Here is a 288,358-nt window from a genome sequence, read left to right as displayed (position 1 = left end):
CTGCTCCAACAAATGACAGTGATGAAGAAGCATAGGACAAATTCTACCTTACATTACAAGCAGAGTTAGAGAGAGTACCATGCCATGACATAACTATCATCATGGGAAACCTGAATGCTGAGGTCAGTAAGGACAACACAAAGAATAGCACTCCTATGTTATGCAGGTCCTGGTTAACCATGGAGGCAGATTCATGGACACTAATGGTAGAATGCAGGATGTATGATGCAAAGGTTTTCCTGAGATCAGCACTTTACCTTTGTGGACAAACTGTGACATTATTCCTCTGAATGACATTGTTAGAAATGGACTCTCTGCCCCCACTGTTATTCTAGGGGAATCCCCCTTACTCCTATTGCCATGGCTTATGAAACACTACCCTGATTTCAGAGGACCTGGCAAAAGAAGATTCAACTACACATTCAGTAGTTTTAGATGGTGGTGGAATGTGCATTTGGCAGATTGAATGCACTGAATGCAGATTGAATCCCACTGGTGCAGCCTTTAAAACTGTTTGGATGCTAGTCTCATTGATGCTGTCCCCATTGTTGTGGCCTGCTGTGCTCTTCCCAATGTCTGCAAGAACAAAGATGAGCCATTTCACCACAAGTGGACTTAGATACTATTGGTTTGCTGGACCATTACAGAGAAACAGAAAGAGCATCTGTGATTACTGGGGCAGGATCCACATGCACAACAGAAATCAGGGATCCAGCATGTGCTCTCACAGTGTGTTTACATGGCCCCATGGATGAGGGGGAATAGTATATGTATGCAGTAATGTGAATAGGGAATGAAATATTATTTATGGGGGGATGGCATATTAAATATATATTTTTTATATTTCTTGGCATACTTCAACCCACCGCTTATGGATTGCTGCAATGTAGTTCAACTTTAATAAATGTTATAAACATTGGTCTTGACACCTGTGTGCAAACAAAACACTTGATTTGTAAACATGCATTTAATAAAAGCTGACAGTGTTAAAAAACTGATAACTAGGCCAACTGCTATCAAAACTCGCAACACAATAAACAAATGCAGTGCAAAAAACAAACAGTAAGTAATATTCATAGAATCAGTGCAAAGACAGTGAACAGCACATACAAAACACTCCAGCTCTGTTTCACTTAATCCTGGGTGTCCCTCTGCTCTCTTTGGCCCTTCTAATGCAATTCGCATACATGGGCCACGGTTTCACTGGGATGGAGGAGCAAACAGGGTATATTTGGCCATTCTGTCTCCTATTCATTCCCTCTTGCATGTGGACCAACCAATTACAGAATTGTCCAGATGGTGCCTGAGTGGCAGAGAGACCAAGCCCAAAGGAATACTTTCCATGTATGTCAAAGAGCTTTTTAGACTTTTGGTCAATGCCCAGCACAACTACAAATGGAAGGAACTCATGAGCTACAGAGGGAGCCCTGCCCTGAAATGTTACCATCCATCTGGAGTTCCACTCCATGAGAAGTTCACAAGCATCAGAAGCTGGGACTGGGTGAAAATTCATGAGGTAAATCAGCAGGATGCTGCCATAGCGTGAAGACATATTACACCCTCCTTGAAAGCACTCTGCATTCGTGCAGTGCTTCCAGCAGCCAATACAGCACAGGTTTACAATACGGGCTCCATGGACTACACACAACCCGCCTGGCTACTTTGGACTCATAATAAACCATCCATGTACCACATACCCCCCACTCCGGGACATTTGGGGATCATACCTCTAGATAAAAGGACTACAAGGTACCTGCCATTCCTGATACATTTTTAGTAAAAGTTCCATAATAATTGTTTGTTTAACTTTTGTTTTCACTTCCTGGTATCCATTTTGAATTCCATGTGCGTGAGTGTGTGGGGGGGGTGATGCCATGGCACTGGCGTGTGCTCCATTATTAATGGCTACGACCCCCCACTAGTAATAATAATTTCATTGGGTGATAAGCCAGAAATCCCACTCATTTGCATATTAATAACCTAACATATGGAGGCAGCAGAATACCTGGCTGCAGCTCCAGCTCTAGATTCCACTGCTATTTCTGTTTCTCCCGCCAGTTCCAGCGCAGCTACTCCCTCCCAGACAGCTCCTCCAACTATGGACTAGGACGTGCTTTAGTAGCTCTGGGACATTGCCTCCTCAGTGATCAGTATGAGAACCAGGGTCACTTCCTCACTTTCATCCATGCAGGGTCTGCTCTGGCGGTGCCTGTGTCTCAGGGTTATAAAGGTGCCATCCCTGCTCAGCAGATTTTCATGCACCACTGTGGGCTCAGTGCTCACTGAAGCCCCCAACACTTGGTCAAATTGTTCATAGAAGTGGCAGGTAGACAGGGAGTTCTGAGAGGTGTCATTACTCTCCCTGACCTTCGGGTAGTTGGTCTTCAGGCACTTGACTCAATCTTTGCACTGATAGGTGATCTGGTGGCACCCGAACACTGCAAGCTTCTTCTCCATTTCTTTGTAGGCATGATCATTCCTTGCACTCTTACCAAAGCCGAGTTACTTGCTTGCCTCACAGCAGAGATTAACCAGAATCTAGCAGTGTTCCTCTGGCCAGCTAGGCAGCACTCTGTGGGTAGGGCTTCTTTCCACTGGTGGCCATAGCTGTCACTGGAGACTGTCAAATGTGTTTTCAGGTGAGCAGTCAGCATGGAAAGGAAGAGTTAAATGCTGAGCAGCTGTACTCAGACAAGTGGGGTTGTTTCTAGTTCCTGGGAATTGAGTGGAAGCTCTGGGGATTCTAGGGTCAAGAAACACAGGCCCAGAGGATTTTTGGATAGCATTGGCAAACTCTCCAGACATGAGGACCCAGGCTTGAACTATATTCAGACTGCAGAATGAGGGGATTTGGACCTGGGCTCAAATACATACACCCCTGGAGTGTTCCTACGACCCAGGTCCTGAGATCTTGCTGACCTGAGCCAGAAAGATTTGTGTGTGGACAGCTTGATCTCAAACCTGGGTCTAATCCCAGGTTTACAATACAGTTTACCCTCCAAGGCCTTACTCCTGTAATTGATAGATACAACTGGGCTGTTGTGCAGGTCTGAGTGTCCACCTATAGATATCAGTTGCAAGAGTGGGCCCCAAACACCAAATTAAGACAGACACGGTTACACAAAACACCTAGATATGGCTTCCAAGTAAGGTTATTCAATGTTATACAATAGGGAATGAGAGCTTTGACTCATTACTAAGGGAAATTCGGTAACACTGTACACATTCTTGGGTACCGAACAGGGATTCTGGTCATGATTCTAATCCACTTAAAGGAGTAACACCATTGAAGGTAATTGAATTAAAATTGGTGTAAGACTATCATAAGCACAATTAGAATCAGGCACTGCTACCTGTCTCAGAGCATGGCTGATATGCTCAGAGCCTCAAACAGCATTAGCATCACCTTTCTAACCACACCTGTCTCTAATGATAGTGACAACATATTTTTAACTTTTCAGTTTCTATAAGGAAAAACATTTTTCTCTTCTTTGGGGACAGATATGTAATAACCCTCCTAAATATAGACTGATGTTTAATTAAACTGCACCCTGCTTGATAATGCCATTTTCCTTCAGAGACACCTCAATATGTCCTCCTTCCACTTCTAGTTTTAACAACAACGTACTTATGTCTGAGGTCTAGCTAATTACTGAGGTCACTGCCATATGATGTCTTTGTTTCACCCTCAGGAAATCATTATCTGTAATGATCTACTATCTTGATGGACTTGTTTATATTACTGTTTGAGCCTCAGAAAGTCTATATCCTCTTTCCCTAATGGCATCGAAATATTGAGTAAGACTGGTCAGACAAGATTTTTCATAGCAATTAGCACACAAGTAGGCCAGTGACTCTGACACGTGTGTCTGTCTCAGGATTTGCCAGACTTCACAGATGAATTGAGACCCCAAACCACAAAAGTATTTAGGTATTTAGTTTAGGCACCTAAGTCCCTGTTTTAGGCTCCACTGCAATCCACAGAGCTCCCACTATACCCTTACGCACCTAAACTCAGTGCCTACATTTTCAGGGTAAAAAAATTCCTAGTCATCTATGTTTCTGCCTCATGTTTCCCAAACCTTAGCCATCCTTTTTAGGTGACAAAGCTGAGGAACTGTCCCAGTCTGAGGTGTCATTAGAGGAGGTTTTGGAACCAATTGATAAACTAAACAATAATAAGTCACCAGGACCAGATGGTATTCAGCCAAGAGTTCTGAAGGAACTTATGTGAAATTGCAGAACTACTAACTGTAGCCTATCATTTAAATCAGCTTCTGTACCAAGTGACTGCAGGATAGCTAATGTGATGATAATTTTTAAAAAGGGCTTCAGAGTTGAGCCCGGCAATTACAGACCAATATGCCTGACTTCAGTACTGGGCAAATTGGTTGAAACTATAGTAAAGAACAACACTGTCAGACACATAGATGAACGTAATTTTTGGAAGAGCCAACACGGTTTTTGTAAAGGGAAATCATGCCTCACCAATCTACTAGAATTCTTTGAGGGGGTCAACAAGCAATTGGATATGGGAGATCCAGTGGATACAGTGTACTTAGATTTTCAGAAAGCCTTTGACAAGGTCCCTCACCAAAGGCTCTTAAGCAAAGTAAGTTGTCATGGGATAAGAGGGAAGATCCTCTTGTGGACTGATAACTGGTTAAAAGATAGGAAACAAAGGGTGGGAATAAATGGTCAGTTTTCAAAATGGAGAGAGGTAAATAGTGGTGTCCCCCCTGCAGAGGTCTGCACTGAGACCAGTGCTGTTCAACATATTCATAAATGATTGGGAAAAGGGGTAAACAGTGAGGTGGCAAAATTTGCAGATGATACAAAAATACTCAAGATAGTTCAGTCCCAAGCAGACTGCAAAGAGCTACAAAAGGATCTCACTAAACTGGGTGACTGGGCAACAAAATGGCAGATGAAATTCAATGTTGATAAATGGAAAGTAATGCACACTGGAAAACATAATCCCAAATATACATCTAAAATGATGGGGTCTAAATTAGCTGTTACCACTCAAGAAAGAGATCTTGGAGTCGCTGTAGATAGTTCTCTGAAAACATCCACTCAATGTACAGCGGCAGTCAAAAAAGCAAACAGAATGTAGGGAATCATTAAGAAAGGGATAGATAATAAGACAGAAAATATCATATTGCCTCTATATAAGCCCACATCTTGAATACTGCGTGCAGATGTGGTCGCCCTATTTCAAAAAAGAGATATTGGAATTGGAAAAGATTTAGAAAAGGGCAACAAAAATGATTAGGGATATGGAACGGTTTCCATATGAGGAGAGATTAAGAAGACTGGGACTTTTCAGCTTGGAAATTATAGGACTAAGTGGGGATATGATTGAGGTCTATAAAATCATGACCGGTGTGGAGAAAGTAAATAAGGAACTGTTATTTACTCCTCCTCATAACACAAGAACTAGGGGTCATCAAATAAAATCAATAGGCAGCAGGTTTAAAACAAACAAAAGGAAGTATTTTTTCACACAACGCACAGTCAACCTGTGGAACTCCTTGCCAGAGGATGTTGTGAAGACCAAGACTATTCAACAAGGAACTAGATAAGTTCACAGAGGATAGGTCCACCAATGGCTATTAGCCAGGATGGGTAATGATGCTGTCCATAGCCTCTGTTTTTTAGAAGCTGGGAATGGGTGACTGTGGATGGATCACCTGATGATTATGTGTTCTGTTCATTCCCTCTGGGGCACCAGGCATTGGCCACTGTCGAAAGACAGGATACTAGGCTAGATGGACCTTTGGTCTGACCCAGTATGGCTGTTCTTATGGGCATGTGCATTGCTGCCTCACTTATTCCCTGCCTAGGCCGCAGAGTGACCCACAAGCCAGGGGAAAATAGGTGTTTGCCTGCCTATCTTGCATGCTTAGAGACAGCTAAGCAGAAGATGGGTCACATTCAAAATCAGGGGTGGTGGTGTCCACCTTCTAACTTTTATCCCAGTGGTTAGAGCACTCACTTGGAAGACCCACATTCCATTACTTCCTCTCTGCCAGAGTTGGAGAAAGGATTTGAGGGGGGATCTCCCACCTCTCAGGAGGCTGCTCTATCCACTTAGCTATGGGATATTCTGATGTGGGGTTCCCTCAGTCTCCCCTGTTGAAGTTAATCTATTCAGGATCAATGAAGAGTCATTGGAAAAGTGGGACTGGATCTTGTTTCTCCCATATGGGTGCCCTAAACACTGGACTGTTCACTCTCTCTCTCTCTCTCTCTAGACCAGTGACTCATTAATTATTATACATAAAGCTACGATTTAGTCATGGGTATTTTCAGTAAAAGTCGTGGACAGGTCACAGGTAATAAACAAAAACTCACGACCTTGACCTGTCCGTGACTTTCACTATAAATACCACTGACTAAATCTTAGGTGCTCCAGGGACCACTGCTGCTGCTGGGGGGGGGGGGGGGGGCTCCAGAAGTGGGCAGTCCGGTGGGAGAGGGAGACCTGGAGCCCCACTGCTGCTCTGGAGGGGGAGGGTGGCCTGTGGTCCCGCTGCTGCTCCTGGGAGACCCTGGGGTCAACCGCATTGGCCGCTGCAGAAGTCCAGGAGTTCCCGGAAAATCACGGAATTCATAACGTCTGTGACCTCCGTGACAGACTTGCAGCCTTATTTATAAACAGTGGAACAGTTTCCACATGAGAGCAATTCCATTGCCTTTTACAGTATCCAGACCGTCGTTACCTACTGGAAGAACAGGTGAAATAATAAATAAAAACTGATTAGCAGATATTTTTGCAAGTAAAAATATTGAGTTCAGGTCACTGCAAATCATGGAATCATATTATTAGTTGTTCCTAATTATTCAGACAGGTGTTGAATATTTATGAAATGCGCAAAAGTACCAAAAATTTCATGTGTTTTAGGACAAATACATGTGTGACAATTCATGCTGGAAACTGCATTATTCACTATTCATCATCTCCCCTTCAAATTTTTCCACTCAGGAACAGAAACAATAGCATGTGACTTAAATAACCAACCAATATTAATAGTGAATAGTTTATTTTATTCATTTATTTAGATTTTAATTACTTTAAAATAAAAGGAGAATATGCTAATAAACAAACAGACCTGTCAATTACCTCAGCTCAAATCAAATAAACCAGCAACAATAAAATCTCCCTACACAATCCTCACAAGTGCTCCAGAGTTAAAGTGAACAGTTGGAGAACTGCCTACAGGCTGAAAATTAATTATCCAAACTATTCAGTGAATATTTACAAGTGACAAACACCTCTGAAGAAAATCAGGATCCGTTTACGAATGATTCTTTAACCAAGAAAGAGATTGAATTCAGAACTAGTGTTATTCACCCCCAATGGCTCTGCCAACTCCTCTAGGAATTTCTGTGGCATTTCTCTTATGGTTCTATCATGGAACTATATGATCCTGTACATTCCAGATCAGAGAGCAGAGTAACTCACTTTCATTCTGAAAATATGTAAATTGCTCATTATGTAGCTGCTCAATGTCCCCTTATCTTCACAACAGAACAAACCAAAATCCTAGATCTGAATTATCAAACCTTTGAGGTGTTTGAAATCTAGATCCAAATTTAGTGGCATGAGCTCATTTCTAAAGACTGCAGAGTTTTTTTCGAAAAAATATTACCTTCCTGTGATGCACTAATTCCCATGTGTGCACTTTGCCTTCAGTGTGATATAATATTAGATAAAGGCATCTTTATGTCTGGTTTAGTAACCTTTTAGCATTGCTGATCTGAGTAAAAAGAACATTAATTGGAAAAGCAATGTAACAATACATATTAGTAAGATTCCAAAGCCTGGCAGGCTGATTAGTTGTAAAGATGAATCTTTACCTAGGTTTTTAAGGTGGCCCAAAAGACCTTTTAAAGTACATAAATAACTATTTCCAACCCCAAATGAGGGTTATAGTGTATGTAAACTTAGCCAGCGCATATGTAAGGCCAATTTATTCCTCCCTGCAGAAATGCCTGCCAACTAGGTCCCATATGGATTCCTATTTTTCACTCCATTCCACCAGTTTTCTGCTGCTAGACCTCCATTGGCTTCAGGGGACTTACATGGGGTAATAGAAGCATACCCGGAGTGGAGAATCAGGCCCACACTGTAAAAAACAACATCCTTCCCACTGATGCATTAGGAAACAGACAATCATGCAGGCTGTGCTTAGGCCCTGAATTCCAATACTCTTTCTGCAATGGGCTTTATGGAAGGAACAGCCTCCATTCATGGTTTAGGGCAGCCAAAATGGTGGCAGGAAGCATCTGCTCTGCTTTGCCCTGCCTTTTGTACCTGCAGGGTATTTTTCTGGTGGCTCCCATGTACAGCATCTGCCAGAATTTGGCACCTCTTGAAAATTATTTCCTCGCTTACTTGACAAGATCTAGGCAGGGCTGTGTATTTCACCATGGTAGAGAATTAGATGATTAGCTACCCTATAAGGATTTTACTCCAGTACTGGCTACAATCAGGGAAGGGATTCTGATGAAGTGGCCCATAGGTCTTTTCTAGTCTGGCAGGCTTTATGTTTGCCAATCCCAAATGTTCAAATATCATGAGTCAGGCTCACTAAAAATCGTGAGATTGGCTTTGAAATCATGAGATGATGTAAAAATAATAGAATTGGTGTTATTTTCTTTGCCTTCTGCTTTTTGAGCCTTTATGATGCTCCGGGGTCACATTTTGAAGCTTTCTTCACAGCCATGAGGGCTAGAAACTTACTTTTTTTTTTAAGATTGAAGACTGAAATCATCACATATCCACTTGACTCCAGGAGCTGGGGCTTTAAGGAAAACAATAATTATCATGAGACTCATGATAAAATCATGAGAGTTGGCAGCACTGGAGTAGACACAGACTACAGTGATGGAAGAGGTTTTCTGCCACGGTAGGAACTCCACTGCCTCAAGCCATGGTAGCTGGGTCAATGGAAGCATTCTTCCATTGACCTAGCTGCAGCTACACAGAGCTTTAGGTCAGCAAAGCTACAACACTCAGGGCATGTGGATTTTTCACATCCCTGAGCACCGTAACTAGACCAGGCCTAAGTGATCTCATTTACTCTGAACATCTTCCCTTCTGAATGCAATTGTTAATTAAGGTTTCAAGTTGACTTTCATTGTAACTAGGGTTGCCAACTTTCCGAATGCAGAAAATGGAACACCCTTGCCCTGACCGGAGCCGGCAGGATTCCTTTTCGACCAGGCATTCCGGTCGAAAACTGGATGCCTCGCAACACAAATCACAGGCCCCAAACCAGAAACTAGTGTTTGTGCCCATTGAAATCAATTGCAAAACTCACATTGATTTCTATGGGATCTGTATCATAGAAAAAATAAAACTAGCAAGTTGCAACACTATGTGTTTGTACTTTTCTAAAGGGATACATGAGAAAGAAAAGATACAGTTTAACCAACTCTTGAACTCTGTATTTATTAGCAAATATCAAGACAGAGAGCATTAACAACACTCAAAGAACAGCAGCACCATCTTGAGGCCATCAGAGAATTAAAGAAATGGGTAAAATTTTGGTTTGGCCTACAAACCAATGACGTTTTATCTTTGACTGCAAAGAGAGATTTGTTTTATCCCTGTATTTCAAGAGAAAACTGATTGTCCATTTGTGTTCTTATTTTGCCCTTGGTTAAAACACACATTTATAAATAGCTATCACTTTTCAGTACAGTTCTTGGTGGGTTCTTCTGATTTCTAATTTCATTTTTTTATTATTTGTAATGTCCTGATTTCTTCCTTTGATTAATTAGTGTTCAGAGTCTGCATTGGTGATATCTGGAGACATCTGGCAAAATTCTCCCCATTCATTCACATCTGGTGAGTCTTTTCAGAACTGTGGATTATTGCATATTCTATACTTAAGGTTACGTTTATGTCACAGAGCTCATGGAAGTCACGAAATCCATGAGTTCCAGTGACCTTCATGACTTCAGTCTGCAGTGGTCCGGAGCTGCAGGGTCCCTCGCCACCCATGGGGGCAGGGAGCTGTGGGGTACCCCTGCTGTTTCTGGCAGCCCCCGGAACTCCAAGCTGCCACAGGTAGCAGGGTACCCTGCCACTCCCCATTGCCGTGGGCGGTGGGGGCCCCCAGAGCTGCTGGTGGTGGGGGAGTCCCCAAGCTCCCAGCTGCTGCTGGCCCCCAGAGCTGTGGGTGGCAGGGGTACCCTGCAGTTCCTGGCCCCCATGGGTGGTAGGGGCACCGCACACAGCTCCCAGGCACTGGGGCCATGGGGGAACACCCAAGCTTGCCGCAGCTGCAGTCCCCTGCAGGTGCTGGTGACAGGAGTACCTCGCAGCTCCCGGTTGACACAGGAGATGGGGGCACCCCACAGCTCCCAGCCCCCATGGACACCAGGGGTATCCCGCAGCCCCCAGCTACCACAGGAAGCTCCTACCCGCTGCGGGGATGCCCCATTTCAGGCCATGTGGGGACTTGCAGATTCCCATTTTGTCATGGATATTTTTAGTAAAAGTCACAGACAGGTCACTGCTTCCATGAATTTTTCTTTTTTGCCCATGACCTGTCCGTGACTTTTACTAAAAATATTCGTGACAAAATCTTATCCTTATCTCTGCTTGTGTTGTATTTTTGCTATATGCAGTGAAGATCCGGGTGAAGGTGCACTGCAGATCAGAGAGGAGAATTTTTGCCCTAGTTAGGAGCAGAGGGTGTGTAACTGAAAAATGTGAACATAAAAATATAGGGAGCAAAGGGAAGATTTCATGTTCAGGGTAAATATGGAAACCTTAATTAATCATTTTAAAAGGTCCTAGATTTACAGCTCTGGAGCCCTATATATTGTATTTATTCTCAGCACAGATACTGGCATTGCAAACTCCCCCTTTCTACCCTGCATCCAGGCCTGCTGACAGCAATTCTGGGCCACAGGTCCAGGGCCGTCCCTGGGGAGGGGCAGGGGGGAAGCCCAAGGCGGAAGTGATGAATCCGTCACTTCCGGAGCTGACCACGCTGACCAATTGTGCCAGCCCACAGGGCCCCCAAAGCGTGGGGCCCAGAGCAGTTGTGCACACCTAGGAGCCCTGTGGCCTGCCCAGATGATTTTAAAGGGCTGCAGGGCTCCTAGGCATGCACAACTAGGCCCCTGGGAAATTGCCGCCTTTGCCCGCCCATCAGCAGGCCTGTCTGCATCCCCTGCCAATGTTTCAACCCTGACCTTGACTAGGATGACCAGATGTCCCAACATTATGAGGACCATCCTGATATTCGGGGTTTTGTCTTATATATGCATCTATACCCCTCTTCCCATCCTGCCCCCCCCCAAAAAAAAGTCCTGATTTTTCACACTTTCTATCTGATCACTCTAATCTTGACACAACTCTTGTTCATTCTCTATTGTTCATTCAAGCCAGGGTCCAACTCAGTGATTCTCGACACACATATATACCCCTGTGGGCCGCATATGCAGTTCTCTATGTGTTATGTGGACCGCATCCATACAATATATACACTACCTGCATGGCCCTGAGGATGTCACATGGGCTGCAGCGGTGTGCTGATTGGACTGCAAGCAGCCGTGGGCTGAGAACCACTGGTCTCGCTTCTGGATGAAAATAAGTCCCCATTTCAGTGTCAATATTTGTGACAGGAGTTGTTGACCACTGGGAACTGAGTTAACACCAAATTGTGTTTCAACTGATACTCTCCCTTCAAGACTTAGCATTCTAGCAGATAATATTAAACAAAAGGCAATTGGGAAGGAATTATTTTGAAGACCAGCTGCTTTTCGTTGGTATGTGAAGTGATCACCGGTGATGGTATTTTGAATTCTAGCCGTTAGCTAGGGAACCTTTATGGGTAACATCACAGCATCACTTAGAAATACCAGTTCCAAAGGTCTTTTTAACTAACTTAGGTGACTGAGTTAATTTAGGAGCTTGACACCACACCAAGCATTCCATCTCTGGGCTGGTCTTCACTATGGGGAGATTGACTCTGCTACAATTGATGCAACAGAAATCAATTTAGTGGGTCTAGTGAAGACCCGCTAAATCGATGGCAGAGAGCTCTCCAATTGACCCCAGTAGTCCAGCTCTCCGAGAAGAGTAAGTGAAGTCGACCACGAAAGGAACTGGAGAGTATAACCCTGCTCCACTGTGCTGAGGAAGTATTAGGCATCCATACAGGGAGGAAAGGGGAAAGGCAGTGGGAGAACACTGGGAAAGATGGATCCGGGAAATAGTCTAGTCGGTCACCATCTGGCACACCCTCTAAGGGACTGTTTGGCCCCTTGTTTGGTACAGGTCGAGCCCTACAGGGCAGAGGATGGAGGCAGGTAGCTCGGGCAGTGCTTGTAGCCCTTGGCTTGTTTGTGGGGCTGGTCATGCCAAGGCTGGCTCCCCAGGCCCTGAGGCTGCTGTGGCCCAGCCATCGAAGCACAAGTCCTGCATTGACTGCTGGGCCTCAGTGGACAAGCCAGAGAGGAGCAGCCAGGAGGCTCGCTGCATGGAGATAGCGGAAGCCATGGTGCAGGCAGCTGCATCAGCAGCATCTGATGCGCTGGAGGGCTACCCTGGCTGCATTCATGCCCTCATTGAGGATTGCTCTGAATTCCTTCTTGGAAGCCTCGGGAAGTGACCCTTCGAACTTGGCCATGGCTTGCCACATATTGAAGCCATACTGGCCAAGAAGGGCTTGGTGGTTGGCCACTCTCAGCTGAAGGCTGGAAGACAAATAAATCTTACATCCAAAGATATCCAGCCTCCTCAAGTCTTTATTTTTGGGGGTGGCCCTGGGTTGTCCCTGCCTCTCCTTGTGGTTAACCACCTTGACTACAAGGGAATTGGGGGCTGGATGGGAATATAAGTACTCATGCCCCTTGGTTGGCATGAAGTACTTGCATTCAGCCCTCTTAGAGATAGGGGCCAGGGAAGAGGGGGTCTGCCACAGGGCATTAGTGATTTTGGAAACCCCTTCATGAACGAGTAGAGCCACCCTGGCAGGAGCCGAGCAGCAGAGGATGTCAAACAGAGAGTCCGAGAGCTCTTCCAATTCCTCTGTCTGAAGCCCCAGGTTGGAAGCGACCCTCTTCAAAAGTTCCTGGTGTGCTTTGGCGTCATCCTGAGGAACTGGGTGAGGGGGCCCCGTGATAGCCTCATCTGGCGACAACAAGAATAATACTGGTGCCGTGGGAACCTCCACATCCATTCATGGCCCACAGCTTGCTTCCCTTGGTCCTCGAGCACCGGAGCAGGATGGGACACTGAGACCACTGGCCTCTCTGAGGCTCCCGATACCGACTGAGCAGCTTGGGAAGGTTGCCAAGGCACTAGCCACTGCACTTGGGGCCATGGGACAGGCATCGGTGTTGATGATGTAGGTGGCACCGTAGGTACCAGGGCTTGTCCTGCAGTCAGGGAACCTTGTTCCATGCAGGAGCTATAAGCGGAGCGGTCGGTACCAGGCGACCAGACTCGGGTGGAGCGACGGCTCTTGTCTGACCGGTGCTAGTCACTGTGTCCCGAAGCCAACTTGTCCAATAGAGGCTGGCGTCTTAGTCAGGGTCTTGGGGACTGATGGCGTTCAGCGGATCTGCGTCAGACACCTGGCGAGCCACGCCTCAAGCTACTTGACCACTACTGGGATGTCGAACGGGACTGGAAGCTACTATGGGCTAGTTGCCAGAAAGACCTTCCTGAGTAGGGCAACCTACTTCTTGGAGATGGGCGATGATGGCTTGGTGATCGGTGGTCTCCGATTCCCGATCAGTCCCGTGAATAGTACCGGGCCTTTAGAGATGGTCAGGGCCAGTCCCAGTGTTCTTGCAGGTGGCACATGCCACAGAGGGTCTGCACCAATCCACCGGCGAGGTATACCTCAAGTCCCTTGATTGGTGCCTCCACTGCAGGGACTGAAGTGGGCTCCACTGAGCATGCCTGTCCAGTCCTGAGGCTTGACAGCTTTGGACTGGCGAGCAATGACAGGACGTCCCCCTCAATGGGGAATGGTGCCACTGAGGCGGGGACATATGCATAGGTCCCAATGCAGGTTTTCCCCAAGACCAGGGTACTGCTGGAGCCGGTGTGGGTGCCACTGGGAGTATCAGGATCTCCTGATCTGCTTGAAAGGCTTCCCGCATTGACGGCACCTGAAGCTGATTGGGGCCAGCACCGCTATCTGGAGTTGCAGGCAAAGTATGGGATGGGCTGCATTGCTCGACCTGAGCGGGGGCCCTACTTCCCAAAGAGGGTGTTGAGCATTCCGGCACAGGTCTTGGCTCTCTCCCAGCCCTCTTCTTCTGGAAGGTAGATCTTCCCCTCACTGTCTTTTTTGGCTTCTTGACTGGAGCTGTGGAGGGGGACCGGTGCCAGCTCATGGATGGTGCCGCCAGAGAACTGCACATGGAGGTCATAGTGCTCAGTGCGGAGTTGGACCACTGCTCCGGTGCTGGAGTGCTGATTCCATTAGGAGCACTTTTAGACGGATATTGCACTCCTTCTTCGTCCTAGGTTTGAAGGACTTGAAGATACGACACTTGTTGCTTATTTTCCCCTCATCTAAGCACCTTAGGCAACTGGTATGTAGATCGCTGACAGGCATAGGCCATTTGCAGCGGTCGCAGGGTTTAAAGCATGGGGATCAGAGCATGGGACTATAGTCATGGGGCATCAGGGCATGGGGATAGTCTCGAATGGGACTCAGCCGGGGGATGGGGTATACCCATCCCCCGGCTGAGTCCCATTCGAGACTATGAGAACTTCAAAGCTACTACTGAGGGTAACTAACTTGTAACAACAACTATCTACAACTATCTACAACTATACTACAAGTTCTACAGAGTTCATACGAACAGAGAACAAGACAATGCTAGCCGAAGCAGCACACGTTCCAGCACCATCACTGGTGGCAAGAAGGAACTGAGGGTGGGGGGAGCTGGCAGTGCCCTTTATACCACACCATGTGGGCACCACTCCAGAGGATACTGCTGAGGGAAAAACTTCCGGCACCGGTGCATGTGGTGAGCACACTCACCTAATATGGAATGGACATAAGCAAGCACTCAAAGAAGAACCAGTGCTTGTAGCTTTATTGCTCTTGAAAAAAAATGGTTACTTACTTTCTCGTAACTGTTGTTCTTTGAGATGTGTTGTTCACATCCATTCCACATTAGGTGTGTGCGCGCTGCGTGCACAAGCGTCGGAAACTTTTTCCCTTAGCGGCTCCCAGCGGGCTGGCAGGTCCCCCGAGTGGCGCCACTGCACCCCGCATATATACCCCCACCGGCCCGACCCCCTCCAGTTCCTTCTTGCCGGCGACTCCAACAGAGGGGTAGGAAGGTGGGTGGTGTAATGAACATGAATAACACATCTCCAAGAACAACAGAATGTAAGTAACTGTTTTTTCTTCTTCGAGTGCTTATTCACATCTATTCCACATTAGGTGAATTACAAGCTTACCGCTGGAGGAGGGTAGGAGTCACAGAACAACTGCTCAGAGGACCGCTCTGCCAACTGCCACATCCTCTCTGGCCTGCTGGTTGACCGCATAGTGGGTTGTGAAGGTGTGTGCCGAGGACCAGGTGGCTGCTCTGCAGATCTCCTGGATCGGGACCTGTGCCAGGAACGCTGTGGAAGTCACCTGCGCCCTGGTCTAGTGGGCCGTGACTGCCGGGGCTGGAACACCTGCGAGCTCATAGCATACCCGGATGCAGCTTGTAATCTAAGACGAAATCTGCTGCGCCAACACTGGGAGGCCTTTTAACCTCTCGGCCACAGCCACAAACAGCTGCGCAGATTTGCGAAAGGGCTTGGTGCGCTCCAAATAGAATGCCAGCGCTCGACGCACATCCAGGGTGTGCAAGCTGCGGTGACTCGGGTCCGTATGGGGTTTCGGGAAGAACATTGGCAGACAAATGTCCTGGCCCAGATGGAATTGGGAAACCACCTTAGGGAGGAACTTGGGGTGTGGCTGGAGCTGCACCTTGTCCTTGTGAAATACTGTGTACGGTGGCTCAGAGGTGAGGGATCTCAGTTCGGACACCCTTCTGGCCGGGGTAATGGCAACCAGAAACGCCACCTTCCAGAAAAGGTGGAGGAGAGAACGGGTAGCGAGGGGCTCGAAAGGGGGTCCCATGAGTTTAGAAAGGACCAGGTTAAGGTTCCATGGAGGGACTGGGGGGCAGGAGTACGGGAACACCCTCTCCAACCCTTTAAGGACCCGCCCCACCATTGGGTGGGAAAACACCGAGCCCCCCGAAAACCCTAGATGGAAGGCAGAGATGGCCACCAGGTGCACTCTGAACGAGGACGGGGCTAGCCCTCGCTGCTTGACGTGCAGGAGGTACTCCAGAATGGCCTACACCAGAGCCTGGCCTGGTCGCACCTGTCGGGGTTCACACCAACACAAGAACCTTTTCTACTTGGCCATATAGGCCACCCTGGTAGAGGGCTTTCTACTGCCAAGCAGAATCTGCTGCACAAGAAGAGAGCACTGGCTCTCCAGGGCATTTAGCCACGGAGCCTCCATGCCGTCAGGTGCAGTGACTGCAGGTTGGGGTGGAGAAGCCGCCTGCCATCCTGTGTAATGAGGTCCCTGTATAGGGGCAGGACTACTGGGGCCTCCATCGACAGCTCTAGGAGTGATGTGTACCAGTGTTGGCGGGCCCAGGCCGAGGATCACTGCCACCCTGTCCCTGTGCACCTTGAGCAGGACCTTATGCACCAAGGGGAGCAGGAGGAAGGCATACATCAAGCCCCCTCTCCACGGGATCGCAAACACGTCCACAAGTGAGTCCAGGCGGTGGCCCTGGAACAAGCAGAACCACGGACACTGGGCATTGGTCCTGGTAGCAAACAGATCTACCCAGGGAAACCCCCACCTACGGAAGAGCGAAAGTATTATGTCCGCCCTGAGCATCCACTCGTGCATGTGGTATAACCTGCTGAGGGAGTCTGCCAGCTCGTTCCGCACCCCAGGGAGATAGGACACCTCAAGGTGAATTGCATGGGCTATGCAAAGATCCCAGAGGAGGAGAGCCTCACGACAGAGTGGCGAGGAATGAGCCCCGCCCTGCTTGTTTATATAAAACATGGCAGTAGTGTTGTCTCTTAGAACTGTCATGCTGTGACCACTCAGAATGGCGTGAAAGGTCTGGCAGTCACGACAAACCGCCCTGAACTCCTTCACGTTGATATGGAGTGACCGCTCTGCTCCGGTCCACAACCCCTGCGTCATGAGGTCCCCCAGGTGAGCTTCCCATCCGTGGTCTGACATGTCCGTCACCAGCATCAGGTCTGGAAGTGGGCAGCAAAAGGGATGCCTTCGCAAACCACAGGCTAGGACTGCCACCACAGCAGGGAGTCCAGCACATCCCTTGGGGCTGTCACTACCAAGTCCAGGGGGTCCCTGCCTGGGCGGTACACCTGAGTGAGCAATGCCTGCAGAGTCTGGAGTCTCAGTCCGGTATGCCTGACCACGTATGTGCATGCTGCCATGTGGCCCAGCAGTTGCAGGCAGCACCTGGCCATTGTTGATGGAAACTGGCGCAGGGAGGCCACTGCTTGTTGGATAGCCTGGAATCGGGATACCGGAAGGCTTTCCCTGGCCTGCACCGCGTCCAGGACCGGCCCTATAAATTCCACTCTCTGCATGGGTATGAGTGTGGACTTGGGAACGTTGACTAGGAGCCCCAGCTCGCAGAACAATCTAAGGGCCACCTCCACATGGCCCCGCACCTCCGCCTTGGAGCGGCCCGCCAGGAGCCAGTCATCGAGGTACGGGTACACCTGGATTCTCTGCCTCCGTAAGAAGGCCGCCAGCACCACCATGCACTTCATGAACACCTTTGGGGCCGTGTCTAGACCGAATGGGAGAACCGCAAACTGATAATGTTCTCAGCCCACGGTGAAGCGTAGGAACCGCCGATGTGCTGGGAAAATGGAGGTATGAAAGTATGTGTCCTTCATGTTGAGGGCGGCGTATCAGTCTCCCGGATCCAGGGAGGGGATGATGGTGCCCAGAGAGACCATGCGGAACTGGGCCTTGACCAGGAATTTGTTGAGCCTGTGCAGGTCTAGGATTGGGCGAAGGCCCCCTTTGGCCTTGGGGATGAGGAAGTACCGGGAGTAGAACCCTTTTCCCCTTAGGCCGTGAGGTACCACCTCTACCGCCCCCACCCATAGCAGCGAACAGACTTCCTCCTCTAGGAGATGCTCGTGAGAGGGGTCCCTGAAGAGGGACAGGGAAGGGGGGCTAGAGAGGGGGAGGGAGGCGAACTGCAGCGAGTACCCATTCTGAACCGTGCATAAGACCCAACGGTCTGACGTAATGGTGGACCACGCATGGGAGAAACGGAACAGGCGGTTCAGGAAACAAAGGGACGGATCCGGTGGCTAGTCTGGTACTCTGTCCTCAAGTGCACCTTCAAAAGCTTGGCTTAGTGCCTGGCTGGGATTTGTGCTGCCCTTGGTTCTGGCCCGGTGCATTATTGCTATTATTGTTGCTGTGCCATCACCTGTTATCCCTGCCTCGCCTACGGTAAGGCTCATGCCTATGGCGAGGCTGGTACTGACGTTGAAGGGGAGGCTGCTGCTTAAAGAGCTTCTTCTGGGTCGCCGGGGAGTGCATACACAGCAACTTGAGCATAGCCCATGAGTCCTTGAGGCTATGCAGCCTCGCGTCTGTCTGGTCCAAGAAGAGCCCGGACCCTTTGAAGGGGAGGTCCTGGAGCGTATTCTGGACCTCGGGGGGCAGGCCTGACTCCTAGAGCCAGGCCGAGAGCCTCCTGACCACCCCGACGCGATTGTTCTAGCTGCCGCATCTGCCGAATCCAGGGAGGCCTGGAGAGAGGTCTTGGCTACTGCTTTGCCCTTGTCCACTAGGGCCGTGAACTCCTGTTGGGAACCTTGCGGGAGGTTGTCCTTAAACTTCCCCACTGCTGCCCAGGAGTTGAAATTGTGCCTGTTGAGGCTGGCCTACTGGTTTGCAATCCTCAGCTGAAGACCCCCAGATGAGTACACCTTTCTACCAAAAAGGTCCAGGCATTTTGCCTCCTTGGCCTTAGGGGCCAGGGCCTGCAGTCCATGGTGCTCCCTTTCGTTCACTGCCAAAACCACTAGGGAGCATGGACTCGGGTGGAAGAATAGGAACTCATAGCTCTTAGATGGGGCAAAGTATTTATGCTCCAATCCTTTAGCCATTGGAGTGCTGGAGGCCGGGATCTGCCATATAGTCTTATAGTTAGACTGAATGGTCTTAATGAGCGGGAGCGCTATTCTGGATGGATCTTTGGGGCTCAAAATGTCCACCATGGGATCCTCCTGCACAACTGTCTCTTCGGCCTGCAACCCCAAATTTTGGGCAACTCTATGCAGCAGTTCCTGTTGGGCTCTATGGTCTATTGGCGGAGAGCCGGATACCTCTGTACCCGCCACCGCCTCATCGGGTTGGTCCTCCTGCTCCCCATCTCCCCTGGTAGGGGCCCCCGGCTCAGGCCGGGGCGGGAGTCCATGGGACGGCACCAGGCTCAGTGCCGTACTCTCTGGTCTATACTGGGGGGATGCTGGACGCCTGGATACTGTTGCCTCCGGCACCGTCTGGTGTCGGTGCAGGGACCAGGACCACTGCACTGAGAAACTTGCCCTGGACGGGGCCCCTTGGCGCTCCTGATAGGCCCAAGGAGTCCAGAAGGGCCAATGGCCTGGCGGCCCCCATTGAGCTTGCCAGCTCCCATGAGGGTCCCTGCTGTCTGGGCTCCAGTGCAGCTAGCTATAGCAGCCGGAGCCAGCATCAGACTGCGGCGATGCCGATCGCTAAGGCCATGGCGATGCCAATGATCTGCGTTGGCTGAGAACAAGCAGCTCCTGGCTGAGCGGGACCGGAAGCAGTACTAGTACCCCTAGGAGCGGGACCGGGATCTGTACCGGGACTGGTACTGGCGTTCCCTGGACCGGGACCGTCTGTGGGAGACCTCTGGCGAGGGCCATCTCAACTCCTCCCGGTGCGGTCTCTGGGCGGTGCTGGAGAGCAGTATGCCTTTCTGGCACTTCTTCGCATCGACCCACTGCCGGTGCCGCAACTTCCTTCTGGGCTGCTGGCAAGTGCGAGTCTGCGGAGTCGGAGCTCGACCAAGACCAACTCCGGGAGCGGTGCCAGGACAGTGTCTTTGAGTGGCACACCATTGCCGGCTTACCCCTCGACGGCGCCCACATATGGGAGGGGGCTCACCGCTGGTTACTATAGCTCCTCCAGGAACTAAAAACAAATGAGGTAAGGGGCAGATCGAATCAAATCACTCAGGCTGTAAACACCTTCAGAGATGATTGCATATGCAATCGTTCAAACTGGGTTTCATGAGACCAACAAAGAAAAGACTTTTGATATAACCAGCTGAGTTTACACACTCTTGTGGTCTTCCTTTTGATTTAACAAGCTTACAGGATCTTCTGTCCAAGGGGGACCCTGAACCCTTGTGGAAAGACTTCGGTTTACTAGGGCACCATAAGACTGATGGATGACATCTAGTAAGGTTTTTGCAGGGAGGGAAAGAGGTATAAATGTTAACTGAAGAGAGGTGATGGCTAGGAGCTGTAAACCTTAAATGAATGCTCTCAAGGGACCACTCAGAGAATACTGGAACAGCTAGCCCTGAAACTCTGACTCTTATAGTATGTCATTATTACGCTCTTGCATCCACTCTCCTTTCAATTCCAAGTTCATTTTAATGGTTGGAATTTAATATACCACTAAGGAGTGATAAATGTACTATTCAATCCAGATTTCCAGGTCTAATGGCTCTCAAGATTACAGACTGCTAAAATCCTCTCAAGCGAGACAGGGAAAATGTGAATCCTAGCTTAAATCTCATCTGATTGACATGAATAGTAGTATTAACTACAGAAAAATCATACATATAAACAGATGTGAGCTTAAAGACACTAGATCCAAGCCTGATTTCATTTACATCAACAGTAGTTCCATTCAAGTCAATGAAGTTGCATCTGTGTGAGATCAAACTTGGGCCCATATAGAGACAGAACCAACTGAGCACATGTAGAATTTGTATTCTTTATGCTAGGCTTGTCATTTCAAAATTGAGAGGAGAGGAAGCACATTTCCAACTCTACACAAAAGGTTCTTGAAACTTCTCTCTTATTCCCACATGGGAAGAAAGCAGCAGAGCTCAACACTATTAAAATCACCATCTCTGGCCAATTAGCAAATTACCATCACATATAGGTGTTTTAAATCTAAGAGGTAGGGTGGATTTGATTTAAATCAAATTGATTTAAATCACTAGTCAGGAAGACTATTTAATCATAGATTTCTACATAAAAATGCATTCTTGTTGGTTGTTATAACCTTAATACATATTCTTCCCAACTCAGAGATAGATGTAGGTTTCATTTTTAGAAGGTACACACTATACCTTTTTAAAGTGATTTATTTTGAAAACTTTTCAGATTAGTTTTGCAGCTATATCAGAAAATGAATGATGGATTTGATTATTTCATTTACCAAAGGTAATTGAAACAGATATGTATGAAGTCATTGGGAGGTGAACTATCTCCAATTCAACAGGTTAATCATTAATATTTGAAGGGTTTTCTTGCCATGCTGTATTAGGAGGTGAACATCACCAAACAGACATTTAAATTGTTTTATTTAACTAAAAGAACGTTATGTATTCTGAATTTTTTTCTTCAACAGCAAACATAATATTTTAACAAAACAAGCATATGAATTTTTGATTTTAGTTAAACATTCAAGTTTTTTTAAAATCAGTTTGTTAAAATTGTGTTTAACTAAAATAGTTAAATGAAATTTAAAAAACAAAACAAAAATTAAATAGACTATGTCAGCCAGGTCAACATGAGAAACTTAAAATATTGGCTTCTGCAGCTAACTCAGTCATCTTCACCTTCAGTTTCCATTTGTTCATAATCTGGAAAAGAAAAACAAGCTTTTCTGCTTTTTCAGGTCCCAAACAATTTCTCAATTTGGAATGAATTAGTCCAATGGAAGAAAATATTCTTTCTACACCAGCAGAAGCTACTGCTGTTAAAAGTGAGATTATCACTTCAACAGTCTCTGAATCCAAGTGCTTAAGTGACTTCCATCAGTGAACTGGTGGGACTTTCTTTAAATCATCAATCAGTAAACATATATTTCTTGAATGGTTGACCCTTAGCTCTGAAGTTTACTATAGTTGGCATTACGGAGGGACGATTGCTGGATGTCCATGTCATAGCCAACTCCTCTTCTTCAGCAGTTAAGGTTTGACCCTGGTACCGAGTATTGAGAATATTTGCAAGAAAATGAGCTGGAGATAGTGCTTGTCCCATTTGCTTTTTTAATGCTTGTAATTTAACTCTGTCATTTCACGTTTCTCTTTTTAAGATCTCACTCAGTTCCTTCCAAATTTCAACAGCGTCAGCAATAAAACAGCTATTTCCCTGCATTTTGTTCAAGGCTACAGAAATAGGCTTCAGGATACTCAGCATGTGTTCAACATTTCTCTTAAACCCAATGTTGAGAACTTTGGTTGTGACAGTGCCATCTATTTTTTCACAATTTTGTTCACAAACTGTCATCAGATTAGGCCGGTTCTTGATATAGTGCTCAAAACAGTCCACTACTGAGTTCCATCACACGTCTTGTGGGAGAGTTAGCTTGGTTCCTCCCACTTTTTTCAGAGCAGCTGCTGCAAAGTGGTTGTTACGGAAGTATTTTGCAATTTCAACAACATTAGCCTTTATGTCTGGAACACTGAAGTCTTTGGCTAGGAGGTGCATCAAATGAGCACTGCAACCATATGTTATTAGCTTGGGACGCTCTTCACTCCCTTCTAAATTTCTTCTCATCAGGGATACATTTGCAGCATTGTCTGTGACCAAGCTGTGCACAAGACATTTGAATTTTTTCCCCCCCAGTTTGTTATAGCTTTTACTGCTAGTTCTTGTAAGTATTCTGCTGTGTGTGCATTTCCTGATGTATCAATTGTTTCTGTAAAGAAGACATTCCCTTCTTCTGTTGTCACACAAGCACATACAACAGGATCATTTTGGACATTGCTCCACCCATCAAGACTCAGGTTAACAATTACTCCCTCTAGACCTTTTGCACACTGCTCAATTTCTCTTTCATACACTTTATCCAGCAATTTGCCTGCAACATCTGCTCTGTTGGGTGGACTGTATCCTGGTCTTAATGCCTGAACCATGTTAATAAAGTGTGGGTTCTCAGTCATTCGGAAAGGAGAGTTTGTTGCATAAACAAACCAGGCAATTTTTTCATCAATTACCTCTTTTTGTAATCTGCTGGTTCTTATCACAAATTTATCTCTGGTTGTTTCTGGATGATGGAGATTTTTTTTTTCTTTTTGCTACAGGTGATGTACTGTGGCTATGTGACACACATGATGTGACTGAAACACTATAATTGGCAGGTAACTCTGAAATTATAGAAACTGATGGTGATCTTGAAGGTGGATAGTCTTCAGAATCCTGTCTGTTGAGGATGGATTCTCCTAAATAAAATAAGTCAATGCAGTTATTTAATTATTATTACCATATTGCTCATTTAATATTACTGCATTATTAATATCACTTAATATCAGTTATTAATATCACTGCATTCACTGACACTCAGTACTACTTTTAAAGATGAAATTGTAAAATCTGCCTATTTTAGCTATTTATTTTTTATCACAACTGCATCTAAAATGATAGTTCCATAGAATAACAACTATATTTTTTTCTGCAAACATGAGAATTCAAGAATAGTCCAGAAGGAAGACAGGCAGTCCTTAAGAAAGAAATATGAAATTAAAAAGTTTACCAACCTGAAGATCCTGCATATTCAGACATATTCCTTTCATCATCTTCAATGCAGCTTCCTCCTGAGAAGGAACACTTCTCATGATGTTGTTTCATTTGGGCAACCAGGCCTTGCATTTCTTTGTTGCACTGTTTGCATTTTGCACACATGCCTTCTTACCCACAGGTAGAGGAACTTCATTAAAATATTCCCAAACTGGGTCTCTTTTACAGCCTGCTGCCATTATAGGTTTTTCCTTCTAGTGAGAGAATGGTATGGTAGATCTCAAATAAATGAAGGCTACACTCAGAAAGGCCTCAAGACTTCTGGAATATGCTGCTCAAACAGTTTCACTTTTGTTTCTACTGCCTGTCCCTCCCTTCTCACATTTATCTCCAGACTTCTTCTCCTTGTCCAGGTCTATGCTGCCCCCAACAATCTTCTATTCATTGAACTTTTTGAAACTTTGCACTTTCAGAGAGAGAGGTAAGGGATTGACTCTGTATACACAGATTTGCAGAGGGACAATAGGGTTGAAGTCTGTTATTTCTCACCTCTATTTATCTAAAAACATTTTTGCTGTTAACAAAATTCAGTTTGAGAATGTCAAAACTAGGCATCTCTGATGGTATCTTCTAGACTGAGCCCCATTGGGTAGATAGAAAGATTAATCTAAATCTATACAGAAGCCCCTGGAACTCCATAAAATTGGGTCCCTAATCCATGAACTATTGGAACTCATTAACAAAACTTTTCTTAAACATTACATGAATATATTGTCTCATACTATAGAATTAATAATCCCTATTCCATGATGAGATATCTTTAAGCTATAATGTATCTTTATCAAAATAATCCAAATTAAATTAATGAACTCCAATTTCATTGATTTTTATCCACCCTGATAAGAGGTACTTCCTTAGTTATAAACAATGTTAAGGGAGGTCAGATTGTGGGCCTAACCTACTTCAGGCTAAGAATCTATACCCCTGCCCCCCCCCCCCAAAAAAAACAACAAAAAACCTATAGCATTAAATAAAAAAAACACTTAGGTGGAATTTAATTATGATATTTAATTCAAACTATTAGGCTTTTCCTTACACATCACCACTGTCAAGCTATAAATAGCCGTTACACCTGCACAGCTTCACATCTAGCTTAGAATTGTGGGTCTTTGGTAAATATATGGATATCTACCTACTCCCCCTTCTTGCCCCCCAGATTTGGGATGAATCAGCCACACAAGAGAACACACAGCTCTATTATTAGGAACCTGCAAATGGATGCTGGAAAATAGACTTTTATTTTAGTACAGTTTGTCCACCTTCAGTTATGGATAGGTCAGTTAATTGGTGAAAGGGGGTGGAATAGCAACCTTTTCACATCTTTGCGCTTGCTGTCATACGAAACAAAAATAGCTAAAGCAATTGTATGTTTACAATATTACAAAAAACACTACTCTTAAACTAAAAAAAGTATAAGGTGGCAACAAAAGGATAAAAGATTTCTTTGATCTAAGGGAAATGGTCTAAAATAATTGTACAACAGGTAAATTTACACACTAGTTTTTTTGTTTTTTTTTTAAAAAGGTTTTCATAAAACTTTTCAACTGAAAGAAAAATACATCTCTCACATTGACACTTTTTTAAATTAAAAAAAAAGCTACCTACATCACTTATGTAGTTTCAGAATTAACTAATTCTTAATTTATAGACATCCTTCATTCTCTCAACTTGGCACATGAGTTTGAGGAAAAAAGATAGCCACTTTCTCTCTCTCTCTCTCTCTCCATCAAACAAGTATTTTCAAGTTTGACTATTTATCAAAGCTATTCTGTTCCACTGAAGTGTCCTTTCAAGCATGGACAGTCTATGATGGAAAATTCATAGAAAAGGGAAACACATACATAACTTCTTTTATGTAAAACATTAAGTTAAAATGGTAGCATCTCTGCTAAAAACAAAACAGGATTGAGATGATGGTAAAAAAATAAAATCAAGACAGAAGGAGCACAATAGTTGTACCTATACATTAAGTGACATTAAAATATTAAATACTGTACACAGTTTCAGCGCATGCCCAAAATTTGCCTGCTTTTTAGTTGATAATTTTTTTCTAGTTCACACAATGCTTGAGCCCGCAGGTTAGCAGCATAAAGGCGTTTCTTCAGCTCAGAGCATTTTTCTTTGGGGAGAGGATAATTCTCTGAATCATCATTGGATATAGCGTTCTCTTTACTTGCACCAAAGTGAACCTTCTTCTTTCTTGTTGAAGAGGGAAGTAGCACTTCATCTTAAAGACAGAAACAGTGAAGAAAAGGGCTTTTGATTTTCATTGAATGAGTGTTCCTCAATATTAGTTTATTCATTCACGTCAGTGCCAGTCACTCCTTTGCAGAGGGGAACCTAATCTGGATCTAAGCTAACACATGTATTAAGTAGAGTAACTGCCAACAGCTTTATTTGAATCAATAGAGTAATAAATGCTGTTCATATGTAATTCATGCTTTTGAGAGTTTCCAACTAATGCCCTCCTTTGCCTCCCCACCCACCCAGCTTATTTAGGGGACAGTTATATAGGATACCAAAGCCCTGTTTAACATGACAGGGCTATAGGTTACTGGAGGTTGTAATTTTACTTAAGACTTAAGGTAGAAAGGGCTGTAGAGACTTGCTTTTGTTTGGTTTAGTCATCTCTTTACAAAGAGCACACAAGAAGAGGAGAGTACCTTTATTTTGCAGAAGAGCAAGGACACAGATAGCAGTGATACAATGAGTCAAAATAAAGGTGCAGGGTGCTGGATAGCGAAAGATGTTTAGTTTCCAAGTTCAGCACTCAATTATAGAAACTTTTGATGGCTTGAGTGTTGCAGTGAAGTATAGGATAAAACAGCTGCATAATGCAGAGGCATGCTCTATGTATTGATACTAGTTGAATCAAGACTAGTCAATATTAATGTACTGAGAACACTTTACCTACCCATCTATGCCATGACAAATGACATGCCATTTTAGGAAAAAAAGTCACTGAGTAAACTCTGCTGTATCTTCTGAAAATGTAAGGGATGATTTTTCCCTGGTCTAGGTGTAGGTAAGCCATGTGTACCTGTACACATTTGCCTTTAAATGATAGCATGGCTTGCAGACTTCTTGAGAATGAGGGCACAGAGTTCACAGTTGACCATTTTACACTAGCAGCAGTTTAGTTTTAATGCAGTGATTCAAGAACTCGATTTTGCTTAGCCATGCTTCCATAATAAAGTTTTATAAGTCCCAGTTCTCTGCATGGTTTTGCAGAAAACTTGATTCTCAAGCCACAGGGAGCGAGGTGGTCTCGGTAAGCAACCTGCTTAAACATGATGGATTCTGCAGGGAGCCTCTAGCAGTACAGAAACCTATTAGGAGTAGCAACAATTGAACTTAGTCCTGAAAGAAAATACTAGGGGGCTTAACAGGGGAGAGAAAAAAAAAAACTCAGTGTTTTTCTTAAGTTAAAACCCATGTAAGTTAGTAGAGCTATCAGGTATAAGAAAACAGCAATTGATTTATCTGGTAGTGCGAGGTAACTGGAACAGAGTTTCAATGTTACTCTGATTTTTCTGTGATTGATGTAAAACTAGGCCCTTTGTAAGAGTAATAAAAAACTGAGCTTAATAAGATGGGGAAGGTAGAGACCTGGGTGCTGCCTTCTAGCTAGGTCTGTTCTACAGCAAGCAAACTCTTTATGTAAGAGGAAGTTAAAAAACGATGAAAGATGTAGGATATTAAATTATGAATTGTCACATTATAGCATAAGTAAACCTGAATGATTACGAAGAGGAGGATAGGAGCGGGGGGGAGAAGAGAGAAGCAGGCCACCTCTTGCAGACCTTTTCCACAGAGATGTCAGGAAAGGGAGAATGTCAGAAAGCAGTAATATTGCAAGAGGCAAGGGATTAATATGCAGACACTTAGACTTTAAAACAATGCTATTTTGGAGTGATTAAGCATAAGTAGCATTGACAGCTAGAACCAGGCTTGTAGAAGACTACTTCATATGGAATGGTAGCGGTATGGGCATTGGATCAGTGTCTCCTACATCCCAAGTGATTACTCTAACAACTTGGGTAGGAGTTTGAGGGAGGTAATCCTCCTGCCCCTTCCGTCACCCCCAGCTATTTTCTGTAAGCTTGCTTAGGGTGACCCAATCTGGAGATCAAACAGACCATACTTAGAGGATCAGGCCCTGGATAAGTGACTTAAGTGGAAGAATACCTATCTTTTCCTGGTTTGTGCACCACACTAGGGCTTAGGCATCTAAGTACCTGGCATGCTGCTGCAAAGCACATGCCCAGAGACACAACATAGGCACCTAGGTAATTTTGGCAAAAATTTAGGTGCCTACAGAATGAAGGGGGAGCTTAGGGGGCTCTGAACCACAATAATGCCTGATTCAGAAAACTGATTTAGGTGCCTAAATTCCACAATCTAGCTTTAAATTGTTATGCAAGGTATTTTACTGTGTGTTTTTTAGATTGGATTTGGAAAATTACTGCTCTTTATTCTAAAGCCGCTGAGGTTTCTACCATGTAGAATTTGACTCATTCAGTTGAAAGTTCAGTGTATGTTAGACTATTGAGTATGAATAATCCTTAAAGGTCAGTAGAAAAAAAAAAAAGGTAGTGTAAAAGTCTGCCTTTCCTTTGAAAGCCATCCATGAAATGAAGGCTGAGTGGTCATAAGACATGTCTTTTATTGAAGACTAAAATTTTAAAACTAGATCATAATTTCACGATCTGCTCCAAAACTCAATTACTAATATTCTGAAACTTAGAACTAGCTAGAGAAACTAAATTTGTAACTTTCCAGCAATTCATACTGACACCCTTCCCTTCCCATCATTTCTGATGTTCAGGCTCAATAAATATTGACAGCAGCAGATGTGATCTCGTTGTAGATCAGTTTTTCTTCATTCCATGTGACACTTGAACAGAAAGTTGACCCATTTTTTAAAAAAACCATTACAGATGTTTATGTAGTTTGTTTGGTAAGATAGGACTTTTCATGGCATGCAGAATGTCAAGGGCATCCTCATGGCTGTGCCAATCTGTGTTTACTAGTTCAAGTGACTTCCCGTTTATTCTCATACCTGGGCTTTTTGCACCTGCCAGTATCCTCTGTTCCTTGAATAGGTTGTAGTTTTTCATCAAGTTCTCAGCCCTGTTTTGAAATGAGATAAGTTAAACCATTTCTACAGCAAACAAATCTTAAAGTTTAACCTAGGTTACACTGTAATACCTAGCAAGTTTATCTTCTGCCAGTCTCTCACGAACACATAGTTCCCGCTCCCTCTCTGAAAGTAAGCATATGAAAAAAAGTTATTAACATAGATTTCTGGTGTTTTCCAAACAGGAGAGGCCTGGTCCCAAGACAGATTTTCATGCAGAAAAGCTGGTGATCACTGAAGTGTCAAGCCCCTAAATTTCTGCTTTGTTGCTCTAGGTAGCAAGTAGTACATTTGCTGTGTAGAGAGACAGGTTCTCTCAGCCCATGCCCTTCATGGGATATGGCAGTGACTGGACACAAGGAAGTTTAAGTGATGCATAACATTCTTTCATCATGGAATCCTCATACTGCTTTAAAATACCAATCATGCCCTGAGAGAGTCTTGTTTTCTAGTCTATCACGCATGGCTGGCTGAAGCTATACTAGTGTTCAGTCCTGCCATTTTGCACAGATACATTTTAGCTGTGCCATATGCAGGGCTTGATTTTCAAAATAGATGTTCCGATTGTGGCACAATACAAGTTAACTGCATGCAGCTAAAGATGGCAAGAACAACCCAAGTGTTATCCATTACATAAATGTAGTTAAAGAACTGACCATATAGCTTCACAGCTAACAAGCTCTATTAACAATTGCCTTTTTGTAACATTTTTGGAGACTGTCCATTGGAGGAATATCCAAGACACCCCCTTTTTTAATTGGGCCACATCACAACCTCCAATAATTCATAGATGTAGCCAACACACTAATTGTGCATTTATACAGAGTAAGGATCCAAATCTGTTGGGCAACTGCATATCCGCAGTATAGAGCCAGTGCAGAGTAAAATGCTACCATTTTGATTTGGTAGCATTCCATGCACTTTACCCTGTATGGCTACACATTGTTCAGGACAGCAGATTCAGGCCCCACGTTCTGTAGGTTTGGTAACCTTTGCTTGCTATGAACAGCCTTCTCCATCCCCCACAATCCCAACCTAGGTTTCTACTCCTGGATTAGACCACCAGGTAAGGTTTAATTAAATACAAAAGAGAAAGTGGTAGTTTTTTAAAAAAAAATTTGACAGGCCGCATCTGCAATCTGGACTACCCCCTCAGGCTCTTTCAGACCAGTCTGATTAACCTCCCCACTCCCAGAATGGAATTTCATACGTTCCAGTTGTTGCTCTCTCTCTTTTATGGCTCGTTCTCTCTCCTGCAACTGTTGTTCCTTCAGTTTCAGCTCATTTACTGCAGTGCCTGAATGCTGCAGCCTTTCTGGCTCTGTTGATCTTCGTCCTCTCCTCTCAGCGTTGTTTCTCTGCTCTTCTACCACCAAGTCAGCTATCAAGGGATTCTGTACAATTTCTTCAACAGAGGGTCGACAGTAGTCCTTAAAAAGGAAGGAGCCAAGGAAAGAATGTGACAAGTGTCAGTTTAAGTTCAGGACATCAATTCCCTTCTTAATGGAGGAAAAATCTGTACAAGTTCCATCCCACAGTAAAATTAAAGCTCTGAAATGCTTTTAAGTATCAGATTGAAGTATTAGTGAAAACAGCAGTCAATTCCTACCTTTAAATTCAGCATCTTTTTAAGAAGTTCATTCAACTGATCTGAATAACGATATGGTATTCGTCTGAACTTCCCTTCCTTTATCTTCTCTGCCAACTCCTTTTGGTTATAAGCTGTAAATGGAGGCCTGAAGAAGAGTATTCATTTTCTTAAAGGCTCTTTTCACTGTTTAACTGGAAAGGTGTTAAGGGTTTTCATTGTGTTTGAGGAAAATCTCCATTTACCACTTCAATCAAGGTTCTTCTAGTGTCTAGGAGAGCTGGTTTTTGATTTTTAAAATTTTGAAAACAGTTTGTTGGATTAAGATTTTAGACAAACTTTGGTCTTCACTTGTTTATAGCTTAGTCACATCATACTATAAATGAAGCACAAGTCTCACAGCATTTATCTTTATACTTACGAGAGTGCACATAGCTCGTACAGCAAGCATCCTAGAGACCAGATGTCTGATTTTTCATTATACGACATGCGGTTCACTTGTTCCTAAGAAAGAGAAGCCTTTATTTAAAATGTGTGATCAGGAAGGTGTACAGCAATCCATTTACAATAATGCAGAACCAAGTTCTCTATGAAGGATCAGCTAATAGTTGTGCAACCTACTAAATTATCACTGGTGAGTTTGCAGTTTGATTCACAATAGCTACTTCAAGCTAGTACAATTCAGAATATAGAAGATATTACAGCAATAACTGAGCTGGAGTAAAGCTTTATTCAAACTGCATCAGTTTTTTGATCAGTACAAATGCAAGACATTAATGGAAGTTTGTTTTCCCTGTATAGAGTTTGCACATAGAGCACAGAAGCAAAGGAGAAGTACTTTCCTTATGTCTGCCTTACTCCAGAAGTAAGGAGCTTTGACATGACCTTGCAGGATTTTCACTCCCAAGTCTGTGCCACAGAGGACAAGAACCCTTGTAGATCAATCATTTGAAGAAGGTAGAGTGCCCCACTCCATCACTGCAGCAGCACTAATGTACTACTATGCAGATGTGAGAAGACAAGAATCAAGTGAAAGTCAGTGCCAAGATACCAAGGCAGATACTTCAGAAATGTGACTTGCAGGGGGTAGACCTAACAAGATGACAAGGATGGTACCAACAAACGATACCTCATAAGAGGTCTGTTCTTCCAGGGAGAAGAGCTGGAGCAATAGCCATGATGGAGGTTCTTGAGAGCTTCACATCAACTGTAGTCAAGAACTAAGAATGCTGTCTTTGAAAGGATCTACTTAGGATGTTGAGCGATGACCAGTGCACAGTTCTAATTTGTGCTGGACTCAGTAACAGCAGCCTTCAAAAGTAATATATCAGGAGGCAAGGGAGCTATTCCAGCCTCATTCAGAGAAAGAAATAGGAATGAGAATTCTACAGATGTTCTCTTTGAAGACATGGATTTGAGATAAAGGTTGTGGATTTAAGTATGCACAATAGTCTGATGGCAGTGGTCCTCAACTTGTTCTATACCACAAACAAAAAACCGAACAGGAGTACTTGTGGCACCTTAGAGACTAACAAATTTATTAGAATTTATTTTTTATTTATTTTATTTATTTATTATTATAAATTTATTAGTGGCCTACAGCCCACTTCATCAGATGCTTAGACTGGAACATATAGTAAGAAGATTATACACACACAGTGGAAGTTGCCACACAAACTGTAAGAGGCTAGTTATACCGTGACTCCATGTAACAGAAAAAGTTTTGGAACTCCCCATCACTACACTCCCCACACATCAAGAGAACAAACCCCTGAGCACATTTTGAACCCAGTTCAGATGGCAGGGGAGTCCACAACCCCCAGGTCGAGAACCCATGCTATAGCTAATTAACACCAGAAATAGTACACCACTTAGTTTATGAAAATTTACAGTCTAAAAAACTTGAGGCTTAAGTCACATCAAACCTGAAAGTCAGTCATATACAAGACCATTCTGATATATGATGCAGAATTGTTGCAGGCAAGTTCCCCCCTTCCCCCCCAAAAACACAAGTTTTAAAAGGTCTGTCCCTTGTTAAAAGTAGTTGACTACATGAACTAAGATTTAGTTATAGGTTTCATTAACTAAGAACTTTTAAAGATGTTGAGGAACTCTTAAAAAGCCAGGTGTTGAAGAAATCAGGATCTTGGAACACTTACTGGAGACATGTAATATGGAGTGCCAACAAATGTTTTAGCAAAACTGGTATCATGGTGCAATATTCTAGCCAATCCAAAGTCTCCAAGTTTCACATTGTGCTTGCTATCTAGAAAAATATTTGCTGGTTTTAGGTCACGGTGCAACACAGTGTGGCCACCATCACTCCGTCTATGACATTCCTTCAAGGCTAGGGTCAACTGAGTCAACATGCGGAGAACAAAGTCTTCCTCTAAGTAGTGTCTAGGAAAGGAGGAGAAGTTAATTTAACAGAGTAATATAGATCTTGTAAGGTTTCAGAGTAGCAGCTGTGTTAGTCTGTATCCACAAAAAGAAAATGAGTACCAGTGGCACCTTAGAGTAAAATTTGAGCATAAGCTTTTGTGAGCTACAGTTCACTTCATCCGATGCATGCAGTGGAAATCACCCTTGTTACAGTGTGTATGGTAACACCCATTGTTTCATGTTCTCTATATCTAAAATCTCCCCACTGTATTTTCCACTGCATGCATCCGATGAAGTGAGCTGTAGCTCATGAAAGCTTATGCTCAAATAAATTTGTTAGTCTTTAAGGTACCACAAGTACTCCTTTTCTTTTTATAGATCTTGTAAATACAGTAAATAGAGAAAGTATACAAGTCATCCTCTAATTAACTATTTGTTCCCATCTTAGGGTTTTGAACTACCACCCATGGCTATAGTATCCTAGCATCTACCATGCAAAGCAAATAGCAGTAACACAGAGGGCTAGATCCACAAAGTAATGCAAGTGGTGCAACAGTGCTAACTTTTATGTACATTCCCATCCAGTGGAATCCACAACCTCAAGGTAGGCATCTAGGCTCCCACCGCATGGAGAGAGTTAGATACCTAAGAATAGGATTTACAAAAAAGCCAGCACACTGGGCAGAGATAGCTTAAGCAGTTCCAACAGGTAATGCCGAGGAGAGGGGTGGGTCTTAATCCACACCCCTCAAAGGGATTTAGGTGTCTAACTCTATCCTAGAGGGAAATGTTCATATCTGCTTGGGATTCTCAGCAGTGAGCTCTCCCCTGGAGTTTTTAAAAACCCCTCCCCCCAAGAAATGCCAGAGAAAGGGGAGTGGACTTCCCTTATAGTATTTAGCCCACTGGTTAGATCATTCACCTGGGATGTGGGAGACCTTGCATTATGTGAAGAGGAAATTTGAACTCTCACCTCTCAGGTGAGTGTTCAAGCCACTGGGCTATGCTGGTGTGTGTCTCACTCTCATATTGAAGCAGCCCACAGTGTGTAAACAATTAAATATTCAATGGGCCAGAGAGAATGATTAGTCCAGTGGTTAGGGCACTCCCCTGAGAGGTGGGAAACCCAAGTTCAAATCCCTTCTCCATGTCAGGCAGAGGGGGAATTGAACCCAAATGTCATCCCTGGGCTAATGAAGCCACCTCAATTATTGCGTGGGAGTTTAAGCAACCTCAGAGCACACCTATGAATTAGGTGCTGCAGACAAGATATGCAGGGCAATGCTTCAGGGCTTGGCACTTAAATACAACTGTGAGCATGCTCACTGGCAGCAAAACTTAGATGTCTTGGGGTTTTAGGCAGCAGCTGAAAAGGGGTTTCAAAGACCTCAGTAGCACCAAAATATTGGCCTTGGGGATTAAGATCAGAGCAACTAGTAGACTTCATGAAATTTTGGCACCTTTTGGGAATTAAATGCCACACAGTGTAAGGGGTTTTTGTTTTAAGGCATTCATTTCTTTTTGTAGTGGTATATACTGGATACAAGAGAATCAGTGTTGATAGCCATTCTTATGATGGCAAGGCCTTTTCAAAGATGACAGTTGGGCAGCATTTCCCATAGAGGGTCAGACTCTGGGGTCACCTAATCCCATATGGAAGTGGGCCCCACAGCCATTTTTTGGATCAGAAAATCCATTCCTTTCTCCCCTTTTTGCATGTATCACAGAGCAAAACCTAGGAGATAATTGGCCCAGAGCATTGTTATGTAGCCAATTCAAGTGATTTATCTTGAAGTCAGCTTGTGATTTTAGTTTTGCACCCTGGGACATTTAACAGACAGCATGGAGGTGCTGTCAAGGTCACCCACTCTAGAGTGCTCTGAGGCTTATATGGTTAGAGCCAAGTCAGACAAAATTATATTAGAATTCTGTTTGAGCTGAAGCAGTAAGGTCTGTTAGGATAGTTTCACCACTTCTCTTATAGATAGTTCTCACATCTAGGGAGAAGTGGACTCAAGAGGAAAAATTTTAAAGCACAATTCTAAAACCCACAAGACAAGAAAGGGTCTTTGAGGCAGGTTTAATGTATTTGAACTTGCTTTTAAGTGAGACAGTTTACCAAATTTTCTTCTTAGTTTTACTTTAAATCCCTGGAATAGCAACTGTTCCTGTGTGTGTGTCCTCAGTTTTTCTGCATCTTATCAAGAGAAGTCAGTTTAACACAGTTTCCACTAAATTATACTTTTTAAAAAAACCTTCTTATACTTTGAGAGACTTGAGAGTATTTAGAAGTCTGAGGTGATTAAATGTATCAAACCCAAGTTTCTAAAGGATTACAACGAGATGCATTTTGATTTAGCTTAATTCTGGTAAATCCTCCTGTTTAGATGGGAGAGCAGGAGCTCCCCATGAACAGATTTCACATGCCTTTCCTTTGTACATCTTGCAATTAGACTAGCCAGGTCACCTCCTTCACAATACTCCATCACGATGTACAGGGTTGTGTTGGTTCTGTCAATGATGCGATCATAATACCGGACAATGTTCGGGTGTTTCAGCTCCCGGAGTAAATTCACTTCCGAAACAAGCATTTGTTTCTCGGCTTCGGTCATAGAGCCATAGTCAAGCTCTTTCCAAACCAAGACCTGGAAGACAGTTGACACGGTGACTAGCGGACAAGACACGAATGCTCCCATTAGGGCCGCTGGTCAAGCCGAGACAAGCTAACGGACCAGCTAGCAGCGCTTGACGAGCCGGCGGAGGTGAACGCGGAGCGGCCCCTGTCGCAGCCCGGCGGAGCGACGGGCAGCTTCACCTTGCAGAGCAGCCGCCCCCGCTCACCTCCCACGAGCCGGCCCGTGGGGGGCTGCGCGTCCCCGCTCCAGCGGATTCGCCTCACCCCTAACCCACGACGGGCCGGCAGCGAGCCCCCGAACCCGCAGGGGCCCAGCCAGCCCTCCAGCGAGCGCCGCCACAGGCGGGAGGGGGCTGGCCCGCCCTCACACAGCGGCCAGCCGGAGCCGCCGCCGAGGCGCGGTAACTGCCCCAAGCAGCGGAGAAGTGCGGGGCTACCGGAGCCCGCAGCGCCGGGGCACACCCGGAGACATCCGCACCCAGCAGCGGCCCGGGCCGCGCGCGAGGCCCCCCGCCCACCGCTCACCTTGCCGTCCGCCCGGCGCCGCACCTTCTGGCACTTGCCGTAGGAGCCGGCGCCGATGGTGAGCAGCACCTCGTAGTCCTCGGGCCGACTGGGCATGGCGCCGCGACACGATGAAGCGCGGCCAACCGAACAGCGACTACGCAGCTCCCTGTCGCCGTCGTTTAAACGCGCCGCCCCCGCCGCCCATTGGCCCGGCGCCGCAGCCCCACCCGCCACCATCCGCCCTCCCATTGGCTACTCTTCTGCAAAGAACGCACGCCGCGTAACGGCCGTTACCACTGCTAGGCAACCAGGGCGGGGCGAGGTAATGAAGTCATTACGCAGCCCTGCCGTTTCCACATTGTCTGTTATTGTTCCCCCCCGCGCGCGCCTCATTGCCGAACAGGCCAACCCTGGCCTTGGTCTTCCTCTTGCTTCTAATGTATTTGCAGAATGTTTTCTTGTCACCCTTTATGTCTCTAGCGAGTTTGAGCTCCTTTTCTGCCTTGGCCTTTCTAATTTTGTCCCTACATACCTGTGCTATTTGTTGATGTTCATCCTTTGGAACTTGACCTAGTTTCCACTTTCTGTAGGACTCTTCTTTGATTTTTCAGCTCACCGAAGATCTCATGGTTAAGCCAGGGTGGGCTCTTGCTATACTTCCTATCTTTCATATGCCCTGGGATAGTTTGCTCTTGCACCCTTAATAATGTCTCTTTGAAAAACTGCCAACTGTCTTCAATTGTTTTCCAGCTTAGACTTGCTTCCCATGGGATCTTACCTACCAACTCCCTAAGCTTGCTGAAGTCTGCCTTCTTGAAATCCATTATCTTTATTTTGCTGTTCTCCCTCCTACTGTTCCTTAGAATCACAAACTCTTATCACTTTATGATCACTTCCACCAAAGCTGCTTTACACTTTCAAATTCTCAACCAGTTCCTCCCTATTTGTCAAAATTAAATCTAGACCAGCCTCTCCCTTAGTAGCTTTCTCTACCTTCTGAAATAAAAAATGGTCTCCAATACATTCCAAGAACTTGTTGGATAATCTGTGCCCTGCTGTGTTATTTTCCCAACAGATGGCTAAGTAGCTGAAGTCCCCCATCACCACCAAGAACATGCAGTTGTTCTTATTTGCTGACTTGTCCTAATTTGCTAAAAACTACTATCTGATGTAGCTGGGGAACATTTGTACCTTTTCTCGGCCCTGGAGCTGCTCTTGGATGTTCTGTGGCCACATCCACACATTCCTCCTCCTTATCTTCCGAGTCCCTGGGGGTCCCTGTACCAGGGAGAGAAGGGGACAGGGTCACACCTGCTGCCACTCGGGGAAAGGACAGGGCATGGTGGGGCTATGTGTCCCCACCTCCAGGACCCAGGGCAGATCGGGCCCCACACGCCCCCCTCTCTCTCAGTGATGCCTTCAGCCCCCAATTCCTTCAGGAGCCCATAGGAAAGCGACCCCCCCCCCCACTGTCCTGGACTCCCTGGGAGGTGCCTCCCCCCCCACACACAACTGGAGCACCAAGGACCAAAGTGGCAGCATCTAGTGTCAGTGGGGTTCACGTGGCTCAGGCCAGACACCTGGGCTGGAGACCCACCCCCATAGCACTGGTCGAGGGCCTGGGCCCAGGGTGTTCACAGCCCCCTCCTTACCCCTCCCTGAGCCCAGCCTGGCTCCTCACCTGGAACAAAGAGTGGCGCCCATCGGCCTCGCTGCTGCCCGAGTCATAGGCGCTGCTGCTGTCCCACGGGGAGCAGGCCGAGCTGCTGGTGATGGGACAGGGATCCTCCACCTCCTGCCCTGGGGAGGCTGGAAGGTCCTCAGTGAGCGGGCAGGGCGAAGCCTCCTGCTGGGAATCAGGGCTGGGCTCCTGGGGCCGGTGCTTCCCACACAACAAGCCCCAGAGCCACCCTGCCTGGCTCCCCTCCTGGGCTGGGTCCTGCCTGCCCAGCCACACCCTGGGCCAGCTCCATTTCGGCCTGGCCGGTGGCTCTCCCACCTTGGCGCCTGCACCGGGAGCAGGTTTCCTCTGCCAGAAAGCTGGGCACTTCCACCTCCTCGCCCAGCCGGGAGCTCCTTCCCCGCCAGCGGGGAGGGGGGGCTGCTCTACTCCTGGGGAAGATGGCAGCTGCTTCCCTCAGGCTCTGGGGCCACCTTCTTCCTGAACATCCTCAGGAGCTTGGCCATCCTGGAACCGAGCAGGGAGCAGGCGTGAGTCTGGGGTCAAGGCAGCCTCTCACTAACCAGCCTTTTTGGTCCCTCCCCATCCCTGCCCCAGCCAGAGCAGCTCCTCCTCCCCCTACAGGGGTGCATGGAGTGCAATCTCCACACGCTGGCAGGAGCTCATTGCATGAGCTGCTCCCAACGTTCCCCCTCGTCATCCCTGGTGCTGCAACACCCGAGGAGTCTCCTCCTTTTTGAGCACTGGGGTCAGTCACAAAGACCATCGGTCACTTTGGACAAGCAGCTCACTCCTGCCATCCCAGGCCACACTCCCCCTCAGGCTAGAGAAGGAACAGAACCCAGGAGTGCAGACTTCTCCTGGGAAACCATTCCCCACGTCAAAGTCCTTAGGCATAGCAAGCCCAGGGCCCCCTCATTTCCCATTGATTTCCATGCTCAGCAGCTCACAGGGTCTGGCCCAGCCTGACTCTCAGCCTGGGGAACAGTCTCCCATAAGGGAAGGGCTGGGACCCCCATTGCTGGGACCTTTCCAAACACACCGGAGACAGCTCTGGAGAAGCCCCTCCTCAGTCTGAGAGTGAGGGGCTCCTGGGGGTGGTTTGCAAATCCAATCTCCTTTGGGAGAGATTCTCTCCCCCTCTTTCTGCCTCTCCCCAGAGGGACAGGGGACACCACAGTGGAACCCTAATGCCACTCACTTGTTCTAGGTGATGGAGCGATGGATGGCGGATGTTCAGGGTCGCCTGCTGTCGCTCGCCCTCCTCCTCGCTCTCCAAGCCCAAGGCAGGCTGGAGAGGGTGGTGACCTGAGGAGTTTCCCTACCCAGCAGGCAGGGTGATGACACTGGGCGATCGACTGGCTGTGAAAAGAAGAGTCTGTCTTATTGCCAAGGGACAGAGAAACTCAGCCAGCAGCAGGGGGTGCAGAACACTGCCCTAGTGTGGGGGTGACAGTGCCTCCCAGCTCCTGACATCCCGGCACTTTACACACCTTCCTGGAGCCTCCCAACTCCCTTGGGCTGTAGAGACTGCGACCCCAACCCTACTGATGAGAAACAGGCCTGGGGAGGGGAAGCTACTGGCTCAGGGTCACACCAAGTGTCAGAGCCATGGATGGGACCCAGCAGTCCTTATTTCCAGGTCCCTTCACTAACCACTGCTGCACACTCCCTTCCACAGCTGGCAATTACAACCAGGCCCTCATGTCCGGTCCCCCTGCCTTTGAGGGGGAATGTGGTCTGCTGTAGTGACTGGACCAGGGGATTGGGAGTCAGGACTCCTGGGTTCCATTGTTGGTTTTCCTATTGACCTGTGGGACTTTGGGCAAGTTGCTCCCCACTCTATGGCTCTGTCCCCAGCAGTCAAATGGGGATTTCCTACTTTCCCACTATTGGAAAGTGCTGGGAGAAAAAAGCTGTTCTGACAGTGCTAAGCAGCATCTGACCATTAAAGGTCAGCGTGCACCGCCCAGGAGGAGGAGTGTTTGGCTCTGGGGTTTCACTTCAGCCCAGGCCCTAGCGAAGGGCCCAGCCATGGAGTTTGGCTCAAGTAAACCAATTCTCCAATTTGTTAAGGGCGTTTGGAATTCCAACCCTGTGCTCCAAAGTGCTTGGTGTCATCTGCAAATTTTAGAAGCATACTCTCCCCTCCATTTTCCAAATCATTAATGAAAATATTGAATACTACCCGACCCCGGACTGATCCCTGCTGGACCCACTAGGTACACCCTCTCAGCTGGACAGCCAAACATGGAGAAGGACTCTTGGAGTACGGGCTTTCAACCAGCTGTGCACCCACATTATACTAATTGCATCGAGACCACATTTCCCTAGTTTGCTTGTGAGAATGTCCGATGGGACTGTGTCAAAAACCTTCTTAACACCAAGATAGATCACATCTCCTGTTTACCCACCTCCACTAGGCCCGTAACCCTGTCAAAGAAGGAAATAGGGTTGGTTTGGAATGATTTGTTCTTGACAAATCCATGCTCACTAGTCCTAAGAACCAAATTATCCTGTAGGTGCTGACAAACTGATTATTTAATAATGGGTTCCAGTATCTTTCCAGGGATGGAAGTGAGGTTGGCTAGTCTGTAAGTCCCAGGGTTCTCTTTGTTCCCCTTTTAAAGATAGGTACTGTCTTGTTAATGGATGGGAAGATGTTATTTTTTGGGACTCTCAGAAGAGAACTGGGACACATCACCTGGTTTGTTAAGACCACAAAAATGAAGGCAGGAACCTCTTCTCTCCTCCTGGCAAAGAACCCCAGTTACCTAAAAGAGTGGGACTCACATCCCTGAATGAACTTTAAGAAAGACAATGATTAACATTTGGCCCCAACCATCTCTTGTTTCCACAGACAAGGCATTTTAGCAAAGTTTAAAATTCCTTGGTGCTCAACACCATGAAACTCCCCTTTCTCCTTCACAAAGGGCTTTAATGCCCTTTATCTCACCCAGGCTGACAGCTGCCCAGAGTTCGAGAATTTTCCCTCTTCCATTGGACAGATGGGGAGCCTGAGGTTCAGAAAAGGGAAGTGACTTACCCAAGGGCCTATACAGCAAGATGGTGGCAGAGCCAGAAAAAGAAGCCACCGGTCCTGACTCCTGTTCTAATAGACAACAAACTTCCCAGACGCAGGCATAGAGCCCAGGAATCGAGATGGCCGGGAAATTACATTGAAACCATTTCTGTCAGAAAATCCCATTCAGACTAAACCAGTTTGTTTCTTGAAATCATAACAAGTGGGATGAAAATGCTTTGCAAAAATATTTTGTTGCAAAACAAAAGCATCTCCTGCTTGTCACACTGTGTTAAATTGTCTCATCACACACAAAGAGAAGACACTTCGATCTCGAAAATTAGAGAAGATGCTTCAGTCTGAGCTAAATAGTTGCTGCTCTTAACAATTTCAAAATAATAACATACAAATAAAATAGAATATTTCAGCTATTCTATGATGTCATAATCTGATCTGAGGAAACGTGATAGGATACCTCATATTCTGCACTCCTCCTAGTGACACTCTCCAATGGATCCCCATCCTCCACCCACCGTGAGGTAGGTAGGAGCGGATTGTTATCCCTACTTGAAAGAGGGAGAAGCTAAGGCTGAGAAAGGAGAATTGACTTGTTTTAGGTCACACAGCCAGTCAGTGGCAGAGTTGGGAAATGGACCCAAGAGCCCTAACTTTCAAACTAACCATTGGATCTTGAATTTCATACGTTGAATGATGTGAATAAAGTGCTCTCAAATGAGCTCCAGACCAACAACAGTTCATAGTAATTATTCAGCAAGTGTTTTAGGAGAACTGGAATGTTAGAGACAATCATGAACTGCTCAGAGACAATTAATGCAGAGAAGCAGCAAAATTTGTCAAACATATGACCGGTTCTGACTTATTTACTTGGTCTTAAAAGAGAACAACAAGGACTTTAGTCTCCTCCCTGTCAATAACCCCCTGCTCAGCCAATCAGGGTAGAAACTGAGGGGCGGGAGGGTGCGGGTTCCCACCAGAGAGCCCAAAAGATGGCCCAGGTCACTGGTGGAGATCACTGTGCAAGCACTATTTCAGCCCCACATTTTTGGGTGGACCTCCCACAATGGGAGCTGCAGAGAACTCCCCATGACATACACACACACACCCCCCTCCTGGTGGTGGGAGGGGAACAGGGGAAAGGACAAAAGAAGTAAGAGTTGAAGCGAAAGGAGGAAGGGATGGAGGAAAAGGTAAAACAAAAAGGACAAACCCTAATGTCCCCAGTGATTCTTAGGGACAAAATCAAAGGTGGGGAACAAAATTCTGCCACCTTAAGCCAGTGTTTTCCATGCCTAGAATTCAGCTGGCACCAGATGGATCAGACTGAACAGGTTCCAAACCTCTCAGAGGCTCTTACTTTGTAAACAGGGACATCGGTTTTCTAGTAAAATCAGGAAAAGGAAAGGAGAAAACTTGAAAGAGGTTCCTCCTCGCGCTCACGTACGTGAATCCTAATACTCTCTCAGTCCTCAAAGAGAAACCTCGAGAAGGAGACTTGCTGAAGCAAAGCCAGAGGGGTCTCTGAGGTTCCCCTGGCCCTATGCCCCTGTCTTGTCTGGCTGATGTCGCATCTCTCTGTGAGGTTACCACCTTCCCACCACCTTTGACCAATAGGCTGAGGTCCTGCAAAAGGCCTTTGTGATGCCACTGCCACACCACCCCTCCCCTGCACTGCTAATGTCCTTCCACTGGCCAGACCCATTGGAGGTTTGAGTTACCCCTGTGGATCACTCCACTCAATGAGTGTTCATTCTAGGAAGCAAGCCGGCTAGACAGTAAAACATCAGAGGCTTCTCCCAATGCTACACTCAGTTTTTCAGAAATTAGTAGACTTTATGGCCAGAAGAGACCATTAGAGCATCTAAGCTGACCCCCTGCATATCACAGGCCTCCTGTATACCACAATAGCTACTTTTTGGGCAAACACATTCCAGAAAGGCATCTAGTCTTCATTAAATGACATCAAGAGATGGAGAATCCACGATTTTCCTTGGTAGCTTGTTCCTGTGGTGAATCATCCTCGCTGTTGAATATTTGTGCCTTATTTCTAATATGAATTTGTCTCTTTTCACCTTCCAGCCATTGGGTCTTGTTATGACTTTCTCTGCTAGATTAAAGAGTCGTTAATACCAAGATTTTCTCTCCATTAAGACACTTCAACACTTCAGTGAAGTCACCTTTCAATCTTCTTTTGATAAGCTAAACAGGTTGAGCTCTTTCAATAGCTCACCAGAAGGCATTTTTCTCCAGCCCTCAGAACATCTGGTCTTTGCTGCCCCAGCTCCAATTTCTCACATCTTTTCAAACGAGGACACCAAAACTGGAGGCTGTATTCCAATATCAGTCTCGCTGATGCTGTGTCATCTCCCTATCCTACTCATGGCTCTGCTCCTACATCTAAGGATGGTTTTAGCCCTGTTCACCACAGCATCACACTGGGAGCTCATGTTGAGTGGCTTCTCCACTATGGCCCCGAAATCCTTTTCATAGTCACTGTTTTCCTGGATACACTTCCCCATTCTGGAGGTGTGGCTGGCATGCCTTGTTGCTAGGTATAGGACCTTGCATTTGGCTCTGGTCAAACTTGTTTTCTTTGAATGGGTCCAGCTTGCCAAATGAGCCAGATCGCTCTGTATCACTGCCCTCTCCTCATCAGTAATTACCACCCTGCCACTATTTTGTCACCCACCAATCTTATCAGCAGTGATTGTATGTTTTCTCCCAATTAATTGATAAAAAATTATTTTAAAAAATTAGTCCTTGCGAGCTTCTTCAGACCTTTAGTACCCAGGATCTGCCCCCCACAGCACAGTGAGAAAAGGCCATCCAGTCCTGCTGCTACATAGGGGTAAGCACAGAACAAACACACCTTTAGGAGCTGTGTTGTCCATATTTTCTGAACAACATGTTGGGGTCAGCAGCTTACAAATGCACTACAGACCTGTAGTGTAGACAGGTCCCAACTGTGTCTCAGTTTCCCACCTTGTCAAATGGGGAGACCAAACAAACCCTTGATTAACTCTATTTGACAGTTGGGGAAACCGAGGCACGCAGGAGTGAAGAGACTCGCTCATGGTCCCAAAGCCAGGAATAGAAAATGGCAGGTCTCTTGATAGCTCATGGCAGCGGTGGCTCTCCACAGGGGCAGAGCCCAACTCCCTGCTCCAGGCATTGCGACCTGTCACATGGGGTGAAAACACTGCTCAGGTTTGGCCTGGTCAGACCAAATTTGACTGAACGGTGTTGCAACCTGGTACAACGCCTGGAGGTGGGAGTTGGGCCCAGCTGCACAGGATAGGAACCAATACAGCCAGGTGAGTGTGGGGCAGGCCTATCTCTCCAACACACCATGACCCCCACCACTGTTCCCTCTAAATTGTGCACGTGAACACAGATCTTAAAGCCCGTGCACACAGCGAAACCCCGTGCGCACTCCGGCTTCAGCGGCGGCTTTTCTTTCCGTGTCGGCAGTGGCACTCTGGCTGTTTTGTTTGTTTGTTTGCTTCGGCGGTGGCACAGAAAAGTTTTTTTGCACAAATGGCCTGGTAAAAATTAGAGGGAACATTGACCCCCACCTCATGGTCTCCCATCTAGGCTGAATGAGGTGTATGTTTACTTGTTTGTGCACCCCTGGTTTTATGATTTTTGTGGGTGCAGATGAACCCAGGCATCCATGCTAAAGCTGCCCCAGGACCAGACCAACCACTAACACACACACACATACATACATACACAGCTTTGTCCCCAGGGTCACACCCATCTCTGTCCCAATGGTCACAGCCCACCACTGACCTTTCCCCCCACCACCTTTCTTACACCAGTATAACTCCAGTGACTGCAGTGGAGTACTTCCTGACTTACACCCATGTCAATGAGAGGAGATTTAGATCCAATATACAGTAAACAGAACTACCCAAGAGCTTGACCAATCACCCCTTGCCCCCTTGTTTTGCCAACTCTGCTGTCACACTGTCTCCAGGAATTGATGGCGCTCTCATGCACACCTATGGCACTATAAAAATAACAACAGAAAGTTCATTTGTTGGCTAACTACAATTCGTTTGCCTTATTCTTGATGAGTTTGGAGCAGTTACGTGATACATGTTAATATGTATGTGCTATTTTCATTACAAAGGCCAGATGGCTACAGAAAAGTAGTAAGGAACAGGCTAAACAAATCCCTGTTACCATGGTAACCAAATGGCAGTTGCTCCAGGTTAATCAAGACACCTGGGACCAATTAAGATCCTTCCAGAAAGCAGTAGAGATAGCTAGGTTGGTTGGAACAACTGAAGTCAATCAAGGGTCAGCTGGAACTAGTTAAAAGCCTCCCAGGTAGTCAGTGAGATGCATGTGTAAGGAGTTGCAGAAGGAAGTTCTGTTGCTGGAGAAACTGGGCAGTACCAACCTTATGAGGCACAAGGAAGGAGGCCCTGAGGTAAGGGTGAAGTAGGTATTAAGTAAGTGGGGGCTGCTGGGGAGAAGTGGCCCAGGGAATTGTACTTGTCCTGTTTCAAAAAGTCAGCTACTAATAGCTGCTACTATTAGGGTCCCTGGGCTGGAGCCTGGAGTAGAGGGTGGGCCTGGGCTTCCTCCACTCTCCTTGATTAATCAGACTGTGAGACAACAGAGACTGTGTGAAAGAGGGTTGCTTCTTTCCCCCTCCCTTGCTGGTTTATGATGAAAATGGCTCAGTAGGCTGTGACCCTTCTCTTCTTGAGAGAAGGGCTATGTGGACAGTCATAGTGAGCCTCTGAGGCTAGGGTAATCTGCCTGAAAGTGTGGGACCCACTGAGACAAGGTTAGAGCTTTGTCACAAAAGACATTCAGCCCTGCAAGCCTATTACACAAAGGGTCTGATACTGCAAACTTCTGACCACCTGCAACTCCTACCGACTCAAAGAGGAATTTCAGGTACTTAGTACACCTAACAATTAGGCCCTAAGCTGGAACAAAAGACCTAGACTTAGTGCAGAATGATAAGCCACAACAAGCACTTTTATTTTATACCCAGATAGGTCTTTGAAAGTCAGGATATTCTTTAAATATTTCTAAATTGTGTCAGCTGCTCAGTGTCTAAGCTTCTATCTTACTTTGATTCCCACTATAAATAATATTCTTTAAATTTAGAATATAAAGTTTCATAAAATCTAATTACTGAAACAATATCTGTAACATAGATCCCATATATACATCTATATCTACCATATAGATATATAGCACATGACAGCACTGCTCAGTGCTCAAAATGCTCCATGGAGCAGAGCTCCCACACTTTGCCTCCACAGGAGCTGTCTCAGATCTTCTGAATTTACATTCAAGAAGAAAAGTTTCTTTTTTCACTTGAAGCAGAAATTAAACAAAGGAAAAAGCAAAACCACATTTGAAAGAAAGGAGGAATAGAACAATTATTTGATGGCTTCAGTGGATCTGTTCTGCCCTGGTTGATCATCTCCTAATGTGCTCTGCGCTGCCCCATCATTGCAGTTCCACCATCCTTTTTTCTACATTGGGCACCAAAAATAAAGAATGCCCAAAGTTATAGGTGATTGCAAGTGGCTTTAAAGGGACCCTGCTAGATCAACTATTACTGAGAGCAGAACTTGGCCAAATATTTTTCATAGAAGTATATGTATGTTAAAAATAATGCCTTTGATTATTAAAAGTGAAAGATTTTTCAGTCTGATTTGTTTAACATGGGGATAATGATCTTGACCGCCTTTGTATAGCTCTCTGAGATCTATTGATGAAAAGCACTATGAGGCTAGGTATTATAATTGTTAAAAACTGGCTTCATTGTATTTTTTAAAAATTATTGGAAACATTCATATTGCTCTTAGGCTTTATAAATAGGAGGACAAATTTGGCCTGACAGTGTCTCTTTAAATTGTACAAATGCAACTGGGGGCAGAATTTGGAGACTTATCCAATGTCAGCTGAAGGCAATGGAATGACTCCAATTAACTTTGGTTGGTATTGTACTAGGCCATTGGTTATTAAAGTTAAATACCAAGATTTTCAAAAATAAGTGCCTAAAATCAGGTGCCTAAACCATGTTTAGGCACCTTAAGTAGCCTTTTCTTAAAGAAAAGGAGTACTTGTGGCACCTTAGAGACTAACAAATTTATTTGAGCACAAGCTTTCGTGAGCTACAGCTCACTAAGGCATCCGATGAAGTGAGCTGTAGCTCACGAAAGCTTATGCTCAAATAAATTTGTTAGTCTCTAAGGTGCCACAAGTACTCCTTTTTTCTTTTTTGTGAATACAGACTAACACGGCTGCTACTCTGAAACCTATTTTTAAAAGCGTTGAGCACCCAGCAGTTGCCATGACTTCAAGGGTGCTCCATTCTTTTGAAAATCAGACCATTTATTTGGATGCCTAAATGTGGATTTAAGAGCCTAACTTAAGACATTTATTTCAGAACATCTTAGCCACAAGTGCTAAACACAATGGCTTGAAGCAGATTCTCAAAGCTTACCCAGACAGTATGACATTGTGTTGCAGCTATACCAAATTTCCACTGGATGGCACTTTACTATCACTCCTCAAGGTGAGTCAGATAGAAGGATGAATACTTTCTTTCATTCAAAATGTTGACAGACAAACCCTGCGACATACCATTGTATTCAAATAGCAGGACATCTACCGTAGTTCTGCTCTGAGTATTGTCAAGCAGAAGGTCTAGATGCTAGTCTTGGATATCACATTAGTGTTTTTCTCCAGTCCTACCAACACTGTCTATCTGCATAAGCCTAATAGTGGATTTTTCAAGACATGTGATACCTGTGAGTTTCAGATTAAAATTAAACCATGTACATGTTAGAATTGATGTAAGGCAGAAATTTTAATATTGATTGAAAACCTGTTTCTCTCTAGATGAGAGCTATAAGAGATCCATATCCTCTGTGGATTGGACACAAAAGGCGACTGTATCACAGACTGACTGGATTGCATCAGCACTATGGGTATTTTTATGAGCCAATCAGATATGTGACTGCAGCACATGTAGACATACCAGAGCTAATTTATTTGAGCTTGCTAGATCAAATGATAGCAGTGAAGCTGTGGCTATGTCAGGTTATAGCTACCTGTGTCGCAGTCACATGTGTGATTGCAGTGTAGATTGTCTCTAGAGAACAGAGTAGTTTCTCATATGTCATAATTTCTCCACTCAGCAATGTCCCATTAAGCATTTTGTCAGGGATCTTCAAACGGGATTGAGGGAGCTGGGTGCCCAAACATTACTGACTTTCAATGGCAGTTGGGTGCTTAACGCCCTTAATCTCCTTTGAAAAACTCGGCCTTTAACTTCATTTTCACATTGAGGAGAAAGCAAGGCACAAACCACCTGTTGTCTCTGCACCCATAAGAAAAAAATGAGCAAATGAATAATACCATGTAAAGAGGCAAGCTGGGTGAGGTAATCTTTTATTGGACCAACCTCTGTTGGTGAGGGAGACAAGCTTACACAGAACTCTTCAGGTCCTAATATCACAAGACAAACCTGGCTACAACACCACTAATACCATGTAAAAACACTGGTTTTGCTGTTAATGAATAACCGAGATAAATCATTAGTGATTCTGGTTTTAATGACTTTAATACAATTAAGATCCTCTTGCTGTACAATAAATTAGCATCATAAATAGGTAACGACATGGGGCAATAAAAATACCAAAGCTACAATATGAACTAGGAGGGCTCTAAACTTTTAGCTTCAAAAATCTGTTCCACACTTCTCATCTCAAACTAGCTGTAGGTCACAATCCTTTCTATTTATACTTCAATAGCAGTTAGATCAGCCTTTTAGTATTGTGTAGGATCTGGGGACTGATTTTGCAGCTTTCTTAAGTGGTGCAGGTTGAGCCAAAGTATATATAAAATGTCATCCTCCAAAAGCTAGCTTTAGCTCTGATAACATTTAGAGATTTTTAGTAGCTCTGCAATTTGAGGGGAAAAAATTCTAACAATGATCATTAAAGAATTGAATATCTACTCCTTTTTTCTCTATCTGACCCTTATCAATATAGTATCTGAGCACCCAAATCTTCCACTGATCGGAAGTTTGAAATGCTAGCTCTAGGTATAGATTTTATTTTTCTTTCTGATCACTAATCCACAGCCAATCTTTAGAAAAAGTTTCGTATTTGTGAAAATACTTGTACTGACTTGCCTTAGTATTTCAAGTCCTGGAAACTACTAAGCAGTATTAAAGAGCCTGTTTTTATTAACATTTTTCTGATATTATTGTTAGTCAGTGTTCATCAAATTTTCCAATAGTTTTGCAAAGCTTAAAGAGAAATTAATATTTGCACTTCCCCTGCTCTGTGCATTTCTTGCCCACCAAATCTGTAAGGTGATTTGACGCTCATGTGCCACTGATGTCGTAAGGTATTCCTGTTTCTATAGTCAAGGGCCTAGTGACAAAATTTCAGACTCAGGAAAAAAAATAAAGATATAGAGGAGTCCACTATATTCACCAATTAATCAGATTATTTTGAACATGGAAACAGATAACATGACAGACTCAATAACACATAGCTCAAACAACCAATTGGATTAGACTTTGCTGAGAGAGTCCAGCCCAGCACACTTACTTAGTTAATATGTAGGTTTCAGAGTAGCAGCTGTGTTGGTCTGTATTCACAAAAAGGAGTACTTGTGGCACCTTAGAGACTAACAAATTTATTAGAGCATAAGCTTTCGTGAGCTACAGCTCACTTCATCGGATGCATTTGGTGGAAAAAACAGGGGAGATTGATATACACAAACAGAGAACATGAAACAATGGGTTTATCATACACACTGTAAGGAGAGTGATCACTTAAGATAAGCCATCACCAGCAGCAGGGGTGGGAAAGGAGGAAAACCTTTCATGGTGACAAGCAAGGTAGGCTAATTCCAGCAGTTAACAAGAATATCAGAGGTTTCAGAGTAGCAGCCGTGTTAGTCTGTATTCGCAAAAAGAAAAGGAGTACTTGTGGCACCTTAGAGACTAACAAATTTATTAGAGCATAAGCTTGCATCCGATGAAGTGAGCTGTAGCTCACGAAAACTTATGCTCTAATACTTTTGTTAGTCTCTAAGGTGCCACAAGTACTCCTTTTCTTTTTAAGAATATCTGAGGAACAGTGGGGGGTTGGGTGGATTCTGGGTGGACTCCTCCTGAAGGTCGAAACAGCAGCCTGGACTTCTACATAGAGTGCTTCCGCCGATGTGCACGAGCTGAAATTGTGGAAAAGCAGCATCGCTTGCCCCATAACCTCAGCCATGAAGAACACAATGCCATGCACAGCCTCAGAAACAACTCTGACATCATAATCAAAAAGGCTGACAAAGGAGGTGCTGTCGTCATCATGAATAGGTTGGAGTATGAACAAGAGGCTACTAGGCAGCTCTCCAACACTACTTTCTACAAGCCATTACCCTCTGATCCCACTGAGAGTTACCAAAAGAAACTACAGCATTTGCTCAAGAAACTCCCTGAAAAAGCACAAGAACAAATCTGCACAGACACACCCCTAAAACCCCAACCTGGGATATTCTATCTGCTACCCAAGATCCATAAACCTGGAAATCCTGGACGCCCCATCATCTCAGGCATTGGCACCCTGACAGCAGGATTGTCTGGCTATGTAGACTCCCTCCTCAGGCCCTACGTTACCAGCACCCCCCGCTATCTTCGAGACACTACTGACTTCCTGAGGAAACTATAGTCCATTGGTGATCTTCCTAAAAACACCATCCTAGCCACTATGGATGTAGAAGCTCTCTACACCAACATTCCACACAAAGATGGGCTACAAGCCGTCAGGAACAGTATCCCCGATAATGTCACTGCTAACCTGGTGGCTGAACTTTGACTTTGTCCTCACCCATAACTATTTCACATTTGGGGACAATGTATACTTTCAAATCAGTGGCACTGCGATGGGTACCCGCATGGCCCCACAGTATGCCAACATTTTTATGGATGACTTAGAACAACGCTTCCTCGGCTCTCGTCTCCTAATGCCCCTACTCTACTTGCGCTACATTGATGACATCTTCATCATCTGGACCCATGGAAAAGAAGCCCTTGAGGAATTCCACCATGATTTCAACAATTTCCATCCCACCATCAACCTCAGCCTGGACCAGTCCACACAAGAGATCCACTTCCTGGACATTACGGTGCTAATAAGCGATGGTCACATAAACACCACCCTATATCGGAAACCTACTGACCGCTATTCCTACCTACATGCCTCTAGCTTTCATCCCGATCATACCACACGATCCATTGTCTACAGCCAAGCGCTACGATATAACCGCATTTGCTCCAACCCCTCAGACAGAGACACACCTACAAGATCTCTATCATGCATTCCTACAACTACAATACCCACCTGCTGAAGTGAAGAAACAGATTGACAGAGCCAGAAGAGTACCCAGAAGTCACCTGTACAGGACAGACCCAACAAAGAAAATAACAGAACGCCACTAGCCATCACCTTCAGCCCACAACTAAAACCTCTCCAACGCATCATCAAGGATCTACAACCTATCCTGAAGGACAACCCATCACTCTCACAGATCTTGGGAGACAGGTCAGTCCTTGCTTACAGACAGCCCCCCAATCTGAAGCAAATACTCACCAGCAACCACATCCCACACAACAGAACCACTAACCCAGGAACCTATCCTTGCAACAGAGCCCGTTGCCAACTCTGTCCACATATCTATTCAGGGGACACCATCATAGGGCCTAATCACATCAGCCACACTATCAGAGGCTCATTCACATGCGCATCTACCAATGTGATATATGCCATCATGTGCCAGCAATGCCCCTCTGCCATGTACATTGGCCAAACTGGACAGTCTCTACGTAAAAGAATGAATGGACACAAATCAGACGTCAAGAATTATAACATTCAAAAACCAGTTGGAGAACACTTCAATCTCTCTGGTCACATCGATTACAGACCTAAGAGTGGCTATCCTTCAACAAAAAAGCTTCAAAAACAGACTCCAACGAGAGACTGCTGAATTGGAATTAATTTGCAAACTGGATACAATTAACTTAGGCTTGAATAGAGACTGGGAATGGATGAGTCATTACACAAAGTAAAACTATTTCCCCATGGTATTTCTCCCCCACCCCACCCCACCCCCCACTGTTCCTCAGATATTCATAGATACTAAGGTCAGAAGGGACCATTCTGATCATCTAGTCCGACCTCCTGCACAGTTCAGGCCATAGAATCTCACCCACCCACTCCTATGAAAAACCTCACCCATGTCTGAGCTATTGAAGTCCTTAAATCATGGTTTAAAGACTTCAAGGAGCAGAGAAGCCTCCCTCAAGTCAACCATGCCCCATGCTACAGAGGAAGGCGAAAAACCTCCAGGACCTCTCCAATCTGCCCTGGAGAAAATTCCTTCCCGACCCCAAATATGGCAATCAGCTAAACCCTGAGCATATGGGCAAGATTCACCAGCCACATACTGCAGAAAATTCTTTCCTGGGTAACTCAGATCCATCCATCTATTCTTGTTAACTGCTGGAAATAGCCTACCTTGCTTGTCACCATGAAAGGTTTTCCTCCTCCCCCCCCCCCCCCCCCCGCTGCTGGTGATGGCTCATCTTAAGTGATCACTCTCCTTACAGTGTGTATGATAAACCCATTGTTTCATGTTCTCTGTGTGTGTATATCAATCTCCCCTCTGTTTTTTCCACCAAATGCATCTGATGAGTGAGCTGTAGCTCACGAAAGCTTATGCTCTAATAAATTTGTTAGTCTCTAAGGTGCCACAAGTACTCCTTTTCTTTTTGAGCAGAGAAACTGTCTCCAAAGATCTTGCACACCCTATACCTGGCTTCCAGGAATATCCAATTCAATTCTATTGCTGTAGTTTGGAATAATCCAAAGAGGGAAGCCTAAATTTTGCCTGATCAAGAGCCTTGCTGACAATTTGACAGGAGATAGGGGACTGCACTGAGTTTGTGTAAACCACACACCACCTGGGTGTGGTGGTCTGTCCCATCTAGTGGCAGAGAGAGGCAGATAGCTAAGGCTATAGAGTAGACTCATTATATAGCTAACAGCCAGTTGGCTTTTAGTTCATGCAGTAGAAGCTCATGCACTGAACTCCCAGGTTTGATCCTAACCAGCATCTGTCAGCATTGCATTTGCATATAGTGGAGCATATTGCTGCCAACCTTGTTTTATTTTACATATGGAGATGTAGAGACAATAGTCCTAGTACACAATAAGAATGGACATACTGGGTCAGACCAAAGATCCATCTAGCTCAGTCTCCTGTTCCACAGTGGCCAAAGCCAAGTGCACCAGAGGAAATGAGTAGAACAGGTAATCAAGTGATCCATCTCCTATCTCCCATTCCCAGCTTTTGGAAAACAGAGGCTACGGACACCATCCCTGCCCATCCTGGCTAATAGCCATAAATGGACCTATCCTCCATTAATTTATCTAGTTCTTTTTGAACCCTGATATAGTCTTGGCCTTCACAACATCCTCTGGCAAAGAGTTCCTCAGGGGGCTGTGCATTGTGTGAAGAAATACTTCCTTTTGTTTGTTTTTTAAACCTGCTGCCTATTTTCATTTGGTGTCCCCTAGCTCTTGTGTTACGAGAGAGTAAATGACACTTCCTTGTTTACTTTCTCCACACCACTCAAGATTTTATAGACCATATCCCCCCTTATTCGTCTCTTTTTCAAGCTGAAAAGTCCGATCTTATAATATAGAAGCTGTTCCATTGCCCTTTTCTGAACCTTTTCCAATTCCAATATCCCTTTTTTTGAGATAGGGTGACCACAGCTGCATGCAGTATTTGAGGTGTGGGCATATCCTGGGTTTTATATAGGAGGCATATGATATTTCTGCCTTATCTATCCCATTCTTAATGATTCCCAACATTCTGGTCATTTGACAGCTGATGCACATTGAGGGGATGTTTTCAGAGAACTATCCACAATGACTCAAAATCTGAGTGGTAACAAGCTAATTTAGACCCCCTTCATTTTATATGTAGAGTTGGGATTGTTTTCCAATGTGCATTACTTTCCATTTGTCAACATTGAATTTCATCTGCCATTTTGTTGCCTAGTCACCCTGGTTTGTGAGATCCCTTTCTAGCTTTCACAGTCTGCTTTGGACGTACAAAACTACTCAGATAGCTATCCACTGCAAATTTTGTCACCTCACTGTTTACCCCTTTTTCCAGATCATTTATGAATATGTTGAATAGGACTGGTCCCCAGTACATACCCCTGGAGGACACCATTATTTACCTCTCTCCCTTCTGAAAACTGACTATTTATTCCTATGAGTTTGTTTCCTATCGTTAACAAGTTACCAATCCATGAGAGGGACCTTCCCGCTTATTCCCATGACAGCGTACTTTGGTTAAGAGCCTTTGGTGAGGGAACTTGTGAAAAGCTTTCTGAAATCAAAGTACACTATATCCACTGGAAAAAGAAAAGGGTACTTGTGGCACCTTAGACTAACAAATTTATTAGAGCATAAGCTTTTCTGAGCTACAGTTCATTCCACTGGATCCCCCTTTCCACATGCTTGTTGACCTGCTCAAAGAATTCTAGTAGATTGGTGAGGCATGATTTCCCTTTACAAAAACCATGTTGACTCTTCCCCAAATTATGTTAATCTGCATCTGACAATGTTGTACTTTACTATAGTTTCAAACCAGTTGCCTGATACTGAAGTAAAGCATACTGGCCTGTAAATTGCAGGGATCACCTCTGGAGCCCTTTTAAAAATTGGCATCACATTAGCTATCCTCCAGTCATTTGGTACAGAAGCTGATTTAAATGATAGTTTACAAACCAGTTAGTAGTTCAATTTCCACATTTGAGTTCCTTCAGAACTCTTGGGTGAATACCATCTGGTCCTGTGATTTATCAATTTGGTTCCAAAACTTGTGAGGAATTAATTTTAGTTTCTCTGCAATGGCCTTATTGTATTTGAGGGCTCTTTAGCATCTCAATGGTCTGGTTGTTTAGCAGGCTTCCTGCTTCTGGTGAACTTAGCACAATTTTTATTACTTTTGAGTCTTTGCTAGCTGTTCTTCAAATTCTTTTTTGGTCCTTCTTAATTATATTTTTACTCTTCACTTGCCAGAGTTTTATGCTCCTTTCGATTTTCCTCACTAGGATTTACTTCTACTTTTTAAAGGATGCCTTTTGCCTCTCACTGCTTCTTTTACTTTGGTTCACCACAGTGGTACTTTTTTGGCTCTTACTATGTTTTTTAACTTGGGGTGTACATTTAAGTTGAGTCTATTATAGTGTCTTTAAAAAATTTCCATGCAGCTTTCAGGGATTTCCCTTTTGGCATGTACCTTTAATAACTGTTTAACTTCCTCATTTTTTCTGTAGTCCCCCTTTCTCAAATTAAACAGGGGCTGCTGTTCCCACCTTTATGTGTAAATCTCCCAGTTTAACTCCAGATGGAGCATTGCTTGCTGAGACTCTTGTAGGCCAAGGATTTCTAAAATGATTTGGAGTGCCTGTTTTTTGGGTGCCCAACTTGAGATATTTTAATAGGCCCTGATTTTCAGGAAGTACTGACTATTGGCTCTCCAAAAATCAGACACTTGAAGGTATTTCAATTTGGGCCCACAAAAATCAAGATAACCAAAATCAGGTAGGTTGCTTTAGTTGCCTACAGGGCTGCATTTTCTTTTTAAAGATTGGACAACAGTTTAGAATTCTGTGGGCCACATTTGGCATGCATGATACACTGACATGCTGTTAAATATGACTGAATGCTCAAGTACCAGAGATTCAAACTTCCTATGTTTTTTTTTTTTCCTGAAACCTATTATTGAAAAAAATCAAGATCAGTTTCATTGAAGGGATTTTCGCACAAGGCAGGACAGAGAATGAACTAAATTTAGAAGTATGTATTATGGGGATTAAAACACCTAGCCCTGGTCTACACTAGGCGTTGAGTCAAATTTAGCAGCGTTAATCTATGTAACCCTGCACCCATCCACATGACCAATCCCTTTTTTCGACTTAAAGGGCTCTTAAAATCGATTTCCTTATGCCACCCCCGACAAGGGGATTAGTGCTGAAAATCAGTTTTGCTGGGTCAAATTTGGGGTACTGTGGACACAATTAGATGGTATTGGCCTCCAGGAGCTATCCCAGAGTGGCTCCATTGTGACTGCTCCTGGCCAGCACTCTCAACTTGGATGCACTGACCAGGTAGAAAGGAAAAGGACCGCGAACTTTTGAATTTCAATTTCCTGTTTGGCCAGTGTGGCAAGCTGCAGGTGACCATGCAGAGCTCATCAGCAGAGGTGACCATGATGGAGTCCCAGAATCGCAAAAGAGCTCCAGCATGGACCGAACGGGAGGTACGGGATCTGATCGCTGTATGGGGAGAGGAATCCGTGCTATCAGAACTACGTTCCAGTTTTCGAAATGCCAAAACATTTGTGAAAATCTCCCCAGGCATGAAGGACAGAGGCCATAACAGGGACCCGAAGCAGTGCCATGTGAAACTTAAGGAGCTAATGCAAGCCTACCAGAAAACCAGAGAGGCAAACGGCTGCTCCGGGTCAGAGCCACAAACATGCCGCTTCTATGATGAGCTGCATGCCATTTTAGGGGTTCAGCCACCACTACCCCAGCCGTGTTGTTTGACTCCTTCAATGGAGATGGAGGCAACACGGAAGCAGGTTTTGGGGATGAGGAAGACTATGAGGAGGCTGTAGATAGCTCACAGCAAACAAGCAGAGAAAACGGTTTTCCCCCAACAGCCAGGAACTGTTTCTCACCCGGTTTATTATTCAACCTCCTACCCCGCCATAGAATGTCTCCCCTTTACTCTCACAGATATTGTGGAGCGCACAGCAAGCAGTAATAACAGTGGGAATATTGGTTTCGCTGAGGCCTAACCAAGTCAGTAAACTGCACCAGCGCGCTTTTAAACGTCCAATGCACATTCTAACCATCATTCTGTTCTTGCTCAGCCTGTAGTTGAACAGCAGCTGACTACTCTCCAGGCTGCCTATGTATGGCTTCGTGAAGCCATGGCATTAAGGGGTAGGCTGGGTCCCCAAGGATAACTATAGGCATTTCAACATCCCCAATGGTTATTTTCTGGCCTGGGAAAAAAAGTCCCTTCCTGCAGCTTTTGAAACAGACCAGAGTTCCTGAAGATGTGAGCATCATGTACCTTTCCCAGCCATCCCATGTTGATGTTGGTGAAACGTCCCTTGTGATCCACCAGTGCTTGCAGCACTATTGAAAAGTACCCCTTGCGGTTTTGTACTCGCTGGCTTGGTGCTCCGGTGCCAAGATAGGGATATGGGTCCGTCTATGGCCTCACCACAGTTAGGGAATCCCATTGCAGCAAAGCCATCCACTATGACCTGCACGTTTCCCAGGGTCACTACCCTTGATATCAGCAGACCTTTGATTGCATTGGCTACTTGCATCACAGCAGCCCCCACAATAGATTTGCCCACGTCCAAATTGATTCCCGACTCACCGGTAGCTGTCTGGCATTGCAAACTTCACAGAGGCTATTGCCACTTGCGTCTCAACTGTGAGGGCTGCTCTCATCTTGGTATTCTTGTGCCTCAGTGCAGGGGAAAGCAAGTCACAAAGTTCCATGAAAGTGCCCTTACGCATGCAAAAGTTTCACAGCCACTGAGAATCATCCAGACCCGCAATGACGATGTGGTCCCACCTAGTGTCTGTGCTTGTTTCCCGAGCCCAGAATCGTGTTCCACCGCATGAACCTGCCCCATTACACCATGATGCCCACATTGGCAGGGCCCGTGCTTTGAGAGAAGTCTGTGTCCATGTACTCATCACTCATCACCACCGCGCTGATGTCACCTACTTGCCCGTTTTCGCGTTGCCAGTTCTGGTGCTGCATATACTGCTGGATAATGCAGTGGTGTTTGTTGTGCTTCTAATTGCCAAAGTGATCTGAGGGGACTCCATGCGTGCCGTGTATGGCGTCTGCACAGAAAAAAGGGCACGGAACGATTGTCTGCTGTTGCCCCACGGAGGGAGGGGCGACTGACGACATGGCTTACAGGATTGGCTTACAGGGAATGAAATCAAAAAAGGGGGTGTCTTTGTGAGAAACTGAATAGCCGCCTCAAGGATAGAACTCAAAACCTCAACAATAGAACCAAAACTGGTTTAGCAGGGCTGTTGATTTCACGAGGGAGGGAGGAAGGAGAAACATGAATACAAAACAAATCTGGTCTATTTCTTGTTTTGAGCCACTTCATCTATCGTTATACATCATGCTGGCAGCAGCCTGTGCAGTACGACCCTAGCCATTGTCACCTCCTGGGTGCTCAGCAGAAGACGGTGGCAGTAATGACTACTGGCCATCAATCTTCTTGCTAGCTGCAGATTAAAAGACAGTGCACTGCCGGTAGGACTCAATCGCCATGAGACGAAATAAGGGAAATTACCTGGCTGAGTCACTCCTACGTTTTGCCCAGGCGCCCAGTTAAAAGAGCACCCAGACTACATTGACGACAGCTACCAGTCATACTGCACTGTCTGCTGTCAAAAGGCAATAAACTGCTGCTGTGCAATGCAGTACCATGTCCACCAGCACCCAGGAGACATATGGTGACGGTTAGCTGAGTGGGCTCCATGCTTGTCGTGGTATGGCGTCTGCACAGGTAACTCAAGAAAAAATGTGCAAAACGATTGTTTGCCGTTGCTTTTACGGAGGGAGAGAGGGAACGGGGGCCTGATGATATGTACCCAGAACCACCCACAACAATGTTTTAGCCCCGTCAGGCACTGGGATTTCTACCCAGAATTCAAATGGGTGGTGGAGATTGCAGGAACTGTGGGATAGCTACCCACAGTGCAAAGCTCCGGAAGTCTACTGTTGCCTCGGTACTGTCGACACAGTCCGCCGACTACATGCACTTAGAGCATTTGTGTGGGGACACACACACTCGACTGTATAAAAATGCTTTCTACAAAACTGACTTCTATAAATTCGACCTAATTTCGTAGTGTAGACATACCCCTACATTTCATTTTCTTTGACACCTTCAGTTATCTGTAATATGCCCAGCCAATTTGGAAACCGACAAACATGTGCAGCAAACAAGAGCCTTGAGAGGGGAACTAGTTGTGGCAGCCACACCTTCAGATTCACAATACCAACCATTAGGAGTGAGGAAATACAGGATCACATGTATGAAAGCAAATCCAGCAGCAGGCTAAGTTTTCATATAAAATTCTGAAAGAAGGAAACAAACTAAGGATGCAGGAACTACTGAGAAAGATGTGAAAAATACAAGACCAATTTCTCTCTACAGATATGGCAGCATGCAACTCTGAAACCAAATTTGATCTTTCTATACTTTATATTATATTTAGCTAGATAAATAATGTGCTTTAAATGTCCAGCTATCCACTCTGGAGTGTCCATGATTATTTGCCCAGTGAATCCTAGTGACCTTGTCTCTACATGTCCGTGGTACACATGCTAATTTTGAAAATGAATATTTACCATACAGACTGAGGGCACCTTGAATTAACCATTGATGGTACTTTTTAAAATATGGGGTTTTGGTCCCAACTGTAGTGGCGGAGAGCCTGAAGTGCTGAGAGCTCAGATGCCAAATACCCTCAACTCCCAAAGTCAATAGGAGCTGAGGGAATTAACACCTTGTAGGATCAGGGCTTTAAACAAGAGACACTACATAAGGACTCATGGGTTCTTTCTTTGCTCTGCCTCTGACTCACTTCAGTAGGCAAGTCACTCTCTTTGCCTCAGTTTCACCACTGGTAAAATGGGCATAATAATTAACTTGCATCAGAGGTGTCATGAGACACAACTAATTTGTCTGAAAGCATCTCAAGATCCTTGGCAGAAAGGTGCTTTAATTCAGTACATTTTATTGTTTATATGACTGACCTATATGTACCACTTTTTAACAAAAATTCTTTTCATAATGTGAAAGTTTGATTTTATTTTCATTCATTAATCTGTACTTGCAGTCACTTCAAACAAGTTAATAGAAATGTTGACAAAGTACAATGTCACAGGATCAAAATGCACAACTGTTGCAGACACTTTCTTCATCAGGCCATCATTCATTTGCTAACATGTGGATGTTCACTCACTTCCTGAAAACAAGTGAAGAGTTTCCCTCTCTTGCTTTCTGAATGCAAGAAAACCATATTGGAAAATGACTAATGTAGTAATCACAAATAATAGCTATAATGTTTATACAAAGTCTTTTCCCAGTCACTCCACTATCTATGCACCTACAAACTGTCTGGCAGCTCAATCTTACAATGAGTCCATTCGTATCTGTGTACAAAGGGAGGAAGCAGAGATCTGCCAACTGTCTCCTGATTTACAAGCAATCCTGTCTGAAAAGGCAGAACAGGATTTCAAATGGCAGGCCTGCTTTGTACATTTTGGGGTAGTCTCTGCTGCTTGCAGATCAGCAATAACACACCAGCCTCATGTGCCTCTGATAGCTACATGAGCATTCATAGGTTGGAGGACAACCATGCCCTCTCTACCCTGCCCACAGACCATACCTTAGGTGGCTGACCATATTCAAATCCTAACATTCTCTTTGGAAATTGCATGCAGTGCTGCTTTTGCAGGATTTGAGCCTGCCAACACCCTTCTGGCTCTACAAATGTAGAGGCAAGATTTAGCTCCCTGTGCTTTGCTTCTTCAATGACAAACAGAGAAGGATAAAAAGAACAGGAGTACTTGTGGCACCTTAAAGACTAACATTTATTAGAGCATAAGCTCACTTCATCGGATGCATAGAATGGAACATATAGTAAGAATATATATACATACATAGAGAGAAGGTGGGAGTTGCCATACAAACTGTAAGAGGCTAATTAAGATGAGCTATTATCAGCAGGAGAAAAAAACGTTTGTAGTGATAATCAAGATGGCCCATTTAGACAGTTGAAAAGAAGGTGTGAGGATACTTAACATAGGGAAATAGATTCAATATGTGTAATGACGCAGCCACTCCCAGTCTCTAATCAAACCCAAGTTAATGGTATCTAGTTTGCATATTAAATCAAGTTCAGCAGTTTCTTGCTGGAGCCTGTTTTTGAAGCTTTTCTGTTGCAAAATTGCCACCCTTAAATCTGTTACTGAGTAGCCAGAGAGGTTGAAGTGTTCTCCTACTGGTTTTTGAATGTTATGATTCCTGATATCAGATTTGTGTCCATTTATTCTTTTGTGTAGAGACTGTCCAGTTTGGACAATGTACATGGCAGAGGGGGATTGCTGGCACATGATGGCATATATCATATTGGTAGATGTGCAGGTGAATTAGCCCTGATGGTGTGGCTAATGTGATTAGGTCCTATGACGGTGTCACTTGAATAAATACGTGGACAGATTTCAGAGTAGCAGCCGTGTTAGTCTGTATTCGCAAAAAGAAAAGATGCATCCGATGGAGTGAGCTGTAGCTCACGAAAGCTTATGCTCAAATAAATTTGTTAGTCTATAAGGTGCCACAAGTACTCCTTTTCTTTTTACATGGACAGAGTTTGCATCAGGCTTTGTTGCAAGGATAGGTTCCTGGGTTAGTGTTTTTAGTTGTGTGGTGTGTGTGTGTGGTTGCTGGAGAGTATTTGCTTCAGATTGTGAGGCTGTCTGTCTCCCAAGATCTGTGAGTGAGAGATCCTTTTTCAGGATAGGTTGTAAATCTTTGATGCACTGGAGAGATTTTAGTTGGGGGGCTGAAGGTGACAGCTAGTGGCATTCTGTTATTTTCTTTGTTGGGCCTGTCCTGTAGTAGGTGACTTCTGGGTACTCTTCTGGCTCTGTCAGTCTGTTTTTTTCATTTCAGCAGGTGACTAATGTAGTTTTAAGAATGCTTGATAGATCTTGATCTTGTAGGTGTTTTGTCTCTGTCTGAGGGGTTGGAGCAAATGTAGTTGTATCTTAGAGCTTGGCTGTAGACAATGGATCATGTAGTGTGTCCTGGATGGAAGCTGGAGGCATGTAGGTAAGTATAGCAGTCAGTAGATTTCCGGTATAGGGTGATGTTTGTGACCATTGCTTATTAGCACAGTAGTGTCCAGGAAATGGACCACTTGTGTGGATTGGTCTAGGCTGAGGTTGGTGGGATGGAAATTGTTGAAATCATGGTGGAATTCCTTAAGGGCTTCTTTTCCATGGGTCCAGATGATGATGTCATCAATGTAGCATAAGTAGAGTAGGGGCATTAGGGGACAAGAGCTAAGGAAGTATTGTTCTAAGTCAGACATAAAAATGTTGGCATACTGTGGGGCCATGTGGGTACCCATAGCAGTGCCACTGACTTGAAGGTATATATTGTCCCCAAATGTGAAATAGTTGTGGGTGAGGACAGTCACAAAGGTCAGCCATCAGGTTTGCCATGACATTATTGGGGATACTGTTTCTGATGGCTTGTAGTCCATCTTCGTGTGGAATGTTGGTGTAGAGGGCTTCTACATCCATAGTGGCCAGGATGGTGTTTTCTGGAAGATCACCAATGGATTGTAATTTCCTCAGGAAGTCAGTGGTGTCTCGAAGATACCTGGGAGTGCTGGTAGCTAGGGCCTGAGGAGAGAGTCCACATAGCCAGACAATCCTGCTGTTAGGGTGCCAATGTGTGAGATGATGGGGCATCCAGAATTTCCAGGTTTATGGATCGTGGGTAGCAAATAGAATACCCCTAGTCAGGGTTCTAGGCATGTGTCTGCACAGATCTGTTCCTGTGCTTTTTCAGGGAGTTTCTTGAGCAGATGGTGTAGCTTCTTTTGGTAACCCTTAGTGGGATCAGAGGATAATGGCCTGTAGAATGTGGAGTTAGAGAGCTGTCTAGCAGTCTCTTGTTCATATTCCAGCTTAGTCATGATGACAACAACACCTCCTTTGTCAGCCTTTTTGATTATGATGTCAGAGTTGTTCGTGAGGCTGATGGCGTTGTGTTCAGCACAGCTGGGGTTATGGGACAAATGATGCTGCTTTTCCACAATTTCAGCCCATGCATGTCGACAGAAGCAATCTATGTAGAAGTCCTGTCTGTTTCGATAAAAGTCTTCCTGCATTTTAGCTATTTCCCTATACGTAGAGTACCTATTCCCAAGACTTTTGCATAGAATGTTAGTTTGTGTAACCCCCACCTTGTGGGTGCAGTGTTCTGTCCCACTAGTGACACAGAGACCACTTAGAGTTACTAAGGCTGTAAAGCAGACTCATTTAAGAGTCAGTTGGCTTCTGGCTCATGCAGTAGAGGCTCATGCAATAAGTTCCAGAGGCCCCAGGGCAATGCCCTGATAGGCCCTCAGATACTATGATAACCCTAATTTAGGAAATCTATTGATTCTCTTTAAATTAGAGAGGATTTCCTGATAAACTGGGTCCTGTATGGATAGTCACAGTAATTGTCTTTCCAACTGGTGGCACCAGTCACTGCTCTGAATCTCAGGGCTTGTCTACATGGCACAGCAATGCATACTAGAGGGGTGTGATTTCTAAAGTGCACCAATATGCTTCACATTAATTGGCCCAAGTATACCCTTCTGGTACACACTAAAGTTCCATACTGTGCGTCAACATAGCACTATTTCAACAACACTATGTTAATGCTCACTGAACTTTTAGTGTATGCTGGGAGAGTCTACACAGACCAGCTAGTGCACAGCACATTGGTGTGCTTGAGAAATAATGTCTCTAGTGCATATTGGTATACCAAGTAGACAAACCCTCAGTTTCCAATCAGCTCTTATAGCAGTACATCCTATTTTCCAGCAGAGGCCTTACATGCCCTTGGAGTCTTAAAGGTGAATTCAAGGGCAGATTAAGACAGGGTTGTTGGGCTCCAAGCCTTACAATCTGAGGAGGCCTGGTCCAAGCAGTGACCCACAGGCCAGCCTACAGAGAGCAGTACAGCCCGGAGAGGAAAGATGCTGACTAGCTGCTGGAGTGTACATCCTCGCTCATCAGAAAGATCAATGATTTAGGAGTAAGAGGACGAGAACAGTCCTGGGGGCTGGACAGGTGTGAGGGGTAGTCTTTGCATGAGTAGGGTGGTTAGGAGGAAAACAAGAGTTAGTCATGGGAGAAACATCATCTGGGGAGAATCTAGGCTTTGTTTTGCCTTAATCCAAACTAAGTGAAGCCTGGTTTCTGCACTTCACACTCCCTTGGTCAGGCTGTGAAGAGCCTTTACAACAAAAATAAAGTCTAGCTAACCCTTTCTGGCATTTGCTTTTCTCTCTGTGAAATTCCCCTGCTCTGCTGTATATGCTAGAACTGCCTCAAAATGCATTATTCTGGGATATCATAGTCTATAGCTGATGTTTTCATAATAATGATCCTAAGATCCGGAGAAATCTTAGCTAACTATTTCCTGCCTTTTTCTACCATAACAAGTGACATCACAGCTACAATACCATAAGCAGAGGGAATGAAAACATGGGTTGAGCAGGGAATGGGCAGGTTTTTTCATTTATTTATGGCAGTTAGGATTTCACTCATGCTGGCAGAGAAACAAGGGAGGCTGTAGCTCAAGTGTCCCATGATCTTGGAGATGGAGATTATTTCAATACACAACACTAATCATGTTTTGGAATCCCATAGACAGGGACTAGTGGTTAGAGCACATGAATGGGATCCAGGTTTTATTCTCAGCTCTACCAGACTTGCTGGGTGACATTGGTCAAATCACTTACCTTTCTAGGTCTCATTTTACACACCTGAAAATTACAAAAAGCTCCTCACAAGGATGTGTGATCAATGGACATCTGTAAAACACTCACAAGCTCCTTAGATAAAAGCTGCTAGTGTGCCCAAAGTCCAGAGGTAGATTAATGACTTCTGGAAGAGTGTGGGGGTCAAACATTTTGGGTTCTAGTCTTGACTCTACAACTCTTGGCTATACAGCCAAGAAAAAGTTACTTCGTTCTGTGCGTCAGTTACCTACCTGTATAATGAGGCTAATGTCACATACCAGTATCTAGCTTTGGAAAGTGCTTTGAGGTCTGTGAATGAATGCACAACAAGTGCAAAATTCTTATTACAAGAGTTCCTGGGGGATTTAACATTAAAACTTTGCAGTTTATTTCAAACGTTCACAGATTCAGTCATTGAACTCATTTTGAGCAAACATAGCTGCAGTTAGATCTTCGATCCTTCTGCAATAAAATCTAGGACTCCAAATACTGACATTTTGTACTATGTGTGTTCACTTTCAGCTGCTTGCATTTTTCCCCTGTGTGTGTGGTTTGGTTTTGTGTTTAAGCTCCAGCAATACCAGCTTCCCAGCCCAGGGCTGTTTGCAAATGAAATGTGCCTTTCCTCACCAAAACACTAAGCCTATCAGCAAATCAAAGGAGTGTCCCCACGTATTGACATGACACCTTTAGAGTGAAGACTGTCTGCTGTTGGGAGCATTATTGTTGGCTTGCATTGACATTAATAGCAAAACACCCAATTGGAGCAGCATTGGGCCTACTCTTTAGAGTGAAGTTTCTTGCATCTGAAATGTGATCAAAATAGACTTATCTGTTGCCCTTTTTAAAGGAGTACAGCCTTACGGGCAAATTACTGCAGTAATGATGGAATACATTCTTTGGCCCAAATCTCTCTTGTACATGTTCATCCAAAAAGCCATGACTGAGTGAAATTGGATGGCAAAACTGGAAAGGGCTGGTCAAAGTTCAGGGTGGGTACTCTGTAGGTTGAGCTGTTTAAGAGCATGTGTGGCATTCCTGGCAGAGGCTACAGTATGTGATCTGTGCATTTTAACACATCCCCAATGTGCTTGTAGTCCCTGTAGTCACTCCCCCTGACCTATATTACTCCTAACAGGAGCTGCAGTAATCTGCACACAGGTGATTTGTGATCCCTTCTGGACTGGGCAGAATATACAGGTAAAGCAGCCTTTAAATCTAAAGGGTGCCAGGATTTGGCCTGCACTTCACATTCATCACTGAGGCAGAGCAGATGGTGGTGTGTCAGTTGCAAATGAACCATGCCACTAATTACATTTTTGCACAAATGGTACATTTGCAATAACTGGGTCCTTTCCCCTCTCTTTGAATTAAGTGGAGAAAACCATGGCCACTTCAAGAAACTTGAAACGAGTAAAGAGGCTGAGAATAATAGTTGTCTGATGTAGCTGACTGATCAGGAAGGAAGGATGGTCATATGGATAAGGCACAGGCTCAGAACATCCGGCATCTAGACCTGATTCTGCCCCACACTTCCTGTGTAATCTTGACCAGAATTCCTGTGTCTTTTAGGCTGAAATATAACAAAGTGATCCCTGATGGTGGATGCCCAAAAACAGGGCCTTATTTTCAGAAGTGCTGAGCACCTGCAGCTCCCACTGATTCAGCTGGAGTTGCACATGCCAATTACCACGTCATACGTCAGGTATTTCAAGTGTGGCACCCAAAAGCTAAGCCACCCCACACCCCCCCCCAAATGCAAAACCACTCCTGACAATTTCACCCCTAGCCACTCTGTGGCTCAGTTTCACCATCTGTAAATGAGGATCATTCTACTTTCCTGCCTCACAGGTATTTTGGAAGGCTAAATCCATTGATACCTGTGAGGAAGACATTATTATCATGCTCACAAAACAATTACAATCTCTGGGGGGGGGCGGGTCTTATCTGTGAGGTGCATAGTACTCTCAGCTCCCATTGAGGTGAATGGTAGTTAACCCTTTACAGGATCTGGCCTGAAAGAATGTAGACCCAAATAGAAGATTGGGTGGAAAGTAAGACTGATTTAATTGTATTGAAAGCAGGTGACATCTGAAAGACAAAGCTGACATACACATAGCCTTTGCTGTAAATTGGATTTGAGTGGATAACAATCAGGTGAGACAGATAGGTTGCTGGACTAGGACACCTGGGTTCTGTTCCCAGCTCTGCTACTGACCTGCTGGGTGACCTTGGGCCAGTCCCTTCAGCTCTCTATCTAGTCAGCCATATCTATTTAGACTGTATGTCTTCACTATCTACCGGATCGGCTGGCAGCAATCAATCCAGCGGGGATTGATTTATTGCGTCTAGTCTAGACGCGATAAATCGACCCCCGAGCGCTCTCCCATCGACTCCTGTACTGCACCGGCGCAAGAGGTGCAGGCAGAGTCAACGGGGGAGCGGCAGCAGTTGACTCTCCGTGGTGGAGACAGCAAGGTAAGTCAATCTAAGTACGTCGATTTCGGCTACATTATTCATGTAGCTGAAGTTGCGTAACTTAGATTGATTCCCCGCACCCGTATAGACCAAGGCTTAGGGGCAAGGACTGTATATCTGCAGTGGGGCCCCTCTCGTAGTTAAGGCACTGTCCTAATACTTCTAATATCACAATGTATCTGATTCCAACCAGGGCAGATGATACCCAGTCTCACCCAAGCAGCATCCACAACAATACTAGATGTGGTGGGTAAAGCGTTTTCATGGTTATTCTAAGGCTACATGTGCAAAACTTTCCTTTGGGGCTGCTTCCTTTCTTGCTCTTAGCTACGAGGAGAGGAGAAAGGGAGGAGGCTGGAGTAGGAAGGCTTTTCACAGAAAGGCTGGCTGATGCCATGAACTATTTTTGAAAGGTTTATAAACCGTCAAGGAAGTGCCTTTCACTTTCTCACAGGGGCTGGATTTTTATTTCCAGGAGGTTTTTTTTTCTTTTTAAAGGTTTCATATGATTTTAAAATAAACCCAAAGGCCCAATCCTGCTCCTATTGAGGTTAATTGATTACAGTGTATAAGTACCTTCATGAGGAGAAAATACCAGGTACTAAAGGGCTTTTCAGTCCAGTGGAGAAAGGCATAAACAGAAACAATGGCTGGAAGTTGAAGCCAGACAAATTTGAATTAGAAATAAAGCACACATTTTTTAGCAGTGAGGGTGTTTAGCCATTGGAACCAACTACTCAGTGGTGGATTCTCCATCTCCTGATGTCTTCAGATCAAGACTGGCTGCCTTTCTGGCAGAGATGCTTTAATCAAACACATGTTACTGGGCTCAGTACAGGGGTAACTTGGTGAAATTGAATGGCCTGTGATATACAGGAGGTCAGACCAGATGACCTACTGGTCCCTTCAGGCCTCAAACTCTATGAATTGAATAATTGGGGTTTTGCCCCTGATTGCAGTAGGAGCAGGATGGGCCCCAGAAGGTCTCTAGTTATTGCTGACATGTAGCCTGGTTAAAGATTAAACCCAATCAAACAAATCACTAGGTGATGACACTGAGTTGCAATGCTGTACATCAAACATGTGGCTATATGTTGATTGATTCTAAGTCTGGTTCCCTTCCACTCAAGCCTGCATTATTGACACAGCATCCCCAAATGTCAATGTTTCCTTTTTTAAAAGGACTTTACAAAGAGTTGTGTAACAATCAGCTCCTGCGTTGTAACTCTCATGCACTCCCATTCCTTCCCTCCATATCTTATTGCCCATCCTTCATTCTGCTATATTTAATTCAGGTGCTTAGCACCTCATAGGATTGGGCCATAATGCCCTGAACCTTTAAGGGTTACAGCCAGGCAGACAATCACACCTACACAGGTGGTCTTATTGGCTTCAGTGGGACTCTGCAGGGCAGAGAGAGAGTGAATGCTCAGATGTCATCTTTTTGTAGAATCAAGGCCTTAGCTTGCCCCATCCTTGGGGCAGGAACTTGTCTTTGTTAGCTACTTGTAAAGCAGCATGCATACTACAGGCATGGTAGAAAGAATCAAACTCTTCTCCTAATATAATTTTTTACAATTGACTTTTCGCTTTGAAATCACCAACTGAGTTAGTACATAGACACAAACCCAAAAGTGCCAGCTGGCCACCCTACTTTCCTCTCTCTCCTTAAGTCTCATTAATGTAGGAGGCTTCCAGGAAGAGACATAATTAGATTAACATGACCTCCAGTCTAAGGAGCATGGAGTTTAATCATAACATTTCAGCAGCAATCATTAAGGGAAATGTCAGGCACAATGCAGTCAGGTTAATTAGAAGAATATGCCAATTACTGCTGCTGGCAGCCATTGTAAGATTGAAACAGCCAATACAGGTGTGGAGTTCCGCCTCAGCCTTCAGATTTTGTTCAAAACATGAACATTTTGGGGGCATAACTTTTGAGCCTGATCCTGCATTCCTTGTACAACTAGAACATGGACTGCAGTCAATGGGAGGGTGAGAGGTAGGTCTGACCCCTAGCTCTTAAATTCAGCATTGTGTATCCTCTATTACTGAGGTATTAACACAACCTAGAGATGGAAAAAGCCCCATCAGGTAATCTTGTCTGTACCCTGCTGATGCAGAATCATTCCAATAATAACAATAATTAACACTTCCAGGGTCCTATATATTTTAAAACATTGTCCAAATATCATCCAAGTGTAGTATAGTGAGCAGTTTATTCAGTGACTTCCTATTGCAGACCCAGGCTTAAGGAGAATTTGATGATAGCACAGGCTGTGTTTGTCAATGTGGGAGCTGGATAGCCAGGAAGAAATATACAGTAGGGTCTGTCTGTTTCCAGCAGCCTCAGTAACAACTCCCCTTTTATTCATTATTAAGTCCAGTCTCTTTGGTGCAAGACACTACACACTAACACATTATGATCTAGATAACTCACACAGCAATTTACAGCAGGCAACCTGTGCAGGAATGTTAACATTTCCTGTTAGAAGATCTTATGGCCATATTTTCTTAAATACACCATGCACTCTAGTTTGAAATTGCCCAAACAATGCAGTATCCATTGCTTCCAATGGGAGATTATCCCAGTTTAATAGAGCTCAGTGTTAGAAATAGTTTCAGATATTCAGCCAAAGATTTTTTTCCTTTCTCAATATTATTCCATTCCACCCATAAGATTCCCTTGAGCCATGGTAAATTATTCCTCTCTGCCCTTGGTACCTGCACCCTCCACATACTTGGATTATCATGGCCGCCCATTAACCATCACTAGTCAATCCTTCCAGCACTTTGAGCAGGTGTATTGCTTTTCTCCCAGATTCCTTCCAATAATGACATCTTTCTAGTTCTGAGACTAGAACACAATATTGTAGCAATATTACATGGCAGGACTTTTGATATATAATACTACTAGTTTTAGAATAGAGAGGGCCTATTAGTATATAGCAGTGGTTGTGGCGAGCCCGGAGACCTTACACCTGTCAAGTTGATGGCAATAACTACTGCTACATGGTTTAAAGAAAATAGAGTCCCTCTGTGACAGGATCGCCACGGTACTGCTGTGCCCCCTTAACTCTCCAGCCTGGGCTGTCTCTCACAACGCTTTGCTAGTGACAAGCAGCAAACCCCTCCAGGCGCTGTCACCTAGTACAACATGTGGAGCCCCACACCCATCTAAATTGTATGAATGCTCCATGAATCACTCACAAATCACACAGAGCACCAGCAACTCCCCCAAGCCCCCCCTTGCACCTGCGGAATATACCATCTTGGCCTAGTCGGAAGCCTGACCAGTGTAAGTTTATTACCCAGTCTGCCCCTCTTTGATGTGGAGAGGACACACACTAGCCTTTGTAAAATGCACCGAGATTTCCCAAGCACTTCAACCAACACACACTGTTTTAGTAAATATAAAACGTATTTAACTACAGAAAGATCATTATATGTGATAGGCACAAAAGGTCAGAGATGATTACCAAAGAATAAAAGGTAAGTGCACAGTCTAAATCTTAAACCTTATTAGACTGGGCAGTAATTGGATCAAGCAGTTTTTCTCACTCCACTGGACATTGCAAGTTGGTTACAGTTTTTAATATGCCCTCTTTAAGCCTGGGACCAGTCTCCTCAATTCAAGTCTTTGTCTTCTCAGCATTCTTGTTGCTTCCAGCATAGGTGGGGGTGGAGGAAAGGTAAGCCATGATGCTGCTGTCCCCTATTATATAATCCTCAGTCCATGTGCCTGGAAAACACTAGTCCAGACATGTCCTGGTGGGCTTTGCTGAATCACAGAGTTGAGCAATCCCCCATTGTGTGATGCTTGCGCAGCTATCTTACAGCATTATAAATCCCTTGTTTACAATTCCCCTGCTGATTAATGGTTTAACACCCTCCTGGGAGTGGATCACCTCCCTTGTTGTCACTGGGGAACTTGCAGTGGAGAGTCTGAAACTTACAACATATTTCAGTAACAACCATACAGCCAAATTTCATAACTTTATACACACTAATGTTATACATATTTTGACAGAACAATGGGTTTCAGCATATCATGACCTTTCATATATTTTACGTGGCATGTTTTGTATGACATGTATCAGAATTATGTGGCAGGGTGAATATGGTGGTTGCAGGGTGCTGCTTTGAAGTACAGAATGCCACAACCTCTTTGTATGACATTATGGAGATCACTACAATATTATGTTCAGTTTTAGAGATGGATAAACCATCTATACCAGTAATAATGTCAGCTATATTGAGATTTCATAGCTGCATGTGTATGTGGAAAAAAGCTATAGATCCCAAGGTTTTTTTCGTTTGTAAATTTTTAATGGAATCTGGGCCTCAGCAGGAACTGTAAACTCCTGAACTTTGGGAGGTGATCAAAAACCAGATCTGAATTTGAATCTCAGGCCCAGCTCTAATTATAAATTATTCTTGTCTCTTCTTCCTGAAACCATGGAGAAGCCTCTCCTTGGGATCCTCTTATAACTATTGGGAGATAGAAACGGGGCAAAGTCTGCCATCAAAATCTCTTTAATGTTTACAGTCTGTTTTTCAGAGCCCCTGCCATACTATTTGTCCACATTTCAGTTAAAAGTCTATCCCCATCTGGTTAATTAAACACAAGAGGGAAGCAGCGTGGCTCTGAAGTTCAAAGGTCAGTGTTTTGGCAGCCCATGGTTTATCAAGGGTTAAAAGGAAAGAAACCTTGCTGGAAAGAGGTTATGTTATACTAATAAAATGAAACCAGCAGGATTTTATTAAAGGGGAAAAGGCAAAATGCCACATTTATTGTGAATACAGAAAGAATCATAGTAAGCAGTTAGTTATAGCTATAACTTTCCATTCAATTTCATATTTATTCACACATTCTCACACACACACACACACACACACAGAGGTTCTGCAAGGTTATCATCATAGTTACCAGCCTTAGAGTTGCTCATGCCAAGCCACTGGCTGGGTGGCCTGGACATGAGGAGGGAGCAAGGCCTTGTCAGATGCTCATCTGATGCTCCTGGAAGTTGGTTTGCAGAATCAGACCCCAAAGCTCTCACTTTCTAGAGTCCGTTTTTATAGGAATTTCTTCCTATGCCAGTCTATGGGAATTGCTTCATCATGCTGTTACTGAATCAATCAGCAGATAGCGCATTCCTGACAGCTCCATGCTGCCAGATGTTATCTTGTTCTTTGGTTCTCCCATCCTTGAGGTTGTTGCGTGGATTCCAGTCTGCCCTCCGGGCAGAGGTGAAAGTAAGTCCAGTGATTTACCGGTACTCTGGGGCCAGCTCTGGCCCCTGGAAGGGGCGGGGCCTAGGGCGGAAGGGGCGGGGTTGAGGGGTCAGGATCAGAGCCAGCCCCAGCCCACCCTGTAAGGAAGTGCTCCCCCCACCAGGGTAGCAGCAGCAGCCTGGGGCTCCGGGGGCTATTTAAAGGGCCTGGGGCTCCCCTCTTCTACTGCCCTGGCCCTTTAAATAACTGCCGGAGCCCTGGGGAAGCGGCGGGTCTCCAGTGGCTATTTAAAGGACCGGGGTGGCAGAGGCAGCTGGAGCCCTGACCCTTTAAATAGCCTCTGGAGCCCTGCCACTACCCCAGGGCTCCGGGGGCTATTTAAAGGGTCCGCAGCTCCCCTGCTTCTACTGCACCAGTCCTTTAAATAGCCGCTGGAGCCCTGGAGTAGAGGCGGCTGGACTCTAGTGGCTATTTAAAGGCCCGGGTGGTAGAAGCAGGGGAGCCCCAGGCCCTTTAAATAGCCCCCAGAGCCCTGCAGCCACTACCCCAGGGCTCCAACAGCAGGGCTCTGGAGGCAATTTAAAGGGCCTGGGGCTCCAGCCACTGCATCCGATGAAGTGAGCTGTAGCTCACGAAAGGTTATGCTCTAATAAATTTGTTAGTCTCTAAGGTGCCACAAGTACTCCTTTTCTTTTTGCGAATACGGACTAACACGGCTGCTACTCTGAAACCTGTCATTATGCAAGGCACTGAATTTAGTTCTTAAGTTTCCTTTGGAGGGGTTTCCCCTCTAGTGCCATCCTGGCGCTAGGGCGTGCTGCGGTCTCCTGGCTTCAAAGCTGCGAGGTCTGCGGCAAGTGTATGCCCAGAAGTGACCCTCACACTTTGTGTTTGGGGAAGAGCCATCAAAAGGATTGCTGTAGGATTTGCAGGGGGGTTCGCCCCATGGACTCTGAAAGATAGAGATCAGTACTTGAAGATGCAAGCGGCACTCCGGCCCAAGTCCAACGCCTGTTGGTGGACCCGGCACCAAGTAGCTCCTTCTTGATACGCAGTGCCCCAGCACCACCGGCACGGGGATTGGTGCCAAGTAAAGACAAGGACTCTTGGCACCATCATGGCTCCACTCACGGTTTGCATGGCACAAGCAGACACCAGTCTCAATCACTAGTGCTGCAGAAGAAGAAAGGCCATAGAGGGACGTTCCCCTGGAGCTAAACCCAAGGAGTCGGCAGTTGTGAGACCCGAGTTGGGCCATGCTACTTTGGCCCCACTGCCAGAGATGGTTGCGTCGACTCCTGTCCCCGTGGAAGGGTCGAGTCTGGACCCTTCTTGCTTGCTGATGCCGAGCCAACAACTACACCTCCCGCTGACCCTGGAGGCATTTGAGGCAGCCCGGGACCTGCCCCAGCTTATGGCACAGTTCTTCCTGCCTAGACAGGATAAGTCACTGGCACCAGTTGCCTCCCCAGCACCGTCGAGGGGAAAGCCCACAATGATGTCCTGGCATTCTCCATCCCCAGTGCACCTCTCCCCGGTGCCAGAACAGGGTCAGTAGCCTTGTCAGTCCCTGAGCCCCTGGCGTGGATCCTCAGTGCCTTGAAGTATCACTCCTCCATGGTCCTCCTTTTCTGAGACCTTGGAGTCTGACTTCTATCGATCTTATAGGAGCAGAAATAGATGATTCAGGTCATCATGAGACAGGCACCCTTACCTGGCACCGTGGCCCTTTTGGACTCCCTGGGCCTTTCACCAAGGACAGAGCGAAGGGTCCCATTCCAGCGTGGCAGCAGTGGCCTCAGCCACTTTCGTACTGCCTCTGGCACTGTTGGCATTGGCAGGATTGGGGGTAGCTCTATTGCTCCCTGATGCCAGCATCCCAACCCCTGTGGCACTGGCACCATCTATGCCAGTCCCAGCGGTATCAGCGCCAATGTCCTTGGTACTGACAGCCCCAACACCATCAGTTCCAGCTTTGACAACTTCAGCACCAGCAGCCTTGGCATCAATGTATACAGCTCTGGTACCGAGGGCCACAGCACCATTCACGTCAGCTCCAGCCCAGGATCCCCAAGCGCTGTGGAACCCCTTGGGTGTGGAGGGAAGAGAGCAGCCACTCTTTGCAGGGCTCTCTTCCTCCTCCTCTTCCTTCTCCTCCATATGAAGCACTGGTGGGCACTATGGTAGCCCCAGCCCTGGAGGACAACAGGGTCCTACAGCAATTGCTGAAGAGGGTTGCCCAGGGCATTCAGTGGAAGACACAGATCCAATGGTAGCTGGCAAGAAGGAACTGAGGGTGTGGGGAGTTGGTAGGGCTCTATATTGAGCGCCACTCCAGGGAGCGCCCGGACCAACCCCATGGATACTGCTAGGGGGAAATTCTTCTGGCTGGCGTGCACCTGATTGGAATGGACATGAATACCACACCTTGAAGAACAACAGTTATGAGAAGGTGAGTAATAGTTTTCCGCCCCGAACATGCCTCCTCCCATACCTAACTTTAGGCACCTATGGTTGATAAATTGGGCTGTATATCCTAAAGCTCGGCCCAAATACTCCCAAGCTTTGGCTGAAAGCTGATGGCACCTAAATTTTTTTTTTAAAGTTATCTCCATATCTCTGTTCCAATACATCTACAAGCATTGGTTCAGACTCCATGGGTACTTTGGGCCTAGAGTTGCCAGGTGTCCAGTTTTCAACTGGAACGCCCTGGCAGCTTCCGTCAGTATCACCGACAGGCCATTAAAGGTCTGGTCAATGGCACAGCGGGGCTAAGGTAGGCTCCCTGCGGTTCCCGGAATCAGCAGCATGTCCCCACTTTGGCTCCTACACGTAGGGGCAGCCAGGGGGCTCTGCATGCTTCCCCTTGCCTCAAGCGTCAGCTCCACAGCTCCCATTGGCCATGATTCCCAGACAGTGGGATCTGTGGGGGCGGTGCCTGCAGCCGTGGCAGCATACAGAGCCACCTGGCCGTGCCTCCGTCTAGGACCTGGAGAAGGGGTCATGCCGTCGCTTCCGGAAGCAACTTCAGGTAAGCGCTGCCCAGAGCCTGCACCCCTGACCCTCTCCTGCACCCCACATCACCAGCCCCACCCAGAGCCTGAACGCTGAGCCAGAGCCCCCTGATCCCCCCTCCTGCCCTCTGAACCCCTCTGTCCCAGCCTGGAGCACCCTCCTGCACCCCAAACCCCTCATCACTAGCCCCATGCCAGAGCCCTCCCCCAACCCCCTGCCGCAGATCAGAGCCCGTCCCGCACTCCAAATCCCTCTGCCCCAGCCTAGAGCCCCCTCCTGCACCCCAAATCCCTCATCCCTGGCTGCACACCAGAACCTGCACTCCCAGCCAGGGCCCTCACCCCCTCCCACATCCCAACCCACTGCCTCAGCCCGGAGTCCCCTCCCCCACCCTGAACTTCTCATTTCTGGCCCCACCCTGGAGCCCACACCCCAACCCCAAGTCAGCCTAGTGAAAATGAGTGAGTGAGGGTGGAGAGAGCAAGTGACGGGGTGGGGGGGGAGATGGAGTGATCATGGAGGAGGCTTGGAGAAAGGGCGTGGCAGGGGGGGCCTCAGAGGAGGGGCGGGGCAAGGGTGTTTGGTTTTGTGTGAGTAGAAAGTTGGCAACCCTATCCGGGACTGGCGCACACCTAGGGAAAAAATAGAGGGTGCTGGTTCAGCACCCAGGGGGCCCCACCGATCAGCAGTGGGTGGGAGATGCTGGGGGGAGAGGACTGGGTGCTCAGGGGAAGGGTGGGGCCGGTAGAATGAGGGTGGGGCCTTGGAGGAAGGGGTGGAGTGGGGGCAGAGCCAGGGTAGAACCCCCCACCTGGAAAAAAATAAAGTTGGTGCCTGTGTCTACAAGGATCATGATTAATGGACAGTGGAGACAAACAGTCCAGAGAATAATTGTTTCTCTGAGGGGTTTCAAGAGACTTTGACCAAATGTTCCTTGATGTTTCCTTTGCCACACTGGAAGGCTCCTCAGAGGCCTTAATTAGCTGTGTCTCAGTCAAAGATGCAAAGACACAGTTTCACTTCCCTCAAGCTAATCAGTAGCTAATAGGCTACAATTCAGGATTAATTTGACAGTAATGGAGATGACAACTATTACTGTGAAGTATTTCTGCCATGGACATTGCCAGCCCATCCTCCTCTCGCTCCCACTGAACCTCTGTGTTGAAAGGGTCTCGGATAGTGGGTGATCTTGCATTTCATGCATGCTGCAAAGCCTATGCACAGTGGCAACTTTATGCTTTAAGTGTTCTTTGGGCACCTGACCCACAAGTCCATTCCCAGCTTGCCTGCAGCTCTGACCGTGAGCCAGGAGGCCATCTACATGACGTTGCAGAAGGCATAGCACCAAAAGGCTCCATTCCCCTCTGCCTGGGGACAGTTGCCAAAGCTACCCAAGGCAATGGCTGCTTCCACAATTGAGAGATGCCATTTTTTCCTTTTGGGCGCTTTACTGAGCTGTGTATGGTGTTAGCCTTACGCCTTAACCCACACAACTGTGAAGGTGACGATGCTTAGTCCTCGAATTATGAGTAATAGGAATCAAGAAAAAAGAAAAGGAATACTAGTGACACCTTAGAGACTAACAATTTATTTGAGCATAAGCTTTTGTGAGCTACAGCTCACTTCATCAGATGCATGCAGTGGAAAATACAGTGGGGAGATTTACATACATAGAGAACATGAAACAATGGGTGTTACCATACACACTGTAACGAGAGTGATCATTAAGGTGAGCTATTACCAGCAGGAGAGCGGGGGGGGGGAACCTTTTGTAGTGATGATCAAGGTGGGCCATTTCCAGCAGTTGACAAGAATGTCTGAGGATGAGTGGGGGGAGGGGGGAATAAACATGGGGAAATAGTTTTACTTTGTGTAATGACACATCCACTCCCAGTCTTTATTCAAGCCTAAGTTAATTGTATCCAGTTTGCAAATTAATTCCAATTCAGCAGTCTCTCGTTGGAGTCTGTTTTTGAAGTTTTTTTTGTTGAAGAATTGCAACTTTTAGGTCTGTAATCGACTAAAGAGATTGAAGTGTTCTCCGACTGGTTTTTGAATGTTATTCTTGACATCTGATTTGTGTCCATTCATTCTTTTAAGTAGAGACTGTCCAGTTTGACCAATGTACATTGCAGAGGGGCATTGCTGGCACATGATGGCATATATCACTTTGGTAAATGTGCAGGTGAACGAGCCTCTGATAGTGTGGCTGATGTGATTAGGCCCTGTGATGTTGTCCCCTGAATAGATATGTGGACACAGTTGGCAACGGGCTCTGTTGCAAGGATAGGTTCCTGAATTAGTGGTTCTGTCGTGTGGGATGTGGTTGCTGGTGAGTATTTGCTTCAGGTTGGGGGGCTGTCTGTAAGCAAGGACTGGCCTGTCTCCCAAGATCTGTGAGAGTGATGGGTCGTCCTTCAGGATAGGTTGTAGATCCTTGATGATGGGTTGGAGAGGTTTTAGTTGGGGGCTGAAGGTGACGGCTAGTGGCGTTCTGTTATTTTCTTTGTTGGGCCTGTCCTGTAGTAAGTGACTTCTGGGTACTCTTCTGGCTCTGTCAATCTGTTTCTTCACTTCAGCAGGTGGGTATAGTAGTTGTAAGAATGCTTGATAGAGATCTTGTAGGTGTTTGTCTCTGTCTGAGGGGTTGGAGCAAATGCAGTTGTATCGTAGAGCTTGGCTATAGACAATGGATCGTGTGGTGTGGTCTGGATGAAAGCTGGAGGCATGTAGGTAGGAATAGCGGTCAGAAGATTTCTGGTATAGGGTGGTGGTTATGTGACCATTGCTTATTAGCCCTGTAGTGTCCACCCCCACTGTTCCTCAGATGTTCTTGTCAACTGCTGGAAATGGCCCACCTTGATTAGCACTTCAAAAGGTTTTTTCCTCCCCCGCTCTCCTGCTGGTAATAGCTCACCTTAAGTGATCACTCTCGTCACAATGTGTATGGTAACACCCATTGTTTCATGTTCTCTATATATAAATCTCCCCACTGTATTTTCCACTGAATGCATTCGATTAAGTGAGCTGTAGCTCACGAAAGCTTATGCTCAAATAAATTTGTTAGTCTCTAAGGTGCCACAAGTACTCCTTTTCTTTTTGCGAATACAGACTAATACAGCTGCTGCTCTGAAACCTGTCATTATAAAAGGAATCAAGAAACTCAACACCTTTCTCTTCCCCATCCTCCAGCTCCAAGGAGATGCCTCCAACTTCCCTTGTCCAGGTGTGGGTCCATGTCAAGCAACCAGACACCCACACTCAGCAAATGTGGAACTTTATACCTCACCCTCCTCCGAACATCAACATGGAGCCCAACACAGGGCTGCTCTGTGCTCTCAGCCCATCTCATACCTCCTGGCCTTTCCCTGAAACCAACCTGCCCTCCCAAGGATCTCTGTCACCTGTTCTGAGAGCCCATCTCAGGGACGGGGCTCGTGCTGGTAGCTGAAGGAAGCAGGGCATGGTAGGAACGAAGGCAGAGAGTGGGTATGGGGTTTCCAGACCGGGAAGAGAAGGGCAAGCAGGAAGTCACTTCTAGACAGGAGTCCAGATCAGGCCCTTCCTCCAGGGAGCAGAAAGCCCCTCCTGACTCCGTGCCCCTAGCAGCTTCCCCTTAATCCAGAAGAACTGTCAGGTCCCCAAGGTGTCCCCCTCTTGGGGATCAGCCAGTTCCTTAAGGGTTAATGCATACATGGGTTTATAAAGACGTTGTTTTGGAATAACTACAATGTTCTCATAATTTCCCCCTAAATTTCTGATGTAGCCTCTCAACCTTCGCTCCATCTTAACAGCTTTGGCCTGTGAATTTCCTTATTTTTTAAATTAAATATTGTACAGGAACACTAAACAAGAAATGACAGAGAATGTGCTAGTCTAATCATTTTAAGATATGAACTATGAAGCTTAAATTTTTTTTTTTTAATTTTAACTTTTTTAGGGCTAGATTCAAAGGGAACTAATGGACTCCAATCCGGCCCCGAGGCAGCAGCATGCTGACAAAGCAAGAAGGTGGCTACAACTACAACAAAAGAAGCTGTGCTTTGGCATGGTGAGACCCCGTATGCTTCATGCTGGGGCTAAGCTGCATGATTATTTTTTTAAATATAATCTTAGCATTTTATGATTGTGGTGCTACAGTGCATTTATATGAAGCATGCTAGCATTGGTGCTGGGTTGGGAGGTGAGCATGGGTCTCTCTCTCTCTCTAACGGTCTGAACTATCCATCATCAGTTCCTAGCTCCATTCAAACAAGTTTAATAGCAAAGATATTTTCCTGCCTAAGCTAGTGAAGAGAACGAGCAGCACCTAAGGCTACAGGTGGTATCAGAGAAAGCAATGGCACTGTGAAAGGGCAGTAATTATAAAGGTTATCCTCTTGGCTGCCACTCAGTGTCAGCATTTAATCGTCTAGATAGAGTGAAAGCATGGGGAGAGAAGGGTCACGTGTGGGCAGATGGTTTAATTCACCAGACTTTCACCTCAGGAAAACAAGACTGAGGGCACAAGTGAAAATGGTTTTAGAGGTTTCTCCCCAGGCCTTTGTGGATACAGGTCACCCTTGTATCTTTTCTTCTACATTCATATCGTTCTCTAGAATCTCTGCTAAGAGTCAAATTTTTACGTTGAGGCCTAACCTGTCCTGAGAGTACTGCCAGGTGGTCTGATGCTGCTGGATTCCCCCCTTTCCCAAACTGCATGAAAGGAACCTACAAATGCATTAATTTTCTTAATAATATTACTTTTTCAAGTAAACAGATGCTGAAGTTGTCATTGGGCTATTATTCACTCTCTACTGAGATTAGGGTTGCCAACTTTCTAATCACACAAACCTGAACACCCTAGCCCTGCCCCTTCCCTGCTCACTACATTCCCATTCCCTCAGTGCTCGCTCTCCCCAACCCTTGCTCACTTTCACTGGGCTGGGGCAGACAGTTGTGGTGTGAGAGGGGGTGAGGGCTCCGGGGTGGGGCCAAAAATGAGGAGTTCAGGGCACGGGAGGGGCTGGGGCTGGGGCAGGGAGTTGGGGTGTGGGCTCTGGCTGGAGCTGGCTATGAGGGGTTTGGGGTGCAGGAGGGGGCTCCAGTCTGGGGAGTTGGACCAAGGGATTCAAAGTGCAGGAGAGGACTGTGGGTTGAAGCAGGGGGCTGGGGTGCAGGAGGGGCTGAGAGCTCTGGGGTGGGGCCAGGGATGAGGGGTTCAGGGTGTGGGAGGGGCCTATAGGCTGGGCTGCAGTGGGGTGAGCGCTCTGGGCTGGGGATGCGGGCTCTAGGGTGGGGTATAGGAGGGAGCTCCAGGTTTGGGGGGGCTCAGGGTTGGGGCACGGGCTTACCACGGGCGGCTCCCAGACAGCAGCGCAGCGGGGATAAGGCAGGCTTCCTGCCTGTCCTAGCATCATGCTGTGCCCCAGAAGCAGCCAGCAGCTCTGGGTCCTAGGTGGGGCAAGATGAGGCTCTGCGTGCTGCTCTCATCCACAGGCACCGGCCCCCATCAGTAGTTCTCAGCCAATGAGAGTGCAGAGCTGGTGCTGAGGGCAGGGGCAGTGTGCAGAGCCTGTGGCCCCCCCACCTAGGAGCTGGACCTGCTGCCTGCTTCCAGGGTGCAGCGCGGTGCCAGGATAGGTAGGGACTAGCCTGCCTTAGCCCCGCAGTACTACCGCCCAGACTTTTAATGGCCCAGTCAGCAGTGCTGACTGGAGCCACTAGGGTCCCTTTTCAACCAGGTGTTCCAGTCGAAAACCACACGGTCACCCTAACAGATGGTGGTTCATAAGATATGCTCTCTGTTAAAATGTGAGCGAATACTTGGTAACTTCGGGTTTAAAGCATTAAGCTACCATATTACTTGGCATATTCTCAGAGATTCTCAGGAATGGTCAGGATAATACCTAGTCCTGCCACGAGTGCAGGGGACTGGACTAGATGACCTCTCAAAGTCCCTTCCAGTCCTATGATTCTATGTTGGTACACTGAATTCTCCTCTCAACTTAAAAAATACCTGCACTTACTGTGTGTACTGCACATTCTCCATTTTCAAGGTTAATGGAAACATGAAGTGCATCAAGTAGTTTGGTCACTGGAAAGAAGCAATCTTCTAAAGTGAAATCACCTTATTTAGCTGGTATCTCTGCTTTCTGGGGCTATTACTTGCTTACAGCAAGTTCTGGGAGATAGTTCATTGTAAACTAGTAGTAACAACCCATGAAACATTTGCGCTTACAGAGTGTTAGTGGGGTTTATACAAATCCAGATTGCAGCCAGTCGAGGGCAACATGATTTCATACACCTCAGCAGCTCTGCCCTAACATGTGTTAGGCATGGAGTTTTCGGAAATGGATTTAATTAGTAACTTATTAGCTATACATATTATGTAAGGAGAGAATGGCTGTTCTGAAAGCTCCAGTCTTGGCATTGTTTGGTTGCCGGGGGGAAGATCCAGGGCCTGTGCTAAACAGGATTAGATGATCACAATGGTCCCTTCAGGCCTGGGAATCTTTGAAAATGGGAGTTGTCCTTTGAAAACACAGGGTGGGAGCAACTGGAGTCAGCCCTTGCAGGGGCCTGTGAGCTGCTATGTGAGGAGGCCACAGTATACAGGTGGGTGCTGGGAGGACTCTTCCTGCAGGAAGTGTGACATTCCCCTGGTGTTATCTGGAGCGGTGAGGTCACTCCAATCCTTGACTCTGGGAGCCAGCCTTACCCTGCTCTGCTGTGAGAACCCCCACTCCTGTTCATGCACAACCTCTAGCATGTAAGCTGCTCTTGGCCAGCCATTGCTTGGATTGTGCAACTGAATGACACTAGCCAGTATCTCCAGTCCCAGATACAACCCTAGGAACTTCTGTGTTGCAGTGTCTACTTATGCCCACTGGACACTGCAAGCTTATATGAGTTTGTCAATTTAACAAATAAATTGATATGTACCAAGCTTGTTATTCCAAGCCTTGTTATCTGACATGCTTCAAACAAAATGTACTACTTTAGGTAGAATAAACAAACAAATTTATTAGCTACAAAATAGATTTTAAGTGATTATAAGTCAGATTTGGTCAAATGAAATAAAACCAAAACATTCTACGCTGCACTTAACAGTTTCAGTGCCCTTACAACCTTAAATGCTTCTCACCACAGGCTGGCTGGCTGCCCTTCAGACAGGCTCTTCCCTTTGACCAGTGCTTCAGTCACTTGGTGGTGATGTCTGTAGATGGAAGTGGAAGAGAGAGAGAGCATGGCAAATGTCTCTCCTGTTTATCATATTCTTTCTTTCCTCTTAGCTTTGCCCTCCTCTTTCAGAGTCAGGTGAGCATTACCTCATCATAGTCCCTGACTGACCAAGGGAAGGGGGGGACTCACTCAAGAGTCCAACAGATCCTTTGTTGTTGCCTAGGCCAGTATCCTTTATTCCTGTGAGGCTGGGCTGGGTTTGTCCCATACATGCCTTGATGAGGTGTGAACTGCCCCTTTGTTCCTGGAGAGTTTTGCCTGGGCTTGTTCTAAGTGACAAGGACACATTTTCAGCCTCATAACTATATACATGAGATTACAATTTATAACATTACTAACAACCACAATGCTCAGTGCATCATGAGCCTTCTGAAGACACCCAACATGACAAACTTTGCATTGGATACCACACAATCATATTCTAAGGATGAACATGGGGGTGTAGGATTTTCCCTGAGATACAGAGTGTCCCAGGAAGTTCCCAAGAAAGGTGAGAATTCAAAGAATAAATAGTTCTTCAAAAACTACATCTTGCCAGTGGAGGTGTGTTACTTACACACACACACCCCGCATTGTGTGCCACCAGGGCAGCACAAGCAGGAGACTAGCAGTTTTTATTGACTATCCTATTCTTGCCCTTTCTCATGGGGCATTGCTTTTATATCTATTTTAGGCCCCAATTTATCAAGGCACTTTAGCACATGCATACCTTTAAGCACAGGAATAGTCTAATTGACTTCAGGTCTGTTCCCTTTCTGACCTCCATACTTTTTTTTTTTCCCTCTCCTTGCTATCTCTGAGGTCTTCTCCCTCCAACTGCCCACCAGACCTTCCCCAATCTCTCAAAGCCTCTTCTCGCTTCACTTTCTTTGCAGAGCCTCCTTGGCCTCTGGTATCTTGAAGCCTAGCCAGAGGCCATCTACTTATCCTAGCCCTCTCCCGCATGTTGAGGCCACAAGCGCTAATCTGAGCTGGGTCATTTTGGGGCTTTTGCAGAAAATATGGAATTGATCCTTTCCCACAGAAAAAATATGAATTCAAAACTTTTGAGCAGGGTTGTGTTGCCTCTGCAGAGCAATGCCTATGGAGAGGAATGGAAATGCATGCTAGAATGCTCTCTCTCCCTGCCAGAGCGGTGGATGGGTGACTAAAAGAACAGGTGCAAGTAGGGAGTTCCCTGGAGCCAGATGGCCTGCTCTGGGGCTCCCACACCAAATCTGCAGACCCAGGCACAGAAACAGGGAGAAAATAAAAAAAAAAAAAAGGAGGAGGACTTGTGGCACGTTAGAGACTAACAAATTTATTTGAGCATAAGCTTTTGTGAGCTACAGCTCACTTCAGAGGAGCTTAGGAGAAAACAGAACAGATGCTGCTAAAGAAATAGGGCTGTTTCCTCAAGGGAAGGGAAGCTCTAGGTCTGCACAAGCTCTTTGCTTTCTTCTCCTTGGGCTGCTCTCTACTTCAGTCTGCTGTTTCAGCTGCCCAAGTTGGGTAGAGAGGATGGAATCATTCAGAAGTAGGGAAGAGATTTTTTTTTAAATTAAGAATTTAAGAAGTGAGTTGTCATGAAACTCCATCCCAGACCCCAGAGCAAACATGCCCATTAGCAAGTCAAAGTGCTTTCTCAGGGATTCGATGAGGGACCACCATTCTCCAACATACTTGACAATCTTGCTCCTCCCTGACTTCTGCAGGATTCCTTCACCTTCAAGAGCAGGCCAGCTCTAGTTGCCCTGCTTACCCAGCAGGATCTGCTGCTTTTACCAGTGTTTCTGATGGACTTTAAAGTGTGAGAACCTAGAGACAGAGTTGGAAAAGTTGGGATGAAATTAAAAAAAAAAAGATTCTCAACATTACATTAAGGTAATTATTAATATGAAACAATATTAATGTTAAGAATTGTTAAATCTGCCAAAGTTGTGTCTTTACACTATAAAAGCAGCAATGTTCATGTTTCTGGTTGTAAGTTTTATACTACTTGTATGTTCCAGCTGATCAGCAAAGAGCTATGTGCATCTATGATTTAGAATCCCCTTACTATTAAAGCAATCAACTTGGTTCTATGGAGATAAGTTACTGTGCATGAAGTGCTTCGCATGCAAAACACTGCACTAAGAAGAGTAGCCCTCTTTAATCTACAGGCACTATTTACATCTGCCGATGTGCCACTCAGTGTTCTGGATAACTCGATACCACCCGGCTCCTGGCAAACAATCTGACATCTAGGACTCACGTTGCCAGCTCAGTGTTTGCATATGGAACAGCTCCCTAAAGGCTTTGATCCCTTAAGTAAAAACAAACTTAGCTGAAGCAGTTTATGTGTCAGCTGTCTGATGAAACCACCAGTGGCAGAGAGCCCTTTGTCCTCACGTACTTGCCAAGCTGCTTGAGGAGACTTCTTTAAAAGAAACAAACCAAATGAAAGTGCTTCGTAAAATTTCTGTTTACCCAGTGGGAGAAATCCACTCTGCTTAGGGAATGTTCTTTGGAACCTGAGAAGGATGGAAAAACCAACCAACAAGAAACCTTACCCAAGTGAAAAATCTCACATTGAAAATATTAAAAAAAACCCCTCTGTTAGTGATGGCCCCTTCATGGAGATCCACAGAACACAGCTCTGCATTGCAGCAATATCACCCCATGATGACCCAGTGCTAATCAAAGCATGGCAGCTCTGTGGAAAGCGCACAAGGCCCTGCCCCCACTCCTTTCAGGTTAGCACCCTCAACTCCCACTAAAGTCAGAGGGAGTCAAGGGCTCCTCAGCCTCTGGCAGGATTAGGTCAATACCAAGGAGATAGAAACAGATCTCCAAACAGAGGATATGTGATGGGACAAACCCTAAATGAAGGACACGGGAAAAATAATAGTGCAGCAATCAGACCATGTCTGAGGGCTTGTCTGTGCTTGAAAGTTGCATTAACTTAAGATCATTTTAAACTGAGTTTATTTCAGTTAATTTTAAATTGATTAGGAATTGGTTTAAACTAACCTAAAATAAACCACTCAAACTGAAATAAGAGGGTCCATGCAGACACACACACCAGTCTCATTAAATCCCATTTAACTTAAACCCATGAAGCTTGTGTGCATAGACAAGGCCTGAAATATAACTAACATTTTCTAGTGAACAACTTCAGGTGACGAGGCGACATTTTTGATGTAAGTAAAAGTGATTAAAGGTGGGTTTAAAAGGAAGGACAGTTCAACTGTGTTTGACAAGCGAGAGGTAAATTTGCAGCAAAGGGAGAGTGTGTGTTGGAAGGAAACAGCTAGTGATTGAGGTGAGATGGGTGTGGCACAGGACAATCATTTTTTTTTAAAGCTTGGGACAGTAATTTAAAAAGAGTAAGGCAGCATGAGGGTATAAGACCACAGTGTAGGGAGAAGAGAACAAAAGGAAACAGAGGTTTATCTATGGGGAGAAGAGAAAGTTCTTTGCTTCTCCTGAGAGTTTAAACCTAAGTCCCAGATTCAGCAAGTGCACATTAATACATACTTAGTTCTTACATGTTTCAGAGTAGCAAGCCATGTTAGTCTGTATCCGCAAAAAGAACAGGAGTACTTGTGGCACCTTGGAGACTAATAAATTTATTTGAGCATAAGCTTTCGTGGCGGTTTTTCATCCATAGATCTCAAAGCACTTTACAAGGGAGCTCAGTATGATTTTTATAGGAAAGGGAAACAGGCACAGAGCAGCAAAATGACTTGCCCTATTACCCAGCAGCAACAGAACCCATGTCTCCTGAGTCCCAGTGCAGTGCTCTATCCACTAGGCCTCATATGTAACTGTAAGCATGTGAGTAGTCTCTGTGATTTCAAAGTCAAGATCAATTGTACCCTGATGACCCAGATGAATTCTCATTATGTCTCATATTTTCAGTCTCTCTCAGCAGGGATATTTAATAAGTTTGAGGCTTCAGAAAAATGAAAGCACTTTAATTTTTAATTAGTAGACATCAGGGGACCTGACTTTTAAAAAACACACAACAGGGAGGTTTGGGTAATTGAGGTATGAATATTCAAAGTTGCAGTATATTATATAAATATGGCTGTAGCTGTCCAATACTGATCTTAAGTTACAGATCATTGGGCTTGAAGTTTTGGTAGTTTCAGATTTTTTTTTTTTTTTTTTTTTTTTTTTTTTTTTAAAACACACACAAGTTACAGGACTTAAAATAATAAAAATAACCCGTGGCATAAAATTTCCTGGAGCAACAATGCCTCAGCTGTGCTCACATTGACTATGATACTTAGGACAAAGCTGCCTTCTTTAATACAGGATGTTATATCATGAGGGTCTAAGGTTTTACTGGCTGTAACATAAGCACGATTATATAACAATGCTTCATCAACAATAACCATCAGTGTGCAGTCGTCAGGGAAGGAGCAAGAGACGTTTCAGGGATGGGCTTTCCTATTTATACACAGAGAAATGCAATATGCTGATGGCATGAAAAAGGTCTCTCTGGGACAATGGGTGCAAAGTGGCTGGTTTTATTTAGAATCGGCTGACCTCCCTTTCTTGAGAAACAATTCAGATTGACTTCAGGTAAAAAGGTAAAAGGTATCTCCCTATCTCCTTGTGCTAAGCTAATTTCAAAGGACAATACAACTTCTCAGAGGAAGCATTCCTCTTTGTGTTGCTGCTGCATTACTAAGGAGGGCCGGGGAGGGGAAAGTGGATGCTGATCTATATGCAGAGTTGCACCAGTTGAACTGAAAGGTGTGATTTTAAACCATTGTAGTTAAACTGGTGTAAAGGGCCACGTTTTAAACCAGGCTTATTTCAGTTTTGCTTCAGTCAGTAAGAAACAGTTTTTTGTTAAACTCAAATGGGCTCTCAAAGCAAATTCCCAGTGTCTACACCAGGGCTTTGCACCAGTTTAGTTCAACTTGTGTGTAGACAACCCCTAAGCAGCAGCTTCCCAAACTCTAACATCTACAGGCTTGTCAACCTTTGAAATGCTACAGCAGCACTGCTGTGCAGCTATAATGCTTCAATGTAGACACTACCTTTGATGACAGGAGGGGGTTCTCCCACTGGGGCAGGTAACCCACCTTCCTGAGAGTTGGTAGCTAATGCTGTTTACAGAGGGGGTTAGGTTGGCTTAACAACGTCGCTCATGGGTATGAATTTTTCACACCCCTGAGCAACATAGCTGACTTAACTTTTTGCCTAAACTAAGCCTGAGTAAATTACACCAATGAAGACAGACAGGTTTTCTTGGAATCCCTGGGAAAGATAATCCAGAAGTGAAGAGTGAGCATTGAATGCAACAATAATAATGCTGAGGTAACACTCACTACCAGTACTGCATGTCCCGTGATAAGGAAGAGCATGCAAGAGGGGAGGGCAGAGGAGTTGGCTGAATGCTTGATACCAGCACCGCCAAGTTTGGATCACTGTTTAAATCATCCACCTCAGTTGTCCATGGGCACTTGCCTATACCTGGAATTCTAGGTCCTCCTCAAAGATACACAGTATGTCCACAGTTCAGCATTTGCTCAAGCACATCAACCTTCATTCACTTCCTCGCACAAGAGAATGCACCCATGCTGCACGACAACACTTGAGTTGCATGGCGGTTGCTGTAACATGCTCAGTCATGTGACACACGATGGGGTGGGGTGCTAGAGGATTGTCGGAAGATGTAAAAGGGTATGAGATCACAGTTCTTTTCTCACCTCTGGTGCCCCCTGCAAGCTGCCAACTGACCTTGGTGGGTCTTCTCCAGTTAGATGTTTATTGTAAGAGCTTTCAGTCATCAGCAGCAAATAAAAAGGCCTTGTCTACATCCACACACTTGTACAAACTCTTGTCTTAGAGATTTCCATCTGTGCTGTTGGAAACGCAGATTACAGCAAGCGCTAGCAGTGCTACGCCAATAACACAGAAGATAAGGACTCCGTATCACATCCAGTTTGGCCCTCCGGCCAAGTCACAAAGTCCAAATGCACCGTTCAATGAGCACTCTTGTGCCATAACTCAGGTGAATTTACTAATGAAGAAAGCTGTTACAGAGCTTATCATAGCCTTGCATCCCTAACATTTCCCACTGATGCTAATGCTAATAACTCCATTTGTGGTAGTAATGATAAGAGCACTGGTGCAGACAAGGCAGTGGGCACTTTACCCACCTATTTGTCTAGATCTGCTCTGAGCTGGGTTGGACGGCAAGGTGTCAGAAACACAGATGTACAGTGTGCCCACTAGTGGGTAACTTCGGTGGGGGTGGGGAAAGCTATCACAATACAATCTAAAGGTGCACTGTCACTTCAGGGACTGTTCTTAACATCAGCTGTGCCCAATTGGGAAGGGGTGTGTGTGCTGATTTCAAGTTGGTTTTTAATGCCTTAGTGGTAGAGACCCTGGCTGCCTGTAGATGCGCTGCTTGAAGGCCAGCTGAGTTCATGCAGCATCTCTCCATGAGGGGTCCCACCGGAGGGAGGCAACCAGTTATCCCACCTTTGCACCACCAGCTTATGCGCTGCAATTCATTCCCTGGACACCCTTCTCAGTCACTCCTACCCCTTTTAACCATCACGTTAAATCTTCTACTTTCAGAGAGCGTTTGGTTTTAAGTATGGTCATCCCTGCACTGATGATAGTCCCCCCCCTTTTTTTTCTTGCTCTCTTTTATTGTTGCTAACCCCTTACATTTGTTTTAAAATTTTATAACCTCACATGTTCTCGTTGCGTTTCTAGCCATGCTGCACATCGCTGGTGAGGAAAATCCTCCCCTCTCACCCTCCCTCTTCACTGTATGGTTCCCCTTTGATCCGGGTAACAACCAATGATAAAAACTAGCCGTAGCCAATGGCTGCTGTGTAGGACAACTGCACCCGCAAACTCCCTCATGGCCTCAGGGTTTCCTGCAAGTGTCCCGTGCTTCAATTTCCAAACAGTACATTCAACCTTTCCAGTCCCAATATTCCATCCACACACCAAGTCCAACTCCAGGGTCTCTCTTTAGATGCTCAGGAAGGGCTCCAGCATCTCTCATTTATACCTCCCCTCTAGCTGGGGGGGCTTCTCTGCCCTGTTTCATTCTCAGGTATGGTTCTTGTTCTTGCCTAGAGCTATTAGTGAGCTCACCCCTTCATCACTCCCCAGCTTCAGCTCTCTGGCTCAGAGCCATCCGGTGTCTCCCTGCTGTTCTCAGCCTTGAGCCCTCTCTGGTCTGGAGAAGTTTGCTTGTGACCCCCAAATACCTTCTGCTTTCAGCAGCCTGGTCTGGCTCCATGGCTCATTAGGGATCTCTCACTGCTCCTCCTCTGGGACATCTACTCCCTGAAGCTCTTAGCCCAGCTCTCCTCTTCCTCTTTACTTCCCTAGATACCACCAGCTCTTCCCCTTCTCTCTTTCCCTGGACATCTGCACACCTTTGGGCTCTCTCTCATTTATAGTTCCTGGAGCCGCCCCACTCTTCTCATTGCACCAAACTAGGGCACACTTGGTCTGGAAGAGGCACCTTGGGTCCAATTTCATTTAAGGGGCCAACTGTCCTGTTACAGCCACTACTGACTAAAATCCTGGTGAATAAGATTTTAGAAACAGCATCCTCCCACAGCACTGGGAAAGTACAGGCCCAGGAAGGGAACTGGGATAGTGAAAAGGTAGTTTTTACCTTGGCCACTTAGCAGGAAAGGTTAAATGTTTATTCAGTCATCAGCAGCAAATACAAAGGCCTTGTCTATATCCCATATGCTTGTACCAACTCTTGTCTTAGAGGTTTCCATCTGGGCTGTTAGAAACGCAGATGACAGCAAGCACTAGTGGTGCTAAGACAATAATACAGAAGATAAGGACTCCATATCATATCCAGTTGATAGCTTAGGAGTAGGTAAACTAGCTGAGATGCAGAGTCCACTGATTAACAGAGGAAAATCAATGGAAGCAATCTGGTATAACTCTAAAACGCTCCAGATTTTCAAACATCAAAACTAGTCAATCTGAAATCCCAGCCTGGGTATTATAACCCCCCTCCTATCCCCTCCACACAGAGGAGCCCAGTACTGCAGTGGCCCAGTACTACAAGCTGCTAAGCATTCTCAACTTCAATGGAAGTGAAAGGTGCTCAGCCCCTTGCAGGATTGAGGCAATAGATGCCCAGTCGCTTTAGAGCAGCCCAAATACTGGTTTTATGCACAACACTACATGATTCTACAGTAGCTGAAGGACAAGGTGTTAAGCGATCTAGACTCATGGCAACACAGTTTTTATTCTGAGCCATTCCTGACCTTTAGTGAAGAATGGGGAGATATGGCAGGTGATTTTCAGAAGGATTTGACCTTTGGAAAGTGCTTAGCTGAGACAATTAGCATCTTAAAGGAATTCTAAAAAGAGTTTGCCAGAAGTCAAAGGCCCTCCCACGGTCTGGCCTGTACAATTATGTTTGTGTCAACTCTGTTTGGAGTATGAAGAACAAACAAGAGGCAGTAGGCGTGCCAGAACCTCAAGTGCAGCTAAAACAAAGGAGGTTTTTGTTTAACCTTCAGTTTCTGACTAGGCTACCGGGCTGCTTACATTAAAGGGTACAGATGAGCCTGAGCTATGAAGCTGGGATCCAGATATTAAATCCGTCAATGTTTGGATCTGGGATTTTGGTTCAAACCACTATATAGATAGGGCCAGATCCATCTTAGATCCTCATGCCACCAATGCCAGAGTTTAGATGGAAGGGGTTGCAATTTTTGTTTGGCCCCATCTATATAAAAGAGGTCAATGGAGTAATTGAGCAGGATTTCACTATATGCATGATCTAGACACATTAACTAATGCTTTAGAAAACCCTCCAATCTGATGTGCACTAGGCAATAACTGATAGAACTACAGCGAACCACCTTTAAAGAAGGCCTGCCCTGAAGAGGTGAAAACAATGGGTTTCTGCTATTTTTGCTGCTTAACAATATACAGTGAAGGCTGGGGTTGGTTAAAAAACAGGCAGATTCCCCGCTCCCTCTCCATTAACCTTAGAAATATCAAGTCTGGTCTTTCCTGTTTTGCCAGAGCATTTTTTACTGAGAATGCAACACTGAGAACTGGGAGCACTCTTGGCCCTTAATTGAAGGGACAGAACTGTTTAAAGATTTAGCAAGCATTCTTCTTTCTCCCACTGATTGCCAGTACCCAGATTAAAAATTCCCTCCCTCTTTCTTAAACTTCACTCCCCCATAAACCAAGACATTTCAATCTGGGGGTTGCATCCCAAAGGACGCCAGGGGATTGTGACTGCATTGCCCTTCCAACATTATTAAATGGGAGGGGATTTCTGGTATAGAAAAGGATGTGAACCACTGTCATAACTTGGGGTTCTCCAGGGACCCACAGAGTCCGCTAGGAAAAAAAACAAATGCAGACAAGATCTATATTTCTTTAAAAGACCTGCTTACTTTTTAAAAGGGAAAAAAGCTCATCTTTCAAGCTCATCTACCTCCTGCACCCCAATGGACCAAACAAGGCACAAACCCTGTTTTCTTTCCCTGACAGATCACTTTTAAAACTGGTGGGTAAAAGCTCAGTCCTCATAATAACAAAGTCTTCCCCTCAGCCTATCTCATTTGAACCAGTTTAGCACATGCTGCTGGTGACAGTGGAAGACGAATGAGCAGTTGTTTTGTTCCAGTAATTTTGTTGTCCATTTAACTAGGACTTTTGCCTTGCTAACTTCACAGTTTCCTACTTGCTCCTCCTCTGAGCTTACAAAACACAGAAGAGAAAAATGGACAATTGTTCTATTTAAATCCCTGTACGCCTTGTGCTCATTAAAGGTAAAGACGTAGAACTATAGTCTTAGCCAGTATTGCACTAATTAGTGCGATTGGCCCTTTTGACCTCCTGATATCTACCTTGCTACATTTGGGTTTCCCTGCATTGCCTTATGAAGTGTGTACAGTATCTTCTTACACAGCAAAGTGTCCTTGAGAGAGTGGTATGTGGGCTGGAAAATAGGACAGTAGCCTTTTGCAATACTTACCTGCAATTTTCTGCATTCTTCTACTGTTGCTTAACAGATAAAGATTTCAAACATGTTATTTGAATTACAGCAATGCCCAGAGGCGCCTCACTGTGCTGGTTGTTGTATAAACACAGTAAGAAACAGAGCCTACCCCAAAGAGCTTTCAATCAATGGCTTTGCTTCTCTGTTAGCACTCAAACATATATTTAATTCTAAATATAATGACAGGTTTCAGAGTATCAGCCGTGTTAGTCTGTATTCGCAAAAAGAAAAGGAGTACTTGTGGCACCTTAGAGACTAACAAATTTATTAGAGCATAAGCTTTCGTGAAGTGAGCTGTAGCTCACGAAAGCTTATGCTTAATAAATTTGTTAGTCTCTAAGGTGCCACAAGTACTCCTTTTCTTTTTGCGAATTCTAAATATGTGGTTATGGCCCATTGACTTCAATGGGCTACAAGCACAAGCTTAAAGTTAAACGTATTTAAGTGCTCTGCTGAATCAGCTACTAAATAGATAAAGGAAAGGAAAAGGAAGCAATTTTCTGTTTACTCAGACATTTCTCCCTTTGACTATCTTCTACTTTTCTTTGATCATGCAGTGAAGTCATAATCATGTGTGTGTGAGCGCGTTATTGAACTACTGCCATAAAGAAGACTGTGATATCAATAACTTAGTAATAGGACTTCACTTGTGGGGGAGAGGCATAGAGGGGGAGGAGGGAAGAAAGAGAACATAGTTATTGCATACTGCAGAAGGAAACCACTGATGGAGTAAATATTTTTGATAGCTGGCAATAATGGAAAGAAACTGTATAAATGATGCATGAAAGACAAATGGATTAGTGCTTAAATGAGATCTCAGATCATGGAAAACCCTCTGTCCTCCTGAGGGGTTATTTTTATAATTTGATTTATTAAAGATTTGGCAGAAGAAAATGCTTTGAACAAAATGCATTACAGGAGTTCTCCTGTCCCTCCCCCAGTATACATCACTCATTGTCAGATACTGTGAAGCACTATAAGTCATTAAATAATGATAGTTAATAATTGTTAACCTATTTCTACTCCATCAGGCATTTGCTTAAAATGCTGTAAAAGTTGTCCAGTGTTACTCTCACACTTGACATTTACATTGTTTCAGCAAGGATTCAAGAGATGTGCTTTTCTGTTTTTTAACTGTCAATGGGATTTTTGCTTTATCCATTAAATATATTTACCATTTTATTCATACCTGTTTAGTCAGAGCCAAGACATCACTCATGGCAGAGGCCAAGGATAACCTTTAACATTAAATTGGAGGCTTGCCACAGGCTGTATTCTAGCTGTACAGTTTATTCCCTTAGCAAGTTACTCATTTTCTTTGGGATTTGAATGTAGTGCCGATACAGCAGAAGTAGAGGGGTTATAAGCTATGGGTGATGAAAGTGATTAGAGGCATGAAGAAAGAGTGAAACAATTAGGATTGGTGAATTCAGGGGAAGCCTAGAAAGGCTGGAAATGATAGAGGTACGTAAAGCAATGAAAGGTTAAACAGGAGCCTCCTTCTCTGTACCAGTCTCATAATACAAGAACAAAGAAACAGCCAATGAAACTGAAAGGCAGTGCATTTAAAACCGAGCAAATTTTTTTTTAAAAACAACAACAAGGGCATGACTAGCACATGAACTTATTGTCACAAGGTATCGTTGAGGCCAAAAGCTTGGTAGGATTCATAAAAAGACTGTAAATTTATATTGATAATGAGAATATTCCTAGTTACATCAAATAGAATAAAAAACACAAGGACTATAAATTCTCAGACGTCAGGACATAGGCCAACCTCTAATAGAAGGGATTAGGAACTTCCTCTGTAAACAAGTTATTGTGTAGTTTCTCAGTTCAGGACTCCTTGCACTTTTCTCTGAAGCATCTGGTTCAGGCCAGTGTTAGTGACTGGATGCTGGACAACAAGAACCAAACAGGTGTGATTCAGTCTGGCGGTTCCTATGTCTACATAATGGAGCAGATCTATTGTTAAGAGTTATTCCCAAAGTCTAATGCATCCAATATCAAATGAATAATTTTTATAACTAATCTTTTATCTGCTGCTGCCTGTCCCTGGGCAAATAAGGACCTTACTCTCCTTCAAATCCTTCTGCCCCCGCCCCCACTTTGCATGTTGTTTCCCCATCCAGTCTGCTCAGGAGCCTTCAAGAACTGCTGCTGCAGCTTGCCACGACTGGCTTGTACAGCTCCTAAAAATCCTCCCCTAACCAGCAATGTAGCCCTCTCTTCCTGTGGTATTGCACCGTAGGCCCCACCCCTTGTGGCTTGATGGCATTCCTTAATGTTATTTTGTTTCAGATTTTACTCACAGTATCTGACCCTGATGTTGCAGACACTAATGTTCACACTTAACTCTATACACATGAATAACTTCACTGAGCCTGTGCATGCAGTTAAGCACACATGTAAGTGTTTGCGAGAACAGAGCCTTTGCTTGTAATCTCCTGGAGGCAGAGACCTGGATTGAGATTTCCAAAGCTTAGAAGGGATTTAGCCACAAGACTCCCAGTGCAATTAGGAGTTTCATAGATTTTAAAGCCAGAAGGGACCATTATAATACTCTAATTCAACCTGCTGCATAACAGGCCATTGAACCTCACCTAGTAATTCCTGCACCGAGCCCATAACTTATGTTTGAGCAACAGCATCTCTTTTAGAAAGACACTGTTGATTTAAAGGCTGCAAGTGATGGAGAAACCATCACATCCCTGGATAAGTTGTGAAAAATTTGTGCCCTTATTTCTAGTCTGAACTTGTCTAGCTTCAGCTTCCCACCCTTTGGATCTCGTTAGGTCTTTTTCTAATAGGTTCAAGAGCTGTCTACTCCAGGAACTCTCGTCCCCATGTAGGAACTTGTAGACCATGATCAAGTTACCTCTTAACTTGCTCTTTGATTAAACAGATTGAGCTTCTTTAGTCTAATTAGAAGGGATGTTTCCTGACCCCCGTTATTCTTGTAACTCTTTTCTATATTCTTTCCAGTTTGGTCAACATCCTTCCTCTTGTGAGAATTAGAGTGTAAATTAAATCCTAGAAGTTAGAGTTCTGCTAATGAAATTTATCCCTTTAAATTAATACAAAACTCAAAAAAAATATAGCTAGCAACCTTAACAAAGCAGAGTTCAGTTTGCCCTATATTACCTTTAAGGTGTTCACTAATACCTGCCTTGCAGAATGGAGGGGGGCCTAGGTCAAATTTAAAACCTTGTTGGAAATGTAGTGAAGTCATCTTGCCAATGACAGAAGGGGCAACCTCTCAACTCCTCCTGCTGCAGGAGTATGCATCTGACCATTCATCTGTTCAGAACATCCAAATGATTTATGCAGTATAGTGGCTAGTAACAGCTCCAAAATACCAGGTTTATTTTTGGTAAGTTCTCCACGGCCCTTCTTCCCCCGTGACATCATGGCCATGACTAAGGAATTTAAAATAGCTCTCTGTAATGCCAAGCACTGTCCCATTTATACAATGTACATGTCCTGGCTTCTCTCAGCTATCTGAGCTGTCCTGCCCTTTCTGATCTGCTCTCAGATTTCCAATGCATTTCTAAGCTGCTGTTTGGAAGGTATTGAGATACAAAACAAAAGGGGAAATATTTGAAGGTCACTTCTATCAAGAGTATGATACATTCAACCTTCAAAAGAAAAGGCTGATTTTGAAGTTGGATGAGTAACAGATAAAATAATGTAATGTATCTTTGTTATACAACGTGTGTTTATTAAAAAAAATTACATTGTCATCAGTCACCTCCAGAAAACCAAAGAATCAGAATATGACTGTAAACAAGAAAGGGGCTCTATGAATTCCATACTTTGGGCCTTATTCTGCCACAGGATACACACCCTAGGGCAGGGGTCCCCAAACTTTCTCGTGCCACCCTCCCCCCACCCTCCACACACCAGAGCCGGGACTGGGACTCTAGCTTCGGGGGATGCGGACAGGGTAAGGGGACCAAGGCTGGGGCCACAGTTGGGGGTGAGGACAGGAGCAGGGGCAGAGTCAGGAGCGGACCAGAAGCTGGGGGCCGAGGCCAGCAGCCAGGGCCCAGTAGCCCGGGACCAGGAGGGAGCTGGGTGGCGCTCTCTCCCCATGAGGGCAGGCCCGTGTTCCCCCTGAATGTTCCTCTGCATTCCCCTAGGGGAGCACACCCCACTGTTTGGGGACCTCTAACCTAGCCTCTTACTGAACAGGCCCCTCATTCTCCCCAGAGGGCTTTGTAATAGGTGGTCGCTATCCAAGTCCCCCTTGTGGCCACGGCTTGCATTTCAGGCACCCTGGTCTTTAGCCTCCTTGTGTGGGCTCCTTAGCACTCCACAATCTCTGTTGTAGCTCACAGCACCACTACCCATGGCTGGTTTAATATCAAATAAATTCATACAACCTTCAGGCCTTAATCACTAAACAATCCAAAAATCCTTAGCAAGTCCACAACATAAAGTCCATAATTCTACTCCAACAGCTCATACTTCATTCCAGTTCTACCGCCATACCCAGAGCTCCTTCTCGGTCAGCGTGCTCCAACCGAAGCCTCCAGTCCCAGACCTTTCTGACAGGAGCTCAGCCCTCTAGCCCTAGCTTCCTTCACTTTCAAGGTCTCTCTTGTGCTGAGGGAGAAAGCAGTCTATCCGCTGCTCCTCCAGAGAGCTCCTGCCAATTGGCTGGAAGAGAGGGGAGCCCTGATCCACCACAGTGTTTCTAATCCTGGGCCCTTAAAAGAACGGTCCTGACATTTTTCCCCCCACATCCAGCTCCTAATTCTGTAGGGTGGCTGTGACAGTCTCCAGCTGTGCCTCATTTGCTCTCCCACTCAGCTGCTAATTAGTTTTTTCTTTATCACCAGTGGTGGCTCAGACTGTCTGCTTCCTCATGGGAGGGGTGTGCCAATTATGGTATGTCTACACTGCAGCTGGGAGAATAGGCACTGATTCCATGGATGCTCTGGGGCTCAGGCACCCACTCGGGGGGAAAAAAAAAAGTGCTCAGCACCCACAGGGCTAGATTAATCTTTTGTGGGCCATGTGTGCCCAGGCCATGGCCCCGCCTCCTGCTGTGCCCCAAGGACCTGTCCCCACTCAATCTCTTCCCCTGGAGGCTCTGCCTACCGCTCGCATTGGGGTCAGGGGTGGAGAGGAGCACCCACCAGCAAAAACAAAGGTCATCGCCTGGTAAGACAGAATGGTGCTCTAGTGTGATAAAAATAGCAGTGTGGACGTTGGAGGTCGAGTGGAGACTTGGGCTAGCCATCCCACTTCAGGCTGTCAAACCCACCCCACCCCCAGGTCTAAACTGCCACCCAAGACACAATGTCCACGCTGCTGTTTTTAGCATGCTAATGCAACAAGTGTGTCTACCTGGGCTGGGAAGCTCACTCCCAGCTGCAGCGTAGACTTAGCCCTAAGGGTATGGTCTGCACTACAGTCTGAAGTGTGACTGCGGCATGAGACCCAAGCTACCTTTACCTGCACTAACACAGCTGAAAAGAGCAGTGTAGCTGCAGTGCTATGGGATTCAGGGTGGGCTATCAATGCACATATGTACCCAGGATCCCAGACTGATTGTATAGTCCACACTGAAGTTTGTGCGCCTACACTGCTGTTTTAGCCATGCTAGGGCTATCCTTGCTGCAATCATGCCTTGGACTGCATTGTAAACATTCCCTTAGGAAGCTCCATGAGGTTCAGCTCTGAGCTCTGGAGGGTCGGGCCTACCCTGGCAAAATTTAAGATCCATGATTTACGATCATTGCAGCTTCACCAGTGATGGCAGCAGTGCAGACTCAGCATATTCAAGGCTCAAGTGCTTTAACCAGCCTCAAAGTAGAGTTATGAGGTGGTCTGAATATCCAAGCCCTGCTACCCCAATGAAGGTGCATCAGTGGTGAAAAAGAGGTTCTAAACTGGCCAGGGTGGCTGCATGTGAGCTATCACCCCATCCAGGGGGAAGGGTTCTCCGTCTCATGCAAGAGCCAAGGGCGCAGCCCAGGATCGCATGCACCTCAGGAAGTCTGTGCAGTGGGGCAGCTTTGCTATAATTTGCGCTCTTACCACTGAGTGCTTGTTGACTAGCCACACCTCTGTCAACAAATTTGGAGGAGATGATGGTATGTAGAGCAGTCACACTACAGCCTCTACCCTCAAAAAGCAGCATTTGCAGGATCTGGGGAAGGATGATGCGATTTGGGCTCCTCCTTTGTCTATCTGTCCCCCTCATCAATACAAAGGAGCACATGTGCATGGAACGGACAATAATATGTCAGTTGACTGAACTCTGCTGGGATGTAACAATTAAATGGGAGCCCAAGGGTTAATTGCCCTCATTGTTAAAAGTGTGCCTTATTTCTATTCAATTTGTTTAGGGTCAGCTTCCAACCATTGAATCTAGTTATGCCATTTCCTGCTAGATTATAGAGCTGTCTAGTATCAGCAATCTCTTCTCCCTGTAGCCTGTGGTCATGTCACCTCTTAACTTTCTCTAGGAGAAACTAGATTGAGATTTTAGTCTCACTGTAATGCAGGTTTTGGAGATCTGGAATTATTCTTGTGGGTCTTTTTACTGATCCCTTTCCAATTTGTCAACATCCTTTTGAAGGACCACTGAACTGGAGACAGTAGTGCAGTAAAAGTTTCACTAATACCACCACCCTACCCTGACTTGATATATACCCTTGTATGCATTCAAGGATCATGTTCTCACTCTTAGCTACAGCACTGCCCTGGGAGCTCCTGTTCAACAGATAATCTACCATGACCCCTAAATCCTTTTCAGAGTAACTGCTTGTATAAGTAGGGGCATAGCGAGCAGATCGAGGGACGTGATCGTTCCCCTCTATTCGACACTGGTGAGGCCTCATCTGGAGTACTGTGTCCAGTTTTGGGCCCCACACTACAAAAGGATGTGGATAAATTGGAAAGAGTACAGCGAAGGGCAACAAAAATGATTAGGGGTCTAGAGCACATGACTTATGAGGAGAGGCTGAGGGAGCTGGGATTGTTTAGTCTGCAGAAGAGAAGAATGAGGGGGGATTTGATAGCTGCTTTCAACTACCTGAAAGGGGGTTTCAAAGAGGATGGCTCTAGACTGTTCTCAATGGTAGCAGATGACAGAACGAGGAGTAATGGTCTCAAGTTGCAATGGGGGAGGTTTAGATTGGATATTAGGAATAATATTGGATATTATTCACTAAGAGGGTGGTGAAACACTGGAATGCGTTACCTAGGGAGGTGGTAGAATCTCCTTCCTTAGAGGTTTTTAAGGTCAGGCTTGACAAAGCCCTGGCTAGGATGATTTAACTGGGACTTGGTCCTGCTTTGAGCAGGGGGTTTGGACTAGATGACCTTCTGGGGTCCCTTCCAACCCTGATATTCTATGATTCTATGATTCTTTGTAAATGTAGTCCCTCATTTTTAATTGTGACCTCAATACTGTGTTCCTAGATGGACCTTGCATTTGGCTGAATTATGTTGTTCAAATGAGCCCATCTTAAGTGATCCAGGTTGGTCTATATAACTGACCTGTCCCAGTCATTTACCCTGTACCAATTGTGTGTGTCATCTGCAAATTTTACCAGCAGTGATTTCATATTTTCTTCCAGATAATTGATATGATATGGAATAGCATTGGGCTTAGAAGAGATCCATGGAGGTACCCCACAAGATGATGATTCTTTATTTAAAATTAGTTTTTGAGATTTATCAGTTGACCAGTTTTTAATCCATTTCATATGTGCGACTGATTTTTGTATAGTGCTTTTTTTAAAAAAAATCAGACCTTACAGGAATAAGGCAAATACGTACAGAAGCCTAGGTGTATTATCACCAACATAGTTACCTTTGTCAGCCAAACTTGTAATCCCATCAAAACACAGTATCAAGGTGGTTTGACAAGACTTCCCCCCCACATAGCACTAAGTTGGTTGGCCTTAATTATAGATTCAAAGGGTTAAATGAAAAAAAAAAAAAAAGGTGTAGTGTGGTATTCATTCCTATTTTTCCTATAAAATGATCCATGGACAATAGAATTGGTGGATAAAAAAACCAAATAACCCATCCACCCAACACCACACACTCTGAGAAGATTCTTCTACCCTCTTTGGGAAGGACATTCTTTGGGATTTGAGGATTTGTGAAGGATGTAGTTAGCATTAATAGATTCATAGATACTAAGGTCAGAAGGGACCATTCTGATCATCTAGTCCGACCTCCTGCACAACGCAGGCCACAGAATCTCACCCACCCACTCCTACGAAAACCTCATCTATGTCTGAGCTATTGAAGTCCTCAATCGTGGTTTAAAGACTTCAAGGAGCAGAGAAGCCTCCTCGAGTGACCCGTGCCCCATGCACGAGGAAGGTGAAAAACCTGCAGGGCCTCTTCCAATCTGCCCTGGAGGAAAATTCCTTCCCAACCCCAAATATGGCAATCAACTAAACCCTGAGCATATGGGCAAGATTCACCAGCCAGATACTACAGAAAATTCTTTCCTGGGTAACTCAGATCCCATCCATCTAATATCCCATCTCAGGGGATTAGGCCTATTTACCCTGAATATTTAAAGATCAATTAATTACCAAAATCCCATTATCCCATCATACCATCTCCTCCATAAACTTATTGAGTAGAATCTTAAAGCCAGATTGATCTTTTGCCCCCACTGCTTCCCTTGGAAGGCTATTTCAAAACTTCACTCCTCTGATGGTTAGAAACCTTCATCTAATTTCAAGTCTAAACTTCCTGGTGGCCAGTTTATACCCATTTGTTCTTGTGTCCACATTGGTGCCGAGCTGAAATAATTCCTCTCCCTCTCCTGTATTTATCCCTCTGATATATTTATAGAGAGCGATCATATCTCCCCTCAACCTTCTTTTAGTTAGGCTAAACAAGCCAAGCTCCTTAAGTCTCCTTTCATAAGACAAGTTCTCCATTCCTCGGATCATCCTAGTAGCCCTTCTCTGTACCTGCTCCAGTTTGAATTCATCCTTTTTAAACATGGGAGACCAGAACTGCATGCAGTATTCCAGGTGAGGTCTCACTAGTGCCTTGTATAATGGTACTAAAACCTCCTTATCCCTACTGGAAATATCTCTCCTGATGCATCCCAAAACTGCATTAGCTTTTTTCACAGCCATATCACATTGGCAGTTCATAGTCATCCTATGATCAACCAATACTCCAAGGTCCTTCTCCTCTTCCATTACTTCTAATTGATGCGTCCCCAGCTTATAACTAAAATTCTTGTTCTTAATCCCTAAATGCATAACCTTACACTTCTCACTATTAAATTTCATCCTATTACTATTACTCCAGTTTACAAGGTCATCCAGATCCTCCTGTATGATATCCCGATCCTTCTCTGAATTGGCAATACCTCCCAGCTTTGTATCATCTGCAAACTTTATTAGCACACTCCCACTTTTTGTGCCGAGGCCAGTAATAAAAAGATTAAATAAGATTGGTCCCAAAACTGATCCCTGAGGAACTCCACTGGTAACCTCCCTCCAGCCTGACAGTTCGCCTTTCAGTAGGACCTGTTGTAGTCTCCCCTTTAACCAATTCTTATCCACCTTTTGATGTTCATATTGATCTCCATCTTTTCCAATTTAACTAATAATTCCCCATGTGGCACGGTATCAAACGCCTTACTGAAATCTAGGTAAATTAGATCCACTGCATTTCCTTTATCTAAAAAATCTGTTACTTTTTCAAAAAAGGAGATTAGGTTGGTTTGGCACGATCTACCTTTTGTAAAACCATGTTGTATTTTGTCCCATTTACCATTGACTTCAATGTCCTTAACTAATTTCTCCTTCAAAATTTTTTCCAGGACCTTGCATACTACAGATGTCAAACTAACTGGCCTGTAGTTACCTGGATCACTTTTTTTTCCTTTCTTAAAAATAGGAACTATATTAGCAATTCTCCAATCATTCGGTACTATTCCTGAGTTTACAGATTCATTAAAAATTCTTGCTAATGGGCTTGCAATTTCAGGTGCCAATTCCTTTAATATTCTTGGATGAAGATTATCTGGGCCCCCGATTTAGTCCATTAAGCTGTTTCAGTTTCGCTTCTACCTCTGATATGGCAATATCTACCTCTATATCCTCCTTCCCATTTGTCATGCTACCATGATCCCCAAGATCCTCTTTAGCCTTATTAAAGACTGAGGCAAAGTATTTGTTTAGATATTGGCCATGCCTAGATTATCTTTAACCTCCACTCCATCCTCAGTGTTAGCAGCCCCACTACTTCTTTCTTACTTTCTTCTTATTTATATGGCTATAGAACCTTTTACTATTGGTTTTAATTCCCTTTGCAAGCTCCAACTCTACTCGACTTTTAGCCTGTCTCACTTTATCCCTACATGTTCTGACCTCAATAAGGTAGCTTTCCTTGCTGATCCCTCCCATCTTCCACTCCCTGTATGCTTCTGCTTCTTCTTAATCACCTAAGATGCTTGCTCATCCAGCTTGGTCTACAACTCCTGCCTATGAATTTTTTCCCCTTTCTTGGGATACAGGCTTCCGATAGCTTCTGCAGCTTTGATTTAAAATAATCCCAGGCCTCCTCTACCTTTAGATCCATAAGTTCTTCATCCAATCCCTCCCCTAACTAATTTCCTTAATTTTGCTACCATCTTTTAATTATTTACTGATTGCTTAGACTAACTGGTGTATAATTATCTGAGTAGTCCCATTTACTCTTTTTAAATACTGGCACAATATTAACTTTTTTCCAGTCCTTTCAAATTTCCCTAGTATTCCAAAAATTATCAAAAATCAACTTGAATGGTTCAGTGAGCACCTCTGCCAATTCTTTCAATACTCTTGGGTGCAAGATGGCTGGTTCCTGCCAATTTAAAAATGTTTAATATTCAAATAATATCCATGGGTCTTACACCTGCCTATCACAACACGTGGTGTACTTCATCCAGTGCACTAATGCCCCAATAACTATGTGGGTGAAATGAGATAATCACTATGTTATTGAATTAATTCACACAGGAAAATGATAGACAAACACACCACATCACCTGTGGGTGGACACTTTTCACAAAGCGATCACTCCATTTCTGACCTCTCAGTCCTCATCCTAAAAGGAAACAGCACAACACCTTCAAAAGATGAGCCTGGGAGCTGAAATTCATAACTTTGCTAGACACTAAAAATCATGGACTGGATTTATGGCTTATTACAACAATCTATAACCCACTAACAACCCCCCAACAGCTTCTCCCCCTTTTTTCACCCCAGAAGGTGTTAACAAGGCATCTAAACTTGAATGGTCCCTTGAAATATGTTGTTTACTTATGTGAAACAATCTGTTCCACTTGTATTTAGATGTGACATTCCGAGTACATTTCCCATCCCAGTCCTGAGAAGGAGCTCTGTAAGCTCAAAAGCTTGTCTCTCTCATCAAAAATATGGTCCCCTAAAGATATTACCTCATCCACCTCGTCTGTCTAATATTCAAACTGACAGGTATTTCCAAGGAGTGTTTCAAAAATTCAGTTATTAATGTTTAAGAATGTTATTAAACAAACATTTTCTAGTCATCTCTTAAGATATTAGAACCAGTTCTTTGAGGTTCCATGGCAACATCACACCCCCACTCTCATGAGCAGGACTTAATCACATCAGCCAGCTAGCTATGTATGAAAATAGAGATGAAACAGAAATGCATGAAGAACCAGAATGGATTCAGTTGTCAATTTATGCACGGTTGGGGCTGAAGACCCCTAAAGGGGTGCATCTACACAGGTTACAGAGTAGCAGCAGAGTAGCATCCGAATGTGATGAAGCGAGCTGTAGCTCACGAAAGCTTATGCTCAAATAAATTTGTTAGTCTCTAAGGTGCCACAAGTCCTCCTTTTCTTTTTTGCATCTACACAGGGATATTAGTAACAGGGCCCCTTCCCAGGAACAGCGAGTAGCGTGTTCTCTCCTTTGAACCTGCAATGGTTGAAGCCATGCTGACCTTTTCAGGGTCACACATTTTCCCTACAATTGGGCTCTGTGAAAGAGCGCCTGCCCCACACTGGGCTCAAAGGGGTTAAGAGAGCCCTTGGGAGGCTTCTCAGGAAGCATCCAGAGAGGGGCTGCGAGGAGCAGCCATCAGGGCTGGGCTGGCCCGGCCCATATAAAAAAGGGCTGCAGAGCAGAGCAGCTTCAGTCACTCCCTGGAGCTTGAGGAGGGAGGACCAGCTGCCTTGCAGGCTGAAGGCAGCAAACACCATGGACAGAGCAGTGCTGCAGAGACCCAGGGGACTAAAGACAGCTCCTGGAGGGCTGCAGGCTGAGGCCCTTCGGCAAGGGCAAAGAGGGTGGGGCTGCAGGGAAGTGGCCCAGGGAGATATACTGAGGAGTTGAGGGGAAGCAGCATGTGGTGGCCACGCACAGGGTCCCTGGGAAGACCTGGATCTCTCTCCTCCCTCGCCACTGAGAAAGTGGCCAGACATTGGGCTGCAGTTGCCACTGAGGCTGGACCGCTGGACTGCAGTACATTTCCCTGGAACGGGGGGAGCACAGAATGTGACAAAGCTGGAAGGCTGTGTCATGAAGAGGATGTTGCGGTCCTTGGAGGGATGTGGTTCCAGGAACGGAGAAGGTGACGGGCGGAGCACCACCAGGGCAAGGCACACTGGCTACCAGAGGTTATTCCCATATTGGCCGTAAAGAGGCAATGGAGTGGTGAGTGGATCCAATTACAAGCTCTCAGAGTTTGTCAGGCTCTTACAGGTACCCGTTTTTACCTCCAAGTCATGGTCCCAGCATTGTGACCACCATGCTTATAAAGATGGACATGAAACCATGGCTCCCTTTAAAGAAGCCTACACTCAATGAGATGGAGAGGTAGCAGTTGAAAATGCATTGCTGGGCACTGACTCTCTCTCCTCTAAATGGGTTAAATGCACTATATTTACAGCATTCTGAGCTCTTGTCAGCTTGGGGTGGGGGATGAAAAGAACCAGGGAGCGAGAGAGAGAAACAAACTTGGGACTGGAAATTGAACCCCATGTTTCTTGCATCCCAGTATCACCACTGAACCAGCCGCAGAAAGGACTATGTCTTTGAGTCAGTTTCACACTGTACATGATTTTTTGCCATATTGCTTTATAAGCTTAATGTGTGTGCGTACGCGCGCGCATGTCACTCAAGTCACCTTTGTTGTTTTCTGCCTCAGCTGAAATTCTTGGTGTTTGCTAAGCCAGGAATCCACCAGACAAATTAATAGATTACCAGAAAAGCGAAGTACAAGAATATCAGAGTCCTGAGAGGTAAAAATTTATTGATTTATATCTGATCAGCATGTTATGATATGGTCACACCTGCTCATACAGCTGACTGTCTCATAGCCAAAGAGATTTTTTTTGTCCTTTTAAAAATACTTTTTTTTCAGCAGGAAGGAATTTTGTTTTTTTTGTTTTAAACCTCAAACATTTTCATATTAAGCAAGAATTAAAAACAATGGCTTTTTTCAACACATGAGAATTGGGCTGGTCAGCACTGGATCTTGTAGTGCTTTAAATTCAGCTTTCACGTTTCCCCTCACCCCCTTTTTTCTATACACTTTTTTCACAGAAAAACACAAACAAAACCCAGAAGGGAAACGAAGAGGTAGACATAACTACAACCATTGCACTGTTCTACAGATTATGCAAGATGCCTCAGTGTAATCCAAAGAGTTCCATTTTTCTGTTCCTATTACTGTATACAATATTATTTGTTAAAATGTTAACTTAACAACACTAAAAATGACACTTGGTAAGTGCTACTGTTAAGAGATATAGTCCAGGGCCACAGAATGTATGGCGCAGCGTATACTGCTTTGCCTAGCTGAAGTTGTTTAAAATTAGAGCGCTTCACACATCAGAAAAATACAAGATGGCAACACTTTCTAGGAAAAAATTGAATTCCCATCTTTCTAGCTTGAAGGCAGTCCATGGCTTACTTAGGGCCCAGATTCTGTATTTACATGCTCTGAACTTCCATCACCTACAAGGAGGATTTTAGATGTAGAAAGAATGAATGGCCTGGCTCTAGAATCATTGGGCCAAATTCTGCAGTCCTTACTCCAGCAAGGCTTCCAATGAATGTAAAGAAAGTTTTGCTGGAGAAAGGAATTGCAGAAGTTGCTCTTTCTCTCCCCACCTTTTTCTTTTGTTAGTTCAAAAATCAGTTCTGACACAGAAAGACAAGTCTCCAGAAACAGCAGCAATCTATAATTTTAAATTAATACTGAAATACAATAATAACGTATATGCACTAACTAAAACCCAAGCTGCACTGGGAGCAGAAACACAATTTTGCTACTTGATGTTTCCATGGTAACCACAGTGGACATTTAGTACAACCTTACCCTCCCACATCAAACAAAAATATATCAACGATGAAGGGTTAAAACCATGGAATCTTGAAAAATAAACTTTATTTTGTCACACTTAAACAAAAAGAGTCCCCTGTTAGTCTCTGTAAAGAAACATCTCTTGGTATCTGTATCTCAATTACTGAAAAACGTCTGGGTTGTTGAAAAGATTTGATAAAAATATCCAAGGAAGAAATAAGTAAAATAAATCCAAGTGTGACCAGCCCTTTGCAAAATCACTTTTAGTAACTAACTACAAGTTTTTGCATTCTCTCTAACCATACACAACAAAACGCAGATACACAACAGGGAGAGGGAAAATTCAGAGAGACTAACGTTAACAATATGGCATCAAGAAAACTAAATTTCATTGTACAAAATAAACACCTTTTTGTAATAAGTTTAAAGGAAATCAACTCACTTTAACACAACAGATGTTCAATGTATAATTGTTTTATTACCCAATGGTAAAAAAAAGTTTAACTGTAAAATGCATAGACTCCTTACTTTTAAAGATTTTTCTCTGTATCACAGCCATGTAGCCTACAGTTGTACACAATAAAAATAAGACAATTCAGAAATGTTAATAATGTATGCAGACCTTGCAACTCAAGTACAGGTGGCTTTTCTTTTTTAATTTTGCTTTTCCAACTGTTTTAAAAACAAATGTAAAAATTAACACATGCAATTTTGCAAAATACCACATTTTCTTTCATATGGCTGCATTATTTCCAAACAGTACAGTACCTTCATTTGTACAGTTACTTTATTCCATCTGATTTTGTTATAATCGGCACAAAATAGTTCAGGCCAACTACCAAAAACACAAACCCCAAACCTTAACCCCCAAACAATTTTGCAATTTGGAAATCCCAAATTTAAGTAGCTTTGGTCCCAAGGTAAATTTTATGCCAAGGTAAAGTGGACCAGTCTAATACCTGCCACACGCAGTATTCGGTATTTTTATTGTTTTCTACAAACAGACGTAAAGGTTCACAGCAATTGTGGCAATGAGGGGAGGGGAAAAAAAAAAAAAAGACAGTTCGCTCCATCTTTTTGTGAAAAGGGTGAATAATGAATACCACCCCAACAGTAGTTAATTTAGATGCAGCAAGTTGCACCTTATTTCTGATGACTTCTAGAAGAGAAAGTTTGTTTGTTTTTTTAACTGAGAAACACAAATAAAAGCCTGGCTTTTTAAATATGACTAAAGCAACTTAAAAAACCCTCTTTCAAGACAAATCATGACTGAAAGAGTTGGTCGAACAGTTTGTAAGTTACAAGAGGACCTGTACGGAAAGGATTGTCACAAAAGGGAAAAAAACAGTGGTTCCATAATTTGTGAATGGTACAATGTTCATCATTTATGGGATCCAAAAAGCAGCAACTCTGAACTACTAAGGCTATATTGTTTGTTCACAAAGTGGTTATTAACCAATTTAAAAAGATGTACAATCTAAAACATGGAACCAACATTTGCAATTTTTAAAAAATTCTCTTTAATTCTGCCTCATATTCTAAAGTAGTAGAGAAATTAATAGTTCCACAATCTGTATAATTAAATGTCCTGCAGATATTTTCACACTGCATTGTTTTAGATATCCCCCCACAATATTGCTCCTTACACCATCAATTCAAAGTTGTATTAATTATACTGCAACTTAGCAGGTACTTTTACCATTAAATTAATTTTCTACTAGATGTATTTTCCCTCCAGAGAAAACTGTTCTAAACAGAAGCCCTCTGGGTAGCTTGCAGCAAAGTGTCCACTACTGCTATGATCATGAACCAGGTGCAGGTAACTGAACTATCACTCAAAGGAGTTGCATATTTTACAAGATAGCCTGCTAATCTCCAAACAGTCTACACCAGCAGGGTATTTAATTACCATATTTCCTATATATTACCTATATTTTATGTTTATTCCCTTAATAAAAAATCCTTTTAACACTCCTGTTTTATTCTCCTTCATAAACTAGCATTTAAGTCCATGATGGGATGATACTTCTACTCAGAATTCCTAACAGCAGTGTCTTTCCAATGTCCCCTAATTCAACCATACACGACACACTCTTCACATCTTCCAGTGCAGATAGGAGAGAACCAATCTAATGTGACTTAATCTCCCATTGAAACTACAATCAGTGCCTTAAAACAAAAATATTTTGCAATATAAAAAAACAGGGAACAGGTTGAATAATAACCAAACGAACTGGGTAAATCATATGCCCATCTCAGCACACTATTGCTCACTCCTACTATTTCATTAGGCAGCATGTGAGTACTTAATATGTCACACTAGGTCACTGGAAACAACATACTGCATTAGAAAACCAATATACTCTTTGCATGCAGTATCAGGTTTATAATGAACAGTAGTTTCATGCATGCAACTGTTGTGCAACTTGCTTAGACACAATCTTCCCTTTTTATATCAACCCCTTCAACTTATTTTGTTTTGAATTGGGAATGCTGGAATGTGGGTAACAACAACATAGTTCCAACCAAACATATGTTAGTAAGACAAATAAAACAGTCTGCCACTTGCACTCTGCAAATCATTTCCAGTACACTCTTGTTCCGACCTGGCCTGCTATTTACTGCCACATTTAGTGGCTGGTATTGAACTTCCTGTACACACTCCTGAAATATCGCAGATGAAATGCATGCTTACTCAGTTATAGTTTAACAAGAATGGATTGAAGTGTAAAGGAAAATTCTCATGTTCCAAACTGGCCTCCCTTTGCAGTATTTTGTTTGATTTTGTTCTTACACTGCAATTCAGCTCGGTGTGTGGGTGTTAGTTATCAGGAAGTTTGAGTTTGAAAACTGCAGCTTACATTGAATACTAAGCTAAACATTAACACTGTCTTCTGCATTTCACCTGTAGTGGTGGTATAATAGTCCATGAGGTATTTCAGTTGATCTTCTATAATGCATCATTTGTTATCAGCCACACAGAGTTACCGTATGATGAAATCATTGTATTTTTTGGCGTATTTAACTAGGCCACTTTTCCCCCACTAAACCAGGGAAAATTCACATCTTTCCCTTTTTTTGGTTTGTTCCCCCCCCCCCCCAGTTAAAGGAAAATATGAAGCTATGTTTTGTATTTTTATTCTGTACACTACTTATCAAAACTGGTTCTCATGAGCTTAAGGAAAAACAGGGAATCTATACCACAAACTCAACATATACAACTACTGTGGCTTTCTTTGCTCTCAGTAAAGTTACAGTCCATGAAAGATAATACACCTTAGTAACTAAGTTCTGACTACATGTTCTGTACTGATAAAGGAGTAATGGTATTCTAGGAATGGTTCTTTTTTATCTCTGTAATCATATGAACATGATGCCAACTAAACCTGTCAGAAGTGAGAACCCACAGCGCTGACTTCCCATCAAAAGATTTGTAAGCCAGACATAGGAAAATCTGTTTTGTGCCAGGCTGCCTTTTAATTCTTCTTTTAGTCAGACTGACACTTTTAGCATGGTGGCAGGTTAATACTGCTCTCTGTACAGTTATTCTCCCCCCCACCCCCCTCCGCCACAAGTAGGTTGAACATTTTCCTATAGCTTTAGGCCAGCACTTATACCCACTTTTTTAAAAGACACCAGCTTCCTAATATTTCTTCCTAAGCAAAATATTGATGATTTGCGTAAACCCTGCTAACAATGTATTTAGTGCTGTTGCAACAAATGGAAAAAAGGTCTCTAAGCTATAACACCGTCATATTGCTAAAGTTTGGTATCCAACACAGAAGGGCAGCAGGAAGAGTTAATGCCTCTTAAAATTCCAAGATGCTATAGATAAAGCTTGCTTTTTCTTGTAAGCTATATACCTTCCTTCACTGTATTTTCATCTTTAAAGTGCATTTGCAAAAGACAATCATCAATTATGGAACACATTTTAACCACAAAGGGAACTAATCAAGTGATGTGACTTTTTAAAGTTCCCTCACAAAAAGGAATACACTGGAACATGGAACTCAATGGTAATGGGCTGATTTATCAGATGCACATAATTTTTAAACACATTATGATACTGAAACATCTTTCAGAGCACTTTTCTCCCAAAAAACATTGCTGACACTGGCTCTCACTTGGGTGTTGTCCTAGGAATGGCGTGTCTAATACAACGATGGCTGATCAAGGAGCAGTTAAGATACTGTAACCAGCTCTGCAGAATATGTTTAACTGATCCCAGCAGTAAAACTTGAGTTTTTGCAAATAAAGGATCTCTAACCACACAACTTTTTAGTGCAGACTACTGGAGAAAACAAAATTGATGAATTTTCTGAGTTTTAACTACAATGCCGAGAAATACCTGCGATGTTAGAACTTTTTTGTTGCAGACTTTCTTCTACGGTGGTTGTACAATTGCACCTCTTGTCCAAATGCTGAATTTGTTTAAGAGTGTGGGGGGTATCCACCATTTAAAAATACGGACAGTTCTTAAAATACATCATCAGGTCACGATATTATTGATCCTCACTTTTAGTGGAGTTTAAAATCTCCCCTAAGAGGGGTTAAAATCCATCCAGCATTTTCCTTTACTCTTGTATATCCACATTTGCACACATAAACATGATGCAGGTTTGCAAGAGCCTGGTTTCTCAAAGTGTCCTCAGGTCCCTTTCCACTTCTAAAATAGGCAATGATAAAAATACCGAAGGATGCAGTACCACATAACGCCCGACAAAAATGCAAGGGACTGTATGACAATTAGCCACAAGTGTTGAGGGTCATCTCTCGGGAAATAGCCCTTTGCTTGACCCTGAAGAGGAGGAAATGCTCCTAGAAGACAAGAAATAGCATTGTTAATCCTTCTGCAATAGGAGCTATAGTTTACAAGTGCACTATTCTTTAGCAGCATTGCCTGTGCTGACAGTGATGGTGGTTACAAGAAATCAGTTGGTTGTCTGCCTTAGGGTGGTAATTTTTCAGAATATAATTTCCTACAGTACAATTCTGTCTTTACAAAGTGGAAAAAAAATGTTAAATTAGTGTTCCTTCCATACTGATAAAAACAAGTACAATTAGGTGGCCCAAACATGGATTTTTCTAACTTATTTGTCAAAATGCTTTCCCTCCCAACCTGATCATTATCTCAACCACATCTCTGCAAGTCTTTGAATTTAAGACTTTGCTTTAGTTTCACTCGCTGTGAACGTTCTCCAACCAGGGTGGCTGCCAAGTGTCATCTCACATGACAATCATGCATTGGCAATCCTGTGTCTGCCCACATCTCAGCTAGAATCTCACTCACTGAGTTGGGCTTGTGCTGCAAACAAGAGTTGCAAATATGCCTATGGGCACTAGAGGCTACGGTAACCAGATGTCCTGATATTAGGGACAGTCCCAATATTTGGTAATTTTTCTTGCATAGGCACCTATTACTCCCAAGTCCCATCCCGATATTTCACACTTTCTATCTGATCACCCTACTAGAGGCTGCTATGGAGCCTGAATTCAGGCCAGCAGGTGGTCTGCTGGTCTTTCCTTGGCTACTCCCAATTGCTGGATTTGAGTAGGGACAGAACAGCAGGTGTTGGCTGACCAGTAGGGACAGAAGATGAGAGGACTCGGTAATACCCTCAGTTCTTCTAACAGACACTCAGACACTTCAGACCTAGGACTCCCAGTGAGACCCTTGCCAGATCTCTCTCTCTCTCCCAGACAGCACCTTTCCACCTACCCCAGACACTCCCACACCAAACTATAACTCAGCAATCCTAGACACCAGACTGCAGGCCTATCCCAGAACCCCTAGACTCCAGTCCCACTTGCCTACCCTATGCATGCCACTTGCCTACCCTATGCATGCCTAAAACCTTATAACTGCCAAGTTTTGCACAGCTGTGTGTCCTACCCCTGACACAACTTGGGCAGGATAAAGTTGACCATAAACTGAACTTTATGGTCATATGCAAAGTATTTGCAAATATGCAAGTTACTACATTAAATAATTTCCATAAAATGTCAAAGCTGCACAAAACTTGGCAGCTGTGAACCAGTTTTTCCATTTTTCATGTGCAAAGCTGGTATTAAAACCCCCCTCATGATACTACAAATTAGAAGTGCTTGCAGGGGCATTATGAGAGTACCACTAAGTTTCGTCTAAAAGTGGATGGATGGAAAAGGAAAGTCATATCAGTACAACTTTACCTTTTTACGTTAGAATTTACAAATAGCATAGATTTAGACATAGCAATGAGTTTATACATACATACTACTGCTTCCACATTTGTTATCTCTGATGAACTGCACCCATAGAAATGTTTAAGAAAAAACTTAGTGTACACAAGGCTTTTTTCTCTTTCCCTATGCACACACTAACTCGTATATAAACTTTGACAAATTACCTCCCACCAGCCTGCAGAGACTCTCTCTCTCTCTCTCTCTCTCAGAAGACAACCACTCCACCCCATTTATTCACCAACAACTCAGACTTGGTTATGCACACACAATTCACCCTTTGCACATCTATTTATCCAGTCACCACTGCATTCGCTCATTCTTATTCATCCCCACCCAAATAATCAATTCTCTCTCCTGCCCCAGTTCTCAGCAAAGTCTCTTTAAACGTGCTCCAGGGTTATATGATAGAGAGTTTTCTCCAGTCTAATTTGGGAGTGCTTGATATCTAGTCAGCAAAAAGGAAAGTTTTGTAAAAACAGTGCGTGCTTTTTTTTTTAATTTAAGATTAATTTCACCTGCTCCCTCCAAATAAAACATTCTAATAGAGAACAGATATTATAGATTGCTTGTCTTTTTTTTTTAAAACTGTTTGAATTATATAACTGCAGTTAAAAACAAAACTACATACAAACCCCAAACTATTTTCTTTTTTAAACAAAACACTGATCATTCACTGGGCTACTATGTTTTTAATACTGCACAGTAACTTACTTCTGAGTAAGTTACTGCATGCCAAAAATTCTGTCTGGGGAAAGCTTTATAAGCTGAGACATGACTCACTAAATAGTGTTTATGAAGAAAGTGAAAGTGATGAAACAACCTAGCTGTTGCAGCAGGCACAGCGATATATAATGTGGCAGCAAAACAAAAAACAAAAAAAAAAAAAAAAAGCAAGTGCTCATCGAAGCTCTGACATTCCCTTCACATTTAGCCTGAGGACCTACTGGCTACTTGGATTGTCACTGAATTGAGAGCAGCTCTTCTGCAATAAGATATCACAGGGTAAAATTATAGGAGCAAATCCTCCACTTGTGTATAATGTCATAACTAAACTAAGCTAATTTAGACAAGCTAAGGGTCTGCTCCAGCGTATACGAGTTTATGACTACTTCCATTGACAATATACTAAGCATCAATTAATAAACTATAATCTAGCTCTTAGAAAAATAAATGATTACATACGTGAACGTACCTAGAACTAATAGTTTTTGAGCACGGAATTAGAAGGTTTTCATTTTCCTGCTTGGAATTCTTAGCTAATCAAATCATTTAGGTTTTTCACTGCCACAACTTTTAAAAACACCGTCTATACAGCTGGTTTTAGAACACTACCCTGAGCTGGGAGACTCACTCCCCATTCACTACAAAATGCTGTGCAGACATACCCTAAGGCCCCAATCTTGCAACGTACTTCACCCACATGGGGCTCCAGTGAAGTCAGAGACTTTGTAATTGTGCAAGATCTGCCCCATGCAACACATTACAGGATCTGACCCAATGGAGATGTTTTTGGATATAAAGACCCATTGTATTGAGTATTTTGATGAGTCTGATGTGGCAAAGGCTAGTTAGTCTTCTCAAAGTGAGGTGCACATGACATTATAGTAGGATGTTATGAGATTATTAATATTTCAAGCACCTACCATATTTACAAATTATAATATCTCTAAAGTTTTATGAAGGATCACCCATTAGTATTAACAATGAATAATCCAATCTCTGTTTACCATAGACACACTTTGGAATGTTGACTTAACTGAGTGGGCCTGACTGGATGACTGTTTTTAGGCAACTGCATAAGAAATTTAACAAAGAAGCTTTGTTTTCCTATAAAAGGCAATAATTTGCAGTATTTCAAATCCAGGTCAGTCTAATCAGGTAACATCACCGTCTGAAATTTCCTTTCCTACATATAAATGTCTAAATGAAAAAACAATGTTTTTCACTCATCCAGTTTTGTAAAGGAAACCAAAAAGCCCCCCAAAATAAAACTAACACAAACTGTTTTTTTTTCTTATCATGGGTAATTTATCTTTTCTCTATACAGTACAAAAACACAGGGCTATTAGAGGAGAGCTGGTAAACTTCAACGTTGGTCAAATGGAAAAGGAAAAAAACCTTGAGGAAATGTATCCCCAGCTTTATTTTCAAAGAAGAGTGCATATAAAAATGAAGTTACAAAATGCGTGATACTTGCCAGTGTCCCTTCAGCAATATACCAGCGTCCCATAATTTGTTAATCTGTGATCTGTCTTCATTTAGGGTACTTTATTGTATGCTGTGTTGTATTTACCAATATTCCTTCATGTTTTGAGGGAGAGTGTGGGGTCTGGTGCTTGGACTAAGACTCCTGAGTTCTATGACACCGATGTGCTGTGAATCCTTCAGTTAATAGGCTATTGATCCAGTATGGCATTTTCTGACTCACTGTCATCTAATCATTATCCTGTCCCTAACAGTAGACAGTTACCGGATACATCAGAGGAAGGTGTAAAACCAACATGTGGTTAATTGCCCCCCAGAGAAGCCCTCATCTTAAACCCTATTCATTAAAATTTTAAGCTCTGAAGCATGAAGTTTTTATATCACTTCCAAAACTTGTAAGCATTAACTCTTAGTATTTTTGGTATACATATAAAGATCCAGTCACTCTCTGAATCTTGAGCTAAATTCTTGCTCTTAGTGACATCTTGTGGCAATGAGTTCCATAGTATAAGTATGTGGTGAGTGAAATGGCATTTCCTTTTAACAGCTTTGCATTTGTCACCTTTTGATTTCACCTCTGCTCTGAGATAGGAAGAACAGAAGCTCCTGATCTCTCCTCCGTATATGATTCATTATTTTATATACTTTCCCCACACACAAAACATGGATAACAAATGTCTATTTCAGGATGGTGTTATGAATAGTAATTAAATTTTCTTAAAATTATTCTGAGATCCTTGCATGAAAGCCAGTATACAAAATGCAAACCATTATTAAGTGTTCTCTTAGGGGAGACAACATGCTACCTGTTTTGTAAAAATGTGACAAGAGATCCTCTTTTTCAATGAATCGTTGATATAGCCAATCAGTGAGGGCTTCAGGCTGTGCAGGTACATCTTTAATTGGAAAAATCCTACCAAAAGAAAGAACAGAACAATGTGACTGGATCTATTAAAGGTCATTCTACGTGTAAGAAAGCCCCCCACTTTTCTCTCAAAAATACCCGATAACAGAATAAAACTATTAAATTGGTCTGTGTTCCCTCTCATTTACAGCTCAAATAATACTTAACCTTCAAAACAGTGGAATATTTCAGATCACCACTAAAATGAATGCTAAGGACATAGAAATCATCAGTACCTAGCAACTGCAGATCATCATCAAGGCTGCACAGAGCCCACACACCTCTGCAGTGTACAAAGGGTTAAATGAAAAAAAAAAAAAAAGATGTAGTGTGGTATTCGTTCCTATTTTTCCTATAAAGTGATCCATGGACAATAGAATTGGTGGATAAAAAAAACCAAATAAACCCATCCACCCCAACACCACACACTCTGAGAAGATTCTTATACCTCTTTGGGAAGGAAATTCTTTGGGATTTGAGGATTTGTGAAGGATGTAGTTAGCATTAATAGATTCATAGATACTAAGGTCAGAAGGGACCATTCTGATCATCTAGTCCGACCTCCTGCACGGCGCAGGCCACAGAATCTCATCCACCCATTCCTACAAAAAACCTCACCTATGTCTGAGCTATTGAAGTCCTTAAATCATGGTTTAAAGACTTCAAGGAGCAGAGAAGCCTCCCTCAAGTCACCCATGCCCCATGCTACAGAGGAAGGCTAAAACCTCCAGGGCCTCTTCCAATCTGCCCTGGAGGAAAATTCCTTCCCAACCCCAAATATGGCGATGAGCTAAACCCTGAGCATATGGGCAAGATTCACCAGACAGATACTACAGAAAATTCTTTCCTGGGTAACTCAGATCCCATCCATCTAATATCCCATCTCAGGGGATTAGGCCTATTTACCCTGAATATTTAAAGATCAATTACTTACCAAAATCCCATCATACCATCTCCTCCATAAACTTATCGAGTAGAATCTTAAACCAGATAGATCTTTTGCCCCCACTGCTTCCTTGGAAGGCTATTCCAAAACTTCACTCCTCTGATGGTTAAAAACCTTTGTCTGATTTCAAGTTTAAACTTCCTGGTGGCCAGTTTATACCCATTTGTTCTTGTGTCCACATTGGTGCTGAGTTGAAATAATTCCTCTCCCTATCCTGTATTTATCCCTCTGATATATTATAGAGAGCAATCATATCTCCCCTCAACCTTCTTTTAGTTAGGCTAAACAAGCCAAGCTCCTTGAGTCTCCTTTCATAAGATAAGTTTTCCATTCCTCGGATCATCCTAGTAGCCCTTCTCTGTACCTGCTCCAGTTTGAATTCATCCTTTTTAAACATGGGAGACTAGAACTGCACACAGTATTCTAGGTGAGGTCTCACCAGTGCCTTGTATAATGGTACTAAAACCTCCTTATCTCTACTGGAATGCCTCTCCTGATGCATCCCAAAACTGCATTAGCTTTTTCACAGCCATATCACATTGGCAGTTCATAGTCATCCATGATCAACCAATACTCTAAGGTCCTTCTCCTCTTCCGTTACTTCTAATTGATGCGTTCCCAACTTATAACTAAAATTCTTGTTATTAATCCATGCATAACCTTACACTTCTCACTATTAAATTTCATCCTATTACTATTACTCCAGTTTACAAGGTCGTCCAGATCCTCCTGTATAATATCCCGATCCTTCTCTGAATTGGCAATACCTCCCAGCTTTGTATCATCTGCAAACTTTATTAGCACACTCCCACTTTTTGTGCCAAGGTCAGTAATAAAAGATTAAATAAGATTGGTCCCAAACCCCGATCCCTGAGGAACTCCACTGGTAACCTCCCTCCAACCTGACAGTTCTCCTTTCAGTAGGACCCGTTGCAGTCTCCCCTTTAACCAATTCCTTATCCACCTTTTGATGTTCATATTGATCCCCATCTTCTCCAATTTAACTAATAATTCCCCATGTGGCACAGTATCAAATGCCTTACTGAAATCTAGGTAAATTAGATCCACTGCATTTCCTTTATCTAAAAAAGCTGTTACTTAGCTCTTCTGTGTCTTAGAACAAATCGCCCTTCATGCTCAACAATGAAGCTGCTCTATCTGTCTGGAATTTATAAAGCAGGTTACACAAATGCTAAATCTTCAGTGTATAAGCATACTGAAATATTGCTACAAGATTTTAACAAGCAGCAATATGAGCTAAATCTGATTAATATTTATATATAAATAAAAGAGCTCAGTGTATAAAGAGATCTAAAGATGAGCCTATCACATGACAACAGGGATAGATAGAGGGGAGGGCAAGAAGATATTACCCAGTGATACCATTAAAACTATTGGTTTTGTTTTATGGTATAAACCAAATCCTGCCCACCTGAGCAGGATTAGGTAGCTGCATATGTGGGTGTGCTTTAGAATATCCATACCTGCATCCATAAATGAAGGACAATTTTAAGATTATAGTAGGCTAGCCATTTAAAAAGCACTGCCTTTTACAATTGTTTTTTGTGGGGAAGAGGGGCAAAATCAGAGAACTTTATGGCACAACTGTTTACAAAGTTAACCAGTGATTCTTATGATATTTATGGGACACCACATGCAACAATTCTACATAAAGCAATAAAGTTGGATTTTTTACCAGATTGTTATACCAGTATTGAAGGCAATATAATCTGATTTCCCAAACTGCCACAAACAATCTAACTATTTTAAGACAGAATGCCGGCAGTAGATTCAGAAACATCAATTAAAATTTAAAACTATTTCCATATAGCCTACATTGTTTACTCCTGGGGAGGCACACTTCTTGCCTTCTGAACTTTCAGGATGCCAAGATAAGTGGATTGGTAGTTTTCTTTATATTTTCTAAAGGAGTGACAATTACAATGTCTTTGTAACCTTGTTACAGGGTTTCAAGCTTGGCCTCCCAATTTTGGTACTTTTGTCAGAATATCTAGGTTGGATTCTAGATGTTCCAGTAACTTTTTAACATTTAACTACAGAAGTGGGACCAAAGAACCAATCTCATGTCAAAGTGTCAAAATGAGGTGGCTAATTATGAAGCACTGCTTAGAAACATTTCCCTCAGTGTATGAAGAGGATCACTAACTTTTAAACTATGGCCTAAAGGGCAGTGAAGCTCCATAGTGAATTCATATTTCCCCATAAATCTGGCCTCTTATCTAACTAATTTGCTAATTAAACATCTTGCGAATAAAAAAAGCCACCCTTTTCACTATACCAATTACCATCCCCATTATCTCACTTTCCTTTTCTCAGAGAGCATGTTTTAGCCTCAGCAAGCCTGGGAAAAAAAAGAAAGGAAAAGTCAGGGAACAAACGCTCTCCACTCTCATTAGTGGACTCTCTAATATAAGTGCCTTTTGGCTTCTCTTATATAAGACTGCTTCGTGTGCCTTGGTCTCCCAAGTAAATGCAAGAGACAACTGTATCTATGTGGCCTGAAAAAGGCAGTCTGAAGTGAAATTATTTTTATAATAGATTCTGTTTTCTGCTGCACCTTCCATTTGTCCTTCTCATGCTTTGCTATGCGTTTATTCTCTTCAGTGGACTTTCACTGCTATTTAAACATGGAATTCATTAGGCTGAAAAGGATTTGAGGTAACAGAACGACCTAAGGCTAATTGTGTAATGTTTTAAACAATATAGCCCTCTAGGGAAGGTTGGAAGGTGTCCTAATAGCATTATGAAATGCTAGGCAACGACTCTTTAAAAATGACCTTTTTTCATTCTTGTATTTTCTCTTGTTCCTTTGCTATGTCACACATGCCTCTTCAATTCTCCCTGCTTAATAGCTCCTCATTGTCACAAAACCAACATGAAGTTTCCCAGACCCTGAATGCACTGCTGCTGCATTTTATTCCCCTCATTATTCCAAACACCACTTTTTTTGGATGCTACATTTCCATATCTGAGACATTCTAAATAGCAGTGTATCCCTCCTGTCCCCTTTCCCAATAGCCATAACAGTCTCTCTTGCAACGTCTCCTCATAATATCAAAACACTAGTGAGTCTCTCTAACAAAACACTGCCAAACATACACTCCTCTCTGCTGTCTCAGTGGTATCAGGTTGATAAGTCTTTCGTTGATTTCCTTCTTTCCCACAGTGCCAAAACTCCAGTGAACTGAAAATCTACACTATCCAACCTGATAGGAAATAAAGTATAGTACATTCTCAGCAACTTGTTTTAGAATCTACCAGCTGCAACATTTAATTCTCTTTTGTACTTAGTTAAATGAATTTTACCAAGTAATTATAACAAACAAAAGTCAATATATTTAGAAAAAGCACTGCACGTCAATCAGCCAGCATATATTTAAATTGCTTCATAATTCTTCATGGGTTTTTTCTTCACAACTGCTATTAATGCAAATCTGGTATCATCTAGTTTGTTAACCATTGGGTATAGAAGGCTCAGAAGAAATATTGTTTGCTCTGATAAAACTATGGATGCTGTTCTATTAAGAGCAGACTTAAAGTGTTAAAAAAAATCAGAAACACCCAGAGGTGGCTACATTTCAGTAGTACCTTATGCTTACACAGTACAGAAGCACGGTATTCTAATTAAAGCACAGGGCTGGGAGTCAGGAGATCTAAGTTCTAGTCTCCGTTCTTCCACAGACTATATTTGACCTTGGGCAAGTCACGTTAGGGCCTGCTATTTCTTTACTTCAACCGGAGGAGTCGGTGTTCTGTACTTCTGAAAATAAGGTCTTCAACCTCTCTGTGTATCTGTTTCTCATCCTGTTAAATTGGGATAATATTTACCCTGGCTAACAGGTAATTGCAGGGTTAACGTTTGCAATGCACCCAGAGATCCTCAGATGAACTATGCTATACAATTGTAATATTAAAGACTGCTCTTAGATGATTTAAAATGGTATTATGATACTATATGAGAATCAGAAAGTGAGACAAGAAACTAATCATTAAGATCACAAACAGAAAAAGTAAAAGCATTAACAATGGAAGTTATATATTAAATTGTTCCCATGATAATAAAACAATGTTTTTGTAACACAAGAGTTTTTAAAATAAGATTTTTAACCTGACATGGCTTCCACTGTCAGTCAGCAGCAGGTGTGGCACCTTGAGCAATTCTGCTGCAATATAACAAGATCACCAAGGAAGTAGAACAGTATGAGAAGACTCCCTTTAGCTTCAAGTGCTAAAGTCCTAGTTTTTGGGTGTAATAAAGCTTTTCTGTGAGGGAGCAACAGGAAGCATTCTAAGGTTATGCCTACACTACAGAGACTATACTGGGACAGCTCCTTAGAATAGATGCAGCTTACACCAATAGAAGGAATGTTTCTGTGTCAGAATGCCATCTTCCTGAACTAAATTACCTGTGTTGATGGAAGCTCTTTTCTGTTCACACAGCTGCATCTACACTGGGAGTTTTGTCAGCATAGCTACGTTGGTTGTGGAGGTGGTTTTTTCACATCCATGTAACTTGTCAACGTAGACTAGACCTAACTCTCTTACTAGATTATCCTTCTGTGGTGCTACAGGGGAGAGTAATTTAAGCCAGTCTACACAACAAATAAAAATATAAGAAAGTAGGTTGCAGTATAGTTGTATGCTGTTCTGATTATAACAGTTCCATTTTACAGTTAAATGGAACATTATCTGGGTCCTTGAATAATGTTAAGGACTTGGACAATCCAAATGCAGCCCCGGTGTAACTATATCCCATTACATAATTCTACTTTTAGCGTAGAGAAGTCCTTTAGAGAGACCTGGGATGAAATCCTTCTCCTACTGAAGTCAACACCAAAATACCCATTAACTTTAGTAGGGCTAGAATTTGACCCCTGATTACAACATGGTTAAATTTATTTGGAGTTTGTTTGTCTGCTGTGCTCTACCTGTGCCTCTACATTTGAAGAGCACTCACTCCAGACAGTATTTCTAAAGAAGGTGTTTTCTCTTTGAAAAGATATAGGTATCATTATTAAAAATATAATAAAAGCTACCTGGAAAAAGAAAATACAACTGACCCCTGTATTTGCAGAAATATTAAGAAAGCTAAAATGGATCAATAAGCATGAAATTAGTTATTCAAACAGTTTCCAGTAAAACTGGCAGGACAAGGTGAGTGAGGTAATATTTTTATTAGACCAACTTCTGTCAGTGAAAGAGACAAGCTTTCAAGCTTACACAGAGCTCTCTTCAAGCTGGTAGCATCTCTGCTATATTTTCATAAGAATATATTTGCAGATGAAAACTGAGATCTGGAAAATATGTAGGCACTAATAACCTAAGCTTAACAGGAGCATTTTATGGAAAAGAATTTACTTAAGGTATTAATGAGCCTAGCTGAAAAGTATGAATACAGACTGTAGGTCTAACCTACATTAAAAAGAGAAAGCCATTAGTAAGAAGCCTTATGTTTAAGTATTGTTCTTGCTGGCATGGTTTCCCTGGCCAACACTGACAGAGATGCCCTCTATCATAAACCATTTACATGCCCCTTTCTTGGCTATGGCCCTATTAACCTGCTCTATTTGACACCTAACGACAAATATGACAGCATCACCTGGCTCTCCCCCAAAGTGAATATTAAATGGTGGTTCCATTAGGGTGTATGGGAGTCAGAGTTCAATACTCATCATAGCAAAGTACAACAGACATGGCAAAATTAGTTGACTGGCACACTTTGCCACAATGAATTTTGAAACCTGTTCACCACATCCACTCTAGTAGGACTATTTAATACCATCTTAGGGACGAGAAGGGTTGTGGCAGGTAGCGTCTAATCCAATACCAAATTCAGCTATTTCTCAAGTGTAGGTACCTTCCTAGTCCATTAGCACTGTCCTATAAAGCAGTCTAGCTTTAACTATGATTCTGGCTAATAAACTTTCAGGACAATAGCAGACAGGGCTTCAGACCCACCTTTTTCTTCAGAGAAAACATTCTAAACCATACCTCAAGGAAAGTTTCAAAGTAATACATTCCCAGCTCAAGAAAAACAGCTGTAAGAGTGATAGGAATCAGTACCGATAAGATATACATGAATGCCTGCGAGGTGTGTAATGAAAGTTTTATCAGCACGAGTTTGGGGTTGTGGCCTCACCATTCATAAATTATGCAGGTCATTCCAATGAATGCTGATAAAAAAAACAACCTTTACACCACAGAACCATATTTTCTGTATATGGCACATATTGTCAACGTGTTTTAGTCTGTTTTAATATTTGAGGTTTTTTTATGCCTCTGCCTATAAAGCCTCTGCTTTATTACTAGAGCCCTGTGAAAATTTTATTTAAATAATTTTCATGCGCTATTTTGGGGGAATTTTGAATCGTTTTGTTTTACCAATTTTATCCACACAGAATAACTATTTTATCCCCCAGGGGGTGTGGGGGGTTGCAGAGCAAGCCCACCCCACAGTGGCAGATCCTGTCCTGCAGGATGGGTCTGGCTCCCTGCTCTGGGCATTACAATCTGGTGCACAGGGTGGTAGCACCACTCAGGTTTGGCTTGGCCAGGCCACCCCTCCACCGTGATGATGGAGAGGTGGCTGAGCCAAATTTGAGTGAGTGGCCATGTGCCAGGTTGCAATGCCATTCACTTAAATTTCCCCACTCATCCCATCACCATGACAGCGGAGTGGCCGGGCCAAAAACCTGAGCAGTTCTGTAACCACATATGCCAAGCTGCAACACCCAGAGCAGGAAGTCAGGCCCAGGCCGGCAGGACAGGAGCCACTGCTGCAGGATGAATGTTATTGTTTTATTTTGTGTTTCATATTTACGAAAAACATGGGACTCTACTTATTACCATGAGTCCAATTGTAGAGGATTCAGAAGGAGCCATAAACATCTCTAAAATAACGTTAAACCAATTTTTCTATACCTAAAAGGTCAAAACTTTAAATCTCCCTTTTCCAATGGTATAAAACATTCCATTTCTACCTATGCAGGGTTGTGAGACACGAGACCTCAAACCCATCACTGGCTCAGAACTAAATACTGCCAATTCTTGGCTTGGAATTAATGTAGTTTGGGGAGCAGAGCAGGACAATTCTATACTTGAAGGGTAAGAAAAGAAGGAAAAACCATCTCTAACAGGCTGACTTAAAAATAATGGCAACTTTATGAAGCTGTTTTGAGATTTGTAATCTAGGATGGGTAAAATGAATTAGTGAGCAAGGGTTAGGTGAAATGGTCAAAGATGCTTGATAATTTGCAGAACCTATGATGCATTTATCACATGGATGCACATTTTATTGCATGTTCAGCACCATCACATTATATTGATATATATTTAATAACCATTCCACACACACCCAACCTTGTGTGATGGTTAATATTAGTTATCTCTACACACGAGTTACTAGACCTACTCCTCCTACCTGCTTAGGATTTACAATTCCGTTTACTCCACTCAGCACTTTTCAGGAGTTAATCTTCCTGCATCCACAATGCCGAGTGTACATTTATCTGCATTGTGTCAGTGCCAGTCACAATAAAAAGGTAAATAATGTCCCTCACATTATATAAGCTATGATTTTCTTATAGCTGCCATGTCTGAAGAAAAAGGATCTTTGGCCCGAAGCAATGATTATAGATTATTTGTTGGTCAAATAAAATGTGTACACAAGGCAGTGATTGTGCGATCAAGCCATGAAAAACAAAGCAAAACAGAACTGTAGGTAGCATGGCAGGGGGTTAGGACAGACTTCAGTTAAACTCAGATGTAGTATACGGATCAAAGTGGAACTGTATAGAATGAAATCAGCTCTAGGTAGAAGCTGTATGGGGGCAGTGATTGTCTTGTGTGAGATGTCTAGAACAATAGGGCCCCAACCATGGTTGGAGCTCTAAGACACTATTTTCATTCTCTTTTTTAAGTTGGTCTCAGGATATGAGCACTCAACACTTAAGCCACGAACAAAGAGAGTGATGATTCTTATGTTTCTTAAGCAATACATTTTTTAAAAAAACATGCTTTGCTGGCTCAAATTTGAAAGGGGCTCAGTTTTCAAAGAGAAAAATAATCTTTCATGTGTTCGATAACACATTCCTTTTCTGAATGTCCTGCACAGCCTGGTTATTGAGGGGATCAACTACAGAGACCCAGGCATACCTCACTATTAATTTCTACTTCAAGACATTCTTTATCACCACCCTCACTCCTCATAGTTACCTGAGGGTTCTACCTCAATAACCCAGTTAAGCATGGTATATTCAGAGCATGTACCTAGTTCCTCTTGTTACAAGGCTTTCAGAATAATAAGAAAATAGCTTGTGAATAGAGTCGGCGTTTGTGACGTTCCCCTCTGGTGTTACCAGGACCAGTGCTCAGCTAGGTCACGCCAATCCTTGATTCTGGGAGCCAGCCTTACCCTGCTGTGCTGTGAGAACCCCTGGGCTGTTCAAGCACAGCCTCTGGCATGTAAGCTGCTCCCAGCTACTTGCAACCGAATGACACTAGCCAATATCTCTGGTCCCAGACACAACATTAGGAACCTCCGTCTTGCAGTATCCAGTTACTGGATACTGCAAGCTTATATGAGTTTGTCAATTTAACCAAGAAATTGATATGTACCAGGCTTGTTATCCCAAGGGGAGCCTCTGATACTCTTCAAACCAAACACACTGCTTCAGGTAGAACAAACAGAGTTATTAAATATAAAGATTGATTTATAATCACTTAAAATGTAAGTATAACAAGCCAGATTTAGTCAAATGAAATAAAAGCAAAATGCATTCTAAGCTGATCTTAACACTTTCAATTATAACCTGTAACATTACTGTAAAAATTACTAAAACATCACTATAACTATAACATGCTCAGTGCATCATGAGCTTTCTGAAGACACTCACTATGACAAACTTTGCATTGGATACCACACAATCATTTTATAAAGATGAACATGGGAGTGTAGGGTGTTCCCCCGAGGTACAGAACATCACAGTGTTTTTAAGCCTACAATTTGTTGGTCATGTCCAAAGAATGCATCATCTATCACACTAGTATTATGGGAGGCCTAGGGAAGGCTGTATTATCAATTTCCTTCTTTAATCTATCTAGATTATGTGGACCCTATCACCACAGTACCCGACTTTCTTAATCACTGGACATAATCCAATAAATGTTACAGTTTAATAATTTATCAGTTAAACAATCAAAGTAATTTTGAATCAATATTAAAATCAAGCAAGAGAAGAACTAAGGCTCTGTGAACCAGTGACTCGGTACCAACTGAAAAATGGCACGGGGTGCACAGCGATTTACAGGGGCCGCCTGGGTCTGATATATGCATAATAGTTCACCAAAGAGTGACATGTGGTTTCTACCAAGGTTGTCATAATCATCATGAAATGTGTATACATATAATATTTAATGAGTAATATAACTATTAGGGCTGTCCAAGGATTAAAAAAAGTTAATCCTGACAGATTAAAAAATAATCACGATTAATTGTAGTTTTAAATCGCACTGTTAAACAATAGAACAACATTTATTTAAATATATTTGGACATTTTCAAATATATTGATTTCAAATACAACACAGAATACAAAGTGTACAGTGCTTACTTTATAGTTTTGATTACAAATATTTGCACTGTAAAAAGATAAACAAAAGAAATAGTATTTTTCAGTTCACCTCATACAAGTATTGTAGTGTAATCTCTTAATCATGAAAGTGCAATTTACAAATTTAGAATTATTTGTTTACATAACTGGACTGAAAAATAAAAAAAACTTTACAAACGACTTGTAGGCTCTAAACTGCACTTACGTGATAGAGATTGCACTACAGTACTTGTATGATGTGAACTGAAGTGAGCTGTAGCTCACGAAAGCTTATGCTCAAATAAATTTGTTAGTCTCTAAGGTGCCACAAGTACTCCTTTTCTTTTTGCGGATACAGACTAACAAGGCTGCTACTCTGAAACCTGAAAAAATAGTATTTCTTTTGTTTATCTTTTTTACAGGGCAAATATTTGTAATCAAAACTATAAAGTGAGCACTGTATACTTTGTATTCTGTGTTGTAACTGAAATCAATATATTTGAAAATGTAGAAAAAAATCCAAAATATTTATAATAAATTTAAATTGGTATTCTAATATTGTTTAACTGTGCGATTAAAACTGCAAGTAATTGCAATTAATTTTTTTAATTGGGTTAATTTGTTTTGAGTTAATTGCTTGAGTTAACTGCAATTAATTGACAGCCCTAATAACTATAATAAAAATTATGTACTTAAATTCTGGGAGTTAAGGCAGGTCACCAGGAGGTAGCATATCTCAGACGTGCTCCTTTCAGTCAGGAGGTAACAAGATGCTTATCTCTAGCCATGAGAGTATTGTGTATTGCATTCCTCAAAATGGATGCCTATTTGCATACTGGGCCGGATACCAGTTGAAAGATTTGTGAAATCCACAAGAGAAAAAATCTGCAGAGAAAAAACCTAAACAATCAGCACCAGGATGTCCTGTTTACAACTAAGATCAAATGCAAAGAAACACACTGGATCCTTCATGAGGGACACAAGCTGACAGCATGTTGTGTGTCATGGAAGAGGAGTCACAGCCAAACTAGCTGTAAAGCACTGGTGAGCAATACTTTATTAGATAGGATAGTACCTTGTTAATTAAGTCTAGGCTCTAGAATGCAAAAATTATGATTTTTATTTGTAACAATTTGTTTCCATACTTCTACTTGCTATTACTTGAATCTCTATTTTTTTGTTAAAATAAACCTATTCTTGATTTCACTCAAACACATCTAAGTGCTGTATCTGAAGCAGAGCAGAATTCTGAGGAGGAACTGGTAAGCTGGGTGTTCCGTTTATACTCCAGGGAGATGCTCAGGGGACTCAGGGGTTGGACCATGCCTATTGCTAAACTGTAAATACAGTGGGACCAGCATAGGCCTCCAAGGTGGGGCTGCGGTGCTTGTGTTGCCCATGTAGACTTGCCAACTTTCTAACTGCTGACAACCAGATGCTCCTGCCCCACTCCTTCCTCTGAGGTCCTGCCACACACTACACCTCTTCCCCAAAGGCCCCACCCCCGACTCGCTCCTCTCCCCTTTCCTCACAGCTGGATCCTCTCCACCTCCCTCCTCGCTGGGCTCTCTCTGCTCCCGAGCTGCAGCCTGATGCAGAGCCTGCCCGCCCATGAGATGCAGGTAGGAGGCAGCTCTGGCTGAGCAGGGGCTGCTGAAGGTTGATTACCCAGCACCTCCCCCAGCTCCCCACCTATCGTAACCGGACTTTTGGTGTCCAGTCAGTGAATCTGACCAGATACTGCCTGGTACCCTTTTCAATCGGACTTGCTGGTCGAAAACTGGGCACCTGGCAACTTTATGCCCTTGGCCAGTGAAGTTGGAGAGCTGATCCTCAGCAGGCACAGACAAGGCTTCCTCGGGGTTAGCAAAGTGCATCACACCCCTGGGAAACGTCACAGGCTCCAACAACATGGGATGTCATAGTTTGGTATTGTAGCAACCATCCATTCTAGTATATTTTGACATTTTCAAATATCTTCTAGATAAAAAGTTATTCTTACTATTTCAGATTAATGGGTGTGCTCTAACAAAGACACAATATTAGTTAAAGTTTTTTTTTAAAGCTGGAACAAACTCCACAATGTGTCTTGTTAGCTGCAGCTCAAATTGGTTATTTATTTAAAAACAAAATCACATGCTGCCACAAATATCTTTTTTGTCCACAAGGTGGCTCCCCTAGAAAATGCATCCGATGAAGTGAGCTGTAGCTCACGAAAGCTTATGCTCTAATAAATTTGTTAGTCTCTAAGGTGCCACAAGTATTCCTTTTCTTTTTGCGAATACAGACTAACACGGCTGCTACTCTGAAACCTGTCATACTTCTAAAACTGTTCACTTTTTTGGATTCTATGGGCTCATTCTGTTTCAGTAGGGTGGTCCTTCAACTGTAAAAGTCTTCAGAATCTATTGTTACAGAAACCCAAAGATGGTCTTTTCCCTGCATTCCAGTAGATCTTATCTGAACACTGCTCATTTTTTGTGGCATCTCTAGTTAGTGCAGCACTGATGTTAAACTGGATTTACTTTCTTGTGCTACTCTCCTGTCTATTTGCAAAACCTGCCCTTATCCCCATTAATCAGGTTGGCTTTTACTCATATTTCCATAACCAGCATTGGGACTGCCAACTAAAATTGATCTTCTGTTGAATTCCTCAAGAAGTCAAATGCAGTGAGCTGTCCTGACTGGAAACAACAAAGGGAGATTTAACATCTCATATTTTTTTGAGTCTTACCTAGCAATTGCATCCTTCTAGTTTTCTTTTGTTTTTTAAAAACTGTCCTTATCTTGTTTTACCTGATTGGCATCTCTCTTCCCAGGACTGCAATTTCCTGATTAATAGGTTTAGATAGAAGGAAACAAACAAGACTAAAAAGCTCAAGCAGAATGGAATTTATTTCTTGATTTTTTTTTTTTTTATCAGGGGGAAAAACTGCTCTGCTATAAAACCCTACCCCTATTTTTACATCATCATTTATCAGTGATCAGCTGAGATTCACAATTAACTAAGGTTCAAACTTCCTTCATTTTCATAAAGAAATATCAAAGTCCATCTCACTAATTGCAGCAAGAACCTTGTCACACAATTTTGCCTTCCTGGGAGTTTGGCCGCAATCATGAAATAAGAGTCCAGTGAAGTTGTCTTTATGTAACTATATAATCAATCTCATTTTACCACACAGATGGTCACTTATGCCAGATCAAATAATTATTTTCACTTTGGCTGCCAGAAGAATAAAACATTAAACACACACTTATCCATTACACATATAGAACATGAATGAAATGCAGCTAATTGTCCAATGCCGAATAGTGATCCTACGCCCAAATGGGAAAAGCTGGGGGAAGAGGGCGAAAGCTAGATTCTTATGAACAGTCCTATTTTAGGTTTCAGAGTAGTCTCCAAGGTGCCACAAGTACTCCAGTCCTATTTTAGAATGTTATAGTCTTAATGGCAGCATGCTCTGTCAACAGCTTCGGATTCAAGAAAGTCAGCTATGCCCAGTGGAAAGCACTATACTTTTCACAGATTTGGATAGACTCCCCCCCCAAAACCACAGTTTAAGCAAGCATATGCACATACTAAGGGCCAAATGCTCTTCCACACCCATAAGTAAAGTTTTCTTCCTCTCCTCCCCACAACCTCCATTTCATACTCAAGATGTAGAGCAAATGCCAATGCTCAGCCATTCTGTGGAGGCTGCAACCGTGGATGCATCTTGCTACCCACTCCCTACCAAGTTTTGGCCTCTGTATCTACATAGTTCAGAGACCTATTGGCCAGGCCTCCACCACTTAGAACATTTGCTGTGTAGCAGGGAACTCACAGTTGGTTAAATGGCTCTGGTGAGACTGCACTTGGAATACAGCAATAATTTCTACACAGCACTTTATCCACAGGATGGTGACGTATTGCACGTAAAGAAGTTCAGGGGAAAACAACAAAAATGATAAGATCAAGAGATAGTTGGCCAAATTCAGAAAGGTTACACGTGTAAGTTACATGCATGCAAATTAGCAGAAATTGATATAAGTTACATGCTAAGGGGAAGGAAGCAAAACATTTTAACAAGGGAAAAGTAACCAATAGGAGGATGTGAGAAGATGTAAAATGATAAATCAATATACATTCAATAAAGTCAAGTGCAAGGTACAACACTTAGGAAGGAAAAATTAAATACAAATACAAAATGGAGGACAGCAAGGCAGAAGTACTGCAGACAAGGATCTGGGGGTTATAGTGGTTCACAAATTAATTATGACTCAGCGTTTGTAGAAAGCGTTTTTATACAGTCGAGTGTGTGTGTCCCCACACAAATGCTCTAAGTGCATGTAGTCGGCGGACTGTGTCCACAGTACCGAGGCAACAATCTACTTCCGGAGCTTTGCACTGTGGGTAGCTATCCCACAGTTCCCGCAATCTCCACTGCCCATTTGAATTCTGGGTAGAAATCCCAGTGCCGGATGGGGCTAAAACATTGTCGCGGGTGGTTCTGGGTACATATCACTGGCCCCCCTTCCCTCCCTCCCTCCGTAAAAGCAAGGGCAGACAATCGTTTTGTGCCTTTTTTCTTGAGTTAGCTGTGCAGACGCCATATCACGGAAAGCATGGAGCCCGCTCAGCAAACCGTCACCATATGTCTCCTGGGTGCTGGCGGACATGGTACTGCATTGCTACACAGCAGCAGTTTATTGCCTTTTGGCAGCAGACAGTGCAGTATGACTGGTAGCCGTCATCGACGTAGTCCTGGGTGATCTTTTAACTGACCTCGATGAGGTCAGGGGCGCCTGGGCAAACATGGGAGTAACTCAGCCAGGTCATTTCCCTTGTTTCGTCTCATGGCGATTGAGTCCTACCAGCAGTGCATTGTCTTTTAACCTGCAGCCAGCAGATGATGATGGCCAGCAGTCATACTGCACCGTCTTCTGCCGAGCACCCAGGAGGTGACAATGGCTAGCGGTCGTACTGCACAGTGTGCTGCCAGCAAGATGTATAAAGATAGATGAAGTGGCTCAAAACAAGAAATAGACCAGATTTGTTTTGTATTCATTTTCTCCTCTCTCCATCCCTCCCTTCCTCTGTGAAATCAACGGCCGGCTAAACCCAGTTTTGAGTTCTATCCTTGAGGTGGCCATTCAGTTTCTCGCAAAGCCACCCCCTTTGTTGATTTTAATTCCCTGTAAGCCAACCCTACAAGCCATGTCGTCAGTCGCCCCTCCCTCCATCAGGGCAACAGCAGACAATTATTCCGCGCCTTTTTTCTGTGCAGACGCCATACCACAGTAAGCATGGAGCCCGCTCAGATCACTTTGATAATTAGGAGCACATTAAACACCACACGCATTATCCAGCAGTATATGCAGCACCAGAACCTGGCAAAGCGAAACCGGGTGAGTAGGCAACGTCAGCGCGATGAGGACATGGACACAGACTTCTCTCAAAGCATGGGCCCTGCCAATGTGGGCATCATGGTGCTAATGGGGCAGGTTCATCCGGTGGAACACCGATTCTGGGCCCGAAAAACAAGCACAGACTGGTGGGACCGCATAGCATTGCAGGTCTGGGATGATTCCCAGTGGCTGCAAAACTTTCACATGCGTAAGGGCGCTTTCATGAAACTTTGACTTGCTTTCCCCTGCTCTGAGGCACAATACCACCAAGATGGGAGCAGCCCTCACAGTTGAGAGGTGAGTGGCAACAGGCCTGTGGAAGCTTGCAATGCCAGACAGCTACCGGTCAGTCGGGAATCAATTTGGAGTGGGCAAATCTATTGTGGGGGCTGCTGTGATGCAAGTAGCCAACGCAATCAAAGATCTGCTGATATCAAGGGTAGTGACCCTGGGAAATGTGCAGGTCATAGTGGATGGCTTTGCTGCGATGAGATTCCCTAACTATGGTGGGGCCATAGACAGAACCCATATTCCTATCTTGGCACCGGATCAACAAGCCAGCGAGTACATAAACCGCAAGGGGTACTTTCAATAGTGCTGCAAGCATTGGTCGATCACAAGGGATGTTTCACCAACATCAACATGGGATGGCGGGAAAGGTACATGACACTCGCATCTTCAGGAACTCTGGTCTGTTTCAAAAGCTGCAGAAAGGGACTTTTTTCCCAGGCCAGAAAATAACCGTTGGGGATGTTGAAATGCCTGTAGTTATCCTTGGGAACCCAGCCTACCCCTTAATGCCATGGCTCATGAAGCCATAATAGGCAGCCTGGAGAGTAGTCAGCTGCTGTTCAACTACAGGCTGAGCAAGTGCAGAATGATGGTAGAATGTGCATTTGGACATTTAAAAGCGCGCTGGTGCAGTTTACTGACTCGGTTAGACCTCAGCGAAACCAATATTCCCACTGTTATTACTGCTTGCTGTGTGCTCCACAATATCTGAGAGAGTAAGGGGGAGACGTTTATTGTGGGGTGGGAGGTTGAGGCAAATTGCCTGGCTGCTGGTTACGCACAGCCAGACACCAGGGCAGTTAGAAGAGTACAGGAGGGTGCGGTGCGCATCAGAGAAGCTTTGAAAACCAGTTTCATGACTGGCCAGACTATGGTGTGGAAGTTCTGTTTCTTTCTTCTTGATGAAACCCCCTGCCCCTTGGTTCACTCTACTTCCCTGTAAGCTAACCATCCTCCCCACCTCCCTTCAATCACCGCTTGCAGAGGCAATAAAGTCATTGTTGCTTCACATTCATACATTCTTTAATAATTCATCGCACTAATATGGGGATAATTACCAAGGTAGCCCAGGAGGGGTGGTGGAGGAGGGAAGGACAAGGCCACACAACACTTTAAAAGTTTAAAAGTTTAAAACTTATTGAATGCCAACCTTCTGTTGCTTGTGCAATCCTCTGGGGTGGAGTGGCTGGGTGACCGGAGGCCCCCCAATGCGTTCTTTGGTGTCTGGGTGAGGAGGCTATGGAACTTGGGGAGGAAGGCGGTTGGTTACACAGGGGGTGTAGCAGCGGTCTGTGCTCCTACTGCCTTTCCTGCAGCTAATCCATATGCTGGAGCATATTAGTTTGATCCTCCAGCAGCCTCAGCATTGAATCCTGCCTCCTCTCATCACGCTGCCGCCACCTTTCAGCTTCAGCCTTCTCTTCAGCCCGCAACCTCTCCTCCCGTCATTTTGTGCTTTCCTGCACTCTGACATTGTCTGCCTCCATGCATTCGTCTATGCTCTGTCAGTATGGGAGGAGAGCATGAGCTCAGAGAACATTTCATCGTGAGTGCGTTTTTTTCTCCTTCTAATCTTCACTAGCCTCTGGGAAGGAGAAGATCCTGTAATCCTTGAAACACATGCAGCTGGTGGAGAAAAAAAAAAAAGAGACAGTGCTATTTAAAAAGACACATTTTATAGAACAATGGGTACACTCTTTCATGTAAACCTTGCTGTTAACATTACATACATAGTACATGTGCTTTCGTTACAAGGTCGCATTTTGCCTCTCCCCACCGCGTGGCTAACAGTGAGGAACATTTCTGTTCAGCCATAGGCAAACAGCCCAGCAGGAACGGGTACCTCAATGTCCTCTTAAGAAAAGCACCCTATTTCCACCAGGTGACCATGAATATCACCACTCTCCTGAGGATAACACAGAGAGATAAAGAACGGATGTTGTTTGAACGCCAGCAAACATACACTGCAATGCTTTGTTCTACAATGATTCCCCGAGTACGTGCTATTGGCCTGGAGTGGTAAGGTGTCCTACCATGGTGGATGGAATAAGGCTGCCCTCCCCAGAAACCTTTTGCAAAGGCTTTGGGAGTATATCCAGGAGAGACACGAATGCCGGGGCAAATCAATCATTAAACATGCTGGCTTTTAAACCTTGTATAGTATTTTAAAAAGGTATACTCACCAGAGGTCCCTTCTCCGCTTGGCGTGTCCGGGAAGCAGCCTTGGGTGGGTTCGGGGGGTACTGGCTCCAGGTCCAGGGTGAGGAACAGTTCCTGGCTGTCGGGAAAACCGATTTCTCCAGTTGCTTGCTGTGAGCTATCTACAACCTCCTCCTCCTCCTCGTCTTCCTCGTCCCCAAAACCTGCTTCCGTGTTGCCTCCATCTCCATTGAAGGAGTCAAACAACACGGCTGGGCTAGCGGTGGCTGAACCCCCTAAAATGGCATGCAACTCATGATAGAAGCGGCATGTTTGGGGCTCTGACCCAGAAAGGCCATTTGCCTCTCTGGTTTTCTGGTAGGCTTGCCTCAGATCCTTCAATTTCATGCGGCACTGCTTCGGGTCCCTGTTATGGCCTCTGTCGTTCATGCCCAGGGAGATTTTCACAAATGTTTTGGCATTTCGAAAGCTGGAACGTAGTTCTAATAGCATGGATTCCTCTCCCCATACAGCGATCAGATCCCGTACCTCCCGTTCGATCCATGCTGGAGCTCTTTTGCGATTCTGGGACTCCATCATGGTCATCTCTGCTGATGAGCTCTGCATGGTCACCTGCAGCTTGCCACACTGGCCAAACAGGAAATTGAAATTCAAAAGTTCGCAGGCCTCTTCCTGTCTACCTGGTCAGTGCATCTGAGTTGAGAGTGATGTCCAGAGCGGTCACAATGGAGCACTCTGGGATAACTCCTGGAGGCCAATACCATCTAATTGCATCCACAGTACCCCAAATTCAAACCAGCAAAACCGATTTCAGTGCTAATCCCCGTCAGGGGTGGAGTAAGGAAATCGATTTTAAGAACCCTTTAAGTCGAAAAAAGGGCTTTGTCATGTTGGCGGGTGCAGGGTTAAATCAATTTAACGCTGCTAAATTCGACCTCAACGCCAAGTGTAGACCAGGGCTCAGTGAGAGTTTTGTCTGCATTAACAGTGAAGTCACTTCCTTAAGTTTAGTGGTCACTGATTCAAGTTTTAAGATGGCAAGAATAGGCCAAATGTATTAAATGGGTTGCAAGTAAAATGATAATCAAAATTCTCTTTGTAAAGCACTTTGAGATCTACTGATGAAAAGCACTATATAAGAGGTATGTATTAGTATTAGTAATAACATTTAAAACTATCTGTTACAAAAGAAGCATGAAAAGGACAATTAAAAAACTTGGTTTCAAAGTAGTTTTTATAAAAGTTTGAAGTTGTCAAACCATGAAAACAATCATTTTCACAAGCGTACTAAAAAAAATTGCATATGAAAATCTTTATAGGCTTTCACCAAATTTTGACATCCTCTTCTCCACATAGTTGCCTAAACTAATGATACATTCTCCCTGGGTCTAAAAAATTGTTCATATTATTGAAGAACATTGAATTGTATGTTCACATGAAATAAGCTTTCCTAACAACAATATGAGAGATGACCAGAATTAAGCAGGATTCTAATAATTCAAGCTCAGTAATCAAACCAAGATACATAATTTGAGGATATTTTATGTTGCTGAAGATTTATTTCTTATCAACATATAATTTCCTTGGATACATGAAAGCCGGGGGAAGGGGTTATCTAGTCACATCCCATAAGAAATGATAAGCAGACATTCCCCCCATGACATAGAATCCTTACTCACCAAACTACCTCTGCTACTCATGTAGAGAGGCTATGCCATCCCTAGAAGTATGTTACAAACCACCTAAAATTATGCTATAAGAATACAATTACACAAATGTATTGTCCCACATATTTTTACTTCACCACCCCTGTGGTGATCGATTTAAGTTACGCAACTTTAGCTAGGTGAATAACGTAGCTGAAGTCGACATACTTAGATCTACTTACCACGGGGTCCACACTACAAGACATCGACTGGAGACTCTCTCCCATCGACTCCCCTTGCATTTCTTGTTCAGGTGGAGTACAGGAGTTGACGGGAGACCAATATGAGGTTCGATGTCCGGTGATTGATGAATCAGCAGGTGATTTAGTGGGTCTAGTGAAGACCTGCTAAATCAACCTCATATTGGTCTCCCGTCGACTCCTGTACTTCACCTGAACAAGAAATGCAAGGGGAGTCGATGGGAGAGCGTCTCCAGTCGATGTCTTGTAGTGTGGACCCCGTGGTAAGTAGATCTAAGTATGTGCAGAATTCATATCCCCCACAGAATTCTTTTTCTCCACAGAAAATACATTCTGCTTGCGAGGCGCTGCAGTTAAGCCTTTCGCCCACCAGGGGCTGCTGTGACACTAGAACAGAGGGCACCCAATCCCAGGGGAGGAGCAGCCAGCTACAGATAGGGAGAAGAAGAGGCTGTGTTCCTTACAGCACCCTGCCTTTGGGGCTGCTTGGGGGGTGGTGGTGGTGTCACAGACTGGAGTTCAAAAGGGCTAGTGGAAAAGGACAGAGGTGCAGGGACACAGGGACAGGGCAGATGTGTCTGACTGATTGGCAGAGGGTAGGGGGTCAGCCAGAGTCCGCATGGGAGAGGCTCCCCAACTCCATAACAATCCCTCCTTCCACAAAAAAACTGTTTCATACTTCTCCCATCCACACCCAACAACCCTCCATGTTTACTCCCAGGCTCCTTCCCAGCAATTACTTCCCTCTCCCTCAGCTCCTCCATTACCCCTGACTCCCCCTCACTGCTTCTGAGGGGTGCGGGAAATACATTTCTGTGTTGTAGTTTAAATGAATTATTCAAAGTTCTGCATTAATATAGCTAGTAAGGAATCTATTTGTTAAAAAAAACATTTCCTGAATCTTTTTTTTATTGTCTGTACTGTTTAAGACATACTTGTTGACAGATATTTTGAAATAAGTTACCAAAATAACAGAAACTGGCATGATTATGTTGGGTTATTTTGACAAATAAAATATGCAGAATTTTAAAATATTGTGTGAAGAATTTTTAATTTTTTTGGCACAGAATTCCCCCAGGAAGAAAATACAAACAAAAAGCAAATGAAAGCCTATTTTGTACATATTTTATTCTATTCTAATCTACTATCATTATCGGTGCAAAATTCAGCAAAAACCAAAACCAAACAAAATAGGCCAAAAAACAGTTATATTGCCAAAGGCTAAAAGTAAAGTAGCCTAAAAAATGTTCAGTGGGTTTCAAGGAAAAAGCATTTACAGCACAAGTTCTGCCTTATCTACAAGAATGGATTGAGGGGAAAGTTTCCCAATATAAATCAACAGGCTTTGTTTTATCACGATCAGGTTAAATTAATGATGTCAGGCTACTCAGCTTAATGCTTCCTTTTCTGAACACTACAGGTTCTTAAAAGGTGCCAAGTCATTTTCATAAGCATGATATCAGATGTTTTAGCCAAGAAAGACCAAATACGTCCCATCTAAATGAGATGCAATAATTCAAAGCAGAACTCTCCTACAATTTAAACTTCCAGATCTGAAAAATCCATCTTTGAAAATGGTCTGCTAATTACTCTTCACTATCTATCCATTCTCCTTTCTTAGGCTTCTATATTTTCTTCTGCTCTTGCTAAATCATAAAACTGCTCACTGTTTCAATAATCCATTTAAAAAACAATAAAACGGAAGGTGCTTATAGAACTCAGACTTGATCAATGACAATTGGTTTGTAGGAGGTCAACTGACAGGAAAGTTTACAAGGGTGTACAAACAGCAAACTGGATGTGCTTATTTACTGCAAAAATTTTGAATCCATTTACAGCAGAGTGGCCCAAACCACTATGCAATCTCAATCATGACCACAAAGTCAGAGCAACAAGGGCACAGCAGACTGGTTTGACATTATGCAGTTTTGCCAATTTACATGGTTTCATATTGCATCAGCTCAGCTTTATGGAAAAAAATACAAATGACTGATTTTAATGGTTATGATGGGACGATCTCACTGGCAATAGCAAGATCTGTAACCTATATTATACCAATGTAGTTGTCTTTATGGGATGAAAGCTCCCGTAGTTTAGAATTACAATTATATATTATAAAAAAAGTGATGATTGCATATTGACAGGATAACTAGGAACAGCTGGCTCTGAATTATCTGTCCTCAGGATATTTCCCTTGCACCCTCTGTTCAAAAAGTATAATACACACTGAAAAAAATCACCTGTATATACATTACTAGCAAATATTGCTTGCGAAAGGGTATGTCAAAGTGATATTACAGTATAAGTTAATCTTGTGACGTTGCACCTCATAGTGCTTTATGGGAATATGTTTATGAATGTATATATGACATAACTGGAATATGTTTTATGCAGCATATGTCATGTAACATATCTCTGTAAAGGTTATGATCTACTGAGTATATTCATCTTATTTGTATGGATGTCATTTTTATACTCGAAGTTATGAATATTGGCTGTGTACTTGCTTGATTTTAAGTAGCCTTAGTAAAGCATTTGGTCAGCTTCTTGAGAAAGGAATGTGCAAATTAAGTGCCCCATCAAGAAGCACTTAACGAACAATGGATCTTGGAAGACTCCAATCCACCTAAGAAGTCTTCCTGGAGACATTCAAGATAGCTTGTGGGAAATGGCTGCTGCCTGTAAAAACTGAGTCATGCATGGACATGTGACTTGCCCGTGTGACTCCAAAACTCCATCATGGAGCTGGACTTTGCATAGGAGAGAGGAGGGGGTCTCCACCCACAAGAGAAAGTGTATTTAAGCCCCTGGGAGACCCCTCCATTTTGTCTTCAGCTGGCTCAAGAGATAGCCTCTCTATTCCCCAAAGGATACCTGAAAGAAACTGGAACAAAGGACAGTAACCACAGGGTCTGTGAGTGATTACTGGACCCAGACTAGAAGGAGACTAGTCTGTAAAAGGAAGCTTTACCTCTGAGGGTGAGGTTTTATCTGTATTCAGTTTTCTTACTGTATTAGGCATAGACTTGTGTGTTCTATTTCATTTTGCTTGGTAATTCACTTTGTTCTGTCTCTTACTTCTTGGAACCACTTAAATCCTACTTTCTGTTTTTAATAAAATCACTTTTTAATTATTAAACCCAGAGTATTCCAGCCAGAGTATGCATTAATACCTTTGGGGGGGGGGAAAGAAGGGGAAAACAGCTGTGCATCTCACTCTATCAGTGTTATAGAGGGCGAACAATTTATGAGTTTACCCTGTATATGCTTTATTTAGGGTAAAACGGATTTATTTGGGGTTTGGACCCCATTGGGAGTTGGGCATCTGAATGTTAAAGACTGGAACACTTCTTAAGCTGCTTTCAGTTAAGCTTGCAGTTTGTGGGACGTGGTTCAGACCAGGGCGTGTGTTTGTGGCCAGCAAGCACGTCTGGAACAACCTGGCAGGATACTGGAGTCCCAAGATGGCAGGGAAATAAATAGTCTTGGCACATCAGTTGGCAGCCCCAAGGGGTTTCTGTGATCCAACCCGCCACAAATCTATTTTGGCTAATACTCTGAAGTTATTCAGAGCAGCATTTTGTTAGCAGTAGCACTTAAGAGAAATAATGCAACGCAAGACAGTGTTGATCAGATGGAAGGACTGTATCATTTGTAGCTGTCCACTCTCAATTTTCCTGAATAAATCTGTCTATTAGTAATCCAACTAGTATAAATAGTCTAGGGAGAAGGAACGCAAACAAGCAAAATAATTATTTTCTTCTCCTGTTCCCTAGTGGATGAGAGCGAGGTTTGTTGCAAACACATCTTGGCAAGGCTGACAATGGCATGTTCAGTTCACGAAAGACCACCATTGCCGGGGGTGGGGTACAAGAGGGGGATGGACCAGACAGAGTTATAATTCTGAAATTGTAAGCATTAATCTGGGTGAACATAAAAGTACTCATCTCTAAAAGGTTCATTTGGTCCAAGTATTAAATTGACCTACTGCTAAAAAAATTAGGCCCTCAAGGCAGCTAAAAGCACAAAGCACAGTCTCTTCAAAAGTGATGTTACTTGTATAGATTATGTTCTCCAGAAAATTGTCAAAGAAGAAAACTGAGTGTACTTTCCAACAGCATGTCAATATGAGAAACACACACATTATATATACAAATTCACCTTTGCTTCCCCTTACACCCTGCTATTATCCCTATTTTTACACCATATATTGTTTACGTCAAGAAAGCTAACCCAGGAATTTAAAGAATTAGTCATGATTTTAGCTTATTTTTCTGAATTAGTGCCAGCTGATTCAGGCTTGCGGGGCTTGGACTAAGGGGCTGTTTTACTGTGGTATAGACCAGTGGTTCTCAGCTAGGGGACTGGAGCCCCCTTGGGGGGTCATGAGCTGGATTCAGGGGGTCCACCAAGCAGGGCCAGCATTAGACTTGCTGGGACCCAGGGCAGAAAGCCGAAGTTTTCCCCACTGCATGGGGCTGAAGTCCAGGGCCTGAGCCCTGCCACCAGAGGCTGAAGCCAAAGCCTGAGCAATATAGCTTCGCAGGGGTCCCTGTGGTGTGGGGACCCAGGCAAATGCCCTGCTTATTGCCCCCTAATGACGGCCCTGGCTTTTATATGCAGAAAAACAGTTGTGGCGACAGGTGGGCTGTAGAGTTTTAATAGCATGATGGGGGGGGTGGAGGAGGGCTCAAAGAAAAAGGTTGAGAACCCCAGGTACAGTCAGTCAGGTTTGGGCTGGAGCCAGAGCTCTGGGATCCTTCCCCCTTCCAGGGTCCTAGAGCCCAGACTCCAGCCAGAGTCTGAACATCTACACCACAATTAAAAGACTCCTTATCCCAAGTCCTGCGAGCCTGAGTCAGCTGGCACAGGCCAGCCACAGGATTTTAACTGCAGTGTAGACATACCCAGAAAATACTATATTATGCTAAGCACTCTGAAAAAAAGTCAGATTCTAGATATCTCAAATTGGGCATCCAAAATTGGTGAACATTTACAGCAGTTCTGGACAAAATCTGTGCCTTAGTTTGCCATCTGTAAAATGTGTGTAATACCACCACCTGCCCTCTAAATTCTCCGGTAATACGGTGCTCATCAGTAGTGCCCTTTAAAAATTCTTTTTAAATTTTAATAATTTTTCATTTTGCTTTTTCAGAAATTTCTTGTTACTTTGTTTTATCCACTAAAATAATGTTATAAAAAGAAGTAATACATTTACATTAATAAAATACCTCAAATGAACATATATAAATAAGAATACCATAAAAATCGCTAACCCCATGGGACTACCACAGATTTTCCCAACACCTACTGCTTCCTTTTCCAGCCCCCGCACTTTATATCCCCAGGATTTCCCATATCCCCTTATATATACACACACATATACACCCACCCACACCCTTTCTCCCACTGAACCTTATCCTCCCCGCCCCTCCCCCCCAAGTGCCCATGAGCCCCAGAAATAACTTTCTTATTTCTCTTAAATATTCCCCCTCCCCTACTGAGCTCCAGCACCCCTATTAGTCCTAGGGACCCTTCCCTAACCCCCCCACACACATTCTTCCTCCCTCACTAAACCCCCACCCTCCAGTAGCTTCCCTCCCACAGGGGGTCAGCTTCTGCCCCTGTGAGTGGGGGTTTTCAGAGCAAACAGTTCCTGCCCCACAGAGCTTGGCTTGGCTTGGATCCCTGCTCCAGCAATTGTGATCAGGAACACAGAGCCACTCAGGTTTGGCCCAGCTGCCCCTCCATCACAGCCAAACCTGATCAGTGCTTCCCCCCTCGTTTTATTTAGTTTTTTATTTGCATTTTATTTCATGTTATTTTGCATTTGCAACAAAAGACAGGGCTCTGCTCATAACTACAGAAAAGCTTATGAGGAAAGGAATAATTCTGTATTCAGTGCGGAGTTTGGATCGCGTGCAGTAACTCAGGAATGGGACCATGCATTGAAGGAGAAGGATAAAAAAAAATACTGAACAATCCATTTTGTGTACTGATGGAGGCAGGGGTCCTGTGGAAAAATTAGAATATGACAATGTAAGACTATTGTAAGGTATCTGCATAAAGGAGATGAATTAAGGATGTGCAGGTAGCCTCAAGTCTGGTTTGCATGCTTGATTTTTGCAAATTTTACTGTTCTTTTAACAGGTTTTTTTGCATGTAATAAATATATGAGAAGGACAATGGGTCCCAGTGGAACATTTTGATGTCACCCATATCAGTTTTAGATCCATCATTCAGCCCTTTTGTAGTTCAGTATAGCTCAAGAATTAAGACCATACCAGAAAACACAGATTATAAATAATAAAATAGATTAATAAAGCAGGAATGGCAAAAAGGCTCTTATGTTCTCTTGAATAATGAAGCCCATAAAGATTGTTTGGGAGAGAAGTGGAAGGAAGTGGAGGAAACGGTTGTGAAATAGATGCATCTGAAACAAACCGCACCACCATTACCACACTTTTCCTCCTACCACCCAAGAAAATATGAAAATTCACTTTTTTTACATCTCACTATTCACCCACTCTTCTACAGCATTAAAATACTTACCACACCATTCTAAGTTTTCATAAAATGGAGATTTTTTAAAAACTTATAAATTGGAAAAAAAAATAATGCTGGACTTCACATTTTATTGCACCTTGTGGCATAAAGAAAAAAGGGCAGGAAAATTCAAATTAAAAAAAAATCATGAAAAATTTAGGTAAGTTGTTCCATTTCCAACCCTTCAAAATGGTAACTTTTATTGAAAATTTCTTTTTTTTAATCAGCTCTATTGAAGATTAAGCAAATTCTATCCACTGCTTCTCTTTATCCACCATGCTTGTTGTTTCAGAGTAGCAGCCGTGTTAGTCTGTATTCACAAAAAGAAAAGGAGGAGTACTCGTGGCACCTTAGAGACTAACACATTTATCTGAACATAAGCTTTCGTGAACTACAGCTCACTTCATCGGATGCATTCAGTGGAAAATACAGTGGGGAGATTCATCTAGTACAACAGAAGGTAATATTTCCCCTTTCCAAACCAGGGATGGAAGTTGGGGGGAGTGGAGGGAAGGAATAATGCGACAGGAATCAGGCTGGCTGTTAAAGGGTGGGCAGAAATGGGGAAAATAAAGCTGGTAAGTGGGTCTAAATCTGTTTCAGAATAGTTTCTGGTTAAGAACTGACAGTGAACACAAGACAGCTGCAACCTTTGTATCTTTGGACAAGTAAGGCTGCTAGAAGAATATATGTATGAAACACTCCACAGGCATACAATCTGGCAACAGTCTAAATGGTCCAGCTGCCTATCTCAAAACAAGTATACAAAATCAAAAGAAACAGATGCAAATTCACTGTGCTTCAATTAACCTGAATTCTCATTTCTGGAACAGTTCCAATATTGTGACAGTAGAACTAAGATTTTCATTAACACTGCAAGCTACCTCAATGACAACCGTTTTTCTAAACTGTGATTATTGTTCTATTACACACACACATCCCCCCCGCCATCTCCACAGGTTCTCAACAGTTCTGACAAATGCAGTTCCAGTAAAGATTTCAAGCTGTCAAGAAAAGAGTTGTCATTGAAATGCAGCTGTGCAACATCCAGCCAAAAACCATCCTAGGCTGATAGGGGCTGAGAGGTGGCATGCTCTAATTCTGAAGAGAAAGAAGCAGGTACCAGTCCCTCATTTTGACCATGCAGTCAATTATGTAACAATATTGACCGACTCCATGGAACCACTATGGTAGAGTGAGGTAAAATAAGAAGTGGAGGGACAGTTCTCTGATCAGAGGATGCCCAAGGGGAAAAAGACACTCACTAAAATGGGTGAAATTGGTGTTCCCTCAGACTGGAAATAAGGTGTACATTTTTGACAGTGAGGGTAATTAACCACTGGAACAATTTTCCAGGGGTCATGGTGGGTTCTCCATCACTGACAATTTTTAAATCAAGATGGGATTTTTTTTTTTTTTTTTTTTTTTAAAAACCTGCTTTAAGATCTATGGGGGCAGGGAGAGTCCTATGGGCTGTGTGATAAAGGAGATCAGACTAGATGATCACAGTTGTCCTTCTGGCCCTGGAATCTCTGAATCTATAACTAATTTGTTCTTGTGTATGTATTTATTATTTAGAAAAGTTAATAGTTAATATTATTAACCTGATATCATTGTGCAGAACAAATGCATTTTAAAATCAGTGCTGAAAGTGAGAAGGAAAGTTGGGGGCATTTCTGAAGTGCTACAGCTCCCTATAATGCCATTACTCACATTACAAGAAGATATATGAGACAGTTTAGAGTATGCACTGCAAAAGAAATCCCCTCAAATTTTGTATTACTTAATTATTCTCTTCAGTTCTTTCAGACATTATTCCCTTTGAGCTTCTATTCCATTGTTTCAATATCAGCATAATTTTTAACCAAATGAAAGCTATAAAATCGCTATCTTTCCGAAATAGTGCAGATCAGAACTCACTTTGACCACTATATGAAGGTATGGGGTAAAGTCAAGTACTAAGATCAAAACCTTGAGCATAAATGGTGCATTTTAGCAAAGATCAACAATTATTTCTAATCAGTTTTCAAGGTTTAAAATCCAACAAGCTACATAACATAAAAGTTCAATATGAGGAAGCTTCCAACATCATGAACTAGAGGATTCTGATCCTAAAACTATATTACGTTTCCAATATAAACTAGTTCATAGAAATAATGCAAGTCTTTACAAGCAACAAGTTATGTATTTCAAGAAAAACTTTGTTGTGTTTTGTTTTGTTTTTTTTAAACAAGCACTGTTGGAAATACTTTCACAGCATAGAACACTAAACACAAGTTCAGAGGCTTAGTTAACCCTTCTCATTAGAAAGACAAAATCATTTAATTCTAGCATAAAACCCCCACGCATCTTGATGCGCACGGCAAGTGTGAAATTATCTGAATACCGGTGTTGCAGTTACCTTAAGAACATTTTAAACAATGAAAAATGCAGACACTAACAAGAAGCACAACATTCACTTTGTTGTTATTTCACTCCATAATTTCCATTTTTCACATCATCTGCTGCAACATAGTAAAGTGCAAACCTAATTAAACCCACTGGTCGGATGAGAGAATCCCAAGACTCATTAGGCTGTCCACAATATATGTTGTTGAAAGTTGCATTAAAGCATGCCTCCCACAGGTAGAAACTGACCAGCCTCATGAAAATGGTTCCCACCTCATGCCTGAAAGATTGATATCTCCTGATTAGCACCTAGTCCTTGTTATGGGAGAGAATTATCTTCCTGCTGCCTGTAGTCATGCGATCAACTATTTCTCATCCAATGAAAGCTTAAGTTATAAAATGATCAAAAGCAAAATCCCCAAAAAGCAGGCCACAGGATAATTAAAAAAAAAAAATCTACAGGGAGATCAAAGAGTTCTGGGGGGTAGGTATTTTCTTTTTGTCAGGAAGACACACTATGGTATCTATCAGTGTCTGTCATGGAGGTTGCGGAAGTCACGGATTCTGTGGCTTTCTGCAACCTCCATGACTTCTGGAGTGGCCAGTGAGGCTGGCCCCAGGGATAGCCACACCAGCCGCTGCTAGAGCCGCTCTGCAGCCAGCCACCTGGGTGGCTCCTGAGCAAGCTGCACTGGCTGCTGCTTAGGTGGCCTCAGGCAGCTGGCCCCAGGGCCCACCCAAACAGCAGCTGATGCGGCTGGCGCTGGGGACTGCCTATGTAGTGGTCCCCAGGTGGCCGGAGCAGCCATCGGCAGCTCCCCCATCCCAGGCTCCGCTCCCCTCCAGCGGGGGTCCCTCCCTCAAGATTTAGTCGGGGTATTTATGGTGCAAGTCATGGACAGATCACGGGCCATGAATTTTTCTTTATTGCCCATGACCTGTCCATGACTTTTACTAAAAATACCCATGACTAAACTGTAGCCTTAACTATAGTATTATTGGTATTTCTAGTGGGTTAGTTAACCAGTGTTCCAGGTTAGATAACTAACTACTGCATGAAATGCAGTCAGATTGTATGAGATATCTTTCAAAATCAAATGTTATTTTAAATATTGTGTTCTTGGAAGTGAGACGCTGACAACATAAACATAGTCAAGGCCTTGTGTATTGTGTGAAAGGCTGGATCTAAATTCTGTGGCAAGGCCCCCTAGTTAAGAACGACCCTACTGGGTCAGATCAACAGTCCATCTAGCCCATTACCCTGTCTTCCAAGTATGTTACGTGCTTCAGAGGGAATGAACAGAACAGGCACTCATCAAGTAATCCCTGTTGTCTGTTCCTAGCTTCTGGCAATCAGAGAATAGGGACACCCAGAGCATGGGGTTGCATCCCTGACCATCTTGACTAATAAATTTATGGAGGATAGGTCCATAAATGGCTAATTCTTTTTGGAACCTTTTTATAGTTTTGGTCTTCGCAACATCTCCTGGCAATGAGTTCCATAGGCTGACTGAGCTGTGTGAAGAAGTACTTCCTTTTGTTTGTTTTAAGACTGCTGCCTATTAATTTCATTGGGTGACCCCTAGTTCTCGTGCTATGTGAAGGAGTAAATAACACTTTCTCTTTCCAGTATGGCAAACTGGAAAATCTCAGGCAACTTCAGGTTAACTAGGAAATGGAAGTTTTTACTGATGAATATAACCTATATAGGAGACTTTGGATTATAATTTTGATGTTAAATACAATTCTACACCATCCCCAAATTTTCAGTATGCTGTGGAATTTTATATTTAAACATGTAAGTGCATTATGAAAGTTGTCAAGTTGGCATCTAGAGGGTTAGATAGCTGGATAGGAGATACCTGGAGATTTTGGCATTTGTGGAGGAGTGGGATGTAGAGGCTTTTGGCACTGAGGATGGGATTCATTCCCTTTCTCTCCAGTTGTGGACAGGGACACAGGTGACTAGATATTTTTGGGAGAAGGGACCTGTATTCCTAGGGCCAGTTCCTCTGCTCTGCTATAGCTGCTTCATGTTTGCTGCTCAAAGCAGGCTTAAACCCATCTTTTAACAAAACAAAACAAAAAAAAGCATGAGAGGAGTTCCCTGAGGTGGAGAAATTCTCTGGTTGCATAGCGCAGCTGTAAAGTTCCTATGCCAATACCTCCTGGGCCCTGGTATAGGAGGAATGGGCCACAAGAAAATGGGACCTAGTCAGGACACCCCCAAACCCTGGCAATTGCTAGCTGCTAACAATAGCTGAACATGACTGTACATGATCTGCGGCTGGGGGGGGGGAGGAGGAGGGGTAAGAGAAGAGGCAGAGTCAGGCCTGACATTCCCAAGAACAAGGGAGAGCAAGTGGCATAACGCCATTTTTTGTGCTAAGTATAGCTCAGGGTTATGCAAATGTCCAGAACCCAGGAACTGGAAACAATGGTTTCCAGCCCCAGCAACACTTAATTAACTGATTTCCCTCTGCAACTGCATCCAAGTAAGATGGTTAAATTGAACGTTTCTGATAATATAATTACAAGCAAAATAATCAACAATATTGATATTTAAACTCTCTCTCTCTGTAGGTACTTTTTATGGACCCTTCCTCATAACCTTTGAGCACCTCCCAGTAATAAACTTCATAACCTCAGAGTATAATGAGACCAAAGGAATACAGTCAAGATCAGAACAACTGCTAGACTGTTTTTCAACCCAAAATACAGAGCACAGAGAAATTATTATTATAGTGCAATCAGTGTTCGTGCCAACCATAATTTTATGTCTCCTTACAATCTAGTTTCACTGTATGAAAATTAAGAACATAAAATGAATGTTCAAGATGAACTAAATTTAACTACCATGAGACTAATGTAGCTCATTTCTAAATTTGAATTCTATTGCTTATGGGGTCTTCAAAAGTAGCTAGTTTGCCTCATTCTGCTAATGTAGCTTTTATTTAAGAGTTTATATTAAGTGCTTTGTAGTTGAAGTCTATATTTATTTAAAATGTCCTGAATATGCATTAAAATTGAACATTGTTAGAATAGTGCATGAAGACCATCACAAACAACAATGATACTTTTCTTGTTATAAAAATATCTGCCCCACCTCTCCTTTCCTTGGACCTGTGAGTTGCTCCACACTGCCACAATAGCTACATGTGTGTTTTCAGTACAGAGGGCATGCCCAGTGAGAGCATTTAACAGAATACATAACACAGTTAATAAATGCCAATTTAATTTTCAGGAAACCTATTCCACTGATTAGAACAAACAGTAAACAAAAGGCACCCCCCTCCCGCTTTTTAATTTCAAGGATCATTTCAAGGCTGGTGCCAACCTGGTCTGTAGTCAACTGTTTACCCAATGATACATATGCAACCTGTTTTCTGGGAAAAGGGATTAATAGCTTTTTCACAGCCAACATTAAGTCACAACACTATTGACAGTTTACTTCCAATGAACCCATTCACAGAAGAATTGTGCCCCCTCCTTCCCCCACACCAAGCATTAGTGAAATTCCCTGCCTTGCTTCATTGATTTAGAAGTCGGAGAATGATTATGTGCTTCCAAAGTCAGTGGTTTCTTTTTGTGCATGCGTGCACATGCATGCGCCCAATCAGGGAGGGAAGTGCACTGCAAAACTTTTAGGGGGAAGGTTTCTTTTCTGAGCTATCCAACCAAGAGCCTCACATGACAAACAGACCAAGTGAACAACCTTAAAATAAAACTATTCAATTTTCCTCTTTCATGTGCACCCCCTTAAAATTGAATTATATCACTTTTCTCTCTCAGGGAAAAAAAAAATCCAGACAAGTCACCAGCAGATAGACTTCTTCTCTCATTCACTAAGCTGGTCCCTTCAAGAAGGGACTAGCATAGGAGGAATTCTCTTTTACCAATGTCCCCACCTAGGCTCTTATGGGATGCTGTCATTTCCCTAATGCTACTCTGTTAGCTACCTTAGCACCAGCTTTTATCCGGAAAAGGGTTGTCTTGGTTAAAAAATTAAATGGAAACTGAACTCAGCTTTCAGCAGTGAGGTTAACAATCATGATGTTGACTGTGTGAGCAGTTCGCATACACAGACACAAGCTGTGTTCAACACCATGTCAGCTGGTTCGGGGTAAACCCTGAGATTTACAGATGGTCCAGCTAGCATGATATTGAATATGGTTTTTCCCTGTCTACCCTCACTGCAAGGTCATGGTCCACATCTAGTTAGTTAACACTATTCCTCAAGACTGTGTTTTAACTACATACTTTTCTAACAGACAAATGCTCCCTGGCCGAAAGCACCTGCTGTGAGCATTGAGTAGCATCGTGGGTTTCACAGTGTGGAGGAGGGGGCTGGAAAAATTCAGAGTTTGACCATAAACTATTAATTTTCAAGCAAGATTAACCCAGATTCAAGTTTACTTAATGGAAGAATTGTATACTTAAACAAATTGACTGGTTATAACCTCCTTTAAGATGACAATTCAGTTTCGGTGAAACTTAATGAGCAACATAGAAGGGAAGCCAGTTATAATGCAACTGCAAACAAACCAACACAGTGAGGTAAAACCCATATCCTATAGAACACCGTTTTAATAGTTGTTGAGTGTAATCAGTCAATGAGCACAATACATCACACTATTCAGAAACCTCTAACAGCTTCCCAAGTCCTGTGTCTAACCAACTAGACAAACCACTTTTAAATACAGAAAGTAAAGATTTTACTACATCTCTCCAATATTCTGAAATGTGCTGTGCAGGACACAAGCTGATTTAGGCCTTAATTCAACTAAAACTTTATTTCCTACCTGTAATGTACATGTGTGACAGTTGGTCGTCTGTAGCCAAGAATCCAGGTCTGGATGTCTATAGGTTCTTCATTAGAGTAAGCAATGGTTGTATCTATCACCCACTGAAGACCTTTTGATTTGCTCTCTACAAATAAAGTGGAAGAAAGAAGATGGGGTATTAAAAGTTGGACCAAATTATATTCCATTGTCTTAACATACATTCTAGTGTTACATTTCCTTAATATTGTCTTAATTTGTACACACATTACTTAAATCCCCCCAAAAAATCAGGTAGATCAAGAGAGACTAAGGACATGGTGAATATCATTCTATGTAAAATCTCAGAAATATGGTCAAAATCTCAATGTAATAACTAAAAGTCTCTAACAATTAGTGTAATTTTTATTGACATGATCTATGACAGGGGTCGGCAACCTTTCAGAAGTGGTGTGCCGAGTCTTCATTTATTCACTTTAATTTAAGGTTTCACATGCCAGTAATACATTTTAACATTTTTTAGAAGGTCTCTCTCTATAAGTCTATATATTATATAACTAAACTATTGTCATATGTAAAGTAAACAAGGTTTTCAAAATGTTTAAGAAGCTTCATTTAAAATTAAATTAAAATGCTGATCTTATGCTGCCGGCCCGCTCAGCCCGCTGCCAGCCTGGGGTTCCGTTCACCTAGGCCGGCAGCAGGCTGAGCGGGGCCTGCGGCTGGAACCCAGCTGGCAAGGGGCTGGCAGACAGAACCCCAGACCGGAAGCGGGCTGAGCGGCTCAGCCCACTGCAGGTCTGGGATCTCGGCCCTGCCCACACAGAGTAGGTACCCTACCTTCTCCCTGGTTCTAGCCCATTCTCTCTCTCTCTCTCTCTCTCTCTGCACTGAGCTGAGGGTGGAAGTGCACTGAGCACAGGGCTGGGGGTGAAGGAGTAGGCTGGGGGTTGGGGTGTAGGGCCTGGCCAAGAGCTAGAATGCAGGAGGGGGCTCAGGGTTGGGGCAGGAGGTTTGGGTGTGGAGTGCTTACCTGGGCAGCTCCCATTTGGTGCAAGGGGTGCAGATGGGAACGTGGGGGTGTGTGTGCAGGAGCTCCCATTTGGTGCTCAGGGTGGGGGTGGGAATGAGGGGGGTGCAAGAGTCAGGGCATGGGGTGTGGGGGTGCAGGAGTTAAGGCAGAGGGCTGGGGGCATGTGAGGGGGTGCAGGAGTCAGGGCAGAGGGCTGGGTGTGTGTGAGGGGGGTGCAGGGGTCAGGGCAGGGCGTTGGGTGTGTGTGAGGGAGGTGCAGGGGTCAGGGCAGGGGGTGTGGGCTAGGGTCATGGGGGTGCTCCCAGCCCCCTGCCCAGAGCGGCTCACGGCAGGGAGCTGGAGGGAATATGCCGATTCCACTCCCCTTCCCCAAGGCTCCGTCACCACATCTTCTCCGCCTCTTCCCCAGAGCGGCGAGTGCGCTGCAGCTCGGCTTCTCCCCCTCCCTCTCAAGGGCCATCAGCTGATCAGTGGCAGTGAGGGAGAGAAGGAGGGGCAGGAACCCAGCACACTGGGGGAAAAGGCCGGGGGGGACCTTGTCTGCCCTGCAGCAGCAGCCAGCAGGACCAAGCTTCTTCATCCTGCCCCTGTGGGGGGGGGGGGAAGAGAAGAGGGGTTGGCAAAGAGCGGGCCAGCAGGATTTTTAATGGCACGCTGCTGCCTGCCTGGGTTCAGCAGCGGGCTGAGTGGGGCCAGTGGCTGGGACCCAGCAGGCAGCAGCATTCCATTAAAAATCGGCTCGCGTGCCACGTTTGGCATGCATACCATAGGTTGCCGACCCCTGATCTATGGCTTGTGTCCCAGCATGCTCACTGTTTCACTTTGTTTTGATACGCTACTTTTTATATGTATTTATACAGAAAGCCACAATATTTTTAAAAATCATTTAAAGGTCCCCTTTCCTACATTATTAAAGAATGACACCATAGAATATCAAAACTGATAAATTTTTAGAAACCTCAAGTCACATTTAACCATTTCTGCAGTTTACTTTTTCATTCATTTCATTCCGTATTTCATTCAGTTTGGGCAGTTTAATTTGCTGCTCTCTCATGCATGAGCACAAAGTTGCAACATTTGGTTTGCAAACAATGCAGACAAAAATATACAAAAAAAGTTTAAAAAATTAATCTCTTAAAACATGTTGGGGGAAATATTTCTGTTAGGGTTAGGTTTTTGTAAAAGCCCTCCTTCCCCTACACTACTCCAAAAGACGGGAAAAAAAACACCTACACCTAAATTATTTTTTAGATTAATATATTTATTGGCTTTTCTACCGCATTCACCACTGTATTATCTGAACATACATACATAAATAAATAAATAATTTACCCTCAAGACACCCTTTTTAGGTAGGGAAATATTAATGTCCTCTTTGTACACAGAGAGAAATGGAACCACAGAGATGAAAAGACCTGCCTAAAATCACATGGACATTTGTGGCAGGCCTCAGAATAGCACATTCCCAATCCAGCATTTTAAGCAAAAAAGTCCAAGAGAAAGATCATTCCCTTCTCCAAGTGTCTTGGAGAGAACAAAATTTTTAAATTAAAACCCTTTTTCTTTCCAGAAAACTGAGTTAACTCAAAAACACAATAAAAAAGGTGCAATAAAAAAGCAGGTGTTATCATACTAATGAGATAATAGGAAACTTGGTTCAAATCCCAAAAACATTTTCATGAAACAATGTTTATATTTTTGAATTTTCAAAACATTTCATCCACGCTCTAAAACTAGCAAAAAAACCAGCAAACATCTACTGCAAAACAATTCAGTTTTTAAAAGGAATTTCAGAGTTTCAACCAGTGTCAGTAAATATTGATTTTAATTCTGGCCCAAATATCAAACAGTGGCCACTATAATTAGCTGAATAACATGAAGAAATAATTTAAAAAGATGAGAAGAATGACTCAAGTCATATTTTTAATGTTAGCAGTGTGTTAAATTCAAACTAATGCTAAAGTAATTCATAGCAAAGCCAAAGCAGTTCTCTCTCTTTTTACGTTTATAATACACATTTACCTGAAAAATACAAAGATAATTAATTATTTTCCATAGTGTGAAATAAAAATGAACAATTAACACTAGTCTTATTATGGGGTGGGAAGCACAAATCATTACTAATAAGCGTCAGAAGAATACAAAATATTTTAACCAAAATCTTTGTATTTTACAATAAAAATTGTTCTAAGTTGCTTTAAAAAAAAAGTAGTGGTTTAAAACTGCTGTCTCAACATCTCATGGTTCAGACTCCATCACTGCAGGAAGGCCACTGCTGCCTCCCTCTCTCATGTGTTGCTTTCCTACTTGCTTGCCCTAACTTAGCCCTAGTCCACACTAGGAGTTGAGGTCAAATTTAGCAGCGTTAAATCGATTTAACCCTGCACCCGTCCAAATGACAAAGCCCTTTTTTTCAACTTAAAGGGCTCTTAAAATCCATTTCCTTACTCCAGCCCCAACAAGGGCATTAGCGCTGAAATTGGCCTTGCTGGGTCGAATTTGGGGTACTGTGGATACAATTAGACAGTATTGGCCTCCGTGAGCTATCCCAGAGTGCTCCATTGTGACCACTCTGGACAGCACTCTCAACTCAGATGCACTGGCCAGGTAGACAGGAAAAGGCCCGCGAACTTTTGAATTTCAGTTTCCTGTTTGGCAAGCCGCAGGTGACCATGCAGAGCTCATCAGCGGAGGTGACCATGATGGAGTCCCAGAATCGCAAAAGAGCTCCAGCATGGACCGAACGGGCGGTACGGGATCTGATCGCTGTATGGGGAGAGGAATCGTGCTATCAGAACTACATTCCCGTTTTCGAAGTGCCAAAACATTTGTCAAAAATCTTCCAGGGCATGAAGGACAGAGGCCATAACAGGGACCCAAAACAGTGCCATGTGAAACTTAAGGAGCTGAGGCAAGCCTACCAGAAAACCAGAGAGGCAAACGGCTGCTCCAGGTCAGAGACCAAAACATGCTGCTTCTATGATGAGCTGCATGCCATTTTAGGGGGTTCAGCCACCACTACCCCAGCCATGTTGTTTGACTCCTTCAATGGAGATGAAGGCAACACGGAAGCAGGTTTTGGGGACGAGGAAGATAATGATGATGAGGTTGTAGATAGGTCACAGCAAGCAACTGGAGAAACCGGTTTTCCCCGACAGCCAGGAACTGTTTCTCACCTTGGACCTGGAGCCAGTACCCCCCGACCCACCCAAGGCTGCCTCCCGGACACGCCAGGCGGAGAAGGGACCTCTGGTGAGCGTACCTTTTAAAATACGGTACATGGTTTAAAAGCAAGCATGTTTAATGATTAATTTGCCCTGGCATTCGTGGCTCTCCTGGATGTACTCCCAAAGCCTTTGCAAAAGGTTTCTGGGGAGGGCAGCCTTATTCCATCCACCATGGTAGGACACCTTACCACTCCAGGCCAGTAGCACGTACTTGGGAATCACTGTAGAACAAAGCATTGCAGTGTATGTTTGCTGGCATTCAAATAACATCCGTTCTTTATCTCTCTGTGTTATCCTCAGGAGAATGATATCATTCATGGTCACCTGGTTGAAATAGGGTGCTTTTTTTTTAAGGGGACATTCAGAGGTGCCCGTTCCTGCTGGGCTGTTTGCCTGTGGCTAAACAGAAATGTTCCCCGCTGTTAGCCTCAACCTCCCACCCCGCAATAAACTTCTCCCCCTTACTCTCTCAGATATTGTGGAGCGCACAGCAAGCAGTAATAACAATGGGAATATTGGTTTCGCTGAGGTCTTACTGAGTCAGTAAACTGCGCCAGCGCGCTTTTAAATGTCCAAATGCACATTCTACCACCTTTCTGCTCTTACTCAGCCTGTAGTTGAACAGCTCCTGACTACTCTCCAGTCTGCCTGTGTATGGCTTCATGAGCCATAGCATTAAGGGATATGCTGGGTCCCCAAGGATAACTACAGGCATTTCAACATCCCCAGTGGTTATTTTCTGGTCTGGGAAGAAAGTCCCTTCCTGCAGCTTTTGAAACAGACCAGAGTTCCTTAAGATGCAAGCGTCATGTACCTTTCCCGGCCATCCCACATTGATGTTGGTGAAACGTCCCTTGTGATCCACCAGTGCTTGCAGCACTATTTAAAGTGCCCCTTACGGTTTAAGTACTCACCGGCTTGGTGCTCCGATGCCAAGGTAGGGATATGGGTTCCATCTATGGCCCACCACAGTTAGGGAATCCCATTGCAGCAAAGCCATCCACTATGACCTGCACATTTCCCAGGGTCACTACCCTTGATATCAGCAGATCTTTGGTTGCATTGGCTACTTGCATCACAGCAGTCCCCACAGTAGATTTGTCCACTCCAAATTGATTCCCGACTGACCGGTAGCTGTCTGGTGTTGCAAACTTCCACAGGCCTATTGCCACTCGCTTCTCAACTGTGAGGGCTGCTCTAATCTTGGTATTCTTGAGCCTCAGTGCAGGGGAAAGCAAGTCACAAAGTTCCACGAAAGTGCCCTTATGCATGCAAAAGTTTCACAGCCACTGGGAATTGTCCCAGACCTGCAACACTATGCGGTCCCACCAGCCTGTGCTTGTTTCCCGAGCCCAGAATCGGCACTCCACCGCACGAACCTACCCCATTAGCACCATGATGCCCACATTGCCAGGGCTCGTGCTTTGAGAGAAGTCTGTGTCCATGTCCTCATCACTCTCGTCACCGCGCTGACGTTGCCTACTTGCCAGGTTTCACTTTGCCAGGTTCTGGTGCTGCATATACTGATGGATAAAGTGTGTGGTGTTTAATGTGCTCCTAATTATCGAAGTGATCCGAGCGGGCTCCATGCTTGCCGTGGTATGGCGTCTGCACAGAAAAAAGGCGCAAAACGATTGTCTGCTGTTGCCCTGATGGAGGGAGGGGCGACTGATGATATGGCTTACAGGGTTGGCTTACAGGGAATTAAAATCAACAAAGGGGGTGGCTTTGTGAGAAACTGAATGGCCCCCTCAAGGATAGAACTCAAAACTGGGGTTAGCAGGCCATTGATGTCACAGAGGGAGAGAGGAGAAAATGAATACAAAACAAATCTGGTCCATTTCTTGTTTTGAGCCACTTCATCTATCTTTATACATCTTGCTGGCAGCAGACTGTGCAGTACGACCGCTAGACATCATCATCTCCTGGGTGCTCGGCAGAAGATGATGCAGTATGACTGCTGGCCATCATCTTCTGCTGGCTGCCGGTAGGACTCGATCGCCATGAGATGAAACTTAAAAGGGAAATGACCTGCCTGAGTCACTCCCATGTTTGCCCAGGCACCCCTGACCTCATCGAGGTCAGTTAAAAGAGCACCCAGGACTACGTCGACAATGGCTACCAGTCATACTGCACTGTCTTCTGCCAAAAGGCAATAAACTGCTGCTGTCTAGCAATGCAGCACCGCATCTGCCAGCACCCAGGAGACATACGGTGACGGTTAGCTGAGCGGGCTCCATGCTTGCCATGATATGGCGTCTGCACAGGTAACTCAAGAAAAAAGGCGCAAAACGATTGTCTGCCCTTGCTTTCATGGAAGGAGGGAGGGAAGGTGGGCCAGACGATATGTACCCAGAACCACCCACGGTAACGTTTTAGCCCCATCAGGCACTGTGATTGCTACCCAGAATTCAAATAGGCGGTGGAGACTACGGGAACTGTGGGATAGCTACCCACAGTGCAACGCTCCGGAAGTTGACTGTTGCTTCAGTACGTGGACACACTCTGCCGACTACGTGCACTTAGAGCATTTGTGTGGGGACACACACAATTGACTGTATAAAAAAGCTTTCTACAAAACCGACTTCTATAAATTTGACCTAATTTCATAGTGTAGACATACCCTTAGTAGCAATTGCGGTGCAGTGCTGTGTGGATACCTCAAATCAGCTCCACCTCAACACAAAGAGGAACCACAGATCTGAGTCCTGCAACAGACCACTAGCCCTAACTATAGAAGGTCTTGCACTCTTTCAGCCTTTCACAGACCTCAGCTTTTAACATGGCAGCTCTTTAACTAAATTAGTTACTTTTGCATCCCACCACAAAGATACCAACTTGTCAAAGTCATAGATACACTTTAAATCAGGAATGTGAAGGAATCCATGACTTCAGCCTTATTCTTTCTTTTGAAAACTTACAGACACTGTCAACTTGAATTTTCTAATAGTTTTCTAATAGAAACAGTTTTCTAATAAAGCATTAATTTATTAAAAAGGAATTAATAAACATTGCTTCTTCATGAAATGTTTATTGGCATATCTAAAATTATGTAAGAATTTTTTTAAAAAAATGCCTTAGTAAACAAAAAAAATCACAAGTACAATGTTAATAATTGTGATTAACTAAAACTACCTACTATCCTAAAAGGCCAGAAATGTAAGGAGAATAGCAAGGGCAGTAGACACTTTGTACGGTTGCTGGCAAAGTCAAATACTTGACGCAATATTCTGGTCATTAAAATTTATTGTCGCATAAGACAGGAGTTCACACAAATGTAAACCAACACAAATGTCAGCATTTTCAGCAAGTAATCATATTTCCGTCTGAACATTTTATTCCTACTAATGTTTACAATGTTACAATTAACCCCTACAATTGCTAGAATGGAAAAAAGATTTATTTTTTGGTACATTTCTGGATTTATAGTCAGTTTCACTGGTTTTGTTGAATTGCATTATTTATGTTCTCCCTGAGAAAGTGTTTCCAATAACAGCAAAGCTCAAGCTGATACTGAAACTCAAGAGGAAGCAGGCTGTTGCACAAAGACAGAGCAGGCTATGCCCGCCTGAGCATGTTTGATGGTGTTGCTCTCAGGTCTATCCAAACAGACTTCTGAACCCAAGAAGATATAAAAAAAAAATCAGGGCATGCTATTTGAAACATCAGCAAACTGATCTTTTTGAAATTAAAAATAAATTAAAAATTCAAGCTTACTATATCCCTTTTGGTTTTGTTATGAATTTGAATTGAAAAATCATTCTTAGATGGCACTGAATGCTCATCATACATAAGGGAGAATATGGTTCTGCTTTGCTTAAAAAGGTCTTGGCAATTTTCACTACAATTCTAGTCCACCCCGCATCAGAATTTAAAATCCTGATGGTTGAAGGACAATTGGACTTCCTAACACATAGATAAGGCACATCTACACAATAAATGCACAGCCGCATTTTTATGATGGACAGAACCAGGCTATAATTTTGATTCCGTTTTAACTTTGTTCAAAGTTACACACCCATTTAGATGTAAAAGACATGGGGCAGTGTTGTAATTGGAGTCCTGACAATTTGTAGTGTAAACATGTTTACATGCGTCTGTTCAAGAAGCCCTCCCTCCAGCTCTGGTGTGACCAGGGCAACCACAACCATCCCTGGCAGCCAAGCTAGTTTGAACTTTCAATTTCTATCAAAAGACTTTCTCAATCTGCCTTCTGGTAGAAGTGGAAATATCAAATAGCCTGACTACCAGAGAGTTCTGAAGCAGCAGCTAGCTACAACAACTTTGAAACTGACCTTTCTGGGGGCTTGTGTTTTCTCCTTATGAGGTTTCACCTGGACTGCTACTTTCCAAACACTTTACTGTGAGCCATATTATTTTAATCTTTTAGTTTCTCTTTGAATAATTCAGAAACGTTCACCCCCCTGATCCTTCTCTTTTAATACAGGATGAATGTTCAAAATAGCCTGCAGGGATCCCATTCATATACAATTCTACACAAACCATGTAGAAGTAAGCTACCTTGTGAGAGGTACATACCATGCACTATTGTTTTTTCCTAGTATTTGGACACACACAAAAATAAGAATAATCAACAATCAAGGGAATATTTGTTTGGCCAGGAAAGCAAATCAAAGGAGAAACTAAGTAGTCTCTTAGTGTGCTTTTTCTTCTGAAATAATGGTGGTGGTGAATTTTCATAACTATTTCTTCCCTGTTCTCATTCTATCAGGGTGGGCGGGTCCTTTGATCTTCACATCAGTGCTGAGTAGTGCCCAAAACTTGGCCTGAGGCAGTGGCTCCCCTTAAGATCCTCCTTTATTGCTCTACCTTCCTCCCATAGAGGACACTGACTGGCTACTACGAGACAGATTCAGTGGGGTTCAAAATTCTCCCTGCTGGCCAAGTCCAAATGCTTATTTGTTGAGTTTTAAAGCTTGTTAGACTCAGGCTGACCATCTGGATCCACCGAATTTTGGGCCCCTCTTTTTCCTTTGAGTCATTTGGCCTTAACCAGGAATGGGAATTTTGAACCCCGTGGAATGCGTGTGTCCCAGTAGATGATCTGCATCATGGGACTAGGGTAAAGCAACAAAAGAGAATGTGAAGGGGAGGGACTGCCTCCGACAGAGTTCGGTGACATACCACCACTGGGCTCTGATCTGTAAAGCAGAGTCCACCACCCATGTACAGAGTCAAGTTTCAGTGTGTTGTTGATGGTTAATTGTACTTCCCGTCTTATGCACTAGCATGTTGACATGTGCAGTTCTGAGGGAGCTAATATGCAAACTCATCCCCAGGCCTGATAAGAGGTTGTTTACCAGCAATTGTGGTTGTGACAGCAGCACAAATAAAACAAACAGATGTGTGAACATAGAGGAAGGTAGTGGGATAGACCCAAGGTTTGGTGTTTTTGCTCTCTGGCTTGCTGAAAAGATCCCCTTCTAATCATCAAGGAAGAGAAAAGCCCATAAAAATGCTTTTCTTTCCAATGATTTTTTTAAAAAATAGATCATACTATTTAAAAGATATGCATCAGAAAATTATATTTTAAAAAATTAGTGAATTAAAAAACAGTGCAACAGTGTCTATCTCCTCGAAAGAGAAAAGTGAATTTATGTAGTTCTCTAATAAAGCTATTTCTGAAAGTTAAGTAATCAAGATTTCAGAGTAGCAGCCATGTTAGTCTGTATTCGCAAAAAGAAAAGGAGTACTTGTGGCACCTTAGAGACTAACATTTATTTGAGCATAAGCGTTCATTAGCTACAGCTCACTTCATCGCATTCCCTAAGTAATAAAGATGAACTGGACTACATTTGAAGGCCCTAAGATCTGACTTCAACAAAGATATAATCAAATGCATAAAAGAAGCCTGTTATCAGAGTCTGCTATACAGTGGATTCTTACATGCTCTTATCTTACCAAAACAAAGTTGGTTGAATTAAACTCTGCAATGTATATCTTCAGTGACCAATGGGATCCAAGTAGCCGTGACTTGCTAGCTTTTGCTTAGTAATATTCAAATGCAGAGTCTTCTAAACCAAACAAAGTAACTTAAACATGAATTCTACCAGAACATTTTTCTGTTTTTAAAACCCGTCAGAGAATCAAGTCCAGTTACTTGGAGAAATATAGCTTTGCAAACAGTTCAGAGAGACAATCTGAAAGGGACTTTTATAGGCCCCTTGAGCTTACACTTAAGCACTTGCTTCCTCTGAAAGAAAATCAGTCCATGGAGAATTAGATTACTGATGTATGTGCAGCATCTATTTTACCTATTACTTTCTACAGATTCCTCTCTCTGGGCAGAGAGCTCCAAATACAGCATCCTGATGTGGGACACTCTGGATTCCTCAGCAGGGTTGCTTTTATCAGGTGCCAAAATGAACATTTAAATCTTTCTGTATGCAGACAGACAGACGGCACTTCCTTTCTGGCATCAAGGGCTCTCACTCTTAAGGACAACAAGCCATCAAGCCTTGGCAGCAATTTCACTAGATATTTTTCCTTTTCACTCCTGGGAGAGAAGTCCTTTACTTTCAATGTGGTTCATTAAAAAAAAGGTTCTCCAAAGAGTGCAGTACAGGTACAAGAGGAACAACTCACTTGTACTTACATAATTTAGTACCTAAAGAAACTAAGATACATTTCTACATAGATGTCAGCTATAGGATTAAGGTTCTTGGATCAGGCTGAAGAAATAGTATGATCAGAGACCTAGAAAAATTCTGTTCACGTGAAGAGACATTGAAAATAAAAAAGTGAGATTCCTTACCTTAGCAAGAAGATAAATAAAAGGGGATATGATAAAAGTATATAAAATAATGAATGGTGGAGAGAGGCTAGATCAGGAACTTCCCTGTCTCATAACACAACAAAACGAGGGAACTCAAATTAAAAAAGTAGGAAATTCAAACCTTACAAAAAGGAAATATAAAGTATACCACCACCACTGTGGAACTCATTGCCATAGGATGTCATTGAAGCCAAGAACTTAACAAGACTCAAAAAGGGATTGGATATTTACACAGATACTAAGAATATTCAGAATTGTTATAATTAATGACAATAAAAAATTTGGAAGGAGTATTGAAACCTTGAGTTTCAGGGTTTAAGCCAATCTCGAACTATTAGAGGCCAGATGAGACCTACGTGTGGGGCAGATTATCCCACATCTGCCCACTGTGGGTTCTTATACCTTTCTCTGAAGCATCTGGTTCCAACGGCTGTCATAGACAGGATACTTGACTACAAGCAAAATAATGGAGTTTTAAAGAAGAGCAATATCATTAATGCCAATCAACATGGGCTTATGGAAAAACAGATGGCAAACTAACTTGATAACTTATGATATTACAAGTTTGGTTGATAAAGATAATAGCGTTGATGTAAACGGACGTCTGACACATCTGACTTAGTACCACAAAACATCTGGATTGAAAAATTAGAATGATGCAATCAACACTGCCCACAATGAATTGATTAAAACTGGCTGATTATTAGATCTTAAAATGTAATTGTGAACAGGGAATCATCATCAGATAGGATGTTTCTCTACTGGGGTCCTGCAGGGATAGGTTCTTAACCCTACACTATTTATCATTTTTATAAGTGACCTGAAATGAAACAAAATCATTAGTAATCAAGTTTGCAGATGACAAACATTGAGGGTGTGGTAACTGATACTGATAAAGAGCAATCTGGATTGCTTAGTAAACTGAGCACAAGCAAACAACATGCATTTTAATATGCCGAAATATAAAGTCATACATCTAGGAACAAAGAATGTAGCCCATACTTACAGAATGGGAGGGGGTCTATCCTGGGAAGCAGAGTCTCTGACAAGGACTTGGAAGGTCATAGTGGATAATCAGCCGAACATGTGTTCCCAGTGCTACTTCTAGTGTGGCCAGAAGGGCTAACTGATCCCCTTGGATGAACAAACAGGGGAATATCAAATAAGAGTAGAGAGGTTATATTACCTCTGCATTTGCGACTGGTGTGGCCACTACTGAAATATCATGTCCAGTTCTGGTGTCCACAATTCAAGAAGGATGTTGATTAATTGGAGAGAGTTCAGAGGAGAGCCTTGAGGATGATTAAAGGATTAGAAAAGACATGCCTTATATTGAAAGGCACAAGGAGTTCAATCTACTCATCTTAAAGAGAAAACTAAAGGCATGTCTTCACTAGCACTGTTAAACAGCTGGCCGCGGCAGTGCTTTAACGTGGTTGTGTAGTCGCAGCACAGTGCTGGGAGAGAGCTCTCCCAGCACTATAAAGAAAAACAAAAAACCCCACACCTCCACTAGGGGAATAGCTATCAGTGCTACACTGGCACTTTACAGCGCTGAAACTTGCAGTGCTCAGGGGTGTGTTTTTTCATACCCCTGAGCGAGAAAGCTGCAGCGCTGTAAGTGCCAGTGTACACAATCCCTAAGGGTTGACCTGATCACAGTCTATAAGTAGAAGAAAAATTTGATAAGGGCTTTCAATCTAGCAGACAAAGATATAACAAGATCCAACAAAATCCTCGAGAAGATCAGACTTGATCACAATCATTCCTTCTGAATGTATAATCTATGACTAGACAGACTGCTGGTCTGATCCTGTATAGCAATTCCTATACTCGTAAATAAGCGGGTGACCTAAAGTTATTGAAGACAGATAACTAACTTATCAAAATTTTGACACACTACATAAACATCCAAAGTTTTCAGGGTAATTAATGCTTCATTTTCCCTAATAAATCCATTAATTCCTTAACAAATGGAGACTATCCTGTGGATTCAGTATCTGAATTACTATAATATTGTGCCCTATTTCATCACAAAAAAAAAAAATCTCAACACAAAATTATAACGAAATCTAGAGACTTCTAGCAAGCATATCTGATTCAATGTATAATTCACACAATTATTTACATCTATCATTAGTCCATTTAATGTTAATTGAGATATAATTTTACTGAATATGAACATACTCGGTGTTTGCCATTGTTTTTTCCATTATGAAAATTGCTGTCCTGTAGTTCTTTTTCCCCGATATATATTTCATCAGATTAACTCTCTTGGATCCATGCTGCTAGACCAAGACTAGCCAGGGACTTCAATAGCTCTAAGGTTTTTGAGCATGTCAAGTAATTGGGGTGTACCTCACCAGATACCAGTACCTATACTGTCCTCAGGCTCCACAGGGGTTATTTTTCAAATGGGAGGCAAACTCCCAACAACAACCACTTGAACTACAAAAATCAAGAAAAATCCTCCCAAAATCTGAGAGATCAGTGAGTGAGTGGTAATCTTGGTTTGTTTTCTGGTAAGATGCACAAGTTATTTTCTTTTCTCAAAGATACAAATCCTGCTAGGGCTCCCATGATGTTCTCAAGAGTGGAAATCCATGTCTCAATCTCTACCCACCCTCGAGTCAGGAAGGATTCCAGATGTACAGATGTAGAGTGGTACCTGATTTGGAATGATCATTTCATGGTCAAAAAAAGCAAAACATACCTGTCTCGGCCAATACAGGGCTTTTAGGTATCACTGACATTTGCCTGTCCAAGACTGGTAGAAAGATTTCTGACCAGAGATACTGGTGGGAAGGCATATGGAGCTTCCTCTTACTGACAGGGTCAAGTCTTTTATATTAAAGCAACATGAATAAAAAAAAAGACTTTTCAAAAGGCTGTTGTACTACATTAAAAATTCTTGTAAGGTTTTGTTTCATTTAGGTGACCTTTATCGTTTAACATGGGAAGGCCAACAAGGGGGCAGGTTGCAAGACAGGAAATCATCAGGTGTGGACTAGAGTATGAGCAATAAAGATTAAAAGGAAGGGACAGATTTCAAAGATGCTGTAGACAAAGCAGTGAAGGCTTCGGTAACTGCTTGGGTGTAAGGATAAAAAAGGAGGTAGGGGCAAAAAGGAGTCAGGTTTATTTACGTAATCTAAGTATTTCTACAGTGCCTATCATTAAAGTGCAAGATGAAATTATAATTGTGACCTTGAATGATGGGAAAGACAGTGACAGAGCAGGAGACTGAGGAAAGATCAACTCTGTTTTAGCCATATTGAGTCTGAAATGAAATGAAGACATTCAAGAAAGAGAGGGAAGCTATACTTGTTAATGATGATCGTCTCTCCTATGTTAACAAAGCCACTTCTGTCTTACAGCCTCATCCAAAATTAATTGCAGTCAGTGTAATGGCTCCTATTCACTTCAGTGGGTTTAGGATCAGACCCTCAGTGAATCTTGAGTCAGACAAACCTGAGCAATATTACTGTCAGGTGGGTACGCTTCCTTTATTTCTCTTAATGGGGTCCTTTCAAGTCTAGCTGTGATTGTCAAATGCCTACACAGCAGTAAGTAATGTTTTCTTTGATGTAGGTAGGTACATTTATCCAATTAATGTACAGGCTTAGCAGTCTGTGAAATGTTACTGCAAAACTTGGGTAGAGCTAGCTACCTTTATTCCAGATCTGGACTACATTTACTAGGCCACATCTATTTGAGAGATTGTTAATTACAAAATATGACAAGCTATGACAAATTCAGGAGACAGCATGTAGATACCAATTAGAAAGAATTTCCTGGACTCTTCCTTTTACATGATCTTTGCCAAATCAGTGACCTCTCTAACTTCATTTAATACTGTAACGATGGAAAGAACACCTACTTCCCTTTACTTTAGGCTGATACCTGTGGATGATGACATAGCAACATTTGAAAAGTCACATGCAGTTCAAAACAACAAATCTGACAATTGGATTACTGCCCAGGTAATTAAGCATGTCTTCCTTGAAAATAAAGAAAGTATGTTGCCCTAAGGCAGCCCTTTGGATTTGGCAAAGCCAGGTCAAGCTTTAATTTTAATGAAAAACCAAGTGTTACTTCAGTGTTGGTTGTTAAAATATTATACTGAATGTTGTGCATATTTTCTTTGTTAACCAAGGCCAGCTTGTCTGAGCTACCAAATAATTGCAAAGGGAAAAATTTAAAAACTAGGTAACTATGGCCTGTTAGTAGCAACTTGTTGCCTGCACATGATCAGACAATGCAAGAGGCACAGGGAACACCTGTTGTCCGGGTAGAAACCAGGATTCTGATGCAGTTTTGAAGTTTCTGGCTTGTTTCCATTTAAAATTCATCTCTTAATAGCATTTTAACATATTTGGGTGTACTAGTCTCCCCCATCCTTGTTAGTTTATAAAAAAAAAAATACATTCACTATAGAAAGCTTATGAGTGTTCTGATCTTGAGCCTAAAACTTATCAGGTCACATTTCATCCCAAAGAAATATTTCCAGAAAGAACGAACAGCTGTGTTCTTTAAATATAAGTATGCCAGTACAAAAGACTTCCTTAAAAAGTATTTTGTTTCTCACCTGATTAACTGTATAAAAGGGAACTCAACAGGCAGACTTATTAGACAGTGCATAATATTTCCTAACAAGTGTCTATAATACTAATGTGACTACAAAGTCCAGAGTCTTCATAGAAAGAAAGGAATAAAGATATAATAGGAAGAAAACGCTGCAAGAAATAACTACTTTCATTGTAAGTAATGTGTATATTTTAGAGCTAGTCTACACTGGCAATGTTAAAGTGCTGCCGCATGGATTATGTGGTCACAGCGCAGCACTAGGAGAGAGCTCTCCCAGGGCTCTAAAAAAAAAAAAAAACCACCTCCATGAGGGGCGTAGCTCCCAGCACCGGTGAACTGTCGACACTGGCGCTTTACAGTGCTGAAAGTTTGCTGCGCTCAGGAGGGTGTAAAGTACTGCCAGTGTAGACAAATTGCTGTAAAGTGCTGCCAGTGTAGACAAGCCCTTAGTAGTTTCCACACTCACTCCCTCAAATTCCAAAAGATGATAGATGTCCACAATAGCTGAAGATGTGCAGGACATTAGCCTACCAATATATGCCTGTGCTGAATTTGACACAAAGTCCACCATATGGTTGTGGCAGATCTGGTTCTCTAATGTTAGAAACATGTTTAGATTGTCCCATAGAATCCATTGTCTTCAATCTGAATCTGGGCCATAAAAAAAAAAAAGAGAGAGAGAGAGAGAGAGAGAGAGAGAGGTTGCATTTTCTGAGTAGAAACAACCCCCCTTTTTGATGGACCAGGGCCAGGTTCAACTGCCCAAGTTTGTGGCCATACCTGAACTAAAATCATCCTATAATTCACCAGCTGGTGCTTTTTGTCCATCTTTCTTTCAGCCTAGTGTTTCTGTAGCCAGTCTGCCTGTCCCAAAGCATCACAAAAATCCTATTTGTTTTTCTCACCAGACAACTGGTAAGGCTCACTGCATACCTCATGCACTGTTAGTTTATAATTTAACATGTATTAGGTTTACAGCATATTCCTGTACACTAACACATGACTAATTACATGATAGTTATTGGCCAGGCATAAAGGGGCAGCTACTCAATAATTCCATAATTAATGAATTTATTGTAAGCTGTGTACAACATACATTAAGGATTGTATAGCTTCCTTGGTGCTCCACTCATTAAAATTTCTGAGAACATTTACTCTGTACACACAAGCAGATTATATCTTTATTTTTTTTATATTTCCTCTAAAATCAACTAAAAAAGCTAGACAGCGTTTAGACCAATTCCTTATTAAACAACTGGATTGTAAATTATTTATATTTTATCTAATTTTGAGTTATGCCATTATTATGTTGTCACATCATCAGGTGACCCTGCATGAATAGCTAGCCCAACATGGGTGAAATTCCATTAGGGTCACTGCAAAGTCAGTTTTCCCTCTAGATTTGATCTGCAACCTCAATATTACACAAGATAATTGATCTCTAGACAAGAAAGCAAAGAAGATTTTTGTTTACTTGTAAGAGTAATATTTATTTACAAGAACACATTAAGAATTTAACGTTAAACATTCACTTTTTAACTAAATATTCTCCATTCTTCAGAAGGATAGCTCTTGCCAGTTAATAGGATAACTCAATGGGCAGATATTTAGACGACATTAATGTTAGACAATAGCCTCTCATACTGGATATAGTTTAGGGGAAATTTCACCCGAACCCACATACTTCTTCCATAAAGATAAAATGAGCCCTTTTCTCTCTTTTTTATTTTTAAACAAATATCTAATGTATAATCTTCTAAAATATGAAATTCAGATATTGCTTCTTTTCTTCCCCCCCCCCTTTTATTTCTGTCTTTTCCTCTCTCCACATATCTTTTTCCTCTGCCACTCATTCTCCTTCACTCTGAAACAAATAGGGAAATCAATGTAAAAAAGATTCACCTCCCACTGCCCTTTACTTAAAAAGTTTCCAGAGGCAGTTGAGGGGGTACAGGGATGTTGTTCAAGGATTCCTCCAACTAGTTTGTCCCTATTACTCTGCTCTTCTCCCCAAAAAGCACACACATGCGCACGCGCACACACACACACACACACCCCTCTTCTGACATTCATCTCTCTGGTGCTCTATTGATGTTGCTCTTAAAAGGGACAGATTTAGTTTTCCAAATTGCAAAACTTTTATTAACATCAAGAGGAGAAAATTTAAGCTCTCAAGTGTCCTGAGTTGGCTACTCAATGTACATCTTCCCCCAGAAAAAAGGAGAACACTAACTATATTATACAGGAAGCCCCTGAAGGCATGAGGGAGAAGTCTGGTTCTGAACTCAGATATGTTGCCACTGGACCAGACCAGACCGTTTGTTCAAGTTTCATCTCATACATCTGTCCAGTTCACATGTAGGAATAAGAGAGACATAGCAGCACACTGTGGCTAGCACACTTGGATAGGGAGGCAAAGTGGGAAGGATGAAGGAAAATCTTAATCTCCACTTCATATCCTAACCTCCACCCAGTTCCCCAGCAGTGGAAAATTATGGCTGTGATTCACTGCACATATCTTTTCACCAGTAGCTCAGGTCAGCAGAAGGGAACCTGGGAATACCTGGATGGCTGATTAACGCCCCCCCCCCCGACCCCCAAGCATCCTACTCCACAAACAGAACATTACATAATTGGCAAGTGGCCTTATTCTCAGATGTGTGAGCAGTAACCACTAGTCAATGGGAGCTGCAGGTGCTCAACCGCTCGGAATATCAGACCCTATATACATTACATTTCAATCTATGTTCCCCTAAACATCTAGTACTGGCTTGTGGTAAGATGTTTACTTGACAGATCAGCAGTTTGAGTAGTTATGTCAAATCGTATGTTCCAAATAAAAAGTAAAGTACAGTTTAGCTGAACTATTAAGAATGTTTGTAGGAATAAAAGAAAGGGTTAAATTTACTAATACAAAAAACTGTTCATTTAATGTTTTCAGAGACCTCCTCTCGGATACAAACAGACCTAAATATTAGCGATCATACTTCAGAGTGACAAGTAAATCAGTGTTCTTGTTTATAGGGTTTTTTATATTCTTTGTTTTATGTTAATTAAAAGTAGAATACAAACATATAAGCTTACATAAGTACTCTGTTGTAGAACTAGAAAAGACGTTTGAGAACAAAAAAAGTCTTCCTCCTTCCTTAACAACAACTTATCTGCTTAACAACTACTAGCACTAAGCAGTCTATGGAAATAACCTAAGAACAGAGTAAGCAATGGATAATAGCACTCTTCAAATATAAAGTCAGAAAAGTAAAGACTGAAATAAGTTAGTTGGCAATGTTACACTCAATAAAGTAATCTACAGAATCATAGAAATGTGGGACTGGAAGGGACTCAATAGCTCATTTTGTCCAGTCCTCCGCATTGAGGCAGGACTAAGTATTATCTAGACATGGGTTTCTCAAACTTCATTGCACCACAACCCCTTTCTGACAACAAATTACTACACGACCCCAGGAGCAGGGACTGAAGCCTGAGCCTGCCCAAGCCCCACGAGAGGGGGCCAAAGCCAAAGCCCCACCACCTGGGGTGGAGGGGGGGCAAAGCCGAAGCTCAAGGGCTTCTGCCCCAGGCAGAGGGCCTGTAACCTGAGCCCCGCCGCCCAGGGCTGAAGTCCTTAGGCTTCAGTCCCAGGCGGTGGGGTTCCGACTTTGGCCCAGGGCCCCAGCAACTCTAGACCAGCCCTGGCAACCCCACAGTTTGAGAACCTCTAATCTAGACCATCCCTGACAGTTGTTTGTCTAACCTGTTCTTAACTTCCAATGGTGGAACCCTCCCTAGGTAATTTGTTCCAGTGCTTAGCTACCCTTACAATTAGGAAGTTTTCCCTAAGATCTGACCTAAAATCTCCCTGGCTGCAATTTAAGCCCATTACTTCTTGTCCTGTCCTCAATGGATAAAGAGAACAATTTATCACCCTCCTTTTTTTTTTTACAACCATTTATGTACTTGACGACAGTTATACCCCTGCCTCAGTCTTCTCTAGACTAAACAAACCCAATTTTTTCAGTCTTTTCTTGTAGGTCATGATTTCTAGACCTTTAATCATTTTTACTGCTCTCCACTGAACTTTCCCCAATTTGTTTGGTTCTGGGCACCACAGTTTGGCAAAAATGTGGACACAATACTCTAGCTGATGCCTCATGACTGTGGAATAGAGCCCAAGAATTACTTCTCATGTCTTGCTTAAAACACTCCTACTAATACATCCCAGAATGATGTTTGCCCCGCAACACACTTTTTTTTTTTGAAACAGTATTACATAGTAGACTAATTTAGTTTGTGATCCACTATAACCCCCAGATCCTTTTTATGCAGTACTCCTTCCTAGGAAATAATTTCCAATTTTGTATTTGTGAAATTGATTAGCCCTTCCTAAATACAGTATTTTGCATTTGTCCTTATTGAACCTAGTTCAGCTAGTTATTCAGACCATTTCTCCAATTTATCAAGATCACTTTTACTTCTAATCCTGTCCTCCGAAGTATTTGTGATTCCACCTCAGCCCAGCTTGATAACATCCACAAACTTTATACTTGTACTCTCTATGCTATTTTCTTAATCATTTATTAAGATATCAAATAGAACGGGACCCAGTACAGATTCCTCTGGGACCCCATTCAATATGCCCTTCCAGCTAGACTCTGAACCATTAATAACTACTCTCTGAGTAGTTTTCCAACCAGTTGTGCACCCACCTTATAGTAACAGAGGGAAGAGTGCTAGGTAACTAATGAAGTGAGAATCTGCAAAGCTTCCCCAACAACTGGCAATTTAACCTAAGAACTCACTATTTAAGAAGTAAGCTAATGAATAGATTTACAGCATCGGGGAGCCATCTCCAAGTCTGAAAGGTCATAAAATAAAGACACTTCCAACAGTGAAGCCTCCCAAGACAAAACCCCTGACCAGATCCAAGAAGGAAGCAAGCAGAGACATCATGCCTGGTGAAACAGGAAGACTAACCATCATCACCAAGAACAGAGGTAGAAGATGACCCTCACAGTTCAGCTGGAGTACCTGTCACTATCCCCCAATGAATCCCATTTAGTAACAAAGAGATGCAAAATAAGGCTAGAAATAGGCTTTCACCTGACAAACACAGCCATAAATACATATCTATAAATGTCTTAAAAAACACAAAAAAAACCTCCCAAAACCCTAGATGCATGCCTTGCTGAAGTTTAATTCAGCTGAGACCCATGATATTAACATTGAATCTCCTGTTATGTGATTCTACTAGTAAGAGTAACCTGCCTGCAAATTGATGTATGTATTAAAAGCACTTTATAGAAATTGCAAGTGATGAACTTAAATTAAGGCAAACATTTGCTGATATATATAATTGTTTCCTTTAATAACCGTATTCAAACTTATTAACAGCTGATCATTTTTGTTATGCTCAGAGTTGTCTGAATGTTTTCACTGCTTCTTATGAAATCTATGAAAAGTGATGAGGATGGTTATTTTAGAAAGCAAGGTATTGAGCTGTTTTTTAGCTACTGGATGATGAGTTATGTGTGGTCTTTTTGGGTTTAGCTAGCTGTAATAAAATAGATATGTTTACTTAAAGTCAAAACTTTTAATTTAAAGAGTATGAGTGAAAAGACTGTTTCAATGCAGTGAAACAGCCTTCTGGTTTTTTGGTTGGTTTCCCCCCCCCCACCAAATGCATCCGATGAAGTGAGCTGTAGCTCACGAAAGCTTATGCTCTAATAAATTTGTTAGTCTCTAAGGTGCCACAAGTACTCCTTTTCTTTTTGCGAATACAGACTAACACGGCTGCTACTCTGAAGCTGCTCTGATAAATTCCTCTACTATTTTGTTTAGTCTCAATTTTAGGGATCTTAGCCCCTATATGTTAGTAAGATGGCGACTGAAAGTTTATCCATTTTTGTGGTATTGCCCTTACTGCACAAGTGATTTTCTGGTCCACTGTTAAACATTATTTTAGTTGTAATGTATGTGATTGTAAAGCTGTAAGAAACATGAACGTATTAAAAAATCCTAGTAAGATCTTTAACCTTGTATTACAACTTATAAGAGGCCAGAATGAGCAGTGAATTATCTGCCAAGTCTCTAGGGAGACAAGTGAGTTCAAACGCATAACAGCAGAAGCAAAACTATGAAGTCTTTTCTAAAAAGCTGGGTAGAAAGGACATCAGCACATTGTCCTATTCAAATGGCTCTCAACAAAGGAAATGGATATAAACTCATTTTTCTTAAAGAAAGCTTACATTCTTAAAGACAACATTAGAATGTTTTTCTGCATTCATGATTATTTTTAAGCATCACACAAGGGAGCCTTGAAGGTGTCTTATCTTCTTGTTTATTATGATGCATAGCAGTAGGTGGGGAAATGTACCAATACTAGGATTTTTGCTTTTCATAACTTTGTCTGTGGCCAAGGAGTGAGGGTGAAAACATCAGCCATGGGGGGTTTTTCTTTAGATCGTCTCAGAGGATTGATTCCGTCTCCATTCTGTATGTAGTTGTGTATGTATGTAGTTCTGTATGTAGTTGGAGAGAACACCACCAAGTATTAAGGGATGCAATTCACACAGCTCAACTTGCAATTCATTTTAATCAGAACACTTCTACTATCTCCAAAATAAAAATCAACCCCTATCAGTAGGCCATGTATTCCCATTTCCTAGGTAGGCAAGGTTACTTTCATTAGTAAGGTTTGCTCCCAGTCTTCTCTATCTATTTCAATATATCCTTTTACATATATACTTGAAAACCAACCCCCACACTGTTTTGAAAACAAAACAAAAACAAAAAACAACCGATGTGCCGGGTTTTCATAAAGCAAAGGATGAATCCCTACTCTCAAATTTAGTTATGATGTATAATTCTTTAGGTAGTTACACATAACACTAGTTTCAATATTGAAAAAAACACTGCCTCTACTATAAGTGATGGAAATCGCATAATTATAATCAAGATAGAAGTAAACCCACCGACTGTTTGAAAATGCCAAAAAGCAAAACAACTTAGTGACTAGACAGATTTAAAGCCTCAACTATCAATTCCCACCTCTAGGGCCTTGGGTTACACTGTCACATTATTCCCTCTCCAGTGCAAACACTCCAGGACAAAAAGTAGTATTATTGATTTCTTAGAACAGCTCCATCATAAAACAGATATGAAACAACCCTTCACATCTCAAGACTCAAAATGAAAAGTTTAATCACAAAAGTGTACGGGATACAGTAAAAGCTGCAGAGTAAAGCAGAAAACATTGGACAAAGATCAAAATGAAACCAACATGACATAAGATAATAAAGTTTGTGATAAAAAGTTATAAAAGCCAGGAGAGAAAATTGGAAAGTATAATAATATAAAATTTCCTGGAAATACTTGGAGGAGAAGAAAGCACAGTTTCAGTGGGAAAAGGAAAATTCTGAACTCATGAACACACACTGATGAAGGAAAAATAGACTGCATACATTGCATGTTGCAATAAAATTCCCATAATGCATCTCCCTATTGGAATGGAGGAAATTGCAAGTATTACATCTGTAGTATTATTAGAAATAGGAGGAAAAAAAGCCAGACTCTTAAAAGGCAGCCAGTGGAGGGAAGCAGAAAGGGACTGGGGGAGAGGTGTTTGAAATCTTTTATATAAGAGGGGTGGAGAGAAGAGAGATTACTTTTTTCATTACTCAGTTCCCCGACACAAAGTCGAAGGAAGGAAACTACTCCAATAAATCAGTTATTAATGGAGGGAACCAATGAAGCAGTCTCATTTATAAGGGTCAGATCCATGTATTCTGGAACAAAAGCTCTGCATTCAAGTTTCTGAATACAGCACAGAGAGGAAATAGACAGATGGTATGAAAAAGAATCTTAAGGCAGAAAGATTATTTCAACCTAGAAGGTCTCTTTTATTAGAAGATGGTTGTTAATGGCTATTCAAAACTTAGCCATTCATAGGCATGTCTCTCTTATCTAGTTTTCTTTTTCTAGGGATAAGGAAGATGCCATGTTTTTGATAAATGTTAACAGTAAAAATGTGATGTTTATGGATCCTATATCTCAGTGTTAACAGAGTATAGCCTCCCTCTATAATCACCTCTAGATATGCATGATGTTCGCTATGAAAATTAAAAGCCGCTATGTGATTCTAGAATCATGTGATACTTGGTATGAGAGTTAAACATGCATGATTAATTTGTTCACTATGGAAGGATTTGAAGCAATTTTGCTGCAAAAGTGCTACTATTATCCTACTTAAAGTTATATATGAAGAGAGAACCATGACTATACAGACAAGTCCTGATTCCCAGTCACCTCCTGATAGCTATATTGAACAGGCTTCCATTATGAACACCGAGTGTCAGAGCTGCTGCAACTTGGTTCTTCAATCTGTTAAAGCCCCTTGTAAACTCCCTACTTAACAATATTTTAAATTAGCCACTTGCATACAACATACCAAAGATGTTATGTACTGTTATCTATGACACACATGAACCCACTAGTCTGTGTATTCCAAACCAGACTATATAGTTTCAACACTGAGTAAGGAATTAATGAAGTGAATCTCCATACATCCGGTTGGTCATTCAATACCACTGTAATGGGTGCAGAGTATAAAAATCTAAATAGAACAGAAAGTCAGAGAATACAACCAAAAATATCTTTCAAATTCCAAAAATAAACCAAAGTTTAACCAAAGTGCAAATACTAAGAAATTTTGAAAAATATTATGGTCAGCCCATACTTACGATAATTAGAATTTCAGCATATTCTGAACAAGATTTCACACATTCAGGTAGTGATCTGGCTGGAAAAAGACCTCTAACTCAAAGCATCATGAAGTTTTATTTAATAACTATGTATTCACATTGAACAATAGCTATTTTGAGATTTCATAACAACAATTCCTACCTGCAACCATCGCATCTCCACCTGCTGGGGTTCCATTTTCTTGCTGAGCTACAAGTGATTTCAGAATAACTTGTGTTGCTCCCAGTCTTGGCAGGGTGACATGTGTAAGAAATGGCAAATCGTTTTTCTTGGCAAATGCCTGGCTTGTTTCCCTCCTTTTCCTAAGAAAGCCGCCCTCTGGAAACAGTACAATCCACTTCCGGTCACGGCTCCTGTAATGTTTGTCTAAATGTTCCTTTAGGAGCACAAGCTGCTCGTCACGGTGAGCTTTTCCCTGGGAGGGAGAGGAGAGAAAGGTTAGTGATATTTTAAGTAGTCTTAAAATCTAAGTAGATTTTTAAAAATCCTAAAAACTTATTAAAATAATGTTTAAACTCTGTCTTTTCTCAGAATGCTACATAATAAACCTTCAATGCCAACATAAATACTGTTTTCCCAAAGGCAGCCACGGATGGTCAACTCAATGCCACCCTCATAAGGGTGGAAGAGAGGTTTTCAGAAGTGAGAGTAAAATTGCCATTCTGACCAGTTCTCTTTTTTAAGTGTAATCTTTAAAGTGCAATTATACTGTTAAAAAAGATTCTGTATAACATGATAAATATGGAACCCCAGACCACTATCTGTTAATGGTCGTCTGATCAAATTTGCCCAAGTTTACATGTTAAAAAAAAAAGTTTTTATTGCAACTGCAAACTCAAAGGGAATCCAAGAATCAAGATGGTTTACACAGCACCACTCATAATAAAGTGGTTGCAAAACAAAACTCTGCATTCACCGTTGTGCAATCCCATTATCTTCAATACAAAGGAATTGGACAAGTTCTTCAGTACTGGTCTATTTTCTTCAGTAGGGTTGCAAAGGTTTAACTGAGACTAGAATTTAATTCTGTTGATAGCATACAAGCCAATCACAGAACTCTTCCCATTTTCCCATAGTTGTGCAACCTGAACGTATTGCTTATTTGTTTGCTAAAACTAGCAGTTATGACAATGAATACACCAGAGAAAGATCTTCTCTGAAGAAGATACTATTTTTAAATAGATTAAATTAGAACTGCACTGTAAAATGAGGGCATTTCCCCCTTCGGTCATGGTTTTAAAGAGTAGGTTTGCAATATGTATAAATAATGTACCAGCATTCAGCATTTATAAAGTAGATTTTTGATAACTGAAAGAAGAAATAAGACAAAAACTAGAGGTATTCATTTTAAATAAAAAGAAAAGGAGTACTTGTGGCACCTTAGAGACTAACAAATTTATTAGAGCATAAGCTTTCGTGAGCTAGCTGTAGCTCACAAAAGCTTATGCTCTAATAAATTTGTTAGTCTCTAAGGTGCCACAAGTACTCCTTTTCTTTTTGCGAATACAGACTAACACGGCTGCTACTCTGAAACCTGAAATTTTAAATAAAGTAAAAGTTTGCCAAGAAACAGAGTTCCTTTCTGAAAAAGAATCATCATAAGTAATCTGAAATTAATTTATATAATATAAAATATGGCGATTATATGAGAAATTTCAATTAGGAGGAATTCCCTGAAAACATTCAGGCCAGCAAGCATAACCATTCATATTATTGTTTCTAAACAAAACTGCTGTTAGATGGGAGAGAGGAACAAGCAGCTAAATTCTGGCATTCTATAGAGGTAGGCAACTACTGGCACAGATTCATTTTTTGGTGTGTGATTCTGAAATGATGTTTTGTTATCTCTTCTATTTAGAGGACAAAAGTCTGATTTGTAAACAGCTCTAAATAAATTCCTTGCTAACCTTTGCAGCTATCTAAAACGAGTCATTCCTTTTGTGCCAAAAAAAGACTACACCATTAATACAAAGCATTACTCAGGACAACAAGATATTAAAGAGTAAAAAGTTGGCACTAAGGTATTTAGTCTGGGGACTCTGGTAATTATTAAACCTGAAGTGGTAAGTAAAAAATGCCTTTACTACTACTTTTTGATACATTTATAGTCTCAAAGTGCCCTTTTAAAAAAAATTGTTTTTTTTTTAAAGATATAAAATATCAAGTCCTGACTTCCTCTTCTTGAGTAGAAGAATGGGCAAGTAAAGTTGTGATAGAAATCTGGGGCCAAATCTTACAATCCCTCACTCATTAAGAGGCCCCAGGAATCATATGAAGTTTTGGGCTGTTCAGCTGCAATTCTCTCAATCCTCAACTGATGTAAGAAGTCACAATGAGCAGGCTCTATGGGCCAGATTTGCATCTGATGTAAAATGGCATAGCTTAATTGAAGTCAATGGACCTAATCATTGTACACTGCTGAGAATTTGGCCCTATATCTCAGTTACACCAGAACCCACGGATACAATCATATCCTGGCTTGTACATTGTTGCTTAAATACACTATATACACACACAATACATTTACACAATGTATATTTAAATACGAATGACAGGAATTATGGATTATATGGTCAATATAAAAATTAGTAAGTAATTTTAATTACAGGTGTAACAAATTATGAAGAAAAGCTAGTTTCTGCAAAGTTAATGCTGAAGACTGGTCTTCTGCTGAAAACTCAATTTCCTCCCTGCCCCTCCAAATTCAAAAGCAATCCATCCTCATCTCCATAGGATGCCAAGGTGGCATCATTTTGAGAAGCCTGAGGCAAATCTGGTAAGACATTTGAGAGATATGGAAGTCCAAGAACTGAGCTATTCTCACTAGGGATATTTTCCTAATGCTACTTTGGCTTGTGACAACTCAAAGATGGCTTTACCTAGAAACTCTACCATACTGATGGCTTTCACTAGTTTTTAGGGGATTGCTTTTATTTTGTTATGGGGGGGGGGGAATTCTGTATGATTGAAGTCTGACCACGTATATCAATATTGCCATTGTTAGACAATAGCAACAAATCTTGTACAAATTATATCATGTAAGGTGTCAATGTAAAAGTTGTGATTTGCTAAATAAAATTATCCTGTTTATATGCATATATCACTTTTGTATCTGAAGTTTTGAATATTGGCTATATATAGCCAATATTCAAAACTTCAGATACAAAAAACACACACACACACACACACACACACACACACACTTGAATCCCAAATACATTTGTTCCTAGGATAACACCCACCAGGTACACTGAAGCCAGACAGCTGTGTGTTCATGGCCTATTAAAGGCAATTAACTCTCACAATGAAGCCATAAAAGAAACTCATTCCATCCAGATTTCTCTTCCTGCAGACTTCTTAGCCTTCAAGTGGCCAATGGCTGGGCCCTGTAAGTCAGCAAGCCATGTAAGGACATGTGACATGCTCATGTGAGCCTGGACTTCACCTTGTTGCCTGTACTTCTCCTGTGCTGTGTATTTTGTTTGGGACAGTAAAATTCTATCCACATGGCAGAGGGTATAAAAAAACCCTTGAATCATCTCCATGCTGCCTCTTTCCTGCTTTGATTCTCTGGACAGTGGATTTACAACTGAAAGGAACATATTGACTATGGACTGAGAACCTTTCAATCTTTTGGAAGTTACTAGAGACTTTACAAGCCAGCAGTTTGTTCCATCACTGCTACACACCTAAGATAAGAAATTGGCAATGATTGTATGTACATGATCTATTAACCATTTTAATTGTCTTCCTCTTTTCCCTTATGAATAAACCTTTATGTTTTAGTTCTAAAGGATTGGCAACAGTGTATTTATTGGGTAAGAACTGAGTTATATATTGACCTGGTTATGTGGCTGTTCTCTTGAGATCAGAAGAACCCTTTGTTTGATAAAATTGGTTTTCAATAACAAAGTCTAGTGTTTGGGCGGTGAAATAAGGCATAGGCGCAGACTTCCCCTCTGCCTAGTGGGTGCTCAACTCCCCCCCACACCCCACCCTGGCCACGCCTCTTCCCACCCCTACACTGCCCTCACTCCACCCCCATTCCACCTGTTCCCCAAAGTCCCCACCCCCATTCCACCCCCTACCTCCAAGTCCCAACCCCTGCCCCGCCTCTTCCCCTGAGCGTGCCACATCCCCACTCCTCCCCTTCTCTCCCGGAAAGTCCTAAGTGCCGACAAACAGTTGTTAGGCAGGCAGGGGAGGGGGGGCGCAGGAAGCACTGGGAGGGAGGGGGAGGAGAGTGGACATGATGTGATGGGGGGAAGGAGGCGAGGAGGGGGGAGTTTGGCTGCAGGTGGGTGCAGAGAGCCCGCTAATTTTTCCCATGGGTGCTCCAGCTCCGGAGCACCCACGGAGTCAGCACCTATGAAATAATGGCTGGAATGCCTAAAGCGACGGCATTTTTGACTTGTTGTTAACCAGTGTGGTAAGACAGAAGTTTACTTTTGTTACTGTCTTTGTACATCGTATGATAGAATAACCACACATTTTGGGGTGAATCTGCCCTATTTCTCAGCAGCTTGTCTTGAATCTGGAGTCCTCAGCTGTGACCCGCTGAAGCATGGTGACAGGGCAGGATGGAGAAAGGTGACTTATTATGAAGACATTTCTGCATAGATTTTGAAATCACAAGCTTCCAAACTTGCCTGTATTTTAAAAATACACTCACCAGATTACTTCTTAAATACTGCATTGGTCAGGAAGCATGCAGCAGGTGATTATCTCCTAATTTGCCAAGCCCCTACACATACTCCATAAAGTTTACATAGCCCCAAGTGAGTCTGGTAACAAAAGTGAATTGCATTCAAGGAACTTCATGTTTTAGAGGTCAGATCTTTCCAATCCCTCAAGGATATGGATGAAACAACACCTAGCAAGCACTGGATGCTCTCAGATACCATCATATTAGACAGCCTGAAAAAGTTGTGATTTGGGGAGGACCATTTGAAAGAGTTAAGTAGTGGCTAAGAAGTAGATAAAAGTAAACAGATGGTAGGGCCACAAAAGCAGCAAAAATCCTTGAAAGACACTCTCCTTTTTCTGATAGGCCATTCAAATGACAGCTGAACTAAGATTAGACAAAAAGAACAAGGAGTACTTGTGGCACCTTAAAGACTAACAAATTTATTTGAGCATAAGCTTTCGTGGGCTAAAACCTACTTCATGGGATGCATCCAGTGGAAAATACAGTAGGAAGAGATATATACACACACAAACACACACGGAACATGAAAAAATAGGTGTTGCCATAAATACTATAGTGAGAGTGATCCTTTAAGGTGAGCTATTATCAGCAGGAGAAAAAAAAACCTTTTGTAGTGATAATCAAGATGGCCCATTTCCAACAGTTGACAAGAAGGTGAGAGTAACAGTAAGGGGGAAAATAAGCATTGGGAAATAGTTTTACTTTGTGTAATGACCCATCCACTTCCACTCCTTATTGAAGCCTAATTTAATGGTGTCCAGTTTGCAAATTAATTCCAATTCAGCAGTCTCTCGTTGGAGTCTGGTTTTGACCTTTTTTTGTTGTAATATTGCAACTTTTAGGTCTGAAATTGAGTGACCAGGAAGATTGAAGTGTTCTCCAACTGGTTTTCGAATGTATTAATTCTTGATGTCTGATTACAGTTACTATAATCCATTGGTGATCTTCCAGAAAACACCATCCTGGTCACTATGGATATAGAAGCCCTCTACACCAACATTCCACACAAAGATGGACTACAAGCCATCAGGAACAGTATCCCCGATAATGTCACAGCTAACCTGGTGGCTGAAATTTGTGACTTTGTCCTCACCCACAACTATTTCACATTTGGGGACAATATATACCTTCAAATCAGAGGCACTGCTATGGGTACCCGCATGGCCCCATAGTAGGCCAACATTTTTATGGCTGACTGAGAACAACGCTTCCTTAGCTCTCGTCCCCTAATGCCCCTACTCTACTTGCACTACATTGATGACATCATCATCTGGACCCATGGAAAAGGCGGCCTTGAGGAATTCCACCATGATTTCAACAATTTCCATCCCACCATCAACCTCAGCCTGGACCAGTCCACACAAGAGATCCATTTCCTGGACACTACAGTACTAATAAGCGATGGTCACATAAACACCACCCTATACCGGAAACATACTGACCGCTATACTTATCTACATGCCTCTGGCTTTCATCCAGACCACACGACACGATCCACTGTCTACAGCCAAGCTCTACGATACAACCGCATTTGCTCCAACCCCTCAGACAGAGACAAACCCCTACAAGATCTCTATCAAGCATTCTTACAACTACAATACCCACCTGCTGAAGTGAAGAAACAGATTGACAGAGCCAGAAGAGTACCCAGAAGTCACCTACTACAGGACAGGCCCAACAAAGAAAATAACAGAATGCCACTAGCCGTCACCTTCAGCCTCCAACTAAAACCTCTCCAGCGCATCATCAAGGATCTACAACCTATCCTGAAAGACGATCCCTCACTCTCACAGACCTTGGGAGACAGGCCACTCCTTGCTTACAGACAGCCCCCAACCTGAAGCAAATACCCACCAGCAACCACACACCACTCAGCAAAAACCACTAACCCAGGAAACTATCCTTGCAACAAAGCCCATTGCCAACTCTGTCCACGTATCTATTCAGGGGACACCATCATAGGACCTAATCACATCAGCCACACTATCAGAGGCTTGTTCACTTGCACATCTCCAACGTGATATATGTCATCATGTGCCAGCAATGCCCCTCTGCCATGTACATTGGCCAAACCAGACAGTCTATGTAAAAGAATAAATGGACACAAATCAAACGTCAAGAATTATAACATTCAAAAACCAGTCGGAGAACACTTCAATCTCCCTGGTCGCTCGATTACAGACCTAAAAGTCGCAATACTATAACAAAAAAAGTCAAAAACAGACTCCAACGAGAGAAGTTGCAACAAAAACATCCAAAAATATCCTAAAATGTACACCCTATTAGCAAATCGGCAGCTGCCCTCTAGCATACGTTACTCAGTATTTGTCTTGTATGTGTGCTAAATGCAAGTAAATACAAGAGATAGAAAGAAAGAAAGATCGATATTTCAAAACGTGTCAGGTTCAGTTCTTCTCTCAGATGCAAGAGTACTATCATGTAACTAAAGGTCATCCACAAAGCACTATAGGCCCACCACTGGAGGTTATTTTATTATGTAATCGTGCCTGTAATTTGCTAGGCACCTCTCTAATCTCCTAACTGAAAATCTGACTTGAAATTTATATTTTTTCAAACAGATCCTCAGTCACTCCATTTTAAATACAGATTAGCCTCTTTCCTCAAAGTTACAATATCCCAGTTACCCTACACCTGTCTGCCCCCTCCCTAACCCAGACAAATAAATAAGGCGGGTGGAGAGGAAGAAGTGTGTATGTCATATTTTGCATAACTGGAATCAGATCAATGTTAGCTACCAAACCTTTTTTACATTTTCTTATTCTTGGAGGATGGTTTGCTCTGCATTTAACAAACGAAAAAGTAATACAGAAGATCTCAGTAAGCATTTATCCGTCAGCTTTTAGGATAATATAACCAACAAACAAGAGTCTCTAATGTTTACACATTATCAGTATTCCAGACCTGATTCAGCACTATATTATTCTACATTTATGGCAATGTACCTCTGTTAGACTGTAAACTCTGAAGCAAAGACTGTAATTTACTGTCTGATTGTACCATGGCCTAGCACAATGGGACTCCTACCTGGTTGAGGTCTCTATCATCATATAAATATTAAGTAATACAATTACTAAAAACGAATTAAAATATTTTAATTCATTTTATATTAGATCCATCTCTAGCAAGTACATTTCAGCACAAGGATTTCACCTTGAAATCCCCACTGCAGAAATTACACAGATAAACCCTAGCAAACCACACTGAAATTCTGGATCTAGAAAACTTAATGGAAAACAGAGCATTGACTACAAGGATAAATCAAGGCACTACCAGACATCTATTGTTTACCTGTTTTATAAAGAAGTCTCCGTGGATCAGCGATACAATCCCAAAGTTTGTATACTTAAAAATATGATCCATCAGCCACATCATCTGACGGACAACCTGAAAAAGTTTAGAAAAGGACTCGTAAGTATATACTGCATGCAAAGAATCAGACATTAGAGAGATCATCTTTTCAAAAACCAACAACAAACCCCCAAGCGAATACATAAATAACAGTATTAGCTCTTCAAAAGTGAAAAGTGGATCAGGTGCCATTTTGTTTTCTAGAAACAAATATGACCCCTCTCCTTAGAGTCAGTGTACAATTTTACCTTGCTACTCACATGGTGTAACTTTACACAGGCACACCTTATGCCCCTCTGACACTCTGTACATTGGGGGAGCGCCCTATAACCCCCATATTCATCACATATATAATTGTGATATTTCACGAAGCATGCCATGTGAGGTATCAAGGGAAAGGTTATGATCTGCTGAAAGCCACTGTTCTACCTAAATATGTGTATTATTAATGTATATACAATTTTAAGAATTGTCTTGTATGGTTTTCACTAAAATATGCTGTGGGTTTGGGAAGTGCACAGATACTAGCTCTCCAGAGACAACAACAAGGGAGGTAACCAATGCCCAGGTGGGTGTTGAACGGACATCCCCGGTCATTGTCCAGCAGAGAAGTTACAATACAATGACTCCCTCACAGGAGACACACAGGGGGTATTCACCTTGTGACTCAGCAGTGCCAATCAGACATGCCTGGACTTGTATTCTCCATGCACATGGACTAAGGGTATAAAACAGAACAGGGTGGCCACATGTTTGGCCTTTCTCCTTCCCCCACTTATGCTGCAAGCAACAAAGGCACTGAGAAGACTGAAGACTAACAGAGGAGACTGGCCCGGGTTTCAAGGGTGAAACTGCAATATCCAGTAGGGTGAGAAAAACTGCTTAACCAAGATGTTGCCCAGTCTAATAGGGTTAAGAGTCTAGCCTGGATGCATATATTTAATTTTATTTTTTGCCCATCACTTATAATCACTTAAAAATATATATTTTGTAATCAATAAATTTGTTTTACTGTTTTTCTTCACCAATGAGTTTGCCTGAAGAGCTTGGTAAATCTGCTCAAGTTTGCAAAGGCTGGTGTATATCCACTTTCCACTGATGAAGTGGTGAACCAATAAATAAACTTGCATTGCTCAAGAAAGGGTCTTGAGCAGTGCAAGACAGGTATATTCCTGAAGTATAAGGCTATGAGCTGGGGGAGGGTGGAATTTGCCTTACTCTGCGTGATTCATGAGTGGCTCTGGGAGCGTTAATGCAATCTAGCTGGGTGTGGGGCTCCACATGCGGGTGTGCTGAGTGATAGAGCCTGGAGGAGTTTGCTGCTTGTCACTAGCAAAGCACTGTGAGAGACAACCCAGAATAGTGAGTTAAGGGGACACAGTGGTCCCACAGTCCCAGGTTATACCCCAGGGATCCCATCAGAGCCTCCTTCTGACATGCCACCCCCATTTTAAATCAGATAGCTTCATCCACAAACTGTACTCAGTTTAAAGTTTAGAGAAATTATCTATTTGATATTAAATCTTCAGCGACTTTGTGTCTCCCGTAAAAAAAAAATATCAAAAATAAAATGCAAGTGGTGGGTAACAGACTTTTTAAAACAGTTATCTGACATAAAATAGTCTATCTCCAGGTGAAGAACAATTACCTACCTGTAAATATGGTTCTTTGAGATGTTGTAATCCATGTGGATCCCACTTTAGATGTGGATACATCCATGTCCATGAGATCAAAGCTTTTGAACAACAGTATCAGTTGAGCCACCCCTGTGCCACATATGCCCCGTGCCCTCCCCCCGAGGACACAAACAGGCAGAGCAGCCATAACCATACCTTAATTCCCTCACTAATTCAGAATCCCAGAGGACTCTGAAAAAGCAGGGTAAAGGGAGGGTCATGGGATCCGTATGGATGACTACATCCCAAAGAACCACACTTACTACAAAGGTTAAATAACTGTTCTTTCTTCAAGTACGTGCGCATGTGGATCCCACTCTAGGTAATTAATAAGCAGTATCCAGTCTGGAAAGTCAGACTGAAGTCCTGATTGACATTGACTAGATAACGACTGTAATACTGCCTGATGAAATCTGACATCTGATCTTGCAGCCAGGCCAAAAACATACTGTTTGACAAAGTAAGGGAATTAACTTCACAGAGCTGCCTTACAAATTTCAGACGGAGCGATGTTCCTGAAGTATACAGAAAGGGCAGCCTGTGCTCTAGTGGAGTGAACTTTAGTATCTGGAGGAAGAGATGCAGCTGACAGATGAAAGCAGATTGGAACACACTATGAAATCCATTTACGCTTCTCTGGGAGGAAATGGCTTGACCCTTTGAAGCACCAGAGGTGGCAACCAAAAGATGGAGTGTGTCTGAAAGGCTTTAGTTATATCTGTACAGCAAAAACTGTGCACAAGCTAGCCAATCTGAGCTAGCATGAATCCAGTTGATATGGGTAACAGCTGCAGCAAAGTCAGCACAGTACAGGCTACTGAGCCAAGAAGGTACTCAGGGTTCATGATGGACTTGTACTACCCATGCTGAAGCCTGCGCTGTCTTCACTGCTAGCATTACTTGTGCTAGCTTGAGTCAAGCTACTTTGGACAGGCTATCCAACGCACAGCTGTTGCTGCATAGACATAGGCTATGTCTAAGGCTAAGATTTAGTCATGGGCATTTTTAGTAAAAAGTCCTGGACAACAAACAAAAATTCATGGCCCCATGACCTGTCCATGACTTGTACTATATACCCGACTAAATTTTTGGTGTTCTAGGGGGCTCCAGGTGCACAGCTACTGCTCTCGAGAGGAGCCCCTAGGGGCGCAGATGCTGCTCTGAAGAGGGGCCTCCGGGGGGCAGGCCCTCTGGGGCACCTGCTGATGCTGGAGGAGCGACATGGGACTGCTAACGACGACGCTGGCAGGAGACGGCCCCGACCACGGCCACTGCTGCTGCAGGGAGGGGCCGGTGCAGTCCCCCCCAAACTGCTCGGGCGGCCCTGGGATCAGTCGCACCTGGCTGCGAGTCTGGCATGGAGGTCCCGGAAAGTCACAGAATCCACGACTTCTGTGACAGACTCGCAGCCTTACCTATGTCCTATTGAGATAACATAGCAAGACCCTTGAAGCAAGGGTCCAAGGTGGGGAATTTCTTCTCTCCCAAAGAGAACTGGGGTTGGGGAAGGTGGAAGGGGATAAACTAATAGACTGTGCCAGATTTTCGTTTGAATCAATATAGGGAATAAACTTGGGTAAAGTTTTAACACCGCCTTATCTCTATGGAATGTTATGGTAAAGAGGTTGGAGTTCACTGACCCTTCTGGATGACGTAATGGCAACTAAGGCAGCCACTTTGAGAATAAAGTGGTATAGAGAGCATTCAGAGAGGCCCAAAGGGGATTCCAGGAGGCTTGTAAGGACAATATTAAGATTGCACATAAAAAGGGGTTCTCTGATTGGTGAGCATTTACTATTGCTGAGATTGCGGCAAGGTGGACTTAGGCAAAACTAAGAAGTCCAGAGTGTTTTAAATCTAGAATGTGGCAGAGGATCTTTTGGTATAAGGGGCCTTCAGCATGTCATGGTTGTGTTAGGCTGCCCAAATTGAAAATCATTTCCATTTAAAGGTACAATGGAGAGTTTTCACCTTTGCAGGAAGTTCTCTGGTACTTTTAAGAAGCAGTCCATCAGTAGCACTCAATCAGCCAACATCCACAGTCAGCTACCATGACCTTGGGTGTGGATGAAATATCTGACCCTCATTCTATGATAGGTTTCAGAGGCTATGATAGTATCCCTGTAAAATCTGGAAGTGGTATGGAAGGATCAATAGACATCTTGAGGAGATGTGTTAGCCAGAATTGTGTCTGTTAATATGGAGCTGTCAGAATGAGTAATGGCTGCATCCTGTCCAATTTTTGCAAACTGCTATGGGAAAAAAAAAGGAATTGGTAGAAATGCATACACAAGAAACTTGTCTTGAGCTTGAAGAAAAGAGATGACGGAAGCAAGTATTACCATTCTGAATGGGAGATGGCATATACATTTGTTAAGTCTTCCTTATCCTGGAGAAAAAGGGATCTTCACCCTATCCCAGATCTAGGAAGTATCAGTAGAAGCATCTTCCCTGTTACTCCAGGAGGTATCCACACTATAGATCCTAGGCAAAGCACAGAAGCTACTCCTTCCTTAGCTGAAGGGACCCCGAAGAGGGACAGGGAATGGGAGTGAGGAAAAGGACTGAAATTGCAAGCAGACAATGTCCAGCACTCATCTGTCAGTTATAGAAGTCCAAGCCTAATTGGGGGTGGAGGACGGGAGTCAAGCTGGCCTCCAAAGGGAGGGTATGGGCTGGCACTTGAGTGGTTAAATGTGGATTTTGACCCATCCATCAAGCCTGTTGTCTGGAAGCAGATGAAGGCTGATGAGCAACTGAGGAAGACTATGGCCACCTCCAAGAGAACCGTGGCTTTTTCTTGGGTACTTAGAAAACCATGGTTGAAAGTAGGTATCTTTTGTCTGGAGTACCCCTGATATTTAGAGGGTTCACCCATTTGGGGTTGTGGCCTGGATACCAAATGAATAGAATGTGGCCCGGGAGTTTTTCACAGAGTATGGTGGGTCACCCATGTGTGCACTATGTCAGTCTGCCCTAGAAGGGCAAATCATCATTTTGACACGGCACTTCTCCCAGAATGCCAGAGGCCTGCAGCCACGAAGCTCTGTGCAGTGACTGTGGTAGACATCGCTCATTGTGTGACATGATCACAGGCTGTAAGAAGGAACCAAGGGACAGCTACAGCTGTTCTGGGCTTTATGCCCTTTGGTGGGGGAAGGCACACGAGCACTAATAGTACAGCAGACACTAATATTCAAAAGATTCTAATATCACAGGGAAGGCCAACCTGAGCCTGAGAAGGAGCCAGAATTTACTAATGTATATTGCCGAAGACCAAAGTAATACGTCAGCAGCCTCCCATCAGCTCCCGCCCTCCAGCAGCCCCACCAGTCAGCGCCTCCTGCCTGCTGCAATCAGCTGTTCCGCATGTGCAGGAGGCTCTGGAGAGGAAGTGGGGAGAAGTGAGGGCATGGCAGGCTCAGGGGAAGGGATGGAGTGGGGGCAGGGCCTGGGGCAGAGCAGGGGTTTGAGCAGTGAGCAACCCCCGGCACACTAGAAAGTTAACATCTGTAGCTCCAGCCACGGACATCGCCTATGCAAGGAGCCGCATATTAACCTCTGAAGAGCCACATGCAGCTCCGGAGCCAGAGGTTTGCCACCCCTGCAATATCACATGCATAAGACACATGCACACTCAGATTGGGATCCACACTGACACAAACACAAGGAATTTATTTTTTCTGATTCAGTTTCAGGAGGTGCACTGCTTTTTGCTTTCTATCCTACCCACTTAAAAATGAATGGTTTCAGAGTAGCAGCCATGTTAGTCTGTATCGGCAAAAAGAAAAGGAGGACTTGTGGCACCTTAGAGATTAACAAATTTATTTGAGCATAAGCTTTCGTGAGCTACAGCTCACTTCATCGGATGCATTCAATGATGCATCCGATGAAGTGAGCTGTAGCTCACGAAAGCTTATATTCAAATAAATTTCTTAGTCTCTAAGCCCTGGTCTACGCTAGATGATGAGGTTGAATTTAGCAGCGTTAAATCAATGTAACCCTGCACCCGCCAACATGACAAAGCCCTTTTTTTCGACTTAAAGGGCTCTTAAAATAGATTTCCTTACTCCACCCCCGACAAGGGGATTAGCACTGAAATCGGTTTTGCTGGGTCGAATTTGGGGTACTGTGGATGCAATTAGATGGTATTGGCCTCCGCGAGCTATCCCAGAGTGCTCCATTGTGACTGCTCTGTACAGCACTCTCAACTCAGATGCACTGACCAGGTAGACAGGAAAAGGCCCGCGAACTTTTGAATTTCAATTTCCTGTTTGGCCAGTGTGGCAAGCTGCAGGTGACCACGCAGAGCTCATCAGCAGAGGTGACCATGATGGGAGTCCCAGAATCGCAAAAGAGCTCCAGCATGGACCGAACGGGAGGTACGGGATTTGATCACTGTATAGGGAGAGGAATCCGTGCTATCAGAACTACGTTCCAGTTTTCGAAATGCCAAAACATTTGTGAAAATCTCCCCGGGCATGAAGGACAAAGGCCATAACAGGGACCCGAAGCACTGCCATGTGAAACTTAAGGAGCTGAGGCAAGCCTACCAGAAAACCAGAGAGGCGAACGGCCACTCCAGGTCAGAGACCAAAACATGCCACTTCTATGATGAGCTGCATGCCATTTTAGGGGGTTCAGCCACCACTACCCCAGCCGTGTTGTTTGACTCCTTCAATGGAGATGGAGGTAACACGGAAGCAGGTTTTGGGGACAAGGAAGACAATGATGAGGAGACTGTAGATCGCTCACAGCAAACAAGCAGAGAAAACAGTTTTCCCGACAGCCAGGAACTGTTTCTCACCCTGGACCTGGAGCCAGTACCCCCCAAACCCACCCAAGGCTGCCTCCCGGACCCACCAGGCGGAGAAGGGACCTCTGGTGAGTGTACCTTTTAAAATATTATACATGGTTTAAAAGCAAGCATGTTTAATGATTAATTTGCCCTGGCATTCGTGGCTCTCCTGGATATACTCCCAAAGCCTTTGCAAAAGGCTTCTGGGGAGGGCAGCCTTTTCCATCCACCACGGCAGGACACTTTACCACTCCAGGCCAGTAGCACGTACTCGGGAATCATTGTAGATCAAAGCATTGCAGTGTATGTTTGCTGGCGTTCAAACAACATCCGTTCTTTATCTCTCTGTGTTATCCTCAGGAGAGTGATATCATTCATGGTCACCTGGTGGAAATAGGGTGCTTTTCTTAAGGGGACATTCAGAGGTGCCCGTTCCTGCTGGACTGTTTGCTTATGGCTAAACAGAAATGTTCCCTGCTGATAGCCATGCGGTGGGGGGAGGCAAATTGCAACCTTGTAACGAAAGCACATGTGCTATATACGTAATGTTAACAGCAAGGTTTACTGTGAAAGAGTGTACCCAATGTTCTATAAAATGCGTCTTTTCAAATACCACTGTCCCTTTTTTTTTTCCCCCCCTCCACCAGCTGCATGCGTTTCAAGGATCACAGGATCTTCTCCTTCCCAGAAGCTAGAGAAGATTAAAAGGCGAAAAAAACGCACTCACGATGAAATGTTCTCTGAGCTCATGCTATCCTCCCACACTGACAGAGCACAGACAAATGCATGGAGGCAGACAATGTCAGAGTGCAGGAAAGCACAAAATGACCGGGAGGAGAGGTGGCGGGCTGAAGAGAGGGCTGAAGCTGAAAGGTGGCGGCAGCATGATGAGAGGATGCAGGATTCAATGCTGAGGCTGCTGGAGGATCAAACTAATATGCTCCAGCATACGGTTGAGCTGCAGGAAAGGCAGCAGGCGCACAGACTGCTGCTACACCCCCTGTGTAACCAACCGCCCTTCTCCCCAAGTTCCATAGCCTCCTCACCCAGACGCTGAAGAACATGGTGGAGGGGCCTCCAGCCACTTCACCCCAGAGGACTGCCCAAGTAACAGAAGGCTGGCATTCAATAAGTTTTAATCTTTTAAAGTGCTGTATGGCCTTGTCCTTCCCTCCTCCACCACCTCCTGGGCTACCTTGGAAATTATCTCCCTATTTGTGTGACAAATGAATAAAGGCGGGATGAATGTGAAGCAACAATGACTTTATTGCCTCTGCAAGCGGTGATCAAAGGGAGGTGGGGAGGGTGGTTAACTTACAGGGAAGTAGAGTGAACCAAGGGGCGGGGGTTTTCCATCAAGGAGAAACAAACAGAACTTTCACACTGTAGCCTGGCCAGTCATGAAACTGGTTTTCAAAGCTTCTCTGATGCGCACCACACCCTCCTGTACTCTTCTAACCGCCCTGGTGTCTGGCTGTGCATAACCAGCAGCCAGGCGATTTGCCTCAACTTCCCACCCCGCCATAAACGTCTCCCCCTTACTCTCTCAGATATTGTGGAGTGCACAGCAAGCAGTAACAACAGTGGGAATATTGGTTTAGCTGAGGTCTAACCGAGTCAGTAAACTGCGCCAGCGTGCTTTTAAACGTCCAAATGCACATTCTACCACCATTCTGCACTTGCTCAGCCTGTAATTGAACAGCTCCTGACTACTCTCCAGGCTGCCTATGTATGGCTTCATGAGCCATGGCATTAAGGGGTAGGCTGGGTCCCCAAATAAAACTATAGGCATTTCAAAATCCCCAACGGTTATTTTCTGGTCTGGGAAGAAAGTCCCTTCCTGCAGCTTTTGAAACAGACCAGAGTTCCTGAAGATGCGAGCTTCATGTACCTTTCCCAGCCATCCCATGTTGATGTTGGTCAAACGTCCCTTGTGATCCACCAGTGCTTGCAGCACTATTGAAAAGTACCCCTTGCGGTTTTAATTCCAGGTACTCGCTGGCTTGGTGCTCCGGTGCCAAGATAGGGATATGGGTTCCGTCTATGGCCCCACCACAGTTAGGGAATCCCATTGCAGCAAAGCCATCCACTATGACCTGCACATTTCCCAGGGTCACTGCACTTGATAGCAGCAGACCTTTGATTACGTTGGCTACTTGCATCACAGCAGCCCCCACAATAGATTTGCCCACTCCAAATTGATTCCTGACTCACCGGTAGCTGTCTGGCGTTGCACGCTTCCACAGGGCTATTGCCACTCGCTTCTCAACTGTGAGGGCTGCTCTCATCTTGGTATTCTTGAGCCTCAGGGCAGGGGAAAGCAAGTCACAAAGTTCCATGAAAGTGCCCTTATGCATGCGAAAGTTTCGCAGCCACTAGGAATCGTCCCAGTCCTGCAACACCATGCGGGCCCACCAGTCTGTACTTGTTTCCCGAGCCCAGAATCGGCACTCCACCGCATGAACCTGCCCCATTAGCACCACGATGCCCACATTGGCAGGGCCCATGCTTTGAGAGAAGTCTGCGTCCATGTACTCATCACTCTCGTCACCGCGCTGACATCGCCTCTCGGCCAGTTTCGCTTTGCCGGGTTCTGGTGCTGCATATACTGCTGGATAATGCGTGTGGTGTTTAACGTGCTCCTAATTGCCAAAGTGATCTGAGTGGGCTCCATGTTTGCCGTGGTATGGCATCTGCACAGAAAAAAGGCACGGAACGATTGTCTGCCGTTGCCCTGACGGAAGGAGGGGCGACTGACGACATGGCTTGCAGGGTTGGCTTACAGGGAATTAAAATCAACAAAGGGGGTGGCTTTGCAAGAAACTGAATGGCCGCCTCAAGGATAGAACTAAAAACTGGGTTTAGCAGGCCATTGATTTCACAGAGGGAGGGAGGGAGGAGAAAACGAATACAAAACAAAACTGGTCTATTTCTTGTTTTGAGCCACTTCATCTATCTTTATACATCTTGCTGGCAGCAGACTGTGCAGTACGACCACTAGCCATCGTCACCTCCTGGGTGCTCGGCAGAAGATGGTGCAGTATGACTACTGGCCATCGTCTTCTGCTAGCTGCAGATTAAAAGACAGTGCACTGCCGGTAGGACTCAATAGCCTTGAGATGAAACAAGGGAAATGACCTGGCTGAGTCACTCCCATGTTTGCCAGGCACCTGGTTAAAAGAGCACCTTGGACTACGTCAACAATGGCTACCAGTCATACTGCACTGTCTGCTGCCAAAAGGCAATAAACTGCTGCTGTGTAGCAACGCAGTACCATGTCCACCAGCACCCAGGAGACATACGGTGACGGTTAGCTGAGCGGGCTCCATGCTTGCTATGGTATGGCGTCTGCACAGGTAACTCAAGAAAAAAGGCACAAAACGATTGTCTGCCCTTGCTTTTACGGAGGGAGGGAGGGAACGGGGGCCTGACGATATGTACCCAGAACCACCCGCGACAATGTTTTAGCCCCATCAGGCACTGGGATTTCTACCCAGAATTCAAATGGGGGTGCAGAATGCGGGAACTGTGGGATACCTACCCACAGTGCAAAGCTCCGGAAGTCTACTGTTGCCTCGGTACTGTCGACACAGTCCGTCGACTGCATGCACTTAGAGCATTTGTGTGGAGACACACAATCGACTGTATAAAAACGCTTTCTACAAAACCGACTTCTATAAATTCGACCTTATTTTGTAGTGTAGACATACCCTAAGGTGCCACAAGTCGTCGTCCTCTTTGTAAAGGTGAATGAGGATGAAGTGTGAAGAAAAGTATTTCCCAGGATAAACTACAAGCCCAGATGCTTCCTATTCCACAGGGCTGACTTCATCTCACTCTGAGCAGCTCTTGAATCGTGCAATCTGATTAAATGGACTTTGATCTTGTAACAGCTGCTGTAACTGTACAGTGAAACTGGGAAAAGCAAGTCTTGAAACTTGCAGTGCAAGACAGCGGCGTATTAACGCCTAGGCCTAGGGCGGCAAATTTATAATAGCAGCCAGAGGCTGCTTCTCCTGGTGCTGGTTCATGCCCTCCCCCCCGGCCCCACCCCAATTCCACCCCTTCCTCACCCACCCCGTCCCTGCCCCTATTGGTCCCCTTCCCCAAATCCCCGCCCCAATCCCACCTCCTCTTCTGAGCGTGCCATGTTCCCCCCCTTTCCTCCCCTCCTTTGCGAAGCTGTTACGTGCCCAAGCACTGTTAGGGAGCAGGGAGAAGCAGGACCCGGAGGCGCGCTCAAGGGAGGAGGCAGAGGCGGAGCGGAGGTGAGTTGAGGGGAGGGGGCGGCAATTATTTCTGGGCCTAGGGGCAGCAAAATCATTAATCCATCACTGGTGCAAGGTAAAAAGCAGTCTCTCTTCCCAACTGCACTCTCTCAAACAGTGCTCTCTGGGATCCTTGTTTTACACAAGGAAGTATAACCAAACATATAGATACTACTCTGGTAACACCACCACTGAGTCATTTTAACTTATCCTTCTTGGCTGAACCGATAATATACTTCTATTTGTGAAATCTCGACAAGCTTCACAGTTGACACCAATTCAACTTCTCAAAACTATATAAAAGGGACAGTAATCTTGAACAGATGACCTCAGATCCGATTTCCAACAAGCAGAAACTCTGCTCTGTAAAACTTGTCTTTAAAGAGAAAACCTTGCACACCTTATATTATAAGGAATAAAGTTTAATTTCAACTGACAGGAATATTCCCTTCACAGGAGACCCACGTTTCCCTAATTCATGCAAGCAAATCTGGAACAATGTTTTCAGAAAGTGTTACAGTTAATTAGCATTTCTATTTAAATTTGAGAAGGCTAACATCAATGGGGGTTTTTTTGAATATTTTGTTTATAAACAAACAGTCCAGTATGTCATAGATTCTAACACACTGTCATTTTGCTAATATGTGCCCCTCAAGAATCCGCTGGTGAATTTTCAGAGCACTGCAGCACCCGCCCTTGCTATGTGCAGAACCTGATCTTCAGCAGTAAGTCAGACAGTTCAGAATTCTGAATTTACCTCCTCTTTTTTTAAAAAAGTGTTGTGAATGGATAGTCACCACCAAATCTATTTGATTTAACAAATGATTGGGACTCAGAAGACCTGGGTTCTATTCCTAGCTCAGCCACTAGCCTGCTGGGTGACCTTGGAAAAGCCACTTCACCTTTGAGGCTCAGTTTCCTCATCTGTGAAGTGTGGATACTAATATTTACCTCCTTTGAGAAGTGCTTTGAGATCTACTGATGAAAAGCACTATAGGAGTTAGATTAATAAATAAATAATAATAATAATTAACAATAATACCTAAAAACCTTTCTGGGACATCACCAATTTGTTAAGAACAGACAAATACCAATGGTGTGAAAGTTCTCAAAACCCAAAGGGGGGAGAGAGGGGGGGGAAGACTTTTTCAGTAGTATATTTAAAACGTAAGCTCACTTTAATAGTAGTAGTTATGCAATGATTTCTTCTGGCCATATCAATTTGTTTTACCTTTCTAGTGTTCCAGATTTCTGCTCAAAAGAAATGACCAATGCCACGCTGTACTCTCACAGTTATTAGAGATCTGATTTAAGCAATTCAAAGCATTTGATTTAGCAACTCTATTATCGATAAGCTAGACTGATTTTCCAAACAACTATTATAATTACTTATATGAATCATGCAATATTTCAACACATACTAAGATTTTACATTTTTAAAAAATGCAAACTAAAAAAGGCAAATCAATACTTAAGCTCTGGACCCAAGAGTGAAGGACTGTAGCTTGCCGTAGTTTACTCAAAACCCACAGACTTGAGAAAGCTTGGAAATTCAGACTTAAGGTTAAAAAGAAAACAATAACCAATATCAGAAAGAATGGAAACAAATAATGAAGGACTTCTAAAAAAATCTTTAATTCTGTCTCTGTTCTGTAGCACTCTGTGCACTCATCACACCTTATGTGATGGAGACATTCTGATGGAAGATTTTATAGAAACCTAATGAAGTTTGAAGCCTGTGAATATCTTTAATCCATTAAACCTACTTTATAAAGGATATCTATGGAGTCAAAGAACGTGGATGTATGTAACTTTGATTTTCTTTATATGTTATCAAGGATACTTAAGTGATTTCTCAAAAATGTAAACTATCTAAGTCTTGGTCTGATCTTTAAGAGGTTTGAAACAAGACACTATAGTTACATGTCTATGCTTAGTCTCATATTGACACAACATTTACAGAGTGCCTCTGGGGAACTGTCCCAAATAAACGGCCCTAAATGTGGTCACAGTTGGTGAAGCAATGTAAAATTTCTACAAAATTCCCAAAGGCCTTAAAGAAAGCAGGAAGTGTTCACTCTATCATTGTAAAGACAGGTACAATGCAGTTTAAATATTACAGCAGAGTAAAAACAAAATTAAAGTAGTCCAAATATATTACTTCCTTGATTTTCAGAGTAACTGGTACATTAAATGTGCTTTGTTTGTGGATGATGCAGTCTCTGGTTTTTCACTTTTTTTCTGGCCTGTGAGACAGAGGTGGAATTAAAGTTATTCTGTAAATCTTGATTGGTCATTTCCATATTTTATAATGCTGTGGAAGAGAGGGAAGGCATAACATTTAATCGTAACTTTTAATATCCAGGGCAATGTTCTTGTCATCAGAGGATGACAAAAGTTTCTGAAAAGCTTTTCCCATTATGTCACTGATAATTTTATTTTCTCTCTCTCTCTCTGGTTATATATTAGGGCTGTCGATTAATCGCAGTTAACTCACGCAATTAACTCAAAAAATTAATTGCAATTAATTGCGGCCTTAATCGCACTGTTAAACAATAGAATACCAATTGAAATTTATTAAATATTTTGGATGTTTTTCTACATTTTCCAATATATGGATTTCAGTTACAACATAAAATACGAAGTGTACAGTGCTCACTTTATATTAGTTTTTATTACAAATGTTTACACTCCAAGTATGTTAAACAGTATTTTTCAATTCACCTCATACAAGTACTGTAGTGCATTCTTTTTATTGTCAAAGTGCAACTTATAAATGCAGATTTTTTTTGTTACATCACTGCACTCAAAAACAATGTAAAACTTTAAAGTCCACTCAGTCCTACTTCTCGTTCAGCTAATCGCTAACACAAACAAGCGTGTTCACATTTGCAGGAGATAATGCTGCCTGCTTGTTATTTACAATGTCACCTGAAAGTGAGAATAGGCGTTTGCAGGGTACTTTTGTAGCCGACATTGCAAGATATTTACGAGCCAGATATGCTAAAAGCATTTGTATGCTTCGGCCACTATTCCAGAGGACATGCTTCCGTGCTGATGACACTCGTTAAAAAATGTGTTAATTAAATTTGTGACAAACTCCTTGGGGGAGAATTGTACATCCCCTGCTCTGTTTTACCCGCATTTTGTCATATATTTCATGTTATAGCAGTCTGTGATGACAACCTAGCACGTTTGTTTTCAGAACATTTTCACTGCAGATTTGACAAAACGCAAAGAAGGTACCAATGTGAAATTTTTAAAGATAGAGACATCACTCGACTGAAGGTTTAAGAATCTGAAGTGCCTTCCAAAATCTGAGGGGGACAAGATGTGGAGCATGCTTTCAGAAGTATTAAAAAAGAGTAACACTCTGATGCGTAAGCTACAGAACCTGAACCACCAAAAAAGAACATCAATCGTATCCTGGTATCATGTGACTCAAATGATGAAAATGAACATGCATCAGTCCGTACTGCTTTGGATCATTATTGAACAGAACCTGTCATTGGCAAGGACACGTCCTCTGGAATGGTGGTTGAAGCATGAAGGGACATATGAAAATGGCACATAAATATCTTGCTATGCCAGCTACAACAGTGCCATGCTGTTCTCATTTTCAGGTGACGTAAATAAGAAACAGGCAGCAGTATCTCCCGCAAATGTGAGCACGCTTGTTTGTCTGAGTGATTGACTAAACAAGTAGTAGGACTGAATGGACTTTAAGGCTCTACAGTTTTACATTGTTTTCTTTTTGAATTTCTTTATTTTTGTACATAATTCTACATTTGTAAGTTCACCTTTCATGATAAAGAGATTGCACTAATGTACTTGTAATATGAGAATTGAAAAATACTATCTTTTGTTTTTACAGTGCAAATATTTGTAATCAAAAATAAATATAAAGGGAGCAATATACACTTTGTATTCTGTGTTGTAATTGAAATCAATATATTTGAATATGTAGAAAACATCCAAAATATTTAAATAAATGATATTCTATTATTTTTTATGACCGCAATTAATTTTTTTTAATTGCTTGACACCCCTTATTTTTATATATACGTGTGTGTGTATACACAACATCTTAACTCCATCTTAATCAAATTTAAATGCTTGTGAATTTCCCTATATTATTCGGGAAAAAAAATATATATAAGAATGACTTAGTGTCAGGGTTTCCTGTGAAGGTACAAGGTGTACAGAGACGTTGGGGAAAGACTGCAAGGTATTTCTCGTGCCTCCTTCCTTCCTTCCATTGTGAAAGCTTCATTAGGCTAGTGGGGACAGAAGAGAATGTAGAGTGGATTCAATATAGTTGGAGTAGTAGTCTCTTGAAATTGCTATGTACATCTCGTTTTCTTCCTAGCCTACCCACATATGGCACCCTCTCCTGCTTACCCCTCAGACTACTCCTTCCTCATAGAACTCCCCACATTGTGATCACCAACATCTGAGCCATATGGACTTTTATGAACTCTACATAGCCCATAATTAAGGCTGCATGTCTGTCACGGATTCCGTGACTTTCCGTGACCTCCATGACTTTTGCAGCAGCTGGTGTGTCTGGCTGAGGAGCTACCCGAACACTCTGGCAGCCCCTGGGCCAGCAGCAGTTTGGGTGTGGGAGGGGGCTCAGGGCAGGGGGTTGAGTTGCAGGGCAACACTTACCTGGGCAGGCAGGGGAAGGCTCCCTGGAAGCAGCTAGCATGACCCTACAATTCCTGACCTAGGCACAGCAGCTAGGGGGCTTTGCACACTGTCCCTGCTTACAGGCATCGCCCCTGCAGCTCCCATTGTCTGCGATTCCTGGCCAATGGGAGCTACGGAACCAGAGCTTGGCAGGGGCAGTATGTGGAGCCCACCTGGCCTTCCCTTCCCCTAGGAGTTGCAGGGACACGCAGAGCTGGGTAGTGAACCTACCAGCCCCACCAGCTGGGGTCCCTATCCGTGTGTCATCAGTGGGCAACCCCCCACTCCCAAGAGCCAGCCATGGTCTCACACTGCCGCCCCCCGCCTCCTCCCCAGCACCGGCAGGGGTCCCAGGCCACCCTCCCCAGCACCCATGGCACCCCCCAGATCACCCCCCCCCCAAGCATCCACGGGCCCTGACCCAAGTTTTAGTTATGGGTAAATAGTACAAATCATGGACAGGTCACGGGCTGTGAATTTATATTTACCGTCCGTGACTTTCACTAAAAATACCAGTGGCTAAAACATAGCCTTACCCATAATGCACGTGAAAACTTTGCAATGACAAACAAAACTGCCAAAAAGGTACCAGCCCTTGCCAAGTACAACATATTAAGCCTAATTTAGAATGAGGCCAAGTAATTTTGACAACTTAAACAGGATCAATAAAGTGGTCACAAGAGATCACTTTCAATTTCTGAACTCTCATTTCTCTGAAATGCCTCATCCAATTTATTTCACACTTTTTGGGGAAAAAATTCTCTCCTGGCATAAAAACATGTCTGTGAAATTTCACATGTACTGGTTTATTTTGGGGAAAGTTGGAATGAGTTAAGTGTGGTGGCATGAAAGAGAGAGAAAAAAAAAGTAATATTTATGACTGACTGTTTGCTTCAATATTAACGATAGGAAGACTTGCCTCTTCACAATTCATGTACATTAGGCCTCATACATTTGTCTTGTAACTCATTTCTAAAGAAGTCCATATTTAAAATCTCAGAAATCTGCTCTAAATTACTGGCTGTCACATAGAAAAACAAAATCTAATACAGGGTTGGGTGAGGTTTTGTTGTGGGGCTGTTGGGGTTTTTTTTGGGTGGGGGAGGGGAAGAGAGGGGAAAATCTGGGGAAAGGAGAGTAACATACTAAAGGAAAAAGTTATTAATGGCAGATTTATATATAAAACATAAGAATGCCCATATTGGGTCAGACCAATGGTCCATGTAGCCCAGTATCCTGTCTTCCAACAGTAGATGCTTCAAGTGAATGAACAGAACAGGCAATTATCAAGTGATTCATCCCCTGCTGTCCAGTTCCAGAAATTGGCAATCAGAGGCTTAGGGACACCCTGAGCATAGTGTTGCATCCCTGACCATCTTGGCTAACAGCAAGTGATGGACCTGTTCTCTATGAATTTATCTAATTATTTTTGAACCCCGTTATATTTTTGGCCTTTACAACTTCTCCTGGCATTGAGTTCCACAGGTTGACTATGCATTGTGTGAAGTACTTCCTTTTGTTTTAAACCTGCTACCTATCAGTTTCACTGTTACATATACCTCACCAACAACTGCATACAGAGAGAATAGCCCATTTGCCCGGTGATAGCCTACCGTGCCTTTATCCTGAAGGCACATCATTAGCGTGCAGACATCTCCTGTTGCTTGATGGTTCACCAACATCATGGCTTCATCTTCTGAAACCACTTTAACATCATCTCCCCATTCGACTACTGTTAAAAGAAAAAAAAGGAAAGAGTACAGCTTTAAATCTGATCAAATTTTTAAAGCTACGAGAAGTCTTACAAATAGAAACCTACAAGCTGCAGGCCAATTTAAACTAGCACATAACACTGGACAATCATTAGATTAGCAATGCCATTTCCCTGAGCAAAACACGAACCCAATTTGTAACTTTTAATCAGCAAGCACTGTAAAAACAACTGAAATAATCTATCGGAACATGTATACACACAATAAATCTCTTTTCTTGTATCAGTCACCACACTATATTTGGGCCTTCAAAACCCACTATAAAACTTTTGACCCATCTTTCAAGTTGAGCCATCTCCCCTCATTAGATGCAGAAGTTGCCCAAAATGTCAAATTTTAGTCTCCACATTCGTTTCACCTCCATGTTTATTCATAAGAAACTGTTCTGGTTAAACAAAAAAGCCCTGTAAATTTAACATGCGTAATATCCTAAGATACATAAGCTTACCTACAATTTCTCCAAACTTAAGAAAATTATTTGTAGGAGAGAAAGTGTTGGTTCAGAGAATGAGTTGCTCAAAGAACAGGAATAATTAGTCATTATTTAGTATAGCTGAGACCAAAAATGTGTTAGTCAGCAGCTGTGGTATCCAAAATTTACAAGAACAAACAAAACTACCAGAAGAGGTCAGAAGGCAGATATTAACATTCTTGACTTGATGGTCACAATGTGACTAAACTCGGAAATGAAAGAGACAACCTCCTACAGGAGAACAGATGATGACATTTTGGTAAAAACTTAGTTCAAATGAGAGACCTTTAAACACAAAACACACACAAGCCTGTTGCCTGAGCAATGAAAGTCTGTAGTGAGTAGAATCCCTCCTCAGCTGAACGGATGGTCACTTAGATGCAAGGACCACAAGGAGAGGGAAGGCAGTAAAGAAGTTCTATTACATTCAGAAGGAAAAAGAAAAGGAGTACTTGTGGCACCTTAGAGACTAACAAATTTGAGCATAAGCTTGCTACTCTGAAAGATATGGTGTTAACTTTTGTAGGACAGAGTGATAGAATACGTCTCTCTCTCTTGTGATGTAAAAAACTGGTATGTTGGTCAGCCAAGTAAGAACTTCATGAGGTAGTGGATAAAGGTGCAAAAAACAAAAAAAAACAAAAAAAAAACAAAAAACCCAAACCTACAAAAAACAAAACAAAAAAACAAAAACCACATTATCCAGCATTTTCCTTCTGAATGGTTTCAGAGTAGCAGCCGTGTTAGTCTGTATTTGCAAAAAGAAAAGGAGTACTTCTGGCACCTTAGAGACTAACGAATTTATTTTAGCATAAGCTTTTGTGAGCTTCAGCTCACTTTATCGGATGCATCCGATGAAGTGAGCTGTAGCTCACGAAAGCTTATGCTAAAATAAATTTGTTAGTCTCTAAGGTGCCAGAAGTACTCCTTTTCTTTTCACCATATCTTTAATACAGTAATCCATGACTGCCATCAGCAACAGCTCTCTCAGCCAGCCAGAGAAGGGCTCACCACACAGGAGTCTCAGGTTTCAGAGCAACAGCCGTGTTAGTCTGTATTCGCAAAAAGAAAAGGAGGACTTGTGGCACCTTAGAGACTAACAAATTTATTAGAGCATAAGCTTTCGTGAGCTACAGCTCACTTCATCGGATGCATTTGCTCACGAAAGCTGATGCTCTAATAAATTTGTTAGTCTCTAAGGTGCCACAAGTCCTCCTTTTCTTTTTGCGAATACAGACTAACACGGCTGCTACTCTGAAACATGTCTTACAGAGATAGACTCAAGGAGCTCAGTCTTACTTGATCACAGTCAAAAACCTGTATGGGGAACAAATATTTTAAAGGGCTCTTCAGTGGCTGTAAGTTAAAGCTAGACAAATTCAGAGTGGAAATAAGGTGTGTTTATATATAATTTTTTTTTTAAACAGTGAGGGATATTAACTATTGGAACAGTTTACTAGGAGTCGTGGTGGACTCCCCATCACTGGCAATTTTTAAATCACGATAAGATGTTTTTCTAAAAGATACCCTCTAGGAATTATTTTGGGGAAGTTCTATGGCTTGTGTTATACAGGAGGTCAGAATAAATCACCACAATAGTCCCTTCTGGTCTTGGAATCTATGAATCTTCAGAAATCCAGATAGCACTGCGCTCTCAGATTTCAGGAGACATGCAGAGCTTTTGGCCATATCTAACAGCTACAATATAGTGTTGAATTGAACCTTAATACAAAAAATTAAATTCTACATCTGGACCCCAACTCAACAAATCAGATAACTGATATTGGGAGATATATTTCTGGTACCATATAACATCCTCCTGCCCTCTCTCTCCCCAGTGAGAGAAACAACAGACCCTCCTCTATTTGCTTAACACACACCTAGAAGATTCTACCTGTCCCTAACCGGCTCCTAGACCATTTGTAAATTCTCTTTCTTTAGAAAGTTTGGTCCCTCCCTGAATTAATCGTTTAAATTATAAACTGAATCCTACTTGGAGCAGATTACCTGAACCCAGAATCAGTTTACAGAGCATCTGTCATGTACCTATATAGACAAACTAACACACAGTACTGAGAGATACTATCCATATATCCGAGGTTATAGGGAAAAGATTATGATTTTAAGTTTCACATGAGAAATACCATAGTATGTGATCCTTTATGAAAGCATAATTTCAGTATGCTTTCACTATGCAGCTAATTTGACAACTCACCAATCATAACACCGCCTCAAGGCTGTGCTTCTGAAGCCTGGCCACTCTCCCTCCCCGAAAAAATACATTACGCATATGTAAAGTGCAATTTCACAGGCACCTAACTCTTACTGTGTTAAACCACTTTTTCACCAAATTGCTCAAAAAGGGGACTGCCCAACGAGGGCCTTTTCCTTGCCAAATGTCGATTTTTTAAACTACAGTCATTTCCACTGTCCAAAAAGTTGCAAGATTGATTTATTTTATTTATTTTCGGGAAATGTATAAATATGACTGGTTCTGAATGCCTATAGGGGAGCACACCTTCTGCGCAAGCTGAACTACACACCGCATGAGAAGTACTTCCTGGGAGGAGTGGTATGTATGCCTCCTTTTCATACTGTACTACTTGATCTTTGGACAATAAATTGGCTCAACTTGGTTACCTAGTCTCAAAAACATTTTTATTATTGAATTACAAGGACAGTCAACCAACTGGCTACACTTTAGACAGACTCCAAAGCTGTTCACATGGGTCTTGCATGCAGCTCAGGTGAGTTTGTTTTTGCAATTTTTTTTTTTTTAAAGGAAAATATAATGCTAAACCCTCCCAAAATTGGTAGGGACACCAATCAATGAGGGAGGTGTTGTACAGACAATACTTACAATTTTTTTAAAAAAAGTTTAATTTCAAGTTTGTGGTGTCCCTTTAAACTTCAGTGTAATACATACATAGTTCTATCATGGCAGGCACTCCTGCCCTTGTAAACTTTCAGACTGCTAGGAAAATGAGTGCATTTTTTTCTTTAAGGGATATTTGTGGTATTGCATTCACTTCTGCAAGTGGAAAAACACAGCTCAAACATCAGGTGTGTGGCAGCAAAATAAGGGGACACTGCTGTTCTTCACTATGGAAAGGCAACAGTTCAATGACAAACGTTTGTCACTTGGGGCTCTTGAACAGCAGCAAATGCTCCTCTACTAATTTTGTCCCATTGCCAAGACACATTGCATATCACAGTGATTCTGAATTTAGCAGCTCCAAAATAAATCACGTTTCTGAAAATACCAGTTCAGTAAAATGAGGGACAGATGAATACACAAGAGGGAATAAACTTGGATAAAGTTTTAACAGGTTTTGAAATCTGTGCATAGGGTTTCACCAGCCATGAGCATAGGACTCCAAAGCCATCTGGCTGGCTCCCCTGCTTATGAACAGCCAGCTCAGGACAGAGATTCCTGAAGGCATACATATCTGGGACAAAGGAGATAGGAGGTGTCTCAGAAACTCTGTTCCAAGGGCTTGATCCTGCACCATTCAAGTCTATGGGAAATTTTCCTACTTATTTGAGTGGAACCGGATCAAGCCCCTAAATCCATAAGTAAGGCTAAGATTTTTTTCACTGATATTTTTTTTAGTAAAAGTCACTGACAGGTGAAGGGCAATAAAGAAAAAAATTCCTGGAAGCCAGTGACCTGTCCCTGACTTTTACTAAAAATACCCATCAAAAAAATGGGAGCCACTAGGCAGTTGCAGGGGCCTGGTTGGGAGCTCTGGACATCTTTGGAAGTCACAAATTTCATGATTTCCACAACCTCTGTGACAAAATTGTAGCCTTACCCATAAGCACTGAGCTTCAGGCAGCTTTTGAAGCCTCTCTGCTGCTCCTTCTCCAAGCATTATGTCTTTATTATCTGAAACCGAATTATGTCAGCAATAAGTGGGGATCTGGCCCTGTTTCAGTTAAATGAGATTTCATTATACTAATTTACAGATAGCAATTCTAAATTTAGTGCTGATGAAACTTGCCAGATTAAGACTTTTGTAGACTTCTACACACAAAAAATACACACAAGCAACATGGTTAGAAGCAGAAAAAGCTTTACCTACAGCTACCTCAATTCTGACTTGGAAGGGCCATATCAGGGAGTGGAAGGGTGGTTGAGCCTCCATGTACAGGACCCCAGAGCTCCAAATTCAGATTTTGGATCTCTCAGTTTTGGATCAGAGTTTGCAAGAACTAGTACATACAACTGTTGGGAAGTGATCCTCAAGAGAAAGAATGAAGCCTCAGAGACAGCATGCCAGTAAGAAAAGGATTAAGTATAAGAAAAGAAGAAGCAAATCTATCTAAGATTCATAAGGCAAAAAGGGTCAATATTCATCCATATCCTTAGCATCAGTAATAGCACTTTCATAATCACAGTCCAAAATTAGACCACATTTTCTCAAAATCCTGCAGATTACTGAGCTTTCTACGAACAACTCTGTTTAGAGCCATTAGCATGAGAGCAATAAAAATACTTTTTTTCCAAATTTGTGGCTGAAATATTGTGCTTTGCTCTCCATTTCTGAGAACACTTTGCAACTTTATAAATCATGATTAAACACATTTGGGGAGAGAGAGAGAGAGAGAGAGAATTAAAGAGCTTTGAGAAGTACCCAATATATTCACATGTAGTGAATTCATATCAGCATAAAGATGATTTATTCATTTTTTACACTTTGGCATACCTCTTCAGACAGGAGATTCAGACATCTAGAGATTGTCTGCAAGGGATCAACTATGCGAATTAAAGCATTGCACCATTAACCAATAAGCATGAACTCATTTACATATTGGCTTTTATTTGTAACTGAACATTTGTTTAATTTTCTACTCCTGCTTTCTCACTACAGTATTAGGCTATGTCTACACTGCACAGTTTACAGCGGCAGTGGCACGGCTTTAGTGGCACAGCTGTAAGGCACACAACGTAGCCGCTCTTTGTTGGCAGGAGAGAGCTCTCCTGCTGACAAAAATAAAACCACCCTCAATGAGGGGCAGTAGCTTTGTCAGCAGGAGCATGCCTGCCACCAACAAAGCACTGTCCACACCGGCACTTTTCACTGGTAAAATTTCAGTCCTGAGGAAACATCGAAGATTATTATTTTTAAACCGACACGCAGATTTGCAGATGAGGGAAGTCTCCTAACCAGAAGCCACTACAAGGCATGCAGAGAGGAACCCAGATACAGTGCATTTCTCCCTCCTGACTGCAGTCACAGTCAGATCACAAACATTGCCTTACTAAGTCTACAAACAAAGTTACAGAGCCCAAAATAAAGAGTTCTAGGGTAGGAGGACCTTCAAAGCTCCTTCTTCCTTCAGAGGAGTGCTCTCTGTTTTGGAAGGGCGACATGTTGCCACCCCCAAGCATTCAAAAAGCATGAGTTGGGCCACAAAATCATGCGATTGGCTTGAGTTATGAGATATTTAAATAATAAATTTGGGGTTCAATTTATCTGCATCGTGGATTTTGAACCTCTAGGGTGCATTCAGGTCATGCTGTCAAGCTTGCGAACATGAGGGCTAAGACACTTGGTTTTATGTGAATATCTCATGCAGTCACACAAATCCAGTAGTTGGTGCTTTAAGACAAAAAAAGGTATTTCAAGACTTGCAACAACAACAACAAAAAGTTGTGAGTTGGCACCACTGAAAATAAAAGCAATATTGTGTATTTTTTATGATCAAGGTCCTGTAAATACACTCAATAACCTATGCAAATTTTCAGCCATAAAAATCAACAGCATAAAACAAGAAGTACATTCTGCTTCCCTTCTGACCTCAGCAAATTGTTCTAAGCCTCAAAACACCAAAGTTGAAGTGAAATACTAAATTTAATACATTCTTCTCTGAATTCTCACAATGTTTTCTTATAATGAGGTATTATATACAGTCTAGTGCCGTCCAGAGTGGCTGATCAAACCTTGTTTCAGCTATGCCAGCGAGATACAGTTGTTAAAAATATTTGCCCTTTGTTGTTGAGGCCTTTGCGAGACAGCATTAGGAAATTCTGGGAATGGTGGCAGAGATTAGTTAGAAATAAAACAAATGCAACACTTGATAAGCAACTGTGACATGCCAGGGTACAATCCAGCCTGTTGAGCAGCTGTGTCACCCCTGCCCTGCAACCTTGGGTGTCTTACAATGACTTGCTGTAGTAGCTCCCACCTGGGATGCTCACAAACAGCTTTCCATGCTGCAAGCCACAGCCTGAGCATCTGTGTGTAACTGCAACCTGCCAGCCACACACAGGTTACACTCTGGCTCTCACCTGCCTTGGGTATACTGTAGAGTGACACCCCCCCCCATCTTAGATTTTCCCCCAGAAACGTATGTCTTGTACTGTCCAGTCCTCTCCTGGACAATACGTTTTTATTATATCCTTTATTTCTTTAAAAGAACAACATGCACACAACTTGTCACCCCAAATGGAGTTTCCCAGACACTTCAATTTTAACACACTGGATTAGATAAAACAATAAAAAGTTTATTAACTACAAAGAGATTACTTGTACTCATTTACAATCTAAGAAGCATAAAAGTCAGAAATGGTTACAAGAAAAATAAAGACAGGTTTCAGAGTAGCAGCCGTGTTAGTCTGTATTCGCAAAAAGAAAAGGAGTACTTGTGGCACCTTAGAGACTAACGAATTTATTAGAGCATAAGCTTTCGTGAGCTACAGCTCACTTCATCAGATGCATTTGGTGGAAAACAAAAGTTTTCCACCAAATGCATCCGATGAAGTGAGCTGTAGCTCACGAAAGCTTATGCTCTAATAAATTCGTTAGTCTCTAAGGTGCCACAAGTACTCCTTTTCTTTTTAAGAAAAATAAAGATGACTTTCCGAACACCTGACTTAAACAGTATCAGAATTCAAGCAAAATTTCTCACCACATGCTTTGAGCAGTCTTACTAACCAAACCCTGTGGGCCAGGAACCCTTCTCCCAGAGTCGAACAAATGCTTCCTTATCACTACAGGTTCAGTGAATGCAATTGGCGGGAGAGGTGGGATGTCCCTTAGGGTATTTGTCCTTCCCTTATTACAGTTTCAGTCCGCCTCTTGAAAAACATTTCTAGCTGGGCACCAGTAGACAAAAAGTCTATGTGGAAAGATGTTCCCTGCTGCTTTTTTTCCTCAACTGTTTGAGCTTCCTTTGTTTTCCTTCCTGCTTGATTATTCTGTTCACTGCTTAAATGCAAACTAAGGCAAGCCCACATTCCTTTGTTTAGGACAGACCTGTTTGCCAACTTCAGTTTAAACAAAGCTATGGTGTTTGGAAGATGTGTTATCCTCATTCAGGCAAATCTTGTACGTTGCCACACATTTTAATCAGGACAATACTGACCAGTGAATTATGAGTTTTCGAATGATACCCTACAAGATATGCCTTGTACAAAGATTTTTACAACAGTGTGTAGACTGTGAATACAAGGATATATTCGGTCACAGCAGTTCATTGATTTCAGGGTTTCCATAATCCCTGTGTAAGACCTGGTCAGTTTGAATCCTCACTAACCCTTCCCCATCCTCACCTCTAAATACGTATCAATATTTTCAGGGACTCAAAGGCAATTGGCTGTAGTGTGGGCTACATAATATGCCTAGACCTTGTAAAAACACATGTAAACGTATGAGACAGAGTTATTAATTTTAAAAAAATACATTTGTCTGTGCAAATTAATAGACTTGTTCGGTGCTGTGAAAACATAAAAACTGATTATATCCTGTTTTAGATAACAGTGTTCCACAGTAATTAAGAAAACATTTCCACATTAAAGGCATTAAAAATACTAACTGAAAGAAAAGCAATAGCCTTTTCTGTCACACCACTACCCTCCAGTTGTATCTGAGGTTACAGGAATTCCTAGCTAATAGAACAGAAAGCATCACATCAAGCCATAGGCAAGGCAAACATACATTGACTGAAAGGAAAATGAACATAATCCTGAGAGGAAAGAGAGGAGCAAGAAGTGAGGTTTAGAAAATGTAGCTTCACATTTTATTTAATTTATTTATTTAAATAAAATTTACCATTTTACTTATGCTTCTAAGAACATACCTAGGGCCCCACCAAATTTCCCAGCCATGAAAAATGTGTCATGGAATGTGAAATAAGCCCTTCCCTGTGAAATCCAATGTCCCCGTGATCCTAGGAGCACTCCAGCAAAGGGGGCTCCTAGCTCTGGCTGTGCTGGGGAGGGACAGGACTTGCTCTTTCCCTGATAGGCTGCTCTTGGGTATCTCTCCCGGCCTCAGATAGCTCTGCAACACCCTCCTTCCCACTCTGTCCAGTTCTGAAGGCAGCATAGAAGTGAGGGTGGCAATTCCATGACCCCTACAACAGGTTTGGGACACACACTCTCCCACAATCCCCTTTTGAGTTGAGACCCCCATGGTTACATCACCGAAATTTCAGATTAAATACCTGAAAATGTGAAATATATCAAATTTCAAATCCTACGGCTGTGAAATTGACCATAATGGACTGTGAATTTGGTAGGGCCCTAAATATAAACTTTTAAAAAGAACTTAAGATACTGTGAGTACCTCTGCCATTCATTCCAGCATCTACAACCTAAAGTTATTCTGGAGACATTGGAGAGATGAGATGTATGACAAAATATCTTTATTGGACCAACTTCTGGTGGCAAGAGAGACAAACTTTTGAGCTTACATAGACCTGAAGAAGAGCTCTGTGTAAGCTCAAAAGCTTCTCTCTCTAGCCACCAGAAGTTGGTCCAATAAAAAAAAATTGCCTCACCAACCTTGCCTCTCTAATATCCTGGGATCAACACGACTACAAACACTGCATAAAATTCTAAGGACATGACATACAAAGCAAAGATTTCAACTACTAAAGAAGTTTTTATTTATTTTATAAAGAAGTACATATTTATGACTAACTCAATTCAGTATTATTACACTATTGGTTAATTTTCCCTCCCTCAATACCCTATTAAGTCTCTATCTTCATAGAATCACAGAAGAGAGACAGTCTCCTCAGCAATGAAGGCCTGTTTACCACTATATATTTTCTTAGTGACTTAAATCAAGTTTGGTTTTCAGATGTCCCACTGAGCTTCCATCACTTCCCCAGGAAGACTACTCCATACCCTTAAACATCTAATTTTCCTGATATTCAACTTCCATTTTCTTTCTATTTTCATCTTATTACTCCTAATTATAGCTTCTTCTCCTCCATTGTTGGAGTTATAAAGTCAGTCAGTCTTAAAATTACTCCACCACTGCCTTGGGTGGTTGTGACGGGATCCCCAGGGTATAACCTGGAACTGGGGTACCGCTGTGTCCCCTTAACTCTCCAGCTTGGGCTGTCTCTCGCAATGCTTTGCTAGTGACAAGTAACAAACCCCTCTGGGCACTGTTATCACTTAGTACAACAGCATATGGAGCCCCACACCAAGCTAATTTGCATGAGCCACTCACGAATCTCACAGAGAAAGGCACCAGCAAATCTCCCATGCCCCCAGCCTCAGACCCTGGAATATGCCATCTTGCACTGCTCCAGACCCTTTCTTGAGCAATGCAAGTTTATTAATTGGTTCATCACTTTGTCAAAGGAAAGTGGACATGCACCAGCCTTTGTAACCTGAGCAGATTTCCCAAACACGTCAGGCAAACTCACTAGTAACAATAAAACATTAAAATAAGTTTACTGATTACAGAAAGATAGATTTTAAGTGATTGTAGTGGTAGGCACAAAAGGTCAGAGATAGTTCCCGAAGAAAATAAAAGGTAAGTATGCAGTGTAAATCCTGAATCTTATTAGACTAAGCAGTATTTGGATGAAGCAGTTTCTCACTTCACGGGAAGTTGCAGGTAGGTTACTGTCCTTAATACATAGGCTTTCCCTTTAAGCCTGGGACCAGTCTCCTCAGTTCAAGTCTTTTTCTTCCCAGCATTCTTATTGCTTCCAGCATAGGTGGGGGAGGAGAAAGGTAAAGGTAGGATGCCACTGTCCTTTACTTTATACTCTTAGTCCATGTCCCTGGACAGAAACTAGTCTTGGCATGCCTGATGGGCCTTGCTGAGTCATAGGGTTGAGCAATCTCCATTGTGTGGTGCTTCTCTTACAAAATTGTACATCCCTTGTTTACAGCTCCCATGCTGATTAATGGTCATCTAACATCCACCTGGGTGTGGATCACCTCCTTTGTTATCACTGAGAGCTAGCAGAGAACAACTCACAAATTGACAACATATTTCAGTAACAACCATACATATTTTGACAGAACAATGGGCTTCAGCAGATCACGACCTTTCATCTAATATCTTACGTGGCATGCTTTGTATGAAATATCACAGCCAAATCTGAACAATGAATATGAGAATTATAGGGTACTACTTTGAGATATGGTGTGTCACAGTGGTCACTTACAAACTATCACAATACTCAGCCCCTTAGCCACTCAAACTTTCTCTTGAGATTTTTTTTAAGTCTCTTCTTCTAAGAGAATCAAAATAGATGGCAATTAAATTAGATCTGTATTTGACTCTCCCACCTCTCTCATCAAGCCAATGATGAAACTAAGTATAGTAGTTTATTTTGGAAAGACTATTTTAAACATTAAGAGTGCTGATTACTTCTGAACACAGACTCCTTCATATGGCTCTATATGTGCAGCTTTTCTTGTGTACTGTGCCCACTAGTTCCCCAAAATAACAGAATGTGACCTAACAGGGGGCTAGACGTTCTTTTGACACTAGCCTTAACAGCTCCAAATACCATGACTAGTAAGAGCAGGCCTAGGCTAGATTAAAGCAATGCAGCTGACAATATGCTTTGTCAGTCTGATTTTTCAGAGAATGTGACCAATGAATGGAGGAGGGAAAAAGCATATAGCAGAGAAGGTCTCCATGAAATGCAGAATCATGGAAGCTTGCTACTGTTTACCATCATGAACAGATCCATTAATAAGGTGCTCCAATGAGTGCAAACTTACTGAGATAGTTCTGAGTTTAAAAGACCATTTCGCAGGTGAAGTTTCTAGAGGCTCAGCCAATCCAACTAAATGCGGCAAGATTTTACCAGATTTACCAACCTGATAGCCAGTAAATGATACTCTGCCCAAGCCATCGGAACAGCAGAAAACTGGTCTGCTAAAAGCTGCTTCCAGCACCATCTTGCTTGTTCATATACAATAGGTCAGGTGTAGTCTATTTTTTGTCCAAGTCCAGATTTCTTGGTCAAAGTCCAAACTCCAGAGAAAATAATAAAGTAAATCTCAACCGTAAATCTACCTTTAGTAGTTTTTTGTCTCTGAATTAGAAAAGTAGAAGCATCTCCATAGCTAAGATGTCAATCAGGATCTCATCACAAGATTGATTTTGCCTCAGTCCATTTTGTAAATTAAAATTTGATTAAGCATTCGAGTTAAAAGTCTTTACATAAATGGATAACTACTTCTTTAAACAAAAATTTGCAACGTATTTTTGGGCCCTTCTTTCTGCTCAATGTAATCATATTACATCACAAAATCTAAGTACTGGCAGATTTTGATACTGAGACCTGCATCTGCATGGGCTGAAAGCAGGAATAATATGATGTTTGAAGAAAATTATCCAAAATGAAGACACAATTCTCTATTAATGATGAAGACGGGGGCGGGGGGGCGGGGAAGACATGGTGACAATATTTCTATACTCAACCTCCAAATGGCCTGCAACACTTTGAAAAATGAAAATAGGAGAACAGAAACAAAACAAAAAAGAATCTGGGAAAACTCCTCCTCCATTCCCCATAAAATCAGTCCTTGGGTATAGAAGCGTGCATAGGCTCATTTTCCAAATGTAGAAACAGAGGTTAAATGACTTGCCACTGTCTGTGACAAAGCTGGCAAAGGAATCCTGATCTCAGATGTGGCAGAGCCATGCCTTCATCTCTACACCATCATAATACATAACAGCCAAATTTATGCTGCAAGAAATTGAAGTCCAAGACCTCCATGCTAGCATTCTCTGAAATGATTCCAGTTCCACACACAGGGTCAGTTAGACAGGCAGAAGTGTAATGTGTGGATGAGACAATGGTGTTGGGAGAAGGGATTTAGATTTATCAGGAACTGGGAAACCTTTCGGGAAAGAAGGAGTCTAGATACAATGGATAGGCTCCACCTAAACCAAAACAGAACCAGACTGCTGGCATGTACAATTTAAAAGGTCATAATAGAGTTTTTAAACTAAGGGCTGGGGGAAAGCCAACAGGTCTCTGTCCAAACCATGTGCTCTTCTGTACCTTATTAAAAGGGATACGCTATATCCTAGTAAGGAAGACAGGATAGAAGTTGATAAAGTACAAGTAGGAAATAAAGAAAAATAGTCAAAAACAAACAAACAATTCCCATTCAATTACATCACAAAGCAGACAATTAAAAAGTGAGATTTTAGAAGTGCTTGTATACAAATGCTGGAAGTTTAAGTATTAAAATGAGCAAACTCTAGTTCCTGGTATTAAAGAGGATATTGATAAAACAGGCATCACAGAAATTTGGTGGAACTATGATAATCTATCAATGTGACATGGTATTACCAAGATGCCAAATATATAGGAATAACAGTGTAGGTTGCCCTGGTTGGGGAGTGGCACTATATGTGAAAGAAATCAGAGTCAAAAAGTAAAAATCTTAAATGAATCGAACTGTACCATAGAATCTCTATGGATAGAGCTTCTATGCTCAAAAAGTAACAGTATAGCGGTAGGAATATACTACCGACCATCTGACCAGGATGGCATCAGTGACTGTGAAATGTCCTGGGAGATTAAAGAAGCTACAAAACCAGAAAACCCAATAATAATGGGGGATTTCAACTATCCCCGTTCTGACGGGGTACATGTCAGCTCAGGATGGGATGCAGAGATAAAATTTCTAGACACCACTAATGATTGCTTTTTGGAGCAGCTAGTCCAGGAATCCATACGGGGAGATGCAATTCTTGATTTAGTCCTAAGTGAGCACAGGATTTGGTCCAATAGGTGAATATAGCTAAACTGCTTGGAAAGAATGACCATAATGTAATTAAACGTAACCTCCACGTAGGGGGAAAAATGCCAAAGAAGCCCACTACAGTAGCATTTAACTTTAAAAAAAATAAATAAATAAAAAATAAATAAAGGAAACTACACAAACGAGGAAGCTAGTTAAATAGAAATTAAAAGGAACAGTCACAAAGGTGAAATGATTGCACACTGCATGGAAACGATTTAAAATTATCCTAAATAGAGGCTCAAACTAAATATATACCCCAAATACAAGTAAGAGGACCAACAAAATACCATCACGGCTAAACAGCAAAGTAAGAGGTTACAAAGTAAGAGGTTACAGGGGGAAAAAGGCATCCTTTGAAAACCGGAGGTCAAATCCTACTGAGGAAAACAGAAAGGAGCATAAATCCCAGCAAGTAAAGTATAATTAGGCAGGCTAAAAAAGAATCTGAAGACCAATTTGGGAGGGGGGAAGGTAACTATCCTCAGTGACTCCAAGATCTCTTTCTTGAGTGGTAACAGCTAATTTAGACCCCATCATTTTAGATGTAGAGTTGGGATTATGTTTTCCAGTGTGCATTATTTTGCATTCATCAATATTGAATTTCATCTGCCATTTTGTTGCCCAGTCATCCAGTTTTGAGAGATCTCGTTGTAGCTCTTCACAGTCTGCCTGGGACTTAACTATCTTGAGTAGTTTTATATCATCTGCAAATTTTGCCTCCTCACCTTTTGCCACTTTTTCCAGATCATTTATGAATATGTTGAATAGGACTGGTCCCAGTACAGACACCTGGGAGACACCACTAATTACCTCTCTCCATTCTGAATACTGACCATTTATTCCTACCCTTTGTTTCCCATCTTTTAACCAGTTACTAATCCATGAGAGGACCTTCCCTCTTATCCCAGAACAGCTTACTTTGCTTAAGAGCCTTTGGTGAGGGACCTTGTGAAAGGCTTTCAGAAAAGTCCAAGTAAGTGATACCAAATGACTCACCCTTGTTCAAATTTTGTTGACTCCCTCAAAGAATTCTAATAAATTGGTGAGGCATGATTTCTCTTCACAAAAGCCTTGTTGATTCTTCCCCAACATATCATATTCATCTGTGTCTGATAATTCTGTTCTTTACCGTAGTTTCATCCAAAATGCCTGGTACTGAAGTTAGGCTTTCTGGCCTCCAATTGCCAGGATTGCCTCTGGAGCCTTTTTTAAAAAAAATTAGCTTTACATTACTTTAATTACATTACATCAATTTTAAAAAGGGCTCTAGAAGTGATCCTGGCAACTGACTTCAGTACTGGGCAAACCAGTTGAAACTATAGTAAAGAACAATATGGTTTTTGTAAAGTGAAATCATGCCTCACCAATCTACTAGAATTCTTTGAGGGGATCAACAAGCATGTGGACAAGGGGGATCTAGTGAATATAGTTGTGACATTGTATACCCTGGGGCAGCGTCCTGGTATCCCAAAATTCCTCATTTTTATATAATCGTGATCTTACATATAAAGCATGCTATGTAAGGTATTGGGGAAAGGCTATGATCTGCTGAAGGTAATTTCTCTATCCATATATGTATATCATTAATGCATATGAAGTTATGAGAATTGTGCTGTATGGGTGTCACTAAAACCTGCTGTAAATTGGGGAATCAGCCAGATATTAGCTCCCCAGAGGCAACAGCCTGGAAAGTAATCAACACCCAGGCGGGGTATCAATGAACCCATCAATGACCATTGTCCAGCAAGGGAGCTGCAATGCAATGACTCACCTCCATGAGGCTACACCAGGGGAATTGCTCTATCTTGCCTGGAGACTCAGCAATGCACCCAAACATGCCTGGACTTGTGTGGGCGCCAACTCCGGGGCTGGAGCACCCATGGGGAAAAAAGCGTGTGCTCTTCACCCACCAGCAGCCAGCTACCCTACTCCCCCCACACCCCACCTCCTCCTCCGAGTGCGTGCATCCCCGCTCCTCTGCCTACCTCCCAGCGCTTCCCGCCCAGCTGTTTGGCAGCATGCTGGGAGGGAGGGGGAGGAGCAGGAATGCAGCACACTTAGGGGAGGAGACGGGGAAGGAGTTGGAATAGGGCAGGGAGCGGCGAAAACTTTGGGGAAGAGGTTGGAATGGGCGCGGAACATGGGCGGGAGGGGATGGGGAAGGGGTGGAGTGGAGTCAGGGTGGGGACGGGGACAGAGGAGGTTCGAGCACCCAGCAGCAGGAACAGAAGTCGGCGCCTATGGGTGTATGTGCACTTTTCATTGCTGAAGTGGTAAACCTATTAATAAATCTGCATTGCTCGTCTTGAGCAGTGCTAGGTCGTATATTCCTGAGTGCTGGGAGGATTTAGCTCTGGTGCATTTTGCTGTGTGATTCATGAGTGGCTCTGGGAGCATTCATGCAATATAGCTGGGTGTGGGGGCTCCACATGCGGTTGTGCTGAGTGATCACAGCGCCTGGAGGGGTTTGTTACTAGTCACAATTAAGGCATTTTGAAAGACAGCCCAGGCTGGAGAGAGTTCAGGGGGCACAGTGGTCCCACAGTCCCAGGCTGCACCCCGGGGGAATCCCGTCACAATAGTGCACTTAGATTTTCAGAAAGCCTCTGACGAGGTCCCTCACTAAAGGCTCTTAAGCAAAGCATGTAGCCATGGGATAAGAGGGAAGGTGCTCTCAAGGATCAGTAACTGGTTAAAAGAAGAAAAAGGACAGGAAAAAATGGTCAATTTTCACAGTGGAGAGGGGTAAATAGTGATGTCCCCCAAGGATCTATATTAGGACCAGTGCTGTTCAACATTTTCATAAGTTATCAGAGAGGAGGTGAAGAGTGAAATGGCAAAATTGGCAGACAATACTAAATTACTCAAGATACACAAGTTCAAAGCTGACTGAAAGAGTTACAAAGAGATTCCACTAAACGGGGAATGAACAGCAAAACAGCAGGTGAAATTCAATGCATATTAGAAAACGTAATCACAACTATACATACAAAATGATGGGGTCTAAATTAACTGTTACCACTCAAGAGAGATCTTGGAGTCAACATGGACAGTTCTCTGAAAGTGTCCACTCAGTGTGCAGCAGGAGTCAAAAAAGCTAACAATGTTGGGAAGCATTAGGAAACAGACAATAAGATAGAAAATATCATAATGACACTATACAAATCCATGGTATACCCACACCTGGAATACTGCATCCATCCAAAAAAAAAAAAAAAAAAAAAGATATATTAGACTTGGAAAAGGTGCAGAGAACGGCAATAAAAATGACTAGGGAATAGTTGGGTATGGAATAGCTTCCATAGAAGGAGAGATTGAAAGGACTGGGATTGTTCATCTTAGAAAAAGACATGACGGGGGGGCGCTATACAAATCACAAATGATGTGGAATAAGTGAATAGAAGTATTATTTACCCCTTTACATAAACACAAGAACTAAGTATCACCCAATGAAATTAATAGGCAGTGGGTTTAAAAACAAACATAAGGAAGTACTTTTTCACACAATGCATAGTCAACCTGTGGAACTCATTGCCAGGGGATGTTGTGAAGGCCAAAAGTATAACAGTGTTCAAAAAAAGAGTTAAATAAGTTAACGGAGGATAGGTCCATCAATGGTTATTAGCCAAGATGATCAGGGATGCAACCCGCACATTCTGGGTGTCCCTAAGCCTCTGATTGCCAGAATCTGGGACTGGATAACAGGGATGAATCACTCAACTTGCCCTGTTCTGTTCACTCCCTCTGAAGTATCTGGCACTGGCCACTGAGAGAAGACAAGATACTGGGCTAGATAGACCATTGGTCCAGCCCAGTAAGGCAATTCTTATACAAAATGCTTCGAATGCTCTACTTCAATAGGCCAACTGTCAAATTTGGTTAATAATGTTGAGGACACCTCTGGAAAAAAAAAAATCTTTGAAATCTACAGATGAAAAAGTAGTAAGTATTTTTAACCACACTTTTCGTGTGTGACAAGTATGGCACAGACGTTCAGTGACTTGACCTGTGGCCTAGTGAACTGGTCATTAATTAATTAAGGTCTAGTCTTGATTCTGCTACTTTGCCAAATATTCTTTATACTTTTTACCAATATTTAGTTACAGTGAGCTCACTGAGCACGCATGCATGACAATGCAGCTAGACAGGGAACGTGCCTCTAAATGTCAGGTGCATCTCGCATGAAACAGGACTCTGCAGAAGCCATTTTTAACCTACATTCATGCCTAAAATGTAACTGATAACAGTTTTTTAAAAATATGAAATGCTACTGTGGTTGTCACTTACCTACTTAAAAAGATATAGCAAAAGATGTACAGAAAAAATACTGGGAAATTCAAGAAACAAAAACTTTGCTTCAAATACCAATTAAAATTACCAAGTGACAAATAAGTGACTTAACACATCACTTACCAGAGCTAAGCATGTAAGCAAGCACCACCCACATAACATACACTGTCACCAAATATAAAGAAATGCATGTTTTACAACAAATGCCTTGAATCTGACTCTAAATAAATATTACTGTAAAAATAAAAATGTCCTTTTCAGAAGCAGTATGCGCTGTATGTGGAGATTACTAAACTCTTTGAGGGTCAAGACCTTGTCTTCCTATATATTTGTACAGCTATCAAAATGGCACCCTGTACCCGATTGGAGCAATATAAATTAGTAACCCTAATATTATAAGTATTTTAATAGGAAAAAGTGTATAACATTAATTTCAAGAAACAGTAGTAATGGAATACTTGACTTCAAAATTCTTATTTTCAATTGATAAATAAAGTAACTGATTATTTCCCACTAAATATTATCCCTTAAGGAAAAAAAATGCATTAAAAAGTCACACGATGATCAATAGGTCAGAACTAAGGTTGCTTTGTGAAAAAATATGTATTTCTTTAAACTCGAAAAGAATACAAAGTACTTATGTAGATGAAGAGATTTACATTGTCCTTCACCAGTCATTCCCTTCTTTTTTAAAAAGTGTTTGAGGGCTAGTCTACACTGGCAATGCTAAAGTGCTGCCACAGCAGCACTTTAACGTGGCTTGTATAGTCACGGCAGAGCGCTGGGAGGGAGCTCTCCCAGCACTCTCTTAAAAAAAACAAAACAAAAAAACAAAAAAGACAAATCACCCCTCCACAAGAGGCGCAGCTCCCAGCACTGGTGCATGGTTTACACTGGCGCTTTACAGTGCTGAAACTTGCTGCGCTCAGAGGGGTGTTTTTTCACACCCCAAGCGAGAAAGTTGCAGCGCTGTAAAGTGCCAGTGTAGACAAGCCCTAAGTTTTATAAAATGATGCAATAGGCAGCTACACTTTCTCACTTAGCAACTTTAGATGGAGTTTGAAGTGAAGTTTATTTTTGGAATACACACAGAGTATATAAAGTTTCTACTCTTATGCGCTTAACTTTATTACAAACATACTTTTATGACTAGTTTGGAATTAACTAAACGAGATATAAAATTTAAATGCATTTTTTTTTTAAAGTCTCATTTCCTTCAATCATAAATGATATCGGCCGAATCCAAAGCATGCGGAGTAGAAAGCTGTTGTTAAGGAAGATACTTATGGAAAAAAAGAATAGTAAACATGTTAGAACGCCATCATTTGGACTGTTTCAGTAAATAGTAAGTCGTTTCTCTGTTATACAAAGGATTCTTTGGAATTGCTTAGTACCTGGCCAATTCAACAGATATCTACGTGCTACTGAAAGAACAGTTTCAGATGTGTCAGAAGTCAATGTCATTTTAAGTAGTTTTGGGATTGCCACCTGAACGTCAGTCTCTAAAATAAAAAAGCTGTGTTGACAGACTACACTGCCAAGAGCATCTACTACCATTAAGTCAAAACCCTACCATTTCTGCTCTGAAAGCTTTCTTTGCTGCACTCAGACATTACAGAAAGCATATCTTAATCCTTGAGGTTCAGCTTTTTAACAGCTAGCATTACCAAAATCAGGTCAAATGAACGTATGTCCAGCTTTGGTTACACCAATCAATTTATTTCAGAGAATTCCATCATTGGCAGCCCTGTTCCAAACCTCATTTTAGCCATCAGCATCCCTAAGAATAGATTATGTCCTTTTGTCTGGGTAAGTGAAGATTGATACTGGCAGAAACTGAACTAGAAATCCAGAACAGAAAGGTTACTTCAGGAACTAAACAACAAAAAAATAATATATTAAGTGATTAAAACAAAAAGCATGCAGAACATATAACTACAGTATTTTCTGTGCTAATTTCATCTTGATTTTGGCAGTGATTTAGCCTAAAAATAGTTGAACTGGCTAAAGTTAGCTAATATTACAACCACAAGAGTTTAGAAATTTTTTTCAAATATTATGGATGTACTTGTTACCTACTGGGTCATTTGAAAATGATCCAATACATTTTGCTAGACTTAGACCCTCATTTTTTCTGTATCCTGGAGATATAGTTTAAACTATACTAGACATTTCACTTTAGATACTAGTAGTCTTGGCCACAAAAAGTATGAAGGTGACTTTTGGAAAATATCAAATAGCAAGATAAAAAAACAACTTTTTAATCAGCTGGGGTATTTTTCAGTAGCCTGAATGCCAGAGTAGACAAAATAGTCTTAGCTCAATTTCTAGCTAAAAAGATACACAAGGGCAACAGAAATTCCTGAAAAATTGCTCTACATGGTGGAGGGGAAGAATTTAGTCATCTGAAAAGGGCAGTATGTGAGCAATCACAATCAATTTCTCTCTCTTTCTAACTCTACAAGTGCATCCATGTGTCCACACATGACTGCAAACGCCAAGGATGAAATCTTGGCCCATTAAGTCAATAGGAGTTTTGCCATTGACTTTATGAGGCCAGAATTTCACTCAAAAGTATTCCTTTCCCCTTTCCAACATATGGTACACAACCAGCATATACTGGTTTTGCGTGGGCAGTTTGTATTTAAGCTTGAACACTGCATAAAACCAAAACCACTGATGAGGCAAGCCATCCCAGCCCGAACCACTTAAAGAATAATCTGAACACAGTTTAGTTCTCATTGTAGGTAGGTAGATGGACACACACACTGCTCCGATTATGTCCTACCAGAATCTAGTATCAGGTCACTCATTACTGAAATGCAAAAGATCCAGTTAAAGGCCTACAATAGATGCCAAGAGCAGCTCTCAAAGCATTCTTGACTTACACGGACATCAAAATTATAATATTTGCTCAGTGAAGCAGCAAGCTTTCCAGAGCACACACTGTCCTCCCCATTAACAAGTCTGCAAGATGCAAAAACTGCCCAGAGAAGCATTACTACATCCATCAAGTAGTGTGATAACATTCCTAGTGCTCTAAAATGCCAGTAGATGTTCTAATAGGTCAGAATACTATAGTTCATTTTTGACCTAAATGGGCGAGGAGAGAATAATCATGTTACTGGTATAAAAGCATTGATGGAATTGTCTCCCAAACTTCTTCCACTGAAAAAGAGATTAAAAGAAACTACAGTAAAGTCCAATTTTAAATCTGCGGCATTTTTTTGTGAAATGAAATATCAGAACAAAAGGGTCAGTTTAATTAAGTGAAATTAACTAGACTAAGCAAAATAAAGGCTAAATTTAGGAGAAAGAGTCCAGGAGCAGTTTTTCAGTGCCTGCAAAAAATAAGATAGCTGGTTTAGTAAAAAAGGAAGTGCATTACTCAGATGCCTGTAAGAGAAGGGGTTGGGAAGAGATTAGAGAAACATAAGAGTCACTGTGATCAGGTCAGTTCATATTTAAAAAGGCAGATAACTGACAACTGCTGCTGGTCACCCCTAGTGAACTCAAAAGAACAGAACAGTGTCAATCCACAAACAAAAATGTCAGAGAGAAGCAAGACAATTTCCAGCATTGTTGAATGGAGATATACAGTACAAGGGCTTGCCTTTGATTCCCGCATGCCAAAGGAGGCAGATGTGCAAGGCTAGAACAGTGCCTTTTGCTGCTTGATGCTGCAAGTTGTTAATCCTTATTAGACATGGCCAAAAGAACACTGCTTTTCTTTATACTGCCCTTCCGTGTGCTGTCATGTAATACAAGCATATAGAGTTTCCAGAGAGGAGGATGGCAGCCAAGTTCTTTAAATGGAGTGATGACAAGATTACTAGCTTGCTAATGGTTGTATTCCACAATGTGGAAGTGACAGATATCAAAACAAAAATCCCAATGGGTATGTCTGTCTACATCGGGGGTGGGCAAACTTTTTGGTCTGAGGGCCACATCTGGGAACAGAAATTGTATGGCAGGCCAGGAATGCTCACAAAATTGGTGTTGGGATGAGGGAGGGAGTAAAGGTTCTGGCTGGGAGTGCAGACTCTGGGGTGGGACTGGGGCTGCAGTTCTGGGGTGCAGGAAGGTGCTCCGGGCTGGGATCGAGGGGTTTGGAGGATGGGAGGGGGGGATCAGGGCTGGGGCAGGAGGTTGGGTCATGGGAAAAGGCTCAGGGGTGCAGCTCTGCACGGGTGCTTACCTCAAGCTGCTCCCAGAAGCAGAAGCATGTTCCTTCTCCAGCTCCTATGTGGAGGCATGGCCAGGCAGCTCTGCACACTGCCCCGTCCACAGACTCCACCCCTGAAGCTCCCATTGGCCATGGTTCCCAGCCAATGGAAGGTGCGGGGGTGACACTTGGGGCAGGATGCAGAGCAGAACCCCCTGGCTGCCCCTATACATAGGAGCCAGAGGGGGGCCATGCTGCTGTTTCTGGGAGTCACGTGGAGCAGCCCCCGACCCTGGAGAGCCGGAGTAGGGCAAGCCCCAGACCCCACTCCCCAGTGGAAGCTCGAGGGCCAGATTAAAACGGCCCGCGGGCCAGATCCGGCCCACGGGCCATAGTTTGCCCACCCCTGTTCTACACTGCAAATAACCTAAACCCACAGCAGCAAGCCTCAGAGCCTGGGTCAACTGACTCGGGCTTGAGCTACAGCACTAAAAATAACAATGTAGACATTCCCATTCAGGCTGGAGCCGAGGCACTGAGACCTAGTGAGCAAGGTGGGTCTCAGACCCCAGGCTCCAGCCTGAACAGGAATATTTACGCTGCTATTTTCAGTGCTGTAGCTCAAGCCCAAATCAATTGACCCAAGCTCTGAGACGCTCTGCTGTGGGGAGGTTGTTATTTGTTTTCCAGTGTAGAAATATCCAGAAGAATCAGTCCACTGGCCCAATGACAGTTCTCTGCAATGCCACATGAGGAATTCTGGTTCAAATCCTCTTGTTGCTACCTGGGCTGCTATGGGCTTGAATGATGAAGAGGCAACATAATCAACCCTTATATGAACTGGCACTTGGGTGTGAACAGGCCATCTCCCATTCAACATCAACTTTATAGCTAATCCTTATTTGCACAAAGAGAGTCCCATCTTGTCCTTTGGCTAGAAGGCCAGTGGCTGCGATGAGAAGTCCTGAGTAGGAAAGATGCCCTCTTGACCTTCAGACAGAGGATCTCAGATACAATCTGGGGGTTTGGTATTTCTGATGGGTTTTTTTTGATGCAGTGGATAAATGTTCAATCATTCACTGTTGATACTGGCTAGTTTGCTTCTAGCAAAAAAAACAAAAAACAAAAAAACCCACCCCCACAGCCTACAATTTGCATATGCTGATATTATAAGCTCCAGTCACGTGTACAGTTTTGAGAGATTATATTAAAACAGTATACAATACAGTAAGACTATACACTGGGCACATTTAAAAGTCCGTATTACTATTTTACCAAGAATTGCCTGAATGTTGTCTTACAGTAAATATGAAATAACTCATCCTGAAGACATGGACACTTAGGAGTCAAAAATATAATTAAATTGCAACAATTCTGGAACATCTTTCTGACCTAAAAACAGTTAAATAAGAATCTCTCATTCAATAAGGCAGAACGAATCTATGGGGAGGAGAGGGAAATAGTTTCCTTCTCAGTCGGTCTATAAAAGCATACCAATGGTTGCTAGAAAATTCAGAATGTCATGAATGCAAGGATTGGTTACAAGTACAGGTGGTTTTGAGTGAAAAATAAATAGATAGCACCTTGAATTCACAGCAACTTTCATCCTTAAGATTCCTAACATACTTTACAAAACTATACAGCATCACGGATATGCAGTCACATCAGGGATGAAAAGCAGCCAATGATCCATGCCCACCATATTTCATAGGAGAGGCAGATAGGACTTTTTTAAAAGCACACTCAATCTTACAAAAAAGTGCCACTGGATCTTTACTATATACAGAGAGCAGACAAGAACTATGTTTTTAAAAACAAGGAGTCCAGTGGCACCTTAAAGACTAACAGATTTAATGGGCATAAGCTTTCGTGAGTAAAAAACCCACTTCTTCAGATGCATGGAGTGAAAATTACAGATACAGGCATAAATATATATATAGGCACATGAAGAGAAGGGAGTTACCTTACAAGTGGAGAACCAATGTTGAAGACCAATTCAGTCAAGAAGTTTGCATCTGAAGAAGTGGGCTTTTTACCCACAAAAGCTTATGCCCAAATAAATCTGTTAGTCTTTCAGATGCCACCAGATTCCTTATTGCTAATGACTGGGGCTTTTATGGGCCTCCACAATACTAAGGTAATTTATGTCAAAACCTAAGGCAGGTTTTTCTTTTTAAACTAGACTTACTTGTCTGATTGGAAAGCGACTTAACACATAGGGTATAATATCAAATACATTTGTTAGTCTCTAAGGTGCCACAAGTACTCCTGTTCTTTTTTGCGAATATCTACACTGCAATTAAAAACCCGACACTGGCCAAAGCCAGCTGACTTGGCTTGGGGTACGGGGCAGTTTAATTGCAATGTAGACTTTGGGTGAGGCTAGAACCAGGGCTCTAGGACCTGCAAGACAGGAGGTTCCCCATGCTCGGGCCGCAGCCTGAACCTGAAAATCTAAAGCACAATTAAAACAGACCCTTAGCCAGAGCCCCCGCGATCTCACCACGGGTTTTTAACTGCAGTGTAGATTTACCCATAGTCTCATGGGACGTATTCAGGACTATGTCTTATCAACACTGAATGAAGATTATACATCAAAGATGTAGTAGTTGGATTTTATGTTTGTATTTTGGATAATACAAATATCCCTAGAATGAAGGATATAATAATGTAGCATGTATTAAACGTACTGATGTAGGATTTAACCATATCCTGCCAGCCACCCTTTTTGAATAGCAGAAAGGAATGGCCTAAGGGGCCATTGGTAGAAACGCATCAGACAGGCTGCCTGTGTCTTAACTGATGTTAAGGCAGAAACAGTCCTTTGTTTTATGATAAGTTTTCATTACAGTATTTGCTATAAGGTCATGTTTTTTATCTGCATTGCAAACGAAGTTGTGCAAGATTCTTTTGTAACCCCTTTAGTCACCATATAACCCTTTCTAAAATGTAATCCTGTCTAAGATTCGCTGTAAAATTGTTTGGTGTGAGTAAAGGATGCGTGCATGGTTAAGGATGAGTGTGAAAGCCGCCATAAATGTCCAGATGGTCAAGAAGAAGTGAAAGACTTGGAGAGACAGCAGGAAAATCAGAAAACATCCATTGTATCGGATGCTAAATGAGTTAGCAGTATTGACAACCTCAGAGGGGAGGCAAACACCCCCGAAGGCGAGACAACATAAGAGAGAACAAGATTAACACCACTTAAGGACAAACGATTACAAAATGACATTACAAAATCCATAGACTAAAGTGGAAACTTACAAGTATAAAGCTGGGGTGTTTTGCCACAAGACTCTGGGTTCACTCCTGAAAAAGGTAACACAAGTACTCCTTTTCTTTTTGCAAATACAGACTAACACGGCTGCTACTCTGAAATATGTCCGAAATGACACTGCTTGGACTCAAGTGACAGTAGGACTCAGGCTCTGACCCTCCATTCCACCAGAATCCTAGGACCTGAATCAAACTGATGTGTGTGTGGACAGAAGATTTGAGTCCATGTCCCCCTAAGTCAGAGCCTAGACTTAGTGTGCAGTGTAGATGCATCTCTGGGTGCGTCATCATCTGAAAAGGAAGTTGCTGACTGCATTTCTACACTAGTGATCTCAAAATTGGTCCTATGCACAAGACCTCCCCTAGCTCTCTTCTGAAGAAAGCTTCATTTGAAGTTTCTAGGACAAGCCCTTTTTGAGATAAAACATAGCACCAAACTACAAAGATGCATTATCTGGCCCCACACACCATCTAAAATGTAAGGATCATTGGGGTGGGGGTGGGGTGTTTTGGCAGAGAAACTGGGTGGATAGGCAGACTGTGGGGCACAAGTTTATAACAGCAAGTCAACTTTTGAGATAAGGTTTTCCACAGCTTTTCAATTTCTTGCAGTTTCCTTGGGGAAGGAAGGCTATTCAAAAATATTGTAAAAAAATTATACATAAGTTCACGAAGCGGTGTATAACCTGTAAGCAGCAGCTTTTTTTTTTTCTTTTCTTTTTTTGGTGGGGTGGGAATTGTTTGGGTATTTTTAAATAAGAAAGAGCGAGCATTCTCTCCTACTACAATAGGTTTCAGAGTAGTAGCGGTGTTAGTCTGTATTCGCAAAAAGCAATTGCAAAAAATTCGTATTGTGGCACCTTAGAGACTAACAAATTTATTTGAGCATAAGCTTTCGTGAGCTACAGCTCACTTCATCGGATGCATTCAGTGGAAAATACAGTGGGGAGATTTATATACACACGCAAAGAACATGAAACAATGGGTTTTATCATACACACTAAGGAGAGTGATCACTTAAGATGAGCTATTACCAGCAGGAAGGAGTGGGGAGAAGGAAGAAAACCTTTTGTGGTGATAATCAAGGTGGGCCATTTCCAGCAGTTGACAAGAACGTCTGAGGAAAAGTGGGGGGGGGGGGAGGAGAATAACATGGGGAAATAGTTTTACTTTGCGTAATGACCCATCCACTCCCAGTCTCTATTCAAGCCTAAATTAATTGTATCCAGTTGGCAAATTAATTCCAATTCAGCAGTCTCTCATTGGAGTCTGTTTTTGAAGTTTTTTTGTTGAAGAATAGCCACTCTCAGGTCTGTAATCAAGTGACCAGAGAGACTGAAGTGTTCTCCGACTGGTTTTTGAATGTTATAATTATTGACGTTTGATTTGTGTCCATTTATTCTTTTACATAGAGACTGTCCAGTTTGACCAATGTACATGGCAGAGGGGCATTGCTGGCACATGTGTTGTATGCCATCATGTGCTAGAAGATGCTCGTATAAAAGAAAACTATACTGGAAAAGAGGTTGAAGGTGACCTGCCAGAGTTTTTATTGGACTTATTCCAGCACCATGTTGTACCCTTAAATGAGGTACAGCAGAACAGTCTAAGAGACTTTCTGGTTAGAAATCTGGGGCTGTTCTTCTGATCCAACCAAGAAATACATTGTGCTCCAGTGGTCCAGCACAAGACTGATTTGGAGATAGGGAGGAAACTGCCAATTAAACAGCCCTCTCACTGTTTACTAGTAGCAAAGAGGGAAGGGGCATTATAGGCCATTGAGGAAATGTTGAGAGGTCAATTTTACCCTCCTGACAACAGTCTTTGAACCTTATCCATAGTTCCACTTAAGATAAAAAAGTGGTAATACCAGATTGTGTGAACTATAGAAAACTAAATTTCATCACTTTAAAGAATTAAAGGATCTTATCCATTACCACAAATGGACGATATCCTAAATGTAATTTCAATGTGATTTTCCGCACTGGATCTTAGAAGTGGGTACTGGCAAGCAGAAGCAGATCCAAAGGACAGTAAAAAGATTGCTTGTACAGCAAAACAAGGCATGTGGCAATTTAGAATGACGACTTTTGGCTTGTGCAATGCACCTGCCACGTTGGAGAGACTACTTACTCCATGCACACACAGCCTGCCTGTTATACCTATATGATACCTTGGTGTATGCTAAAAACCTTTGACCAGGAAATGATACATTTAGATGCGATAAGCAGAAGGCTGTCAACTGGAAATTGAACCCAAAGAAACATGAGGCATTATTAAAATAAAAATGGTAAATTTGTTTTGGGTACAAGTGACGGGGACATTTCCACTCAAAAAAAAAAGCAAGTAGCGGCCGTACGGAACTGGCCAACTCGCCAGACACAGATACAGAGTTTTGTAGGACTCTGATCCTATTACAGAAGGTGTATTTGTGGGATTGCCAATATAGCAAAACCACTGCATAGGCTGGTTCAAAAAGGGAAGCTATTTCAGCTGTCAGCAGAGTGTGATTTAGCATTTTTTAAGTTGAAAAAGGCCTTTGACACCCAATTAAGGACTGCACCTGCCTTAGCCTACCTGATTTTCAAAAAAACCACATTCATATTGGGTACACATGCTAGCGCTTACAGTTTGGAAGCGGTATTGGACACAAGAACACAAAGGACTTGAGAGGGTCATTGCTTATTACAGCAAAACTAAGTTCTTCACAGACAAAAATTCAGAAAAAAGTTGTCATTCCCCAAAAGAAACTCCTAGCAGTGGTTAAATCTATAGAATATTTTCACTACTATATATATCTCTGGGAAGAAGACTGCAGATAAAGGATTGTGGAGTATGCTTATAAAATTTGTGGATGACACCAAGCCGAGAGCGGTTGAGAGCACTCTGAAGGATGGGTCTAGAATTCTAAACAACCTTGACAATTATTGAATTTCAGACCAATTCTCTAAAAGACAAGTGAAAAGTTCTACACTTAGGAAGGGGGGAAAAAAAATCAAATGCACAACTACAAAAAATGGGAATAACTGACTAAATGGCAGTGCTGCTGAGAAGAATCTGGGAGGGAGGTTATAGTGGGTCACAAATTAAATGAATCAACAATGCGATGCGGTTGCAAAAAAGGCTAACAATTCTGGGGTACATTAATAGAAGTGTCACACGTAAGACATGGGAGATAATTGTTCCATGCTAAGCAGCTACAGATGAGGCTTCAGCTGGAGTACTGTGTTCAATTCTGGGTGCCACAGTTAAGGAAAGATGTGGATAAATTGGAGAGAGTCCAAAGAACAACAACAAAAATGGTTAAAAGTTTAGAAAACCTGACCTATGCAGAAAGGGTAAAGAAAACGTGAGAAAGTTGGTCTTGAGAAAAGAAAACTGAGGGCAGATCTGATAAGTCTGAAAATGTGTTAAGGACAGTTATAAATAGGACAGTGGTCAATTGTTCTCCTTTGTCCACTGAAGATACGACAAGAAGTAATGGGCTTAATCTGTAGCAAGGGAGATTTAGGCCATGTCTACACTAGTGAGCATACTGCGGCACAACTGTACCGATGCAGCTGCACCGCTAAGACTGCTCGTGTAGCCACTCTATGCCAATGGGAGAGAACTCTCCCGTCCACATAATTAAACCACCTCCAATAAGCGGCAGTAGCTATGTCAGCAACATAGCACTGTTCACATTGGTGTTTCTGTAAGTGTAACTTATGTTGCTCAGAGTTGTGTTTTTTCACTCCCAAACGACATAATTTATACTTACAAAAGTGCTAGTGTAGACATAGCCTTAGGTTAGATAGTAGTAAAGACAGCCCTCAGTTAGAAAGTTACATTCTGGAGTAAGGCTTCCAAGAGAGGTTGTGGAATCTCCTTCATTGGAGGTTTTTATGAACCTTTAATCCTGCTCCCCAAAAGAGGAAGTTACAGCAAACTAAGGCCACAACTCCTAAAAGACAACATCTACACAAGAATTTAATGCACTTTAACTTCACATCTTTGGTTGATTTCCTGAGTGTCCCTCTGTAGACAAGCTCTAAGAGTGGAAGAAAAATCAGATTCCACCCCAAGATAGATAAGGGAAAGAGGCCAAACTTCTGGGGTGGGTGCACTATATTGCAACCTATGTCAGCAAAACTTACATTGCTCAGTGGTGTAAATATTCCACCCTGGAGTGACATAAGTTACACCAACATAAGCGGTCGTGTGCACAGCGCTATGTTGGTGGAAGAGCTTCTCTCACTGACATAGCTTATGCCGCTCGCAGAGGTGGGAGGGGTGGGGTTTATGCCAATGGGAGAGCTCTCTCCTAACAACAAAGAATATCTGCACCAGATGCACTGCAGCAGTATCGGTGCAGCTGTGCCGCTGCAGCTCTGTATGTATGGACGTACCCTAACAGAGATCAGAAAGAGGAACAAGGCTCAGTTGGTCCTGTAACCATGACTCATACATACAGGAATGAGAGACAAGGGAGTTTTAGGAAAGGGACTGGAGGCTTGAAATGTTAGCAGCAGTCCCGGTGAAGATTAATTAGCACTCTAAATTCAGGCAAATTACCCAATTTGCAATCACAGTATGGTAACTGCAATTACAGGTTAGACACACAATTACATGCCTAAGGCCTGGTCTAGAGTACAAAGATTGTATGCATAGCTTTGTCAGCTAGGAGTGTAAAAATAAGATTAAAAAAACCCCATCTCCTAGCTGGCATCGCTCTGCTGTCAAAACCTAGGTGTAGACGCAACTATGCCCACAGAAGAGTGCTTCTGTCAGGATAGCTACTGCAGTTCAGGGAGGTGTGTAGGTGTGCCGACCGAAGAACTTCTTCTGCAAGCTGCGCCTACCCTATGGGGCTCTGCCAGCATAGCTATCCCAAGTAAGACTGTAGCAGAAACAAGCGCCAGGTTATCTGAAACTTGAAGGGTCCACATTAGACTCAGAACTTTCACTCCATTGTGACAAATGGGAGCAATCCACACATCTTTGAACCGTTTTAGGCTATGAAAGCTGTGCGTCACTTCACATTTGGAAGGTTACACAACAAGGTTTATATTATAGGTATCACAGCTAGCGAAGCATATTTGGTTAAGGTTGTCCAACACTTTCCATTATAAGACTCTGTTTTCAGTTATTTATAATTCTGCCACACTAACATTTCACAAATTTTCATATGCCTGGTGTTTTGCCTCAGGCTTAAAGTTTTTTGGCAAATTTCAGCAAAAATTGTTCAGCTGTTTCTCAAAATGAGAATAGGGAAACACTGATTTTTACCCATATTAAAAAATCCTTATAATTGTCTTCTTGAGAACCCCTATCTCCTCCATGCTTTGGAGCAAGGACTTAAATTTGTCTTGATCAAGTTATGTCTCTGAAAATCTTCCTTCATACATGCCGAGTAGAGAGTTGTTAGAGTTCAGCAACTAAATTCTCCAAAGTTCTGTCTGAAAGCAGAGCGTTCTTGTTGAGAAACTTCCCTCCTGTGCTCTCAATGCTTCCTCCTGCTCGTGCACCAAAGCAACAAGAAAGAAGAAACAATGAAGAGAGGTGATGAACCAGGCCTGGGTGTGATAGTGAAGGTTGAGAAGAGAAGACTGATAATGGACCAGGCTGAAAGGGACAGGGGAATAAGGGTCTGTAACCACTTGAGTATATTCCTCTCAGAATCTGGAATAGAACCTAGAACCTCACAAATCTCAATATTCCTCTGCAGCCAGCAAAACCCACTGGCAAAATGTATCATCTCCATTTAGTGACTAGTCCACAGAGGATGACAACCTATTACTGCCATCAGCTGCTGTTAGCTCAAATGACACAGGACTGTAGTTGGTCTAAGGGTATGTCTACACTATGAAATTAGGTCGAATTTATAGAAGTCGATTTTTTAGGAAGCCATTTTATACAGTCAATTGTGTCCCCCCACTAAGCGCATTAAACCGGCCGAGTGTATCCACGGTACCGTGGCTAGCGTCAACTTTTGGAGCATTGCACTATGGGTAGCTATCCCACAGTTCCCGCAGTCTCTGCCACCCATTGGAATTCTGGGTTAAACTCCCAATGCCTGATGGGGCAAAAACATTGTCGCAGGTGGTTTTGGGTACATGCAGTCAGTCACCCCTCCATCTGTGAAAGCAACGGCAGGCAATCGTTTTGTGCCTTTTTTCCATGAAGATGTCATACTGCTTTCAGCAGACAGTGCAGCAGGATTGCTAACTGTCATCATCGAACCACCGCTTTCGCTGCAACTCTGCTCTCCTACTCTTGTCTCGATAGCAAATTTCTCCATGTGGGCTGTCATGGGCTCCCGCTGCAACTCTGCTCCCCTGAATCCACCTTGCAGGTCCTCTAGTCATTCTCTAAAAATATCTATTCTTGTGGCATCCGTCGTCAGCCACCGCTGCAACTCTGCTCTCCTGCAGACGCCATACCACGACAAGCATGGAGCCCGCTCAGATCAGCGTGGCAGTTATGTGCATTGTAAACACCTCATGCATTATCCTGCGGTATGTTCAGAACCAGAACCTGCAAAAGCAGGCAAGGAGGCGACGGCAGCGCGGTGACAAGAGTGATGAGGACATGGACACAGACTTCTCTCAAAGTATGGGCCCCAGCAATTTGAACATCCTGGTGGCAATGGGGCAGGCTCATGCTGTGGAACGCCGATTCTGGGCCTCCGGGAAACAAGCACAGACTGGTGGGACCGCATAGTGTTGTGGGTCTGGGATGATTCCCAGTGGCTGCGAAACTTTCACATGCATAAGGGCACTTTCATGGAACTTTGTGACTTGCTTTCCCCGGCCCTGAAGTGCAGGAATACCAAAATGAGAGTAACCCTCACAGTTCACAAGCGAGTGGCGATAGCCCTCTGGAAGCTTGCAACGCCAGACAGCTACCGGTCAGTCAGGAATCAATTTGGAGTGGGGAAATCTACTGTGGGGGCTGCTGTGATGCAAGTAGCCAGCGCAATCATTGAGCTGCTGCTATCAAGGTAGCGACTCTGGGAAATGTGCAGGTCATAGTGGATGGCTTTGCTGCAATGAGATTCCCTAACTGTGGTGGGGCCATAGACAGAACACATATCCCTATCTTGGGACCAGACCACCTTGGCAGCCAGTACGTAAACCAAAATGGGTACTCTTCAATGGTGCTGCGAGCACTGGTGAATCACAAGGGACGTTTCACAAATATCAAGGTGGAATGGCTGGGAATGGTACATGATGCTCGCAACTTCAGGAACTCTGGTCCGTTTCAACAGCCACAGGAAGGGACTTACTTTCCAGACCAGAAAATAACCGTTGGGGATGCTGAAATGGGTATAGTTATCCTTGGTGACCCAGCCTACCCTTAATGCCATGGCTCATGAAGCCATACACAGGCACCCTGGACAGTAGTCAGCTGCTGTTCAACTATCGGCTGAGCAAGTGCAGAATGATGGTAGAATGTGCATTTGGATGTTTAAAAGCGCGCTGGCGCAGTTTACTGACTCGGTTACACTCAGCGAAACCAATATTCCCACTGTTATTACTGCTTGCTGTGCACTCCACAATATCTGTGAGAGTAAGGGGGAGACATTTATGGCAGGGTGGGAGGTTGAGGCAAAATTGCCTGGCCGCTGATTACGTGCAGCGACACCAGGGCGGTTAGAAGAGTACAGGAGGGCGCAGTGCGCATCAGAGAAGCTTTGAAAACCAGTTTCATGACTGGCCAGGCTATGGTATGAAAGTTGTTTGTTTCTCCTTGATGAAAACCCCCGCCCCTTGGTTCACTCTACTTCCCTGTAAGCGAACCCCCTTCCCCTCCCCCCCTTCGATCACCGCTTGCAGAGGCAATAAAGTCATTGTCGTTGTCGTTTCAAATTCATGCATTCTTTATTAATTTGTCTCACAAATAGGAGGAAACTGCCAAGGTAGCCTGGGAGGGGGTAGAGGATGGAAGGAGGGAAGGTCAAGGCCATACTGCACTTCAAAACTTATTGAATGCCAGCCTTCTCTTGTTTGGGTGGAGTGGTGGGTGCCCTGAGCCCCCCTGCCCCCACATCTTGGGCATCTGGGTGAGGAGGCTATGGAATTTGAGGAGGAGAGCGGTTGGTTACACAGGGGCTGCAGCCAGTCTGTGCTCCTGCTGCCTTTCCCGCAGCTCAACCATACGCCAGAGCATATCAGTTTGATCCTCCAGTAGCCTCAGCATTACATCCTGCCTCCTCTCATCACGCTGCCGCCACCTCTCCTCTCATGCATCCCTCCTGTCCTGGCGTTCATTTTGTGCTTTCCTGGATTCTGACATTGCTTGCCTCCACACATTCTGCTGAGCTCTTTCAGTGCGGGAGGACTGCATGAGCTCAGAGAACATTTAATTGTGAGTGCGGTTTTTTCGCCTTCTTATCTGCACTAGCTTCTGTGACAGAGATGATGGGGGAGCGTTGAAACATTTGCAGCAGCGGGAGGAAAAAAAGGAGAGTAGTATTTAAGACATTTTAGAGACCAATGGGTAGACTCTTTCATGGTGAGCCAAGCTGTTAACATTACATAACACATGTGCTTTCGGTACAGAGTTGCCCCCCCACCCCAGACAGCCACAGGCAAACAGCCCAGCAGGAACAGCCACCTCTGAATGTCCCCCTAATAAAATTCCCCTATTTCAACCAGGTGACCATGAATGATCACTCTGAGGATAACACAGAGAGATAAAGAGGGAATGTTGCTTGAATGCCAGCGAACACCGGGATAATATGCTGCCATGCTTTGTTATGTAATGATTCCAGACTACGTGCTACTGGCATGGCATAGTAAAGTGTCCTACCATGGAGGATGCAATAAGGCTGCCCTCCCCAGAAACCTTTTGCAAAGGTTTTGGAGTACCTCCAGGAGAGCTTCACTGAGATGTCCCTGGAGGATTTCTGCTCCATCCCCAGACACGTTAACAGACTTTTCCAGTAGCTGTACTGGCCGCGAATGCATCCCAAGTCTTCAGGGCAAAATCAATCATTAAACACGCTTGCTTTTAAGCCGTGCATTATATTTACAAAGGTACACTCACCAGAGGTGCCTTCTTGGTCCAGGAGCCTGCTTTTGGGAGGGTATTGGCTCCAAAGTGATAAGTAGTTCCTGGCCGTCAGAGAGAACAGTTTCATCCTCCTCATCCCCAAAAATCCTCATCCCTGTTGTGCGAGACTCCCCCCTTGCAGGAGTCCACGTACAGGGGTGGAGTAATGGTAGGGGCACGACCTAGAATTGCATGCAGCTCATCATAGAAGCGGCACGTCTGGGGGTCTGACCTGGAGCAGCCGTTTGCCTCTTTGGATTTTTGGTAGGCTTGCCTGAGCTCCTTAAGTTTCACACAGCACTGCTGCGGGTCTCTGTTATAGCCTCTGTCCTTCATGCCCTTGGAGATTCAAATATTTTGGCATTTCATCTTTTGGAATGGAGTTCTGATAGCACGGATTCGTCTCCCCATACAGCAATCAGAGCCAGTACCTCCCGTTCGTTCCATACTAGAGCTCTTTTGCAATTCTGGGACTGCATGGTCACCCTCTGCTGAAGGCCTTGCCATGCTGGCCAAACAGGAAATGAAATTCAAAAGTTCCCGGTGCTTTTCCTGTGTACCTGGCTAGCGCATCTGAGTTGAAAGTGCTGACCAGAGCAGTCACAATGGAGCACTCTAGGATAGCTCCCGGAGGCCAATACCGTCAAATTGCGTCCACACTACCCCAAATTCAACCCGGTGATGTCAATTTCAGTGCTAATCCCCTCATCGGGGAGGAGTACAGAAATCAATTTTAAGAGCCCTTTAAGTCTACAAAAAAGGCTTCATCGTGTGGATGAGAGCAGGGTTAAATCGATCTATAGCTGCTAAATTCGACCCAAACTCATAGTGTAGACCAGGGCTCAATGTTATAATCCTCCTGATGAACCATGTAGAAGTCAATGTATTTCCACATGATGGATTTGCTCCCTTTCCAGGTGTTCTTTCCCCCCCAAACATAGGAAATTATGTTAAAAAAAAAAATCTTGATCAAAAAAATTAAGGTTACAAAATCAAGCACTCCAAAATTAGAAAATTACAATTAAGGTTGCCCTTTCTGCAAATGAATGATGATACAGTCTTTAATTACACAATTGCATACTATTTTTCCCACAGGACCCCTGACTCATTCAGAGCACAGGGAGGATGATGCTCAGAGAATTAGTCAGGATTGCGTAGTAAACAAGGCTTCTTTGCAGGGGGAGGGTACAACCACTGCATCATTTGTTGGAAGTTGTGTACTATTTGAAATTACTGGCATGGACAAGTTGTTGGAAGATGTGTAGTGAAGGAGGCAGGGGACTGCAGAAGAAAGAAAGAAAGAAAGAAAGAAGAGTCTCATAGTTAAAAGCAACTGAACACCAACATGGAGAATCAGATTCTATCCCTGTCTCGACCAGGATCACATATGAACTCTGGGGCAAAGTCACCTAAAGCAAAATTTTCACACTGTTTGTTCCTCATTTGCTAGGTGCTCATTTTGAGACATCAACGGTCTGATTTCTAGAAGTGCTGAGCACTCAACTTCAACTGATGTCAATGGGAGCTTTGCTTTGAAAATATAAAGTGCTATAAAATGCTACGCACATCAGGACATAGGTATTTCAAATTTTACATGGATTTTGGGAAGCTCACTTTTGACTTTAAAGTGTCTGTGCCACAGTTCTTCATCTGTAAAATGGCGATAACACAATTCCCTTGTGAGGTGCACTGGTGACAAATGAATGTTTGTGAAGAACTCCAATGCTATACTGATGACCGCCCTAGAAAGTGCATGAGTACACTAATAATTCTGTAGTCAAAGCAGAGTTTGAATGGTGTGTAGTAATAAAGACAGAGAGCCATACTCTGAATAGTGATCAAACAAAATATTGAATAGCTGTTAATTCAGCGAGCACCTTCTATTCAGTGCATCGAATGAGGCAGAGGTTGGGGCGGGGGTGGGAAATAGTATAAGGTCATGTAATTGAAGGTTGTAGCATAATGCAGATGCACAAGGGGGCTGAATTAAGGTTGCACGGAAACTTTCAATTCTGGCATTTCCTAACTTTTGAGTGCTTGACTTTACATTAAAGATGCAGTTGTATGTCAGTAGGGTTTTTAAACTTTTTTTTTTAAAATGGAATCCTAGAGCTGTCATATGGCCCAAAATATATAAAGATTATCCTGAAAGTTTGAAATTTCTGCCTTATGCTCAGTAGAGACTAAGCTATTTAAAGACAATGATATTAGAAAGAAACATGGTTACATTTTCCTCACTTTCCTGCTGGTGAGTCTGTGGAGTATTTTTTAAAAGACCAGTTAATATGCTAAATCAGCCAAAGCAAGCAATGACTTGGATTGGGGGAGAAACCCCACATTTTTCTCTTGCAGTGTAACAAAGAACAAAACAAAACATGCTTAAATTATCATTAACAAAAATAGTGCATGGTTTACCTCCCACTTTTGTTCTTTCCATGCCAGAAGGCACTAGCTTTCTTTAAAACAATTTAAAAAAAAAAGTGCAGGTAAAGCATCAGCACTGCTTCAATATCTTATTGCTCTTTTGAGTGACATTTTAAGGATAAACGGCAAGAAACAGCTCAAGGATAAATTTAGTCCCAGTGACACCTTACTGATACTGGATGGAAAACAAAAAGTCAAAGAACTAGGGTAAAGTGCACAAATTTTGTACTAAGAATAAAAAAAAAAAGTGAATTACTTGGTGACTTTGGAGATCATAAAATGAATTAGGGTGGTGTGCGTGTGTGTATGTATGTATGTATGTAGAGATTGCATACACAAAATAACATATCTACAGTAAGTTCTACGTTACAACCTTATCACTTTTGCAAGATGAGCTTTTGCCCCAAGCCACAATGGAATGAATCAGAGACGTGTCATCCTCAACTTTGAACTTCTCTTATCAGCTTTATTTTAACTCTGACATTTCCCATAAAGTATGTGTAAGCTTCCTCCTTCATTAAAGGTTTTAAATAGTTTACATAAAGAAATAAATAGTCATTAAAATCAAGTTAATATCTTAAGACTCAGTATAATCCATTTGTAGATTAGACAAACAACAAAACAGCTGTATCTACAGAATCAGAGACTACTGGGGAACGCCACATGTGGATATAACATATCAACACAGCTGAAGTCCAAACTTACTAAGTGACATGAGACCTCTTTCCACATGTCCAAGCAACTGACCACAGACCAAATACATTCCTCACATATGCCTTCCTCTTTCCAAAGAGAACAGTATTTTTCAAAATTCAATATTTCATGCTATTAAGTGTTTTTACTAGAAAACTGACAAAGTGTTTGTCCATTTATGAACACTAAATACAAAAGTGAATGCTAATCCTCAAAGATTTGTTTTTTTAAAAGAAAATATCAAACTAATATTGTGTGGCAAAATCGGATGTCTGACAATTTCTTTTTAGTTTATGGCAATGATTGTTGCTTAGGACACCATGAAATATTCCTAATTAAAAATAAATTGTCAGGGACAGGTAGGGGAACAGGAAATGGTGGCAAGGAGGCAAGAGGTTAGGTCATGTAAATTGGTGAGCAAAACATTTACTTGTAGAACTTCTCTGCTATTTTCCAACCCCTGTTCTACTTCCTGGATGAAAACAGGAGCTAAAGCAACACAAGGAGCAGAGAAGACAGAGAGCGTACTAGACAGTCATGTAACACCATAGGAGAAAGATGCCACCTGCTTCTCCAGTCCTATGCATCTAAAAGGAAACATCCAACAACTGATTTTAGTGTTGGTGGAGAAAAGGCAACAGAGTCTGCTGGCTGATTACATGGGTGATTTGGAGGAACTAGGGTGGCCACTGAGACCATGCAGATGGCCAGCCACAGACTGACACGGCTACCAGAAGCTAGCTCCTTTCTACCAGGGTAAACAACATCATACCTTTACTGGCTAAGCTTATTATTTATATTATAGTAGTTCCAAGAGTCCCCAAATAAGAATCCAGGTCCCATTGTGCTAGGCGCTGTTCAAACAAGACAATCCCAGCCCCAAAGAGCTTAAAAATCTAAATAAGATTCTTCCACTTTTGCCCCTACAGTGGAAGCGTTAATTCACTTTCACCTATCCAGAAGGCATTTTCCCTCTATTGCCTGAAATAACTCCTAGATGTAGTTCCAGCCTGCAGTCACTCAAGACATGTCTACCTGTAGCTAGGAGTGTGCCTCCCAGCACGGGTAGACAGATACATGCTAGCTCTGTTCAAGCCATCACACTAAAAATAGCTGTGGCCATGGTGGTGGCTCAAGCTAGCTGACCAAGTACAAACTCACACAACCACCTGGATATGTACTTGGGCTCCTAGTCTGACCCACTATCATGGCCAAGGAGTCGTGGTTGACAGGGGCGCCATGCAAGTGCAGCAAGTTGACAGGCCTGGGCTGCCAGAACAAAGTGAAGACAAGCCCAGGGCTGAAGTCCCTAGCCAGCCGGCAGGCAATGCCACCCAGAGCTGCCAGTCTGGTGGGGACGCACAGGAAGCAGGACTCACCCCTGTAGAGCCAGCACACCAGGCCCAGGGTCCCCACGGGCCTTGTGGTCAGGGAGTATATGGTCGGGGGAGCCCCTGAGCTCAGAAACTCCTCCCTGTGCAGTTTTACTTTTAATCTAAGCCAATCTAGTGCTGTGTTTGATTTAAAGTGAAGGTTAACTCCAGTTAATGTGGCAAGCTACTGGGAATTTAAAGAACAAACCTTAATCTCTCTCTGAATGGCCCAGGAGAAGGCCAGATGTTGCAGAGCACATGGTTTGGGGAAAATTCGGGATTGGAGAATGTTGGGGTCATCATGACAAGTGTAAGTAAGGCCGATGGAGGACAGAGCATGACAGTGGTATAACAAGCTGGCTACTAGAATCAGAGTTGCCGAGTCAGTTGCTTAATATACAAGACGCTCCCTGTACGCTGGTTGCAAACATCCAGACTAGGGAGCTACAGCAGCAGAGCATTTTGAGGCACTCAGGGATACAGAGCAAGCAGTGACAATCCCTCACTGGTCTGGACTGCACTCCAGAATGTTATAATGACCAATATACAAAGTGAACAACAGATTCAGAACATCACATGCATAGTAAGGTAAAGAAACATTGGCCCCTGGACTAGCTCAGAGTCTCAAATTTATCTGGGGGGTTTTTGAGTAGCAAAAATCAATATTACCGTCTCTGGTCAGCTTACAGCTAGTATAGCAGAACGGTTAGAAGTGTTACTTTTGAAAGCCCCCACTTTCAATTGTAAGCATCTTTAGAGAAAGGTGCCTAGACTGAGAACAATAAAAATGGCTTAAAGCTAGTTTATGAAAACTTGAAAATGGGATCTACAAGGCTACACTAAAACCCCTTGATAGTACTAGATCAGTACTGCTTTAATAAAGCACTGGATATACTGCATGAAAAAAGGATGATTCCATTTTCTGTTTTTATGAATAGTGTTAAAAAAAACAGAGCATAAGAAACCTGTGTCATACCTAGTAAGGGCAAGTGGTTATGACCAAGAACTATTTCTTAATCCTCTTTTTTTTTTTTTTTTTTTTTTTCCAAATTCTTCTTTAAACCTCCTTCCCCTTTTCAGCTTGCTCAGTTATACTCTTCCACTTTAGATAACCCATATCCAAACAATATCAGGAATGGGGCAAATGCGGGGACTAGAAAATACAGAAGCCAAAGGAAGGAGGCAAAGAGACACACTTGAGGTCTTTCCCTCATTTGTTCCTGGACCCTATTATACACATTTCCCTAAAATAATAATAAAATAAAAAAGCAGCCAGACTCTAGGCCATTAATTATAAATATATACTTATTTGCATGTGTATCACCAGCTATCTGATAGCCTGAGTTTACAAACTTTAGCAAAGCTTCGAACACTACTCATGTTACAGATAGGGTAACTGATGGACAAAGGGTAAATGCTTTTACCCATGGTTACATAGCAATTAAGTGGCAGAGCTGAACGCCACAACCTATTAATCCTGACTTCCAGTTCCTTGTTCTAACTACTAGGTATATTAGTATAGTTTAAATATATAATTTGTTTGATATTCAAACTCCTAGCTCTTAAAACTAAATTTATCTTTATGACTATGAAACAATTAGTGTTTTTCCTCCACTATCCAAATCGTGGTTGCCATGGAGGGCAGAAAGAAATCACCTTTCACCTGAAGCAGAACATTCTCATGTCAAAAAACCACCCACCTTATTTCTTTCTACCCCACTGCCATCATTCTTAATTAATCTAGTTTACATAAAATTAAGACTAAAAAGAGGACATATTAGTGTTCTTTATCCCCCACATCAAATATAGGTGGCATCTTACATACCCTTTAATTCAGAAGAAAAGTATTACTCAGTAAGATATCCAATATCTAGCTTCTCTCCTAGTCAGAAAAGTGAAAAATCCTTCATCTAGTCAATACATGCAACTTAATTTAAAGGTGTACATTCAGCTACCATCACTACTTATCTTTTGGTTGCATGCATTAAAATTAGAGATGTATTGGAATAGTATGCATGAAGTAACTAACCTATTTTTTTCAGTGTCCAAAACTAGGACTAAGATGTATTCTATACCACATTCTGTCCTTTCACATTATCAGCTAATACCCAATGCCAATCGCTTCACATGTGCAATAGTAAGAGTAGCACTTGAATTCTGAGTGAAAGTGGTACATCCACCATATATCTTAAAAAACAGATGGACCCCATATGACTACATTACATGTATGTACTCCAGATGAGGAGATTTTAATACACATACAATTAAATCATTTTATACACACTTTCCAAAACTATATGTAACCCACACACCTCCTGGATGTGGTGTTCTGTCCCATCTAGTGGCAGAGAGAGAGGCAGAAAGAGAGATTAATGAGTCTGCTCTACAGCCTTAGCCAAATAGCCAGTTAGCTTTTAGCTCATGCAGTAGAGGCTCATACACTAAGCTCCAGAGAACCCAGGTTCGATCCTGCTTGCTGACAACCAGGGTCTGTCGGTGTTACATATACGATATGCGGCACCCTCACCAGAGAGAAGGAAAGAAGAGCTAAGAAAAGAAAGAGGAAATGCACCCTTTACCTCTTTTGTAGGTGAGCCTACAGAATATTATTGTTCTATCAGCACCTGCTTAAGTGTATTCTCTTATTTGAGAAGGAGGGCTCTGTATCTGATTTAAGACTTCCTTCCACAAGTGATAATGCCTTAATTCATAGTAGAAAGCAAGGAATAGGGTCCCCTTATCCTAAAATCATCCAAGAGAGTACTTCCACCCCAGTGTCAATTCTCCTATTCAAATTAAAATTTAACAAAACAACTAAGGAGTTCTTCAATAATAAAACAAAGCTGTTCAAATTGTCAAAATGCAACAGCACGCCAATTAGCAGATGTATGCAGATCATGTCGAAACCATTTTCCATGCAAGAGGCAAAAGAAACCAGAGTTCTGCAGTCAGCAGGGAATAGATCCCAAAGAAACTAGCTTCAAAATTCACTGACAGTCATATATTCATGGGACAATGGCTTGAATTTTAACTAGCATTTTCAATCCGCACATACCAAGGTCATATGCTGAATGAATTTTACTTTACCATTATGCTGATAACTTTCACATATCCAATTAACACACACACACACACACACACACACCCCCAGCATAAAGGTCCCTCTTTTCCTGTTGGAAGAGTTTTTCTTTATTGTGTTCAGAGACTGAAGTGGACATCTAAAAAGCACCTGCCACTGCAAATATCATGTGGACTTCTTTTAATGAGCAAATGTAAACATAAAAGATTAAAAGACTAGCACATCTGGAAAAGCTCAGGCTGTACCAGGCAAGACAATTCTGAAGCAGTGCAATGTTTGTGACAGTTCCAGCTCCACAGACTGGAAACTAATTTTGCTGCCGCCACCACCTTCTCAAGAAGAACCAGAAGCTCACCTAGAATATCCACAGAATATGTGCATCTTGAAAAGACGCATGACAAGGTACCAAAAGGCCCATTAGCACAGGGACTTCAGCTCTTGTAGCCTAATCAATGCTTTTTCTGGGAAGTGAGAAAGATCCATCTGGGTCAACACTTAGAATCCTGACTAATTAGGAGTCCGACCAGACTCCGTCAGAGCTGTAGGCTGTCATTCCTTTAATGCATGGAAAAGGCCTGTAGATGCATCCTGGGCAGGAAAGAGGGAGATAGACAATTTTAGGAGGTGTGTTCACATACTGCTCTCTCTAGACACATTTACTCTACCCACCTCCCCTTTTCCAAAGTGTTGATGGTTGTTTCCTTGCACAGCGTGCAGCAGGCAAGATGAGAGTCAGAGTGTCCAAGGACAAGTCTAGAATCTTCCTTAATATTTCAGCTCAGTCTACTACCCTGATGACCCTACAAAGTCTAAGAGGCACAAAGAAGTTCAATTATAATTACAAAGTAATGCATGCAAGATATAAAACCACACAGTCAAAACTTTAGCTCTATTAACAGAGAATAAAGACCTACATGCTCTAGAGAGTTGTCCCTATTTTTCCATCTACATCCATGACAGAAGCAGCAAAAAAGAAAATTCCAGTTGCAACTTGTATGGATTATAAGAGCGAATCTTCAGAGATGAACTTGATTCAAACCCCTTACTTTGGTGAGTTGATTGCTCTAAGTGGAAGTGATATGGAGATACGTACTGCATGTATATATAAAAGAGGTTTATTCAAAAAGTGTGTGCATTTCACCCTCATACACAACAGAAATAACTCTTTTCAGAGGTGCTACTACTCCACCAACATCAAAACAAGATAATCTAGGGCCTTGAAAAAAATAGCACTCCTAAAGCCATGGATCTTACTAATGAAGCAGAATACTGATTGAGAGCTAAGAACCTCTATTGCTTAATATGTTCTCTTGAATCCAAACATATTATACATTATGTTAAGATATTTTTGAAAGATCAGTTTTCATATGATAAATATTAGACTCAATTATGTTACCATCCAGAAACATGTTTGTATAAAAAATCCTGGAAAAATCATCCCACTCTATTAATATAGATCACTATTAATGCCTGTGTTTCAAAGTTTATTTTAATTATTATACTTGTACTTTTTTTTAAAAAAAAAATATTAAAACAGTCTTACCTGTATATCCTGCCCACCAGCCCCAGGAAGCCACCATAGCTAAAAGCCATTTAAATAATACTCCTTCGATATACCAGAACCGCTTACTATCCAACAGTCGAAGAGGCTGCAGTATAATTAAATACAAGATGTAGGATGGAATAGCAACCAGGTTATTGGCAACCATGAAGCCGAACCTCAGGAGTCCTTTCAGAAGCGTATAGCCCACCCTCTGGGCCTGTTCTAAAGTCACAGCCATTCTCTTCACACCAGAGTATGTGGGCTCTTCCTACAGTAAAAGGAGAACAAGATACAGCCATTACTTACAGAATAAATTAAAAAAAAAACCACAAAACAAAAACAAAAAAACACACACTCTACAGAGCCAAAAAGCTAGTGAGATAGATAATGTCCCCTTAACAAAGCTGCCTACTTCAGCCCCAATCCATTTTCATAAACATCTGAAGCCCTTATTTACCTCTATGATACCTCAAAATTAGTCAGACTGGAGGATGAAAATAAAGTACATTGAACATTTCCATGTCCCACAGAAAGAAAGAAAGAAAAAAAAAAGCAAAGAAGACCACACACCATCAAGGTGATACTCGCCTGCATTAAAAAGCTGTGATATGAGAAGTTTCTGGGAGTCACATAAAAAACCTGCAGCTATGAACTAAGGTAAGTGGCATATCAATAGACTTGGAAGGATTACGTTTATCAGTAGACATTGGTTTCTCTGTACACACACAAACCAAGGAACAAATATTTCCATTGATGGTAACTGAAGTTTACAGATAGGCAAAGTAAGGAAAATGCTGCAAGAACTTTTATTAGAGATTGATTTAAGCATATTTACTTTTTGCTTTAATATGTTACGTTGGTAATTTGCGTTTTAATGGTTATAAAGCTTTAACTTTCTGAATCTCAATATCTATTGTCAGTAAATAATTACTCTCTGACCCCATAGTTACCATACATTTTCCACACCTGTAAAAATTTAAATGGATTTAAAAAAATAGAAAAGATGCTTAAAAAAAAAACAAACAGCTATATGATAAAAAATAATAATAATAATAATAATAATCATAATAATAATTCTGCCAAGCCTACATATCAAACAGGACATTCAGCAAGTTGTCATATAAATTACAAAAACATACCCTGGAGAAGGAGAGGGAGGAGAACACATTCCCAGGGCAGCAAGTGGCCACTGAAAACCAAACAAGAGAACTGGGGAGGGATGGGGTGGTAGTCCCGGCCCGGCCCGTCCCTTCCCCTTCCCCACTCAGTGACTTGCCACGGCTCACACCCAAAGGGGCAGGAACGCTCAGAAATTTTCCTCCTCCGGCTCGGAAAAGGGGGGGGGGGGGGGAATACATGGTTTGCAACAGGGGTTTCACCGGGGCAACGGGAAGGTGAAATAACGAGACACCCTCCGTGTTTCAGAGCAGCAGCCGTGTCGGTCTGTATGCGCAAAAAGAACAGGAGGACTTGTGGCACCTCAGAGACTAACGCATTGATTTGAGCATCAGCTTCCGTGGGCTGCAGCTCGCTTCATCGCTCTCTCCAGAGTGGAGAGCCAGCACCGAGGAGGCAAGGTCTCCCTCGCCCTTCGCGCGGCGAAGCCTGGCTGAGGAGGAGCGGGGCGAGCTCCCGCAGCTGCGCTAGACCCGCCGAGGGAGAGCACCATGGCCGCCAAGGGGGGAAGCGGGGGCTAGGGCCGTCGGCCGGGTGACTGACCCCGGCCGGCGGGACTCACCTCCTGCGGCGCGGGGGAACTGAGGAGGCCGCGGCGGGAGGCGGCGGCGGCGGCGCGCGTCGCGGTTGGCGGCGGGAGGCGGCTGGCGGGGCCCTGGGTAACGGGCCGGGAGCGCTGCGCTCCGCCCGCTCTACTCCCCTTGCAGCGGCCTGCGGAGAGAGGGGCGGGGTCACGGTCCGCGCCGGCCGGGAGCAGGGGCCGGCCGAGCCCCGTCCCGCTTTCCGGCTACAGCTGCCGCGGGTCTCGGGCCTATCGCGCCCTCCCGGCACCGCCCCCGCCCCCCCCCGGCCCGGCGCCCCTCCCCCCCGTGCCCGGGAGAGCCGGCCTGACAGCCGCGGGCGGCGGAGCGTGTCTGGCCGGGGCGGCATCCTGCACCGCCCCCGGGGTCACCCGCACACCCGCCCCCCCCAGGCAGGGGGCTCTCCTAAGGGCAGCAACCGGGTATCCTTGCTCGGCCCCCCCCCACCGCATCCCCCGAGAAGGGGCTCTCCGGGGAGCGTTGGGGGGGGCCCTGCCCCCCATTCCCGAGAAGGAAATCCCGGGGAAGGGATGGGGGGCTCCCTGGAGGTATCCCTGCCCCATCTCTGAGAGGGGGATCCCGGGGGAGGACCCTGCCCCCCATCCCCCGAGAAGAGGATCTCCGGGGAGGAGCGATGGGGGGGCTGTGCCCCCCCCCCGAGCTCTCGGTGCTTCTCTCGGGGGGCAGCAGGGGGTCCGGGCCCCGTCCCGCACACCCGTCGGGCTGGGTCTCCCTTCCCCAGCAGAGGCCGTGCCGGGGCTCCCTACCTCCGCCTAGCTGGCTCTGTCCCCGGGGTAGGCGCTCGGGGGCCCGAGGCCTTCATGCCGCCGGCGGCTCGCGCTGCCTCACCACCCCCGCAGCCGGGCTGGGTCTCCGCCGCGACTGCTCGCCCCTCGCTCCCGAGGAAGCGGCGGCTGCAGGAGGCGGGAGCGGGGCTCCGGCTGCAGCGAGCGCGGCTCCTTCCGGCCCACAGCTCCCTCTAATGAGCGCGGGCCCCGGCGGGCAGGCCAGCACCAGCCGGCTCCTCCCCTTCGTCCATGCCCAGCCCTTCGGCACCCTTTCCCCCATTGCCCCCGGCGCTCGGGTCACCTGGCGCTCGCACGCCCATTGCTAGGGGCAAGAGCAGCTCCGGCGCAGCACCCCGCCGGAGGGGCTCCAGTTTCCCCAGATGCTCTCCGCTTAGCCCAGGAGAGCCAGCCCCAGGCCAGGCCGTAGAGCAATCCGAGGCGGGGCTCAGGTCGAGCGGAGATTTGCATGTAACAAGGGAATGACCACGCTGTTTACATAAGAAAGTAACAAATTTATTTGAGCATCAGCTTGCCTGAGCTACAGCTCACTCGACGAAAGCTGATGCTCAAATCAATTTGTTAGTCTCTAAGGTGCCACAAGTCCTCCTGTTCTTTTTTACTCTGAAACTGTACATGAGAAATGTATCTTCACTCCCATCCAGCCCTGGCCCTGAGGACATAGGAATGATCTGAAAAACTACAAATCTTTAAAAAGAAAAGGAGGACGTGTGGCACCTTAGCGACTAACAAATTTATTAGAGCATAAGATTTCGTGAGCTACAGCTCACTTCATCGGATACATTTTTAAATGGCCCCATTCTGAAACATTTGTGTTCGGTTTGGCGCATATTCTTTTTTGCTCCAGATCTCACTACCAAAGAAATGGCAGGTTTGAGAAATAAATGTTGATTCACTTCTAGAATAGAACAAAATCTAAAATGAACATTCCTTTAAAGTTTAGGGTTAGGTTTTATTAATAAATCATGACCATATCTATCTATGATGCAGTGATAGGAGTATTTTAATTAACAAATATTATTTTAGAAATATGTATTCAAGGAGACATTCCACAGTCTCAGGCCTCTGCTTTGCAAACACAGGAACTGTCATCTGAGTCAGAAGAGGGAAATCCATCTAATCTAATCCAGTATCTTGTCTCAGAGTGGCCCATACTGGATGCTTCAGCAGAAGGTATAAGAAGCTTCTTAGAAGGAGATGTAGGCTAATCTGCTACCCATGATAGGGGCTTCATCCTGAACTTTAATTGTTAGATTTCAGAGTAGCAGCCGTGTTAGTCTGTATTCGCAAAAAGAAAAGGAGTACTTGTGGCACCTTAGAGACTAACAAATTTATTAGAGCATAAGCGTTCGTGAGCTACAGCTCACTTCATCCGATGATGAAGTAGCTCACGAAAGCTTATGCTCTAATAAATTTGTTAGTCTCTAAGGTGCCACGGGTACTCCTTTTCTTTTTAATTGTTAGAGATTGACAAAGTCAGAGGCATTAGGTTTACTATCCCTTACAAGAGTTATCATCAATAATAATAATTTTGCATAATCTTGAGGTCTATGTAAATGCCTGATTTTTTTTGAAACATGCTAAATTCAGTGACTTTTAGGCATCATGAGTGTCACAGTTCAAATTCTATGTTGTATGAATAAGTATTTCTTTTTATCAGTTTTTAATTTCCTACCTTTTAGTAAATAGCTCTTTGTTTGAGTAACAAAGATTAGGAATTACTATTCTCCCTATCTTCTCTATACCATTCATAATTTTGTGTACTTTTATGTTCCCTCTTATTCATCTCCTTTCTAAAGTAAAAATCCCTATTGTATAGAAAAACTTCAATGTAGAGCAACATTTTACACAAATTAATGCTGAAATTAAAACACTATATCCCAACAGATCAGCTTTACAATCTGATTTATATCAAAAAGAAAGAATGTCCTTTTGGCCCAGTAGTCTTTTAGGCTTTAGTAAAAAATAAACAGGAATTGAAATCAGTGGTGATGGTGTCATAAGAAATATTTCTAGTTTGTCAGAAAAAGCGTTTTTCAGGGGGCAAGAAATTAGTGAAAGAGAATCTGTAAATTTCTGCTGCACATTATGGTGACCTAAAAACCCAGAAAGTAGTTGATGGGATTGCACTTTCACATAACACAGGGATGAAGAGACATCCCCTGATGAGTTAGCACAGATTAAACTTTTTACTGGCTGCACAGAAATATTTTTCCCTTCCAGCTTACGATAGTGGTGATGCTACTAATACTGCATAGTTAAGTGTTTTTGTTGTATGTGAATGAATATTTTGATATAATTGAGGAACTGTTGGTCTTTCCCCACTTTCTTCTACAACCAGGGTCTCAGACTTGTTTGAAGAACCAAGAATATGTATTGCAAAAGTATGCAGTGTTGTTAGAGCAGTGCTGGTCCCAGTATATTAGAGAGACAAAGGAAGTGAAGTACTCTCTCTTACGGGACCAACTTCTGTTGGAGATGGAGACAAGCTTTTGATCTTGTACAGGGCTCTTCTTCATAATGAGAATTAGTGAAAGTGTTAAGCTTGATTGGTCCAAATTAGATAGTATTTATACAGACAGGGCACCTGCCAGGACTGTCCAGAAGAATGGTTGTGATGTTTTGCTAGAAAAATTTTTGCGTTCTTTATCAGACTGATTGTCCTACACTTTAGGAAGTTATGTAGTTGAGCATTTTGCTGAATGACCTAATCTCAAGGACCCACTCTTACTCTTCATTTCCTAGACTGCCTGTAGCTCTGAGACCAATCAGTACCTCCAGAATCCACCCATAGCCACATAATTTTACTCCAGAACAAAAGGGTTAAATGCGGCACATAAATGAAATGTGCCTGTAACTTCTGTATACTTCAGAATGAAGTACATGGATCTGAGGGTATAATTTGGCCTGAAACTTTTATTTAAATACTGTACCTAGACAGCACATGCCCAAATAAATTTGTTAGTCTCTAAGGTGCCACAAGTACTCCTCTTTTTTTTTTTGCGAATACAGACTAACACGGCTGCTACTCTGAAACCTGTGCCTAGACAGAGCCCTTAAAATTGTAAAGGAAATGTTCCAAATGTAAACCAAATGCAAATTCATACACAGTTGTCTTTGTGACAATAAACAAAGAAGCTAAAATAAAAACATTCAACCTCTCCCATTCATATCAATAAACATTCATGGAGCATGTTGGCAATCCTCGTGATTGTATTGAGACTTGCAATATTAGATGTTTTTCTTAAACTCCAGCTCCTGGAGGCGAGTGATCACAAAATAATCTCCGCTTTCTTTTTTTTTTTAAAAAAAAGTTTCTAGTTCTCATGGTTCTCAGGCTTTTCACCTTAACATGAGCAGAGTACTCCCTGAAGACTCAGAAACTAGATGGCAAAAAAACTTCCACTTTTTTTTTTTTTTTTTTTTTTTAAATCTCATGATTTGTTAATACTTGGGGCTGGCCATACTGATGAGGAGACTGTCACTACTGACTATTTTACTAAAAATCATCTGCTACTGTCCTTATCCATTGTTAGATGCAGACTCTATTGGTCAAGGAGTTCTATGGTAGTTGGTTGGTGTAAAAGATTGCTGGGGTGGAGAATTGTAAGTCAGAATTCACAGTTCTCCCACCCTTCTCCTCAAAGAAAAAAAAAAATCAAGTCACCCCTACTCCTGCCTACAAAGAGAGGGGAAAAGACATCTCCTTCCCAATCTCCAACTGCTTTGGGGGGGTATCGGGTGTCAAAAACTTCTGTGACATCTTCTACATAAAAGTATGATATTCTCACAACAAAAATATAGCATGTAGAAAATATGGAGGAAGTATAAATTTAATATAAAAATAGGGAATACAAGGATTGTTGTGTTCATATTTAACTCATTAAAAAACCTTACATGTTTGAATTTACTTGAAGCTGCTGTCCAAAAGTGTAGAAGAACATACAGAATTTATGTCCATCTTGCTGCAGAGTACAAAAGATCTTCACTATTTAAAATAATTGACACTAAGAAGGAAACCATATGAGCCCATTCCTTCACCCACTGAAAGAAAAGGGAAAGACTTCAATGGGAGCCACATTCTGGACCTATGTGGTTACTCTTGGATATTATTCAATCTACCAATCTATTGCAGAGATTAGCACTAAACAATTTATCAAATTCTGTCCTGAGCCACAGTGCACTTGTAGCAGCCATGTTAGTCTGTATCCACAAAAAGAAAAGGAGTACTTGTGGCACCTTAGAGACTAACACATTTATCTGAGCATGAGCATCCGATGAAGTGAGCTGTAGCTCACGAAAGCTTATGCTCAAATAAATTTGTTAGTCTCTAAAGTGCCACAAGCACTTCTGTTTTTAGTGCACTTGTACAATCCCCAGGCAGTAACTATGTGACAGATTCCAAATACTTCACCAGAGGCTGGATTTGATTACTCCAGCTGACCACAGGATGACAGTTGGTCTCAGTTATCAAAACTGTAAAGGATTATAAAGAACACAAAATTCCTTGAATTGTATCCAGAAGCACATAGGCAGCTAGTATAGCCATTGAAGAACTGATAACCCCATAAATTGCCATCCAACAGTAGATCGTTGCATTCTGTACTCAGAGTAGCTTCTGAGTAGCCTGCAAGCATAGACCCAAGTAGAGAGCATTCCAAACATGCAAGTACTCTACAAATCACAAAGGCTTACATTGCTATGGTGGAGTCCTGATGCAATAGTAAAGGCTACAAATGCCTACCCAGATATAAAGAGGAGGAAGGGTGTTTTTGGAATTCCAGAAGTGGTTAGGAGGTTTAAAAGCACTCCCAAATTGTGTCTGTCTAGGGCAAAGGTTGGACAAAACCTCTCAAATGGCTACAGAAACTACACAATAACTTAAAGGTTATCCACCTGTACTAATGACGTCATCTTGTAGAGACTGAGCTTCAGTCAACTCTTCCAATTCTATTTCAGTTAGACACAAAGAAAGCACAAATACTGGGCCTGATGAAAATAAGACACAGAGGTACATATTATCCATGTACTGATGGCACTGCAGCCCAAATTGGCTTGCATACAGTGAACCAGGAGGGCAAGAAAACAGACTAGAAAAATCTCACAGAGGAGATTACTCAGGGCAGACAAGTGATTGCATAAAACCACCCCGGCACCTCTCGGAAAGGAAAGAGCTAAAGCTCTAAAGAGATTGGTGTTGACTAATTGGGAGGCTTTGGAGGGAGGCACTTAAAGGGGATAGCATGAAAGATTGCAGAGTTGGGAGTGTACAAGACTGTCAGAGGGAACAATCAGGACAGAAGTGTGAGTGGAGTGTACAAAGCTGTAGGGCAGGGTAACTCAATAGGCAGATCTGGGGCCAAATCTGAACCGCCAGACACTTTTGAACGGACTGCAAAATCTTTTTATTTATTATTATTTGTATTATTTTCTCTGGAGTCTGGACCTTGATTACACCTTGACTAAGTAATTTGGACCTTGACAAAAATAACTGATTACCCCTGCTGTAGGGCATGTAGGATGAGAAGGGGCAGACACATAGGCAGGGGCAGTGGAGCTGGAGAGAGCTCTGTAAATGAAGAGAATAGCTGAAACAATGTGGAAGAGGAAAGGCAGCCAGTCTAAAGAAACAAAAAGAGGGAAGCATGGGCAGAAGGACAGGAAGAGGGAAGGACAGGAAGGACAGATGTGAAAGGAAGGGGCAAAGGAGGAAGAAGTTGTAGATCCATTCTTCTTCACCGGTTAATCAGCTATTCTCAGGCTTAGTCCCTTATTCTTAGCAACAGGGTACGTCTACATTGTATCTTTATATTTGTGGTCAATCCGAGTACTATACCCAGATGTATGGACACTCTTTCCCCAATCTATGTACTGTATAATTTTTATTACCACCTTTAACAACATTTTAAAATCTGTTAAAAGACCTGAGGCATGGCCGTGGCTGGACGAAGTCAGTTGACTCAAGTTTGCAAGGCTCAGGCTGCAGGGCTAAAAATTGTTGTGTAGACATTTGGACTCAGGCCTTGTCTACATTGGCAAGTTTCTGTGCAGTAAAGCAGCTTTCTGCATTGTAACTCCTGAGGTGTACAAACTGCACAGTTGCAGCACTGTAAAGAAACCACCCCGACAAGAGGCATACAGCTTTCTGCGCTGGGGCTACAGCACCATGGTACCAGTGTAGACACCCTGGTCGATTTCAGCGCTGCAATTGGCTTCCGGGAGGTGTCCCACAATGCCTGTTCTTGCCTCTCTGGTCATCGGTTTGAACTTTACTGCCCTGCTCTCTAGTGACCAATCATCATCTCCACCCCTGAAATGCCTTTGGAATTTTGAAAGTCCCCTTCCTGTTTGCTCGGTGATGTGTGCAGTTATCTTAGTGCATCTTTCCAAGTGGCCATGCCTGCTTCATGCATATGGCCATCCCCTACTTGGAGCAATGCCGAGCTGCTGGACCTCATCAGCATTTGGGGAGAGGAGGCCGTCCAGTCCCAGCTGTGCTCCAGCCATAGGAATTTTGATACCTATGGTCAGATTTCACATTGCATGACAGAAAGGGGCCATGAGCGGGACACATTGCAGTGCAGGGTTAAAGTGATGGAGCTGCAGAACACATGGCGTGGGAGGCAAACCACCACTCTGGTGCCACACCCATGAGCTGCCGGTTCTACAAAGAGCTGGAAACTATACTTGGTGGTGACCCCACCTCCACTGCAAAGGCCACTGTGGATACTTCAGTGGCTCGTGTGCCAGTCAAGAGTGGACAAAGCCAGGAGGAGGAAATCTTGGATGAGGATGTGGAGGGGAAGGGAGACCCAGAGGCAAAAGATGACTCGGAGGTCAGAGATGCATGCAGCCAGGAGCTCTTTTCTGCCCTGGAGGAGGCTAGCCAGTCACAGCTGTTGGATCTCGGTGAAGCGCAAAACAGGAGAGGAGGCCCCTGGTAAGTTGATTCGATTCTGGGAATCGCTGGAGAGAGTTATTGGGGACAGGAGGGTTGCAGAAAGCTGGCTTGTGTCTGTATGATGCACATACCACTACATGCCTAGTTTGAGTGGCAGAACAGGCTGTTGATAGACTCCCTCTGCCTCAGAGATCTCCACGAAACTCTCATGGAGATACTGGGCAATCCACTGCCACAGGTTCTTTGGCAGAGCTGCTTTGTTTCTTGCCCCATTAATGGTAACTTTCCTGCATCGCTCTGCCATTACTGGAAGGGAGAGGGGGAGGAACCATTGCTGCACACAGGCGAGCCTCATAAGGGCCAGGGCAGAAGCCGCAGTCTTGGAGAAGACCCTCCCTTGATTCCCTGCTCACCCTCAGCAGCGAGATATCTTCCATAATGAACACAGCCTGTGGAAAATGTGGGGACAGGAGTGATCATCAGGCCGCCCCGCTGGCTGTCCCCAAGAGCTACATGCCCAGTGTACAGTAGGGTCCAGGAACACTGATTTACCCTGCCCCTGCAGCTACTCACCTTTTTGGGGATCTTGTGACTCACATGTGCTTGCCTGGGGTCAGCCACTTAGTGACAGGTATGGGAATAGCAGCTGTGTTTTAAATCACTGAATCAGTGTTGTGCGTGTTGCAAACAATACTGCTTCTGTAAAATGTTGTGTTTTGGCTTCACAGAGATGACCTTGGGAGCCCAGCTTCCCTCTTTGTTACTGTCAGCTGAATTGCTGCACAGAATTAGAAAGTGGCCACGAAGAACCAAGGAGGACTTTCTGTGTGAGGTTATGCTACACTCTGCGGCCAAAAACAGAAATTGAAGGAGTGGCGGGACAGCAAGAAGAGGGACTGAAAGGAGAACGCAGCACGCCAGAATGAAGCCACGGAGTGGCTCTTAAACATTATAGCGCGCCAACCGGACACACTCCTGGTGATACTAACACTGCAAACCAAGCAGCTCCGCACTCACCCTCCCCTGCAGCCGCTGTCACAAAAAGCTGTTTCCCATGCACCCTGCAGACACCACCAACACACTTTTATCAAACTCCTGGCTCCAGTTTGTACCCACATCATTCCACTCCTCCCCCTCACAGTCCAGCACTGCGGACTCCCAGTACTCACTGCACTCAACACCCATCCCTCTGCAGTTTAGCCCAGTTTAGTAGTACAGTACCCGCTGCATTGTACTCCAAAGGAGAAGGTTGGATATGATCGCTGGACATACACAAATCTTTAACTATCCCAGGACCTCACCTCCTCCTGGGACCTTCCCTTCTCCCATCCCCTCAGTGGTGATGTGTTTTTTTTGTTTGTCTCTCTCCTCCAGTTGTTTTTTAATAAAAATTGTGTTGGTTTGAAAGCAATCTTTATTCTATTAATTGAAAGCACACAGAGCCCTGCAAAGCAACAGACAATTATCTTAAACCCTCATATTGCCTCATCTGCACCAATCACAATCACCTCCTAGCATTACAAGCACTGCACTCCCAAGCACAGCAATAAATAAATATTAGTGACTTTCAGTTTCAAATTGCTGCCTCAAGCCATACCTGATCCTTATGGCCCCGTGCTGCACCCCTCTAATAGTCCTGGTCTCTGGCTGTTCAAATTCTGCCTCCAGGCACCGAGCCTCAGCGGTCCATCCCTGAGTGAACCTTTCACCCTTCCCTTCACATTACAATATTATGGTGTACACATCACAATATTATGGTGTACACAACATGCAGCTATAAGTATAGGAATATTGTCATCAGCCAGGTCCAGTTTCCCATATAGGCAGCGCCAGCGGCCTTTACATGTCCAAAAGCACACTCAACAGTCATTCTGCACTTGCTCAGCCTGTTGTTGAACTTCTTCTTGCTACTGTCAAGTTGCCCCGTGTATGGCTTCATAAGCCACGGCATTAAGAGGTAGGCGGGGTATCCCAGGATCACAATGGGCATTTCAACTTCCCCAACGTTGATCTTCTGATTCAGGAAGAAAGTCCCTGCTTGCAGCTTCCTGAACAGGCCAGTGTTCCAAAAGATGCGTGTGTCATGCACCTTTCCAAACCAGCCTGGGTTAATACCTGTGAAACGCCCACAGTGATCCACAGGCGCCTGGAGAACCATAGAGAAATACCCCTTCCGATTAATGTATGCAGTGGCTAGGTGGTCTGGTGCCAAAATTGGAATTTGCATGCCATCTATCTCCCCTCCACAGTTAGGGAAGCCCATTTGTGCAAAGCCATCCACAACGTCTTGCACGTTGCCCAGAGTCACGGTCTTTTGGAGCAGAATGCGATTAATGGCCCTACACATTTCCGTCAACGGTCGATTTTCCTATTCCGAACTGGTTAGTGACCGATTGGTAGTTGTCTGGAGTAGCCGCTTCCATAGTACAATCGCCAAACACGTCTCCAACTGCAGGGCAGCTCTCATTCTTGTGTCCTTGTGCCACAGGACTGGGGCAAGCTCATTCAGAGTCCCATGAATGTGGCTTTCCTCATGCGAAAGTTCTGTAGCCACTGCTCATCATCCCAGACGTGCATGACATGATCCCACTACTCACTGCTTGTTTCCTGAGCCCAAAAGTAGCATTCCACTATGGTCAGCATCTTGTGTAATAGTAGTACGCATGGTGAGATCAATGTTGCACTCCTCTTTCCTACATAGTTTAAGAAATAACTCCACTGCCACTAGTGATGTGTTACTCAGAGTGAGCAGCATACCGGTCAATGGTTCGGGATCCATTCCTGCAGACCGAAGAGGCAGAGTGCATAGTACACAAATTGTTGAAAGATGGCGCCAAATGCAGACTGAAGCACAGAGATTGCTGGGATGCAAAGCAATGCATCACGGGGCACTGGGACAGGACCCAGGATGCCCGCGACCCTCTCCACCTTCACACAACTCTTAGCAGCAGAAGAGGAAGAGAGATGCTCTATGGGATAGCTGCCCAGAGTGCACCGCTCCAAATACCGCTGCAAGTGCTGCAAGTGTGAACACGGTATTGCGCAGGCAGCTGACACTGTGAACACAACAGCGGTTTCCCTTCAGCACTCTCTGAGCAGTCCTGTAACTACCGGCACTGTAACTGTGCCAGTGTAGATATACCCTCATGCTGGAGCCAGGGCTCTGGGGCCCTCCCCCACTTATAGAGTCCCAGAGCTCAGGCTCCCTGACTGACCCCAGCCAGCCACAGGTGTTTAATTGCTGTGTAAACATACCCTGTATGTTATAAAACAGGTTCCTTGTTTTATCCTCTTTATATATAGAGAGCACTAAGTGCAGTTGTCATTCCCTTAATTTGCTACAATAATACTTCTTGAAGAACTAAGACTTTTCTAATATTTACATATTGACCTCAGTTTTACTGCTTAAAATAACCAGGAGAGCTAACTCTGTGTCCTCTAATTGCTCTCTGAACCTCCAGTGATAGTTTTGTTGCCAATCTCTAAACGGAAATCAGTTTTGCCTAAGAAAGAATAAAGGGAATGGGCTGGCCCATGAAAGCATATGGGTGCATGTTAAACTCCATTGATCTTGAGACTGGCAAAGTCTTACTGCAGCTCTTGATATGCTTATGTTTTGTCTCCCCTCCATCCCTTAAATAGGGGGCACGCGCTCACGTTCAGTTCTCCTTTACCCTCAATATTAATCGCTTCCAGCAACCACATATTAAAGAATCCCTTCAAAGTATATTCTAATGCATCATAGTGCCTGTTCTTTGCATATTATTTTCTCTCCTCCTCTTTTTCTCTAGAAGGAAAATACTTCCAACTTCTGTCCAAGTAGAGGGGGTCTTGGACACAGAGGACCCGATTCTCAGTTAAACCAAGCTCACTTAACAAAACTCTGGTAGTGTAAAGTCACCATAAAGCAGGAGTAAATTATAGTTATACCCACTGTAAGGCCTTTTTACAATGCCAGATCAGTTTAAAGAGGACGTAGCATAAATGAGAATTTGGCCCAAACATCATACCACCACCATACAGCTTTGGGGATAGGATTTCAGGAACCTGCACTGAGGATGTGCAGTCTTCGTATACAATGGAGTCCAATTCCATGGGATGATATGCACAGCTCTGGGCAGGGGCTCTTTAGAGTAAAAAAAAGATAGTGTCACTGCTACACTGATTCATCTGCCATTGCACCCCTTGAAACAGGGTTGCAAGGGATGACAGGCCACTTCAGCCCTGTGGCTCATCCTCATCCTTCATCTAACCTGACAGTTTTTGATTCATACATTTACTTTTGCTTTCCTTTATTCTGGTTGAATGCCCAAAATTCCTGCCATGGTGGCAGTTACAAAATCTATTGTTTTGCTGGGCATCTTTGCCACTTTCATATTTGCTTTTTTCGGCCTCATTGCCCAAGCATAGCTGTATGCTCAGTTTCCCACTTTTCACTTCCTTTTCCATACCTGAGCTGAGCAGGTAGGAAATGGTATAATCATGTCAAACTCCATTCACAATCCACGAACAGGGGCATAAGTGTCAGCACTAACTGCAAAGCACTTCAGTTGTCCATTAGGATCCTTCTTTTATAAAGCACTTTGAAATCCACGTATGAAAACCACTAGATAAGAGCTAAGTATTAGTACTATTAAATCGGATTGGCTGAATATGCTTGTACAGCTAGTGAAGTGTGTGATGCTTGGTTCAAGGAACTTACAAGCTCCTCTGATAAAAACTGTAATGTTTACAAGCTCTAGCAAGCTAAGTAGCACCATTGCAAGGAGTCTACAAGCTTCACAAAACCAATAGCTTCAGGTTTTGTTTAGCTTTCCCCACCTACCTTAAACAAAACAAAAACTCTAAGAAATATAGTTCATTGCATTATGCCAATGTAATATCATAGTTGCACAGTAAGATAAGCACATATAAGAACATAAGAACAGCCACACTGGGTCAGACCAATGGTCTATCTAGCCCAGTATCCTGTCTTCCGATAGTGGCCAATGCAAGGTACTTCAGTGGAATGAGCAGAACAGGTAATCAAGTGAATCATCCCCTGTCCTCCACTCCCAGCTTCTGGCAAACAGAGGCTAGGGACGCTAAGAACACAGTGTTGCATCCCTGTCCAGCCTGGCTAATACCCATTCATGGGCCTATCCTCCATTAACGTATCTAGTTCTTTTTTGAACCCTGTTAGAGAGTCTTGGCCTTCACAACATCCTCTGGCAAAGAGTTCCACAGGTTGACTGTGCGTTGTGTGCAGAAATACTTCCTTTTGTTTTAAACCTACTGCCTATTAATTTCATTGGGTGACCCCTAATTCTTGTGTTAAGAGAAGGCATAAATAACACTTCCTTATTCACTTTCTCCACACCAGTCTAGATTTTATAGGCCTCTATCATATCCCCCGTTAGTCACCTCTTTTCCAAGCTGAAAAGTCAGTCCTTTAAATTTCTCTTCAGATGGAAGCTGTTCAATACCCCTAATCATTTTTGTTGCCATCGCTGCACCTTTTCCAATTCCAATGCATCTTTTTTTGAGATGGGGCTACCAGATCTGCACACAGTATGCAAAAGTGGGCATACCATGGATTTATAGAGAAGCATGATTATATTTTCTGTCTTATCTATTCCTTTTCCCTTCCTAATGGTTCATAATGTTCTGTTCACTTTTTTGGCTGCCACTGCACACTGAGCAGATGTTTTCCGAGAACTATCCACAATGACTCCATAATCTCTTTCTGGAGTGGTAACAGCTAATTTAGATGCCATCATTTTGGCATGGACAGTTGGGAATATGTTTCCCAGTGCTAGATCTGTACAAGTTCAGGCTTGAACAGCATTGAAAGAACAATGTTGCATGCTCTACCGCGGAGTTCCTGCAGTCCAGCACAAGGGATTTGCTCCTGTTACACGGAGAATCTGTTCAAGGATCTACCATATTGACTGGTATAAACCGTTATTTTCTGTGTTCAGAACTTTTAAAGTCAATACATACAAAATTTAAATTGTCAGGTAACAACTAGTGTGCTTGGGGGAAAATGAGTTTAAATGGAGTCAAATATAATATTTCACTTCTAAATGTTGAAATATAACACGCATTGCACATCCAATAGTCAATATGTTCCCTAACAGCTAACTATCAAGCACAAGACTGCAATGCTGCAGTGTCTAAACCGGTGTTTAAAAATCATCGCATGGAACCAGAGATAGAAATGCTGGTCCTAGACAGTGGTCCCAGGAACTTCAGGCATGTATTGTTTAAAAAAAAAAAAAAAAAAAAGTCAGAGAGGTTTTAGAAATACATAGACATGCAATGCTCTCACTGCACTTTATTGTCCAGGCCTGCTACAACATCAAGTTGTCAAATTCTCATATTGTTGTGATGTCTGTGGAAATATCCCACAAAAAGATGCACCATGATTTAAAAAGCCAAGAAATCAGAAACCAAAAGTTATGTTGAAGTAGTAAGGACTTGATTTAACGGGTTTTTAAAAAGTAAATTGAAAATGAGAGAGTGAAGGTTACCACTCCATCCTTCATTCTGAAAGTGTTAACACAATCTTGCATTTCAGTACTCATGCGTCTAAACAGACAGAGTAGTTGTCACGCAGGAGCAGAAAAAAGTGAGCCTGATCCTTTTCGCTATGTGCAGATTTTAGCAGGTCCATTCAAAAAGCAGGAACAGATGACCTCTCCCCTGCCATGCTCTCCTCTGGATTACTTGGGATTCTTGTTGCCAAAGCTGCAACTCTAAATCTGCATACCCCATTCATTACCTAAATACCTGCATACAAGTAACCTCTCCCTGCTAAATCCATGTACAATACCTCTGTCACTGGAATCTAGTGTCTTGGGATCAGGTTGCCAATTCTCTGTTTTATCGTAAGTCACATGATAGCTGCAGTTTTTCTTAACTCTCCAGCTCCTTGAAACATGTGATTGTGAGAATCTGAGCTTTCACTGAAACAGATGTTCCTGTGTCATAGTTGCAGAGAAAAAGCTTTAAAATGTGACCCAAGTGCAATAAGAAGGATCAGGCCCATAGTTTGTAAGGTGCTTGGAGATCCTTTCATCTCCAAGGTCTTCTACTTCTATAAATGTCTAAACAACACTATTCAGCTAATAGTTCTGCTCATCATTTTAAAGCTAAGAATCTGTTTGCACATATGTAGCAACACAAGTTAAGTTTTTACTTCTTGTTGTCTTGGCTACTTGTGCTCTGCTAAGATCCAGAATTTAGGAGAGAGTTGCTTTTGAAGCAGTAAGAAAAACAAATTACTGTACCTTGCTGTTTAATGTCCAACAATTGCTGCCGGAAGTCATTTCATGTTGATCTGTTCAGTCTTCATACAATAGAGACATGAGATTTTCTGATGGTTTTGAGTTCCATCCCTTAAAAATAGTAATTCTGAAGATGGAAAGTAGTGAGACAAGTTAAGGCTGCAGGATGCTGGGTTTTTCCCCTTCTTTTAAAATAACCTCAAACCCCCACAACAGACTCTGTCATAAATATAAAGGGAAGAGTAACAACCTTTATGTAAAAAGAAAAGGAGTACTTGTGGCACCTTAGAGACTAACAAATTTATTAGAGCATAAGCTTTCGTGAGCTACAGCTCACTTCATCGGATGCATTTGGTGGAAAAAACAGAGGGGAGATTGATATACACACACAGAGAACATGAAACAATGGGTTTATCATACACGCTGTAAGGAGAGTGATCACTTAAGATAAGCCATCACCAGCAGCGGGGGGGGGGGGGGGGGAAGGAAGAAAACCTTTCATGGTGACAAGCAAGGTAGGCTATTTCCAGCAGTTAACAAGAATATCTGAGGAACAGTGGGGGGGTGGGGTGGGGTGGGGGGGAGAAATAACATGGGGAAATAGTTTTACTTTGTGTAATGACTCATCCACTCCCAGTCTCTATTCAAGCCTAAGTTAATTGTATCCAGTTTGCAAATTAATTCCAATTCAGCAGTCTCTCGTTGGAGTCTGTTTTTGAAGCTTTTTTGTTGAAGGATAGCCACTCTTAGGTCTGTGATCGAGTGACCAGAGAGATTGAAGTGTTCTCCAACTGGTTTTTGAATGTTATAATTCTTGACGTCTGATTTGTGTCCATTCATTCTTTTAAGTAGAGTCTGTCCAGTTCGGCCAATGTACATGGCAGAGGGGCATTGCTGGCACATATCACATTGGTAGATGCGCAGGTGAACGAGCCTCTGATAGTGTGGCTGATGTGATTAGGCCCTATGATGGTGTCCCCTGAATAGATATGTGGACAGAGTTGGCAACGGGCTTTGTTGCAAGGATAGGTTCCTGGGTTGGTGGTTCTGTTGTGTGGTGTGGGGTTGCTGGTGAGTATTTGCTTCAGATTGGGGGGCTGTCTGTAAGCAAGGACTGGTCTGTCTCCCAAGATCTGTGAGAGTGATGGGTTGTCCTTCAGGATAGGTTGTAGATCCTTGATGATGCGTTGGAGAGGTTTTAGTTGGGGGCTGAAGGTGATGGCTAGTGGCGTCTTATTTTCTTTGTTGGGCCTGTCCTGTAGTAGGTGACTTCTGGGTTCTCTTCTGGCTCTGTCAATCTGTTTCTTCACTTCAGCAGGTGGGTATTGTAGTTGTAGGAATGCACGATAGAGATCTTGTAGGTGTTTGTCTCTGTCTGAGGGGTTGGAGCAAATGCGGTTATATCGTAGAGCTTGGCTATAGACAATGGATCGTGTGGTATGATCTGGATGAAAGCTAGAGGCATGTAGGTAGGAATAGCGGTCAGTAGGTTTCCGATATAGGGTGGTGTTTATGTGACCATCACTTATTAGCACCGTAGTGTCCTGGAAGTGGATCTCTTGTGTGGACTGGTCCAGGCTGAGGTTGATGGTGCGATGGAAATTGTTGAAATCATGGTGGAATTCCTCAAGGGCTTCTTTTCCATGGGTCCAGATGATGAAGAAGTCATCAATGTAGCGCAAGTAGAGTAGGGGCATTAGGGGACGAGAGCTGAGGAAGCGTTGTTCTAAGACAGCCATAAAAATGTTGGCATACTGTGGGGCCATGCGGGTACCCATCACAGTGCCACTGATTTGAAGGTATACATTGTCCCCAAATGTGAAGTAGTTATGGGCGAGGACGAAGTCAAAGTTCAGCCACCAGGTTAGCTGTGACATTATCGGGGATACTGTTCCTGATGGCTTGTAGTCCATCTTTGTGTGGAATGTTGGTGTAGAGGGCTTCTACATCCATAGTGGTCAGGATGGCGTTTTTAGGAAGATCACCAATGGACTGTAGTTTGATCAAGAAGTCAGTGGTGTCTCGAAGACAGCTGGGAGTGCTAGTAACGTAGGGCCTGAGGAGGGAGTCTACATAGCCAGACAATCCTGCTGTCAGGGTGCCAATGCCTGAGATGATGGGGCGTCCAGGATTTCCAGGTTTATGGATCTTGGGTAGCAGATAGAATACCCCAGGTCGGGATTCTAGGGGTGTGTCTGTGTGAATTTGTTCTTGTGCTTTTTCAGGGAGTTTCTTGAGCAAATGCTGTAGTTTCTTTTGGTAACTCTCAGTGGGATCAGAGGGTAATGGCTTGTAGAAAGTGGTGTGGGAGAGCTGCCTAGTAGCCTCTTGTTCATACTCCAACCTATTCATGATGACGACAGCACCTCCTTTGTCAGCCTTTTTGATTATGATGTCAGAGTTGTTTCTGAGGCTGTGGATGGCACTGTGTTCTGCACGGCTGAGGTTATGGGGCAAGCGATGTTGCTTTTCCACAATTTCAGCTCATGCATGTCAGCGGAAGCACTCTATGTAGAAGTCCAGGCTGCTGTTTTGACCTTCAGGAGGAGTCCACCCAGAATCCTTCTTTTTGTAGTGTTGGTAGGAAGGTCTCTGTGGGTTAATATGTTGGTCAGAGGTGTGTTGGAAACATTCCTTGAGTCGGAGACGTTGAAAATAGGATTCTAGGTCACCACAGAACTGTATCATGTTTGTGGGGGTGGAGGGGCAAAAGGAGAGGCCCCGAGATAGCCCAGCAGAAGAATCTGTCCTAAGAGTATAGTTGGATAGATTAACAATATTGCTGGGTGGGTTACGGGAACCACTGTTGTGGCCCCTTGTGGCATGTAGTAGTTTAGATAGCTTAGTGTCCTTTTTCTTTTGTAGAGAAGCAAAGTGTGTGTTGTAAATGGCTTGTCTAGTTTTTGTGAAGTCCAGCAACAAAGCCCGTTGCCAACTCTGTCCACATATCTATTCAGGGGATACCATCATAGGGCATAATCACATCAGTCACACTATCAGAGGCTCGTTCACCTGCGCATCTACCAATGTGATATATGCCATCATCATGTGCCAGCAATGCCCCGCTGCCATGTACATTGGTCAAACTGGACAGTCTCTACGTAAAAGAATGAATGGACACAAATCAGACGTCAAGAATTATAACATTCAAAAACCAGTTGGAGAACACTTCAATCTCTCTGGTCACTCGATTACAGACCTAAGAGTGGCTATCCTTCAACAAAAAAGCTTCAAAAACAGACTCCAACGAGAGACTGCTGAATTGGAATTAATTTGCAAACTGGATACAATTAATTTAGGCTTGAATAGAGACTGGGAATGGATGAGTCATTACACAAAGTAAAACTATTTCCCCATGTTATTTCTCCCTCCCCACCCCACTCCACCCCCCACTGTTCCTCACATATTCTTGTTAACTGCTGGAAATAGCCTACCTTGCTTGTCACCATGAAAGGTTTTCCTCCTCCCCCCCCCCCCCCCCGCTGCTGGTGATGGCTTATCTTAAGTGATCACTCTCCTTACAGCGTGTATGATAAACCCATTGTTTCATGTTCTCTGTTTGTGTATATCAATCTCCCCTCTGTTTTTTCCACCAAATGCATCCGATGAAGTGAGCTGTAGCTCACAAAAGCTTATGCTCTAATAAATTTGTTAGTCTCTAAGGTGCCACAAGTACTCCTTTTCTTTTTGCGAATACAGACTAACACGGCTGTTACTCTGAAACCTTTATGTATGCAGTAATATAAAATCCCTCTTGCCCAGAGGTACAGAATCACTTACCTGTAAAGGGTTAATCAGTTCAATTAGCCTAGTTGGCACCTGACCAGAAGGACCAATAGGGAAAGAAGATGCTTTCAAATCTGGGTCCGGGGGGAGGGGAGGAATTTTTTTGTGCTCTCTTTGTGTGTGCCCTCTCAAACAGGGAAAGGGACCAGTGCAGGAAAAAACATCTCCTAAAAAGCTCCTGAAATGATACATATAAAATTACAGAAACTGTAAGTAATAGCAAGAAAATGCGTTAGATTATCTTTTGTTTTAGCATGTGAATTTTCCCTATGTTAAGAGGTAATTTTATTCCTGTTTTGTAACTGGGAAGCATAGTCAGAGGGGAATCCTCTGGGTTTTAAATCTTTTTATTTACCCTGTAAAGTTATCTTCCATCCTGATTTTGGAGGTGTGATACTTTTTTTTAAAAATAAAATTCTTCTTTTAAGAACCTGATTGATTTTCAGTGTCCTAAAAACCAAGGATTTGGTCTGTGCTCACTTTGTTAACCTATCGGTTGGTATATTATTCTCAAGCCCCCCCCAGAAAAGGGGGTGAAAGTGCTTGGGGGGATATTTTGCGGGGGGGAATAGGGCTCCAAGGGGCCCCTCCCTGAATGTTTGTTTAAATCACTTGATGGTGGCAGCAATACCATCCAAGGACAAGGAAAGGAATTTGTGCCTTGGGGAAGTTTTTAACCCAAGTCGGTGAAATATAAGCTTAGGGGGTCTCATGTAGGTCCCCACATCTGTACCCCAGAGTTCAAAGTGAGGAGGGAACTCTGACAGACTCAGTAGGCAGTTATCAGCCGTGGAAAGATTGACTGAGGAAACAGAGGTATCTCCTCTGAAGAAATCATAACCACACTATTAAAGAGACACTGTCAGCTTAAATTTGCCCCAGTTTTAGGTTTCACCTAAAACATGCCTTGTTGGAATTATTCAAAAATCTATGGAAGAATCCAGTTTAGTTTGAACAGTTTGTAATATTTAATTCCTAAATTGTAATCAGTCTAAATGGATTTATATAACTGGTTTGTAACACACTGTATGGAGTCTGTAGATTTGCTTTAGAGAATTCATGCACAACTTGGAAGAAATCCAGCCTCTGGGTCCAGGAACAAATCAAATGTGACTTCTTTTATGTTGCCTTAAAGCATAATTACAATTCTGGCTGGCTAAGGTAGAGTAAAAGCTGTAGAAGTAAATTAATCTGCATAACCAGCTCACATACTACTGTCCAATAAAAAGAGATTCCTTTCTCTTCAGATTTATTTTACTTGGAAAATTCTACCAAAGAGCAAATTCACTCATGTTGGGGGGATATGGGCTCTAGGCTGGAGGTGCAGGTTCTAGGTGGGGACAGATATGAGGGGTTCAGAGTGAGGGAGAGGGCTCTGGGCTGGGGCTGAGGGGTTCAGAGTGCAGGAGGGGGTGTGGGCTCCAGCTGTGGGCTCTGGGGTCCAGGAGGGGACTTAGGGCTGTGGCAGGGATTTGGGGTGGTTGCGGAATGCAGGCTCCAGGAGGGAATTTGGGTGCAGGAAGGGACTCTAGACTGTGGCAGGAGATGGGGGGGGCAGGGTCCCATCAGTGCTTACCACAGCTCCCAGGAAGGGGCAGTCAGGTCCCTGCGGTCCTAGACACATGAGCGGCCAAGGCCTCCCATGCACCTAGGGGCCAATGGGACCCAGCAGCCACTTCCAGGAGCCACGTGGAGCCAGAGCAGGCAAGGAGCCTGCCTTAGCCCTGTGACACTGACCAGACTTTTAACGACCTGGTTGGCAATGCCAACCAGTAGGGTTGCCAACTTTCTAATAGCACAAAACCAAACACCCTAGCCCCATCCCCTGTCCCGCCCCTACTCTGCACCATCCTTTCTCCGAGGCCCCACCCCCTGCTCACTCCATTTCTCCTCCCTCCGTGGCTTGTTCTCCCCCACCCTCACTCACTTTGCAGGGTCTTGGTGCGGTAGGGGGTGAGGGCTCCAGCTGGGAGTGCAGGCTCTGGGGTGGGGGGGGATGAGGGGTTCAGGGTGTAGGAAGGGTTTCTAGACTGGGGCAGGGGGTGCAGGAGCGGGTGAGGGCTCCAGCTGGGAGTGCAGGCTCTGGGGTGGGATGGGGATGAGGGGTTCAGGGTGCAGGAAGGGTTTCTAGGCTGGGGCAGGGGTGCAGGAGGGGGCAAGGGCTCCAGCTGGGAGTGCAAGCTCTGGGGTTGGGGATGAGGGGCTCAGGGTGCAGGAGGGGGCTGTAGGCTGCAGCAGGGGGTTGGGGTGTGGGAAGGGATGAGGGCTCCAGCTGGGGGCACATGATCTGGAATGGGGTCAGGGATGAGGAGTTTGGGGTATAGGAGGGGGCTCCAGGCTGGAGTTAAGGGGTTTGGAGTGCAGGGAGGGGGGGCTCAGGGCTGGGGCAGGGGTTCCAGACTCCAGCCAGGTGGTGCTTACCTCAGACAGCTCTGGTTGGAGGCACTGCATGGCTAAGGCAGGCTCCCTGCCTGCGCTGGCTCCATGCAGTGCCCTGGAAGCAGCAGACACGTCCGGCTCCTAGGCATATAGGGGCCAGGGAGGCTTCTTCTGCTCAGAGTGTCCAACTGCAAACACTATCCTTGTGTGAGACACCTAAGCCAGATCAGCTGTTGAGGTAGCCCGTGCGACCCCCATTTATTTTTTATTTGCCTGTTTCTGTATTATGGGAGGGGGGCCAAAATGTTCTCCTTAGGGCCCCCAATGGACTAGCACCGGCTCAGAGTCCTGACTTGCAGTCTGCTGACCCAAATGCTGGAGCGCTGCCCCGGCGCTGTGGTGTGCTCCAGCTGGCTGCAAGGAGACGCTCAGTCAGAGCAGGAATCCCTGTGCATGGCCTGAGGGGAGTCCAGTGCCAGCCTCCAGCGCAGGAAGGCTCAGGCTGGTAAATCTCCAGCTGGGAGGGCACAAACGCTTCCCCCCGCATGCCCGATGCTGCTCATGGGCGGTGTTACTGCGGCCTGCGGTGCTGGGTCTCCACAGGATCCCTGCTGCCAGGGTGGACCAGCTGCAGGGGGTGCTATGCAGTGCTGGCTGCCTCCCTCCGAGTTCCTCTTGGCCGCAGCGCCCCGCCCTTCATTCTCCAGCGCCGGAAGTAGCGGCCCGGCTGGGGGTAGAAGCCAGAGGCAGTGGTTCAACTGGAGGGCGAGTTTCCGCGCGGAAGCCACCGGGCCCAAGCCACCTAGCAGCTACAGCTGCTGGCTGCTTGCGGAGCCAGCACAGACAGGGAACCTGCCTTAGCGCCACAGCGCCGCCATCTGGACTTTTAACTGTCCGGTCGGTGGTGCTGACAAGAGCTGCCAGGGTCCCTTTTCGAGCGGGTGTTCCAGTCAAAAACCGGACACCTAGCAACCTTAATTATAATTAGTAGCTGAATGCTTGTGCTGTCACAGGGATGTAATTCGTAAAGTCACGTATGTAACAAAGACAAAACTGGCTGAGCGGTGTTGATGGAACCTGGTGATATTTTGAACAAAAAGAGCTCTCAGCCATGCTTGTGGCTGCTTCTATTGCTTCACACTGACTCAAGACATTCTAGGCTTCACAGTGAGACACAGAGTGACAGTCCTAAGAAGTCTATATAGACTAGAGGTAGATCCAAAGCAAAATGCCTGTGTGGATCAAAACTCGCCTGAATCCTCCAGGAATTTGTATGGATTCAAATCTGAACTTTGTGGCTAGCTGTGTCTAGCAGCGGGACAAATCAAACCCTCAGGTTTGAATACCCCATTGGATGCCAAGAAAATTTGGCTCCAGTTGAAAACTTTGCAGCTCACATGCATTTCTACTTAGAACTTATTCAGTTTGTTAACTTGCTTTACCTTTTGCAAGATTGTTGGGAAAGCAGAACACACATCATATTGAACATCACTTGCCAGTTGGCCAGGACTAATGGAATGTATGGCTAATAGCATCACTCGCCCCTCTCCTCTTCATCTGCTTCATGGAGATTTGAGAATTTTAACTTACAGGCCTTTGTAACAATCCCATCTGTGGCACTAAGATACACAGATGTCTCATATAGAAAGAGATCCAATTCTCCAAAAGCTCCTCTGGCGTTTGAGCTGATCAGTCATATGGTCTCCTGTTTTCACTACATATTCTGTAACTGATAAAGATTTGATAAGTTACCTGTTACAGGAACAACTTTGCTAGTACAAGTTAATGTCATCAAGAGGAGGAGAAAGGCTAAAAATGATGGCCCCCCATTTAGAGGAGTAAAATTTAAAACATTTTGCCTTGGCCAACTCAGCAGACATTTCAGCCTTGTTAAACACATGCAAGTTAAGTGACGTTTCTTTGTTCTAGGCTACAATTTACAGAGAAATGTTCATGGTAAAATTCTTACTAGTAAGCATTGAATTATTTTGATGTTTTACAGTGTTTAATTTCTCATTAAAACTACCAGTCACAAGCTTTACTATAAACTATTATTAGAGGTGGATAAAGAATGCACCACAATGCAACCAGATAGTCAGTTATGGATGCATTAAAATGGTTATGACATTGCAGTGTGTGTTTATGCTGTACAGCATTTCCCAAAACAATAGGTATAATAATGAGATTATAACAAAAGGGCAGCTTCTCATCTCAGTTACATCAGTATTAGCCTGTCCCTGAGATCAGATTCTGAACAACTGTTATTTTACAAAGTGCATCAGTATAACTTGCCATTTCTAATTTACTGAACCTTTACATGCTATTTTTATACCAAATTTCATAACCAAATAATTGCTAGCTTGTTTAGTTTAGCCATCTCTTCACAGGCACTGCAAATTACAATATGACAGTCTGGCTATATACAAGATGCTTCATTTTGCAAGGCTTTCATGAAGCCTATAATACTCATTTGCATAAAGTATGGTATGAGTGAAGAGGTGTAGTGATATTTCCCTACACCTATGGAATTCCTCTAAATTTACTACTTCTTGATTATCATGCTCTTGTGCAATTAGTCATTTGTAAAACAAATTCATTGGTGCTAGTGAGAGGTAAGGGACCGACTGTAGTGGAGACTGGAGTCCCCTATTTATCCATAGAACAAACAGAGTGGGGGCAGTAGCGCCGGGAGATTCTCTTTGGGGTGGGGGATGTTTCTAAACAGTTTACATTGAGTTTGCCTGATTTTGGTGGCCCTGTCCCTCATACTGAAAGTTTGTTTGCTACTGAGTGTATGAATTAATCTCTCTGTGCCTCAGTCTCCCCAATGGTAAAATTACCCACTTCACAGGTGGGCTGTGGGTCTTAATTAAAATCACATGGTTTGAGATCCTCCAACGGAAGATACTATGATACTGCCAAGCATTAATTTTCTTCCAACCAGTTCACCCATTCCAGATTCATTTAAAGTCAATATTTAGCCAGTTTAACTTATTTTTGACAAGCTCTTATCAAATCATAGTTTTATAGCAATTTGCAAACATAAAAACACTAAATATTTATTTCTGTTAAGAAATGTGCTCTCCACACTTCACCCTCTAAATAATGGTTAGTTAAAAAATGAGCAGCTTTCACAATACTCTAGTCTATTTCCCCTTCTTAGAATAATATACATAAACAACAAAAATCCTATATTTAGATAATTGCTGGAAAAACAACATTAAAGGAAGAGTGAGAAATTAAGGGCCCAATCCAGCAACCAGATCCACATTTGAAAGGGGAGGATATTTGCACCTGTGCGGAACTTAAATGACATCAGCAGAACTCTGTGCAAGGTCTACTAATGCTGATCTGATTGAAGGATTGGGACCGAGGCCTGATCCAAAGCCTGCGGAAGTCAATAGAAGGACTCCCCTTGACTTCAGTGGGGTTTGGTAGGCCCATATCAGATGCTTAGCAAACAATACATTTTTAAATGGTTACCAAAACAAAGATAGTTAACAATCAACACATGCCTATACCATGAGTTAGTTATAAAAGTTCTGTAGAACAAGTTGCAGCTTGCTCATCTGTTAAAAAAAGAATGTAGCCTGAAAAGCAACAGTAGTAATTTGCATGTTTCAGCCTCATCTATGCCCTGTGCAATCCCTCTGTCATCACTTTATGGGTGAAAGATTAGTTTTTGTTTCTCTGCTAATTTTGTCATTGAAAAGGTTTGTATTAAAGCAGCCATTGCTAACAACAGGTATTTCTGGAAAGAGTTGGGTTAGATCTTTGCCACTGGCATTGGTTAATCAGTAATCTTTTTCAGTTACGCTGGACTAGACAGACCTTGATAGTAGACAAAGTTTGCTTCCTTTTGGAGTAAAAGGTCTAGAAATGGGATGGGATCCATAAAAATCTGGTTACAAATATGAGCTGCATCTTGACATACATATCATGCCAACTTGCCATGACCAAAACATGCTTACAGTAGGCAACCAGCAACAGATGAGGCTAGAAAAGTCAGCTGAAGAGATTTGAGAGAGAGAGAGAGAGAGAGAGAGAGAGAGAGAGTTGTGAAAGGTGCAGAGTATCCACTCTTCCTCCTATGAGCAGCCTTATCTGACTACAGAAACCAGGGCAATGTAAGTTGTTTTGCCAGGACAGCATACATTGCACTTTGGCTTGCCTTGATTCCTCCCACATCTCAGTTCACACTTGCCTCTTCTGAGTTTGCAGACCTATCTGTGTTCAAAGTTGGAATGGCAGGCTCCCCAGGGGGACAGACGCACATCGGATTTTGAGGAAGGCTATGTTGCAATCTGCCTCACTTTGTAAAATGCAAGCCATGAGAGCACATGTCCTTAAGTGACAGCTTTTCGGAGCCTTAGCAAAACTTCTAGTTGCAATTGCACATTGCCATGTGGATAGAGCATAGAGATTATATATCAAAACACCAAGAGGGCTTTAAGATGGTTCAAACTGTCCTTGCTTCTTTTAATTCTGGAATGTCTGAACTCACTGCATACAGTATGCTGTAGGATAAGGAAATTGCAAACTGGTCATGAGCAACACTGCCATGTCTATTTATGAATGAACATGTATGTGATAGTCCAACAATTTAAAAGGAAAAATCTAGAATTATGTTTATACTATTTCTTATAGTAAAGCATTTACAAACAGAACTTTATAATTCCTAGGAGTTTTATTTCTTCAGGGTTATGTTACAGAATACGTCAAAAAACATAACATTTGCAATAAATGTAAAATTACAGGAAGCTTCCTATTTTCATGCTTGACAGTCATATGAACGGACAAACCTTTTGGACAGGGTATGTGCATTAAAGACATGCTAGAAATGGTCATACCTCAAATATCACAGTTATGTGTCATTGACATGACTGATGTATTAAAACTTTGTAAGACTTATCAAAGCTCTGTTACTATTGTTAACAGTGGCTAAAAAAAGAATCCTGATGGCCTGGATGAATCTAGCAAGACCACAAGGGATACGATGGCTCAATCTGATCAGAGTAAATCTCATAACAGAGGTTTCAGAGTAGCAGCCGTGTTAGTTTGTATTCGCAAAAAGAAATGCATCCGATGAAGTGAGCTGTAGCTCACGAAAGCTTATGCTCTAATAAATTTGTTAGTCTCTGAGGTGCCACAAGTACTCCTTTTCTTTTTTCTCATAACAGAGCAAGTCTTAGCAAGAGCAAGAACAAAAATCAGGCCATTTTGAAAGGAAATGGGGAAACAAAAACAAAATAAAATGATTGCAAAACAAACAAAACAGACTGACTCAATAATACACAGCAGTACTGCCACCCTGGCTTTCTTCTCACCAATAAAATAAGCATATTCTTGTCTTTTTTTAAAATGGAAAGCTTGGCAAACAAGACTTTCTGTTCATGGAAGGGAAAGAGAATAGGAAAGGTTTTTAAACCAAATCTTTCCATCTATTCATACTCCGAATTCCCAAGCGTAACCCTTCTGCCAGTCAGAGTTGGCAGCAACAAGGTTCAGTATCTATGGGTTTCTTTTCAGTAACACAATGCAAAACCGACTCGAGTCCCCATCCAGTGACCTGGGACAATTACATACCACCACCCCCGGGCGCCTCTAAGAGGCCATACTTTCCTTCTTGCAAGCACAGAGTCCGAGTGAAGCAAAATCCTTTTAATAAAGGAGGGAAACAGTGCGGCATTATGTTGGGGAAATACCACAAACAGGATTCATAAAACAAACCATGAGCAACAGAAGACCCACCCCCAAGTAGTTTGGGCCATGTCCTTTTCCCTTTGGTTCTTGAGTCCAGCAACCCAAAAGTCACCCACCCACAGTTCCTGCCCTTGGTCAGTGCAGCCCCAGAGTTCAGAAGTTCATCTGCAGAGTTTACCTCCCAGCTTGGGTGGAAGTGGGGGAGTTATGGGTGGCACCTCACATGCTCTACTGCTCAGGTCAACAGCCAATTGCCATGCCTCTCCATGGGGTTCTGCTACAGTCTTCACTGTCAGCCACCCCTCTCCACTAGCCATTCTGGCTGGCTGCTCACCAATATGAGCTGTGGGAGTGACTCCTGTAGTGAAAGACACATTGAGAATGACTGGATGTGGAAGCTGTGGTATGTACATGATCCTGGAGGGGGGAACCGGTAAGAGTTTTTTCTGCATGAAATGTCGTCTGATAGAGCTGATGGAGGAAAAGATCCGAGGTTTGGAGATGCAGGTGGAAAGTCTGGTTGAGTTTAGGAAGGGGTTTGAGCAGATGATGGAGCAGATATGAGGTATCTGAAGGGAAAAGCTCAGACTCACAGATGGAAGCAGGGCTGGGAAATTTTGAGGAGAGACTGGATGAGGAAAGTGGTCAGTGGAAACATGTGACTCAAAGAACCAGGCAGAGAAAAAGACGGGCTAGTGAAGGAGAAATAGAGCTTAGGAACAGGTTTGCAGAGTTGGAAAATGAAGAAGGGGCTCAGCAGGTACTTGTTGAAGGTGGAAGGGTAAGGAAGAAGATAAGAGAGGCTAGTCCTATAGAAAAAGGGGAAGAGTCAAGGGAGACTACACCAAATATGAGCCCCAGGAGGATACAGGATGGGTTGAAGAAGATTGTAAGGGAAAATAGGAATGGAAAACTTGCAGCCAGAGGGAACAGGGGAGAGACTGGAGAATAGCACTGTCACCAGGAAAAGGCAGGTCTATGTGATCGGGGACTCTTTATTGAGAAGAATAGACAGGCCTGTAACTAGAGCTGATCCTGAGAATAGAAGGGTGTGCTGTCTTCCAGGTGCTAAGATACGGGATGTAGACCTGAGGTTGAAAAGGATCCTAAAGGGAGCGGGAAAGAATCCCCTAATTATCCTTCATGTGGGAACAAACGATACGGCTAGATTCTCGCTGGAAAGTATTAAGGGAGACTATACTAGGCTGGGGAAGACATTTAAGGAAATTGAGGCTCAGGTGATCTTTAGCGGGATCCTTCCTGTTCCTAGAGAAGGGCAACAAAGATCTGACAAGATTATGACTGTCAACAGATGGCTTAGGCAGTGGTGCTATAAGGAGGGCTTTGGGATGTATGGCCACTGGGAGGCATTCACGGACAGAGGTCAGTTCTCTCGGGATGGACTTCATCTGAGTAGGGAAGGAAATAAACTTCTAGGATCGAGGCTGGCACAACTGATAAAGAGAGCTTTAAACTAGGAATTGGGGGGAGATGGATGGGAGATGTCCAGAAAATCTCCACGCCAGATTTTAGCATTGAGAGGGAAGAAGATGAAGTAAGAAAGGATACAGCCGTGGGTAGGAGAATGTATATAAGGAGCGAGGGCGGTGTGGATACTAGTCTAATAGGTTATACTGGCTGTAGAATGACTGTGCCTAATAGGGTACAAAGTGTGAGCGAGTCCAAACAGCAAAAATTAAGATGTTTGTACACCAATGTGAGGAGTCTAGGTAACAAAATGGAAGAACTAGAGCTACTGGTGCAGGAAGTGAAGCCAGATATTATAGGGATAACAGAAACATGGTGGAATAGTAGTCATGACTGGACTACAGGTATTGAAGGGTATGTGCTCTTTAGGAAAGACAGAAACAAAGGTAAAGGGGGTGGAGTAGCATTGTATATCAATGATGAGGTAGAATGTAAAGAAATAAGAAGCGATGCAATGGATAAGACAGAGTCCGTCTGGGCAAAAATTACATTGGGGAAGAAAACTAGTAAAGCCTCTCCTACGATAGTGCTTGGGGTGTGCTATAGACCTCCGGGATCTAATTTGGATATGGATAGAGCCCTTTTTAATGTCTTTAATAAAGTAAATACTAATGGAAACTGTGTGATCATGGGAGACTTTAACTTCCCAGATATAGACTGGAGGACCAGTGCTAGTAATAATAATAGGGCTCAGATTTTCCTAGATGCGATAGCTGATGGATTCCTTCATCAAGTAGTTGCTGAACCGACTAGAGGGGATGCCATTTTAGATTTAATTTTGGTGAGTAGCGAGGACCTCATAGAAGAAATGGTTGTAGGGGACAATCTTGGCTCAAGTGATCATGAGCTAATTCAGTTCAAACTAAATGGAAGGATTAACAAAAATAAATCTGCAACTAGGGTTTTTGATTTCAAAAGGGCTGACTTTCAAAAATTAAGGAAATTAGTTAGGGAAGTGGATTGGACTGAAGAACTTATGGATCTAAAGGTAGGAGGTGGCCTAGGATTACTTTAAATCAAAACTGCAGAAGTTATCGGAAGCCTGTATCCCAAGAAAGGGGAAAAAATTCATAGGAAGGAGTTGTAGACCAAGCTGGATGAGCAAGCATCTTAGAGAGGTGATTAAGAAGAAGCAGAAAGCATACAGGGAGTGGAAGATGGGAGGGATCAGCAAGGAAAGCTACCTATTGAGGTCAGAACATGTAGGGATAAAGTGAGACAGGCTAAAAGTCGAGTAGAGTTGGACCTTGCAAAGGGAATTAAAACCAATAGTAAAAGGTTCTATAGCCATATAAATAAGAAGAAAACTAAGAAGGAAGAAGTGGGGCCGCTTAACACTGAGGATGGAGTGGAGGTTAAAGATAATCCAGGCATGGCCCAATATCTAAACAAATACTTTGCCTCAGTCTTTAATAAGGCTAAAGAGGATCTTGGGGATAATGGTAGCATGACAAATGGGAAGGAGGATATAGAGGTAGATATTACCATATCAGAGGTAGAAGCGAAACTGAAACAGCTTAATGGGACTAAATCGGGGGGCCCAGATAATCTTCATCCAAGAATATTAAAGGAATTGGCACCTGAAATTGCAAGCCCATTAGCAAGAATTTTTAATGAATCTGTAAACTCAGGAATAGTACCGAATGATTGGAGAATTGCTAATATAGTTCCTATTTTTAAGAAAGGAAAAAAAAGTGATCCAGGTAACTACAGGCCAGTTAGTTTGACATCTGTAGTATGCAAGGTCCTGGAAAAAATTTTGAAGGAGAAATTAGTTAAGGACATTGAAGTCAATGGTAAATGGGACAAAATACAACATGGTTTTACAAAAGGTAGATCGTGCCAAACCAACCTAATCTCCTTTTTTGAAAAAGTAACAGATTTTTTAGATAAAGGAAATGCAGTGGATCTAATTTACCTAGATTTCAGTAAGGCATTTGATACCATGCCACATGGGGAATTATTAGTTAAATTGGAGAAGATGGGGATCAATATGAACATCAAAAGGTGGATAAGGAATTGGTTAAAGGGGAGACTGCAACGGGTCCTACTGAAAGGCGAACTGTCAGGTTGGAGGGAGGTTACCAGTGGAGTTCCTCAGGGATCAGTTTTGGGACCAATCTTATTTAATCTTTTTATTACTGACCTTGGCACAAAAAGTGGGAGTGTGCTAATAAAGTTTGCAGATGATACAAAGCTGGGAGGTATTGCCAATTCGGAGAAGGATCGGGATATTATACAGGAGGATCTGGATTACCTTGTAAACTGGAGTAATAGTAATAGGATGAAATTTAATAGTGAGAAGTGTAAGGTTATGCATTTAGGGATTAACAACAAGAATTTTAGTTATAAATTGGGGACGCATCAATTAGAAGTAACGGAAGAGGAGAAGGACCTTGGAGTATTGGTTGATCATAGGATGACTATGAGCTGCCAATGTGATATGGCTGTGAAAAAAGCTAATGCGGTTTTGGGATGCATCAGGAGAGGCATTTCCAGTAGGGATAAGGAGGTTTTAGTACCATTATGCAAGGCACTGGTGAGACCTCACCTAGAATACTGTGTGCAGTTCTGGTCTCCCATTTTTAAAAAGGATGAATTCAAACTGGAGCAGGTACAGAGAAGGGCTACTAGGATGATCCAAGGAATGGAAAACTTGTCTTACAAAAGGAGACTTAAGGAGCTTGGCTTGTTTAGCCTAACTGAAAGAAGGTTGAGGGGAGATATGATTGCTCTCTCTAAATATATCAGAGAGATAAATATAGGAGAGGGAGAGGAATTATTTAAGCTCGGCACCAATGTGGACACAAGAACAAATGGGTATAAACTGGCCACCAGGAAGTTTAGACTTGAAATCAGACGAAGGTTTTTAACCATCAGAGGAGTGAAGTTTTGGAATAACCTTCCAAGGGAAGCAGTGGGGGCAAAAGATCTATCTGGTTTTAAGATTCTACTCGATACGTTTATGGAGGAGATGGTATGATGGGATAATGGGATTTTGGTAAGTAATTGATCTTTACATATTCAGGGTAAATAGGCCAAATCCCCTGAGATGGGATATTAGATGGATGGGATCCGAGTTACTATAGAAAATTCTTTCCTGGGTATCTGGCTGGTGAATCTTGCCCATATGCTCAGGGTTTAGCTGATCGCCATATTTGGGGTCGGGAAGGAATTTTCCTCCAGGGCAGATTGGAGAGGCCCTGGAGGTTTTTTGCCTTCCTCTGTAGCATGGGGCATGGTTGACTTGAGGGAGGCTTCTCTGCTCCTTGAAGTCTTTGAACCATGATTTAAGGACTTCAATAGCTCAGACATGGGTGAGGTTTTTCATAGGAGTGGGTGGGTGAGATTCTGTGGCCTGCGCTGTGCAGGAGGTCGGACTAGATGATCAGAATGGTCCCATCTGACCTTAGTATCTATGAATATGTTTTCAGCACCCCAACACAGCTCTCAGTGATTTCAGCTCTGCAGCATTTAACAAGACTCCTAAACAAATCCGCAGACACACCCCTGGAACCCCGACCTGGGGTATTCTATCTGCTATCAAAGATCCATAAACCTGGAAGTCCTGGAAGCCCCATCATCTCAGGTATCGGCACCATGACGGCAGGATTGTCTGGCTATGTAGACTCCCTCCTCAGGCCCTACGCTACCAGCACACCCAGCTATCTTCGAGACACCGACTTCCTGAGGAAACTACAATCCATCGGTGATCTTCCTGAAAACACCATCCCGGCCACTATGGATGTAGAAGCCCTCTACACCAACATTCCACACAAAGATGGACTACAAGCCATCAGGAACACTATCCCCGATAATGTCACGGCTAACCTGGTGGCTGAACTTTGTGACTTTGTCCTCACCCATAACATTTCATATTTGGGGACAATGTATATCTTCAAATCAGTGGCACTGCGATGGGTACCCGCATGGCCCCACAGTATGCCAACATTTTTATGGCTGACTTAGAACAACGCTTCCTCAGCTCTCGTCCCCTAATGCCCCTACTCTACTTCTGCTACATTGATGACATCTTCATCATCTGGACCCATGGAAAAGAAGCCCTTGAAGAATTCCACCATGATTTCAACAATTTCCGTCCCACCATCAACCTCAGCCTGGACCAGTCCACACAAGAGATCCACTTTCTGGACACTATGGTGCTAATAAGCGATGGTCACATAAACACCACCCTATCCCGGAAACCTACTGACTGCTATTCCTACCTACATGCCTCCAGCTTTCATCCAGATCACACCACATGATCCACTGTCTACAGCCAAGCGCTACGATATAACCGCATTTGCTCCAACCCCTCAGACAGAGACAAACCCCTACAAGATCTCTATCAAGCATTCTTACAACTACAATACCCACCTGCTGAAGCGAAGAAACAGACTGACCGAGCCAGAAGAGTACCCAGAAGTCACCTACTACAGGACAGGCCCAACAAAGAAAATAACAGAAAGCCACAAGCCATCACCTTCAGCCCCCAACTAAAACCTCTCCAATGCATCAAGGATCTACAACCTATCCTGAAGGACGACCCATCACTCTCACAGAAGTCTCACAGGAGACAGGCCAGTCTTTGCTTACAGACAGCCCCCCAACCTGAAGCAAATACTCACCAGCAACCACACACCACACAACAGAACCACTAATCCAGGAACCTATCCTTGCAACAAAGCCCGTTGCCAACTCTGTCCACATATCTATTCAGGGGACATCATCATAGGGCCTAATCACATCAGCCACACTATCAGAGGCTCATTCACCTGCGCGTCTACCAATGTGATATATGCCATCATGTGCCAGCAATGCCCCTCTGCCATATACATTGGTCAAACTGGACAGTCTCTATGTAAAAGAATAAATGGACACAAATCAAACATCAAACATTCAAAAACCAGTCTGAGAACACTTCAATCTCTCTGGTCACTCGATTATAGACCTAAGAGTGGCTATTCTTCAACAAAAAACATTTCAGAAACAGACTCCAATGAGAGACTGCTGAATTGGAATTAATTTGTAAACTGGATACAATTAACTTAGGCTTGAATAGAGACTGGGAGTGGATGGGTAATTACACAAAGTAAAATTATTTCCCCATGTTATTCCCCCACCCCCATCCCCCCACTGTTCCTCAGATGTTCTTGTCAACTGCTGGAAATGGCCCACCTTGATTATCACCACTAAAGGTTTTCTTCCTCCCTCCCCCCACCTCCCGCTGGTAATAGCTCATCTTAAGTGATCACTCTCCTTAAAGTGTGTATGATAAAACCCATTGTTTCATGTTGTGTCCGTGTCCATATCCGTATATAAATCTCCCCCCTGTATTTTCCTCTGAATGCATCCGATGAAGTGAGCTGTAGCTCACGAAAGCTTATGCTCAAATAAATTTGTTAGTCTCTAAGGTGCCACAAGTACTCCTTTTCTTTTTGCGAATACAGACTAACACGGCTGCTACTCTGAAACCTGTCAAAATTAGCTCTGTCTTTCTACAATGGCAAGAGAGGTCAAAGCAGGGTCAATACCTACACAACCAGGTACAAATACCTGTCCCCAACCTCTCTCAATTCACTGGGGTTTGGAACCCATGTCCCTTGCCTAGCGAGTACCGCTTGAGGGAGAGTCTCTCAGTCATAAAATGCCAAGAACAGTTCTACTGTCCTTGATTCACATAACCAGGATAACACCACTTTATTACTCCTGCCCCAACAACATAGAGACTGGGGATCCCACAGTAGCCAAAGTGACCATTTGGGCAAGCAGTTCCATCGTGCTAGGCAGGGTGAGTGTGCCCATGCAAATGAGATCAGTCCCTGAAGTCCTTTTCCACAGCTCACCATCAGATGTCAGGGGAGAGCTCATTCTGACTCTGCTTACACAAGATTTTGGCTAATAGCAGTGAAAGATGTTAAATCAGAGTGAAACAAAATTCAGGCTAATGACGACTACAGAAAACACCATACAAAATGAATTGCCTAGACTTAAGGTTAGTGGTGCATATTAATGCTTTAATCCAGTTGCCGGTGATAAAACATGTTCTCGACTGTCCAAGAATCTTTTCAGGAAAGGTATGGAGTAAAATTAATATCACTGGACTACACTTGCCTAGCACACTAAAACTATGGGCATGAGCCTGGCCTTGGTAAAACTTCCATTGATATATATATAATTTTTTTTTTAACATTGTGTTCAGTGGGGCCAATATTCCACCCCATGTGATGTTTTTGAATTGCAGGAGCTGTCAAAATAGAAATGTTGCCCAAGTTAATATTTTATACCATGGTTCTGAGGTTATGACACATACACTGGGAAATTGTTCCAATAGTTTGCCCACACAGTTAAAAATTTACACTTTTGAATCCTGCTAAGATCTTGGCTTCTAATACTGGGGCAAAACACATGCATACCAATAGCAACGTCTCTTGGAAAATATTTTCTGCTCTGTGTAGGCAAATGATCAGTACAAGGTAGAGTTTACTGAAACCCAATATCCTTGATATTTTTTAGAAGGGTTTGGCACCACTGGAATTTAGTGATGATTAAAATACCTGAGTGGCCTAAGAATCAGATTTGGAAATAGCTAGGCTCCCTGAACTCACAGCTGACTCAGCTTTTCTTCCTTCAAGAACATATAATTGGCATACACCCTGTGATTTTTAGGTGTAGATATTTTGGATGAAATCTTAAAAGCAGAGGTCCCAATTCTGGGCTGCATCCTAGAGCCAGAAACTCTCCCCCCATTAGGCAATCCCCCCAATGAAAGGGGGATTCCCCAGAGACAAAAGAGATGGCAAAACACCATTGCCAATGTAGGGCTCTGACCAGGGGCAGAACAACAACATGGGTGAATGGCTAGAGTGCAGGCAACTCCCTTGGGCACTGCAGCAGCCAGGGTGTAAATGAGAGCAGTCCTTGATACCAGCCAGGTTTAAAATGCAATTAGTTGACACAATACTGAATACTATTTGACCCAGTCTACACTGAGTGGTTGGTTATGGTCAGTGTCATGTCAGCTAACTCAACTCTTCGCAATCACATTCAAACACAACACAGCTTTCTACTGAAAACAATCCTGCAAAGATTAAGTACCCCAAGGCAACACAGATGAGTTAGTAGCACAGCAGGGATCAGAAGAGAGTTGATGCTAGCACGATGGTCGGTCTATCAGGGGTTCTCAAACATTTTCATATAGTGTGGACAACTTAATAGAGAGCCTGTCTCAGAGACCAGGTCACCTCCCATTCACAAAAGAGCCCTGTGGCAACTTCAGCAATTGTTTATACTGAACAATAGTAATACTAGGAAATAAATAATGTCATCTAGCTGACTTTAAGACAAAAAATATTTGTCCTTTTACAAAGAAAGGAATCACACTTTTGTTCTTCATTTCAACTCCTCTTCTCATCAGTTCTCTTGCTCTCTCTCCCTCTTCTCCCCTTTTTCCTCCTCTACCCTTGGACATACTACTTGATTTCCTCTTCCCCTGGGGATACTGCCCCTGGACAGCAGCCTCATTCTCTTCCCTCAAGGTCATGCCTCTCCTCTTGTAAAGCAGTAACTCCAGGCAGATGCAGATAAATTGGTTTCTCCTCATTTCCAGCTGCTTTACAAGCCAACAGGCTCTTCTTTGAATTGAAGAAACTGGAGCACCATGCGTCCAGCCTTCTTTGAGCAGACCAACCAGTAAGGGCTCCAGGGGCTACAGACCACAGTTGCAGAACTGCTGAGCTTACATATAGAGGTGGAACCCTACTGACAGTCTTTGAAAGTATCTTCAAATGAATGCACAGAGTTACTAAAAGCTAGCATTAGTGCAATACAAAGACAGACAAAGAAAGTGTCAATTGGGGGTTCCAGTAAAATCCTAGAGTACCCGTTCTGGTTTTCACACTTTATGGCACCAAAATCTTTGTTTCCTTGACCTATGATTTTGTGATAAGGCATTGGATTAGAATTCAAGAAATCTAGGTTTGCTCCCAGCTCTGCCTGAGTGACCTCGGGCAAGTGACTTAATTTTGCTGTGCCTGAGGTCTCTATCCACCTATGCTATTTCACAGGGGGACATGCATAACTGACTAATGCTCAGATAAGACAGAGGCAGAAAAAAACAAACATCAGTTTCTATTTTATTGAAAGGTTTAGACATTGTTCTCTCTGCAATATTACTGTTTAGAAAAACTTCAAATTAAATCTGACCTTTTCATTCTATTAAACCTGTTTGTCCTCATCCTTGGGTCTCTTCCTCATACTCAAAAGTTGGCTGGAGAAGTGTGATCCTTCCTATCCATGCTTAATGTTAACTGAATGTTTGTGAAGATCCTGCAGGCTTCCCACGTCAAAGGTCATGCAAATAAAGTCGTGTTTTATGTTGTCATACATTATAAGGGTGAACAGTATGAACTGAAAAGAGTTCTCACACTGAAAACTTTCTGCACAAAAATCTAGTATTAATGGATACGTAAACTAATCTCAATCTGCCAGCAACTTCATTATGTAGGAAACAGGAGCTGAGATGCATGGGGTCAATTTTTCATTGAATTCAATTCATTTCAATTTTTCATTGAATTCAATTCATTTCAATTGAATACCTCAATCTGGCTTAGTTTCACGTATACAATCATCTGCATGCATTCAGTTCTGTTCACAGTCATATTCCTATCCAAGTGCAAGGACAGGCCAACAGAACTTTAACACAAAATTAGAGATCACATTTGAACATCTGCCCCCCTCCCCCTGTGTTTTCTGGGGCTGGCCTGGTGCTGGAGAAGTCTGACTGCTGATACCCAAGGTGTAAATATGACGCTGTGGTCCTTATTCACTTAAAACCATGTTCAAAAACATTTACCATCTTAAGAATTCTAACAATATAGATTAAAAAACCCAGACACTTCTGCAATAAAAGTATGTATACATTTGTTCATTCTACAAATCAAGGCTATACTGATGAAGGGCATTCTGCCTCTCATACTCTGTCTCCTTACAAGGTCTCTCTCCATAGTTTGGTTTTCAGCAAAATGCTCTTGGTAAACCAGAGGATGCAGGCTCAGTCCTAGGCCTGATTGTTTTCTGCTTGTTGAGAATGTGTTTTCCATTGGTTAGAGCAAGGAAATCTGAAATCACTAACCCTGGTTTCTATTCCTGGCTCTCACTGACCCAGAGGTCACCTTGGTCAGCAAAAAGAAAAGGAGTACTTGTGGCACCTTAGAGACTAACAAATTTATTAGAGCATAAGCTTTCGTGAGCTACAGCTCACTTCATCGGATGCATTCGGATGCACTTGGTCAGCAAGTATTTATTGCAGGTACTGGGATGTTGGCCATCAAGTTGTCCTGAGTCAGTCACTGTCTAGTGTTGGGATTTCATTAATTGATCACTAATATTAACACTGGGATAACATATTCAAATGCAATTTTCATGCCGAGTCACCAGCAACCTACTTTGAGTCCTCTTCCCCTTTCCCACAACCCTTCCAAGTCACGGCTGCAACCCAACCCACTTTAAGCATTGACATTAGGCAAGTGTCTTAACCGGTCTGGTTGGTTCCTCAGTTTCCCCAGACATCCCTACATCAGAGCAGTACTTGCCTGCTGGATAAGATGGGTCCTTAAAAGTTTCTCAGGTCATTGGGTGAAAGATGCAATAGAACTGCAAAATTTTTATTGATCTAATTTTCTTTAACTAATGAGGCAGCCACCCTTTGATAGCCTTCTGTACCCCATATATTAAAATAATCACACTATTATTCTCAATTGTGTAAGATTCTACATTCTTTGCAATGCAGTAAGGATTGGGAAGACAGTATCATAGTTCAACATATCCGATTCGTGTGTCCTGCGTGCCTGGTTTGTAACTGAAGTGGCTTGGAAGCTTTAATATTTCATAGTGGTATAAATGAGGCATGCCTGGTCCTCAACATTTAGCATAAGTTATGTACATGGTTTTGAATAATGTTACAGTGAAACAGAAGTCAAGCTTGGAAATCTATCACAGAGTTTGCCATCAAGGTCCTGACACAAGGCAGGCACACAATTTGTATCATTTATTCTCCATAAAGGGAAATTTTAAACTTTTACTTGGACATTTGATTCCTGTCAAGTTTCTCCACTTCAGTCTAAGCTATTGGACAGTCTGCTAGCCCTGGTTAATGCATCTTTCAGCTGCTGCTCTCCACCACAGCTAGCTCCTTCTCTTCACCTTTAAGGCCTACTATACGCTAGGATAATTTCCTATTGCCCAAAGCAGGGATATGTAATGGGTGCAATTGAACCAGTGCTCAACTTGCTTAAACGGCCATTACAAACTAGGTTCTGCATGGTTTCAGAAAAACATGATTAATGCTTTGAGAGTAAAGTGGAAGCAAGCCTCTTAAAGGCCAAAGAAATCTAGGTCATCCTTTGTTCCCTCTAGTCTCAATACCTATTAGATCAAGATTATTAGATCATTTTCCTAGCCATAATGACTTTGCTATGGATTCAATCGGAATTCTTTCCGAAAGGTGGAGACTGAGTTCCTCCTTAATGAGCCAATCACCACAACATATTTCTAATGCTCCCACTGTCATGACTGTTCTCCTCAGCCCAGCTAACATATTCCCCCTCATGCATATCTCACACAATGCTCTTTACTATAGGCTTCTTGGGCAAAAGGTCCCACAGCTCTTAACTGGAGCGAACAGAAGATTAACATCTCCACCCAGCTTTTTTAATTTGATTCCAACAACATAGTTTCTGCTCTTCTCAAAAGGCCATGGGTAAGTGGCTGTCTGGTTGTATCCATGTGTGATGGGGTGTCCACCTGACAGGACTGGAAGGGGTTAAGGTGGCCAGGCTGGCCAATTAATTCCCTAGGCCACACCTGAGAAAGCAGGGAGCTAGGAACTGATAGATTAGGAACAGGCTCACCAGCGCTGGATCTGGCAGAGCCTATATAAACCCAAGTTAACAAGCTGCAGATAGCGGTTGCTGCTGGGAGAGGGCAGTCACTCCCTTTGAAGAGGGAGTGGGTTTGCAGCTGGTACTTCTAGAGAAAGGGGGAGACTGGGAAGAGTAGGAAGCAGTCCAGGGAAGGAGCAATGCGGGCTGAGAGGGTAGAGCCCAGAACTGCTGAGCAGAGGGTCCCTGGACTGGAACCCAGAGTAGAGGGCAAGCCCAGGTTCCCCTATTGGCCACTGGGGAAGTGGCACCATCAGGGCAGCACAGGAGAAGGCTGCCCGGGACAGTTTGTACAGAAGGACTTGGAGTAACCCCAAAAGGGGAAAAAGATGGATGATGACCCAGCCAGAGGGCCAAGTCACGCAGAGGAGGTTGCGGTTCCTGGAGTGAGGCAGGTCTGCAGGGTGAGAGGAAGATGGGAGAGGCGCCACCTGAAGATGGCACCCCAACTGGCAGAGCTAATCCCCAGGATGGCTATCATAATCACAGTTGAAACCCAGAAAGTCTGTCATGCCAAGACAGTATTCACCTCATTGCCAACTTCTGTGATTTTGTCACAAATCTTACAATATTTGGTCTTTTACTTAAAGCTACAGCTCCTGGATTCAAATGATTTTCATTTAAAAAAGTTTCTAGCCCTCATGTTTGGAAAGGTCGGTTGGAAATGTGAAGACTCGAAGGCCAGAAAGAAAATACATTTGTAAGAAGTTATTTAAAAATCTCATGTTTAAGACCATCTAACGCTATCTGAATGCATAGAGGGTTGGCAATACTGGGATTTCCTCCTAGGCCTGACTTGAAAAAGCCCCTAAAAACCATTGGAAGCCATGATGGAAACACAGCAGGAAGTGGCCTTCAATCTCACAAGCTTCAGATGGCAGCAGAAGCTATTTAAAGGAACTGTGCTCAGCCTTGTTGGTGAGGAGAGAGGAGGGGCTAGATGAGAGCTCACATGAATTGGGGAAGGGATATTCTACTGTAGCTATAAAGTAGCTTAAGGACTAAAAATCCTAATCAGCTGCTCAGCATTACTATCAGTGGGTGTCAGCTGTAAATAAGGGAAAATGTGAAGGGAGGGCACTAGGATCCAGGAGAGGCAGCAAGAAAGGGAAAAGGGAGGGAGATGTCACTGGGAGCTCTCACCCTCTTAGTCTTGTCATCACAGAGAGAGGCTCAGTCTATTTATATTACAGGGCTGGTTCCCATTTAACACCACTTCCAAATGAGTTACCCCCTCCCTCCAACTCAGTGAATTGTTCATTGGTGAGTCAGTAATTAATTTAATAAACTGTGTGTGCACACAGTCACCATTCAACACTACTTTCATGAGAGCAATGACAAGGCCTAGCTCAGGGCAGGATTATGTAGCCTTAAATTTAAATCTTAAATTTCTGTAATTTTTGGTTAAATCCTTAAGACAACTTGTTTAAATAAAATGCTATTTTAAAATTTGAGTCATTCTATCAGCATTTAACTCTAAGCAGCAGAAAGGTAATAAAACTAGTGTCAGAAACACCCTTCTAATAATTATTTGTATTACTATTGCACTTAGGAGCCCAGTCACAGCCCAGGATCCCATTGTGCTAGGTGCTGTACAAACACTGCCAGCCCCAAAGAGCTTACAATACTTTGCACTTAATAGCACCCAAGACTCTCCAAGTGCTTTACAATGAACTCAGCCTCACAAAACCACTGTGAGGAGGATACGTAGTATTCTCATTTTACAAATTGCAAAACTGAGGCTCACATTAGTTAAATGTCTTGCTTAATGCCAGAAAGCATGACAGAGAGCTGAGAACAAAACACAGATCCTCTGACTCCCGGTCCTATGTTTTAACCACTATGACATCCTGCCCCTGATGAATGAAAAATGGAATTCTTGCATGATGGTGTGCTGATGGTAGAAACGCAGATACGTCTTTCTGAGGCTCTGTCAGGTTGAGGTGTCCAAATGCTGCTCTTGGAATGCTCTCTTTTGCTGTCTCTCACCTTCCCATTAGACTAGTCCAAATCTTAAGAATATATAAGCGCAAACTTTGACAACTTACATTAATAGGAATATACTAGTTGGGGAACGTTATGTACTTCTCTCACTGGAAACAGAAAATGATAACATCAACCTTTCCTTTTCTGTGTCTATGACAGCAAATGCAGGCAGAGGGGTTCGTTATACAAGTATGCAGTAGAAGAAAAGGGACAGCATAGGAACTAGAACACATTGCAGTAACTCTATGGAGAGTCTGAACAAAGTAACAACCAACAGCTGAATTAAAGTAGCCTGTTATGGAACATCTGTGATAAGATGGCAATTTACTCAGAGTTATTGTTTGAAACCAATGAACATTTTTTTTTACCTCTTGAACAGCTCTGAAAGACTTTCATGTTAGTCACTGGAGCTGGGCTGGTTCGTTCCGACAGGTCACTTAAGTTACGTGTTTTTTCCCCACTCACTGATTTGACTAACAGACTTGGGCTAATGGGGCTCATGCTAGTGCTCTAGCTATATAGACAGCACTCTGAAGTTGCGGCTTGGGCTAGAGCTTGGACTCTGAAGCCAGGGAGCAGGGTGGCTCCCTTTGCCTGAGAGTCTGTTGACCTGTGCTGGGAGGTTTGCTTCCCTCTTAAAAGGCCAACTGCAGCTGCAATACCCAGGCATGGTTGCTATTTCAGCCTTAACAATGGTTTTGGTTGGTTTAAAGGTGACCTACAAGTAAGGGTACTGAAAATCCAGCATAATTATATGCTGAATATCCCAAACAGTACTAGTAAGGAGGGATATGAAGCATAACGTGTAATGGGATTTAACCATTGAAGAATACAAAGGTTACATTTCAAGTCAATTATTTGCTGAATGCTCTCTTTAGTGTTCATCTTTTGGGCATTCAGCATATAATTCTAGAACTGCTGCAATTTTTAGTAATCTATTTGTAGGTCTCCTTTAAGCTATAACTAACTACATATACATAAAATCTATTTTGTGCTTATTTTCTTAAACACACAATACTATTCACTCAAATCATATTAGTTCATTTGGGTAAATACCTCCTTGGGTGAGGGTTCAAACTTTGTATTTAATTATTATGAAGTATCAAATATGGTATATTACAGACAGACAGAAATACAAGGGACTATTAAATTGACTAATTTATATGCCTTATGACAGTCTACATCTAAAAATCTCTTATTCTTCACATATGCATCTGTTGACTAATGAGTGTGAAAAACTCATTCAGCGTGTCAGAAAGAAATGCAGGTACTTGCACAGCAAACAGCCATTCTATACAAATCCATTTCTAGTTTTAGCTGGTTCTTTCCCGTATCTCCCCCACACAAGGACAAAAACAAAAGCCCTCCCTTGAGTACGAAGTCTGTAAAACTAGCGACCTCCCCCCGCCAAAAAAAAATTGTTTAACACTGAGCAGGTTTTGAGGTTGAAGGAGTACAGTAACTTCCGCCTGCTCTTCTTGTAACTTACAATGTAAGCAGATGTTGAAAATCCCTAGAATTGGTTGATCTGAGCAAGCAAAACAGAGTAACTTACTCACTGCTGGATGAGCTGTTGGCCTGTATTTTGCTGTCCTCTCTGCACTGACAATGCAGCATACATCACCCCAGGCTGAAAATGGAAATTGGCATCCTGTTTTCTTGTAACTATACTGCTCTCATCAGCATGGCATCAGACATTGACAGACAAATGAGAGGACTTGCCACCTGCCTTGACTGTCGATTTGTTACATTCCCCTGTTCTGGCTCCCCTAAGCCACTTACGTGCCACATGGCACATTGGGAAGAATGCATGTGGTTAATCACGTACATGCTCTTCCTGAAATACAGCACCGAGTGAAACTGCCATTCTGGGGCATTTTCAACAAAACTGAGGTCGAACACACAACTTCACTTTCAGTCTCATTGGTTGGAGTCAAAATCAGAGTGCTTGGAGTTAAGGGACTGTCAGATCAACAAGCTTGTCTTTGAGGGACACAAGCTTTTTTTGCCATGAAAATAATTGGGTCAATGTTGGCATTGGGCAAGTTTCCCTA

The 288,358-nt window shown here is 43.1% G+C and overlaps 2 protein-coding genes and 3 long non-coding RNA genes across 11 annotated transcripts; all 5 read right to left on the bottom strand.

The window, feature by feature from the left end:
* Nucleotides 1-23,348: 23,348 nt before the first annotated feature.
* LOC122459512 lies at nucleotides 23,349-23,890 on the bottom strand. The gene is made up of 2 exons (XR_006280257.1): nucleotides 23,842-23,890; nucleotides 23,349-23,526 (listed from the first exon to the last, which is right to left on the bottom strand). It is a non-coding gene; the product is annotated as an uncharacterized LOC122459512 (long non-coding RNA).
* Nucleotides 23,891-25,081: 1,191 nt separating this feature from the next.
* Nucleotides 25,082-36,421, bottom strand: NEK2 (NIMA related kinase 2). The gene is made up of 9 exons (XM_038397668.2): nucleotides 36,152-36,421; nucleotides 35,419-35,636; nucleotides 32,769-33,009; nucleotides 31,031-31,113; nucleotides 30,631-30,757; nucleotides 30,232-30,451; nucleotides 29,093-29,147; nucleotides 28,944-29,014; nucleotides 25,082-26,108 (listed from the first exon to the last, which is right to left on the bottom strand). Exons 1-9 carry the CDS (start codon nucleotides 36,380-36,382, stop codon nucleotides 25,885-25,887), a joined length of 1,470 nt encoding a protein of 489 aa, XP_038253596.2. The 5' UTR covers nucleotides 36,383-36,421; the 3' UTR covers nucleotides 25,082-25,884.
* A 935-nt stretch (nucleotides 36,422-37,356) lies between these two features.
* On the bottom strand, nucleotides 37,357-39,774 carry LOC122459511. The gene is made up of 3 exons (XR_006280256.1): nucleotides 39,016-39,774; nucleotides 37,815-38,287; nucleotides 37,357-37,411 (listed from the first exon to the last, which is right to left on the bottom strand). It is a non-coding gene; the product is annotated as an uncharacterized LOC122459511 (long non-coding RNA).
* Nucleotides 39,775-110,764: 70,990 nt separating this feature from the next.
* On the bottom strand, nucleotides 110,765-246,039 carry LPGAT1 (lysophosphatidylglycerol acyltransferase 1). Of its 6 annotated transcripts, XM_038397149.2 has the most exons (9): nucleotides 245,815-246,039; nucleotides 245,029-245,177; nucleotides 243,291-243,558; nucleotides 199,751-199,869; nucleotides 182,644-182,739; nucleotides 174,768-175,041; nucleotides 150,245-150,371; nucleotides 116,108-116,214; nucleotides 110,765-111,692 (listed from the first exon to the last, which is right to left on the bottom strand). In XM_038397149.2, the coding sequence occupies exons 3-9, from the start codon at nucleotides 243,526-243,528 to the stop codon at nucleotides 111,541-111,543; spliced, it is 1,113 nt and encodes a 370-aa protein (XP_038253077.1). In that variant the 5' UTR covers nucleotides 243,529-243,558; nucleotides 245,029-245,177; nucleotides 245,815-246,039; the 3' UTR covers nucleotides 110,765-111,540. The 6 variants fall into 6 exon arrangements, with proteins under 6 accessions (XP_038253077.1, XP_038253080.1, XP_043367718.1 ...); XM_038397152.2 differs by lacking the exon at nucleotides 245,029-245,177; XM_043511783.1 differs by lacking the exons at nucleotides 245,029-245,177; nucleotides 245,815-246,039 and adding an exon at nucleotides 244,430-244,454.
* Nucleotides 246,040-252,038: 5,999 nt separating this feature from the next.
* Nucleotides 252,039-268,688, bottom strand: LOC122459509. 2 transcript variants are annotated; one of them, XR_006280254.1, is made up of 3 exons: nucleotides 267,778-268,688; nucleotides 260,026-260,149; nucleotides 252,039-253,203 (listed from the first exon to the last, which is right to left on the bottom strand). It is a non-coding gene; the product is annotated as an uncharacterized LOC122459509 (long non-coding RNA). The 2 variants fall into 2 exon arrangements; XR_006280253.1 differs by lacking the exon at nucleotides 267,778-268,688 and adding an exon at nucleotides 263,747-263,797 and having other exon boundaries at nucleotides 260,026-260,272.
* Nucleotides 268,689-288,358: the final 19,670 nt, after the last annotated feature.

Source organism: Dermochelys coriacea, chromosome 3 (assembly GCF_009764565.3).
Source record: "Dermochelys coriacea isolate rDerCor1 chromosome 3, rDerCor1.pri.v4, whole genome shotgun sequence".
NCBI lineage: Eukaryota > Metazoa > Chordata > Testudines > Dermochelyidae > Dermochelys > Dermochelys coriacea.
This window is presented reverse-complemented; position numbering and strand designations above follow the sequence as displayed.

Excerpts from the sequence above, each read along its gene's own strand:
- NEK2 (XM_038397668.2), bottom strand. The coding sequence starts at position 36,382 with ATGGGAGGGCGGATGGTGGCGGGTGGGGCTGCGGCGCCGGGCCAATGG. Across the intron at positions 30,452-30,630 it reads AAAAGATGCTGAATTTAAAG|GACTACTGTCGACCCTCTGT; the intron begins GTAGGAATTGAC and ends TTCCTTTTTAAG. Across the intron at positions 29,148-30,231 it reads GAGAGAGCAACAACTGGAAC|AGAGGGAGCGGGAACTATGT; the intron begins GTATGAAATTCC and ends GCTTACTTTCAG.
- LPGAT1 (XM_043511782.1), bottom strand. Across the intron at positions 199,870-243,290 it reads CTGGTGGGCAGGATATACAG|TAGTCGAATGGGGAGATGAT; the intron begins GTAAGACTGTTT and ends TTCTTTTAACAG. Across the intron at positions 150,372-174,767 it reads TGGAGATGCGATGGTTGCAG|AGAGCAAATCAAAAGGTCTT; the intron begins GTAGGAATTGTT and ends CTTTATTTGTAG.